The sequence below is a fragment of the Chroicocephalus ridibundus genome, chromosome 13 (genome assembly GCF_963924245.1).
Source record: "Chroicocephalus ridibundus chromosome 13, bChrRid1.1, whole genome shotgun sequence".
NCBI lineage: Eukaryota > Metazoa > Chordata > Aves > Charadriiformes > Laridae > Chroicocephalus > Chroicocephalus ridibundus.
In genome coordinates this window covers 29,391-314,037 of record NC_086296.1, presented here as the reverse complement: position 1 = coordinate 314,037, position 284,647 = coordinate 29,391, and the positions used below count along the sequence as shown (strand labels likewise).

The window sequence follows — 284,647 nt, the reverse complement described above, 5'->3', positions numbered from 1 at the left end:
AAAGAAACAAAAACCCCACCAGATCCACAAATACATGTTTTGACTGTACTAAAAAAGTAGAGCATTTATAGAACTGTAAATAAATGACCTAGTGAAGTCAGGGTCTTTCTTAAGCCAGACATTAGGGAATTATTGCAACGCAGGTTATAGCCCTCACAGCGAGTTAACAGCTCATGTGGAATGGTTATGGCAGAGCATACAGTTACATATTCGGGATGTTTTTATTATAACACAAATTTACAGGCTTCATGATCTGCCTTTTAAATACATATTAAGGAAATATAAGCAGTCAGCTTTCAGTGCGAGGCCTTAAATATTTGCTAGTTTTACGTCAGCTAGAGAAGGACAGTCTCCACAGGATGGAGAGCTTTGCTTGTAGTTGCCACAATAGGAAACACCCAGAAAGGACAGCAGGTGTTTAGGCAAGCAGCAAGTTTAAAGGAATCAATTGTCTTAATGCTTAGGAAAGAGGATTTATGCACAACAAGACGGATGGTCCAGTGGTGATGCCTACTCCATTCTTTGAAATACATTTATTTAGACGTGGGCATTTGGGTGTGCTGGTGGTCGGGTGCCTGAACCTCCAAGGATTCTTACAGAACACCAGGATCTATTTCTGCTCAGTTTTCCACCCAAGTCTCATGCACGATCTACCCCTGTACCATAGCAAGCATTAATAATTATTACTCAGGCAAACAGATGTACACTGCATAAAGTGCCTTGGCCACAATTTTACTAACGTGCGAGAATATATTCACTGGGAAGAACAAATTCTTTTCCAGATTACTGTGTGTGCTGAATATTCTATATCCATTCACCAGCCTAGCAAGTTCCATGTCTATATATTTAAACACAAAATGTACAGATGTTCACTGTAATTTGCCTTGCTGAACATCATGTCTACTTAATCCATTTTGAAGGTCAAATATATTTTAATATTTTGGCAAATGCCTTTGGAACCAACATAATTAAATACTACAGTTAAATTGAGCAGTAAGTTTTCCTCAAAAATGCTTACAACGACTAGTCTGAACAACTAGCTACAGGCTTAGACGGACGCAGCTGAGGAGCTCTGCCAGATCCACACTGGCTCTGAACGAGAGCAGCCTGAGTGCCAGCGCTGCGCTCCCGGCCCACAATACGCAACCGGCGACAAGGAGCAGCAGCAGCAGGCCCCGAGACAGAGCACGGCAGAAGAAGTGAAAGCTGGAAAACTTAAAAAGTGAACCAGTGAGGAAGCTCAGCAATGCTCCAAACCTAAGGGCAGCTCAGCTACAAAATGTCAAGTGCATCACACAAGTGTTAAGGTGAATGAAGTATTAGCGCTCCCAGGAAAGGAGCCAAGAGCCGGGTCTGGAACTCAGTTGTTCTTAGAAACCATCTTCATGTGAAATATATACGTAAAAAAAATATATATGCTCATCTCATGGTATACAGATGTAACGGTGCAGATGCAGTGCTTTGCTACACGAGTGCTCAAGTGAGACACCTTTTGCATGTCAGCAGGAGTTTATGCAGGGTTTTCACGTGAAATGTACATCTTATTTTCACACGTCAGCTCAACAGCGTGCGTGAATACCAGATTGCAGGCACATGTGCACATGCATGTGTTCTTCTGAAATACTCTGGCAAGTACGAAAGCTTTAGGCAATGTTCTGTCAGACATTATGTTGACAGATGTAGATGCAATGCCTCTCCCAACTTACAGAAACCACTCCAGACATCATCTTTCCATACACAAAGCCAAACCGGAGTGTTAAAAATTCAGCATTGACATCACATCCAATATTTTAATTGTTATCACTTGACCCTTTGGTCCATGCTTGTTTGAGGCAGCTTCTTTTTTAGTAATATCTCAGCACACTGTGTGACACAACTTGATTGTGTCCTAATTTAATTTTAATTAGTGCCGACTTTTGCTTTCCTCACTAATGAAACAGTGCTCATTACAAAGTGTAATTGAAGACCCCTAGAGGGAGGGGTGCCTGGAGACCTCATTGTGTTGGTACCCGGCATCCTGCCCAATAAAATTCCCTTCTGAACGAAAGCAGTTTTATCATTAATTCATGCTGCAGGGGGGCTAACTAGCTGCCAGCCGCTGAGTTCATACTGCTTGTAGGAAGAGCCCAAAGCCTGTTTGTTTTCTCCAAAGAAACAATTCCAATTTTCTAATGACTAAAATACTTACATCGTAAATCCTTCGTTCTCATTGTTAAAAGTATCTTTGAACATTGTCTGCTATGAAAGTATGCCTCTTCATTAAAAGCAGACTATTCATGAATTTTTTTGTGTGTGCTTTTAATTGAGGTTGAATGATACAAATGTTGAGTTGTGGTTAACTCCATTAAAAAAAAAAGGGGGGGGCAGAGAGAGAGAAGGAAACATGCTCTGTTTAGAAGCACTCTAAGATGACCCAGGCAATAGCAGTAAGAAACAAATAAACTTTGTTTCTTACAAAGAACAGCAGGCCAGGCAGGTGGTTAAGTGACCATCTTTGGATGTGCACATGGACTGCCACGAGGAGAGGCGTCTGTATGTCCAGAGCACCCCCAGACTCTTCAGTTTCTTCACTCCGTAGATGTGTAATCACGGTAACTGCAGAGAAAAAGTCTTCAGACAACTGCGTGTACGTTGTTTATGGCAGATTCAGGGATTTTTGTAATTTTGGCTTTAATAGTTTCCCTGCGCGGTTATCAGACAGAACACAGAACTGCCATGGCACTCTCTCTGAGTAATGACAGAGTATTTACAGGGATTTGTTCAGAACAGTTACGGTACTTCAGATTCACCTTCTGCTTCATTCCAAGCCAAGGCTGGAGGACATCAAACCTCTACAACAGGACAGGACACAGCAACACGGGGCCCCCAAGTTTATCAGCGCTATCACAGTATCAAACACTGGAAATGGTAGAGTTCTTCTGGCACCAATGTGCGTCTTGAATCTGGGCAGTCAACACCATGTCTTGCAAGAGCTGAGGGAGCGCATGCCAACAGGCACACAAATCTGTCCAGGAAGGGGATACAGATTTAATCTAAATTTGCAACAAAACATTCACTTCACCAGTATGGGATTAGGTTTTATCTATCATGCGCTGGGATTAGACACACTTAACCTAGTGTTAGGCCAAATAGTATTGGTGTGGAACAGGCACCTTCCACGAACAGGATATCTGACAAACGCACAGCCTTTTTGCCAGCACAGATCATAAGAAATTGCTGATTGTGATTTTCCTCAAAACCAGCGGCAAAAAGCCATACATCTTAACCTAGAGCAGTGGGGACTCAAAGCTCTTTTCCCTCCCTAGTTGTAAACACCACCACAGCTTGTATTCTAACAAATACCTGAAATGACAGCAAAATGACATCTTTTGGTTTCTACCTAACCCTACAATGCTTCTCAGAGGAAAAGTCCAGTCTGGCACATGCATGCTGATTTGTAACACTGCCTGCCATCCCATTCCAGGGCAAAATTGCCAACAAAGGTGACTGTTTTCCAAATGTGTGTGTTCCAATTTGTACGTACAAACATTTTCCAGGCTGAGACACAGCTTAATATCACTGAGAACCTGGCCAGAGTGCATAGTATGCTCAAAAAATGAAGGAAAATGGCATGTTTACACCAATCCAGTCCATCTCCCTAACTACAAATTAATGACTCTTCGTTAACTTTCCTGAGATGACCCTGTATAAAGTGGCAGCAGAATAAAAGATCCATGGAGAATCATGCATACAGATGACTCCACTTCCACTGTAGTTTGGAAGCTGAACCACAGTTTAATTGCATCCCATAACAGAAAAATCTCTGTGTTCATGTGTCCATTATCAGCTTGGGCTTTGGTGATTAGAAAGTTGGGGGAGACCCAGGGAAGGGATTTTGCCTACTGACTCACAGCACCCATCACCAGCAAAATACCATTAGTGAAACTCAGTCCCTTCATTAATGAAGTCTCTGATAGAGACTGCTGCTGTGGTTCTGCTATTAATCTTGTCCTGACACTGTTACATTAAGGGATGTAAACTATCTTTTCTCTCAACTCATTATGGAAACTGTGCAATTCACATCCTCCCAGGAGTGCTCCAATTAGCCAAGCCTGCATCACACGCAGCCTTCCATCAACTCTCTGCATTACGCTGCACTAGAAAAGCGAACCTTCTACTGCAGACATGCACAAGAAACAGCCTGCGGTAGCACATCACTGATGACTCTTCAGATACATTCTCTCTAAAGCGGCAGGTTTTGGTCTCATCAGCAATTCCTGAATCTTTATACAAGAAAAGCGAATCCAACAATAAAGTATTTTTAAGTAGCTGAGACACACACATGATTCTTGATCACAGCAGAACTAGGGGGGGGAGGCAAAGGCTGTACGTGACCTTAACCAGGCTACTTTCACATATAAGCATAATTTTGTACTGTCCAGCACTACTACTGAAAGACACACTTCACAGTTGGAGTAATGCCCTCTTCCTTTCATGGCACAGTCAATTAGCAAATAGTTAAAACTCAGTGTTTTGCGCTTCTAGCATATTTTGGCAGGTCCTTAGCTCACCACTTGAGCTTTCCCAAATTGCACTTCAAAGTACACCTACTCCAGCCCGGGTGTATTTACATGAACAAGTGGGTTCTAAGAAGATATTAGACATGCTTTTGCTTTGTTTTGCTTTTCCAGTTTAAAAGCAAACTATTTCTGTAATGTTTCCATAGTTAATTTCACTTTGGATAGCAAGCACAAAATTGTTGTGGCTCTCTTAGGTCATACCAAGTAGAGGTTATGGATTTTGCTTCGTAAGCGAACTATCCACTCCATGGGCACTAAGGCCTGCTTCACCAGAGGATGGTTACAGTGGCTAGCAATGTCTTTCTCGGTCTCTAGAACCTCCTGTTCTGTATGCAGCAGCCAAATGATGATGTTAATTCCCTAGCCCAAGCTGTGCCACCGCCCTTCTGATCTGCTAGCATAGCTACATTTGCAGTTGCTCCCCAACTCACTGCTGCTTGTTGAGGAGCTGCCCTGGGGAGGGCAGAGGCTTATTGCTGCTTCCTGTGGCTCAGCTACAGCTACGGCAGGACATGCAAACGTAACCCAAACCACAACACCAGGGTGCCTGGCTGCTCTTGGTTGTTGCCACCACTTTAGGCCTTTCTGGGGACAGCAGAAGGAAGTATATATAGTGTTTAGGATCTCAACCTTCAGAAGTTAGTTTCAAGCTCTCCTGAAAGTAGGAAGAAACAACTACTCATGCAAAGCACTGCAGAGCTGTTGATTACAGAGCCTGCACCCCTGAAGCACTGAGCACCCCAGTCACTTCAGCCCACGCTGACCGTGGAGCTGGGTCAGTGTCAGCCACACACCCCATTTCACCAGTGCACACTGCAGCACAGCTGGGGAGGCAGAAAGGATGCTCCAAAGGGTGCTGCACAGGCTGAGCAGCTCACAGACATTACTGAACATGCATCCTCTGGTCTGTCCACTGCAGAAAGAGAGTAAGAGGGTTTTTTTTAATTTATTTGCTTTTATTTTTTAAACAGCCTCCCTGCAACACATAACTTTTTAAGTAAGTTCTAATCCTGATACTACTTCATATATATCCTAGCCATGCAGCGTTTCCGAATGGCTGGTGACAGAGCCCAGGTCTGAGATTTTGCTAAAACATGTAGGGAATAGCTATTACCAGCATTTTCTAAGCTCTCAGCTCTCCTTAGTTTGAAATGTAAAGTATGCATACGTGCATTAGCAAAATGGCACATTCCACTGCGTGGGCGTGAACCACTCTGGAGGTGACATTGGGCAGGGGTTACATGTGTATGGAGCAGCCAGCTGATGTGTGAATCCATTACTGCTATCAGCAATGCCTTCAAATGACCTACTTTTTAACACTGTCACAACTACCCGACAGGAGAATTCAGTAAACTGCTGGCATGCAATTCTCTATCTAGAGTGAAAGAATAACCCATGCAGATACATAGCACGCTAATCCTCTTCTGGTATAGCTACATTTTTCTATGCAAAGCTATCAAAGAAAGGTAGAAGAAACCGAGAAAGATGTTTTTAATCCTCCAAGTGCTCTTTTCCAGTATGGTGTCACCAGGTCACCATACAAGATGGTGCTGTAAATGGCAAGTGCCCAAGATCCCAGGTTCTCATACAAGTTGAGGATACAGAAACTCATTCAGCAACACCTAAGTGGCACAGAGAGTTTATCACTGCTTCCCTCCTTTGCTATTCATTATGCCTTTACATTTCTATAAATGAACTTTCTATGTAAACAGCAACTTGTTCCCAAGTCAGCACAGCCTGCTGTGGGACTATTTGGGACTGAAAGAATGGAATTGCACTTCACCTGCAGAAATGTATAAATGCAGCCACATGCTTTTAAGCATCTCTTGACATAATGCTTATAGTGCAACTGTCCCATTTTAATTGAATCCATTTAAAATTATTAAATCATAGCTTTTGTTATCTTAAAAGAAGAACAATTATACTCACTATAGAAGGATGATAATAAAACAGTAGTCCTATTACAAGTGTGTTGCAAATGCATTAAGAACATGCTGAACAGACAACTATAAATCTTCAGTATTTGCCAGAGATGAGTTTAAATGATGAAGTAACTGAAATGAAACAATCCCACTGACTTCAACAGGGCCAAGTTTTCAGTTCAGGTCTTACTGAGATCAGATTCTGTACACATCACACACAGCTAAGCCAGAGCTACAGACAATCCTGACCATCTTCCAGCCATATCTGAAGAAACGCAACTCCTGCCTCCTGTTCTAAAGGTACGAGAAGACAGGCAGTCAGGAGACTGTCACTGAGAGGGGATGATCCAAGCCACCCTTGGGTCACCAAGGAACTGAGTGCCTGGCACAGATATAGCACCTCTGGTGAAAGTGAAAAAGGTATGAAAATACAAGAGGAGAAGCTAACTCAAAAATCTGCTTTTCCTAAGTAATACTGTGCTGGGAAGCATCTCCTCTCCTCTGTTCCCAGCATTTTGAGGAACAGGGGGCTTTTGGAAATCAGTCTGTCCACTGCCCATTTGGGAACCACGGCAGGGATGCAGACTGCAGTGCTCTGGCTGCAACAATGATAAAACAGCAATTCATCCGCCTCCCCACTCTTCTGAATGCATCTGCTACGAGTAGGACAGATTACAGCCACAGAGGGCTGAGACACCTTTAGCCAATAAGCACTAAGCAAAGGTGAAAAAAATAATCAAAACATTTCTTCCTTAGAGGAAAAAAAAAAGATGACTGAAGCAAGCATTTCATAAGTAGGATACTGAAAAGTCCTGTGTCTTCATATGTCCCTTGAAGGCTGGAAGCTCATAAAGGTATCTACATACTACTTACTTACATCAACAAGCATGTTTAATGTCATGAAGCATGCACGAAAAGCAAATAGAGCTAACAGCAGCAGGAGAGCACAAATGTTTAGCTCCAGCATAATAAATACAAATATTCAAACAGACACGATGAAGACCTTCAAGCGTGTTTGTGAACACATGGATCTTCACTGCCACACACGCACATACCACCCCTCCCCATTAATAGAAAACCCTCTCTTCTCCATTTGTCCTTTTCTTGCTCGTATTCGTCTTGGGATTGCGAACATAGCTTAGCAAATGGCCATTCCAGGCCAGAGCACCCTCTTCCGGTGTGATGTTTTACTCCTTAAAGGTGATAAAATGTAACACATGCAAGAAGGGGTTCAGCTCACATGGGAACAGGGCACTGACACCTGCCAACACGGGTGAAGGAGAAAAAATGGCCTTCCAGTCCTGCATACCGCTGCAGTTACAAGCAGGAGGCTGGCAGCGTGGGAAAGCTTGTCACTCTCTGCAACTACGCACGCAATATGGCAGGTACTGCCAGTACAATAGCACCTACTTGCTTTGAGTTGGTTATCTGAGTGCAAGACCCCGTTGCTACAACTGCAGTAGAAAAGCAAACTGCCTGAAGTCAGATTACACATTACTCCATCAGACATAAGAGCAGGTTTCTTCTATAACCAGAGCGTACAAAGACCCAAACCTTGCAAACCACTTGCAGCACGTGAAACTTTTGTATGCAGCCTGCTGAACACCCTCCTCGACACAATGAACTCATCAGACTGCGGTGTCCATGAAGGGGATTTTTCACCTGCAGCTGCCAGCCAGAGCCCAGACACCGGCCGCTCCTCGCACTTGTTCGTGCCAGACTAGAAGCTGCTACTGCAGGAAAAGGTGGCAGAGATGCCATGTTACTGACACTGGTGCTTTTGAAGCATGCCGTATTCGATCCCCTGCATATAAAGGGTCTGTTTTGCAGGCTGTTTGTCATCTGCTCCTGCAGACAGCTGTCCATGAACCACAGTTTGAGAGCCTGTCTTGACCGTGCTGTCCGTGAACCACAGTTTGAGAGTCTGTCTTGACTGTGCTGATCAGATCTGAGCCAGCGACCTGAGGTTGCAAGGCCAATTACAAAGGGATTTTTCCACAGGGTTTCTTAAAATTAAGTCACAAGCAAAAAATGCAGCTTATTCCTTCAAAAGCTGCAATTTGCTAAGGCCCTGAGGGCGTTTTGGCAAACTATTCACAACTCCGCTCAAATATTATCTACCTCTCTATGCTGCCAATATTCAAGATAAACTTTCGTTCCACAGATCCCTTAACGTCAGTATGAGCCTTGTAGCAAGGCTGCAGTCCGCATGCCCAGGTGCGCAAACCAGGTCAGACAGCTCAGCTCTTCCTGCCAAGGCCACTGCGACTGCTCAGGTCAGGGGTGGGAAGAAGGCAGAGACTTCTCATGATCTGATGAAGGCTGCGGAGCCGGGCTAAGTAGGTGCCCAGAGTTCAAATGACATAAAGCTTGCTTGCCTCTCAGAGCTCTGCCATTTCGCCATACAGTTCTTGTCCTCAGCACTCAGTAATGTTAGTTCCAAATGAAAGAGCACTTCTTTGTGTTCTGCATAACGAGCAACTCCCTTTATCAGAAAAGAGATATGCCCTTGTGCTTTCACTTACAACCCCATTATTCCTGTGATTTCGGAGCTTGTTTTATGACAGGAATTTTGGTGCTTCCTACACCTCTGTCATCCTTCTGGGACCCTGGAAATGCCAAGGTCTCAGGAAACTCCGGAAACATAATTCTTTACTGTATAATTATCATCTTTCACAATATACGTTTTCCCTAAACCTTCTGTTCCCAGAAGCATCACACACTTTCCAGTTTCATGCTACTTCTCTGTAAGTTCTATTATGCAACCTCTAATTTTTATATGACAGCCTAAGCAAATCAGGATTAGCACAAAATTCATTAACACTTTCACTATTATAAATAAATATGTCATGCAGAGTGCTTTTGTTTTCCCTTCCAAATGTAACTCTCATTTCAAAATGAGTCATTTAAATTCAATTTCTATAAGTTGCATTCCTAATTCCTCATGCCTCTGGTATTATTATCTAATGAATCTGCATTGGTTTTGCACCAAAACAGACAGGAATATGTTAATAAGCTTCTGTACAAGCATTTCAGTTCTCAAGTTTCCCTTGGTGTTCCCTTTTGCTTTTATAGTGACTATAATCACTCTACATGAAAAGGAGACTAAAACGGCTAGTTCACACAATGGGACTTGTTCTGGCGTGAGCTAGCTTTGGAGATGACATGAGTACAGACCAAGAGACAGCACTGAAGATGGTGTAAAGCAGTGAGGCTCTACTAGAAGTAGCTGTATCTTCTTACTGGTAAATCCCACTCCTTTTTTCTTGCTAAATCAGGACTGCTTCTTTCTATGAAATCATCAGTACACAACAAAACAGTGGCAGAACAACTGTTAAGTTTCCTCTGGTTATGCCCCTAACTTGTCTAAATGTCTCTCTTAAAGCAAGGAGGGAGGAGATAACATATCCAGATCTTTACACCTTCCACAAACACGTTTTGTGTGCAACCCCAAGACATACGCACTCACCCACCTAGCACAGTGACATTCACAGAACGTGTGTATATTCTCTCCACAATCTATTTTCCAAATTATGAAAGATTTAAAGTTTCTAATCTTTTCCTTTCCCTTGAAGGATTTTCACTTTCTCACACACACACCCCCCCCCCCCCGGGGAGGCAGAGTCACAGAAACGGCAGCAGGGCACTTTAAATCTTTGAAACTAATAATTATTAAGCACATAAATCTACTTAATGCACAGAGCCTCCAAACACACTGACTGGATAATATGAGAGAGAGAGAGAGACAGAGAGAGAGCGGGAGACATCCGCATATAGCAAAAGGACCCTGCCACCTTTCCAGGCACAAGGCTGGAACTGTATTTCAGTGACAAGCCTTCGTTTGCCAGAACACTTACTGGGCAGCAGCCTTGGGAAACCCTGCGCTTCCAGCTTTTCATTCCACGCTACTAGCAGCTCAGCTAGAGTCCTTGGCAGGGAGCTGTAAGCAGAAGCTGGGAACCAGACCTCCTGAGTTACTTCAATGACCACAACACCCCACCCATGCCAAGCCCCTAGCAATTTTGGGCTCCTGAATGGGAAACAAGGGAACTGCCATGCCCAAGGCAACAGCAGACACCTGACTTCGGGCTCTACACAGACTCCCTGCTGCAAGCTTGGGCCCGATAGTGCCAATGCCAGTCTCGTTCACTAGTGCTCCAAGGGCTCCAGCTGGAGGAAGTCACCTCCCTCAGCTTCACAGCATCTCTCCATACTTCAATACCTAAGACAAAGCTGTGCTAACCTGCTTGACTTTCTACCAGGCCAAAGTGGTACTTCCCTCTCACAAAAAATGGTCTGGGTGCCAAGCGTGAGATTTAGGATAGGTGGGTTTGAGATACAGTTTGCCTCCAACAATACTCTGGGAAAATGGAGAACAAGTACCACATCCTCTGTCAGGAAGTGGCTTCTGTGCTAGGCACAACATAATGCTCTGGTAATGCTGCCAAAGAGCAAGCACCCTACAGCAGCCATAGGAGAATTAAAATCTCATTCACTGCCAACCTGAGGCTAGAAAGAAGGGTAATGGACCTTTACAGGTTGCATTTTCCTATTATGGTTCCTCTTTGCAGTCCCCAAGTCCGCTGCTTCTGCACATTTAACTACAGTAGCCTTTGGCCAGGGAATGCAGTTGTCGCTTTTCTAACTTTGCTAGCATTTATTTGGCCTCGAGCAGGCAGCAATGGATTTCAGCTAGCACCGTTCCCTTGCAGTGGTCAAAACGGTGTCTGGTGTGATGCAGCAACTGTTTTCTGTGTCAGAAAGCCTGGAAGTAGCACCTCTGCAGATCTCCTCTTCCCCCACCCCCCAAAAGAAAGGAGAAGTCCACTTTCAGGAACAACCTTCCTCTCTTATGAGGAAAGGCTGAGGGATTTGGGTCTCTTCAGTCTGGAAAAAAGATGACTGAGGGGTGACCTTATCAACACTTGTAAATACTTAAAGGGTGGGTGTCAGGAGGATGGGGCCAGGCTCTTTTCAGTGGTGCCCGGGGACAGGACAAGAGGCAATGGGCACAAACTTGAACATAGGAAGTTCCACCTAAACATGAGGAGGAACTTCTTTACCCTGAGGGTGGCAGAGCACTGGAACAGGCTGCCCAGAGAGGTGGTGGAGTCTCCAACTCTGGAGACATTCAAAACCCACCTGGACATGTTCCTGTGTAACCTGCTCTAGGTGACCCTGCTCTGGCAGGGGGGTTGGACTAGATGATCTCCAGAGGTCCCTTCCAACCCTATGATTCTATGATTGACTTTGATAGGACATAAAGATCTGCAAGACTCTAGCTGGAGATGGGGATGAGGTAAGAGAGCGTCTCACACGAGCCAATTCAGTACCTGAACACTGAGAGCATGTACTGCCTGTGACTCACCAGGTCTTTTACCATTTAAAATCTTTTACCATTAAAAAAACCCAAAAAATAAAATGTGAAGACTCTGTGCCTATTCTCAGTTATGAGTAAGGTACTGCCAGGTTCTCATCAGCTCTGTGACCACCACACTTGCAAAACAACAAATACTGTTACAGACTTTGCTCTCCATACATCAATCCACATCCACCGCATTCATGTGCCAGGTACACAAGTTCAGAGTGGAGGCATTGTTAAATAAACTTTCCTAAAAACTAAAATTCTTTGTTTCACAAAAAAAGTTCGGTGTCTTCTTAGAATAAAACCTTTGAATTCTGGTTTTACAGTAGGAATTATTGGTGAATTTACAAGTATATTTTACTATTTTGCTCACAAAGAAAAATTAAGACTAGGTTCCAGTAAGAAATGTGACACCTGTTCTTGTCATCAGCACATTCCAAATGATCCTGGTAAAAAAAAAATAATTCTAATGTGTAAAATCAAGTGTGCCTTAATATCTGTTTAATTTTGAGCACAAGCACTACAACATCTCTATCATAGTAACAAATCCCTATCTCTACAAGGTAGAGTTAGATATTTTTGGATGTTTTTCTATTCCTTCCTTTACTTGGATCCCTTTAAGGTTTTATCTCAATTCTGAATTCCCTGGGCACACAATGCACACTTCTGGAGTGATACATATTGCAATGCTGTACTCTTAAATTACCAATGTATAGACTCAACTCCAGCTCCATGTTAGCACAGACTTTTCCTGCAATGATGATTCTGAATGTACACCAAAACTTTGCATCTGAGGACTGTCTCTTAGAAAAATGCTACCCATGGGACTTTAGTAAACCTTAAAAAAAACAACCCAACACCAAAACAGTGTAGGAGTGTGACAGTGGACTAGGATACCAAAATTCAAAATTGTTTGGTGAGAACATTGGACAAGATGACCTTCAGTGGTTTCCTGTAATTCAAAGTATTCTGTGGTTTATGAGAGTGTCTTCTGTTTTGGCCATTGGAAAATTTGTTTCCGTCTATTTACTTATTTATTACTTATTTACTGACTGTCTGTCAGTCTCCTCACCTCAGCAGATGGAAACCAATAAAATGTTCCATGTTGCTCTGAATCCTACCACTGGAGAACTTCTAGATGGTCTGGACTGGGCGCTCGTCCCGTCTGTAATGGAAACATGCTGACTGCAACTGACTGCACTTTGAACAGGCAGATCAAACGCTGTGAGTGACAGGTTGAGAAATGAAACAATCATGTCCATATTTTGTTGTAGGATTTTTTTCCAAGAAAATATGAAAGTGAAATGTGGTGGACAGGTCCAAGGAGACTGAATTTAATCTGCTTTTGAAGTTGTTTGTGGATAGTAAGAAAAAATGTGACAAGGATTTTTGGACAGATCTTCTGTTTTGCAAGCTAATGGAATTTGCTGAAACAAGACCAGCAGCTGCTTTGCTTATAATAGTTTGCACTAGATTTCAATACATTAATTTCCTTCTAATAGGTGCTGAGCCTATTCCATACTGAAGATGGGACTCATCCAGTGCTCCAGATGCAAACATTCTGTTACCCTAATGGTACTCAAAATTGGAGGCTACGTTTTTTCAATATGGGAAGTTTGATGAACCAAACAAACCCCTCAAATCAATGGCCTCTACCTTCTGAGTGTGTGCAATGAGATCTTGATTAGAATTCTGTGACCTGGAATCCTAAAGAATAAATCATGAATTTCCTGTGTAGGAATGGGCAAGATAAGAAAGATATTTGACAAAAAAAAATTTTAAAGCATTTCTAATGTCTATTTTTAGGCAAACATTTCTTGGAAGTTTGAAAACGTTCAGATCTTTTTTCCTAAACCATCCATTACTTATTGGCTAATTTCCTGAGTAAACAAGTCTTACACAATCTGGCTCTACATGTAAATACATGTTTGTGCAAGTCTCTCTATTAATAATCATGTGATTTATTAGTATTTAGTACAATATCTTTGATTACATATTGCTTATTAGATATAACTCATTGGCCAAGGCCAACTAAATTTGACAGATACAGAGAGCTCAAAGATACTCAAATTGTTTTTAGCAAAAACTGGTTTTGCTAATTCTGCATAGTTTTGCACATAATTACTCTCAATTTTTTACACATCTCTCTCTTCTAATTCAAGTCAAGACTGTCCATGAAAATACCTAGAACCGATGGGACTCATAGAATCACAGAATCATAGGGTTGGAAGGGACCTCTGGAGATCATCCAGTCCAACCCCCTGCCAGAGCAGGGTCACCTTAGAGCAGGTTGCACAAGAACACGTCCAGGCGGGTTTGGAATGTCTCCAGAGTTGGAGACTCCACCACCTCTCTGGGCAGCCTGTGCCAGGGCTCTGCCACCCTCAAAGTAAAGAAGTTCCTCCTCATGTTTAGGTGGAACTTCCTATGATCAAGTTTGTGCCCATTGCCTCTTGTCCTGTCACTGGCACCACTGAAAAGAGCCTGGCCCCATCCTCCTGACACCCACCCTTTAAGTATTTATAAGTGTTGATAAGGTTCCCCCTCAGTCATCTTTTTTCCAGACTGAAGAGACCCAAATCCCTCAGTCTTTCTTCATAAGAGAGGTGTTCCATCCCCTATCATCTTTGTAGCCCTTTGCTGCACCCTCTCCAGCAGTTCCCTGTCCTTCTTGAACCAGGGAGCCCAGAACTGGACACAGCGCTCCAGGTGCGGCCTCAGCAGGGCAGAGCAGAGCAGAGGGGGAGGATGACCTCCCTCGACCTGCGGGCCACACTCTTCTTGATGCACCCCAGGATGCCATTGGCCTTCTTGGCCACAACTGTCAGTCTATAACTCTCTCTTGGGCCAGGGAGGCTAGCTAAGTTCTTATGCAAATGTAGCTTAACTAACCAAAAATTTGAAGTCCATCGTCCTTTACTAATGAGCCCAGAAGAGGGCAGTAAGAATGGTGAGAGCTTAAGCAAATCTGTTTTACAAGCAAAAATTACAGGAATTGCGGTTGTTCAGTTTATATTCTTGAGGAATAAGAATACCCTATGGAGAAATAAGACAGAAGTATCTAAACACAGAAAAGGATGTGGCAATGGGAGGAGGCAATCTATTCTCCAAGTCCATGGTGGATGTAATAAAAATGGGTGTGAAATGAACCAAGGACAGTCCGGATAAGACACCAAGAAGCCACTTCTTATGGTAAGGAATAATGAAGCAAAAGGGACTGGACTGTCTGGGAGGCTGCAGAATCTCTGTGACTGTAGAGCTCTAAGAACAGGCTGAACACCTCCCAGGAGTGGCACTGGGAAAGCTGAGCCTGCTCTGAGCCAGAAGAATAACTTAGATTCTCTTCAGTTCCCTTCCAGCTCAATTTGTCTGTGCTTCTGTAAGCAGCAGAGTAGGTTGGGAAAAGGAAAGAAAGGGAAGAAAGAAATAGAACAGTAAAAGCATTTAGAAAAGGAGAAGCAGGCTGAGGGCTAGAAAATGAGATACATTAAATGAGTATAAGCATCATTTGTTCACTGCTGGAGAGAAAACTGAACAAGAGTACTCCCTCATACCAGCAAGCCTATTCCAGTGTGGGATATGAAGCCCAGAGCAAATGCAAGGCCAGTGCAGAAAACTGTCCATCATCATCTTTGTTGCCCTCCAGCTTTATACAAAAAGATTACAAGGTTCATCTATCTGCACATACATGGAGAACCTCTGTCTTCCTTCATCTGACATGTGTCACTGTGTCCCAACACCACCCTTCCCAGGCTCTGAGCTAGTCTCCCAGCAAGCTGTGAGCAAACCCCCCTGAGAATGTGACTGGAATCTCCAGTTGTAATACAGGGAGAAAGTAAAGACACAGCCTGGGACCTACAGAAACTGAGTTTAGGTTCCAATTCTGCCACACCTGCCTTGCAGCACCATGCCGTAACCGCTCTGCACCCCGGGCCCCAGTCGTGAACCTGGGCACAGTACTCCTTGCTGTGAATAGGTGATATCAGTCCGAACTCCCAAACCTCTGGGGATACCTTTGGGACTGCCGGAGTTAAAAACTCTGTAAATGCTCCAGAAGCACGTTTTGCACATCAAGATGCCGCCACCTAATGGCAAGAGAGGTCGGTAAATCGCCCGCTGCCATTTGCAAGCTTGCAGAGGTCTGGGTTTTCTTCGCAGAAGTAGAGATGCCTTGAATTTAGCCTAACTCGGCCAGGAAACCCGTTCGCTCTCCCCCCCGCCGCTGCACCTTCTACTGGGCACACAGATCCCTGAATACCGCCCTCCCCACACTGTTATTTACTAGTCACATGGTAAGTCATTGTTATTGCCTCCAACTCCGTCCCTTCCATGTATCCTAGACAGTAAAACTTCCCCTGCTGTGTCACACACATATTAAATATCCATCCCTGTGATCCATGCATGATCGATCTCCCCATCCCACATTACAGTCATGATTAACCTTCTCCCACTACGTCACATATTCAATACACCTCCTTTGCCTCCTTCACTCAGACAAAATGAATCTCCTTAGTATTGTCAATAATAATTTTCTTTATATCCTGTGTAACAACATGAGGCAACCTGACAGAGCACTCAGGCAATAATTCAATCTCAGCTTCCCACCGACGTTCATTAAACTGAATATAACTTCACCAGAGCTGCCACTGAATTATACCCTCATATCCTTGTGGGAATTGTATATTATTCCCTGGGGAATAGCAGCAATGCAGCTGAAGATGAAATAATTCATTTTAAAAACCCCAGGATTGTATCTGATAGCATATTATTTCTTCATCTCATTACTCATTTTGCATATTAGTAATTAGCAGAGGTTATTTCCTCCATTCCCCCCACCTTTTTGTTTCATTTCATGTCTGATACCATTAATCCATTGGAGATAAGATGCTGCAAGATTTTAATACAGCTGAAATGACTGAGGTCTTCACTAGAGGCAGGCAAACCCTAGGAAATTCAAATTAATGTTTGCAAAAAACTCCAAAATCACTCCTCACCACTCCTCCCTGTATTTTTGCATCTGTCTCTTCCCTAGAGAATGAACCTCCCCTGGCCCTATTGTGCAGCTGGATGGTGCAAGGCTCAGGTGCTCTCTGTGCAGCTCCTCCTGCTGCATCTCTAGCCTGAATGTCATGCTTGCTTTTGAAGACAGTCTTATCATTCACTCAACCCTGACGATAAGCACAAGATTTTCCCCAGACCACGATGGTTTCTTGTGAGCTGTTTGGAAGCTATTCTGCAATGCTGTCGTGCAGAGGATGGGGAGAGTTCGCTATGTGCCACAGAAGCTGGCAACAGGAAGAGGCTGTACCTATACACAATCAAAATAAATCAAAGTATAGCAACTGAAGTTGTCTTCCTGCCTTGTGCCGCTTCCTCCAGTCTCCCTGGCCTTTGAGGAGTTTCCTTTAGCTAGCACAAACACCACCATTTCCTACAATGGGACTGCGTTGCCTTCAGCAAGATGGCCACTGGTCACAAAACAAATGAGAACCACTCTCTAACATGCTGGCATCAGCCCCAATGACAGAACTGTTTCTCAGACTCCACAAAGCAAACGGGGCTAAAGAGCCTGTCTACGGCTCTGCCGGGCCAAGAGCAGCGACCACCAGGCTCTGCCTTTTGCTTCTTTTTCAGGGGCTGTCTGTTCCTGTGGTGTTTGGGGACCGAGCCCAATCATTTCCCCCCACATCACTCTTCCACTCCTGCACACGTTGCCTGCTGTTAAACCTTATCCTACTGAATACCATGTGTTTGATATTAATTACATGTCCGAGCCCCATGAAAGTCATTGAAATTTAATGAGATGCAGGGATGGAACCACTGAGCCAATGGCATTCATTAAGGGTTGCCATGGAGATCAGTTTGCCAGGCTTGACCCACATTAAGTGCCACTGGTCACCTCCCAAACGGACAAAAACATGAAATTAAAAAAAAAAATTGGAGCCAATTCCTGGGGGGGTTGAGCAGTATGGGCTCTGACGGCCTTCAGTCAGCGCAGCTGGGGCTCAGCAGAGCTCAGCATGTGGCTCGTGGCTCTGTCAGGGTATGGGGCTCCCAACAGAAATCACGCAGTGCTCTTAAGTGGCATCTGTAGAAAGGTGAAAAAACTCACCAACTAACTGACACGAAGAAGCCAGTAAGCTCATTGCATTTCCCTTCCACCCCTTACAAGTGGTGCAGCTGAACAGGGCTGTCACTTGAAACATATTTTGTGCTCTGCTTCTAAAATGATGCTGTTCCTAGCAAATATTGGTATTGGGGCTCTGAGTCCAGGGAGATGGGGTGAGACAGTGGGGGGGTTGGAGAAAAGATGTTGTAACTCAGCATGGAAGTACTAAGAAGGGGAAATTTTAAAAGAGAAAGCTTCAGTGAGAAACAAGGATGCCCTGCGATACAGGCCCTGCAGAAGGGTTGGGAAAAGCTGACGTCATTTCCTGGCTCAGCCGGAGCGTCTGCAACAGCTTTGGCCAGATCCCTTACTTGCCATCTCCCCCATTTCCCCTCTGCAAAATCTCGGTCACAACATGTCCTTCTTCCCTACTCTTGTCTACTGAGATAGAAACCAAATCAAAGTAGAAAGTGCCCTGCCCGTTTGCTTTTCTAGTGCCTAGTGAAAGGGGCAGCCTGACCTCAGACAACTTACTGTAGTCTCTCAGTATAAATAATGACAAAAAAACAGAATTAACTAACCAGCTCACCAATCTGCCTACTTTCCAGCCCACCAGTAATCTGTAAGAATCAAACTAAGATGTAGTTGCAGGAGTGGCTGGGTGGTGGCAGAGGGAACAAGGGAAGGCAGCAGAAGGCTGGCTGTGCAGTGGCGCGCACACAGCTCAGACACCCAGAAGTGTCTTCATCTTTCAAGTAAATTCAGTGTCATTACAGAGTAGCCACTTACACAGAGCTTGCTGCAGGTGATACATTACAGCAACAGCAGAGTTACCTCTGATTCCAAACGTCTTCTAATATTTTATTTTTCAACCTTAGTCCAAGCACTTACATACTAGCAAACACACAAAACTGTCACATCCCAAATTCTAGAAGGGAACCTACAAGGATATGATAGCTTAAGCCAAGCCTCCATTAAATTAAAAATGCCCTCATCACAAAGGCAAAAATATAAGTTGCAATTTATAAGGCAACTAACCCCTATGTGCAGAGGCCATCCTTTGAAGCACAACCCAAAAAACAGAGAGAAACTGCAACAAACTTATCTGAGTACATCTGGTTCACCTAACCCATCTGCAGCCCTGGGAAAGAACCCCATTGCCAAAAATGGTTGAAACCTTATCCTTACAGCCTACGGGGGTTCAGATAATTATATCTGACATGAAAACTTGTAACACATACAAAAAAACTGGAGGGGGAAGAAAAGGTCAACTGTATAAAGATGCAATCACTGTGGAAGGGGCCAAGTTACAGCATGGTGAGCTGTTTGAACAGCCAAGATAAATAAGATACAATTAGGGTTTCGTTGGCTCACCCTTTTGAGATCCCATATGTGGGTGTATGAACCTTAAAAAAAAAAAAAAAAAAAAAGGGCCAAGTTATCAGGACTTGCTGCTTATTTAACTTGGCCCCTTTCAAGGCTCAGCCTGTTCTTATTTCTTCCCATTTTTGCAGCAAACATCCCATTTCCAATATTTTTGTACTTGTCAAGTGCTTTCTGATCACATCTCTCTTCTTTTTATTGTTTTCATTAGAAAGAGAAAAGTGCTGAGAAAGGGAAGTGAATCTGAACTCAGGGCTTCCTACACCAAAGTCAGCAAACCTTATCCTTTTGTGCCAGCCAGCCTAGGGTCTTTGGTCGAAAATGAAAGCACAAGAATTTCCAGCGTGTTTAATTACCAACCACAGGGAGCCTGGTACAGCCCCACGAACGGAATAACAACATATTGAAACTGGCACAGGAAAATCAACTGAAAATATTTTGTGGAAGGGCCAGAGAGCTGAAGCCCACTTCTGGAAGGATGCAGAATTTCATGGGAACACGATGTCGGCATTCAAAGCCTGGCTCCTGCAGAGCTCCTCAGACTCACGCCTTGGGAGGAGCATTCCCCAGCCTCTGCAGAGGTTCAGAGACTAATCTAGTATTTTTATGTAGCTACCACACTGAAAGGGACTTGTGTGCAGCAGTGAGGTTAATACAGAACACTTGTTATAGCTCTGCTCTCTTCAATGCACTTCATCAACAGTTAGCAACTCTAGTTATATCTTTATGTAGTTGTTACCAATCATGGTTTTTGAGATGCTTCCTGCTATCTTAGTATTACCAACACCACCACTGAAACAGACAAGAGGCTGAATCCATCGCTTACTTTAGCCCCTATATGCTGCTCCACCGATGCATTAGGAACCATTTCTGCAAATCTTTGAAGTGTCGTCTTCATTCACGTGTAAGAGTACATGGTTACATGACGGTGGGAGGACCACGGTGACAACCATTTGTGGCACAGATCACAGAGCAGGAGGGAGGCCATAGTGATACAATCCAAACATGTGAGCTGTACCCTAGCTGCAGGGAACAAAGGAAAGAATCAGTGGTGCAAAGCTTTTGCTCAGCATTTCAGATTTAACAAGTCCATTAACGTTGGACTGCACATAATGCACATAGCACTGGGAAGAGATTTCCTTGCTACATGCACACAGTAAGTTTGCCATGAGCAGCCCCACAAGACTTTAGCAACATGTTCCCGGGGAGCCCAGCAGCGTATGTAACACCACAGGTGTTCTCATTTTGGTAACTCAAATCCACTGAATTGCTCAAGTTGCTATAGCTCTCCAATGCTTTTATACACAACAGGACAAACTCATTGGAAAATGTATTCAAGAGTGCTTTATCTTACAGCAGCACGGATTGCTGTGGGATGTGAACCCAGACAGCTTTATGGTGTGGCTGATGGTGAATAAAGCAGCACAGCTAACTCACCTGCAGTTTTGCAGAATGGCTACCTAGAACAGGCCAAGTAGGATGCTATGAAAAAAAAAAGCCATTAATTCTGCACCAAGACATACTCTAAAGGCGGGCTGATCTGTATGGAGCACTGTATGCAGAACCACAACATAAATGTGCTGGCCCTGGCACTGTCACAGCAGTGTTCTGCAGGACAGCACGGCCCCTCTGCTGGCTGTCAGTTTGGTAAGCACCGGCCATTATTACTGCCAGAATCGTAGCCCCAGAAGAACAACACTGCTTGATTTTCTGTACAGGGCTTAAAATCAATAAAACTAGGTGAAAGTACCATTAAATGCACATTTTGTTCATTGCACACTGTGTTTCAGCAGGGTTCATTAATTTATAAAGATAGCTATGTTTTATGGAAAAGAAGGTCTGCCTCTTTCTCTAGCATTCCCTATCACCTGTTCCACGCTGTGGAGTCTTGCTCCTTTATCAGGTTTGGGTCTCTGCACCTGATTTCAAGAAGCTGCCTAGTGCCTGGGTAATAAGCGCTTTGCCCTGCCTGTAAAAATGTGTTGTTTTAACACATAGTGGCTTTCCTTCTGGGTGAAGAGCAAAATTTTTATCCCCTGTGCACCAATGCAACCCCACAGAAGACAAGCGGGAATTTGTTCTGAGTAAAGCACAGAGAGTAAAGACAGGCAAGCTGGGAAAGGCTCATGGAGCTCTTTGGGAAAAAAGCATGACCAAGGCACTAGCTGTCACACTCTCTGTGCCAAGCTCTACGAGGCCTCAGCCTGGGACTAGAGCTAGATATACACATCTGTGGAACTCCTCTGTACCCGGCATGTCTTCCTGGGCCGCAGGCACACTCAGACAGGCTGCCCTACTGCAGCACAGGGCCAATCTCCACTTCCCTTGGCCCGCGGAGTGGAGTGAACCTGCTCACCCAGTTCATGCCACAGCCCACCAGGATGAGAGTATCCATGAGATTTTAATGGCAGTGCCAGGTTCAAGTGGTCCCTGTTACACCAGATACTGACCATTGAGCTGGGAGGAAAAAAGCAGAGATAAAGGAGCTGAAAAGGTTTGAGCCAGAGAACGGCCTACAACGGGCCACCTCTGGCTGCTGGAGGCCCTTCAGGGCCATCTGGCCCTAACAGCAACACAAACCTCCCCCTCCCTCTCACCACACCCACCCTCCCCACCCCCCCTTCTCTGGCAAGAAGGCTGGCTCCTTCCAGTTGTGGGGAGGGGCAACTGCTATATGGGCTTATGGCTGACAGACTGGAGAGACGTGCAGTCCAGCAGACAGATGAAGGTGGAGATAAAGCCAAGCATGACAGGGAAAAACATATACCCTCCTTGCCTCCTCTGCCAGATATTGAGGAATCAACATCTCTGCCCTGTTTCATTAAACAGAGAAGACCTACCCTATTGTCAGCTGTCCCAGCCCCATGAGGCATTTCTGTTCCGTTATGCTCCCCTCTCCTGCCCAGCACTCCCCAGAGCAACCGGCACAGGGACAGGGATGCAGCTCCGACCAACCAGAACAGAAGCACCCAGAGGAGGAACCCAGCCACGCAGCCCCTCTTTCCCTCTCCATTCATCACTGTCAAACTGCAATAATTGAACATTTGCATCCCTGATTTCACAGAGCCATCCCCCCAACTCCCTGCAAATTAGCAGTCCACCTATATTTACAGACCAAAATGTCTCCTAGACATCTGCTTGTGGTGAAGGCTGCAGAGGGAGAGGGGAGCAGAAGAGTGTGCTGCTGATGCTTGACAAAAAGTTCTGGTGCTGAGGCTGCCAGCAATACCAGGCTTCATTCTTAATGTTCCCCCATCCCACAGGGTAACACATCCAAGTGGTGCTATTGCTGTCGTTGGGAGTTTGTTAAACAGAATGTTCGTTTGCATCATTTACACTTGTATCTCCTTACTCTGTGAGCCTTCATGGAGGTGTCTCCATTTAGTATGCAGGCCTGGCTGGCCAGTTGCCATAGCAATCCATTGCAGTCCTTGTAATATTGCAGGAAGCAAGATCAAAAAAGCAGGACTGTAATAAAGGAGAAAAAAAAAAAAAAAGAGAGAGAGGGAAAGAAGAAGGAGGAAAGGCATCTGTCCCACTGCTCACCTGCCCTACCATGCACACAAGCACTTTGCAAGAGCAAGAGTTTTAGGACTGGAGTGAAAGATGGACACAGTTTCAACAGTCACACTGCCAAAAAGCCAGATACCCACAGGGAAGAAAACAGGTGTCACTCATTTGGAAGAGCCACAGCATGCTCAGCATGCATGCAGCCTCCATTCCCTGGACTTTATACACCACTTCTTCTTCCTCTGCTAAATCATGTACTATTTGCCTGGAGACAAGGGTTTACCTAGCACTCCCTTATTGACACAGAGACACAACTCCTTTGTTCTAAGGACAGCTAAGCACAGTGGCCTCCAAAGTGGTCCACAGATATATCAGCCAGATCACTATCGTGTACAGCTAAGTCACAGACAACAAGCCTTTGCTACTAGGGAGTTCAGGGGAGGAATGCAACAAACACCCAACAAACACCAAAACACCCAATTTGACAACAGTTCCAAAACAAAGATTAGTGTGCCTGGCCTTGGGGGTGCTACAGCTGATGCTTATGTCAGCACAAAAGCTGTGTCAGTGGTGCTTGGTGTCTGCTCCAACATGTGCTGCTAACCACACACCTACTGTGGATTTGTGAGGTTATGAGGTACCAAAATGAAAGGAGAATACAGTCAGTGCTACCTGAAAAACAGACCTGGGCTCATCACCAAGACCATGCTCTCAGCCCTGCCTCCCCTGAGCCCAGAGTGTTCACCCATGTCTTTCTTCACCTATCTTTCTCCTCCATTTTGAACATTTTGATTTACTTGCAAAAATATTAAAAGGAGATTATTATTTTTTTTAATTCACATTGTATGAGCAGCTTTAGGAAGCAAGTGGATGAAGACTCCATCCCCAGTGGAGAGCACGTGGCTAACGGGTAGATTTAATTTATATGAAGCACATCGCTGTCTCAAAAGCCCTGCTTGGCATATTAAACTGGTGTCTTACATCTCCTTCCAGTGCCAGAAATATTCATTTCCCACATCATAAAGACCCATCCATGAATAATAATATTAATAATTAAGCGCCTGACTCTAGGGCTATACTTTGAGCATCATAACACCCTAATCATTTGCCTATCCCGTGATAATTACACTCCTCCATCCTATTTCTATGCTCTGCCTTATTGTTTAACCATTTATTTGCTAGGGTGTTTCTTAAGACTCCACCCAAGTTTTCAGATCCAAAGTTTCACCTTCCCAGCAAACTGGTATGTGCTCCAGATTCAAAATGCCACCTTTTAAAAATGAAAGCTATTTGTGCCACCACGAAATGCAACGAGAAAGAAATCTAATTACTCCCACTACTTTTTAACCACAGCATAGAAACAGCACTTCATATATCCTTAGAATCTGAGCAGCAGCATTCCCAAAGACAGCAGTCCCAAGGCTCTGCTGACCACTGTCATTGTCACCAGGCCCACAAAGGCAGTAGGATCAGCAATACAGGGCAGTACGGACGTCCCAGCAACCTGTGTTAGTACAGAAAGAGCCACACTCATTTCAGCTCCTTCCTGAATGGAGGAGAAGTAACCAAAGCAGTGGGAAGGGAGGAGGATGAATCTCTCCCACAGAGCCAGGTAGATAATTCCAGCTAAGCTTGCTCAGCAGTAGTGAGGAACTAGAAGCAATACAGCTGTGTTGATATGGCATTCTGCCTGGATTAATTAGGTTTTCTGAGAAGCATGGTCTATCTTGCACAAGCTCACCTGAAAAGGCCATTTGTACAAGGGTTGCTTAGTTCAGTGTCTTTTTTTCAAGCCCATTCCTGTAAAAACTATGGTCCCAGTTCTATCATCTTTCCCATGCCATGACTAAGTACACTAGCTACTGCACTGACGTCAACCAAAAATACAGTTACATGCAACTCAGGACAAGTAAAGGCTTACTGACTGCTTTCACACACATTCCTTCACTGTGGTACTTACCTTCCATGTTTTCCTCACCAAGGCCTGCAACTGCAGCACAGAAATCCAAGATTCTCAACCATCTCCTTATTCATGGCATTCCTGCAAAGTCCAGCCACAAATCTGCCCCACGGAGAAAGAAATCCCTGAACAGGCAAAGATTCCTCATTACATGTAATCTCACACCATATAAGGCATCATTTCTGAAGAAGCTTCACACAGAGAGAAGGTTCATTAAAAGCAAGTGGATAGAGGTCTGCAAGGCCATCAATAAGAAGAAAACAAGAGCAGAGATGCCAGAACAAAATGGGCAATAATAACTAGTAGTTCAAAAGCAGAATATATCAAAAAGTTTATTGTCAGCAAAGAGGGCTTAAGAAAATAACATGAAAGCAGCAAGACCACAAAAAAAGGTCTGATAAGACAAAAAGGCTGGCATGTCAGGAAAGATCTCTAATGCTGGGAAAAACTATTTTTGTAATTGTTTCCAACTCCACACAACAAACACAAAAACCACAAACACTGGCTCTTATGGCTGAATTAAATCAGAGATTGGTGGTATGGCTTGTTTCTTTTGTCTGTTAAATCAAGTACCAAAAGAAACATGTTTCTTGCTGATGTTCTCCCAAAACCAGGAAGCAAGAACACTTACTCCAAAGATGATGGGATTCTACATGCTTACTTGGGTAGAACTTTAATTTATCAAAGAGTTAGTAGTTACATATGGATGAAGACAAGTCAGATCTTGCAAACTTCAGTGTTATAAATAACCTCTTCTACAAAGTCTGTTGAAATCATGAGCAGCCAAAAAGACTGCATGCCAATGCAGGATGATGCATTTGAAGAGACCATGCTTTGGCCAGCAATGAAACAAAGTGAGAAAGGGAAGAAAAACTGATTTTTCAAGAAGACATGAAAATAAGAGAGACCAGTTTTTTATAAAACTGCGACCTATGACACTCCAGCACTGACACTAACAGACAAGTATCAGAGCAACTTCTCATCAGATTTCAGTGCCTTGAGGTACTGACATACACAGAGCTACCTCCCAGAAATTATTCACCCTGTTCACTGGTGTCACATAGAACACATTAGGCTTTATGAAGGAAGCAAATGCCCATAAAGCTTGTGGTTCTCCACGTCTCTAAAAGTAAGTCACACAACGTCAAACAGGAACACGACTGGAGCTCTGCCTGGGGCTCAGTCTGCACTAGAAAGCTGCACCGCCTTGTTATACCAAGATATCTACAGACCTCCCCATCCAGCAGACCTTGTCTTAAAGGCATTCTATGCAGATTTCACTATTCCTACAGGGAAAATGGGACAGTCACCTCTCACAGCACTGCCCAGAGCGCAGTGATACGCAGAGGCATGTTACCCTTCTTTTTCCCTCCTTTGCAACACCACCATACTGCCCCTCCCCTCTTCTTTGTAGTCAAACAGCTGCACACTAAATGCCTGGAAGGACCTCGCAGGGGTCTTTGACACAGAAGCAAAACACCCCCCATCAGCTGCAGAAGTCAGAGCCCAGAGGCAGGAGCCTAGTGGCTGCTCACTGGAAGCAGCTGGTGGCTGAATCTTGCCTCGCTGTAAAGCAATCCCTTCTGGCTCCTCCTGAGCTCAGATAGTATCCTCTCCTCCTCCTGCCTGGCTTGGAATACGGCCTACTAATAACCTAGGTACCGCTATACCTGACTTTGTACTACAACTTTTTACCTCTGCAACCATACCAGCAAAAAGTCATATTGCGTAACCACAATTAGTTAAATTATTAAAATTTCAAGCCAAGAATAAGTTAAACTACCTTAAAACAAACCCCAACCAACAAAAACAGATACTTCCAATCATTGTTTTAACAGTGTAACAGAGCCTTATCCGATGGTTTATGCAAACATACTACAAACCAGAATACTTGCAATACTTCCTGGAATACCTTACTTATCTCTAATATTTGCTAACAACTTGCCACAACTGTTGACTTTGAGTGTTCTTTGTCTGAGTTTATTATCTATCCAGTGTGCCCAATTGTCTAGGCATTTCCTACAAGAGTCTCCTTTTTCCAACACTTCTAAGAACTAAACTACGTTGAGCAGAGTAGCCAGGGGAAAGCCAACAGAGGAAGTCAGAGATATCATGGGGATGATATTTTGATAATTGCAGATTCTGCAATGAAACTAGGACGGGGCAATGAAAACCATCACCTATCCATCAGTGGCTTTTGTCAGCTCTATCTGGCACAGGACAGTCCCCCCACTAGTTATTTCAGGCTTCTTGTCTCATTCAAGCTGTGCACTAAACCAATGTTTTACATTGTTTAAACACAAAACAAAGTACTTACACTTGAATAAATTATACACAAGCAAGCCTGCCCCATTGCACCCAGGAGAAGGCAAACTTGCACGTAACCACAAGAAAAACACCTGACAGCCATGAGGACCTGAGGCTAAAACCCAACCGTTGCTTTATACTTTTAATTGTCTGGTAATACGCATTCATTGCATCAGTCTGCTGTCTTGCGTATGCAAGACTGCAAAACCTTCAGGGCAGAGGCCCTCATTTTTTCTATGTTTATACAGTGCCTACAACAACAATACAGTAGCAACCAGAAATCAAATAATTAAGTTGTTATAGTAATAATGACAGAGCTGAGAAGCAGTGATTCTGGTCTGATCTGAAGCTGTGTCAAAGCTGCATAAATCCATTTAACACTCACACAGATCTTCTAACCTCCCTGGCCTACTACAGAGCCTAGCTCTTGAGGGCAGAAAATTGGGATACAAACTGAGGGCTAGCAGTCCTAGTAACTGGTCAATATGCAGCTGGTAGTCGGGGTGATATGATGGCACAGGCAAGGAAGCAAATGAGTTTGATGCTCCAAAATTCCTACTCTGAATGCTGTGAGTTAAATCCCTCTAACCTACAGAGGGTAGAATTGAGTACAAGAAAGATGAATGGGATTTTCTTTTCTTGAATGGGGGTACTGGTAACAGAAACTTCTCAGACCTGCAAGCTCAGTCAGCCTTGGCACACTCATCACTGCCATCGCACAACACAACAGCCTTCCTCTCAATGAAGACAGAGCCTCAACACTGCCTTTGGAGGCTGCTTCTACTCAGAGAGTTAATTAAAATCAACAGCACAGGGTCTTCCAGAAAACAGAGTGTAAACATAATCAGTTTTCAGACCAAAAAGACAAACAGTGAGGGAAATTCAGCCACATGTTTAACTCTGACTCTTTACTACCGGCGCATCAACTCCATTAATAAAAGATCCTTCAGTCTAAGTTACCACAAGACTGTGACCCCATCGCTTTCAGTGGGACACAGGCCAGAGAGAACAGACCCTGTAATCTACTGATAATTTTTAAGCAGAGCACAGTCCAGATTCGTAGATAATGCAGAGATGAGAGGAAAGACTAAAAGCTTATTTTTGTTGTTTCTATTAGCTCATATTGTCCATAAAAGTAGCAATACATTATCTGTTATGCTAGAAATTGTATGACCATTTATGTCTACTTTTTATTTAAGCAACAACCCCTCTGAACTGATTATACCCTCAGTTAATGACAGGCACAACTGGTAGGTGGAACAGAAGGAGGAGACAAGGCAATAAATAAAATGAGAATATTTTGCGTTCTAAGCAGTTATTACCTCATTTCTCTACACCCCAAGAGTGAAGGGACCCTTTCTGCAGTGTTCATCTGTGGAACTTGTTCATTGTTTGTATGGCAACACCTACAGCCACATTAGAGAACCACCTTCTGCAATGCTTGGCACTGCCGAGACAGGCTATGGTATTTTAAACCAAACAGGGCATCAAACACCAATCACATTTTCACTTGGCCTAAAGACTCCAGCCAAAAACTAAAGCCCTGCCTACCTCATTAGATGTCATGCTAACATGCCACAGTCCTTGGCTCCAAAATCTTAACATTTCACCAGATGACTGGGGGTAAGGCATGCACAGTTGAGGAGCTAAAGGCAATAGGGCAGACCAGAAACAGGGCTGGGAAAGAGCTCAAGCCTCTTGGGTACTAGCTTAGGGTTTCACCAAGACACCACGCTGCCACTGCCTTATCTACATTTTGCCTTGCAGAGCACAAGGGTGAGACCATACTGTTACTTCTTGCCTGCACTGTTTTCTCCAAGCCAGTTCAGCCAAGGCCAAGACAGGCACTAGTCCCTGGCTCCTTCCATTCAGGTTGCTTCCCCTTGCCAGGAGAAATCTACCTGTCCCACACCTCTACCATGAGCCTCCCTGCAACATTTGCTGTGCAAGGGAACTGCAAGGTCAGGCAGGAGGTGTGAGAACAAAACTGCAGTTCTTCCTTGGAGGAACAAGCATCAAAATCCAGCAGCCTGCCAGGGCAGCTGCAGGTAAAGCTGGCTTACCCCTGCCACTCAGAGCTGTTTTAGCAGCTGTGAATTTAACAAGAGTAGTATTAAAAAACTATGCTTATTTATAAAAGTAGGCAGGCAAAGTGACATTTCTGTTACAGAGCACACACCATCAGGAGATTCCCTGATGCTGCAGCAAACCAACGTAATCTGCATTATGATGCACTATTCTGTCTACAGCACGTACAAGACGGCTGTGCTCTACGGGTATAACAGCAGGGTTTGATTCTCCTCCCCCTAGAGCTGGAGGACGTTTTGCTACATGCTTTCACGGTAATAAGATCAAGTACTAAATCCACAAGTAACTATTAACATTACTTGCATTTGCTTGCCTGTTCATCTTGTATAATCAGTGTTATGTATCTTGTGCATCATGATGTCTCTGCAATATCCTGCAGCACACTGTTCTTCCTCACAGCTCAGTCTGAAATGGGAGCATTCACTTTGGAGGATGTTGCATAAAACTCCATTATAACATCACCTCCATTTTACACTGTATGGCTGAGATTTTCAGACACTTAAACATGGGACCACTGAAGTCAATGAAAGGGTCACGTTACAATTATTTAGACTCCTTCAAAAATTTCAGCAGCTTATTGGAATCTCTTCTATTGATTGCCATTACAAAGACTACTGCTGTACAGTATTGTATGTATAACAAAACAACAAGGTCAGATGCCCTTAATCACACTAGTGTGAATCCAGAGTTACTTTGATGAAATCAATTTGATTATTGGTATTTACAACAGTATACAGGGGAGCAGAATTTGACCCCTAATCTCTATCACATGGGTTGCTGCCCTGCAGCAAACTGCAGGTCATAGTAATCTGTTCAAATGCCATCAGTGTAATCTGCAGCAACTGCTCTGCATCTAGCAAATTAATATAACCATCAAACACTGAGCAGTAGAAACAATTAATGCTTATATCCAAGACATGTGCTGTCCTCTATAGCAATAAAACATGCACAGAATCTCTGCAGTATATTGCACAAACTAGCTCAAGCCTCAAACTGAAGACACTCACTCTGCAATATACCACCAGCTTTATTCTGCCTGACTCTCAAGATTCACTGGGTCCAAATTCTGCCCTTCTCATCTAAGGTATGAGCATGATTGTACGCTCACTTCTTCTCCCTAGCTGAACGATCAGGGTCGTTCCAGATTAAACTGGTACCCACAGCTGCAGAATCAGATCTGCTAATATGAATAGAAGTTGTGGAATGCATTTTTCTACCTTTTGTGCCCCTTTCTAGTAATGTTATGTACTGAGTTTTCTGAGATATTCCTTGAATGTACATAGGTCTCATCTGTACCAAAACACTTTTTTTTCCCCACAATGACTATAGATTGTGAAAGGTAACGCTTTCTTGCCTTTTTCCACAAAAAAATAATTTATCAAAATTTCAAGTCTTTTTTCACTATGACTCAGAGGGAAAAAATTGTAAATCAAAGCCATAAAGAAAAAAAAAGTACACTATAATAAAGACACTAAGCTCTATTCTAGGTGCCTGTGGATTCTGACTGTGCCCACACCAGTACAAAGATGGCAGCAGCGCATGTTCAATCAGAACGTATTTTAAAGTTATTCTATGCCACAGTCAAAAGGCATACATGGTGTAAATCATAATCCTAAAGACTGACACTAAAATTGCCTTAGATGTCTCGCAACTGGATATAGTTTAGCTTTTACATATTGATTTGGCTGAAAGTCCTGGTTTTCTAGTATTCAAACTGCAAGCAAGATGCAGGATGACTTTTATGCAGGTAGGTGGGCTCTTTTTCCACTGCAGACCACTGCTGATTTGAAGATTTATAAACCACAGCAAGCTTGCTGCTTTCACTATTAAAAAATGAAACCATCTTAAAATAGCACAAAGGCAGGTCTCAAAGAAAATAGCATGGTTTCCTTTGATATACTCGCCTGTGTATATGCCATTCTCATGTTATGCAGGTGGACAATACTATTATAGCATCGCTGTTTATCTACAGACGCAAATGCTGTACGTAAATGCTGATACTACTTGGCTACAGTGCCGCCATTGTAACTGTCTCCTTTTCAGCCCTTGCTCATCATAAATTAATTACTTCCTAAATAAGAATATGTTCATTTAGCTTGTACGCGAGAGGCCTGTGCTTTGAAAGAAATCCTTCTATAAGATTTAGGTGCTGGGGAAGGCTACTCTGGGCCAGTGCAGATTTGTTGCACTGACTGTTGGAGAAGAAAAGCTTCCAGAGACTCAAATATTTATCACAAAACATGACAAATTAACATCAACATTCAAACAAGTTCAGAAAAATAACTTCCCCTTCAAGCACACTCAACTTTCCTTCCCATTCCAAATCGAACACAGGTGGGATGGTTGCAGGCAGGCAGGCAGCCAGCGCAGCCCCACCCGCACAAACAGCGCCACCTTCACCCTGCTTCGGAGGGACGGAAATCCTCAGGATTTCATGCACTCTGGGATTCCAGTGCTTCATAAACGGGATTTTTTTTGCTTGTTTTCCTTTTTGTTAAACAATCCTTTGCAAAGATGTAAACATGGGGAGCTTCACAGCAGGCAAATTACAGAACAATCTGACCAGAGGGAAAGCTCCTTCCTAGTGGGCACAAGTCAGACGTTTATGCCTTGACATACACGGTTCTTGTAGCTTTACCATTTTATTTCACTTTATCCTTTTTAATTCAACTGTTGAGGCTCTCAGCATTTAGAGACAATGACGGGGTAACAGGATCATGAATGCAGGTTCAGCATTCACTTAATTTCCACAGGGCGTTCGATGCCTAGCTTGTTTTATCTGGCTTGGAAAATTCTCCTCCTCAGTTCTTTGGATCCTGCTGAACTCCTGGCCCAGCGCTACCTTTTGGCAAGATGTTCTGCAGCGTGTGACAGAACATTTTCTTTAGCCATTATAAAAACGTTGCCTTTCAAAGTTATCCAACATCTCTTTCCTCTTCTATTGTAAAATGCAGAAAAGGTAGTTCCTTACCATCATCGTACTAGTCCTCATTTCACATGCTTCTAGAATAACTCTCCATTATTACCCCCCTCTTGAACCTAAATAATCTCTCTTTTTGTGGGGAAGCTGCCTCATGTTTCTAAGAGCAATCACTTCTCCTTGAATGCTTTCTATTTTTATAATGCTTTTGTGAACACAGAATGACTGAGAATGGACCTAGAACCCCTGGTGAAGGCTGGAGAGGAAATGTCCAGATCTTAACCAGGAGCAGCTCTGACTGCTGAGACTGCTGACAGTCTAAATCAACAGTTACAAACCTTTTCCAGGTTGCAGATCCTAAAAATTTCCCAGCGTCGGTCCTACGCTTTGTATAGCAAATCTAAGCACACTGACAACAGGCTCACTTTCCCCTCAGTGCTCTCAGAAGAGCCTCCAGGAGCCCCCAGCCCACAGATTATAAATCACTGAATCAATTGCTTTAAAAAGAGGTGCAAGTTTCTCGTTCAGCTCAACAAGGTGTTAACACTACAGTGCAGCATCAGCAAGGTGCGTGTCAGCACTCCTAACCAGCCTGACAGAATGATGACCAACAGAAACATCAGACAATTTTGCCATTGTGCAAGGGTTTGGGGAATACAGCTGGTGTCAACATCTGTATTTTTCAGCCTGGCCTCCAACATTGGAGTTCTAATTCAGAGCAAGGAGTTTAGTGAAATTCTGTTTCTCTTCCTACAGCCCCAATTATTATTAATATACGTAAATTTTTATGCAAATGCCTGACATTAAAAACTCTGATCTATATAATAATTACTACACTTTTTATAAAAAGATTTTCAAAGACTTATGACATAAAAGAGAGAGCATATATAACCATTATAGTTAATGTTCCTACATAAGTTAAAGTAATTGTTATAGCTAAGATAAGAAAAGGTTTGTTTTAAAGTTCTGATTCAGCAGGATGCTTAAGCATGTAAGCAATTGTAAACATACAAACAAAGCTGGCTGAGAAATACTGGTTGCTTTTCTAAAGAAAATTATGGGGAAGGAACTAACCATAAACCAGATCTTTAAAAAAAAAAAAAAAAAAGCATTTTCAAAACTAAAAAGTTTCTCCCCAAAAACCTAAATTTCTATTTTCATTTTTACCTTCAAAAGGCAAGAGACAGAACATAAAGTTTCAGTGAATAAAAATTCAGCGCAATAATCTATTTTTCCATTTTTCCCCTGCATTTTTCCTCTTCCATGAGCATGAAGTTTAACTATGCTTAAATGCTCCGCCGAAACAAAGGCTAGACAGGGTTTCCTCAGACAGGCATGTTAGGGCTGGTCCCTGTAGTCTCTGCTCCGACACTGCAGGCTGGCTGCCAGTCTGCAGTGCAGCATCCCCAAGGCACCCGGTGATCGCTGAAAGCTGCAGCCCAGCCCCTGCACAGGGTCCCAGCTGCTGTTCACCTCCAATTCATTTGTGCCTGACCTAACCCACGCTGCGGCACGGGGCCTTGCTCTCTTCACTGGTGAGTGCTGTGAGCTAATATCCCATGTTAGATGTCACATAAGACATCTAAGAATAAGAGGCAGACAAGGGGAGCACGCTAGGCCCCAGCTTAGCCATGGATAATTTATATTTGCCTAGAAGAAAAGGTAAATCCATGGGCAAATCATCAAGTAACTTCTTATCAAGAAGAGAATGATGATGAGATGTGCGAAAGGATAGTGTGACCAGCCTTGCTCCCATCAGCCCTGATAAGCCTCTCTCTTTGCCGGGCCACCGCAACCAAGGCACCAAGTATTCACATAGCCATCAGGCTGGAGACGCTTCAGCCAGGTCTCTTGTCTTCCCTTCCTAGATTCACACCTAGCTGGTTGCTTGGCTCTGCTTTGAACACAAACAGAAAATTAGGCAATCCCCTCCTCAAGAAGATGCTAGGGAAGGAATATGAAAAATGTACACAAAATTAATCCAGGCCAGTGACAACCTGAGGATGGGGGGGAGGGAGAAGGATTTATTCATTTTCATTACAATAGCCACAGAGAAAGAGACGCTCTCCTGCCTCTCCACAGGGACTTGAATTGAATTCCCAGGGCTGCCAATCAGATCAAAAATTTAACAGCATTTATTCTGTGGGGAGGCTGTCTGGAGCCAGCGCCTCAGCATCTGGATGATGCCCTGAGCCTGCACAAGCAGAGCAGTCAGGATCATGAATCTGCCTGGCTTGCCATGCAATGAGAGATTCCGGATACACACACAGAGAAGCAGTTTCTCTCTCATTTATGACAACATAAAGCTGGAGAGTCAGGGAAGCCTGTATTATTTAACTAAAACTCAAATGGTAGGACACAAGCTTCAGACCAGAAATTACTGGCATTTGGATGCATGGTGTTGCTGTAGACCCCACTCCCACAAATCAGGATCTTGACTCACATTCAATGACTGGCAACAGACTGGTTAAAGTGGTTCCTATTTTGAACATTGGTTTTGTACCAATGCAGACAGGGAAAGAGAGCCAGCATGTTATGAGGCTGTCTTTTGTTCCGGGACAGTTTGCAAAAAGTTAAACTGCAGCTTACATGACTTTCAGCCCACTGCTTGCAAAATTAATTCATGTTTCAGGCTGTAGAGAACATGAACCATTCAGAGTGCCCCGGGGGATGATAAACTCTTAGGGTCAGTTACTGCACAGATGTGTCCCAGTTTGTTTGCCACTGATTTTAGTAATAATTCCACATATAAATTGCTATATATTTAGCCTATACAGGTTAGTTGCAGAGAAGTCTATAATCTACAATAGTTTTTTCTTAAATACCCCTGAGTTAGTATATTTATTACTACAAAGTTTGCATGGCTGTTTCTACAGAAACAAACAGGACCATATGGGTATTTCTGTCACCAGCAGTTTAATCTTTCCTGTGCTGCAGTTTCATTTCTTCCACTGTTGTTAAATGCTCAACAAGAAAAAAAAAAGAAACAAAACAGTGCAAAGAATGCAAAGTCTCCTTTTGTTCTTCCCTGGAGCATTTCTAGCGATGGCATTTTCAGATGTTGCTTAAAGCATGGCACAGACAATGCAAGACACCATATTCTACTGAAAATCCTGAAAAGGCGCTTGCTGCCAGTAAGAGACTGTTCCAAATTTCCTCAAAAACTGGAGAGCCAACGGAAAGGATCTCCCACTGAAGACACAAGAACTAGTCTTAGACTGCAAAGCATTCCAGCAGGATTTCATGAGACAATTAGCTATCAAGAACTGGCAAGTACAGCATGCAGTGAATTACACAGAGGTATCGCAAAGGTATCATTGGCATTGCCCCGTCTTTCCAGTGCACCATCACTGAACCAGAATATAAGACAACTTCATATTCCATCTGATGCAGGAAAATTTTCAGCTACTACCAGGGACTCCAACGCAGTAGTACTAGTGATCACAATGGATGCCACAACTTATTATGTTGCATATTTCCCTATACTAAGCTCAAATTATTTTGATAACATCTATAAATGGGTGCATGCCATCCACTGGAAATTCCTCGTCTTTCTTGCTTAAGGAAAGAATGTTTCTGTATAGAAATTTAAGGGGGCAAGGTTTCATTGAGAGCACCATAGAAGTGGTTATGCAAATAACTGCCAGAAAGGTAGGCAGTATTTTAGTGCAACTTACAGACTGATACAAACTGAGAACTCTATATTATTGTTATTCACCCATTTAAGGTCCTATTTTCACTTCAGTTTCCATAGAAACCTGTTGTCCTAAATCTGCAGCACTTATAGCCTTTTAGTGTCATGGGTTCTTTCTTTACAGCTCTAATTACACCATCATCCACAAGGGGAAATGGCTGGGATGCTTTTCCCACCACAGAAACATTCAGGAAGTGCTGCTCTGTAGACAGGGGGAATATAAAACCCAATCATAAACCTTCAGACACCATCCTTTTTGGACAATTCCCCTATGTCACAGTTGTATGTTTTATTGTTTGGGTTTTTAACGTAGGCCATGGCAGAAATAAGGATGGAATTTGCAGCGGAAAAAAGAATTTTAAGCTTTGTGTTAGCTTTTGCCTTTCCTCTGTCTTTTCTGGTCTATGGTAAAAAATAATTAAATGTGGCTGAAGAAACTGGAAAAATACTTGTAAATTAATGACTCTGGTGTCACATGGATATTAAACACGTAAGCTTGAGCAAGGCTGTAAAGGCATATGGTCCAGAAAAACCTACCACTGCCACAGGAATGAAGCTCATGTGCCCTCTTCTTCATTTAATTCAGCTCTCAGGTCAGCATACGATTTTCTTCTCAGCATATGAGGGGTTAAGGTTCTCACCTGTGCATTCCAGATAGACCCACTAAGATTTTTTCAGTGTGCTAATACAAAACACACAGAGACCTTTGTCTTCCTACATGCTGGTAAAATGCCTGTTATGCTATGCAGATTATTATTGTTATTATTATTCCTGGCGCTGTCACTTCTAGCTGTGGTGCTTCAAAGCAGTGATATTAAAAACACAAAGGCAGGCAGCACTTTGGAAATGAGAAATTGCAACAGCAACATCAAGAACTCTTTATAGCACCCCTTATTGAAACATCTGGAGGAAGTATCATCTAATGGTTAGCAAAGATAGATAAAAAGCCAGGACTTCTATGTTCTGTTTCTAGGTCTGCTACTGACTTCACATAGTCTTGGGCAGGCACCTTAGAAGGTATACAAAAGTGGTACCTACCCTAGTCTGTTTCTTTATGACAGGTAAAGAAGTCATCTAAGATTTGCTGAAACTTTCCTTTATAAGCAACAACAAAAGATGTGTCTACATGCAGACAGTTTTCTGCTATCACTCCAGTGGTACAAGGGTGTTTAAGGACACGGCCAGTCATCATCACCCAGAACCAGTGCTTATCCCCCCACAGCTGCTCGCTTACTCCTCCCATCTCTTCTGTCCTTATAGAGGCTGTGTTTCCACCAATTTTCCAAAGGAACACTTCTTCTGAGCACTCCCTAATTTTGTTCAGGCAGAGACAACAGGTTTGCCGTGGACAACAATTGAAACTGCTTAAGACAGACACTCAACTTTGCCTGGGGCTCTTCCAGTGACCAGCGCAGAGTTACATCAGCTGGTGATGGTAACATCTTTTACTAGCACAGATGAATCTGGAAGACAATGTTTGCCTCTAATCTGACTGTAATGCTAGTGTTTTCTTTAGGGGAAGAGAATAATGTTAATGAATTAACTTCCACATTTGTTAATATGCCCTCATATCTGCATAATTTTATATAGCCTAGAGGCTGTCCCAGTGCTTTTGACAAAGAATCCTACTCCTTCCCAATATAATTTATGCAGATACGCGTGGCGCACAGATGACGTTTTGAAGCCTGGTATTCCCCTGTTTTGCTAATAGACACACGCCTCCTTGCTCCACTCCCAAGAATGCTCAAATTGAGGTCAGCTGGACAACCCACAGACAAGCCTTCTCATGGATTAGTCCACGATGATGGATACAGTGAGACACAAAGCAGTTTCTTAAAGTATGACCAGGTACTTACAGTGAATTTTAAAAAGGAGATGATGAGGAAGAGGAATGTAAGAGAGATGATCTTTTGACATTATTTACTCTGCATAAAGCGTATCTGATAAAATTAGAATGAGAGGCCCATAAAACCAGAGTCCTTGTATTGGGCACCTTATGTAGCAGCAGTTTGGACTGCTCTGCCAAACAGCACCACACAAGTCCAGAGGACACCATGAGTGACAGCTGGAGCACTGCGGCTCTGCTATCTTTTTCTGTATTTAGGAGGTGCTCCTTGGTCTCAGTGTGCCTGCTTCAAGTGAGAAGTGTGCCTTATTAGGAGAGGAAAAAAAAAAGATGACCCCTGGCTTTCTTGACATAAAAAATAATAGCATCACCTATGGGGCAAGTGCAGTGCTGTTTAATGGCTCTGCAACAATGAGAAAAATACCTAGATCTCCAAATCTACTTCACCTGTCATTTCAACTAAAATGATTTAAAAAAAAAGTTGTTGAGACAGCAGTAATCCTGAGGTGGTAGGTAGAGAGGACACAGAACACAACAGTGTCTTTTTGCTATATTCACAACACGACGTGGTCCTCACACCACATGGTCTCCCTATCGCCACACAGATCTCAAGTCAAAATAGCAGGAACATAAAAAATCATGACATCCTGACCATACATACATTCCTCAAAGCAAATGTAGCAATAGAAGCATCATGAATATTTATTTGGCTATGGGAATCACTCTTTTTGTCATTGCTGTGCTCTTGCCATAATTGCTGCAAATAATGAAGCTTCAAAAATGCTTCCCATGATTGTCTGCATCAGCAGAAAGCCACTTGTCTAAATCTTTACAGAAACAGAACAACAAAACTAATCCCAGTAAAATCTGCACCATAACTATTTTCAAGGTTAAGGAATGTAAAACATGAGTCATTTAACCACAAACAGTGACCACAGTGACCAAGTGTAGGCAGCTGTTCAAAAGACAGCCTATGACAACCCAAAAAGCTCACTCCCCACCATTCAAAATGGCCAATAAATTCAACAACTTCTGAATAACGAGCAAATTCAAGAAGAAAATTCCATAAGGAGTAGGGCTACATTTATCAGGTAAATTATCTTTTTGTTTGGTATCCTACATCCTGACACTCTCCAGAAGCAAGGAGCTGCCATGATTTACCAGTACTTCCTGAACGCAGTGTGCTTCCAAGCCATACCAGAGGTCCTGCTAACCCCACCAGCTAAGGCTTTTAATCCCCAAGAGCTGTGTGCAGTCTGATACAACTTTGCCCTCATCAAACTGTTACCTGTTCCAAGTGTTTGCAGATGTTTTCCAGCTGCGTCAGAGGCTGCCATTATGACTTTGTTGTTAACGACACTTGAAAGCTTTCCTTTAAAAACAGTTTAGGCCCACTTAGGCTACAAGTATGGGGGGTGAGGTAGAATGCAGGCTCAGTGTTCACAGCCTGCTCTGCTCGTTGTCACCATGCAAAACAAGAGGAGCTCTCACATGTGACCGGCAGGATGTGGGAACCAAATCACTGCTTGGGCACTGGCAGCCCTTTCATAGCCATCTCCAAACTATGCCTTGGGAGAAAAAGAGGTCACGGAATTCCTTGTTTCCAACTAGCATATGCTTCAATGCTGAAGCAGCCTGTGCCATGGAGTACATTCGAGTACGTTATACAGGGACGTGGCACTGGCTGGAAGCTACTCGGGAACAAAAGCAGAAACGATGCATGTTCTCAGTGTTGGGCAAAGCCGGAATGTGGCAGTAACAGTCCATGCAGCAAAGGTTATACACAAACCAGCCACTAGAGATACAGGCGTTAGCTCATCCTAAAGGGAAAGGAAGGGGCCGGGGGGGGGGGGGGAGTGGGGGTGTGGGGGGGTGGTGGTGGAGAACGACGGAACAGAACGGACGACACACCCCTTGTTTCTTGTTGCTGGGGTGACGATTAACAACAACACTGTCCTCCTTGGGGCCAATGAGCCCCTTTTTCACCTATGCTGGGTGGGGAGATTAATTCCAGAATTAACATAAGCATGGGAGACTCCTCTCTGCTCCCTCAGACAACACCTCAGACTGAGCCTGCGCTCTCGATCGGCAGGAACACTCAGCCTCACAAATCTTTGTACTGCATTCATTGCCTATGTCCACAAAGCTTCAGTCACCCTTTTATTTCGTTCCATTTCCTGATATGACACACTGTGGAGAATGCAACCATGGAGGGATGTTAGGGTGTACGGATGGGGCTGTGCTGTGTGTTAGGAGCACATGTGAAAACATCTGAGCTCACAAAAGAAATTCAGCAGCTCCAAGATGGAGTTTTTCCCTCAGCGTTATAGTTAATTATGGCTTACCTCGCTTCTCCCCATCTGAAATCCCCTTTGTCCTTTCCACTACCATGCTATTAAGCGCGTCGTGCTCAGCACTGACAGGTGACAAATGACGGGTAAGTTGGTTCACCACACTGACCCTTCTTGGCAGGGTTTACCAGGCTGGGCCCGACCTTTCCTAGCAGGCTAAGCAAATTTCCCTTCTCTGATATTCTGCTCACAGGGTGCTGCTTTGTGGTGAAGCACAGGAGCAGAAGCTTCTCACTTCCCACTACGGGGTTAGGAGGAATCCTCTCCTGGTACCTCAGTCAAAATCATCAGGAAAGAGTAGATACAGCAGAACATGAGGAATATTATTTTGATAAGTAGATACAGCAGAACATGAGGAATATTATTTTGATAAGTGAACTATAATTATAAGATGTTTTTCTAGACACAGGAGAAAGGGGCTGAGTGGAAATTGGAGCATTGCTGCAATGCCACTCTGCAACGCCACCCATCCCCTCCAAGCAAAGGTACTGTGTTTCTCATAAAATACCCAATTTTCTGTATAGCTTTCAGCAAACACAAGTTTTCCAAAAGAACTGGTCAGCAACCGCCTGCTTTCATGACAATTTGCAAAGATGGAAGCAGGAGGGTTGATTCGTGCTGTGTACAAAAACAAACCACAAAGACATCCCATGCAACACACGCACACACGCAAAGCTGAGCTCTGCACATCAGAACGGTCCCCAGAGAAGGAGTCAAATAATCAAAGCAAAGGAGCTGTGATACAAATAGCTTGACTTTTCAAAGACATCAAAGGCCAGAAAACAAGTCCCTCCCAACCCCAGGGACCAAGATAGAAAAGATCTAATAAAGAATTCAAATGCCATAATCACATAATCCAATAACCTATAGTTAAACCAAAACGCCTCTTTAGCGAACATCCATGAGTGGGAGAGGAAACGGCTCCGAAGTGATAGGCATGGATGGCTCCCTTCACTTCACTTCACTTCACTCGTTAACACATCGCCTCCTGCTGGTGGGACAGATCTGAAGGCTTGTTCTTGGTATCAAATTCCCACATGGGAAAATGGAAAAGGGAGAGGAGCATCCCGACAAAAAGAAACAGCACACATCAACCAGTCGCTGAGAGTTGAGCAGGGCAGAATACGTGCTGGACCGACTTGACACGTGGGCAGCTGATTAAGATATTTATGTGGGAAAGATGACAAAGGATAGAGGTTGGCAAAGAAAAACAAAAAAGAAGAAAAACATCATCTCCAGACTGCTGCTAAGGTAAGTCCCTGTCTGTATCCTCCCACAGTACTTCACCCTTTGTTTTCATTTTATTTCAGATACCTTCCTTCCTCTCTTCCAGTCCCATGTGATCTCTTCTCTCTTGTCATCTCTGAATCTCCCCCTCTTGTACTATCTGGGACTCCCTCAGTCATTCCGCCCAAGTACCCGCTCCCTCCAGTGCATCTCTTCCACAATCTCCCTGCCAAGTCTGCCAAGCGGGGAAATGACCTTTGCTTTGTCATTGTACAGCAGTGGCAGCTGCACAAAGTATTATGAGTCTGAGGCAGGATGACCCTGATGCTCACGTACAGCTGTCTGCTTGGTTATACATGCCATAGAAATAAGATGTCCCTTTGACATTGGTATTGGTATCAGCCAGGAATATTGTCTCTCCTTTGACACGCTAGGTAGGACCATCCCCTTCCCCTTCCAAGCTCAGACATGTGGACAGGAGCAGACTTAGGACAAAATTCTGACCTTGTCCAAGGAAGCCATCCAGACTTACAAACCTTCCTTTGACAAAAAGTCCATCCCTAGCCTAACTTGCGTAATCAGGGAGAACAAGTTTTGCTGATGTATGCAACCCTTAGATATTTGCTTTTATACCAGCTCCCCGAGTACAGTCAGTGAGCCAGAGAGCAGTAAATCTCTCTGAAACACAGCAGGGGATGGCAGCACCAGAAAGGGTCATTTCCTCTTGCAGAGACTGGAGCAGGCAAGTACCATTTGATGGGTACAAAGGCAAAGGAAGAGGGGCCCTTGGCTCCTCTGATACGTTTGTACATACAAATGCTTCTGCAGAATCCTAATATTGTCCAGTAAATCTGTACATAAATAGTGGAATTAACATTCGTAAATACATTAACATTGTGCTGACAGAATTCCACCCTTATGACTTTTCTTCCTGTGCAGTCTCCCATCGTTAGCCCCTCTTCTACTGTACAAGACATGTGCTAATCCCCATTTCTCTGAGAATACAATATTCCCATGAGATACCTTACAAAGTACTTTGCTGAAATCTAGCTAGACAATGTCTGCTGATGATCCAAGATTCTTATTAAGGAAATACATTAATTCAGCTGTAGAGACAAAGACAATATAGAACCGGTTGACTTGAATGTTGCTGCAGAGCCTTAGAATGTGACATGTAAGCTCATGCCGACCAGAGTTTTGGACCTGATGCCTCAGTTTTCACAGCAAGTGCAAAGTGTAGGCACCTGCCCAAAATGCTGGCAAGGCATGAGGAGGAATGCTGGAGTGCAGTGAAAAAGCACTTTTTCTTTTCTGACAGTAATCATTATGGAGGGGAGCACAGCTCAATGCAGCCATTACAATTCTAAGAGTAGGAATTAACTTATTGGAAAAGGTTGGGCAGTAACCCAGACACATGACCACCATCTGGAATAAAGCCAGAAAGGGTCATCAACTCTTTTAAACTCCTTGCTTTATGCAATACAAAATCACTTACTGTTGATGCAAAACATGACAGTACTTGCATAGGTTATTCAAGAAAAATCCATTACCTTGACGTGCCACATACACATCTCTGCAACAGAGCAGTGTGCATGAGCACATTCACACTGATTGTACAATGAACTTCGAAAGAGGGATACAGCAGAAATGGGAAGGAAATGGTGAATGGTGAATTGTTGTATATGATCTTTTACATGGTGAGTTATCAGTTGATTTATGTAGCAAGAGTCACACAGAGTCAGTTCATGATAAATTCATGAAGCATGTGCTTTTGATCGCACAGTGCTCTTCTCACGTCCTGCCATTTCCAGCTCCCTCTTTATCCACCTTCTGGAGACAGTATTTTACCTCACGTGGCTAACTGATGCTATAGACAATGAGGACTACTCTGCATCGGCTGCCTTTTCCGACATGCCACATGCTGGAGGGGAAGAGATGCCTTAAGAAGTCAGAAGTCTAGGAGACAGCAGTGCAAGCAGGCTGATTGGAGGGGTTAAGTTTCTCCTAATATACTCAAGCATGTGTATCCATATGTGAAAGAAAGGGCTGACACAGACTAGTTCTCAATCAGTTGGCCTAAGACAAAAATGCTCTGTACTGTACATGTGACACTAAAGCACTCCCAGGTTCACAAGTAGCTTAGTGGATGGATCATAGAATCATAGAATCATAGAATTGTTGAGGTTGGAAGGGACCTTTAAGATCATCGAGTCCAACCTTTAGCCTACCCTGACAAGAGCCACTTCTAAACCATGTCCCTCAGTGCCCCATCTACCCTTTTTTTAAACACCTCCAGGGATGGTGAATCCACCACCTCCCTGGGCAGCCTATTCCAATGTTTAATAACCCTTTCAGTGAAAAAATGTTTCCTAATATCTAATCTAAACCTCCCCTGACGTAACTTGAACCCATTTCCCCTCGTCCTATCACTTGTCACCAGGGAGAAGAGGTCAGCCCCTATCTCTCTACAACCTCCTTTCAGGTAGTTGTAGAGGGTGATAAGGTCTCCCCTCAGCCTCCTCTTCTCCAGGCTAAACAACCCCAGCTCCCTCAGTCGTTCTTCATAAGGTTTGTCCTCCAGACCCCTCACCAGCTTTGTAGCCCTTCTCTGGACACGCTCCAACACCTCAATGTCCCTCTTGTAGCGAGGAGCCCAAAACTGAACGCAGTACTCGAGGTGGGGCCTCACCAGTGCCAAGTACAGGGGGATGATCACTTCCCTAGTCCGGCTCACCACACTATTCCTGATACAGGCTAGGATGCTGTTGGCTTGCCTGGCTAAACCAGGTGAGATGAAAACTCTTTCAGGGAAAAGACAATATGACAGACACAGTCTATAGATTTAAAAGGTGCATCAGTTCCTTGGTTAGGCCTCATAAATTCTGCAGTCTGAACTCATACCCAGTTTATAGCTATACTGCATGAGCATGTAACTCCTTAGAGCTATGCCTAAGGAGTTTACTGGAGACATTGCAACCAGCATGGAGCTCAGCACACATTAACCACCAGATAATCCAATCAGCCTTTTGGAAATGTTGTGCAGCCCAGACACTGGTACTATATTGCTCTGAATAGGCACCTTTCAGATCAGCATTATGGATGACTCAGAGCACACAGTGGTATTCCCCATTTCTCAGCCTCAGTTCTTCTCTCACTGAAGCCAACAGTAGTCTTGGTGAGCATTTCGTGTGAGCGCACGGAAGCAAGGATGACAACCTTTCTCAATCCCCACACTGCTTCATAGTTTGCAACTGCTCAGTACACAGAAAAAATGTTCCAAAGCTAGCTTTAGGGCACAAAGGCATCCCTGGGTTATCTTTACTGGGAAACCTACATAGTAGGAAGAGCCAGGATGGCATTACTACAGTGGCATGACAGTAACAATCAATCACATGACAAAGCGACGCAACCTGGAGAGCAGCCCAAACTGCCAAATCAGAATCTGCTTCTGTACCTTAGCAAATAGTGACCTGAAGACTGCTGCTTTTCAGCACAGGCAGAGCATGATGGGAAGGAGAACAGAGTCTGGGAACATCTCTGACATCTCAACCAACTGCTACAGTCTGAAGAATTGCAATGAGGGCACATTCCAGAGTCACAAGGCTGTGTCCACCACAGGGTAGGGAGCACTGTCTTGGAGAAGGCAACCACACTGGAGCATGCGTGCTCTAGGGAGAGAGTAACCAGACTGGATATATCGCAGAGTGATCTACGTCTCATTTTCCTCATCTGTAAGACTTTACATCTGAGACACACACAGACAGGAGAGGACCGGCATGAGCTAAGGACTGTGTGCTAAGCTTGGACATTCTTGCTGGTAGGGATATGCCAACAAGTAGACATTTCCTTACACCAAACACCCAGTGAACCACCAGTTAGTAAAGAGAGGTCCTTTGGTGTCCAGATACGCAGCTCTGATTTAGTGTGTGGTACAAGAACCCCTGTCCTTTTAAACATTCTCAGTAACTGTGGCACTTTGGGAGACACAACAATTAGCATAATTGCCAATTCAGCTTCTAATAATGTACAATGCTCTTATTAACCCAAATAACCCACCACAGCACACCAACCATCACAGACAACGCAACTGGTGTGGTGGAGGGGAATGGCCGCTTGTCAGCACACTGGGATGTGGCAGGGCTGTCATGACACTTGCAAGGGCTGAAAGTAACTCCCAGCAGCTGTGCCCTCACTCAGCTTGGACATGGGGCGCGCTGCCACCTGAGCTGGTGCATCAGCCATGCGCTCGGCTTGCTTCATCCGTGTCTCAGGCCAATAGAGGTGTTTCTCCTCCCACAAGATTTTGCCTGGAATGGGCTGGTACATTTAATTAAGCACTACGTATCAACACTCCCACACACACCCCCCACTTCTCCACCCCGCCTCTCCCCGGAAGAGTCTCAGGTGGGATTCACTTGCCTGCTTTCGCTGCTGCTTAATTCAGTCAGGCTGGTAAATAATTCAGCAGCCACTGAGCCAACAAACAAACAGGCAAGCAACACAAACGGCCAGACAGGGAGATGGAAGAATGAGAGAGAAAGAAAAACCAAATGTGAGAGTGACAGCTTTTGCTGGAGATCCTTTTGTAAAGGCAGGACTTCCAGCAAGAAGTTGTGCCTATTTCTTCATTCCCTGCAGTTATGCTCTCATCCCCTGAAGAAGCAGGGAGTCTGTCTGACACTGCCATGACATACTGACAACTCACCGGTTGGGGCCCCACTGAATGCACCCCCAGCCTTTTGCTTCACTTTTAGGGAGAGCTTCAGTGCACTGCTTAAGCTCTTCAGCTTTGAAATCTCTCCGCGATGGGCACCAGCCGCTCTTGGGCTAGAGCTGGGCACATGGGAGTCTGCATCATTGATGCCAATCTGTTTAGGCCTCTGTTTTCACAGCTGTAAAGGAGAAGATGAAAATCCTTCCCCACTGAGGTCTCAGCAGGCCCAACAAACAGGAGCAATGCTAGGAGCCCAACAGTTCTCTTGACTCTCTATCAGCTTCCTCGCTTGCTTCCCTATCACATCAGCATGCAGAAAGCAAGCAGGCAGCAAGCACTAACTTGTAGAGTATCTGTTCTCAGGCAGGAGATTCCCTACCCCCAGACAAGCAGAAAGCTACAAGCATTATAGAAATCTACACCAAAGGGGCTTGCTGGAGTGACATTTCATCCTGTTAAACAGTCCCAAACAGCCTTCCAGGCATTCTGCAAGAGAGCTGGCTTTTCAGAAGGTATCCAGGCCCCTAAGCTAAAGTCAGTCACAGAATAAATCAGAAATCCATATTTACAAGCACTGGTGACATTTCAGTAACATTGCTGTTTCCTGCAAGGTGTAAGGTTCTTCATAGTTCAAGGTGTACAGTGCTCCCAGCACAGAGCTTTGGAGTTTCCACTCCAGTGTCTGTGCTGAAGGCTGTCAATCCTCCACCACTGGGGAAAGCTACCTTGAATATGCTAAGCCTGTCAGATCAGGGGCAGGGGAGGCTAAGAGATACAGGAATTATTCTTTTCCCCATTCATACTCTGCACATGGCAGTGGAGGAAGAAAGGTTAAGGGCTAGAAGGAATGCCTACAGAATGTTCTCAACATTCACAGAGATCATGGCCCATTAATTCTGGAGCAGTCAGAGCTGCACAAAGCCCTGGAGGGTGCTTGTAGCAGCTCCACTCAGCTCCCTCACACATCTGTTCCAGAGGTACTTTGCAGGTGAAGGAAAGTAGTCGTGTCTGTAGCATATTGGCCCTTTGGAACAACAGCTTACATGGGACTTCATGAAAACATTAAGAGTAGCATAAGTTTTGACAATATAGTGCTGGATACAGCTGTATCTTATGTCTTTGGACACAGCAAGAAATCTCTGCAATACAACATACTGCTTGGAAAGTAGCAAATTTCTTTAAGCAATAAAAGCTTTCAACACACACAAAAAAAAAATTTACAATGAATTTTGAAGGCTTATCAGGGGAGAAAGTTACCTGACACTGCCAGGAGAAGCATCACACGAGACTAAGCTCCTACTTTCTTCTCCTTATGATAATTCAGTGAACACAACCTGAATACCATTCCTGCAGTTCCAGACTTGGACAGGAACAACCTGATTCAGACAACACATCCATACTACAACTGGCATTCTGGGCCATGAGTACCCATTTGTTTTACTTCAATTACCTACCCATATCTGTTGCCTCCCCTGATCTGTCCTGGTGTCAGTTTTACACATTTGTGGCAGAGTATGTTGGGCTGAACTATCACAGTTTTCCTCTTATTTCTCCTGCCTAGAGTCCTATCTCTCCCACCAAACAATGCCTGATCATCTAAAGGGTCATAAGAATGAAGTTTCTAAACTGTGGATAAAAATATGCAATCTCGTATTAAAATCAGCTATAGCGTTGCAGCCTTGCAAGGTAACAAGCATACGTGTATTTCAAAAAGGCTCTCGGGGTTTTCTGGAGAGCTACAGACTCAAACGTTGTATGCTGGTAAATTCATTTAGATGTTAATTAAAAATAGGAATAGTGATACTGCTGTTCCATGATCGGCTATGAGCAGAGTTTTTGTAAAACTAATCCTTTAGAATTCTGAGACTGCATCAGTGAATATAGCAAGACATAGTATCGTCAAGCACCAGAAATATACATTCTGGCCTTACATAAAAGCTGACTTCCACAAAAAACATATTCCAACCAGAGCAAAGTTTTGGGATGATTCAAGGTAAGCACACCACTGTCTGTCTACAAAAACAAACAATAAACCAAAACATTTGTCCTGGGGTTTTCTGTGATGTTTAACCTTACAATAGCAGAGAAGCTTTTATTAATGTTATTTTTAAAGAGTTTTCTACACACATAACAACAAATTAACATAAGATAACCGTATTAATACACCTAGTTTTAGTTAGCCATCTGAGCATCCTATGAAAATATCAATGTATGAAGTTAATAACTCAGGAAACTCCCATGCACTACAAGTTTGCCAAAATAAAATCCAAATCTCCAAGCACTATTGAGAGTCACAGTGTTACCAAAAGGACCTGTCTCTCAAACTGCTGGGATCCCTCTAGGCCACAACTAGTGTGGGACACAAGGACAACAGGTACCTGGGGACAGCTTATACACACTGTGCTCATTAGGTGAATCCCGTCACTCTGTGCTGACTCCTTGCTACAAGGTATTTAACCAGTTTGTATGTGAGGATTGTCCCCGAGATGGTAGTGGAAAGACATGAATTTCAAAGGTGGCGACAGAGCATTGTACAAACATCTCTTAGATTTTCAACTCCCTGAATCTGTCCTTGGAGCCACGTAATTACATGATAGTTGCCAAACTTCATGATGCAGAAATACCCTTTGCAAGAGTAGAAGACATGCGGGTTGGTTTATTAATATGGTTCATGTGAACATCCTCTGAGCCTCGTTGAAAGGGATAAAAAAAGCAATGTAAGGGTGACTTGAGTAGGTGTACATACACAGTAATTACAGGAGAAAGAAGCTTTATCAGGCTAGGGAATAACTAAGAATTTCCTCTGCTAAAAAAAGAGAAAGTAGCAGCAAGTAACAGTAGCAAGTAACAGTAACAGCAAGTTGCAGAGTTGTACCTGCTAGACCCTGTGCAATTTAAAGAGCAAGAGCTCCAAAAGACACTCAGAAGAAACAGATACGTTCTGCTGGTGGATAACCAGTCAGCCAATTGATCAGAAAGCAAAGTGCTCCTGGCGACAAGGCTGCCCCTGTGGCGGCTGAGCCACCGTTAGGCTATGGTGAGCTGTTAAGCTAGGTGTGGAAGCAGCCTGGCAAGGTGCACTCGCTGACTCCCTGCCAAGGGTTTAGTTACCTGCCACCCACAGTGACAACGGGTTAAAAGGGAAGCGGGGCTACTGCTGACCACATTTGGATACTGCTTCTGGGTTCGCGCCTGGACCCACCTTGGGTGAGCAATGAAGTCATGTGAAACCTTCTTAGAGCAGTTCACAGCAGGGTCGTGCAAACCCCTTCTGGTTTTGGCTCAGGCAGACTCATATTCCCTGAACCTTGGCCTGAGATTTTGTTTCAATACACACAGACCCTCCAAGCATAACCACAGCCAAGATCAGCCTGGTTGCAAGTCAAATGTTCTGATGGTTTCCACCCCAAATCATAAATCCCACCCTGTCACCTGGAACTGAGCCCATTCTGCTCAAACCTCAGCCTGCATTTGGGGGAAACTTGACCCCAGTTCACTGAAAGGTTTCCAAATCCAGACCATGTTCTGGGTTGGTAACAAACCCTCCAAAAGAGGCAAAAAGCGCCTGGTTTTAGGGGGTCATCTTGGACCTCGTTGCCAGAGTCATGGTGTCATCTAGCGGTGACAGCCTGTATGGGCACGCACACTACCCATCTCCACTGCCCAAACATCCCCACCCAGTGTAGTGCAATTGCAGGTCCAGTGAATAACTTTCTCCCAAAACGCACCAACGTTTTGAGAGGCAGAACACCCGTTTCAGCAAAAGCCATTTGCACCTCGAGGAGAGTTTTTGGAAAGGCTCCCTAATAAAGCGAAGGGCAAGCTTTGCTTTTCCTATCACTTCTGCACAATTAGTAGGTATGATCTCCTGCGAAAAGGGCAAACCACAATAACTTTGAGGGACAGCAATCAGCAGCAGGCTCAGTTGTAAACAAGTTTTACATTCAAGAGTCATTATCAGCACAAAAGTGACATCTGCTGAAATGCCAGTTTCTCCTAGACTGTTACCTATAATGTTCAAAAATCCTAGTAATAGATATCAGAGGAAAAAGGACTCCAATTTCTATTTGTACTTTGAGAGCTCCCTTGCAGCTCACAGATGAGCTCAGTTCTCAAGAAATTGCAGCTGGTTTCTGGATTCCAAATTTACATCCTACTGTGTTCAAGTTCCCTAAGCATTAAGCAGCCAAAGCAGCTCCCAAAGTCAGAGCACAATTCTGCAAGAAATCAAGCTCCCTATGTCTCACATCAAGCATTTCTAAAGGGATCTGGCCCACCATATATCCCATGCAACAGGGTTATGGCAACCTGAATTCCTGCTCCTCAGTGAAGCTGGGAACTGATGTACCTGCTCTTAAGCCTGTTCTAGTTTTAAGGAACCTTCAGTGAGATTTAAAGCTTAGGAGTTTTACCTTTCAGCTGGGACAGAGCAGGAACACAAACAGGACTGGTTTTCCAGGCTCAGCTGATGGGTAGGAACTCAGTTACCATCAACCCTGTTCCCATAGCCTCAGGCACTGCACTGAGTCACTTGTCCCACAAGCTGATTAGAGCTACACCTCAATGGAAATAAAACTCTCCTCAAATTGGAAGAAGGATAACCGTGTCAGCAGAGAGGCAGGGAAAAAAACTAATTTAAGCATTGTCCTGGAAACCAACTGGGTTTTCAGGTTCCTGAGGTCTTTCTGAGGTTTCATCATGGATCCAGCTCAAGTGTTTCCTTGGCAGGTTTGTTTTACCTAGAGCTTAATCCCTCCCTCTGATCTAGTCATCCTGTCTGCAAGCTAACGAGCTTGAAATTACTGTATATTTGTTTGCCCCTCTGTTTGAGTTCTGATCTGTGACACAACCACAGCTGTAGCTGGACTTGCTTCTTTCTTTGTTGTCTGGGGTTGCAGCCTAAAGGCCAAGCTTGATGCTGAAAACATTGAAATTCAAATCCCAATTCACATGTGGGGTAAGAGGGAGAAAGCACTTTTTGGAGCCCAGGTTTCTGTTAGGATCCATCCCTAGACAGTGCTTTTTAAGCCTGGTAACAGCATGCACCAAGGCTATCCTCATAACAGAGGATTCCAAACACCTGACCCTACCTTTGTCACAGACAGCATGGGGAAGACTATTAACTACTACTTGCCTGCACTCAAAATGACCACAGGAATTATTCATAATCAATGAGCTGTTTATAGCTGCTCCGATTCAAAATGTTTTCTTCTCTTGGACCTTTTTTCTTCCCCCATCCTACCACCTGTGTTCTGGTTATTCTGTGCAGCTTAAAGACTTCACAGTGCCATCTACCTACTGTGTCTCCTCCAAAGGCGATTTGCTCAAAGGTAAGACAGAATGTTAAACTACTGTTATATGGGGAGGTTTTTATTTTTTAGTAATTACTCATGAACCTTAAAATAATGAACAATTTACATCAGAGCCTGCATATAGAGTACTTTCTAGCCCAAAGCAGCTTTCCAAAAACGTACATGCACAGAACCACAGAAATGTAGCCACCTCTGGAGCCGAATACAGCTGCTGTTCATCCAACACATCCAATTACTGCACTGTCCACAACAAACCTCTGGGTTTTTTGGTAAATGCACTACGGATTTCTGCACGCTTGCTATAACAGAGGAGAACCATATATTTAAAGGCTTCACCTGAGACAACAATGCAGAGTCAGCAAAATACATTCTCTTTGTGTCCCTTGGAAGGTCAAAAACTTCCCCAGCAGAATACACCAGAATTCAAACTGCCAGGCTCTTGAGCAATTTCATATCTGATATTCAGGTACTCACTAGCTGTCCTGCTCTACCAGTCAGTGCTTGCCGTGACAGATCTGTCACAACTAAAGGTCACAGCAAGGTTTTCCCTACCAGACTTGCTGCCTTACATGAAAGGCAGATTTGTTCTCCTCAATTGCTCGGTCCATGTGTCCCAGGCACCATCGGTTGTTTCGGAGTGCCCTCTGCCGCCTAGCCCACACAGCTGCGAGGCTGCAGACAACGAGGCTGAGAAAATTATCGGGATCTCGGTTAAGGATAGACAGCAGTCAGCACCATGCAGCCTGACATGCAGCTCAGAGGCCCCGTGCTAGAGCTGAGACCCGAGCTCCGGGTCCAGCCCAAACTGCCAGAACTCTAAAGGCAGACGGTTTGGAAAGCACTGTCATGTACCAGGGCTGCATAGACAACTGATTTTCAGGTCTGTTTTCTGGGGCAACTGTACCTCAGCTCATCTCCCACACCTCACAAAGCTCTCGCCCAGTTCTTCTCATCTGGCATCCAGGGCAGAAAAGGCAGCAGACGCCCCTTGCACTGGCACTGCTGGGATCCTCCAGGCACCCCTGAAAACTGCACAGAAACAGTTTCTATCTAGGTGGTTAAGAGATCAGATATTCTAGACGATTCAATTAACTAACAACCTCTAGTATTTGGCAAAACTGTTTAGTCAGTTATCCTCACAGGTCCGAGAATCTTTACCCTACCCTTACCAATACTCTTTCTGTTCAAGCTGGTACAGGCAGCCAGGCCTGTCACTAAGGTTCAAGTTTCTGACTCTCAGTGCCAGAACATAATGTATTCCTGCAATGTGTTACTCACTCAGGTTAATAAAGTTCTTTTAAGCACAACACCCATAAGTAGCTTTATTAGATCACTCACTCATGTACAATCAGCTACTACGCAGGCACAGCACTGTCCTGCACAAGAAACAGTTTTGCAATACGTACAGGATTCTCTGTGCAATGAGGCTGGGTACTGCGAAGCTGCTAGGTCTGTGCTCCAAAGAGTAACGTGAAGTTCTCAGCTAGGAAACGGTTTGCATGTGTGCATGTGAAGATGCACACATACAGTCTTCATCTGCATCCTGACAGCAAACATCTTAAAAAAGCTTAGATGCGGCAGTCAAAATACAACTCAACAAGTCTTGTACTGGTGAAGAGAACTACCTGATAGCAATACATTTGATCTTTCTGTTAGCCAGAGGCATACACCTCTCCATGAGGTATCACTCCTATACCTCTACGATGATGGAATTCCACAACTCTCCCCAGCTTAGGTCAGGATCAAAGCTACCACCCCACATGTGCACTCCTAATCAATAGACACAGCTGGGACCGTCTCCTAGATTTGCTACAATTCAGATGTTTTTTCCCCTCCCACGACACCACACAATTTGTTTTGCCAGACTTGTCACTCCAAAGCTGACACAACTTCCTTAGGAACAATCAAGACACATTCCTACCTCTGTATCTGTCATCAGTAAGAGTTTTTTAATTCCCAAAGGTGTGTGTGCGTGAGGATGTCAGGGTATGTAACATAGTCCTTGTGTGGGCATTTACACCGTGCTCCCAACAATCACTCCCCATTCCCTTCCCCTTTTGGCTGCCATGCTTCCCTTAGGACGAGATACCTGAATGCATTCTCCCTTCAGTGAATTGCCAGCCATTGTTGTCCATCTGCACGACTACTGCGACTGCTTATCGGTCATCCTCCCTGTTCTGCTCTCCCCAGGCAGGCAGCAGGGCCACACATGACGTTCATAAACCTTAACACAAGCATGTTCGCAGTTTGCTGCCGCTAAGTAAGCACTGAGGCTAACCATGGCAGCACTGACCCTGGAGAGGAATGTGTTAGAACAGCAAGACTCACAGAAACACTATAACTATTGCTATTAGGCAACTGATATTGTACCAGAAACAAAGACGTCATCTAGAACTACAAAGCTCTAGTAACAGGGCTGCTGCAGTTGCAACGATCTATCAGAAAAACAGTCCTTTTGAGGTGGCTGTGCTATTTAATAAGCCAGCTGACGGCGGGACTGCACGTATCAGAGCTCATCTGCTTTTGCCAGCTAAGTAGCTTATCTAATAAATACACTATGTCACCTTACAAATCTTGCTTCTTCAGGATGATAAATCCTGTGACCTCACAAATGCAGAAGCCTTACAAAAGCAGACGAGGCACAAAAAACCTCAAAGAAACCAACGTACCACTGACATACTGTAGGTAACAGCCTGGGGTAGGCCTCCTTCACATCAGGCCTGGATACCGCATGAGCGCCTCCAAACGTTATTTCAATGTGCTTTCAGTAACAAGGCTCTGTCAGAAAGCCTTTACCTAGAAATAACCCCTGTGCATGCTGTCTTTGGGTGTGCCACGTGCTGCGCAGCAGATTTTAGTCCTTGTTACATGGGACAAGCGAAAATGCCATGTCTTAACACCAAACAGCACAGACACAATACTTTTCATAATGTCAAACAATTATTAATCATGCTCATTTGGGAGCTGCTTTTTTTTTTTTTGGACAGTGTTCATGTTGAAACAAGGGGAAAGGATGGGCATATTTACAGTGAAAAGGAAAAAAAAATCTACTGTAAACTTTTTTGTTGGCCACAATCCCTTCCCCACTCCCCAGCATTTTCCAAAGAAGACTCTAGCTCCCCTTCCCACGTTCGCTCACTTCGTTGGCTCCTCCACCGAGTTCCCATTCTCCGCCCATATCAACCCTGATGCTGTGCAGCATGTGCTGGGTGTCCGCAGGGGGTACCACAACCCTGAGCACCAGCCAGAACATCACACAGGCACATGGCGCTAATGGAGGTGGATTGCTGCGCTTCAGTCTCTAACGCACATAATGAGATTAGCATTTGAATAGAGCTGATCAAGTTACCAGTAGCACTGAACCCTGGATGCATCAGATGCAAATGAACCACTATAAATTTTGCTCCTTTCTTAAGGGCCTTTTATATGCACAGCCAACACAGGAAGAACTGCAGTGGGGACAGACAGGGAAGTCTGTCTCTCACCATGACCTGGAGAAACCATACCAGCATCTTTTCTTAGATAAAGCTTTTTTTTTTTTTTTTAAACAGCATTTTTCCCCATCTTTTTGATGCCTCTTTTCTCCCAGGACTGTGGAAACATCAGGACATATTCTGGCATAACCTTCAGGGACAAAAACCTTCAGAATACCTTCATGTAAGTTATTGATTCTATCTGTTCTTAATTACCTGAGCAACTTCTGAAAGTCCTGCCAGCCTCCTTACGTAAAGGACGTACACTTTCCTGGTGGGAGGACAAAGGTGCTGTCTCCAACTGTATCTCAGTATCTCTGAAATGCTTGCAGTATTCTGCAGCATCTTAATCTTCTCACCTCCTCAGTCTCCCTGGAGGAAGATACAGAACACATCCCATTTAGGAAGAATCATCTTTAGGGTACTGCCTTGCATGATTAAATGTAAACCGCCTCATCCCCTCTGTATCTCAATGGATGCTCAATTACAGGGGAGTTTTTTCCATCTCTGTGCTGCAGGCAGGAACCCTGAAGGGTGGGGAAGGAGGCACAGTCAACTTGTGAAAATTAAATCTGCACGTCAGCAGGTGAGCCTTGGCACACACTGTCACCAGAAACCACAGTGAGAAAACAAGTCACAAGAGCTCGTCATTCCTACTAACATGGAGTTTTAACACATTCACAACATTTCCGCAGCTTCATAGCAGAAGAAATGACACAACCAAGATAACTCAAATGCAGTCATCTTATAGCTTTTAAGAGCATACTGCAAACCAGCTTTTTCTTGTGATAACTCCAGTTGACCTCTACATGCAATTGGCTCCAACTGCTTTCATTTCTCTGGACAAATTTGGCAGAAGAAACTAAGACATGTCAGCTCTCCAGACAACCCAACTGAAGTCCACGAAATAAGTGAGCATGATAAAGAGCACTCAAACTCATTCGCTTCCTGATACAAAACCCTGGATAGCTTTAATTGTACTCAAGCAAATTCTACATGTGCTAGAGCACACAGAAATTGCTATGTGGGTTGAGATTTGCAACAGGGAGTGACTTTCTGAAGTACAGCATTAGCAGAGATCAATTTATTATTCCAAATATTATTATTATTCACCAGCTGATAGTCACTTCTAGCCCCAGATATTTCTAACCATACTACAAGCTTTGTTAGGAAGTTTATACCTAATAGCATTCATTTATCCTATACTCATTCAAGAGAGCAATTTCTTATGCCATCTGCATTTATGCTAGCTCTTAATTGATCTTCTACTCATAGAAGAAGAGAACTGCTGAGACACTGCTCGAGACACTCATTTGTGGTTCCACTTTACACAGTGATTTCGAGGTGCAAGAAAGGAAAATACATGCACATAAGCATTAACTTGAATTGGAAAAATAATAGAACAACTCACCACCTCCTCTGTGAAGAGAAGAAGCCTTCACATCTCATCACTCCACCCACTCCCCATTACAGGAAACTCGTAAGGAAGTATATCACACTTGTAGCGTCAATCAGCTCCTTTTCCTATGGAGCTTGAATAGTTACAACTAGCTGCAGCCACACAGCACAGAAATTACTCCATGTCCCAGTTGCTTGTATGATAAAGCTGAATTAAATCAATAATAAAAGCAGTTCTTGCACACTACTTCTCCCCAGTGAACATCCGAACGTTTTCAGAAAGCCAGTGGCATCTCCCCATTTTGCTGATGCGAAGAGGGGCCCAGAGCCCACCTTGCTGTGAGCCACTCACCACACAGCCAACCAACATTAGCACAAGACCCATTTTAGTACCTGTGGCAAAAGCCTGAGCCATTTTTGAATGAAACAGGCTGGCTGCAGCCCCTCCATTGGAAAGGGCCTAGCCCTCCACCTCCCAGGCAGAGACAAAGCATGCTGCCCTCGCTGCCCCCTCTCCTGCCCCTGTCCCCCTGAGCTGTGAGCACAGCAGCACAGCTCTCTGCCACCCCCTCCGCTGCCTTCTCTGGCAGGGACCTCCTTAGCCAGCCCAGCTTTTGGCTGGCTGCTCCCCTAAGCAGCTCCAGCTGCCCTGGTCCAAGGGGACACGCTGGGAGCTCCCTCACCAAAGCAAAAACTCACCCAGGGAGATTTCAGTGCTGACTCAAAGGTGCTCAAAAGGTTACACTACCAAGGGAAATACGTGGGCGCAGCCACACCACCGGCCCTGCAGGGCAGGCACCCAAGTGTCCCCTCACACACACAGGCCCGCCCTGCCGCCAGGGCCCCGCTCCCGGGTAATCCCAGGAGCCCGGGCTGGGCAACCACGGCCCAGGGCCCTTCCCCTCGGGGCCACCCCTTAGAGGCCGGAACCCTGGTGCGAACAACCTGCTCCTCGGGTCTGGGCGCTCCCATCCTCTCCACAGCGCAGCCCCGCCTCAGGGCTGCATCTCCCTCACGACACCTCCGTTGCGTAGCGTTGAGCCCTCCTCAGGGCTGGGCCGCCTTCCGGATCGAGCCCCCTCGAGGCGCCGCTTCTCCTCAGGCCTGGGCCCCCGCTGGGTTGAGCCCCTCAGGGCGCGGCTTCTCCTCAGGACTGCCCCCCCTCGAGGCATGCCTTCTGCTCAGGGCTGAGCCCTCCTCAGGGCATGGCTTGTGCTCAGAGATGGCCCCCGTCAAGGCACGGCTTCCCCTCAGGGCTGGGCCCCCTCAAGGCATGGCTTCTGCTCGGGGCTGAGCTTCTCAGGGCATGGCTTCTCCTCAAAGCTGGCTCCCCTCTGGGTTGAGCCCCTCAGGGCACGGCTTCTCCTCAGGGCGAGCCCCTCAGGGCACGGCTTCTCCTCAGAGATAGGCCTCAGGCTCGAGCGTGCCCCGACGCCGCGCTCCGCCGCAGCCGCGGAGGCCCTGGGCCGCCCATCCCCGCCGCGGGAGGCAGCGCCGCCCGGCCCCTTCCCCGGGCGCCCCCGCCGCGAGCGGCGCGGCCCAGCCCCGGCAGCCCCTTGGGAGAGCGGGCCCGGACGGGGCGTCTGGGGAGAACAACCCCTCGAGAGGGCACTGTCTCACTTCCCAGAGCACGCTCAAGAACGACAGGGGTGTACAAAAGGAACGGTGTGTCCAGCCAAGGTAGGGCTACGCTGTGCGCAGCTTCACCTCGGTCCTACAGTTTAGCTCCTCAGTACATCACTCTTGTGCAAAACATTGCATTTATGATTAAAAAAAAAGGTCACTTAAGATGGATGAGAAGCTGAAGAAGAAATCGGATTTCTCCAGGATAAAGAAAGGTCACAATATGAAATGAACACTACACAACTGTGCAGAATGATGTGGTATATAAACTAAAACTCAGCACATAGCAAAAGATCTGGAACAGACACAAAGTCTAAGGTCTTTTATTGCATTTTATAGATCAAATATATCTTCAGTAGAGTCTCTTCTTTTAAAACACATAAAAGGAAAAAAATACATTCTTCATGTACACATGAAATACTGACCACGTAGCAGGGACCACATACCGTGCAAAGTATCAACACAGCTACACAGGACATCACCACCTTGGATGATTATCAGGCTTTTTCTACAGTAGAATAGGAACGAGTCAACATTTTTGCTTCCCTTCCACAGTGTTTTGTGGGATTGTGCAGGAAAGGTTTGTATTGTTTTTTTACTTTTTAAAAGTATTATAAAATCCTTGTATTGCATGAAAAACTATCAGACTCCACAAGCTTGGCATCTTTCACACATTCATAATCATAGTACAATTTTTGTTGTGATTGCAGCCCAACTCCAGAAATACAGGGAAAAACAGAAATAGATACAACCTGTAGAGAAAGGAATGAATCAGACTGATTGTTGCAATGTCCAGGAAACGTGTACCCACATGTACACACACATACACAAAACATGGAAGATAGCGAGGTGTGACTGAGCATCTCCTATTTATTACAGGTTTGGAGTGAGGGCACGGGGTCGCATGTTTCGCTTCGGCAGAGCATCTCTAGTTTCTCTCAGTATGGGATGTCATTCTGGTAGTACTGGATCATGTCATATGTCCTGCTCCTGGAGAAAAAAAGCAAAGCCAGAAGTAAGTAAAAGTTTAAAAAAACATTGCACCCATTGTCACAGAAACAAACATCAAGATCACAAAGAAACAAAACATGGGTGAAGGAAATTAGCTGCTAATCAAAACTAGCCCTACACGCTTTGAAGGCATTGTGAAGGCCCAGTTACTGTTTTGCACAGCACAAAACATCCTGCTCTTGTTTAAACTAGGTAAAAAAAAGTATTTCCATCCTTCTCAGTGTGGCAACAGCAGCATGGATCCTGTGTTTGGGTAAGCCAGAAGCACCTCACATTGCATTGGCAGTTTTAGGAGAAGGAAACACATAATGAATGAAGCAAGATCGTCAAGGCCACATGGAGACAGGATTATGTGGAAACAAAAGGAATCTTAATTAAGGAGAATACTAATAATGAAAATAAAAGTGCAGAGGAAATAACAGCATTAATAGCAGCATCTCTGATGAGTGACTGAACAAACACATCTAAGCCTTGTTACAGACAAATCATTATCCATGGGCAGAGCTTATTCAGGTCACAGACTAACCATGCCACAGGTAGAGAAGCTCAAGCTTATCGGAACTAAGCTGGCTCTGGACATTCAAACAGCAGTGTGACTGCCTTCATAACCTCCAATATTAATCTAAGACTCTGAGCAGATGCACCAGAACCCACTAGAAAATCCAATTCAGTTCTAGCAGGGCTGTATCTGAACCAGGGAGCCTTGCTGGTCACAAGCTGACCCCATATGGAACTACACAAGTTTGTCGTAGCCTCTCCAATATATCCCACAAAATCTGTATTATCTGGGATAACAATAAAACATGCACTTAAGATGTGTAAGTATTAAATTTGTTGTATTTAAAGTATTAAATGTAATAAAATTACTTTTACATGTAATTTCCTTTAAAAAGTTTTGCACAAGATACCGAATTATTTGTATACTTGAAGGGAAAAACCTACAGTTGATTGGCTAGCTGGTGATTAAGTTGATTTTTAAATTGCTAATTACTTGATAGAACTGATTATTCCATTCAGTATGCTATCTATTCAAGTAGATGACAAATAAACATGGCGCAACTACAAAGACACTAAAAAACCATGCTGCCAGTGTTCTCTATTTGAGGCATTTCCCCTAGCCAATATTATACAATAAGTAATGTGGTCTAGCAAAATGATTAATATTTTAATGTAGTATCAAGTCATGAAGAAAAAAATTAGTAGAAAGATTAGAACTCATTTCTAGAGAAGAGTCAAATACACTTTTGCACAGAATAACAGCTTTGAATTTCAGGAGGATATTCAGGCAACTTAACGCCTACAAGCAATTATAAAAAAAGATTTTGAAAAGTCACTGTAGTCCTGTTTCAGCTTCATTCTTACTCAGACCAATGGACCATGCATATTGTTGTTCAAGAAAATTTCTCCTTGCAAAAATCAATCTCCCTTCATTCTGATCAGAAGGCATGCTATGCCTCTTGCCATTCAATACCATTCTTCACTATTTATCCCTTTATTCATAGAGGTGACCCTACCCTATATAAAAGGAGACACCACAACTAGACATATAACCCTAATGGCACAGTTGGCCAGGCTCTAACATAGGAGCCACAATGCTTGACTCTTGGGCCAACGATTCACTCTGTGGAAATCACAGTGTCATTTCCAGACAGAAAATCTTTCCTTCTTTAGACTAGCCAGGCCTGCTATTTGACCAGCGTGGGCTTAGGCCTTCCTTCCCAACGTAAAAGGGAGGAGATGCAGCATGTTCAGAAGCAAAGCTGCTATCCTGCATCATCTAAATATCAACAACTCAAAAATGTTTGGTAGCTGACTGATAAAACTCTACTTTTCAGATCTGCCCAAAGCTTGATGACCTTCCTTCAGCTATAGGGAGAAGACATGCACAGATGCCAAACCTGTTGCTGAGGAAACAATTCTGGATGATCTTGATGATGAAAGTTGCAGCCTCCCGTTCAGTCATGTTGGGACTGAACCTGTGTCTATATGCAGAAAATCACAAAAAGCAAAAGTAAAATTAGTGATGTTTCCTTTGAGCACAACACAAACGTGCCTTCGTATAAGCTTAGACAGGTGTTGATTTCACTTGCTGCAAATACTTATTTCTTGTGTACCTCATGCAAATTATGTCATGTTTTAATAAGCACTAGCCATTAGTCTTGTAGCGAAGACTGAGGCTGTGAGCTTTTTGTCAGTCTAATGGTAACTCTAGGAACAGCAGATCCCTCTTTTAGGCAGTTGCTGCTTTTAAAATATCTTTGTACCTAGTAGTGCCCTTGAACTCCAGCTATCATACTTTATGTATATGCTTATCTTTAAGAAGTTGAAGGAAGTTATATGCAGGAAATGCTGAGTTAACTCTGCTCATTCTGGAGCTATCTCTGGAGGCATAAGCCTGAAGGGCTGTTTAAAGTGTCATATTAGAATTTGTATTTGCCTAAGCTATTGGGTATTACAACATAGTGCCATTCAGTACTGCATTATCTGTAAAACAAGTTTTTAAGATGCTGTTCTTCAGAGCCCAACACCATTTCAGAGGACATAAGACTCTGCAACACGTTACCTCTCAATTACAGCAGATCTTACAGCCTTATTTGTTAGTCCTATGAACTTAAAGATAATACACGTACTTGCACAATCATTGAACAACTTGAACTTAATTCTACAAAAAGGCCTCTGGAATGCCTACTTTCTGAGATATTCTATGAATAAAAGTTACCATTTTTACAACATTAAGACATTTAAGATATTTGAGTAGCACGACAGTTATACTCACTGCACAAGTTATGACAGTATACATTCTGTGAAGAACGTATGAACATTTTCCAGTTCATACATATGCTGACTTACTTCAACAGCTTGATTGTCTGCCCTCGGAAACAGGGCAGCCCTGTATCCAACATTAACGTAACCAGTGAGACTACAGCATCCATGTAAGGCCTAGAGAAAAAGAGGACAAGAAGGTTACGGCGCTCAAACTTCTACATCCATAGTAGGTAAAGGACGCAAGCTGAGGAGTTAAACAAGCTGGATCACACCTTTTTCTGTAATTAAATCAACACATATAATCCTCTTACATTTGCTGGTGGAGCTACGCCATTGCTTGCAATCTGTCACTGACTACAAGATACTCAGAATGCTGTAAAATGAACAGTCTCAAGGAGGATTATACAACGCAGTGCTTTAGTAAACACAATTTCTTTGGTATCAGAAAGGTGAATCAGTGCATCAGAACAGTATAAGAGGCTGAAATCAGCAATACCACAGTAAAAGATTATCTTCTAATCCTAATTACTCCATGTAATTCTTTGCTACATCAGCCCAGCTTCCCTTCTCCTTCCTCTCCTCCCACTTAGAACATTTATTAGCTATCAAGCTATTACTCTACTACTTGGGTGACATTTTTGTCTTGACACAAAACTTTCTCCAGACTGCTCCCCCTCAAGGAACCGAGTTGATCTTGACTCCAAGACAGCCCCTTCTGGGGCTACTAGCTGAAGAAACTTTGATTCTGTAAGGTAACATCAATAATACTTTATACTCATGATAGAATTAGCTTTTACCTAGACTCTACTGTACTGTCATAGAATCACAGAATCATTTAGGTTGGAAAAGACCCTTGGGATCATCGAGTCCAACCATCAACTCCACTCTACAAAGTTCTCCCTTACACCATATCCCTTAACACCTCATCTGAACGAGTCTTAAACACATCCAGGGATGGTGACTCCACCACCTCCCTGGGCAGCCTATTCCAGTGTCTGACCACTCTTTCCGTGAAGAACTTTTTCCTAATGTCCAGCCTAAACCTACCCTGCTGCAGCTTGAACCCATTCCCTCTTGTTCTATCGCTAATTACCTGGGAGAAGAGACCAGCACCAACCTCTCTACAATAGCCTTTCAAGTAGTTGTAGAGAGTGATGAGGTCTCCCCTCAGCCTCCTCTTCCTCAAACTAAACAGTCACAGCTCCTTCCATCGCTCCTCATAAGATTGATTCTCCAGGCCCTTCACCAGCTTCATTGCCCTCCTCTGCACTCGCTCCAGCACCTCGAGATCTCTCTCGTATTGAGGTGCCAGAACTGGACACAATACTCCAGGTGTGGCCTCACCAGTGCTGAGTACAGGGGGACAATCACCTCCCTCCTTCTGCTGGTCACACTAGTTCTAATACAAGTCAGGATGCCATTGGCTTTCTTGGCCACCTGGGCACACTGCTGGCTCGTGTTCAGCCACTTGTCAATTAGAACCCCCAGGTCCTTTTCTGCCAGGCAGCTCTCCAGCCACACTTCCCCAAGCCTGGAGCGATGCGTGGGGTTGTTGTGGCCCAAGTGCAGGACCCGGCACTTGGCCTTGTTGAAGCTCATACTGTTAGCAGTGGCCCATGGTCCAATCTACCCAAGTCTCCCCGTAGAGCCTCCCTATCCTCATGTAGATCAACACTCCCGCTTAGCTTCGCGTCATCTGCAAACTTGCTGATGATACACTCTATGTCCTTACCAAGGTCATCAATAAAGATGTTAAACAGAAATGGTCCCAACACCGAGCCCTGAGGGACACCACTTGTGACCGGCCGCCAGCTGGATTTAACTCCATTGACCACCACTCTTTGGGACCGCCCATCCAGCCAGTGCTTGAGCCAGCAGATCGTATGCTCATCCAGGCCATGAGCCGCCAGTTTTTCCATGAGAATTCTATGGGGGACAGTGTCAAATGCTTTTCGACAGTCTAGGTAGACAATGTCCACAGCCTTTCCCTCGTCCAATAATCGGGTCATCTTGTCATAGAAGGAGATCAGGTTCGTCAGGCAGGACCTGCCTTTCCTAAACCCATGCTGACTAGGCCTGATCCCCTGCTTGTCCATCATATGACCTGTAATGGCACTCAAGATGATTTGCTCCACGACCTTCCCTGCTACCGAGGTCAGCCTGACAGGCCTATAGTTTCCTGGATCCTCCTTTCTGCCTTTTTTGTAGATGGGTGTTACATTTGCTACCCTCCGGTCCATTGGAACCTCCCCAGTTAGCCATGACTTCAGGTAGATAATGGAAAGTGGCTTGGCGAGCACATCTGCCAACTCTTTCAGCACTCCTCGGAGTCCTGTCCTCCTCCTGCCCACATGCAACATCCTCTTCATGTAGATTTATTAGTGCTCCTGCATGTTAAAGCAAACCTTGTTTGCTTGGTGTGGTGCAAGATAAAGTTGCAGATCTTTACGGTGACTGGCTGGCAATCACAGCTGAAGAGCTGAGCTACCAAAACCCCTGCATATTTTATAACAGAAAATTGTAGCACTTTTTCACACCTCCTACCTAAGTAACTCTACCTGAAATGGTGATTAATGTGATTGTCCTACTTGGGAAAACTGGAAAGATTTTGATTCTCCTGCATTTTCTTACCGCATACTAAATTGTGTAAGGAAATGTGTGTAACAACACATTTGTAAATTGAATAGAAAGAAAAATGTGTAACATCATATTTATGCATTGAATATGTAAACTTTTCAATATAATATAAGAACAGAAAGAAACCCCACAAAGTTAGGCTGTAAAATTGCAGGACTATTAAATTGTTTCAAAGTTTGCAAGATGTACCAGGACAGTCTGACAGACTCAGACCCCTTACAGACAAGTCATTTATCTTCTCATTTGGTTTTAGGCATGCAAGCACTTCCACTTTTGAGCAGTTAAGAACACCTTACCTGACTGCCAGATAGCCTCTAACACACATCTCCATAAACCATTTGAATGGAGTTGCCTCCATTTTTCCTCCCATTATCATCACCATCTCATCAGTCAGCTTAATGTCAGGCTCCCAGCCCAGATTTCCACCAGGTGAGCTTTCAAACATGAATCCAAAATCTGTGCACAAAAGATAAGGTGCCTCATAAACTTTGCTGATTAACTGTGTGCTGTTAAAGCTTACGGAAGAAAGGAGAAGTGGATTTTGCATATTAATATCTAGTTTTTCTACCAACATTTCAATTCCAACTGGAAAAAAGCTTTGGTGAACTGTAAGAACACCAACAAAAGAATCATCACCATGACATTAGACTAGATTTAAGAATGATTACCTCATATAAAAACTCCTTGCTGAAACATCTGTGCAGTTCCAGAAAGGCAAAGCTAAAGCAGAGGTTACAGCCTCACACAATTTTATAAATTTACTTGTCAAATCTAATTCATCCTCAGACAGTGATGAAAGAAACTCAAAGATACATTTATGTACTTATATATACACACATGTATATATGTATGTATGCATGCATAAGTATGTATATATGCATAACCCATACATATGTGTGTACGGATTCCTGAAGCTGGCAAAACTTTGCGAAGCCAAATTTACACAGAAGCAGCCAGCACAGATACAATACTGAACAGGCATGAAAAAATCCCATGTATATTTACAAAGCGTGAAATCAGTATATGCATTGATCTCAAAAGGGAAATGGCTTACTGTCTTCTAGGAGCAATACTTTACAGGGGAAGGAAAAGGTAACTACTGAAATTTGAATGTGGATATGACTGACCAATATGAATGATGTGTCCCTTTTTGTCCAGCATGATGTTGCCATTATGCCTGTCTTTAATCTGGAGCAGAAACAGGAGAAGACTATATGCCGCCATACTGCGGATGAAATTATAGCGAGCCTGTACAAACAAGAAGTTAAAACAAATCAGAGAACTTAGAGAATTTAGTAGCTGACCCATCCCAGGAGCAGATACAGCTGAACAAAGTTTTTTTCGTTTTTTCCATTCACGAGTAGTTTGAAGCAATGTTCAATGATATTCTCTATAGATCTACAGCTGCAGTAACTTCTTTAGCTAACTCACTCATAGCTAAAAATGGATTATCAACATCAGAAACCAGATGCAGCATTATGGCAGTCATTATGCAATTATTTGTCATTATTTCTTAGAGCTAGAATGTCTCAGTTGAGATTTTGCTGTGCTTGCCAACTGATATTTTACCTTCTGGAATGCAAGGGTAGACTCATCTCCATATTGCCTTGTAAAGTAATCATACATCCCAAAGTCTGTCTGCCTGCCCAGCTGGTCACGGGATGTGCAGTCAGGAATGCATTCAATAACACCACACTGAAGGGGAAGAGCAGAAACAGGTCTGTAAAGCACGCTCCCAACATATATTTTGCTCATGGCTTTTGGCAGTTATACAGGTCCCCTGGGAAATGTGGGGACGCCTATCAATCACTGAATACAGAATTTCTAGTTTATTCATAAAAAAGCGTATATCCAGTTTTTTAGGACTTCCACACAACATAAGACGAGCTCTGTGACTTTCCACTGACTTGCATGACGTAGTCCCAAAAATCAAACAACAAACATGAATAATCACAAGCAGCAAAAATTCAGAGTCAAAAGCTTTAGAAAAGCAGAAAGCAGGGCAGCAAAGACTCTTTCTGTCGCTGGTACTCCAAATATTTGGCGTAAGTGATGTGGGGAGTATTTCCTTGCAGTATGGAATTTTTATGTGCGGTGGAAGAGAAACTCTTTTTTATCTAGGAACTATTTTCTACAGCAGTACAGTTAATTGCCCACTTACCCCAGGAGCTGTGGCCACCACTCTGTATGGAAACACAAAAAGATCCAGGCCTACCAGCTGAAATATGTTCTTGAAGAGATCGATGATTTGTAAAGCTAACATGTCCTGTTATACAAGAAAAAAAATTGCACAAGCATTACAGGGGTTATGGATCGTAAGTCAGATTACAAAAATACACTGAGGAACTCTGAAGTGAACACCAAGTTACCCCAGCAGGTCTGCAGATGTGTGCATGTGCACACACTGTGGCTCTGGGGGACATCAAAGAGGGAAAAAATAAATGCTATTTAAGTGAGTAGTAAGCAACATCGAAGATACAACTACTGACCTATGAAGAACAAACTTTTCCATCACTCTTTGGTAAGAGGGCTCCTAATAACTCTTAGGGATAATAGCTAGCATTCCCTCTTAATCAAAAACAATCAAACTTCAATGTACAGGATATGACCTTGGAAGTTACTGCTATATTACCAATAGTTCAATCGAAAAATAAACTCCGAAAAAGAATTTTAAGTCATGCAAACTGTCTTGAAAGGATGGCCTTTGTTTCGAAACCAGAATTTCTGTAGTGGTACAACACAGTTCTCTCCCTCAGTCCATAAAAAGTGGAGATTCTAAAAGTTCCAAAGAAAAATATTTCTATACTAAAATTATTTTCTTCTTACATATTTTCACCTACAAATCTGTCTTCTACAACTGCAAAGCCTGATTGATAGCTTTGTACCTGTCTGCAGTCATCGCCCACTTTAAAGATAGCTGCCTGCCAACAGATTTTCTTACTGTCCACCCCTTCTTCTGCACTTTCATCTATGGAATCAGAACGACAACGCAGACCTGCAAGAAGAGTACAAAGCAAAACCCAGACACAGACTTTAATTAGCAACTTTATCTGCAGTCAAACACACAACATTTCACTGTAGGTGCACTATAGATATTTCTGCCTTGCAAGGTGAATACCATAAGATGGTTCCTTTTGTCTACTGGAACATATCAAAATATTGTTCATGATTTACCTGATTTTTGCCTGAATTGCATTAAGCTAGCCAGCTAAAGTACCCCACAAAATTTATTATGAGAAAAAACTGCCAAAATCTGGAGTTTGCTACAGTCTAAAAAACAGAAAGGCAATCAATTTATATGTTAAAATTTCTTCAAGGTACTATGTGGCTTGCTTCCTGGGACTTTAGAAAAAATTGCAAAAACAATGGATTTAAGTTTTCAAAATTTTCTTCTCTCTTCCTTTGATGCAGTTTCATTTCTGAGCTGAACCATTGCAGATAAAGTTCAACATGTAAATAATTTTACTACAGTAGTAGAGGTCACTAAAAGCAGGAAAGTTTAAAGGAATTGCTGACACTTAATTAGTGGTGTCAATGATTAAGACACAGTTACTAACCTTCTTTTTCAAGCTCACTAACTCCACATCGCTTCACTTTAAATTTGGCCAGGTAGGGTGCTTTTGCTGCACTGAATTGTGGTAAAAACAAAGATAATGATGAGCGCAAGTTAGCAAAACAAGAATTTCTAGAAAAAAACCCACTTAATATCATGAATTAACTTAATGGGAGAATAACAAGTGCATGGTACCTCTGCATAGGAGTTCCTGATTTGTAATCAATGTCCAGAACGATAGCTTCAGGATTGCTGGGCAAGTAACAGCCTGCAAAATGGAGCAGAGAGCTAAGAACAAATCCACTGGCTAGTGCGACAACGCAAGCTGGAGAAATTCTGATGTTTAGCATCTATAACTTCAGCACACAGTTTTGAATTAAATAAAATGTTAGAGATAAACTGGAGATTACAGTCTGTGAGCCACGAAGGATGCAGTATATCCTTTGCATTAGCGAGTGACTGGCAGAAACAAATACAATACAGTTTTGAACTAACACTGCAGAATCTGTACCACAGAAATGTACAGACAGAACTTCTCTTACGATAGTCCCTAATAAGATGTGGCAGCATGTCCCAGTGCACTAGGAAGGGCCCTTAGCAACCAACACATGGTAGGAGAATGGAGACCTGTTAGACAGAGAGCAGGAAAAGCTGTAATCAAATTCCATTTTAAAGAGAAGATTCAGATTGGGAAAACATATGTTCAAGGTTTGAAAGGGCCTTCAATGACATTTCAAGGGGAATGCCTGATGGAAGAAAAAGGAGAATGAAACAAACTGGATGTGCTCCACTCTTGAGATAACATGACTTCTCAAAAGCGCCTCATCTTTTTTGAGAAGAGGGTGGTCCAAAGAAAAAGAACTTATTTATTTTCCCTCTTCAGACATATATTTCTGCTTTGATTCATGGTGTGCATTATGTAACTTGCTCTTGGGCAAGTTTTGATGCACCATATAGAAATTACTGGGTGGGTAAAAACAATGTTTCTAGAGAGAAACAATCCAACTGTGACAGAAAAACAGCCACCACCAAAATGGAGAGCTGCCACTTGCAGAGGTTTTAAGGTTTGCTTGCAGAATATTCAGTACTCATATTCAACACAAAAAGCCCACTATATTATAGGATTAAATCACTTCTTACCAGGCTGCACTTTCACCTCAGATAGCGCACTCAAACAAGCTTTTTTTCTTTCATCTCCTTTAGGGAATGGCCTAGAAAGACGAATGATATTTTATTTACCTGCATACTATACATTACTCTAGGTACTAGCCTCAAATTTGTTTCAAACTTATACAACCTTCACTAAAAACGTTTCTTCCTCTAATGACAAAGATCTCTTACTTGCACCACTTCTAGGGAACTTGCAGGCTCAGTACCCAACCAGAACATTTTCTATTTTAATGAACGTTATAGTCTTTTCTTTGTAGATTTAACACTGATTTGACATACGGGTTGTTGACAAATGCAAACAGCATAAGAGATGTGAATGGAATATATGAAGGCTCTTCCTTATACAGAATTTGAGGATAATTATACCTTTGTAAGCCCCTCTTTAGTTATACCAATACAATTTTCCCTTGTGGAACTTATTCTAGAATAAAAACATCGCTAACTAGAAAAGGACAAGCCGGCAAAATGCCTATGCAATTACACGGCTAATTTGTTCACACACTTAGCATGAATGCAGGTGTCAACTGAATAATTGGTAACACGGTTAACGATTGGTACGTACAATTACCCAATTTGCACAGGCACTTGTGTTAGCCATCTATTGAAGTCAGTCACACAGCTGCGTGCTCACCTGAAGTAGCAGCATGCAACTGAAAGGTATTACTTATGCTCTAGTTTTAAGGAGTACAGCAGATTACTGAAGCAGCAACATAACACGTAGGATAATGAAATCATCACAGATGATACATTTATTCATTTATGCCATCTACAAAGCAAACAGCATCTCCTCTATGTTGTTTTTACATTGGAGATGCACAAAAACCAGATTCATTTTAAGGCTAGGGTGCAAAATGCAATGCTTTCAAAGCACAATTATTATCAGTCACGTAATTATGACTTCACATTAACAAACAGTGGATTGATTTTATTCTAAATATCAAGATATTCAGATCCTAATGCCCCCTCTTTAACTCATCCTACTGGGTGAAAACATTTTAACATGCACATAGAAGGCACCTAATATTTTATTGTTTCTGTGATGTAAGCCTGATGCCCTTATAACTGGTGATTTGCAAAGCTTCATTTTAAAGGAGCTATGTTCCAGGAAATACATTTTATATGACTTTCAAATACTTTTATACACCAGAGAATGTGTTAAAAATATGCAATGAAACCACACTTACAGACTTAGAGCTTGTGTGCTGAGCTGCTGCCATCCACTGGCAAGCTTTATAAACGTTAAATTACGTATCTTACTGCAGTCTTTACAGTGAACAGTGACAATCTCTCTATGAGCAGGACTTGCAGTTTTAGGAGATCAACAATCCCGTGTGTATGACACCAAATCTTTCTCCATAGCCACAATTTATGATTGAAGGAAGAAGACTTACATATGCAAAAAGAACAATCGTCTTTGTATTACACTGCACAATGAAATCTCTTTGCAAAGAGAAATGACAATTAAATGGGAGTTTCAGCAGAAGGTAACCCATTTATCTATGCATGAGGTTTTTTAGGTTTGTGGTGTGTTTTTAGTCTGTTTGTTTATTTCATAACTCCACACAAATATTGATAACAAGTTATAATATGCAAGAAAATGACAGTCAATTTGGTAGACCTAAACAGAGAAGTGCTGTTTTTCCTGCCTGAACCAATCTCTGCTTACTTTTTGAGGAGGACATTGGTAACATATACAAAAAGCCAATGCATGATGCAGTGTGATAACTAGACTGATGGGATTTCAACTAGGACAGGAGGACCGATTGCTTTACCAATTCCATTACTTTTCTGTGGAACCTCATTCCACTATTACCAGCCACAATGTATTTGATAAAATCAGATTAAAAACTAAAGTTCAAATGCCTAATTATCTACTTCCAGAATAAAAAGTTATAGTTGTTTCAGACAGACTGCTAGCTCAGAGTTTAAGCACTGAGATCAGGGCAGGTATGAATTATGTCTAAAAGTCAAAGTAAAATCAGCCTTTCCATCCTACTACAACTCTTAAATTACATTTAAGAAAAAAAATAATCCATTTCTGATCATGTAAGTAATTAATTCTGTTTTCAACACTATCCCAATACCCCTAAAAACAACTTAGCCTCTTAATCAGGATGCTGGTAATTAACAGAACAGTAAGCCCCAAAGAGTGCAATTTCTGAATTACAATACTTACTTGATAATGGCTGAAACATTGGTGATTTTATTAAAGAAATCAAATTCCCGTTGGTAGAATTCCTTGGCTGGGCCAGATAATGAGCCAGTTATTTCCTCTACTAGCTGCTCCAGAAGTTCCCCGATGTCAGCTGCATGTGAAAAAGGAAGCTTTTGTGTCAGTGGCTTATTTCAGAAAGCTAAATGATATGGGTGATGGAAAGAGACACCCCCAGATAGCATTCAGAAAAGGTACTGATGCAAATATTGTCACACATCTTTTGACGCATTCTATCAGGTAGAACGCTTATACAGAATGGGCCCTACCTCTACAGATAAAAGAGAAGTTCCTAGCTAAAAGGATTCCTCCTGCCACGAGAGAAGCAGGAAGGAGATTTAGTCTCAACTGAGACAAGGAAAGGAGTCAGGCCAGATTATATTTTTAAAGCACTCACGATCTTTTTGGTGTCCTTCTTCATCCAGGTAGATATTAGTTTTCATGTTCCAGATGAACTGGTGAGCCAGGAGCTGGGATTTGGCAGCTGCCCACAGGATGTATTCTCTAACATAACCCATCTGCAACCATATCCAGCCCAGTAAGTATCAAAGATGATCACAACTCTAGCAGACTCGATTATTACTGCTTCTAATAGCTATTCTTTAAACTCAAAAATATTTAATGAATGGAAAGAAGACCTCTGCACTCTCATTCACATTGCCAATAAGACCTTTGAAAATGACAATGTATTTTAACAGGTAGCGAATTGTCGTGAACTGTTTTCAACTTTTATTATTGACCTATTCCATTATTCTAACCAACCTTCTTTCTGCTTCTGTGTCATTTTCTATCTGTTCTACTTGGATTTCAAATCTCTTTGAGTTTAGGGCATTTTCTAGTTTCTGTACAAGGCACAGTGGAATAGAGACACTCGTCTTGCTTGGCGTAACCAAATGCTCCTGTAATGCCAGAAATCTAGACAGCACCATACAGACTGCGCACTTTAGTGGCAAGAACTGCACGTGCGGGCACTGTTCCTCAGAAATTCTAGAAAGTAAGAACAAACTTACAAAGGAAGTTTAAGCGTACAAGGGAATCCTATTAATTCCAGAAGTTGCATTCTCTTTCCTCTACTTGCGGCTACTTCTGTAGTCTGTAGAGGTTTATATGTTTGACTGATATTATCAGACAAGACGTCTGATGTTCATGCTCTGCATTGCACAGGACACTTATCTATGCAAAGTTCTCAAATAATAACTAAATACAGTTACCTACACTACTGACTAGGGATGTCTTCACCTGAAAAGAAAGCACTGACCAGAGCTCACATACCTTATGGGCAGATAACAACGATCTCACATTAATGAACTCTGAACTTTGTCATCAAGCCTTACTTCTGTCTCCTGCAAGATGAAGCTAAGATCCAATTTCATATACATGATGGAGCATACGACACCCCTAGATGTCTTCTCTGGTTAACTCCACAGCAAAATGATTAAGGATAGTGATTTAATTTCACTACTGCTTGTCTCATGCAGACCTTCAAAAGCTTTATTCAGGTAAGAGTCCTCAGCTGGGGTTTCCCATAAAAAAAATTCTCTTTCCTGACAGATGAGCTACATAACCTCTGGTTTCTCAAGTTTACCTGTGCATAAGAGAGGTGTATCCAAAGCAAGCCAGCCTCTAGAGACAATAATTTTTCCACTATGTATTAGATATAGGACAGTATTAAGCAGCATTGGTTTAAGCTGAAATTTTGTCTGATTTGCAGTTTTAAGTGTAAAAGCCGCTTTAAAAATCTGTTTTGTTCATACACAGCTGTTTCACATCCTCACCTTGTCATACCGAAGTGCCTGAACAATCTGTGGAATGTAGAATAAAATGGCATCCTGAAAGAGAAAAGATGGCAGGGTTTTTACTGTTATTGTTTTTGTGGTCGGAAAGAAAGACAGGTCACATGCACAAAGAAAAGCTCCCTTCGGTTAGCTGATGAACAAAATTCCACTGCCTCTTTACTTTAAACTACATATATGCCACCTCCTCAAATCAAAGTATTTTTCTGTCCTGTTACTCCCTTAAAAAATATCATTAATAATCATGTCTTTTACACTCCTCCTATAAGTCTGACAAGTGCTAAAAATCCAGCCTTCTGCTGCTTTAGAAGAAACACCTTTCCACTGACAGAAGATTCGAAAGGAATGATTTGAGAAGAGCAATCTGAAGAATTCAGCTTAGCGTGATTTACGACAAAAAAGTTGCCAGTACACGAGTGTTATGTGGGACAAATAACTTTAACTTTTCATCCCAATCTATTCACATTCTGCAATGTGATGTGCCCATTTATCATACATGCCTCTCCATGGTACTAAAATGAAGCCTGTGGCCATAATGACTAGGGACATTACTTTACTTGCAGTGTTAAGGGTCCCTTGGAACTCACCGGAGGAAAAGATCGTAGGACTTTAACACCATATTGAGCTGTTAGAGGATGAGGTGGATACATGCTTGAAAAATAGGAAAGGCCAGTCGGTGGATCTGTTGGTGCCCAGCACAGAACATGACTGAGCTCAGGTGCATCAGCGTCAATTGTATGCCAGGTAACCAGGTACTGAAAAAGAAGGTCAGACACATTAGGATTTTATAGCACTCAATAATGTCTAAGTAATACATATCAGACAGTAATGCTATAATTGAGTTCCACTAGATCATACTGTGTTAACTAAAGACTGTATTTTCCAATATATCTGAATAAAACAGGCACACTGGGGCCCTGTAACAGTATAAATATTCACAAGTACCTTTATCGCTTCAGGAACATCACTAACAGCTCCTGGATCCAACCGAACCAGACGGGTCACTTCTGTTCCAATAGCTTCAGTGTTCTTAAATCTAAGTATAACCAGGAATACAAAACCATTAGAAATTTTTGACGGCCTCTTCTATTTATGTGAGGATGAGGACAGCAAAAGGCAGAAAAGCATATGCTTAATAAACAAAGAGTCCAACTATGAAATAATGCACACTGAGGGACCAATATGCTGTCAGGAACAACCAGTCCTCACCCAATGCTTTTGTATAAACCACTAGTATTTTAGCCCGCTTTTAGATTCTTGGCTGAAATATACTGTCTGGGATTCTACAGAAACCAGCGTGCAGAACTCTGCTTGGCAAAAACTATCACTGTTGTAAGGGGGAAAGAATTTCCTTTCCCTTCTGGAGCCGACTATGCTAATTCTCCTATAATACTTATTAAAGTGCAAGCCAATATATAGCTAGAACACTTCATCCAAAGCTACTTTAGCACTGTTTAAATGCTGTGCCTGCTAATGGGTTAAAAGCTATTGAGAACCAAGCATGATTTCTTCTGAACAAAACACCATCTAAGTGTTAGTGAAGAATGGGTGGCAGGAAAGGAAGCTGGACTCTGCTAGAGCCTGAGCCAAATGAGTATATTAAGTAATATAGTTATTTTAATTTCAAAGGTCTCAACCAGGTATGAAAGTATGCAAGGGGGCTGTAAACAAGAGCGAGTTCCATCAGTACTTACAGTGTAAGTACTCGCCCAACTCCAAGGCAGCAGTAATTACACCCGTTCTCTGTTCAAATATCTCACCTGGTAGGCAGCTGTACAGCAAGATGAGGAGAAATGCTCCAAGCCAGATTTACATTATCCTTCCATTGCTTCTCACTAAGACTGATATACTTAGACCTCCAGTTTGCTACACTGCTCTCTCCAGTCTGATCCAACTCTAGCTCAGGGGAAGACAGTGGATTGTACCATGTGATTAAGCGTTCAATCTCAGTAGCCTGAGGGAAACGGGGAGGGGGGCGGGGGGGAAAAAGAGAGAGAAGTGTTTTCTGGAAGAAGAAAAAAAACACTCCCAAATTTCATACTTTAGTTTATGTATCCTGCAACAACAACAGGGTCTTAGAAATTCATACAGTTTCCGCGTTCTTCTGATGACCCACCAGCAACGACAGCAGCAGTGTTCTTCGCTTCATGTAGTACTTGTGTAGCTGCGTACCTCTGTTAGTCTTCTTAGACATTCCTTGAGAAAAGGATAAAAATAGTTTTCAGTGGCTTTTGTTCAGTATGTTAAATGGTGCTTTCAAACTGTCCACACCTGGCAACATTAATACACAAGAACAGAATAACCATAGAACACTTGTAAATTTAGGTAAGAGTGACTTCAGAAAGTCAGCACTGCAGCTACTCATTGTACCATTGTTCTCTGAACACATGGAGTACAACAGGCTACAGAGATATCAATTTAGCAAGTACTGCATTCACTTTAGAAACACAACAGCCTACTAAAAAGAAAGAGCACATAGTTTATAACTGTACAAAAACACAGTCCACAATCTAATGTCACTCTGCTGCCCCCAGAAAGCACTAGGGGCATGTTTGCACAAACAAAGCAGTTTTCCTACAGGATTTCAATACATCTTGATTTTCAGTCTTACTTCTTCTGCACTAGAGAACTGAACATTCTATCAAAAACACCCAGCTAATTTCAGAAGTCTGCTGCTTGCTACCAGTGAGACTTTTTCCGCCCCCTCTCTAAAGTTTGGCGCTGGTAATTAAATACCCCACCAGAAGAACAACAGCCAATATTAAAGGTAAATATTGACTTCAAGTAATATCCACATATAAAATATGCTATAAAGTTGTCTGCAATTTTAGGTGGTTACCATCAAAAAAATACCTGATTTTTTAGATATGGTTGACATGCCACTGGACAACGGGTAAGTATTTATCCATCCTTGTGTAGCCTGTTGCCGAGATCCAACGTTGATATCCAGGTTGCTCCTGGTGTCTTGATTATCTAACAACAGAGCACAGATCTGACGTAGAACACAATCAAAGAAACAACAAGCTTTTGAAACGGCACACAAAGGAACTCACCAGGCGGCACGAGTTGGCTGGCTGTCAGATACTTCTTGTCTGAGAACATCGCTGTCCAAAACTTGATCAATATGCTGATATCCTCACGAAGCCTCTTTTCCCCTTGCGTAGGGAACTTCGAGGGACAACTTAAAGAAATCACAGAAATAACGTGATGCTGAATGTATTAGAAAAAAACAAAACCCACACAAATCTAATCAAGTCATATTTCTTATTCTGACCAGAATCTACAAGGATGAGAGTACACATCACTACGTTTTATCCTCATTGCTTTATTCTGTCTGACTGAAGAGTACAATCTTCTTACTACAAGTGAAAATTAAGCAGCAGTCTGTCAGCATCTTGGATTCACCTGAAATTTAGTATTATGACTGACTGACCGCCTCACATTCAGACATTCCTATCAATTATGTTCTTTTCTGTTGTGCCCATGTCAAACGTTGAAATCAGATTCAGTGTGGGTGTATTTTCAAAACAGCGAAACTACATTTTCAGCCACGCACTCTGTAACAGCAATTCTTTAAATCTTATAAATTTACATACAGTTTTGAGCATTGAATAAACACCAAAATAAGGAAAGACAGAAAAGAACAGAAACGATCCTGAAGGTACTACTTTATAAACCTAACATAATAACTGAAACTTATATCTAAGCCTTTCTGAGATGGTTTATGAACTACACAAAAGCACAAGGAAAAGAAAAGTTTCTGTTAAAATGGGTGAAAAAGGAAAGGAAGAAGTTAAATCACTAGAAGAGAAAGACAGCTGCTGCTTTGAAGTATCACAGAAGGTTCAGGAAATCACACACACGCTGCCAGTGAATAGTTGCAAATAAAAAAGTACCTGAAATAATCAAAGGCAGTTGAATAAATCTTTTCTCTCAAAACGTTTCGAATAGTTGCATTTGGAACCACATCAGCATGCAGCAAAGACAACCCCAGAGTGAGTAACCTAATAAGCAAAATAAAGAATGAAAATTTTGGCATTCCCAAAATGGTGACCAATGCAACACTACACAAACCACAGCTATAGCTGTAACTCAGTTCAACTCATTGAAAAGTGTCTGTTTCACAGCTCTTAGCAAACTGTTTTCATTATTGTCAGTCTGTTCCTAAAGCTGTAACTACTGAACCACAGGAAGTTCAAGCCTTCAAGTCACAAAAAGTGAAAACAATTAATGGAGCAAAATTATCCCCAACTGATACACTGACCGGATTCACAATGTGGGCAACTCACTATATGAAATTATCCCATGAAGTCTTCTGAAGCACTAAAAATTACTTTCAAGGTAGAGTTAGCTACCTCTACTTTGAAAACACAGCTCAGACTCTACACAATTCCAGGCTTTTAAAGGAATTTTCACCGCTTGAAGCCAAGGAGAAGTTATACATTTCACGTTTAGTTTCTTCCTCCCACCCTTTTATAACCTTATTTCTTCCACCAAGGAAAAAAAAACAACAAACCACTACTCACTTAAATCGGGGTCCAATTGCTGCCACATGCCGATTCAAACTGCCTTTCGCCCCTCCAGTGTTCAACGAAAGAGACCGCTGGAGCAGGCTGGAGAAGATCTCTATTTGGTCAGAACTGCAGTATTTGGCTATTTCAAATCTCTGCACCAAAAACTGAGAAAGAGAGAAAGACGTGCCGTGGTTCCTTTGCCCTTTTTTCATCTCAAAACAACCCAGTCTTTTCTGTTTCAAGCACCTTTCTTCCCCTTGATTATTATGCTCATCTAAAAAGAGCATGTCTCCTGGCTTTGAGGCAGAAGGACTACCATCATGACTCCACTCCCTTTCTGAATCGTGAGAACAAGTAGTGCAGAGTAGCTTAATCACAGCATCACTGCAACACCACCATAGGCAGGACATTCAGCAGAAATACACACCTCTATCCAGATGTAATGTGGAGTCACCTCTGGCGGACAAGGCCTTGGTTGGCTCTCTTCTGAGGCTGCTAATGGATCTGCTTCTTTCTGCTCAGCAGAAAATAGGCCAACTTTCTGCTCCACTGTCATTTGCCAGGCTCCTGCCATTTCCCGCATGAACTGCAAAGAGGAAGCTAACAGTACTTCTTGTTTCAAGAGCATCTTGTTATATGGGAAGAACAATCTTTCTGCATAGTGCACACAAGAATCTAGTACATCAACTGAAATTCACTGCAATGTTAACAGAGACGCAGAGACAGGTCTATACATCACACCTGAAATAAAATGTTTCTTTCACCTCCTGAATTACGAAGGGAAGAAAGACTCCCCCAGAAGTTCAGCAAGTAAGAAAAAAATAAGGGCAAGAGCAGACAAGAGCTCTGCTTTGTTGAGGAGACTGAACAGTTAGATCACCAGGTGCCTTTCATCCTCTCGTTCTACTAAAGGTTACTCTCTCCAACACCAGGACAGCAGAGAAAAGAGTGTGCCAGGCTCTCACGTACTGCAGGACACAGTTTGGCCCATGACCACGCGCAGCTGATGAAGCACACAACATAAAGATGGCACATAATTCACTTTTGCTGAACCTGCTCTAGAGAGCAGCATCCTCTGGTAGAAAGGAAGCCCTGCATGAAAGGGTGCTTATCTGATCTCCTCAACAAGACAGAAAGAAGTTTCCCAAAAGCTTAAGAGAAAACTGAAACCGATGCTTAAGAAGTTAAATGCTGAAATAAGCATGAAAACTGACCTAAGTATATTTAGATTGATAATTTTTTTCCAGGAAGTGAAACACACTGCACTCACTAACTGGAGCAATTACCAGAGGCAGCTTCCTCAGCTGAGTGTGGGCTGTCACTACACCATGCTGAGTTGTTTTATTTCTATTAGATTCACCCCCACCTCACAAAACACAGCTGGTCTAGCCTGTTACAGGATCAAGACACTTGCAAGCCTATTTTTTTTTATGCAAGGGTGCAATGCCAGATACCAGAGGCTCTGACTGATGAGCAGGGACATTGATTTCTGTTTGTTTTAAAGCACCATTCTATAAACTGTGTTATTTAGAATCTGAGTCACGAGCAGCTCAGGCGTCTCAGCAGCAAAGTAAATTGTACAGCTGAGATCCTAACAGATTTCCTTTACTACGTAATTCCTGCTGCTGAGAAAGATCCGTTTCCCACAGTCCACTTTGTGAGAGTGCTCAGACTTCCAACAACACATGAACAGAGACTTCCTGGCAGGCTAAAGCGATTAGCCATGCATTTAACATCCTTACTTGACACAGATTCACAATAGCTGTCAATCTCTCAAAATCTTCTGTCTTACCCCCTTTGCAGGGACACAGAAAGAGTTGTTAAATCGGTTCCTACCGGCACTTCTATTCCATTCTTGGCAGCAAGCAGCCACTCCCAGCAAGCAATTGCTGTTTCCATGCCATGTTCATTGAACATTCGCAGGGGTCCCCAACACAGATGATGAAGGAGCTGGGGGTCACAGTCTGAAAACAAACATTCACTCAGATTTCTCCAACAGAATAAATAAATGCTTTTCACACCAGCATGAAACTGGTGCGCACAGTATGTAATAATCAATTCCTAATAAACAGCTTCTAGTTTATGAAGGCTTTTCCCCCAATATAAGCCTAACTGAAAACACCCAAAACACAGTTTTGCCTCAAGTCGATGCATACTGGGCTTGTATTCAGATAGTTTTTGTAGATTATTACTCTCAGCATTCACAGCCAGAAAGCAGAACTCCATTTGTTTTTCATTACCTTTGCTGCTTATTAGCAGTGCAGTCAACTTAAACATGGCCTGGGTGTAGAATTCAGTATGGCCTGATTCAAGAGCATCATTCAGCTCTTTGACCATCAGTTTATTCAGGTCAGATGTTCGTCCTGTAGCATTTGAGAACTGAATCATTCCAGAAACCTGTAAAATATAATGGGTTTTTCAACAGTATTTTTAGGAATCTAGCTTGATATTGGTCATGTGCTGATTAAGGAACTTCACAGAGACATCTTTTGTTGCTACTTTGCTAAATCTTTCAGCCTTTATCTGCAATCTAAGAACCTTCTCCAAGACCAACAGTAAAATGATCTGTTTAATAACCTAGGAAAATTATACCCTTTATCTTGAAGGAATTTAACTTCAGAGTCTGTGGTTTTGTGCTTATGCACAAAATACTGTGCATACAATAGTTTGCATTGTAAGGGACATCATTCCCTGAAAAGCCATGCCAGAGCTCATGGACACTCCACACTTAAGAGAAATCCTGTACTTACCTCCCCTGCATAGCGGTTGCGCAAGTTGAGAGAAGCCATGAAGTTGGAGTAGTCCTTCTTCACACAAGTTGGTCTTTCAGTTAGCTGGGTTGCCTATGACCAGACCACATAACCTGTTTATACCGTTCATATCCAAGCTCTTGTCTTTTTTCCTATTTATACATTCACAGAAGTTTTAATTTTAGTTTTCTTCATACTATTAAAGAAAACAGTATCATGACTATTAGGTACAACAGTACCTAGACCGATAAAAATGAAATAAAGAACTTGTGCATCAATTATATGTATACAGTGCAAAATAAATACATATTTGTATATACTTTTTGAAAGACCAAAAAAAGCATAAAAAGGGTAGAATCTCTGGGACTGCTGCTCCCTTTTCTTTTCATGAACAGGTAAGGAAGAAGACAGAAGAGTAGAAGTGATTTTGGTTCTGCCCTCTCCATACAACAGCTTGCTGCACTGAGAGTAATGCAGAGAGAGTATTTTGTTCCTGTCTTTAGAAAGTACGCTAGTCATCCATGTTTCCCTTTGCAGAAGCACTCACGAATTTGTGACTCAGGGGTTTCTCCTCAAACACATACAAAAAAAAGAGAAATATTCTTTATACTGTAAAATGTGTTGTTCTGGTTTTTTTGGGGGGGAGGGGGATTTAAGACTAAAATACAAGGCCAGCAAAACCATCAAAAATTCAACACTCCTGCAGTGCTTTGCTTCAGTACTGCTAACAGCATGCTTGGCTCAGCAATGGATAAACTTTTGAGAACTATTCTTATTACATGTATTGGATATAAAATTTGTGCACTATCATCTTTGCATTAGCAATGTCCAATCCCTGGGAATAAAGCAGGAGGAAAACCAAACTGCCAGTAAACCAAAAGCTTTCTGAAAGAGCTTTTGTCACTTGACTGACATGCAAATCAATACAAATACCATTAACATATTAAGAAAATGAGAAAGTTGTTTCTCTTATTTCCTTCCCAGTTGTAGTTTCTGCTTTCTTCCAGCATAGTCTTTATTCTATGAAGTTTTTCCACCTTGCCCCTTTAGGGAACTATGTGACTGCACTCCTGAGTCCTGGGAGTTCTTTATCCTATTTACATTTAGTGACTAGCGCTGTCTAGAATGACAACTGTAACAGAGAACCAAACGGAAATCCTGCTAAAGCTGGGCACGGAGGCAGTTTCAGAACTGCTGCTGGAAAACAAGCTGGCTGATGATACAACAGGTTCTACTGGATGTTTCTTCAGGAGATCAGAAATTACAACCACAAATGAGAAAAAAGGAACTGTAAAAAACTGCATATATGTTTTGAGTGAACTTCCGTAAAACTCAGAGCAAATGGGTGTCACCTGACGCTACGTTACTATTCTAGAAAGCAGCTCATTTCAGTCTTACACAAAGATAGCATTTTCAAATCATTAAAAATAAACTACAGAAAACTCTTAAACAGCATTAGAAATAGTTTTATCTTCTTGCTTGCTATCATTTTACTTTTCAGTATTTTACAGAACAACATGATTGGAAGATACCTTGATTTGAGATGGAAATAACTAACATATCTTTCTGAGTAACGTTCAAGTGCTACGACAAAGGTGATTTAGAAAATCTGTGTTATGTGGCTACAGTGAGCGTCATAAGATTTTACTGGCCAGTCCATCCCAACTCACAACACCGCTACACAAACAAACAAACAAGAATCGTGCCCAATACTCACGCCCAGAGTGGTGTTCTGCCTGTTGTAGCCGGCAAAGTGCAAAACGCTTTCTGTAGCCATAGCCAGCCCCGTGTGCTGGGACAAACCGGATACCCAGTTCTGATGTTTGTTTAGGTATTCCTGTCAAAAAAAAAACCAACAAAAAAACACAAACAGAAACCCAACGAAAAAAAAGTGTTTGTTGGAAAACTACTGTGTTTTTCAAAACAAGGCAACTCATAAGCAAGTGTTGCATCATTGCAAAATACCAGAACACTCAATTACACACATACCTGACAATAAATGGACTGCCTCTACTGCCTTTTAGGTATTGCTCTCCTGGCAATAAGAAACTCTGAATGTTCTCCTAAACACGTAAAGAGTGAGACTCGTTCCATTTGGTAAAAGGATAAAGCAATCGAGATAGATACTTGAAGGCTGAGGTCTTCTTTAAAAAGAATCACTGTGCACAAAAAGAACCTTACAAAAGGAAATGCTTTGGACTCCATGGAAGAAGGGACTATAATTACTTATCCTTTTACATGAGGATAGAATCCCTTGAAGTTTTTTTCGGGAAGGAAATATAAACTTTAGGTATAGTTGCAGTGCCCAAGATCTTGAGCCTCCCTAGAAATTCTTTATCAGCATTAAGTTAGGCACCTCTAGACAGAATACTACTCTAACCTGGACTACACAGTTTCTTCAATTATTCAAGGATGAACAGAGTCCTGCATTTTCCTGTAGTAAGACTTTTTGTTTACATAAAGGGTATTTCATTTATGTTATTAGCACATCATAAATCGTCTTTTGTAGTCTTTGCCTGTGGTCTTGTGACAGCTTTCCACTGAACTCTGCCACATGTGAGCGTTTACTACACCCTTGTTCAAATTACAGTCTGTAGTTTATAGTATTCTCAGATATTAGTCGTGTTTCTCTGTATTTAAAAAAACACACAACAAAGACAGAAAAAACATCCTCCCAAGAGGGAAACAAGAAACAAGTTTTACATCCTAATCATACGTTTCAGTCCAGCTGATATTTTCAGCTAATGCACCAGCATTAAACAAACTTTGCTAGGCACAGCATTCTATTATATGAAATTCTGACTTATGAAGTAAATCCAGGGTGATCAACTGTTTACAAAACCATTACTTTCAAGATACACAGGTTCGGACTACATCAAAATTCACATCAAATAAAAAAATTCTAATTATTCTCCGCCAATGCTATAAAGGAGATCTTAGAGCAACAGAAAAATTTAAAACGATGCTTGGATAGCCTCAAAAAAATAAAAAACATCAGATAATTCTCATTTTGAAGATCCATGAAGATCAAATTCTTTCACAGAAGCAGGTTCATTACCTGTAGATGAGATTTTGTAACTGAGGGAGCCCATTTCATTGCTTCCTGCAGAATCATCCCACAGCGCGCAGCAAAATCCTTGACTATACTCTAGAGAAAGCATCAATATAATCAGTAATAATACAGGACATTTAATAAGAGTCACTGGTTTTAGTGGTGTAATAAGTAACACAGAGAGTAAGACAGGTTGCAGCAACATGATACCGGTAAAAGTTTCTGTAACTATTAAGTGTACCCTTGGTAAGCAAAGAACCGTCATGTTGCAAGTCAAGTAAGACAATGAGATTCAGAAAAACATGAATATCAAGTGCCATATGGTATGAGAAAAACCTTACCTAGGGAAGTATTTAAAAAAAAAAAAAAAAGGACCATTCACAGTAGATCACTAATTTATTGCCTCGGCATAAAAAAAAAAATAAAAAAAATCAGGCATTATTTTGTTGCTTGATAAATCAAGGAGGACCACCTACCTCTCTGGCTTCATGTGTGTCAGGGACAGTTATTCTATATGGAGCATCAGGAATGTCATAGTATGGTTGGTCCTTATGAATGTCCTGAACAAAACCAATTAATTACTAATTCTCAATAAGATAAAATTCATCATCACTTAACCTGAAGACTACAGGCAAGACTCTCTCCAAAAAGAAATTCTGATTCACCAAACTTTTACTCAAATATTCGCTCTCAAAGTCAATCTGAACAGATGTAAGAAACATTTTTATTCTAGTTTGGTTTTCAGTATAGTTTTAAAAATCCAAAGCCCTCTCCTCAACATTTAGTAGAAAAATAGAACTCTCTAAAGCATTTCCATCTTCAAAAATACAAATATATAATAAATCCAAGGAATATGGATACACATACACAGACAAGAAAAAAACATAATATGACAACCATAATTCATAAAAAGAAGACAAACCCTTAAAAAAAAAACATCAAATTTTTATTTCAAATGAGACAGTTCAACAGTTACAAGCCATAACTGGTAATCCTGTGTCTTACTCTTGATGCTAAATTTGACTTTCTGAACCATGTTTGACACCAGCTTTCTAGTACTAGTTTTACTACCAATGGAATAGATGTACACATGCACTCCTTATTTCTCAGAAATTAAAAATGAGATTTTATTAATCTTAGTAATGAAAGCAAAAGCAAATTAAGAACCTAAATAAATATCAAATAAAGGCAAAACAAAGTAAAAAAATTCAGTTCTACAAAATAAAAAGAAAAATGGGAACATATACTTTATTTCCTTAATAGCATTACTAAAAAAGGAACTTACTGCACTAAGAGACAGGGAGAGTGTCTGCAGAATATCTAGCATAGTTTTCAACACAGTTCCACTCCACAGCAAGTGAGGAAATCTAGAGCAAGACAAGATTCAGAAACACAATAACCATGGAGAGCTAAGGAAGGCAATTATTTTCTCAAGAAATGAAGCTGCTCAAAGAGCTCCACTACGTAGCTCATACTCAACAGAAGTCACACAACAGCCAAGCTCAATACAGTCAAAAGCCGTCTAAGAGCAAGTTAAGTAGAGCTAAGTTGAGACTGCATTTATTTCATGGGCATTTTGCTTTGCTCCATCCACAGGAATACCAAGCAGACATTTAAGCATAAGGGATTTCAGAGCCCAGGTTAAAAATACCACAGAATGTTATTTTTTAAGATGTTTCAGCAGAAGTACCAGCCAAGAAATTCACTTGACTGTTGTCATCAACTGCGTAAGTCAATGTGAAAAGAGAACAGGAAAATTAAATCTATACTCACTTGTCTACGAGACCAGATAAGTATTTGTCTGCAACTCTCCTGATCCTCTTGTGAATATGGTTGAAATTCACCAGCAAGAACTGCGCGTGTCTCTCCAGCTCTTCTTCATTCTCCTTAGTTTTAGGCTAAAAAGCATGCCAAAGAGAAGCATGAAGCTTTTAAGGAAAGAGACAAGCACACTTTCATAAACTGAAATGAGAACATTTATACAAATTTAAAATTTTAGTTTCCATGTAACCTACTTTATCAGCCATCATTGCCAGGAAAGCTTCAAACACCTTATCAGCAACAGCTATCACACATTGCATCATGCCTGAGGAATTGAGAGAAGTGACAAGTTTGATTATCAGTATTATGTCTGCTTTATAAACCATGTTTAACAGTTTAAAAGTGTTTAAGTTTACTCAGCCATCACTGAACTAAGCTGTTTCAAAATAAAACCAGCATTCTTGACAAGAATAAAGCAACAGAAATCCAGTAAACGTGATTTATTTTGTTACATAGTTGCTTCATTTGTTTTAGTTTTGCATGCCTGGAGGTAACTTCTTAGCGTCTCAAGTTGCAAAATAACCCAGACAGGTAATCTTACCAGATTTGTCTTTTTGAATTGCTTTATCCTCAAAATAGCAAAACATGACTTGGAAGCGATCTTGGTCAGTTGAACGCAACACCCTAGGAAAAGAAGAATTTTGTGGGTTGGGCTGTTCTGGGTTTTTTTGGTTTAGCTTTTTTTTTTTCCCCCACTTTTCTTTTAAACATCTTCAACACAAATTTATGCACTTCAACATTACAGTACACACCGCACACATACAGTAATTGTTCATTTCATGATGATTGCAAGTCTCTAGTAAGGGTGATATTGCTATTTGTTTCTACATTCAACTAATAGGGCTCAGATCTTAAAATGCTTGTTTGCCACTGAGAGAATAACTTCCACACCTCAGCACTTACACAGTCACCACAAACATATAAACACAGTATAATCTTTGGCACTTCTATAGGCTTTGCATCTGTTGAAGTTGCATATGATAGAAACATCACTTATTAAAAAATTGTTTCTAAAATACAGCCAAGATGTTTCTGGAAATGGTTGTCCCTATTGTCAGCTATTATCAAAGTAAAAATGTGACGGAGAATTTTCTTCCTATTTTCCTCACTGCTTGACCACCACCCCAGCTTTCAGCTACACGTTTCTTTGAATAGCAGTAATAAATACACTTTTAAATGAAAAAAAAATAGTCTGTGAATTCCGCATGTTTGATTAGTACAGCCTAATACAAACTGCTGAGGGGGGGAAAGTACGCTACAAAAAATTTTCTCAGCTCCTACATTACACTAATTTCAAAGAATAGGCACGCATCTATGCTGTCCTTCAGAGCACAAGACTCTGTGCAAAGGATACATTACGCTTGCAAGACATTCCTTTAAAGAACCTTTTGGTCCATCTTCTGTTAGTTCTCGTATAGAGCAGATTCCATTTTGGGAGCCCTACTATATTATTCCATCCTTTTTATGTACCCTGCAGATATTTTTGCAGAGATGAAATCCCAGTTTCGGAATCTTCAGTAGGGCTAACGTGACTCAAAATACTGATTCTCACTTATCTTAGTGCCTGGCAAATCTGACTCAAACATACACAGTTTTTAATTTATTTTTTTTTAATTCATCAGTGAAAAAAGTGTGTATATAAATATATATATACCTCATATACTCTAGGCGGTAAACAGAAAGAAGATAGGTAGACATGGCAAAGTCCAACTTATTGATCAATGCTGACACTTCTGGAGGAGGATCCAAGAGATTTATTATGGTACTCCGCAATTCATTTAATTCAGCCTAGAGATGAATACATGAAGTTATCTGAAGTGGGAGTAGTTTGTGTTCTGAAAACATTTGCTTTCAGCTATTACTCTTTTTACTTTTTAACCTTTGCAAACAATATGCAGGGATGCCTCTCTCTGCACACTAAGATCAACCTGCTTCGACCCAGCAAGTTACGATTCTTTAAATACAGAATTAAACAGAATTAAATACTCGAGTCAAGCTCCGTGCTGAAATAACTGCTAATTTCCATGCAGTTATACCAATGAAGAAATACAATTCCTACACTAAATGCATGTAGTTTTGATCAACATCAATTTTGTCCAGCTTCTTAAGCTTCATGGGTCTGTTGTGCTGCTCTAATGTCGCAAAACTAAGTATCTAGGAACAATGCAGATTTCTGTATTATTTGGGAGGAGACAAAGACATTTCATGAACTGCAACTCTTCAGTCCACTTTACACTGCTACTACAAATAGTCCTCGGGCAAAATCTATTCTGCAAATACTAGGGAGAGAGAAGCATACCAGTACGAAGCCAGAGGATAAAAAGGGCAAAAGCTCACTTAAAATTTCTTTGAAAGATTGAATGTGTTGCTTCCTCCCAAAGGTTCTCGTTTTGTTTTTTCTAAACAGTGCAAGTTTTGTCTGTCTGATACAAAAGAGATGAAAAACTATTAAAAGGCTTCCATCTCCACGGTCTTGGTTTCTACACCTAATCAAAATAGTGTAGCTGTCACCCTAAACACTTGTATTAACACTCAATAAAACTAAAACCAAGTAATTTATGTACAGTGTTGTCATAACAGTAGTGTAAAAAAGCTGTTTTTCACTAAAAGGACGCAGGTTGAACGGGTATTGTGCTATTTCAATAAATCATGGTTACTGTATCATTTAACACTGACAGCCATTCTGGAAGAAGATAATAGAAGAAATTAATTCTTACAGAAGTCACAGTATCATTCTTCATGGCAGAATTGTACTGAAGAACAGATCGAAGTGGTTCTTTGCTGGGAAACGTGAGTAATGGAGACTTGGTGGCAATTTCACATACACCTTCATACCATTCTTCTGGCCAGAGACCTAGAGCACAAGAACAAAGAGAAAGGTGGGGTGGAACAATATTAAGATTCAAAGTTAACTAGCATTGTCAAGCTTTGTACTACTTCCTAGGGCCAGTTTTTCCTGCACTTAAGCACAAACACTCAACACAAGTGATGCATGTTCCAAACATAACAAACATGTTTAGGTAGTTCCAAGTGAAGTTTCTCAATGGATAAGAAGTATCTACCCAATTACCACTGTACCCCACGTGCCTGATCTTCCATTTCAGGACCGTACCTGCCAAAACTCATACTTAACTAAGACTAACCGTTGTATTAAGTACAATAACAAATTGCACTGTGCTGAATATCAGAGCAAAACAGAGCAGAGATATAAGGAAATCCTACCAGAGAAGTGTCGTGTAAGCTGTTTACTTTGTAGTATTTTATGCCTGCAATTTTTCTTCAGCCTACTGTGAACAGTTTGCATACAGTTACCCTTACATTCGTTAAGAGTTTAAATGTGAGCAGCAATGTTGCTGTCTTAGAATTTACACTACCTGATCCTTCCACAGCAAATCCCATCAGCACTGAATACAACCAGAAGTCACGGAATAGCTTTTGCAACCTGGGCTTGGCCTCCTTGATGGGTGGCAAGCGTCTAGTGAGCTATCAAAGAAATAAAAATTAACATCAGAAGATGGTGGGAGTTCCAGTAACTTAATTCCATGCGAAGAAATCAATTAACGTACCTTCTTTACCATGATTTACAAAGGTAATATTCTTTGTCACCTATGAAAACTAGCATTGCATTGCTCTTGTACCGAAGAAAATTACATGCTTTTAGAATATCTTAAATGTTAACATCTGAGATGCCTGAAGTAAGAATTTCCTCTGTTTTACACAGGAATAATATCATGCTGATACAGTAACCTCTGAAGGGAATACATAATATTAATATACTATCAACCGCAGAGAGGAAGCGACCACATGATCCTTTAAACTGTGCTGAAGACAATGTCATGCAGCTTTGCTTCAGTGCAAAGGAACTCAAACCCAAATAAATATCAGTCAAACATACTTCTGGTTGCTATTGTTTATTGGCTTTGTGGAAATACACTGAGGCACCAATTGGGGATCTTTCATTGCTTGCACCCACGCACACCATGACATCAGTTCTGGGGAATTTACTATCTAAACAAGCAAGTAAAAGAGCATTATTTTCAAGACATTTATTAAAATTCTCTGATACTTTTTGCACAGCAGCTGCTGCCACTGGAGGAGCACAGTTTATACTCCCAGCCAATATGATCACAGAATGGTTATGATATACGTTTATATAAAATTGCATATAACAAAGTTCATAGTCTGTTATCCTAAATAGCATTAGAAGCACAGGCAGTGTTTAAAAAGTAAAATAAAAAGGTCCACTAAACCACAAGCTTTATTCAATATGACTGTATGTTATTACTGTAAACTTTATTAAGAAAATGTTTCTAACTTGAAGAGATTTTACCTAACTGTACAATAATTCCCTTGAGGTATGAAAGCCAACAGTATTCCAGTGAAACATTATATAAAGCCAACTTTGGATATATTTGTAAATCATAAGGCAGACTGTTCAATTAAAAAAAATAAAAAGAAAAAGAAAACAATCCCTCGATTATCTGAGGGATTGAGGGATTAATCCCAAATTAATCTGAGTTTAAACTGGTAAATGGCACTATGATAGAAAGTTGCCTGTGTAACGCAAATGTCCGCACCAGTATAACAGTGACTAAAGAAGCCTAACCATCACAACAACAGCGGCCCCAACTTCATCTGCAGTAAAACGCCCCCCACAAAATACGAGCGACATGGCTTTTACTTGCCATAAACAGTGAAGTTTATGTGCATGTTTGACCTTGAAACTTTATATACAGACCAATTTTTGCTGAAAGATCTTCCTCAAAAGCGAACAAGTACCTGCAAAGCCATAAAAGTAGTTCAACAAACAACATACAATTCAGCAGAGATCACTAGGCAAGGGAGGGATTTTGGCTGACGAAGTAAGTTTAGCAGTGTTTGGTTTAGAGAATGTTTACTTTGGGAGATACACAAAAAACTAGCGTCAAAGTTCAGATTTAAACCTCAGCATTCTCCTTACTTGAGCTATTCAACACATCCCTTCTGTACTGTACAGTGGCTTAAAGGTAAGCTTCATTTACATCTCTTATTTCGGGCTGATCTGACCGAAGAGACACATATTGCAGAGCAGGGGAATGTTCCACATGTGTAAGTGCATCTGAATGATAATTAAACTTTGGTGAAGACAAGACTGTAAAGTTGGGGACTACAGACAGCAAATTCCTCTTTGCCAAAAGCAGAAAACATTTATCAATGGTTACTGGACAGAGTATCTCAGCCCTAAGGGCTTGACTTCAGGAGGCGGGAGAAAAAAGCAATGAATTTATGAAGAAACAATAAAAAAAGACTGACTCAAATCCTTCAGTCACAGTGCAAAAACCATTTAAAAAGCACCTCCTGTGGATCCTTCACTGTTGCAAAAGTAGTCATTTTTTGTATGGGATAATCACCTTAAATGCTTTTAGGATTTCAGGCTAATTAGTTCAGGGGGAGAGTTTGCAAAATTAAACTGTTCACTCACTTACTTCAGTCCTGCTACATCATGTTTGAAAATATTTTCCTTCAAGCATTGGTTTTATTCACAGACGAACAGGTATGTATATCTGTATATTTTATTTCTACAGAACAGCTCTTTGGACTATTTGCTAATTTAAAAAACATTTTAATCAACATTGTAATAAGATTTTTGTTTTAACAGTGCAGTACCACTGATGGTATTTATTGCAAAAGCCTATCTTCCTCCAGGTTTATTGCTAAATCCCTAGATCTCCTTTATTCCAACAAATTTCATCTTTGCTCTTCCATAAATACTCCCATTAAACTCCAACTTTTTGTTGTAGCTACAGAATGTATGTTTTTCAAGTTCTTCAGTACATCTCAGCCTTCTGGTATGGTCCTTTAGTGGATGCCTAGTCCCTCCTCCTACCAAGCTCGAATCTTCAAACTTTTCTTCACGTCATATTTTTAGCATACGCTAGTAACGCAGTTAGTACATATGTTAAGTGTTACAGGTTTATAAATAAAGAGTCCCACATATTTTAGGTAATGAGTTTGTTACTGAAAAAATACACCAATAATGACCGATTTCCATGGGAGGAGGTCAACCAATTCTTTGGCAGGCTGAAGGCATTATGTAAGCAAACCAATTACCAGTAAAACAGATGTATCCATCCAATTAAGCTCTGTTTCACTAAAAAAAAATATGCTGTCAAATAAGGTAGCTATAGACCTTCTGCTGTGACAGAATTCGGCATGGACCTAAAATTACAGAATAGATAACTAAAATTCAATTACCCTACGCTCTCTCAACTGTGTTACGTTGCCTTCCAGGTTTTGACCTGTCAGAATGAAGCTCCTATTTCATTTGCTTGCCCTCACTCTCGTCATCACCTCCACATTTTGTGGAGTCAAGGACTTCACTGAGCATTTTGAAAGCCTTAAAGATGCACAGCCACGTGAAAATGGGACTTATGATATGCCAAACTTACCACCCGAGTTCCACAGAGAAAACACTATCACAAATGACTTGATTCCTGAAGAGGAGGAGGAAGAGGACTATCTAGACCTCGACAAGATATTGGGTGAAGATGACTACAGTGACATTATTGATGCTGGCCCATACATGGTTTCTGAAATTCAGCAAGGAAATATTCTTGAACTATTCCAAGGCAAAACTAGAATCCAGCGACTCAACATCCTCAATGCAAACTTTGGCTTCAACCTTTACCGCAGTGTGGCGGACAAAGCCAACTCTTCAGAGAATATTCTCATGGCTCCTGTTGGCATTTCCACTGCAATGGCTATGATTTCTCTGGGTCTGAAGGGTCAGACTCATCAGGAAGTGTTATCTGTTCTTGGCTTTCAAGACTTCATTAATGCCAGCACCAAATATGAGCTCATGACTATTCATAATCTCTTCCGCAAACTCACTCATCGGCTATTCAGGCGCAATTTTGGTTATACACTGAGGTCTGTCAATGACCTTTATATTCAAAAGGACTTTTCTATTCTGAACGATTTCCGAAACAACATGAAAACATACTACTTTGCTGACGCCCAACCAGCTGATTTTTCAGATCCTAACTTCATAACTAAAACCAATGAACGCATCTTGAAGCTGACCAAAGGATTAATAAAGGAAGCTCTTGTGAATGTAAACCCTACAACACTGATGATGATTCTTAACTGTCTTTATTTTAAAGGTAAGAATCTGTTATTTCAGTCTTAGCTAGGGATTTTCTCAGTTTGCAATTCACTGCATAATTCATTACAAACTCCAGACTGAACTTAAATTTAGTCTACAGTTCAAAAAACCCCATCCACTCCCTCATTAAGAAGAATCTCTATTAGTCCATTTTTTGCATGTTTCTGTAGCACAAATACAGCAAATGCTTATTCCATCCAAAACCTTATAGTCTAAAAGTGAGACTAAAAACCAACACATGAATGCAGAATAGCCTTAGAAAGCATAAGCTTTGTGGCAGTCTTAGATGGAGAAGTATTACTTCGTGTGCAAGTTATTAGTCACATTCGGTCCTGCTTCAAGTTACTGGCTTCATTGAAATGGTACAGGATGATTTCAGTGAAAACACTTAACATTTCTGAAATATTCAAGATTCATAGGAATGACTATAAAGAATTTCAGCTTAAAGTATGTATTTTTTACACGATCAGAGCATGATCCTTGTCGACAAGCCTACACAGGGGACTGAAGAGAAGAACCACCACAGTGGTGTTCTAAAGCTAAAAAACAAACACATTCACTATTTGGAGTATTTCAGCTAATTCAGCATGAACTGTCTGCTGATACAGGCTCCTACTGTATCACTACCACAGGCTGAACAGTTAAAGAGGCTTGAAGTAAAGACTTTGCAATATATTCTTGGTATAAATACTTATTTTCAATTTCTTTACATTTAAACTAAGAGTCTGTGGTGAGATTTTCAAAATTGGTTATCTGCCTCAGGTTGAAAGTTTGTTAATCTTTCAACAGACATTTAAAATTATATTAAATGAGCAAAAGGTGGGAGTTGCCAATGAAAGAGGAACTAAGGAAAAAAAGGAAATCTGTTACTGACTGATTAAGATGAAAATCAGATGAAGGTGGCTTAAAACACTGGTAAGGAAAGGCAGATTAGCACAAAAGGGCAACAGTGTCCAGAAGTACAACATACTCCTTTCCATAAGTTATAAAGGAGTTACTTTTTTCTGATTATGTCCCTGATTCCGGGAAACAAATGCTCAAGGGCTCTCTTATATCTGCCTTCTCAGCATGTGATTATAGGAACTTCTAGGAACAACATTCCTGTAAGTTCATGAAACGTACCTTTCCCCACGCACTTGCAAAGCATTACTTCCTTCAATAATGCCACTTGTCTCTTTTAAAAGACCTGAAGCAGTCACTAATCCCCTATTCTGAAGCACCATCCAAAAGGGACCTACTTGTATCTTTAAGTACATCTCTGGTGATCATATCATATTAAATAGATGGCTTTACTGACCTTCAGACCACCCTAAGAAAAGGACTATGCAAAGTGAAACAGATAAATTATTTTTTTCACAATTTGGTCAGATATTAAATACCTTTTTGTTTTACTCTGAAGTTATAAATACTTGTGCTACCTCAAAATAACAAAAACACCACCAAAAATTAAACAGCTTTAGTACTGGATATCTTAGTCATCACGACCAAAAATACTTTTGGCTTTTCCTTCTCCCCATGGAGTCCTGTTAGTCCAAATTGTCTTGGTGCTGTCTGCTGAAGACTATATTGGTATCTCCCATTCTTTCGTCTTATAGTGACAGTCTCCTGGTATTTCTATTTTGAATGGAACTGAACTTTTACAAAGCAAGTTCTGCTCCTGGATTTCCTAGTTTCCTCACCAGTCCTTCTAGACATACTAACTTCTGTCCACATCTTTCCATTTACAATATTTACACTGTCTGTACCATTGCAGACAAGCTCTGTTAAGCCCTCAGAGCTAAGAAACGTATGAGTATTCTCAGGTACGCAGAGATGCTCAGTACAAGCAATACTGAGTAATGGGATACTTGCCAAACACCATGAAGTCTCAAGTTCCTTTTATATTAAATACCATCAAGAAACTATTGGAAACTATTCACGTTGGTAAGAAGCAAGTTTTATCTTGCATAGGTGTCCAGTCTACCTCCAACTGAGACCTACCCTCCATTCTGCAGAGGTCTGAACAATCATTTTTGAGCTTCCTATCAAGTAGGAGATGGTTACTTTAGTCATGGTAGATCACGGCAGCTTTTGATAACTGACAAATTTTGACAGATACAAAATTGAGGTTCTATGAGATTCTAGTCACAAATGCAAGAGATAAGTCAATCACTGGAGACAACATCATCTGCCACCACAGATGGATCCAATAAGACATCTTGGTGGGAAGGTTCAAAACAGGAAGTCACAGAAGTCAAAGTACCAACTGGTTTCAGCTGATCCCAGAAAACCACATGGCTCCTGCTGGAGAACAGTGTATTTTACCCTAAGACAAACACATCTGCAAAAGTGAATTCAAGAAAAAAGTTCCTCAGCTCCTCTTTTTCCAGGAAGAACTGATAAATGTCTCCCATTCCTCAGGTAACGACAGTGCTGCTGAAGCTCCCCTGACCCACAGCAACTTCCCGTCTTTAGCTAGTTTGAATCCTACACCTGTGAGTTCTGCTCCTTGAAGAACAGACAGATGTTGGTTTTTTCCTGAGAAGTGAGACAATTTGTTTGGGAACAGCATAATCCATTTTATATCCCATTCCCTTCAGAATATTAACCGCAGTCTGATCACTTCTCAAACTGCTCCCCATCAGACTGATGTATGAAGAAACTATGAGCATTAAAGTTGGACTTAAGGCTTTTTTTGTTACTTCACAGTCAATGTGGCAAAGTCAGATTAAGGATCTCAGAATCACTTGCAACCTTTTAAAAAAAGGTTACTGATTAAGGTTAAATTTGTAGTCTTTCCACACAGTTACAGCCACACTCCCCAGGTACTTGCATGCCAACAGTCACATAAAATCCAGAGTTTTAACAGGAAATACCAGTAATCCTATCTCCACTATAAAATTCTAGCTTTGTCTGCCCATTACGAAAAAAATAATCTTTTTTCTAGAGCCCCTCATTTCTGAAGAGATCAATAGGAAGACCGCTTAAAGAAAAGCGCCTTCTTTTACACAGTCAATAAATATTTGGGATACCCAAAGAATCTTCACATAAAAAGATTCAAACCCTGATGTCAAAGTTTTCTGTGCTGCAAAATACGTTGAAATGTATTCTTTAGGCACAAACCTGTTAGTGACAGGCTCGCGTAGGTGTGCTGAAATCACATACAACTGGGTCACAGAATTAAGCAGTCAATACCCAAACTCTTCCAGATGTCTTAACACAGGAAGTTAACTAACTTGAATGAACTAAGTCAAGGTAATGCCTTCAGCATAATACCTTATATGCAAAACGAAAACAGCCATTACTTAGCTTGACGTTTCTGGTGCTTTTAACAGCCTGGTTTCAAGTATCAGATCTCTCAGAAAAAGCTGTGTCAGTTGCTTCGCTATGTGCAAACCCTGTCAAATATTTTGCCTGTTTGAACTTTGTAAAATCTAGGTTCCTTGTAGAGAAAAAAATACACACCAAGCCCTTTCAAATCACCAGTTTGTGCTGACCTGCTTCTGTAATTCAGAACATTCAAATCAGACAAATGTTAAGTTAGAAAGCAAGCCAGGAATTTCTAAGTCCCCTTAAAGCTTGTCTTCCAACCTAAACCATTCTGGGATTCTTATTCAGGCTTATTTGAAATCAACAATCTCCTCCAGTAATTTCCAATTCATACCAATGAAAACTTAATGTAAACTGTTATTCTCGGAATATTTTATTAAACACGGATCTTGTGTTTTTTTATCTGTCTTCTACATTGTATTAACAGGAACTTGGGAGAATAAATTTCCAGTGGAAATGACAACGAAGAGGAGTTTCCGACTGAACGAGAAGCAAACAATAAAGGTTCCTATGATGCAGACTAAAGGGAACTTCCTAGCTGCCGCAGACCCCGACCTAGATTGCGGTGTGATCCAGCTCCCATTTGTGGGGAACATCAGCATGCTGATTGTACTTCCACACAAACTCTCTGGCATGAAAGCGCTAGAAAAGCAAATAACACCACAAGTGGTGGAAAAATGGCAGAAGAGCATGACTAACAGGTATGTGCTGCAAAGTACATACTGTTAAAGTCTTAATGTATTTTCTTGATGAGACTGGCAAGGGTAAGTAAAGAGCACAGAAGATAACATACTGTATTTTCATAGAATCATAGAATGGTTTGGGTTGGAAGGGACCTTAAAGATCATCTAGTCCCAACACCCCTGCCATGGCCAGGGACACCTTCCACTAGACCAGGTTATTCTGATTATAACATTAAACCTAAACAAAACCACCAAAAAGATGGATTTATTGAGTCAAAAATAAAGACCAGTGGTGTCTCAAAATTTAAATGCCATCAAGAAATCAAGGATGATTGAGTTGGAAAATTCTACTGGAGTTCCAAAATTCTTTCGATTAAGTATTTAATGTTGTAGATTTAAAGAAAAGTTTCTTACTGATAAAGGTTACAACAAGGAGGAAAAACAGGAGTATGATAATAACAGGTTATTTATGCAGAACAATCTCTATGATATCGAAAGCAGCCTGTATGCACTATGCATTTCAACATATCTATCGTGCAAAGGCATACATTCAGTAATCCACAATGGACATCACAATTATGGGACAGAAGAAATTATAGAGCATCCCTTGTGCAAGATGACAGACTGGGTGGTATCTGTCTTCAGACTTGATAAAAAGATAAAAAGAGTTGATTTGATGTGCTATTCAGGAAGCCAACCTATTTCTACTGTATACAGTAAGTGACAATCTCCAATTTAGTACTCCAGAAAAATCTGACAGTTCAACATTTATTACAAGCATAACCAACCACATACTGAACTGCTCAAAGCTATACAACTCACACACATAAATAATGTAAATCATAAGTGAAATATTAAATTGACAAACTAAAAGTTTTGGTGGGGCATTCATTTTTTAAAACAGAGCTTAAAAGTAATGATGCACAAGTTCTGAAAGTAAAAGTACAGTAAACAGTCCTGTATATTTCTGTGTCCCGCTTGATGAAGACAGAAAAAAAAACCAAACCACAACAGATATGTAAAGCATAGCAGTCGTGCCTCAATGATTTTTCATTTTTGTTTTCATTTTTTCTAGAACAAGAGAAGTGGTTCTGCCTAAATTTAAGCTGGAGAAGAGTTATAACTTGATTGGTTATCTGACACCCATGGGAATAGAAGAACTGTTCAATGAAAAAGGCAACTACTCTGGTGTATCGGATGAGAAAATCATCATTGACAGGGTATTTACTCCTCTTTTCACTTCCTTTCTGATTAGATTATATCACCTGAAAACATGGCAACACCGTTAAAATAATTACACAGTAATCTAAAATAACAGTATTTCTCATCTTCCCTTGAGGACATAGGAAGGACGTGGGTCTTGTCTATTCATATAATGGGGAAAATGATTAATCAGATATCAAAGGCACTAAAAGCATTGCGGTCAGTCAGGAACAGGCTAATTCACAAACCAAAGGATCGCAGCTGCACAGGAGTTACCAGCAAGAGTGTTAGCAGGGAGCCGTGTGAGGCCCCATGGAGGGGGGGGAAGGCTGTGAGCACATCATTTGAGTATACATTCAAGATCTTCAATTTCTTTTTTGTTTGTTTTCCCTTTTTTGTTTGTTTAAACAGTTCAATCATCAAGGCACAATAACTGTGAATGAGGAGGGCACAGAGGCTGGAGCAGTAACCAATGTCGGGTTCATGCCTCTCTCTACTCAGATTCGCTTTGTTGTCGACCGCCCCTTTTTGTTTATGATCTATGAACATCGTACCAGCTGCCTTCTGTTCATGGGTCGAGTTGTCAACCCAGCCAAGTCTTAAAAGCAGCGAAGACCTCCAACACGCTGTTATACAAGGGATGTATAATTACACATTAATATACCAGTATCATAAAGGAAATTTTATTGTCGTATTAGCTAATACAAAAGCCACTGGTATCAAAAGAAAATATATTACCTACAGGTAGTTTCACATGAAAGGACTCATAGCACTCGATGATTTGACTGCAATTTAAAATGGTTAGTGCCATGTATCGATGCAAGTGTATTAAAAAAATAATCACAAAGTAACGTATGCTTTGTGTTCTACTTCAGTGTATAAAATGTAATCAATAAAATATTTAGACTGTATAGATTCTTGAAGTTTAGCTCTAAATTTGTGCTAGGATGCCTATTTATAATAAATAGGAATAAGGAAACCCTGAATACCTGACCAGTCTTAGAAGCCGAAGTCTGTCCTAGGTATTTTAGATAATCTAACTTGAAAAAGAGTAGGTGTCTACATCCTTTCACTTGCTTGCGTCATTTAACATTCAGCAGACTTTAACATTCACCACGAACTTATGGACCAGTGTACCAAATAAGAGGAATGAAATACTAATGGATCCACTACTTTTCCCCAACCTAACTTGTATGGTTTTAATACAGTTCTCTCATCTTCACAAGTACAGATGGTATTAGAATTAGGCCAACCAGGTAAATTATATAAAGAGTCTTAGAATACCTTTTAGAGTGAAAGCAGCTAGTAAAATGCTCTTTTCATGGCCTCAATATCACCTAATCCTCTCTGCAAAATAGTGTGATTTATAGCAATCACAACATTTGTGAATAATTCAAATACACTCTCCATACTTGATTCAACAGACAACACCTTTCGAGTCAACCTTAAGACTATAAACTTTCTGAATCATTCTGGTAACAACATGAATGCTGTACAAAAGTCTTTTTCACATTTGAAAAAGTGAAAATTTACCTGCACTCTGTAGTATATTACTACCTACCCCATAGAAGGAATAGAGTTGCATCTTACGTTCAAATTTAATTAAAGCCAATGAAAATACTCACCTTTGCATACTTTCCTTTGCATCATACCTTTTAAAAAAAATGTGCCTCACAATCTACTGAGGGTATTTTTATTATTATTTGCTGTATCAAATATTGTATCCTTCTAAATACATTCATAGTAAAAATTTGTCTTATGTTAGCAAAAATATGCAAATTAAGCTAAAAACTGACAAATTATTTTAAGGATTCTGAATTCTCTTAAAAAGGTGTTTTCCAGTATTAAGTTTAACTTCTTGATTTCATTTGGCTTTTACATACTGCCATTTCTAATTTTGCATCTACTACGTTTATTTGCCCCCCACACAAAACTTTTTAACATGACAGCCAGTGAAATATCAGTATTAGATGACGAAGGATGATGAAAAGCTGATATCGAACAGGAAGCTCAGGTGTTTCTCTAGTCCTGTCTCACATTGTGCTTCCTTGTAAGCCCACCACGTGGGGGAGAGTTTTCAATACTGAAGGTTCACAACAAATCACTAACATTCAGAGAAATGTTTTATTGTTTCATCTACATTCAAGAAGACAAGCATATTCAAAAGATTAAATATTCAGGCCCTGGATTTAATTAGTTTATCAACGATTAAATGAGCTGGAGCACCTGAAATGCAGGGGTTTTGAGACCTAAGTAACGGTAATTATTCAAGGGAAAGAGCTCAAGTAGAAAAGCAAATCAGCTACTGCTCAAAACTCATGATCTTCATACATTGTGCAAGAAAGTCAAATATTTGCTTCAACAACCATAATGTAACCATTAACTCTTGCTTCAGATTCTGGCACTATCTGACTCCATTTAAAGGTCACACTGGTTAAGAAAAATGCAGTTATCACCAGCTATTCAGAACAAATATAACATCAATAAAAATCTGAAACAGAAAAGTATTTTCATAACTTTTACATTAAGTCTCTAATAGGCACTAATCTTTTCTCAATATGCAAGGAATGATCTTGCTTTCACTGAAATCAGTGCTGGCACTACTGACAGATGAAAGACACTACCCACTAGACCGTATCTCTCAAGACAGGACTAGCTAGTTCATGCAAAAACTGAGCACCTATTGAATAACAGCCATCCAAGACACTTATAAACACATTTCTGTAAAGCCAGGGTCTGGCCCCTGTGATCGCTGGTGAATTACGGAGTAACTTATGATGGAAACTGCTGGAAGAGACAGGGGGAGGAAACGAACAGTTCTTTGATCTTTAACCAGTGCTAATTTTAGGCTCTTCTCTTTGAAAAGCTTCAGTAAAGAGGTTTGTGAGGGCAGAGTATGAAATGAATGATTTTTTTTCTGCTTGTTAATAGATGTGCAGTATGAGCAACTTGCAAGCAGGCATGCCTACTGCAAGTATGTAATACATTTTCCCCTTCTGTCCCACTAGCTGTGCAGGAAAAGTTCCACAGAAGAATTCAGCTTCAGGAGGGGAGAAACTGACATGATGGTTTTTTGTTCTCCAGTAAGTTTAAGTTTGTCTATGGATCTTTTAGACATTTTTTGTAGAAGCTGCAGCAGTTAGGCAACTAGTCCTACTGACTTGGAAACCCAGCTTGGGCATACCAAATTTTCCGCTGGAGATCTAGAATGGTTGCACTGAATTTTTGACTGAATTAGTGTCCTGGTTTAGTTATACTTTGTTAAAAAAAATATCTTTTCCTCCCAGAAAAGGTTGTCATCCGAGACCAAACACAGATATACATCAAAATAAATGAGTCTGGAATGGACCTCAGTGTCCTTGCACTTTTCCTAAAATGCTTTCAAGCACGACAGCCAATTCTAGTTTCAGAAGACACAAGACACTTCCTCCCCTTCCTCCCTCCTTTCTCAATGATTTTTTTTTTTCCTTTTAAGAAGCAGGATTCACTGTGCTGCCAAACTAAGATTTATTTTTAACTCTGTTTCTATTAACATTTGTTTTTCACTTTTCTCCTTAGGCCACACATACGTGCTGTTTATTAAATTGCACACCAAACACTATTCAAAGAAACATCCGCTGTGGTATTATTTAGCTCATGAATCTCTCGAATTCATGATTAGCAACAATCTAACTCTCAGTCACAAAAGATTAATTATTTTTAAGAGATATGTCATTATTAAACAAATATTTTCCCCCCTCTTAGCGCAAGAAATATCATTTTACAATACTACTATATTTCTCTTGGATGCTGACTTCTGCACTAGTTGTTAATCAAACCATTTACCATGAAATAGCACCTACATTTGGCATATGTGAGAAAATTATTCTGTTTGCAACAACCCAACCATTGGATACTCACCACAGCAATAACAGGAATAAGCACACCCAGATTCCCTGCACTACTGGAGGCCTGGAAAAGAAAAAGGAATTTATCGCAACATCTACAAAAGCATTTCTAAAATACCAGCTAGAGGACATATTTCAAGCAGCAAAGATTCCTACTGTCAATGCAAATCACAGCATACATTGCCCATTACAGCTCTGTATCTAGCATAGATGCGCACAAGTTGGCCAAGAGAGTACCCCGGAAATCCAAAGGACTGGGACACCCAGGAGTCTTTCAACAACGTGTTTCAGGTGGGATGTCCCTCATAGAAAGAATGTTCGCCCCTTTCAGCACAGTATTCTATATTTGGAAGTCAGATATTATGCCTTGAGCTAAAGAGGGGGAAATATTCATTGATACCATGTCTACTCTGACATCCAACAACTGCAAGAGAGACCAGGTACAGAGACCCTCACAGAAGCCACATTTGCATGGTTGAAAGATCTAGTTTAAAACAGAACAAATAAGCCACAGCAGCATTCTAATGGTTAATGAGCAAATTTAAGTCCATGAAAAGGTACGCTGAGAAGCAGAGGTCACAGGCAAACTATCTGACAACTATCAAAGAAAAAATTTGCTTTTGTTTGGGAGCACAGCACGTGCAGTGTTTTACCTACTTTAACTCTTCTTGAAAATGAAATAACCCCGTCTGAATACCTTTCATAATTTTCACTTTACACTGAGTAAAAAGTGTTCTAGTGAAAACTGCTATCAGTATCTTCACAATAAAGAAACACTGCCTCCTAGCTCAAATCCATGTTAAATCAATCACACATTTTTCTGTTTGCAGGCAGCTTTAAGTCACTGGAGCAGTCTGTCTCCCATAGTGATTCCAAAACTGAAACAGTGGGAAAATGGCCCTGAAAGGAGGAAGGTGGAAACTAATTTAGAAGTGTCATTTTAGAGCAACATTTACAATACATTTTTCACCATTTCAGCTTGATTATCTGTGGTTAAAAGAATCTATGAAACCTATGGGGAGAAATTTTCCACCATAAACTTCATGAAAAGCAGATTCTAGACATGTCCTAGTTCCCTTTTAAAAGAAGAGTTGGCATCCCTGATGAAATGCAGTCTATGTTCAAAGCAAACAGATTCATTTCAGAGGGATTTACCAAGAGCTCACCCATCCCATAAAAGGACAAAGAAAGAACTTGGTACTATTAAAATATAGCATGCACAGGAGGGGTGAAAAAGAGGTTAAAAACCAAAAAACACATTGTTCCCCTCACTACTAGGAAAATGTACCTATTTGAAAAGGAAGTGTTACCTATCTGCCCTAAAAAGCAGGGAACATCTGTCAAACCACATCTCCAAGAAAACCTTAATTTTCCAGTATGAACACATTTGAATTATTAAAGCAGGCAACTGTATTTTTTATATATAAAATCACTATCAAACACCCTGAATTTTTACAAGTTACCCTAAGGCAGTGCATGGATGCCAAGAGGTTACAGCATTTGAACACCAGGGAGGAACATAACTGGCCTAAGGCTCTCATTTTTTCTGAGTAGAAAGCAACTACATTTTGCTTTTCAAACACTAATATACACCTCAAGAACAAAAGTCAAGGTTAACAGCTTGTTCATGAGTATATTTTAGAGCAAAGATGAGAAGAAGGTATTGTGGGAAAGGCTGAGATTTTTGTTTGCTTCTTCTTAAATAGAAGGCACATCGAGTACTCTGGATACTTAATTGGAATGGGGAGAAAAGCTAATATGAAGCGAGGTGAAAGTCTTCACATACGAAGAAAAGCAGAGAATTCTGAAGTTAACTGCGTATAAACTGCTCCTGCAAAAATTCAGTTAGCATTTAGAGACATTCATCTTCCAAACCTCCTCATAAACTTTTAAAGGGCAGTATGTGTTAAATTTTACAAATCGCAATTGAACATTGCATTTAAAAAAAACTCTATTTTAAAGCAAAACCACTCAAATAGACTCTTCTGCAAAGTATTCCTACCATACAAATTCATCTAAGAGACAAGTCTCATCTTTCTTAGGCAAGCTTTTTGAATAAACTTGCTCTCCAAATAAAGCAACCCTAAAAATCATCAGATTTTAATTAAATCTGTATTTTTCATTTCACTGCACTGTTTCCCTTATAAGCCTAGACAGATAGGCCTGCATCAACTTGGATCCTGGGGAAAGTTAAAAAAAAAAAAGTTATTGTGCACTTACGCATAGTCTTACAAATGTGGTGTTTTCCACCACATAGTAAATAATCAGGATTCTCTAAATGTTGGAATTTGTCCAGTAACTTTTAGAGAGTGCAGGTCATTTTATGTAACTCCCTATGAAATCACCCAGGAAGAAAACAGCAAGGTTCGACTAGATGACTTCCTGAGGTCCCTTCCAACCTAAGTTTTCCTATAATCCTATAACACCGCTAAAATTAGAATTCTGTCACAATCTAAAGACACTTTAAGAATTAGTAAGAGCCGTTAAGTAGTCAGCGTTCCTCTTTACAGCTTTGCCTCTAGGACTCCAAACAGTTTACTCAGTCTCAGACAAAATCAGGCTCAGATGAATATACCAGTGCTTTATCTCAGATACTATACACAGATTAGTTAGGTGTTTGAAAGGGATTATGGACCTGCATTCATATTCCATGACCAGAAAACATTCTTAGGTTTAACAAAGGGTGATTTTTTATTGTGTGTGTGTAAAGGTGTCGTTTTGGTTAAAAAACATACGGAAGAGTATGTTTAGTAGTGCCATCCATATAAATGCACAGCTGAATAAAATTAAAAAACAGTGAATATCTGACCTTTAGTGCTGGTCCTTTTTCACTTGCTCTCTCACTAGCTCTCTTTCCTTCTAGCCCAAGCTGAACAAACAGTTCCAGCAAGTTCATCAGTAGTTCATCCACAAGGTGTTCTCCTTGAATGTTAGCAGCGATGTTAGCTAGGGCATTAATGACTGCTAAAGAACAGTGTCTGAGAAGAAAGAACGGTTATGAACAAGCAGTTCCTCAAAATTTTATATTTTCAGTGCTTTCTTCATAATGCTGAGAGATAGGGGTCCGTATTGGGACCGATACTGTTCAGTTATCTTCATCAATGACATTGACAGTGAGATCAAGTGTGCCCTCAGCAAGTTTGTGGACAACACCAAGCTGAGTGGTGTGGCTGACCTACCTGAGGGACAAGATACCATCCAGAGGGACCTTGACAGGACTGAGAAGTGGAACGGTGTGAACCTCATGGTGTTCAACAAGGCAAAGTGCAGGGTCCTGCACAGGGGTTGGGGCAATCCCTGGTATCCATACTGGCTGGGGGATGGAAGGGATGGAGGGTAGCCCTGCCAAGAAGGACTTGGGGGTACCAGTGGGTGAAAAGCTGGACGTGAACCGGCAATGTGTGCTGGCAGCCCAGAAAGCCAACCACACCCTAGGCTGCATCCCCAGCAGTGTGGCCAGCAGGGCGAGGGAGGGGATTCTGCACCTCTACTCTGCTCTTGAGAGAACCCCCCCTGCAGTGCTGCCTCCAGTTCTGGGGGCACCAACATCAGAAGGACATGGGCCTGTTGGAGCGGGGCCAGAGGTGGCCACAGACATGCTGGGACGGCTGGTGCCCCTCTGCTGTGAGGACAGGCTGAGACAGTTGGGAGGTGTTCAGCCTGGAGAAGGGAGACCTCAGAGCCCCTTCCAAGTACCTAAAGGGGACCTACAGGAAAGATGGGGACAAACTTTTTAGTAGGGCCTGCTGCAACAGGACAAGGATTAGTGGTTTTAAACTAAAAGAGGGAAGATTTAGACTAGATATAAGGAAGAAATGTTTTATGCTGAGGGTGGTGAGACACTGGCCCAGGTTACCCAGAGGGGTGGCAGATGCCCCATCCCTGGAAACATCCCAGGCCAGGTTGGACGGGGCTCTGAGCAACCCAGTCTAGTTGAAAATGTCCCTGCTTATGACAGGGGGGTTGGACTAGATGGCTTTTACTTGTCCCTTCCAACCCAAATGATTCTATGAACTCTTGCAACAAGGCTGCTGGCGTTTTTTTCACTCAGAGGTGTTTTTTTTTGGGGGGGCGGGCAGGGAGGGGAGGTGGTTATGTTTTTTTATGAATAGCACATCACTTTACTGATAATTGAAATGCAATCAGTGTTTAAGTGAAAACCTATTTGTATGCTTTGCCTCTGGAAGCCATTTCATTTATGATGCTGTCATGGCCAAAAGGAAATGACTTTTCTGTAGCAGACATGGCTACAGACAAAAAGCAGCAAAGATCTCCGTTTCTGGATTGGGAAAGCTCTTGAGCACAAGAATCAGAACTAGTATCAGTTATTAAAGCTGAGATTGGGCTGGGTCAGACAATACGTTTAAACATACTGACAGGAACGGTCCTCTCAGTTACTCACATACTACATTAAAAGATATCCAGCCTACCCCAACTATCAACAAAGTTAGTGATAATCTTTAATTATAACAGGGACTACAATGCATACTTACATACTAAGAATCAAATTGCTAATGGTTTGCATTTAATCCCTAACAAGTACTGAGACCACATTTAAAAAAAAAACAACAAAAACACAAACCCCCAAAACAAAACACACACAACACCCAGTGGAACTTCATTAGCTTTTCTAGGCTAAGACATTAATTACTCTAGGTACAGATAACGTAAGTCCTCAATGTCAATTATAATTTACAAACATTAACTCCTTACAAAGGAGAAAAAAAAAAGAAATCGATATTACGCGTAGTAAAACACATTTCTAGAATCTCTACATTATGAAGTATTACTATTTTTTAAACTAATATATTACTTTTTAACATCAAAGGAAAAAAAAACAGTACTACTTATAGCCTTATTATAAAACCTTTAGCAGGAAAAAGTGAAAATCCCTGATGTAGCATAAAGGTTATTTGATACAGTGTTCATGCATTTAAGGGACACGGCTAAGTGTTACCTGTATCCATGATCCTTATAGTCTTTTGTAGCAGAGTAAACAACTGAGCTTGCTTTAACACTGATTTGCTGAAACAGATTCCACACCTCCTGGTAAATATATTGCTGTAAAAAAAAAAACAACCAAAACAAATCACTAAGTAGAGCTTATTGAATACAATCTCTCTAAAGAGCAACCCTGTAAAATACGCTAAGCATTACAAAGTTTTTCAGATAAGTATCTAGTCACAGCCTGAGGAACGACTTCAGCTTCCACAAAGCACACAGTGGAAGTGCTCTCACTAGTGTTTTTAACTGCTCAAATTTTACAGAATTTGTTAAGTTCTTTAGCTCCACCTTCCTGATGGAAAACTTTTTTTCAGGCTTCCGAGTTCTGGCAATTAATTGCTCGCTCAGAGGCAAAAATTACTTTCAGAAAAGGTAAGTCAGTTAATCCCTGTATGACTGAATAAGGCAAACTATACTTTTAAATGTACGGAGCTACAAGACTTTGAAAGTTGATTACTGATACAAAAAAAAAGATACTGTGCACCTATTTGGGACATAGACCAAGTGTTTATGAACTTCTTAACTTTTGAAAACACTGTGTTTGGTGTTTTTTATAGTTTGTTTTTAAAAGAAAAAACTTCAATTATTTTCTGTGAGGACTAATGTTCTTGACAGGGACAGCTTTTGTTTTCTGATGGCACAGAGACATGAGAATTGTACAAGCACATACCTGTGGTGAAGAAAAGAAAAATCTTAAAAATCTGCAAATGCAGTTTCTAAACTACATTTCCTTTTAACTAAAGGAAAGGGATCATAAACTGGCACTCTCTTGGCCTGTTCTTTCCTTACGTTTCCAGTGATGACCAAGCAGCCTAGCTGATCAATGATGAGTACATCAAGATGAGAAGGTGGCTGGCAAAACTTCTGCTGTAAGATCTGTAGGATGGGTTCCATCATTTTTGGGGTGTCCCTCAGCGCCACTGCAATGTGCCCTAGAGCACGAATTGTGTGGTCAGGAATCAAATGAGCTTCCCTGTTACAAAAAACAAACAAAAAAAAACCCCAAAACCATACATATAACTGTTCACCAACTATCAAGACCTCCAAGCATGGTTACGTTTCATGTAAGAAACAGTTCATATACTAAATTTAAACATCACTAACAGCTTTAATATTGCCAATCTATATACCCATCTACTCCAAATATTAACATTAGAGATATACTCGCACAAGCTGGTTTTCAAAATAAAAAACAGAAAAAACCCACAAACACAGTATTCAAGAAACCCACACTAATCCATGAACAAACTGCTCTAGAAACAACAATGAAAAGAGGTAAAAGTGATCTGCAAAACATTAAGACATGACAGTCAGATCAGCCACTATAGGATTTCCCCTTGGAAGTTTCTTGGTTGGCGAGTCTCTTAAAAGTGAAGCAAGTCAAATGCCTTAAGTGACAAGCTCTGTCTAGCCATAAAAGACAGCTGAAGCCTGAAGGATACAGCAGAGAGAGTATCACTCAATCCAGGACTCAAAAATGGCTAATACTCACCAAAGATTTGCTGATTCAATCAGATAAAAATGAATCCATACATCTCAGCATGAAAACAAGGGCTCAGCTCTGCAATAATTTGCATGGGAAGATTTTGACCCTCCATACGAGCTCACTAACCTCAGAGACACTTAATTCTAAAACAATGTTGACCATAGTTATATCTTAGAATAAGCTTCAGGTTTACTGAGTGAAGGAAAAATTGGTTTGATGACTAACAACTTACTTATCACTCTCTTGAGAGATGTACAGACGGTTAGATAAACTGGCAAGAAAGGCCTCAACAATCACTGAATCTATAGTCAAGCCAGCTTTCAAGCACCTGGAATAACAATGAACAGCCAGAGGACGGGGGGGAAAAGAAAAAAAGTACGAATTAAACATTTCACTTTTTACTACTGTAAATACACACCAGGCGTAAGGGAAAAATGTTTATACGGAAGTATAAGAACTGACTGCCTAGGAATGCTGCAGATGTATTTTTAAAAAAATGAGCTGAGTTTCTAGTGCTGCTTTCTCCATCAACAGTAAAGACTGGGGATAGGCAATAAGGTAAATTCAGAATGCACTGCTTTAGAAAATTCAATCCCTCGTCTCCAGTCACCAATATTTGTCTTCCCTACAGCTCTCAGTAGCTGTCTAAAAGGGAAGAATAACCACTACACTGCCCACATTTGAGGGCGTGACAATCCTCCTGTTACAGGAGGCTCACTCCACATGATAATCTAAGCAGAAGATAAAAACCCTGCTGAGTATCAAAATGATGACTAGCATGAACTACGCAAGTGGAAACCAAAACAATGAGACTGAATTATTTTACAATTAGGACATAGACAGAACCCAAGAGATGTCTGAAGAAAAATGAAGTCACGATCAAAAAAGGCAAAAAGCCTTTATAGCAGCACAGAGCAGCACCTTCTAAATGGCCATAATACTCTTCTGCTAGGGAGACGTATTCCAACGTGGTGCAAGTCTCTCTCTTACCTGCAGATGTTGTCTATGGCAATGTCACGCAGCTGCTCATACATGGATGGTTGAGTTTTCTTGCCAGGCATCACATTTAGCGTAGACTCTGAATGCTCGTTGGTTACGCTAATCTTGATGTCATTACCACCTACTAAGAACACAGAGTATGGAAACCAAAAACATTTGAAATAGCTTTTTATCCGCAAGATAAGAGCATACGGGCAGAGCAATACCCAGTGAGGGCAAAACAGCCTATTTACAGCTCGGAGAGTTGTGCTGAAGAATTCCAGAAGTACATGTGTTGTCACTAGCTATGCAAGGTATTACTGCATTTACCTATTCCTAAATAATTATTCCTAAATTTAGTCAATTTCTGTTCTGTTACCTGTTTTTCGTTAGCGTTATGATACTGCTTTTGCATTAGCAAGTGATTTAAATGTAACATTTTATTTTTGGAAATCATAATTTGATATTACAATTTAAAAACAACAACAAAAAACCTGCCAAATGCCACCAAGATGGTCACAGGGCTGGAGCATAGGGCCTGTAAGGAGAGTCCGAGGAACATGACCTTGTTCAGCCTGGAGAAGCAGCAGCTTTGGGTAAACACAACAGTTGCCTTCCAAAGCGTAAAACAGGTTACTGAGAAGACAGAAGCAGGCTTCGTGGGAGAATGAGACACAACAGCCGTAACTTGAAACAAGGAAGGTTCCAACTGGATATGTGATTATTTTCCCGCCACACTATGAGATTAATTATGCACTGTCTCAGGCTGTAGAATCTCCGTCCTTGGAGGTTTCTGAAGGCCCATGTGGACAAAGCCCTAAGCAAACTGCTATGACTTGAATGAATATGTTGGCACGCACAATACAACCCTTAGTACTGCAGTATCACACTACAGTTGTCAGTGATTTCACTAAGGACAAAGACGCTTGAGATAAGATTATCTTGGTTTCAACAGAAGAGGCACAGCAATATTGCTGCTAGGATAAAATGTAGTTCTATATACTGCTTGCCCTTAGATACACAATTTGGTTTGCAATCATTCATCCTCTTCAGCTCCAAAGAACAAGAAATTTAAAACTATCATAAATGCATCTCCATTTCCCCCTACAGCTGTATCACCACAAAATATTCAAACGCATCAAAAAGCCATACAAGTTGGAAAACAATCACTCGCATATCCTTTGGAACATGGCCTTTTTTCGTTTACCTGTGTGATACTGGCTATGATACTTGTAAAGTTTCACAAGCACTGGGGACGGTATCACAAGAAAATCTCTCAAGGATGGATTGACAGAATGAACCACAACAGGGAACCTCTCACACAAACGACCTAGCCCCTAAAAAAACAATAAAAAAAAAAAAAAGGAACATAGCCAACTGTAAGCTTGCAACTTCAGGTCAATACAAAAAAAAACACAAACCAATACAAACCATACATAGTTCTAAGAGATTCAATTTTTAGCAGAAGGTTTAGACATTTCAAGTTTCTAATTCTTTTAGATTATCCTAGAGTGCTGCATGCCAATCAAGCCTTGCTGTTTTCTTCCTGGGTGATTTCATAGGGAGTTACATAAAATGACCTGCACTCTCTAAAAATAAAGTTACTGGACAAGTTCCAACATTTAGAGAATCCTGATTATTTACTATGTGGTGGAAAACACCGTATTTGTAAGACTATGCGTAAGTGTACAATAAGATGACATAAAAATTACAATAACTAAGCCTCAGTCTTAAAGCTCAGTGATCTGCCAGTAACAGTATTAATTGTTTATATAATGGAGAAAGAAGCTAAATATTTCAGAAGTTAAATACTGGTTAAAAAACCCTCATGACTATTATTCTTCAACAAGCAGTCGAGCTAAGAAAATTTTGAAAGCACTACTCTACTGCAGTTCTAGTTTCCACACGAGACCTCTAAAATCCAAACGTAGAATACATTGATGGAAAAATAATACAAACAGCAGATAAAAAGTGTTCTTCTAGCAAACTGTGAAACTCCCCAAACTCCCACTTACTGATATAGTAATGTCAAATACTGTAAAGACAGACCTGCAAACAGCAAATTAGCAGTGGCAAGTGAGCGATGATGACTTTGCTTGAGGTTTTTGACTGCAGCTTCTCCGATAACTTGATGCACAGGTTTTCTGCACCTTAACCGAAAAAATCAAACAGAAAAATTTATGTTTATCAGATTTGTTATTAGGCCACGCACAACCCAATGCTTACTGGAATTTCTGAAACAACACAGAAAATATATCATCTTCACTCTTCTCATACTACAATTACTCAAAGAGGTTTAGTGCTGCTTCTGCAAAAACAGTTTTGGAAACTTAGTATCTGCACCAATGTCAAACACCATGATTAAAAGAATTACAGAACTAAAAGTTGATTTTGAGCGTACTTCGCATTTGTCAGAAATTAAGTATTGCAAGGTCCAAAGGAAAAAATCCCTTCACGGACTCAGAGGATGTGTAAGAATTATACAAGAAGAAAGAAAACTGAGAAAAAATGAGAGAGAGCTTCCCAATCCTGTTAACAATGAAGTAAAAACATTTTCTTTAAAAGAATGACTGAGAAACATTTAAGACACTAAAAGCAATAACTAAAAACATAAAATAAACTAGAAAATAAGCAGCTGCCTGTAATGCAGCAATTATATCATCTCTTGTAGATAAGCCAATAGGATGTTTCTGTTTCCATTTCTATGAAGACGTCTAACTACCTAGCCAACTAATTTGACAACTTTTTGATGGAAGTTTTACTCTTGTATTCTAATAGCAAAGAGTATTCCACTGAAATTTATTTTATGTTTCTCTGAGCATTATCTACTCTTAAATAACTTACAAGTTTTTCCACAACTTAAAAGAAAAAAAAAACACAGACATTCCAGACACTGAGGAGCTTTCTTCACCTTGCTCATCTTTCACAGCCCACACCATGAGATCCACACAGGCAGCATTAGCCTGACAACGCAGTTTTAAAGGACTCAGTTCATTATGCAGTCGATCCACATCATGAAGAATTTTCTGAAGTTCTGATTGACTGCTGTTGAATTGCTCTAGCACAAAATCATGGATTTCCTTCACAAATGAGTTGGGAAGGTCTAAAGAAATAAAAGGAAACAGCATACTCGAATGATGGGAGTCAGTGTATCAAAAGGACAGCATATATAAAATTCATTGCTATGTTACAAATTTCATAAACTTTATGCCCTACCTAAAAGATAAATTTCATAGCAAAGGTCACCAGTATGCAGACAATTGAAATATGTCTATTAATCCTTTTATTGGTGCTCAAAATATTTTTTTTCTATTTCCATAGCACCTTTTTTATACGGAAACATTCCAAAATACAAATTTTACAGCATATGTGGAGTTCCCGGAAATCACAGAATGGATCAAGTTGGAAGGGACCTTAAAGATCATCTAGTTCCAACCCCCTGCCCTGGGCAGGGACACCTCCCACCAGACCAGGTTGCTCAAACCCCCATCCAGCCTGGCCTTGAACCCCTCCAGGGATGGGGCAGCCACAGCTTCTCTGGGCAGCCTGTTTCGGTGCCTCACCACCCTCAGAATAAAGAATTTCTTTCTAATACCTAGTCTAAATCTCCCATCTCAGTTTAAAACTGTTAACCCCTCACCCTATCACTCCACTCCCTGATCAAAAGTCCCATCCCCATCTTTCCTGTAGGCCCCCTTTAAGTAAAGAACACTATAAAGGTCTCCCTGGAACCTTCTCTTCTCCAGGCTGAACACCCCCAACTCTCTCAGCCTGTCCTCACAGCAGAGACTCTCAGCCTGTCCTTCACCCCTCGCTGCATCTCCATGGCCTCCTCTGGACACACTCCAACAGGTCTGTGTCCTTCTGATGTTGGTGCCCCCAGAGCTGGGGGCAGCACTAGGGGGGGTGTGGTGTCTCACAGAGCAAAGTAAAGGTGCAGAATCCCCTCCCTCGCCCTGCTGGCCATGCTGCTGGGGATGCAGCCCAAGATGCAGTTGGCTTTCTGGGCTGCCAGCGCACATTGCTAGCTCATGTTGAGCTTCTCATCCACCAACACCCCCAACATCTTGTGCTCAGGGCTGCTGTCCATCCATTCACCTTGGGATTGCCCCAACCCCTGTGCAGGACCCTGCACTGGGCCTTGTTGAACTTCATGAGGTTCACACAGGCCCACTTCTCAAGCCTGTCAAGGTCCCTCTGGATGGCATCCCTCCCCTCCAGCGTGCCAACCGCACCACACAGCTTGGTGTCATCAGCAAATTCAACTGGGTGCACTCAGTCCCACTGTCCATCTCACCAACAAAGATGTTAAACACCTCTGGTCCCAGTACCGACCCCTGAGGAACACCACTCGTCACTGCTCACCACTTGGACATCGAGCCATTGACTGCAACTCTTTGAATGCAGCCATCCAGTCAATTCCTCATCCACCGAGTGGTCTCCCATTTAGAGACAAGGATGTTGTGCAGGACAGTGTCAAATGCCTTGCACAAGTCCAGGCAGATGATGTCAGTTGCTCTCCCCTTATCCACCACTGCTGTAACACCATTGTAGAAGGCCACCAAATTTGTAAGGCACAATTTGCCCTTAAGGAAGCCATGCTGGCTGTCACCAATCACCTCCTTATTTTCCATGTGCCTTAGCAGAGTTTTCAGGAGGATCTGCTCCATGATCTTCCTGAACACAGACATGAGACTGACCAGCCTGTAGTTCCCTGGGTCTTCCTTTTTTTTTTTTTTTGCTTTTTAAAATAGGGGTTATGTTTCCCGTTTTCCAGTCAGTGGGAACTTCACCAGACTTCCACAACTTCTCAAATATGACGGATATTGGCTTAGCAACTTCATCCACCAGTTCCCTCAGGACCCGCTAATGAATCTCACCAGGTCCCATGGACTTGTGCTCCTCCAGGTTCCTCATATGATCTCAAACCTGGTCTTATCCTACAGCGGGCAGATCCTCATTCTCCCTTTGTCCAGCCTTTGTCTTCTGGGACTTGGGCAGTGTGGTTAGAGCCATTGCCAGTAAAGACCGAGGCAAAAAATTCGTTCAGTACCTCAGCCTTGTCCATGTGCCAGGTGACCAGGTCTCCCATTTCCTTCCTGAGAGGGCCCGTATTTTCCCTAGTCTTCCTTTTGTGACTGACTTACCTACAGAAGCTTTTCTTGTTGCCCTTGATGTACCCTGGCCAGATTTAACTCTGTCTGGGCTTTTGCTTTCCTAACCCGATCCCTGGCTGCTCAGACAATTTCTCTGTATTCCTCCCAGTGAAAATGCAAACCCCTATGTTCAAGCACTCCATACAATGCAGACAATCACGGAATCACGGAATCTTCAGAGTTGGAAGGGACCTCTAGAGATCATCTAGTCCAACTCCCCTGCTAGAGCAGGATTACCTAAAGCACATCCCTCAGGGCTGCATCCAGGCGGGTCTTGAAAATCTCCAGAGAAGGGGACTCCACAACCTCCCTGGGCAGCCTGTTCCAGTGCTCTGTCACCCTCACTGTAAAGAAGTTTTTCCGTGTATTTGAACTGAACTTCCTATGTTCTAGATTGTGCCCATTGCCCCTTGTCCTGTCACTGGGAACCATTGAAAAGAGCCTGGCTCTGTCCTCCTTAAACCCACCCTTAAGATACTTGTAAACATTAATCAGGTCCCCCCTCAACCTTCTCTTCTCCAGGCTAAAGAGTCCCAGCTCTTTCAGTCTTTCCTCATAAGGGAGGTGCTCCAGTCCCATAATCAATGCTTTTGATCCTAACCATAACGAAGGATAAATTTAAAAAAATACAAATACTATACCTTTCATATAGTATAATGTGTCTCTCAGCATTTTAAATTGAGCAAGATAAAGAGGGTCACTGAAAGTTTTATAATAGAGCTCTGTATTAGCACCCATCTGAAAGAGAAAAGAAGCAACCCGCTAGATTCAAAATCAAGTATTTTCCATTGTATGGCTAAACAGATCTTTTAATTCCAGTCACATAATTGTTCTCCTCTGCAACGTAAACTAGCATTTAAAGCAGGTACCAGAAGTAACCTCACAGCTTTCCCCCTCTACTTTTATCAAAAGTATAGACGGCGCATAAGACACAGTCACTCTTTCAATTTGAAGAGTACATATATGTTCTCTCTAACAGTGTTGTTAAAAAAAGTCATTAGAGAAAGTCATTCAAGTCATTAGAAATGGCTTGAATGGCTTGAGTCATAGAAGTCAGAAAACGAATTTAAAAACATACCTCTGACACTTCAGCTACAACTGCATCTAAGGTCTTTAGCAGAGAATCCCCAACAATCTGTTTTACCTATAGAGGAAAAAAAAAATTTTAAAAAAGGATGTTTCCTGTTGATTACTCTCGATAGGAAGACAATATAATTTTGCCCATGCACAGAAAATTCTTCATCGTTCATATGAGAGCTTTTTAGGAATACTATTGAAGCATGACATTAAATGCCATAAAAATAACATCACATAAATCTTGAGACGCAAACACTGTCTTTTTATTTGCAATTCTAAAAGCTTAAACTGCATCTATTTCTACCACGAATAGAATGTAATCTCACTGCCATCTTCACGAGAACCCACCACATACCATGTTCAACAGCTGACGAAGCATTTCCAGTGGGATGTTAAACTCTTTATTGTTAATGCCATTGAAGAGAGGAGAAACTGAAAAGCTGGAGCTGATAGTGGAGAAGTAATAATCAGGATCCAGTGCGCTCCCATCAGGAAGATATGAACCTGATCAGAAAAAATAATAGAAGTTTTGGGGGGAGAGAGGCTATGTAAACTCTGTTTAATGGTAATATTTAGTCACTACTAATGAGTTATTTCCAACACAGGTACAGTCTTTAACTCGCAAGCTATCAAGAGGTGCGTTTCAGCTAATCTACTAGTAAATCAAGACAGAAAACTATGTTAAAAAAAATACGTTTGTCCATTAATGTAAAAATTAATTTAAATGACTCGTATTCATGTCAGAGACACTGCTGACAAGAAGTCTTCCCATACTACTGGTGTACATTTATCTGAAAACTTCTGTAAATGCCATTTTGTTCAAAAGCATAGAGGTGCAAAGAACAGATTAAGACAAAACTATCTTGCAAGGTTTTCCCCTATATTAGATCAAATGAACCCATGGCACAGCTTTCATCTTAGAAGAGGCACCAATTCACTACTGCAGTTTGAAGGCAAAGAGAAATCAAATTATTTTTCAGATTCAAGTACTCCATTACACCAACAACTTGCTAAGCATACTGCTTTTGGCACTGTTTCCACTTTAGAAATTACATCTCCTCCTTTTTAAAGTACTCAGCTGCCTGTGCTAAAGTCATGTTCCTGTGACTACTAGGCTTTCAAGCAACACTGTTTACTGACAACAACAAAAAAAAATATTTTCAGTCCAGTGTTCTAAACCATTAACCTTGGCCAGAATAGAAACAAGGTCATCACTCATCTTCTTCAGCAACTAAGACTTTGACAAACTACATTATCAGAAATAATACAAGGGCTGCCTGTATCTGAAATACCTGGCAGAAGTTAGTATTGAAAATAAAATCCTGATTAGAATAATCATAATTCTGCTATAGAAACAATTAAAATTATTCCAAAATTTTTACAAAGTTATCTACTACCCACCTATAGCTCTAGTTAAGATTATTTTTGTTCTACAACTATAGCCTCTCTCTAACCGGCAGATTTTTTATTTTTTTTTTAAATTCAAAACACGAAGACTATAAAATTTAAGAAGTATAGGTTAGTTCAACAGGGTAGACAGAAGACAAACAGGTCTCTTTATACTTGGCAACTTAGGAATGATATTTGAATTACCCTGAAATCCCATGATGTGACTGAGAAAGACAGATGCCTCTACAAATAGTAATGTGAAGGAAAAAGAACAGTAATGTGGAAGAAATTAAAGCAAGGGCTCAAGAGAGGAGAATGACCCACAAACAGAGAATGCCCAAACTGTTAAAAACCTCAACGCAACAGACAAAACCAGAGACACCAAAACACCTTGGATGCAGAGCTTGTTCTCCACACTTGATCCATGAAAGAGTTTATTTTTAAGCCTTGCTTTGACATAGAACTTACAGCTAGAGTTCTACTACACCTCAGTGGTTAAGAGTTTGTATATTAGTTCATGAAAATTTTTCACATTATTGCCATTATGATACAGTAATTAATACACATCAGTGAGCACTTGACTTCAGTGCCTCCTTTATTATTTCTCGCATCAACAAATTACTAGGTCTTACACAATGACTCACATCACGTTTTCTTCAAATGGAGCAGTTGTTTGAGATTATATAATGTGCCAAAAAAAAGTCTCAAAATTCCAGACCCTAGTCCAACAATGTAGTTGTCTAGTGAAACACAATATTAACATTTGTTTCTCAAAGTTACTCAGCCTAATCTCCTGAAATACTTTTGGCCTAGTTGAATTAAGCTCTTCAGTACCAGGCATAGCCTAGCAGCAAAGAAATCATGTCTCTCAGAAGCCTGCCAGAAACAACTGAGCCTGGAAACCATTGGTGTTAATAATTTCCTACTGTCTTTATAGCTCAAAACTTTTCAGAATCCTAGCAGGCATCATAGAATCATAGGGTTGGAAGGGACCTCTGGAGATCATCTAGTCCAACCCCCTGCCAGAGCTGGGTCATCTAGAGCAGGTTACACAGGAATGCGTCCAGGCGGGTTTTGAGTGTCTCCAGAGGCATGTATCAGAGAATTCCTATAAGCATTCTAGAGGGCAGTGAAAAGGGTCAAAAATATTTTGATTTTCAATTTTTTATAAATAGCAACAAACCCCCCAAATTATACCCTGTTCCTTTGCAAAATAATTTACCTTCGAAATAATGAATTGCAGATCCTCCAGGAGAGCTGGGAGGGGGAATTCCACGTTCGGGACTAACCTGAAACATCACACAAAAGCCATAATCTAAAAACTGTTTATAAAACTTGAAAAACCTTCCAGAGAATGGTTCATACACTTTATAACGAAACACAGCTTCAAGGAAAACTAACAGGAGCTACATATTGTCACGTTTAACAGCTCAATTCCAACCAAAAATGGTAAGTTAAAAAAGGCTAGTTCAGTGCTTTTGACTAAAGGGAAGATACCAGAATGATGACTCCTGTACTGTATGAAACCTTGCTAATAACAATCTGTGGTTTCAAAATCAGGATATCCGAATCCATTCTTCCCCTAAGACAACGAACATCCATAGCTCCTGGTGAAATCAGTGTGAGCTCACGTATCCTCAGCACTTCGAAAAACTTTAGCCATTAAGTGCCAGCTTCCCAAATTCACAGATATACAATACAATGCTTTTTCACAACAATAACACAAAGAACAGGATTTGCCAATTGTTCCTTGTAAAGACTTACTAGTACAGTTACTGGTTTAACTGACACTGATTCTTCTGTAACTCAGGAACTACAAAATTATTTTGAAACTCAGTTGCAGAACCAAAATAAAGATTTCTGTATCTGGTCAAATAATGTGTTAATAGACTGCGTTCATATCCAGTGGTCTTAACTCCACCAAGACCACAAGATCATCTAAGCGCTGACTCCAACACAGAGCAAGTCATACAAACCTGCGAGATGCTAGACACACTGCTAGCCTTTCTCTTTAGTGTTCCTTCTTGGCAAACAGTGAGTAGAGAACTGGGAAGAATTGATCTGAAATCATTAAAGGATCGCCGGCGAATTCCTTCAAGCTCTTCTGGAACTCTCAGGGAATGTGGGGGAATTTTTGGAAAAAGCTTTGAAAGGAGAGCCTCCTCTGAATTGCTGTAGCGACCAAAGGCTCGAGAAATTCCTATCAGGCAGGGTACTGCATACTTGCATAAATATTCTGGAGAAGAAAAACACATATAACAGTATATTAACAATAACTCAGAACTTCCTCTTCACGGTTTTGCTACCACTTTACTAAACTGTTTCAGCCTAATGTGCTTTGAAAGACTTATTTGTGCAAATAGAGGAAAAACCATGAAGGTACTGCAAATTAATACAGTTGCTTCTGTATTTACCAGTCAGCAACAAACGAATAAATATGCGCTAAGAGAACTCAAAAGAAAAAGCTGCTCACTTTTCAGGCTTAATCCTGATAATTAGAAAACACAAGAGAAGTTCAGAGGATGGGAGTTACAAGTATAGCAACAATATAAAGAGTTATTTTAATAGTACCTTTATCATGCATTTGTGGAGTCTGGCACATTCCCAACAGGAACTGCATTACTTGCAGAATTGCATCCAAAATCTGAAGTAATCAAAACAGACATAAAAAACCCCAACCTTTTGTTAAAGAGATATTATTTTCTTACACTAGATCACTACAACACCAATGAAACCTGCAAATATTACTGTAAGCACCTCTGTAAACAAAATTTCTTAATACTATGTGACTAAAAAAGTATATTGCCCTCACTCAGCTTACACAGCTTCTTCCGTAAAGTCTGCAGTCAGATGGTGTTTACTAGCAGAATAAAACTGCAGCAGTCCTAATTTCAGTATCAAAACCTGAAGTCTAAAACTCTGGCCTTAGCGAGGGGCATCCTTTGACGCCTGGAAGTAACAGCAGACTTATGAATATCTTCCAGGTACCTGATTAGTAATTAGTACAAGTGAAATAATGCAACAGTACAGATGTTAAAGCAATCAATCCCTTTGCAAGAAAGAAAGCAGCTGTGGTGTACTTTTCTCTAGACATTTGTCAGTACTGCAACACTGGAGAATCGGGTACTACATCAGCACAAACTTAAAATAAACTTTACCTGCTCTCTGAGAAATGCATCTCTGTAAGCAACGTCTGATAACAACGTTACCAAGCAGAAGCTGAAGTTTTCTGCAACTGGAAGCAAGCCTGCAAAGTAACAGACAGAAAATAGGCCAGTTAGACATTGTTAGAGAGAATCAATGCAGAAAGAACAAATAATAATCAAGCAAGAAGACATAAGGGATTTCCATGTCATGTTCTGAAATAGACTGTAGAAAAATACAGTACCACATACAAAATTTAGAAGTACACTCTAATCATCATAATTTCAGCATAAAATGTTAAAAGAATAACTTCAATAATTAAAAACTCTTCCAGGCTTTCAAGTAATTGAAAAAAATATTATAATACCCCTTGTGAACCCTTGTGAAAAAAGTATTCTTATATTAAAAGGTATTAAGGGAGCAAGAAATGAAGTAGCTTAAATAGCAACCAAGCACCAAAGCTGAAAGTAGAGCGTACAAATCTCGGGTTCTGCTCTTCTGCTCTAACTACTACATGATCGCCTCCAATTTAGTAACCAAATATATTGAGCATAGAATTGTTTGGAAAGTGCAATTTATCACAAAGCAGTCCATAAAGAAAGCTGGGAGCTATTCAACTTCCTCTTTGCTTCTAAAGAAAATCAATATGAAAGGCTGTTGAGTCAGGAGCTAAGAACCTAGCAGGACCTATCACATCCCCTTGTACCATGTCCTGAATAACCTTTGTTATTCCTATTTCCTGGCTGTCATTCCACAAGAATGATCAAAAAACCCAAACATCACCTCTGCCTTTCCGTGCATTGCTTTCTTCTATCCATTGGACTTTGGGAAGACCCTTCAGAAGTCGGAGGAGGTAAGGAACCACATGATCTTTGTGCTGAAGAGGAAAATATTCTATTTAAAATGGAGAAGAAAAGCTGAACTGCATCATCTCACGTTATTTTTGAGATACGGAAAGACTACATATTAACAACACACAAAACACGCTTCTAGTAATCACTACACAGGCTTTTTGAATATTGCAAAATTTATTTAAACACAGGCAAATTAAAGTAAACCAATTCAGTGATATAAATCCAATCTTTTAATTCTAGGCAACAGTTCATTCTCCATAAAAGTTGGAAAAAAAAGTTCTAGAACAGTAATGGACCCCAAACAATTTATTAGTTTACAGCAAGGTCACAAAATAATGTTAAGGCAGCTAGAAATTCAGTGCCAGTCCCAATTCAGTACACGTGATCCATCCCATGGCCTTATGCACAAGTCACTTCACACATCTGTGGAACGCTTCAGCTTTCTAATGTGCAAATCAAAGGATATCACTTTCCTTCCTCATACAGTTGGATTAATTAATACTAACTGCTGGCTTTTCAAACATCATAACAATGCTAAGAAACATAAATACAGCTGCCTTATTTAAACTTCATACCATTAAAAATGCAAAAAGGACAACAATAGTATGCATGGCAGCTATATTATGGTAAATAGACACTAAAGAGGAAACTTGGGTCTGATGCAAACCTAGCAACATTAAATGACTTAAAGTGAGGTCTAATGACTTTGGACCTAAGACTCCATATATCCTTCCTTTCCTCTACACAAAGGAGTACTACGCCCAGAGTTTGAAGGGAAGAGAACCAGCTTGTCATAAACAGGCTGACAGACCAAAAGGGATGTAAGCATACGATGTAGCCTCTCTGCACTGTTTGTCTTTTTATCCTGGCTAGTGCCAGGCATGAAAAGGCCTATTTCAAACCTGATGTTTGGGAGTATGCTGGAACATACCTGTCATTCAGAAGCATGTGGGGAAGAACACGCGATGACACATATGATTTGAGCAAACCCTCCTGAATAGCCTTTCCTTCCTCTCCTTAAGCTATGATGACCGAAAAATGGGACAGCAGTTCGGCTGTGGCAGTGCCATGACTACTGTCTTATCACACTCATCAGTACTGCCCTTGTTTCCTTGTGCTCTCCTGCCTGCATCCATCTGTTATCTCTGATCTTTAATTTTATTTATTTTGATAGTAAATACCAACTTTTCATTCACTGAACAACTACATTTGACTAATCCAAAATCTTTCAAGTTAAATAGAGCTAGCCTAAGTGGGAAAAATACCTGAAGGTCAGATTCAATTAGAAAGATTCCTAAAGCAATAACAGCATCTCTGCGACGTTCATCTAACTGGAAAATCCCATGGAAATCCACTGGACACATACAGAGGAGTTTTTGTACCTGAAAAACAGCAGAGCAAAAGAACAGTGGAACAAGACTGAAAGTGTCAAAAGAATCCAAGGGAACAACGGTACGTGTGTTAAAATTGTCTTTCCAAAATCCCCCAGTAGACTTCAGGAAAGCAATGCAAAAAGCTCCCAGCTTCACTTTACAGAGCAGAGCTCGCCATCAGGTCCATGCCCTAGAGCACACCAAGAAACAGGCCTGCGGCGCGCTAATACAATTGTAAATATTTTCACGGCAGAGAAACGAGACGGCAGGCTGTGGTTTTCAAAGCCCATTCAGACCTCCTGTGTTTGAAGTGGACAGTAGTCTTACCATCTCCTGGAAGACAGATGGCCACACTACCCTCTTTTAGTCATCAACCTTAATGAGAGCATCAAAGGGCTAGGAAAGAATGATGAATGACAGAGACTAGAAAAAGACAGAAAAATATCACGCAGATGTCAAACATTTTTACCACAACACAGGTAGATCTAAAACTTTTCTTCAACACTTGATCAAGCTGTTTGGTTGGCAGTTTTTTCATATCTCAAGAGAATTTCTGAAACTTTCCAGAGCATCACATTTACAGAGCTCATTCCTGCATCCCTGGTACAACAAAGCCTTCCTTCCACTAATTCTTTGGACATTTTGGATGTGCAAGAAATATGCAGCAGGCATGTATATTTACTAAATTCATGTAAACAAAAAACAGGTAGGTTACAGCTGCACCAATGCCTTCCTCATATACACCACTGAAGAATAAACTGTTACCTAGCTGAGTAAGACTTTTGCTCAAATAAACAGATTAAGTTACCAGAACATTATTTTCACACTACTTACCTATTACTTCACTCCATAACCAGTGACCACACATCTAAAGAAACTACCAAATCTCCCAAATGCTTTGTTTTCCTATGAAACTGTTAGGGAAGGGAAAATGCAACAAGCACATTGTCTTTCTATAAGTCTCCTTGATGTTAATAAATATTACCTAAAAATGACTGTCATAATAAATACCTATGTTTGAATGACCTATGTTTGCATGTCAAGTTACTTCCTACTTAGATAACTCTGTAAACACCCCGCCTTGAAACTTCTAAACCAAGAAACTATTTCCCTAGAGTATTAGAAGAATTTACTGGATGCTCAATAGAATTTAGGATTATGGTCCTTAAACTGCCAGACCTCATAATTACAAGGCCTGAACACAAGACAAATAATCCTCTTGCTCAACATAAAATAAAGCAGAGGAAATATGAACTTTGGAAAATAACTTCTGATGCATGCGTCCCACACCAGGTTAATGGCTGCAATAACACGAGCGAATAACTTTAGATATGAACTGCTGCCATGGTTGGGGCCGGACTGGCCACTGAAACTCAAACCAGGACAACTGCTAATATCATTTAACTCCTACTGTAGTCTCTCAAACCACAAAAAAAACCCCACCCCAAAACAAACAAAACCCACCACCCCAGAATATTACAGCCCAGAATATTAGTGAACGAACAGCAAGGCTTAAAAAAATTATTCACAGTTGGCTGTCAGACCAATATTACATTTCCAGAATAAGAAATGAACTAAGAAATGAAGTCTGCAACAGCTGGCCAGGAACAAGCCACGCACCAGAATTTTCATCAGTGCAGTGCTGTGCTTTTCAACAATTTAGTCATTTTTCTTTCATTATTGCACGAGTAACGCAGAAGTTCATTCACTTCGTGCCCAGAGAAGCCGCCTCCGCAGCCCAGGCTGCGCCCCCCCTCCCCTCCCCGCCGAACCACCCGCGCTCCGCTTTCGCATCCAGCAGAGGTTTGTCTCAAGCCGGGAGTTTTTACCTTCAGCGGACTGCATCGCTTGCATTTAACCAGACGCATAGAGTAAAGCAACCAGCCCTAATCAGGCTGAGACTAATGACGCCTCCAAGACCCTGTTCCACACCCCGCGAGACGCGCCGCCGCCGTGAGGGCCCGCGTTCCTGGGGCTGCTCCGCGGACGCCCTGGTATTCGCGGGCCGCGACGGGCCGGGCGAGCGCCCGGCAGCCCCCGTGCCACGGGAGGAGGGCGGCATCCCCCGGGCACGGCCTCCCACGGCGCTGTCGGGGCGTAAACCCACCGCTTCCCAGACACGACGGGCCCCAGCGAAACGGCCCCGACGCCGCTCCCCCCCCCGCCCAGAGGACCGCGACCGGCCTCCTCACTCCCAGGCGGCGGGGACAACCCCCCACAGGCAGGGCCGGGCCCCAGCGCCGCCGCGGCGCCCACCCTCCGCGCTCGCGTGACGCCCCCCGCCCCGCGCACACGCGGCTCCCGCACGCGACACCCCCGCCACCCCTCGCGCGCGCAGCCTCTCCCCACCTTCTCCAGCGGCGCCGGGCTCTGCACCGCCAGCGACCGCGCCAGGGACAGCACCGTGTTGAAGTAGAAGCCGCGCGCCGTGCCTGCGCTGCTCCCCCGCCCCGAGACCGCCGAGGGACCCGCCGCCGCCGCCGGGGTGGTCGCTGCCGCCGCCGCCGTGGCCGCAGCCGCTACCGCCGCCGCAACCGCCGCGGCCGCCATGTTGTGCGGGACTGCAGGGGGCCGCTCGCGCGACGGCTGGCCGATCTCTCGCGATACCGCCACCTCCCGCGGCCTCACGGAACAACACCCACACCACAAAGATGGCAGCGCCTGTAGCAGCTTCACTACCGGCGCCTGCCCTGCCCCGCCCCGCACTGCCGCGCCGCCCGCCCCCCCGGGCCCGCTCTACAAGTGGACGCGCCTAGGCCACCCCTCTTTCCCCCCCCTCGCAGTGGTCCTTCCCAGCAGCTGTTTCTCCTCAGCAGCGCCCGGTACTTCCGTCCGGCGCGCGGCGGCGGCGGCCTGTGGACGGAAGGAGCGGAGCGGAGCGGGGTGGGGGCTCGGCCCGGCCAGGCCAGGCCAGGCTACGCTACGCTACCGTGAGGAGCGAGGGGCTGAGCGCGCCGCCTCCCTGGGGCGCTCGCTGCGGCCGCTTCCTCTGCCAACCATGTCGGCCCTCCCGAGGAGCTACAACCCTTTCGCCGTGGATGACGACGAGGAGGCGGCGGCGGTGGTGCGGGGCGGTGGGGAGGCGGCCAGCGGCGGGCGGCAGCGGTACCTACAGCAGGAGGTGCTGCGCCGCGCCGCCGCCGCCGCCGACAGCACCGCCCGCTCTCTCTCGCTCCTCTACGAGTCGGAGCGGGTCGGCGTCGCGGCGTCCGAGGTGGGTCGCGCGGGCGGCGGAGGGCCGCCGGGGCCTCTCCGGCCGAAACCGCCGGCTGGGAGGCTGGTTTGCCTTTCTTCTCCCCGAAAGTCTCCCGAAACATCTTTTTAGAGTCAATGCTTCAGAGACGACATATCCGTCTCTGTTACTGTGGACTGATTTTCTGGGGAGAGAGTTCGAATTAAAAAATGCCAGTTAGACGCTCTCTGTATAATACTGAGAGTTGGACTTGGCTGTGTTTTTAGCGGCTCTTGACAATTCTGACTAAGTCTTATTAATGGCATTTGTACCTATTCATATCTGACTAAAAAGTTTTCAGCAGTTCTTTTGATTAAGTGAAGAGCGTGCCCTGTTACTTGTTTGTGATGTGCTCGCTTCATCTTGATTATTCATTTCCTTCATTCTTCAGGCCTTGTTTCAGAGTAGAGTTTATACTCAGAGACATCGCTCATAAAGGTCTTGTCCATTGTGTCACTTGCTAATGGGGTGTTTCCTTGAATGTTGGTAATGCGATTGCCTCAGTTACCCCAAGAGCATCGAAGCTGCAGGAGGTGCTTATGCTGAAGGGGATTCACAGTGGCACATCTGCAGACTTGCGGGCTCGTGATTTGTTTGTCCAGAAAAACACAAATGAGGAATCAAGAATTTAGGCTTAACACGGGACTCGTAGTAGAACTTGTATCTGTTTGCTGCTTTATTGAGGGCAAAAAAAAAAAATTCAGCTAGAATTCCCCAACGTTTAGAGAGAATACGAACAGAAGTGCTTTGTTTTGCAGTAGTGTTAGCTGCAGGCAACTTTTCTGACAGAATTAATCTTTGGATTACTTTGGAATTGTGTTTGTGCTGCTGAATTAGAAAATAACATAACTGTATATATCAAAATTTCTAAATCCTGCACTGTTAATATTTGCTAAAATATTATTCTTGCAGTATGAAAAAATTCTATTTGCATTTATTTTCTTTGTTTATTCTATTTCTAAATTATCAGGATCATCCCAGTAATGTGAAAGTAGCTTCCGTTCCCAATGAAGGTGTCATTTACAACTAGAAATAGTTCTGCTTGCTAATTTCTGTGCCATAAAATGCCTTTGCATTTTCACTACATCACCCATCTGGTGCCATGCATGTTCCATCAGGAAGAGATACAAATGTCAACATGACAAAAGGCCAATACAGAAAATTCCTGGATGCTGTTTGTAGTAGGTGTCAGGAACCTGGCATTGTGTAGTGATCAGGTTTTTATAGCTGATTAGTGCTATGGCTGACTAGCAACTCTTGATTGAAGTGCCCTGGAGGAAGAGGTGTGAGTGAAAAAGCTGTATGCCTTTAGAAATAATTTACACGGCTGAAGGAACTCTGTTATTTCTCTTTAGAGCGTCATGTGTTTGATGTTTCAGTTTATCTTGGCTTTACTATATTCTCTTTTTTTGTCAATATCTGTTAGGAGCTTGTACGTCAAGGAGAGGCCCTGAAGCGCACAGAACAGATGGTAGATAAAATGGACCAGGACTTGAAGACTAGTCAAAGGCACATAAATAGCATTAAGAGTGTTTGGGGGGGCTTGGTAAACTACTTCAAAGCCAAACCTCCAGAGAGCAAGCCAGAGCAGAATGGAACCCCTGAATATTATGCTAACAGTAGGTAAGTAACATAAATGTTTTACTTGGGACTTATCTCCCACAACATCTCTGAAACATCATCAGAAAATCAGAATTTAAAAGATCTGTTGATTCTCTCAAGTAAACTCCTGAGATGGTGTCTAGCTCCCTTTTCCCTTTAACTCTGAGAAAAAATATTTTTATTTATATTTGAGGTGGTAAGAATGACTTTGTATTTGTGGGAAATTAATTCCAACAATTACACAAAATCACACAAATAATTCTTCGGAGTCTTCTGAATTACCATGCTTACTTCAATCTTATCAGGAAATCATGATTTGTAGCATTGACGTGCTTCCAGTTAAATATTATGTGTATTTTTCTACCTTCTATTACAAGCTGTAGATAAAAATTAATTGCTGTGAAATTACTGTGGTTTACAGTACTTGCCTTTCTTCAGCTGAGAGATTTATGTAAAGCCTGGTAATGCTGCATGGACTGATTTATTCTTTCCCTTCCCCCTCCATCCTCCACTAGAGGAAAGGAACAGGTTGTCTCCAAGATGGAAGATACAGTTTTGGTTTTGATATCAAAGTTTCCATACACTGTTTTCAGCACTAAAGCAACCGGCTCCACTTTCACTGAAGGCAAATGCTAATAGCTCATTTTAAAGGAGCATTTTGGATCAGGTCTAACAAATTTGGTTGTCTTCTATAAATTTGTCACCTGTTCTTGTTTAACAGATTCAGAATGAGGCCTGTGGTCCATAGGAATGTTTTCTTTTTTTTCTCTTTATTACTAGATTAAAAGAAGCAATGATGTCTAGTAAAGAGCAAGAGTCAAAATACCAGGAGAGTCATCCAAATTTAAGGAAGCTGGATAATTCAGGTTTGTTAACTTTATTTCACACTGAATGTCTGTCATCATCATGGGGCGAACTTGCACAGCGGCGAAGGCAGAGACCCTTCAGCCTGCCCAACTGCTGATTTATGTTGCTGCTTAACGTCTGGAGATTTGTATCCCAGTGTTCACGTCTTTGAATTCTAGGGAATTGTTTCCCCTAAAACTCTTTATACTGAAGACATGATTATTTTTTTTTTTCACTTGGATACAGCTTTTATTTAGCCCTTCCTGTGGCGGATTTATGTTATATCCACTAAAGAGTTTAAAAGCGTACAGTGCTTATGTTTGCACAGGGGAGACTATAGCCAAGAACCCACACAATGTGAGGGCAGCCTTGTCCTATGTTTGCCAAAATGTTAACTTATACATTCAGAGCTTATCCTTTTTAAGCATCATTTGTCATAGTTTTCAGATATGCTTTCCTTGTTATTTCAAACATGGAGTATAATCATACTGGTGTCATTACTTGATTCACGCAAGGAAGCATACAGCGTATGTTCTCTGTACAGCGTACCTTCTCCCAGTGCATTAACTTCTGTGTGACTTTTATGTACAAAGTAACTGTTCCTTCTTAAAGTGAGTTTCAATTATGTAGTTTAGTAGGAGTGAGAAAGCAGCAGGGTGTCTTTATAGTTGTAGTTCTCTAAGTAGCTAAATGTTTTTTGGTAATGTTAATCTCCATTCCACTCCACATAATATTAAAAGTCTGTCCAATAGAGGGCAGAAATAACTGTCTGGTGGCTTGACCTGGGGAACAGTAACTGCTGGTAGAAGTTACCAACTGGCCTGCTTTGTTGGTTGAGTGGCTGGGTTTTGTTGGTTTTTTTTTTTTTCCTTTTTTCTTTTAACTACCTAGTAGAACTACAAAAGGCAGCCCAAAAGAGAATAATTGTGGCTTAATTAACTGTTCATCTTGAGGGGTGCCCTATAGATAGTGGTGTTGGACTAGTTTTTATACTCCTGCCAACAGGTTATGTGATTACATGGCAGCTGTGGTCAGATTAATTTTTAATAGCCCTTCTAAAATACTAAAGACTCTTCTTGCTAGCTTTTTAATTATATAATATTCTGCATTTCATACTCTTGACAGACAATGATTTCAGCAAAGCAGAGTTAGTTTCTTCAGTGCAAAGGGATTCCTATCCAAAGAACCAACACCTGCGAGCTTACCACCAGAAAATTGATAACAACTTAGGTGAGTGCAAAAATTGAAGCTGTTAGATGTAATACCATTTTCGATTTTTGGCTCTTAAGCCGGAGAAAATTACTAAGTAATGCATTGCCAACAAACACTTTTTCATTTAGTTCACAGTGAAATTTGATAATAATAATAAAAAAAATCATTGGTTTGTATTCTGCATTTCAAAACTATCTACATGTCAGAATCCAGAGTTTGATTGAAGCATATGTTATTTGAATGGTAGAATGCTGTTGGATATCTGTGGGTCAACTACTTGCAAATATTAATAACAAATCTGCGTTAGAAATGCATCTCATTCTAAATCAGTTGGAAACAAACAGGCTAGGATGCCTGGAATAGTATTCAATCTACTGTGGAAACTGATCTGCTACTGGCATCAATACTTCCACTGTTCTGTAACGTGCTTATGCTTTTGAAATAGTTAGATTTTGAACTGTCCCTGAGTAAAGAAACCAGGGGGAAAAAAAATCCAGACCAAAAGCACAAGTGCTCGTAGATCATATAGTGACACTAGGAAGAACACTGTTACCAAATGTGAATATGCTAGCAAATCTCTGTCATTTGAGTGAGGAAATGGCGCTGAAGTATCCCATAACACTTGCACTCGGGATGTGAAAATGTTTCTTTGAATCATCCTGTAAATTGAGTGGAATATCACTGGGACAAGCAGATTTATCCATCCATTCTGAAAAATCTTATTAGGCAGGTACTAGTAATATTAATAAGGAAATACTGCTTCACATTGACATCCAGATTATACCGGTATGGATACTTACTACTCTCTTTCTAAAGCTTACCACTTACACTGAAAGATGCATTCAGCTTACCGACCTGGCTGTTAAACTCTGATATTAAATTGTACATCAGTTTGGATCCAAAGGATTTGCAACTGTGCGCAGCTTTTGAAATAAAAATGTTCTGCAGAAAATAAAAGAATCAAAAGGCATTAAATATTTAATCTGTGAATTTGCTGCATTTCTTTTATTACTTCCCAAAACCATTCAGCTGACTTTCTCTTCCTTGTTCTGTAGCATATATACAAAGTGCCTCTTCCCTTACATGTGTCAGTGTTTAGCTGACCTAGAAAGAAGAGATTGGAAAGAAATCAGAAAGGGACAGATCAAAGAGAAATAATCAAGCATTAAGAATTAGTGGAAGCACAGTTGTTCTACTCCTAAGCCGTGCAAAACTTACTAGCTTCAGAATCATTTATACTGATCAATCATGCAATAAAATAGTTTCCTTGTAGCCAAATTAGAAAATCAGAAAATGGGATTTTTCCACCTATGTTGAATAACTTGCTGCTTAAATCTTCAGTGTATTGACGGTATCTGCATGAAGTTTAAAGAAAAACCGTTGAGGTAGTGAGCATGTTGTGTATACTGAGGTGAGAAAAGATGTACCCAATTTTCTATAAAACACATTTAAAAAAAATACATTACAGAGTATGTCATTTTGTAAAGATCAAATTTGGTTTTAAGCATTTGTAGTTAACTTGTAATGGAAAAAAGAAAGAAGTGATTATTTCTGGTAGTAATGCAGTAGAAGTGTTAAAGTATCGGTGCTTCCACTGTTTAAGAACACTCAGACTTGAGCAGTTGTAACTAACACTTTCAAACATTTTTGGAGAAGAGGGAATCCTGATAGTGTCCATTTAAACAGCATGCTTTATACTGCTTTACTTATGGTGCCTCTCTTCATTGACAGATGAGATGTCTTCTGGGTTGAGTCGTCTGAAAAACCTAGCTCTTGGTCTGCAGACAGAAATAGATGAGCAAGATGATATGCTGGATCGCCTAACAAAAAAAGTAGAGACACTGGACGTCAATATTAAAAGCACTGATAAAAAAGTCCGACAACTTTAAAGAACTTTTAGATTTTGTCCAGCATCAGTTCTTCTTGGGTGTCTTAACTGATCTCTTAAAAAAAAAAAAAAAAAATCTTGGACAATATCTGTTTCTCTTTTTTTCTGATATGTTATTGATTTTGTTGTCATTAAAATTGCGTAATCTTAAATGCAGCATAATACCTTAAATTCCTTCTTAACATACACAGGAAAAATGCATGTTGAGTGAAAACTCCCAGCAATTGGTAAATGCTTTTGTGCTGGATACCCTGCTCAATTGTATAACTGTGCGTCATGTGTGTGGAGGAATTTGCAATCTATAAAGCTTTGGTGTCCTTGGCCTGGGAGCTGTGATGAGAAAAGTAACTGCACTTTGCCTCTGTTTTGGGGAGGGGGCAGGGGAACAGAATGTGCTGCTTTGTTCAGAATGAACGTTACTAATTCTGTTTACCTACAGCTATTTTAAATTATGAAAAAATGCCAATTTCCAGCTGTAAAAATAATTCAAAGTGACTGTTCTCTGGCATTTCTGGGGCTTAAGGAACAAACTGTTTTATGGAAGTTGTAAAGTATCAAGGGTGTCATGCAGTAATGATAATATTCTGTGCGTGTTACCTTTCCTGTGATGACTTTTTTTAGATGGTGGAACCATCTAAAAGATCTAACATCTTTTATGTTTAGGTCACTAAATGCCATCACCTTTATTTTCAGTAAAGATTTCTAAAGGTATCTTATGTTCTGCAAGAAATATTGATTGACAGTGACCCAAAAAGTTTGTGTAACAAAATCAGGACTTAAACATATGTGCTCTTAAAGATTCTTTTGTAGAAATTGTCACCATCTGTGGTTTTGTTTTTTTTTTATTTTCTGCTCTTTCTCAGCTTATTCAGTTAGGTGGTTATTTGAAAAATAGCTTCCATTTCACGGTCTAATATTGCACAAACAGATCATAGGAGATCATTCTTTAGTTTAACATTTCTTTCAAATGTGCTTAGGGATTGAGCAGATGCTGTTTTCCTAGCTAATATGACTGTTTTTAAGAAACTCGGCTATGGTTCACATACTTCTGCATTGGCTTAGCAGGTATGAAAAGTTCCTGCAAATGAAGAGAAGCTCAGAAACGTTTTTTGAGTCTTCAAGATACAAGTTGGGCCTTCCAATTTGTTTTATTCTGTTGTAAGTATCACTGTAGATAAAATAATTCTGTTCCAGCCTGAAGACGTGACAGTGAGAGCTTGCTGTCTGTCTTGAAAACAAGTAAGTTATTTCAGTTTGGAGGGGTCAAGGGACCTGTGTCGGTATTGCAACACTCGCTATCACAAATGACAGTGAGTGGCTAAGAAGAGAGAGTTACTTTTTTGAGCTGGTGCCACATTATCTTGTGAATTAAAGGAAGACCTTGGTGTTTAGGGCTATCGAGCCTGTATCCTTCTTGAACACCACATTCATACCCTCCCCTTTTTTTCCAAGGGATTTGTTAGGTTGAGCTCACTTGCTACAAAGTGCACCCAGTTGTTAAGCAGATAAAAGAAAACTTGAGCCTTTCCTGTTTTACCGTGTCTCCTGAAAGTTCACGTGTAGACGAATAAAGCGCTAAAAAGATATGCTTCTTGGACATAGTATTATAGTATTATGGAAAAAAAGTATTCCTGGGATTACTACCAAAGTAGAGTTGTGAATTAACTTTAAGGTGAGCCTCTGTTTCCCCTTACATTACTGATGTCATTGATGTCAGTCCCTAAAAAAAAAAAAAAAAACACGTTTTGCAGGCAAGAGCTATTGAGTACCTTTAATTGCTGTTTAATTTTCACTTTGTGCCACTTACGCTCATCTGGAACCATAAAAACCTTATTAATATCAATGTATCATCTAACTTTTTGGGTGTGTACCATGACTAATTCTCTCTTGCTGTTAGAATATTTATGAATGATATGATTTGATGTCTCAAGATAGTTGATACATTTATTTACTAAATGATGCAATCATTAGTTTTCAAAATGTTCATTTTAATTATACCTGGTTTAGTTTCTTATTTGACTTTCTCTTTTTAATAAAAAGGGTGAGAAGACTTGTATTTTTTTCTTATCCCAATGCTGGCTAACAGAAACACTTTCATCTTAGAAAGGATGTATAAATTCTCTCCAGAACAGAATACCAAAAAATGCATAGTAATTAATAATACTTCTTTTAGTGTGAAGTCTGCCTTCACCTGTATGCAGCTATTTCACGGCTAAATTTTTTCCAAAGTAAGACTCTGGTAACTAGGGTGTATGCTGAGGCTTTCTCCACTAAGTTATGGCTAATGGAGGAAAAATGTAGCTGGAGGATCTAGTGGTGTTACATGTAATAAATGTAGAGCTCGAATCTAAACAAAAAAATTTGTTGATTTAAGCATGAAGTGTGTTGCCTTTCTGATGTAAGCTATTCCATTTTTTTAGCCTAAACTATTTCACAAAAGAAACTCAAGTTTTTGGTCAACTGTTTAGTTGTATTTGCCTAATCAAATGTTTACTATATCCTTGATATCTTTGCCCTTAAAAACACACACAGGGAAGAGGAATAAAAAAAATAAATCCCTCTTTCTGCTTTGAGAACCTCATGATCCAGGCAGACTAGAAAACCAGGATCCCAGCCACGTGGATGTTATGCAGAGGTCTAACTTCTCATCTCCTCTGACAATCCCATTTGCTGTCTCAGTAACATATGTCTTTGCTTAGGCTTTCCTGCTCTATTTATTGTTTTTGGTTTGGTTTTTTTAATGGCCTTGTTCTAAAGAATCACTTCCCACATTGGATTTCTTGGGGGGGGGGGGGGGGGGGGGAAGAAAAAAAAGATTGTGCATGGGTATAAATGAATTTCTGCTACAAACTGAATTCCCTTTCTCAGCTTTCATAGAGATGCTTTATGCTGATAACTGAAGTCTAACTGACATGAGGACACAACACCATTTTGTAACAGTGGTGATTTTTTTTTTTTGCGTGTTAGAATACCTTTCCATCCTGCAGAAAGGGGAAATTTAAAGGGAAAAAACCCACATGATTTTTGCCTTTCCAGGGAATGTCATTTTGCATGTGTTATGAAGGACTTGCTTCAGTAGCTTTTCTTACTGTTTCCTGAGCTAGAGCTTTATTTCTTCATTGAACCTTGTGTAGGGTATAGGACTTTCAGAAGAAATTTAATTTGCACTGAAGCATACTTTGATAAGTTAAATCATTTTGCATAAATACTCATGTTAGCAAAGAAACTGGTGTCCTTGCAGCAAAATAACTCTAGTTAGTTTTATTCCTATTGGCTTGAGTAGAAGTTTAATAAAAAAGTATTGAAGTCTTCTTTTAGAAGGTGATTTTTCTTGCTTCTTAAAAAGTTTGCTAATAAATTTTGAAGAGGTTTTTAAACGCTGGGAAGTAGCATACCCTTCATAACATAGATATGAGAAGACACTCTAAAAGCAGCAAGGAAAAAAAAAAAGTGTGAATAACCAGTATCTGACTACTAGATTCCTAGGTGTATTTGATTTTTAAACCTCCTGAGCATTGAATTAAATATTTGTAACACATGATGCATAGCTGAATTTTAGTGTGTACTACAAAGATTTGTTGCTGTGCTGAACTCTATTGGCCTACTGAAATTGTTGGGACACTATATTGTGTCAGGTTGGTTTTTTTTTAATGTGTGGAATTTATCTGAAATATTTTGCTGCCTCGTAGTTTTTGTGAAGTGATGTCATTTGTTAAATGGTGAAATAGAAGATACTTTCCAACCACTCAGCCTTCTGAACAAACAGATTTTTGTAGGCATTTTTATAAGCATAACATCATATGGAGGATATGTGTTCATTTTGAATTTGAAATATATGGGGCTTAATTCTCAGAATCACAGGTAGTGATTATCTGTGTCTATGGCTTTTTAAACAGTACTTTAATTCTATGCCACTGTGGCATAACATGTTTTATACCAATCAAATGGGACACATCTTTTTCTTTTATTCTAATGCTAAACTGGACTGTAGTTCAGCGATTTAGGAGACTGAATGAAATGAATGTTGAATGGTAAGAGGGTCAATAAAGGTGCTTATTGTTAATGGAGAGTTTTTGCATTTATTTCCCAAAATTCTTTGATTACAATTTAATTGACACATCTTTCCCACAATAAGATCTGTTAAAATGCTGGACCTACTCTGTAAAGTTTGTGCCAGAATGGAGATAAGTTTGCAGCTGGTGAGTTTTGTTTTCTGAGAATAAAAAGAGGTATTGCATTTCTACTTGACTCTTGAGTAGATTCTGCTAGATCCTAAGAGAGCAATGCAAACAGTCATTTCTTTCTGCAAAACTCTAAATCGTGCTGATAAAATAATTCAAGATGTTGCTTGAAAAGTAATCTTGCTATAGCGCTTAGTATTATCAGGAATAGCATAGACTGGCTGTATGTGTGAACAAAGCAGGCAGAACAGGCGTAAGGCAAAAAAAAAAGTACCATCTTGAAAACTTAAAACCAACAGGTATGTAGTACTCCCTTGTGGTCCCAAACTGGGTGACGGCAGAAAACTTCAGAACATCCCAACCCTCAGTTAGGTTCTTATCTGTATATGAAGGGAGGAACTTGGCTTCTGAATATTTTTTTTTTGTAGTAGAGTTTAATTTTGTTTGATACCATAAAGCAGAGATTCAGAAGTGGTATTACAGAAGCTCTGAAAAGGGAAACTGAATATGCTAGAGAGAGATTGACAGGGCTTTCTTAAGATTCAGATAACTTTGTTTTGCTGCCTTTGTGCTAGGAGTTCTTCAACAAATGGGAACTGAGAGCTGTTCCATCTCTGCACTTTGTTGTTGCGTATAGAAAAATCAAAATAGGGCGAAGAGCACAGTGGAATTTGTCAGAGAATGGAGCAGTGCAGTGGATGCAGGATCTCTGCTAGGACTCCGCTAGGAATATTGTTACCTGGCTCTGGTTGCATGGTGAATGGGTTTCTGAGTCTTAGATGGGTAAGTATTTCCCACCGGTCTGCTTGTTTATGGCTGGTCAGGCACTTCAACTCTTTTGTGTTTTCTCAAGGACTTCCTTGATACAAGTCAGTCCCTGCCTTTCTGGGAAGCAGAAGAGGGAAGGGGAGCTAAAGGTTGCTGGTTCAAGTATGTAAAACCTGGCAGAGCAGGGCCCCCGTGCTCCTGCCTGCCTCTCTCCCTTTTCCCTGCTTCTGAAAAGAGGTTTGATTTTAGGAGGGAGATCTGCAATTTTTTGTTTTGGTAGGTGGCTGGTTGGTTGGTTTGCTTCCAAATAAATATATTACATGTTCCTGAAATGGGAAAATATGAGGAACAACTGCATTGGGGCCAGGACCGGAGGCTCAGCAGGGCTCACTTGAAAGAAAGCTGGGAGGTGCCCCCAGAGCAGACAGACTGCTGAATCGGGAAGATCCCTGAATGCCAGGCAGGGTTTTCTAAATACAGTGACTTTGGAGCCCTGCCTCGGCTATAAAAAGTCTAGATGGACTGTGACTTTGCTGTTGGTGAGGCAGAACCTTCTAGAAAATGGGCTTTCAGCTTGAGCTGTGGAAATTTCAGGGAAAACGACGGACCTCCTTGACATCTTTGTTTCAGATGATCCTTCTTTTTCCTCCACGTTAATTGTAAAATCTGTTCTTTCTGTTAATGGATAGCAGTCATTTGCCAGCAGCGAGCTCTGCCTGCAGATCAGCCCTCTGAAAAGCCGCTAGAATTTGTTGCTTGGAAGAAGCAGCCTTTGCCCAGCTCCAGTGTGTCTCGCAGCCTTCAGGGTCAGCTAGGGCAGCGAGAGAATGAAGCGTGCCACCAAGGCCATACTGTATGTATTAACCCTTAGCTAGTGCAGAAAGAAAACGCTACAGTTTGAATGTGTATGTCGGGTGCTGACAGCCCTAGAGAGTGGGAGACTGCCCAAAAGGTTTATAAATTTAAGAACAGGCATGTTAGAGCTGTTGAGGAAAATTATACAGTTGAATTATTTTCCTTTGGTTTTACTCAAGAAAATTTCTTACTGCCGTTAACATATTTTGTAAAATAGGTAAAGTCTAGGCTGTTTATTCCTGACCTCTCGTCTCTCTCTACATTAAATCAAGTTATTAATCAGTTTGTTTTGTCTCTCTGCACAATTTCCTATGTCTTTCCCAATTTCTTCCTTGCTTTTCCTTTAAATTCACCCACTCTCCATCGTATGGGAAAGAAATAGTTAACAGAGGAGCTTTTCTTCAATATGCTCTCATAAGTGCATTAATTTGTCAGTCCTAATTGAGTTCAGATTATGTAGTTCTGAGTTCTACTAAAATCTGACTTGCTTGCCCTAAGTTTTGATCCCCAGATTTCTCTTAGAATTTCTGTGCAACCCCAGTGTTTCTTTCCATGTCATGTTTGTTGGCTGGATGGCGTTTACGCTGGCTAGCGTGTTTGGGGGGCCTTTGACAAAAGTTCCTGCAGGAATTCCCTTGGGTGAAGCAACTGAAAAGGGGAGTGATGCGCTCTGCTCATGGCTTCCAGTAAGATCCACAGTAATGCCAGTACTAAGTTACTGCATACCAACACTTGGAATGTCAGGTCTTTATAGTCTTAACTTTATTGCCTTATTTTCACCATTGCCTTGTGTCTGGATTGGCCAATCTGTTTACATCTCTGCCCACTGGTCCTCTTGGATGATGATGACAGAATGTTCCTTCCTCCTTCGATTGAAGTCAGGGCAGAGAGGCAGCCAAGAAATCCAGCGGTATGATGTAAATAGTAAGGTTACAGAATTGTCATGTAAGAAAGCAAAGGCTAAAACCCGATTGCCTCCACATGCCTGTGGAGAAAGCTTTGCAAGGGAGCGGCAGCATCAGCCTGTATTTTTCCCACTGCAGTAATGCATGCAGGATGACCAGGACTGAATGTCCAAGGACTTGTAACTGGACTTTTGTGGAAAGCCAAGAACTCTTAAAAGGCAGGAATTTTATGGAGACTGCGACAATTCCAGATTCAACGTTCTGCAGCCTTCTGCCCTGAAAATACTGAAGCTGTTAACAACACTGCAGGGGAGACCTGCGAGTCATTTTATCTGCTTCATCGTACATTGCTGTGTTATAGACTGTTGACATTTATGGCATTTATTTTTATTCCCAAAGCTGCATGCAGTAATATAGTATAGATAGGAGCTAGCAGCATTTGTGGGTGCTAGTCCTCAGTCCCCGCCTTTGGGATTCTCCCCACCTCGCCACGAGTGCTCCGAATGGCAACGCGAGCACCGTCAGGGATGATGCTGCAGCCTGCTCTGCCGCGGCCAGTCTGCCGGCTGCCACCTCTCGCCTCTCCTCCATGTACTCCGTGTTCAGTTGTGCTGAGCCAGATGATAGAAAATATTAACTAGAACATACTGTATCACGATATGGAGAGAAGGATGTTCTTTCCTAAATGACACAGTTGCAATAATTTGGTGATAGGTTAATTTTTGTTGGTATGTGTTTAGCAAGATCTAAGGAACTAAAACTGAACTGCAACATTAAGCAAAGTGCAGGTGAGAAAACTATCTTGGGATCCTGTTATCAATGCACCAACCTTGTTAAGCCAGAAAACAGCTCTAGTGTGCTACGAACTGGCATTTGTGGCACAGCAAAAGGAGCCTTGTTCTCAAAAAGACGTAAAAACGGCCTTCTAGATACAGAAGTGCTTTAGCAGGTATGCTTTCTCCCTCTTCTAATTAGGTGGCAGAGTCTTCCCAGTTGAGCAAAAATATCACGGGGACCTCTGTGCTGAATTACAGCAGAAAATATTAAACAGAGATTCCTCTGCTTTTTATGCACGCGCTTCCTCTTAATGCTCACTTGTATTTAATCAGGGGAATATCCTCCCATACCAGTACTGTTTGCAGAAGTCCGTATAAGTTGTAGTCCAGCTCCTCCATCTGATCTTTCATCACTACTGACTTTGAAAAGCTTTTATTTTCCTTAGGCATATCCCTCAGCAATTTCCTGTGCCATCCAAGTAATGCGTTCATTATTGAAATTTGTGTGATTTAATAATTTCCTGGCACAATGATTCCAAAATGTGGGAGGAAAAATGGTGAAGCATTTTTTTCCATCTCCAGGTGTTTGTTTTATTGCCTGAATCCTTGTTCTTGACCCTTTTGAATGTTTTTTTGTTGAGTTGCATTTCAGCTGCTTGTCTGGCGCAGTGTGTGAGAAAGATGGTGTGCTCGGACTGTCACCCTTGCAGCTGAAGGTGGTGGGAAGGACGCTCGTTCTTAGGAATCTGATGTACCTGACTGCTCTAGCATTTCTAGCTTTGAATTTTTGGAGCCATTTCCCTTTCCACAATCTCCTTAAGCTAAATAAACACTTTTTTCAATTGCCTGCTTTACTAATCAGTGTTTGAAATGCAATATGGAGGCCTCATTCCCCACTCAAGCTGACACACGGTGCGCCGGGAGCCAGAGGGCTTCCCCTGTGCCCAAGCCAGGTAAGACAAAGAACACAATCAATGCATCTCTTCGCCAAGGGACACAGCAGCACGTTGCTGCTATCACTGGACACCAGTCGCTTGGGGCAATGACAGAGCAGTGGGGTTTGGGTACATTAGAAGCCAAGAAGTTAAGAGTCTTAATTGAAGAATGTACTTAAGAAATAGGCACATATTTATGTTGAGGGTCACAGTAAAACCATTAAGCTTCCTTGTACCTTTGCAGTTAGGCACATGTAGGTGTATTGTGTGGATCTCCAGGGAATGTCTCTGCTTATCCAGGTGTCTCAAGTGTCAGGGTTATCAAGCCAGTTCTGTAAGAACAATTTTCATCTGGTATTTCAGAGAATCATTAATTCTGACTTATCCTTCCTTGGGTTAGTGCTAAATAATGGAATTAGATAACATTTGAAGAGACACTTGTTAAGCCTCTACAACCTTGTTACCTACCTGCCGGAAAGTACTTAAAATGAGCAGTCATAAGAAAAGGAAGAGAACTTCCGATGACAGTCTCGAATGCTCTGTTCTTTAATTGTTCAGTCATCTGTAGGCCATGTAGTAAAACATAACGTAGCTTTATTTTGACTCTTATCGACTGCTTTGCTGTTTTAGTACCTCTGTCTGTAGTATGGAGTGACTGGAAGATTGCCATATGAAGGGAGGTCTGTCTGTGAACAGCCGGGAGGGATAATACGTAAATCTGGTGGAAAGAGGCTATTAAAGGCAGTGTTGAGATATAATGGAAAATAGACAATATTGAGCCTCATCAGAAATATCAACATAAACAGCAGCCACTGTACAATGTCTCTGAAGTGAACTTTGTTGCTTTAAATAACTGCATTCTACAGAAAACAGATGGGTTATGAAATCTGGGAGCAGACTTCCAGAAAACAGTTTGGTCTTCAGGAACATGTCCACGTTGATGTTCAGCATATCCTCCTGGCACAAAGGGACACGAGGCTGCTTCTCCCTGCTGTCGCATTTACATAATACAGCGAGGAGCTGGAAAGTTGGATTACATGCAAGCCAAATATAGCTGAAAATAATACTGCATGTCATATGTAACTATGAATGGAGATGAATAGAGAGGAAGCGATATCTGAGATACGCAGTATAATAAATGCTGCCTTGTTGCTTCGTAATCCAACAGCTGAGGAGCTAACACACCAGTGAAATAAATCAGGAAGCCCTGACTAACCAGAGGGACGATGCCGATCGCTTAACAGACTCTTGGTACCACCAGCAAATCCAACTGCATCATTTTTTGACAAGAGTGGGTGGACTGGGAAGTGACAGACCATTCCAAAATGTTTACATTACAAATGAGGACGGATTCAGGCTGTGGTTTAATGCTATGGCCTATACTTTACTATCTTTGTTTTGGAATAATTGATCAAAAAGCTCAAGACAGTTTCCTGTATTCTACCAGACATTTATGCAGCCGTTTGTTTGCTTGCTTTGCGAATGAGTATGATCAGTCTCAGCCCAGACATAGCAAATCAAGCTTCTGTTTGCAGACGCAAACTTGGCAATGTGCATTAACTGAACATAGTTCTTGCATCAGGCAACACATCATGTGCTGTCTGTGTCACATTCTAAACTACAAGAGAAACATGCAGATACTTAAGGACCTTTGGGAAGGCCCATGAAAGTGGTTATTTCTCAACACTAAACTTATTTCTTTCAGTTCTTTAGTTCTCCTCTTCCAGCATAACCAAAGAAACAAAAGAAAAACTGCTCATTATTCTTAACAGTTATGTTTCAGTCTTCATGAAATAGAAATGGATAGAAACGCACAAAGACAAGCCACATCTGATGTGCTCTGGCTACAGAGCCTTACTTGATCCAGAATTTTAAATATGTTTACACTAGGCTCTGGTTGAGTGGGAGCAAATGACTTGTGGAGAGTTAGGATGGAAGAGGGAAAACTCTGACACTGGGACTAGAAATCATTCCTTTGCTTCCTGAATGCAATATTGCGTGGTGCAGAAAGAGGGAGGCAACTAAAAGCTTCTGCGTAACTGGACCTCCACACATTCTTTTTGAAATTAATACTTTATTAGATCTCAATTTTCCATGATGAGAACCAAAAATCTGCAAAGAAATGCAACGACAAAATGCTAAATAAACGGTTTAACTTGCACTTTGTATGCTTCCCTTTCATTTTTGTGTTTGCTAAGGACACTCTACGTATCTGGAACAGCACAGTTTGCCAAAAATTGATGTCACATTTTTATCTTGCAGGGCACGTCTCAGGCCTTTAGAAAAGTAGGAAGTACCAAATACTCTTTAAAGTCACGAAGATCTTTCTAAAAGACAGGTATTTCCAAACAGATTACCTATACTCTAAAAGGCTAGGATTGTAAATTCCCTCTGGTGCTTGTTAAGGCTGCCTCTGCACAAGAGGTTTTCTCCCTTTATTTAACATCCCTCATACAAGTAGGATCAATTACACTGCAAGTACTGGCATAAAGGGGCACAGCTGTCTTAATCTTGCATCATTTAAACTCATTCTAGTGACAGGGTAGCAGAAGTGCTTATATAGTGCTTCTGCTAGCATTGGTAGGAATTTTTTGACATTTCGTTACGAGGACTTCGAGAATGTAAGTCTGTGCTTACCTACATTTTATGCTAGCTCAGCCGTCTTGCTTGTTATTTTCTCAAAAATCTAAAAGGTAGCAAACATGCATGGTTGTTGAACCTCTCCAGGAAACACCTTTGTGCTGTGTTTATGCCTTGAAAATTCCAGTTAAGACTGAAGTTCCAGAACAGCCAGTCTGTTACATTCAGGTTATATATGTTATTAAGAAACATGAAATGCAGAGAACTTCCATTAAAACCTGTTCCACAAACAAGTCAAGAGAGAGGGAGCCAAGGGTGCGTAAGAAAATTAGGGTGACTTTTATCTTCAGCTTCCTGAAATCCTACAAGCTGACAAAAAAAAACCCCAAAACCAAAAAACAACCAAACTAAACCTAGGGCCTGTGTGTTACACAAAATAGCATTACATGGTCTAATAAAAACCTGGTTTTGAAGGGGAGAACACAGTTCAGGAAATAATGGTGTTTTAAAGAGGGGATTTCTGAACCTATCTTTAAAGTTAATGCCGATAGAGGTACAGATTCATACAAAAGCAGGAATTTGGGCATAAAGAAAGGAAACAAAAATACTTAATGAACAAAACAACTAATTCAAGAAGGTGTAGGCCTTGGTCAAATATTTTTTTTTCCCATGATTTGGGTTGACTGCTTCATAGATTTGCTAATAAGGGCTGAACCCCTGCTTCAGCCATTCCTTCTAAATAAAAGTCTCTCTCCACTCTCTGGCTGCCTATTTTCATGAAACTTGCAGAAATCTACTATCTTTGAGCTTATTCCTCTCATCACACATGGATGAATTTGGCCAATGGTCTTAAAACTTACTATGGTGGGGAAAAGGAAATGGGCAAACATAGGGAAAGCATAATCATAAAAGACTTGTCTCCTTCTGGGGATGGGGGGAATTCATGGCTTGTGAATTTAGAGAGTGCTTCTTTCCAGGATTAAGAGAAGGGGAAATATATTGTAAAGGCCCTATAGAAAATTAAAAGTCTGTTTACCATCTGCATGGTTTATTACTACACTTTAAAACCTAACGGGGTTTCCGCTCTTCTTGGCTTTATTCTATTTCCTGGATAGTATAATAATGTTAAGAAAATGAGCACTGAGGTTTTCCTGTGAAGGGTCTATTTCAAAGGAAATAACTAAAAGGCCCTAACAGTCAATATATTCAGCATTTCCCAAATCACCCTGTTAATCTGCAATTAGAAAACATTGGTTCATTCAGTCTTGCCATAGGACAGAAGAAATAACGAGGAGACTGAAGACCACTTCAGGTCCTTTACAGCCTTTTATTCTTGCATGCTATTTATGCACACTTACTAGTTATGCTCCTAAATGGTATCTAACCATTCAGACCATTTAGGCTAAGATTTTACATGGTCTATTTATAAGCGTAGCTTGGTTTCCTTACATTCCACAACTAGTGAAATTAGCAATAGGTGCACACTTGATTTATATTAGCTATCTCATTTCTTTCCATTAGTTCTGTTTTCAAAGCACAGGTTCACCCTCTATCCACTTGACGGATGAACTGCCAGAGAAAACATTCTGGAGGAATTCAGCTTCTAAAAAGGCTGACGTAGCAAGCAGCCCTGACCCATCTGTCATGATTTTGAAGACAAACGTTGACTCCCATGCCTTTTATTCGGCTTTGCGTCACTGACCAGTAGACCTCTGTTTTTCCAAGGTTGGTCTGGAAGAGTTGCAATTTCAGCTAATATATTGCTGTGAAAGTAATTCAGCATCTGTGCTGCAAACCTCGGAGAACACCAGTGTCCACAGAAGAAGCAAACGACTATATGAATGCACACAGAGCATGAATGTCAGCGCACTGCACAAACAGAAATGGCTTCTTTAAATGGAAATGCTTCTGGGAGGAAAGACAGGCATATTGTTTGCAAGTTACAAGTAAATTACGTATCATGGCATTAGCTCTGTGGGGAATCTAAAGACCTGCAGCCTGCACTGCTACTGCCTCTAGACACTTCTGTTCATTTTGACATTAAATGCTATCAGAATCTATCATCTCCAGCAGAGCTTTCCATGCACAGGGAATGCAGGATGGGGTTTCACAGACCAAACTAAATTCATAAAGTGACCTTTATCAAAAACATGTCAGGAGTTAAATCCACCATAACAGGCGATTTCCTTTAAATGCTATGTGTACAACAATATTCCCCTGCCAGAGAATGAACTAGAGGGAATTTAAACATTAAACACTTACATATTAAAAAACTCTGCAACAGAATCTTTACATTTCAAGTAATTTCTTCAAAAACATTACATTTACAATTTTTACCTGTCTGCTCTCAGGAGCTTGTGCAATGACTTAGAAAAACCACAGAAGAAACTCATCCAGAGCCTCAGACTGCTTCATATGACCCAGAGTTGTGCATTCAGTAAGAAGAACAGATGGGAAAAGGAGAACTGAATCCCACAGGAGAAGAACATTATTTGAATGGAAGTTTGCACTAAAATGGAGAATGATTGCAGGACATGCGCAAGGAGTCAGTTCTGGATGGAAGACGAGGAGAGGAGACAGTTCTTGACTCAGCAGTGAGGAGCCTGTTGGAAGAAGAGAGGAGACAGATGGGAGGAAAGGGGAGGGCTGCGCCGTCTCCAGGAGACAAGCTGGAAAGAAGTCCAAGGAGCGAGGGTGTGGTTCGAAAAACAGGGAGTACAATTTCAAACTGGATCCTGAAGAAATAGGGCAGTCAGTGAGGGCCTTGAGATGCATGAAATGTCAATTTGCTCTGTGAGAGACAAAATCAGAACTTCTGGAGTTGTCGTGATGCTGTGTCTTTCCTGCACCACATCTTCATGCTGTGACCGCTGATACAGCATTTGTAAGGTTTGCGTTTATCTGTTAGGCAAAACGGTGACACTCAGACAGTGCCAGTTAGCATACAGCTGGGAACAGATGCGGATCAAGCATTCTGTGTTCAGTGCTGTGCCACGCACATCAGACCTATGGCAGTTTGTAGTTGTCAGCGGCAACCTGGAGCTTTACTTGTTCACACTCAGGCAGGTCTCCCGCTGTCAGTACGTGGATGCTCTCTCATATAGGCCAGAATATGTGCTAGTGCCTTTTTTTTTTAATCAAAATAGTAAAGTGGCCAAACATTTGCAAATGGAACACTTTTTGTAGTTAAACGATGATTTGAACTGATGTTGTTCAGTTCCAAGACTCCAAGAGGAACACTTAAGAGAAATGCACATTGCTTTTCCAGTGGCACTTCCTTGGCTGATTCTGTGAGAAGAAGACTAGGAACATGCACAATACATATAACATTTTTCCATGTAAATAACAGCCCCTCCAAGGCAAAAATGCAGCACTTCTTAGGGCAGTTCTCAAATACTGAAAAAGAGCACCAGGCTGCCACCCATAGAAGGAGCCAGAAAACCAAACATCTGGAGGACAGCAACTTCTGAAAAAATAGAGAAACATTTACCAGGAGCTTTTCCACTTGCATTGTTAAAGGATTGCTAGGGATTACACCCTTCTCACCTGCTAAGTGCTGTAGCTCTGCCTTTTGTAAAGGAGAAAGAGAGTAGCAGTTAGCTAGTCAGAAGGGTACTCGCACAGCAAGCAATTAGAGACTTGAGACCCCCTACATTTCCTTTTAATAGACTATAGACTGTAGGAGAAATACCTTAAATAAGGCCAGTAGTGCCTCTCCATTGAGAGATCCCAAACTAAATATAGAAAACACGGTTAAAAGACGCAGTTAAAACATCCATGCACATGGCTGACTGTACAGAGGTCAGTTTCTTTAGCTACAGAAGCTCAGCTAGTTGCTGAGAAACGATGGCAAAATGCTTTTCCCCCTTTTTTGATTGCGTCAAAATTTCAAACGCTATCAGCTAGCTCTTAGAACCGATCATGCTTGCGAAGAAACTAACCCTTGTCAGCAACAAAGCCAGGTGTTAAAAAGAAGAGATATTTAAACACAGAGCAGCTTAAAGAAGGTACAAATGAGAAAGACATCAGGAGACAAAAGTGTGGCAAAGCACTTTAACATAAAGTGAGATGCTTTTTTTACTACAGAAATTATGGAATGTTGTAATTAGGATCTGGCCAGCTGGGAGTGGGCATGAAGCATTATATTATTAACACTGGATTGAAGAAATATAACAGACCTTTAATTTTAATTATACTTTAAAAGAGCCTTGATTTCCTTGCCAGTGATCTCTCTCGTTCGTGTCAGCAGTTTAGTGGCAGACTACTAAGAGTGACTGCACACAGTACCCAGTGGTTTTCCTGCATTTGTAATTCTTGCTAATAAAAATATCTCAGAGACAGAACTGTTGTTTCTTTCCTCTGTCACAATTTTCTTTAAAATATAAATTATAAAAAAAATATATCCTATAATGATGTACATTACTTAAGAGGTCCTACTTCATTTGTGAAATAAATGATGAAAGTCTGTGGCTCGTTTTTTTAAAACAAAGCTAGTTAGCTATACATTAGAAAGCCAAAGCTAGCAATTGGAGCTCAGGCTATAAATAATTAGCATCCATAAAGTAACTGTGAAGGAGAGCAGTTGACAAAGGAAAACACGAAACAAGTTCATTATACCAAAATGGGCTGGTTACAGATCATGTCCTGACATCCCACCAATGGTCCTGCCTCTGCAGCACTGTTGCCTTGCCCTCATTTAAAAATTGATATAGCTAACCCACTGTAAACAAGCTGCTACTAACAAACCTATGGAGTAGATGCTACTTGTGGGAAAGTAATGGAAGATCGGTGAGGAGGGTTGTAAATATGCTCAAGTGACTCGCACCTGGGGTGCTGGGAAACATATATTACACTAATTGTTGTTCAGCCTTGAGTGCTTGCTAGTAGAACATCTGCACTTAGATAACGTAAGTCTGTGATGGACTCAGGAACACCTTATCTAGCTGCTTAAGAATCCTGCCCAAAGCACAGTGATCAAATCACAGTGGGAAAACTATGCCTGCTTGAACCCTTGAAATACGGCCGAGAACAGGGAGTCTGTGCGCTCTCACTCTCACTAACAAGGACTCTCTTGCTAATAAGGACTCTCTCTTGCTCCACGGTGCCTGTGTCCCCTGCTTGCGTGTCCCTGCTAGGGTGCTGCTTCAGAGATTCCCCGATCCATGAGGTATCACGATTAAATTTGTTCTTCGTCTTTCATCCGTGGTTTTATGGTTGTTGCTGCATCCTGCCTGCATCGGCTCACACACTCAAATGGCTTTTGAGACCATGTAAAGAAAAGTTGTCTCCACCTCAGCTCCACTTTTGCTTGCTTTCGAGAGAACAGACCTTGGTGCCTAACCCCAATCGTGAGTCCTCCGGGGAGAGCTAGAGATCCTAGATTTCCTGGGCGGTAGGGCTTTGGCAGCACCTCAGTCCCAGCACCTCCTCCCACCTGTTCAGTGGGCTGTTCAGGGACTGGGTTTCCTCAGTCCAGCTGCGGACCTTCAGGTCCCCCACACACGGCAAAGGCATCCCCATGGCTGCAGCCTGCGATTGCGCGCCGGTCGGAACCAAGGTGTCCAGCAGTCATGCCTACGATTCCTTTGGACACCTAACCCAGTTTTGGTAATTCCCAGTTTAATGTATTAAAAATGTATGAGGTTAAGTAAAAATAACAAGGTTTTAAATTGTGATATATTTGGAATTGTTTTAATCTGCCTTCTGGTTTTAAGTCTTCACGGGTCCCTTGTTCACAGGGGTCACTGAGACGTGGTGGCTGCCCTGGCGCTTCTGCACCCAGCTGGGGACCATGACTGCCAAAGGCCACAACCGCCCCTGCTCCCCTGTGGCCAGGCCGCGGGCCGGCAGGCAGGAGGAGCGGGTCTGCTCCCGGCCTTCAGTGCCCACCAAGGGCCACAGCCAGGGGGCGGGGCGGCGCCGCGGAGCCCCTTGCCTTTCCCCTCACCCACGGCGGGAGCCTCGCAGCTCTGAGGGGGGCATCACGCCCGGCACCGCCGCCCCATCCCTGAGGAAGGGCGGGAGGGAACCGTACGGGCCGCGGCACCCCCCCGCCGCCGCGCGGAGATGGGGAGGGGGTCGGGTCACGTGAGCGCGTGTGGCAGCGGCGGAAGGATACGGGGGGTCTGACAGGTCCTCCAGCCCCCTTCACTGGCCGCAGCCGGGTTGGCGGGAGCCCCCCGGCTCTTCCGAACCCCCAGCCCAGCCCTGCCACTCAGCAGGAGCGGGGGGCAGCGGAGGAGGGGGGGCGGCGGGAGGCAAGGGCGCGCGAGAGGCGGGGGAAGAAGGTCCGCGGAGAGGGACTATTTGAGGAGACCCTGGCAGGCTGGTGGCGTGCGGAGTGATCCCGCCCCGGAGTGAGCGGCCCCGAGCTGAGGCAGGGGAGGGAGGCGAGCCCGCCGGGGCGCTATCCCAGCGAGGGCTCTGCGCCTGCGCCACCTCCCCCTCCCCTTCCCCTCTCCTCCCTTCCCCTCCTCCCCGCTGCCGAGTGGGGTGCAGCGGCGCCTGCCCTGCTGCTGCCGCCGGCCCCCGCCCCGCGTCCCTGCCCTGGGGAGCTCGCCCCCAGCCATGGCTCAGATACTGCCCATTCGCTTCCAGGAGCATTTCCAGGTGAGCAGCGGGGGGTGGTGGGGCCGCAGGGAAGGGGCTCCCCCTCCTCTGCCTCACCCCGTCCCTCAGAGAGGGGGGGGCCGCGGCCTAACCGAGGCTGGGGGCGTGCTGAGGGGAGGGGGGGCTGGGCCGGGCCACGGGGGCGCCTCCTGCGGCTGCTGTGGCGGGGGGACTCCCTCCCTCATTCCCTCCGATGCGGAGCCGCCGTCCCGCTGCGCGCCGCGGGAAGGCGCGCGGGGCCGAGCCCGACCCCGGTGCGGGCTCCCGGGCTACCGCCTCCCTCCGTCCATCCATCCCCCGGGCTGCCTCTTCGCGGAGTGCCCGCGATTTGTGCAGAGTCACTCGCCGCCTGAGGGACCTCCCGCTCCGGGGAGGTGCCGGGCCGGGGCCGGGCTGCTCTCCCCGGCCACCGCGGGGGCTCCCCCGCCTCAGTTTAGGTGGGTGTCTTAATCTTGGAGAGGGATCGAGGCTTCTCTCTTTTACCTAAACGACCATCAGCATTCGGATCGCGGAGGTTCATGGGGACGTCTTTCTGTGCAGCTGCCAACTGGGAGGAAATTGGTGAGATGAGGCGCAAGAAAGCATTTGGACTTGGAAGCTGCACAGCCTCTGTCCCTCTTTCCAAACGTAACAATATTAAAAAACCCCATCCCTAAAAATGTCATAGTTCCGTTCTTCATAGCCTGTGAAAACCATAATGCCAGTGTTGGAAAAGATCCATGACTAATGGATGCAGCACAGACAAACCGGTTTATCTGTTTCCTTGTGAACTGATGATGAGGGAGGGTTGTAAATGGAGTGAGAGAACACCGGTCTCTGAACATGCAGTTTGAGGTAGGAATTAAAGGAATTTGCTAAATGAATGAGAGAACAGGAAGTGGACTTGGCAAGTCATCCTTCTGTCTCTGTACCGCCCCTTTCTGTCAAATCAGGCATCCATTTCAAAATATGAACAGGGTATCATCCATCAGTGTGGACTTTGTGCCACTTCAAGCATTTCAGCTTGGGAAATGGTTATTGCAGCTGCCAGCCTCCTTTGGGAAGTGTTTTTCTGCTTGACTGGAAGAACTGTCTTGATCACTCCGGAAGGAGCCTTAGTGTGAAAAACAGCAATAGGGCAAGCGAACTCCAGAAATATCTAATCTCCGTGTACAAGGGAGCAGACACACCTGTCTCCTCAGAGTTGACATGGATTAAGAGAGTTTAACATAGTGAAGAAGAATTATACTGTCACTCTCCCCACCAATGTCCAGTATAGCAGTGATTGTAGTAACATCCAGTGAATCCCAAAGAGCTACAGTACAGCTGTCTGAGTAAGAAACTTGGGATCAAAGTGTTTCTGATGTCAGATTCTCCTTAGAAGCATGTGGTTCTTCCAGTTTAAAACTAGCAAACATAACCACTCCTGCTGGTTGTGTTTGGGCTATACAATAATGATGAGAGAATATCACACTTAGTATGTCATAGGTGTATTGTGCTGCTTTGCTTATTAAATGAGTGTTTCTGTAAGAGCGAGCGTTGTGTGTCTTGCAACATTGCCGATATTGGCATTGTGGTACTTCTGTTTTGGGTGGGGGGCTAGCAGCTTCTCAAGGGATTTGTACTGAAGTCATATTCTATTTTGTGCTACCACCTGCTTTTGCTCTTAAATAATTTGGTCTAGAACTGGGCTTGAGGGACTGTTTCCCAGCATGGACGCTGCAGAGAGGAGCAGGGGAGACCTTGGGACCCCTGCTGCTAACATGTAGGACCAAACTCTTCTTCTGGATTCACTCGTTCCTGCTTCTTCCCCCAATTCGAGTGCGGTAGCTCCAAAGCAGTACTCTGCTACAGAGAAATTGAGATTAGTAGTAGCTGGGAATAGGAATGCAGTCAGCCTTCTCGGTGCTTCTTCTGCAGTTGTTTCTACTTGGTGGGATGAACGTGGAGGGAAATCGGAAGGAATGTGGGAACTGGTAGTGTTTGCTCTGGCTGGATATCTGCAGTGCATTTTTATCAGCTCTAACTTAATATTACATGTTGTAAACATCCAGAGTCATGTGTAAATGATACATGATGCTTGACTGGTAGAGAATTCGTTAAAAGATTAGGCCTTCACTCTTCTTCCTAACGTTTTGCTATCACCCGTATATTTAGCTTTATCAGCTTAATGTCTTTTGTACCCCTCACCCCACCCCCGTTACTTCGAAGAAATTGGCTTGGCTACAGTTAAGTTGTTACCTTTAAAATTAGTGTAGCTGGTCTACTGCTGTGCTCTATCCAAAAAGGCTACAATTCCTTATAATTGCTGTGTTTCAGTGATCCTGCATTAAATATTTCTGCACCTTAAGTCAATCTGTGTACTGTTTATACCTGTAGGCATTTTAATTAATATGTCTTTAAGTGGTTAGAATAGCTGTTAGTGCTCTAATTACTCAATTCCAAATTCAGACTGGTGCTGTTGAATCGTTGTTTCACTTAAGTTCAGAGTCTTACCAAGATAGTTGTCTGTACTTTACTAAAAGAACTGAAGCACACAGAAAGTCCTCTCCAGAGAAGCTACACATAAGTTGTAGTGCTAAATACTGAACTCTTCTCTCCCACTCTCTCTAGCTGGAAGTGGATAAATGATAGTGTGAAGTGAAACAGCGATCTTGGTCCACATAAAATTGGAGGAGTAGAGATCAGCAGACTGTTTACATTCCTTGTGAAGCTCATCTTGCTTTATATTGCTCATCTTCTGACTGAACTGTAGCTCCAAGCCTGTGCAGGAGGAGCGATTGCCAGTCACAGTGCATGCTAAATTTGAAGTTGTTAGAGCTTGTACGTACAAGTCCTGTGTGAGCATGTCAGCTGAAAGATGGAGAATAGCTGCAGTAAAAGAAAGATATCTAGGTCTTGATGTGGTAGTAGTCAAGCTGAGAATGAATGCAAGTCTTCCTGTTTGTTTAGCGTCATTTAATGCAATTGAACAGTTTCTTTTAGGTGTGGACTCTGTAGCTATGAGTCTTCACAAATTCATAAAGAGGTTGCATCTTGCGCATTCTTCCTGCAGAGGATATCATAGTTAAGTCCCATAGCAAAGGAGGGGAATAAAATAAGGACTTGTTTCTTATCTATCTGATGGCTGACCAGCTGCAGCAGTACAAACTGTGCCAGCCCTGCTATAGTGAAATACTAGTACACACTACTTAAGCTACTGGGATTTAATTGGGTTCTTAACTCTAGGGCTTCTGTTGGAGCAGTGAATTATAAATTACTTACCAGATTGAACGCTTCCAAGGGGATTGTAGTTTACAATGGAAGGGCTGTAAAAGACTAAGTATACTCATACATAGACTGGAAGCAATGTTACTGGAATTCAGTGAACAAAGTGTTCTTGATCTAAAATTAAACTTTTTCTTTACTTAGTCCTTGGTTTGTTCTTAAAAGCTTGTCTTTTCAGTTGGTAGTGTTTTTCGGTTTTCACTAGCAAAAAAATCTCTGCTTGCCTGTGGAGAAAGCTGTTACTTGTACAAAGTCTCAGGTTCCTAGGTTGGGGCTTCATCCCTTAGATGGATGGACACATCGATCTGTAGGCAGGATTCCGCTTTCTGTTGAATAACTAATACAGACTCTTGAGCACAACCAACTAATGTGAAAACACTTGTGTGCATGACATGCTCTTGATGCACAAGTTTTATGCATCTTGGTGCAGTACTGAGAAGTTAGGGTGTACTGGTTTTAAACATAAAGAATGCAGATTTACTTGTGACATTTTCTGGGTGAAAACACTTTTTGTTTGGATAGTCCGAGATGTCTTGTTAAGAATTGCTATCTGTTGTGTAATAGGCGTGACTGAGATGAAGTGTAATAATGGCTTTCGTGAGTTTGCTTTGGCTGGACATGTGGACTTAAAAGCACTTAGGATATTTGCAACCTGTAAATGATTTTTTTGGACTTGTATCCAAAAGGTAGGGCTACATATCGTGACTTGATTCAGCTATTTAGAGTTGAAGAGACCATGTTTGCTCACTGAATTGAAAAGTGCCCTACATGTGGTAGGGAGACTCATTCAATAGATGATCTAATCGTCATCACTGACATACAAGTTTTTTGTGTAGGGAGTAACTGTCATTTAAGATGAAATCCTAATTGCAACTGCAACTAAAACCTGTGAGCTGGTGGTGTTGCATGTTTCAGCTGTTCTGTACTTCCTTGATGTCCTTCACGGGTCAAGATGGGAACTATAGCAGGAGATGAGATACAGGTGGGCAGTTGAGAGGAGATGTTCAACAACTGTATGCGGATCCTTATTGAGTGTGATTATAACGTCATATATTCACATGAGTAAGAGAGTTCTGTATTAATGCGTTCTTGTTTTGTATTATGCTTAAAATGATATGTGCTTACAGAATTTTTAGCAAGCAGTTTTTAATATTTGGCTACCTGTAGCCTCTTTCTGAACCTTACTCTTTTCTAGTGGGCTTAAAAACCAATAGTTGATTGCCTCTAAAAAGCACTTCCACTAGAGCTGTATGGCATAAAGCTGAAATGGGATATTTACTGAACCCTGAAGGGATCTTAAATTCACAGAGTTCTTCTGACTCCAGCATTTGACTGGTGGTATGTCCCAAATATTGGAGTGTCAGTATTGAACAGGTAGTAAGTTAGGCTTAAGTATGTCCCATTAGAGAAATGGACTTAGTTTGAAGACTGCTAGTATCGATGTCTCAGTTGGTCTGTGCTGACTCAGTCTGGATCGCTGCACTCCACAGAAAGGGAAATGCATTAGAAAGTCCCATATTTAGTAGAACTCTTGTGTAAAAACATCTCAACTCCATTTCTTAGCAAATGGTACCATGATGGTAAAGTAGAATGGGGAAAGACTAAATCTCAGATTAATAGTTGTATTTCATCTTAAGTGTAGGATTTGTATATCTTCATTAGGGCTGAGAATCAGATAATACATCTCGGGTTAGTCTTTACCATGTCACTAATTTCTTAGTATCTATAAGATGCTTAAAAGTAAGTTTGGTATCTAATCCAGCGTGCCGTAATACTATATATCTATGAAGCAAAAATCTTTGTTGTCTGGCTCATTGAGCCTGATAGTGAAGATAGTTCTACACTATACGTGTAGATAATGGGCATTAGGGCATGAAAGGGTAGGGGAGGCATTATGCTGTTACTCATAAAACAGAATGTTATCTTTTCTTCTACAGAGAGGCTTACGGTAAGCTAAGTGGGGGTGCTTGGTAGGGTTTAACTGGATTACCTGGAAGTAAAGTATGGGGTAAAATCATGGAAGGAGGGTATCCCCACAGTAAATGTCCCTGGAATGACTTTGCAATATTGAATCCTTCTTTTCAGAAGAAGGCAAGCTTAGTTTGAGAGTACTGCTTGCCTAAGAAGCATAATAAAAAATGAAAATTCAGTAGCAATTGAGAGGCCTGATGTTTACTCCTTTATGAAAATAAACTGCAAAATCTCTAGTTAATACATACAAACTTCAGTAATGACCTGTAGCACCTTCACCTGAGGCCTTTTAAGATATATAGCTAAATGCTTGTTGCCTCCTGTAATAAAGTTTTCTTAATTTTGTGCTTGAGGAGGAGGGGAAGGTGCTTTAGAACAACGTAGTCCAGGTTGTCCTGGCAGGTTTGTCCCATCCAGGGTAGAAGTGATGCTGGCTAATGTCCCTTTGTTTGGTGGTAAAGGGATTCTGCTCGTGTTCTTATGTATAGTCATAAGGAATATGCCTCTTGCACTGCTTCTGTATTACAGGAGCGCATGTGATCTGATAAAGATACTTAATCCCTCTCCTGATGGCAGGAACAGTCTTCAGTGTTTTCAGACTACTAAAATGTGAAGCTTTGTCATCATTCACTGAGGCTTGCAGTATTCATATGACCATCCTTTAGGGTGTTTTGCCTTTAAAAGATGTGACTGACTTCCCTAATAATAAGGATGACAGCGATACTCCTGCATAATTTAGCATTACATTTTCTGAAAGCTTTGCTAGATTTTATAACAGTTAAAATGGGAAATCTTAATACCAGAACTTGATGCAAAATATTACTTAGTGAAGATACCAAAAGCATTATTCTTCAATATGGATCTGATTTTGCAGTGAATAACCTTGGGCTTTAAGCAGAACTTCAAGCAGGCTGGTGCCTTGAGATTCTTACCATGCAGAATGAGTGGCCAGGGGCTGTCTCTTGAAGAGCAGGTCAAGCTGAAGCACAGTAATTGAGAAGAGACCTTGAAGAAGCTGTGTTTCTACTTCAGTATTCTGGAAATACATCTGAGTTTGGATTAATTAAATCAAGTTAGCAACTTTGCTATGCTGCAGTTAAATCTCTTGACCACTCTTGTGACAATTTAATTAGTCTCTTGGTAGATGGACTCAGATCATGCTCAGCATTAAAGTGCTCAGGTGTACTATGTCATTTGTCAAAACAAGTGGATGTTGTCTGGCCTAGACCACGTGACCAAGAACAGTGGAATATTAAGGGCCCATCATTTATTCCCCTGTTATTCAAGGTCACAGAAGTTGATGGAGCTACAACTTGTATGTTTGTTGGGTTCTAAAACTTTATGCATTACATATGAAAAATGCATGAGTTGTCTTGTTATGGAAACTTCTTTCCTTACTGACACAGAAGCCTGTAACAGCTGCATGCCCAGTGGAGATTTGTTTTCAAAACTCTAGTTGCAAGCAGCTTCTTGTGTTCTTGTGCCTAAACTTTGATTCTCTTTTGGAATGAATGGTACCTACTGAAGTTTACTAGTGTGTATTGAAGTATTTACCTATGAAGTGCGGTGTTCGCTGAATGGTGTCAGTTTTGCTGAGACATGCTTGTGGGTGGGATTACAAGTGCGTACATTTGGGTTGCATTGTATTACTGAAACTTGAGTACATTGAGATTAGCAGTTAGTGAGCTGAATAGCTCTTCATTAGTAAACTAAACAGAAAACAAACAATTCCTGACGTATTCTCAGGCACAGTCCTGACACACCATGTTTCTAGGTATCTCTGTTAACATACCCAATTTATGATTTAGTGAGTAGCTTTCCAGAAGCTGTAACAAGCCATGATTATCCAGATCAAAACACACTAAAATGGTGTTTGTGTCACCATCATGGGACTTGTTGCTCAAGAAGTTTAGTCTATTGTATGAAGGTCCTAGTGGTATGTATCAGAGTCAAGGTAGGTAATCTCTATCCTGTCTCCTTGAGGGTAGTCATTTTTCACTTGCAGTGCACTGAAAAGTGGTGTAGGTTAATCCCTTAAGAACGTGCAGTGAAGCTGATACTGTTCCTCTGCTTGAAAAGCATTGCTCTGGGGCATAAAGCAGGTGCTCAGGCCTATCACGGTTAACTGTTACATAAAATGCCGCTTGCATACATACCGAGCTGGGGTGTGCTCATAGGTAAATCTGATTTACTGCATACCAGTTGAAACAGTGATAGTCATTCACTGCCACCTCCTCCTGTTAACTGGAAATTGGAAGTGAATGGAAACAAAGTTAACACAAAAGGATGAAAATGAGAAATAGCCATCTTCTAGAGCAATCTATTCAGTGGCACAAAATGACTTTAAGTTACATTAAGAGTAAATGCTTTGTACCTGCTGTCATATGACGAGGGCAAGTTACGTTTTGAGAGTTGGACATAAGGCTGGAGGAGGCCTGCACTGAAATCCCTGCCTTTGTTGTTGAGCCAAATGGCGTGATATCCTGGGCAAGGAGAGATGGAATGACTGATTGTTTTAACACATCCTTCTTAGTTTTCACTGGTAAGAATTAGATTCTAAGATGAACAAGTCCACTTGTAAGAATAGGCCATTTGAGACCCGCTATGTAGACTTCATTCGGTAATGGTTGCATAAGGGTAATTGGTTCTTTCCATAAGACCCGCTGCCGCTGTACCTTGTAGTTCTGCCACTTAAGTTTTTAATATCAAATTTACCAGCCTTGCTAAGTCTGAAATAGTGATGCTACTGATAGTTTACGGCCTATCACGTTACTAGAACCAGGTTAAGCAATACATGCTTAAGTTAAAACTCCTTTTAATTTGCATCAATAACACAACTTTGGAATGTCTTTAGGACTTGAATACTAGGAATTGTGTAGTTCTTTACCTATGGAACAAAGAGAAGATAGATCATAGTTCCATAATATATACTCTTGTCAGACAAATATGCCAGTCTTGCATTTCCTGCTGGAAGAGACTTTAGACATAGAAGTTTGAGTTAGCCTTTCCATGTTGAAGGTCTAACAAAGCACTCTCTTATATCTTTATAGCTCCAAAATTTGGGCATTAACCCAGGAAACATTGGATTCAGTACCCTAACAATGGAATCTGACAAGTTCATCTGCATCAGGGAGAAAGTGGGAGAGCAAGCACAAGTAGTGATAATTGACATGAGTGATCCAACAACACCCATAAGACGTCCAATTTCTGCCGAAAGTGCCATCATGAATCCAGCCTCTAAAGTAATTGCGCTAAAAGGTGAGTAACCCTTTATTATTGCAGTATGAAACCTACCGTTTAGCTGTAGTATTGCTTACGTATGCTCTTAAGATTTATGTAAACTTTCTAAGAAGAATGTATATGAGGATAAGAATTCTTGCCTGAACTTGCATGCTGTATTTTTGGCAGTGGATTTCTCAGTAATCTTTGGATGATTTGCCTCCAAGTAGGTGTGAGATGCTTGGGCTTGGCACTGCAGCCTCCTATTCTCACTGAGGACCAGGTCAACATATGGTATACTTTACCTTTAAATAGGTGTCGTAAACGTAATGGACACTTGTAAAGGTGAATAAGAATGTAAAGCCTTTCTTACTCTCTGCTCTGTGCTGGCCCTTTCTTGTAGCTCTGAAGAGCTTACTAGATACCAACAAAATGTCATAACCAGTAACTGTGAAAGTCTGAATGTACAAGAATGTTAAGTTTGGCCATCATGAGAATCTTGCACATAGAAGACTTCTGCTGACCAGTACCTGTGATGTTGATACTGCCTTTATGTAGCACTCTGAGCTCAAAGAAATAATTTTTAATGTATTTCTGGCTCTTTTCTTTAATGACTGACTTCTGATATTGAATCTCAATAACTGTCACTTACGATGTACTTTTCTTCCTGCATCTTATCTAAACAGATGGTGAGTGAACTTTGTCATGACATTTCATGTTCGGTAGTACAGAATGGTCTAATCTCATAAAAAGTACTGAACTTTAAGGTAGCCATTTGACAGTTCACTTCATAGCCAGGTGGGGAATCTTAATCCTCAACTGGTATTATAGTGAAAACATTCTCCATTGGCTTATTGCTAACCATTTGGCTGCTTTGACTATTGACTGTACCAAGTGAAGGAGAAGAGTATGCTCTTAATGTTTGTGTGTGTGTATATGATGGAAGTACAGTTGATAGACAAAACCAAGTCGCAATATTTTTATGAGAGACCTCTACTAGCATGTCCTGTGTGCTATTCATTTCTGCCTGAGTGTGTGTTTTAATGTGGAAGATCATGGTGAAATTACTTAGGGGTCCAAGAAACAACTATCCTCAGAACTGGTACAAAAACCGTAACTTTTTGTCTTTGATCTCAGGCTTATACTGGTGTTAGGGGAAAACTAATGTGTTAATGTTTGACGTCTTATCTGAATCACAGATTCAGCTGATGCTTATACATCTTGCAAAGGACTGCCTTACCTGGGGTGTGGGTAAAGGCAACAATGAAAAAATAATTTCAGATCTGTTAAGAGTTCACTGTCCTTAAACTTGGACCCCTTTAAACAAACCATATTGGCAAGGAAAGTGCCTTCTCTACACTAGCAGAGCTTCATCTAGCTCTTAAAAGGAAACTACATAATCTGGTTTTAAAACTAACCTACTAACTAAACAGATTATCATCAGCTTCAAAGAATATAGCCTTATTCTTGCCAGTGTTAAGACTTGCTCAAAAGAAGTATTGTTCTGTCCATGCAGAGCGAATGAGCTTGTCCTCTGAAGAGCTAAGGTTGGGTGAATGATGTCACATTGACATGCAAAATTGTGTTGTCAGGTATTGCAAACTTAATGATCTCTTCTTCTATAAAAAAAAACTAATGACCAAAGGGTTTGGTAGAAAAGAAGACGAATAGAGCTATCTAACCAATATGTTGTTACCCACAATAACCAGCAGAACTACACTGAAGACCGTGGTTTAAGTCAGTCTGTTGCTCCAGACTTTCCCTGCTGATTGACTGAGACTTCAGTAGTCAAAACTGTTCTGTGTTGTGACTCAGTGTGCCATGATAAGGAGTTGCTCATAATCTGAGGATTACTGAGCAATAAACATACAAACCTACCCTCAGAAAAAGAAATGAAATGGTTCTTGATTTATACTGAAGTACAGTATGCACAATTTCATTTCTGGATTGCATGTGGCATTCTCCTGGTGTACCGAGATTTATGCTTTGTCCTTGTTTTCATGATTCTTTTGCTTTGCTCTGTACCGAGAGTACTCCCCAGTTGCTGTAAGTGGAGAATGTAGCACTCGGGTGCATCCATTCTTTGTGGAATGGAGAAACTTCATGCTCCAGTGAACTGAAATGTAAATTCTGTGTTCAAAAGATGAATCTGCTTACTTGACTACTCCTGTAGAGAATAGTTTGAGTAGATTGAGCAGTCTGGTAGTTTGATCAGAAAAACTTACGTAAGAGTCTGGCTTTTTGTCTCAGATCTTGGCCTAAGAAAGAATTCAACTAGACATGAGACTCAAACACACACTTGCCCTCACTGTGACTTTATGGCAGGTTCTGCTCTCGTAATCCAAATAACCGATTTTTTTGTAGTTTAGAGTTCTGAAGTTTGAATTTATGTTGCCACACTTAGCTGCCTGATGAAGCTTCTGAAGCCATTTCCAATTGTAACATAGCAGTCAAATTTAATCTAGAAAATAGCCAAGCACGAGCTTTTAACTCATTTTAGTGGATTATTGGTTTCTTATACGTTCTTAAAACTAAGAAGGACATCCTGCTTCCTTTTCAGCAAGACTGACTTTGAGAGCAGTTTCTGTATGCACATTCCTGTTTAGATGGTGACTAGAGCCCTTCTAGAACTACTTGTCTGCCTTCTGCATGTGAGGCTACACACTGTGGAAGTTCCAAAAATCAGTCCCTTGATAGCACCACTCCACCACTGGACAAATTGTTGTCTAATCCAGTAAATACTCTGTTTCCAACTATCGGTTTACAGCTGGTGTTAGGCCTGGGTTTTTTGCATTTGCACAATACAGTTAACTACATGTGCAGAGAAAGGTCATCAAAGAGGCTGCTTTTGGTCCCAGGAAAAGCTATCAAGCCATCCTGGGAGCTAGATCAGGTTAGCAGTTCTTTATGCAGTTAATTCAGGGAGCATAAATGCTGCATGTGGTAGCTCTGAAGTCTCGCATTGTCTCTTGACACTGCATTAAACTGACATGATCAGCTTACTATATAAATTACGCTAAAATGTTTTAGGGCAGTCAGAGATGCATATTAATGTACGGTTAGTATCTCTTGAAAATGAATCCTTAGTGGCCAGCAGCTTTCATCTATCAAAACTTCCCAGTAGAAGGAACATCTACCAGTTTGACAGTCAGAAGTGTTACTAGCAGGGAAAACACTTCTGAAATGTGGATAGAAATAATGGCATTACAAGCCAATACTCTAGCAGTCTGAGTGGGTGTCTTGTGAACAGAAAACAATATTCCTGGAGCTGAGTCGTCTCATCTGTAGTGAAGAAAAATGTCACTTTGACTTCCTGAAAGGAATAGAGTTCCTTATTCTTTATAGGTTCATTCAATTAACGTTAATTTTAAGTCTACCCTTACTAGCTGCTTCTGGTAGTTAAAAGGAATACTAAAGTCAAGGTTAAACCTGCAATATAATTACCTAAATCACAAAGCAGTAACCTTAACTGGAACTAAAACTCCAAACCTTTCTATAACAACCTTTCCGAACTTTTGACTGGCCTCTTCAATAGGCACTTGTTGTATTGCTGTTGTACAGAGCCCATCCATCTCCTAATTCAGTGCACAGTTTGTTCAACAGAGAAATAAAATCGAATCTATGGTCTTTGGTTATCAAGAGCTGTTCAAGTCTCGTGCTGTTGCACTTTGTCCAGGTCACCTACAGCAGCTACTAAATTGACATGAACTAGAGCCATTCTTTCTGTTAATTATGCTGAATGACATCTACTAGGCACCTGTAGCACCTATAGTATACCAGTGCTGCTACCTAAACCAGAGTTCACACAAGCTCTGTGGCTTAGACTGTCTTTTTAACTACAGCTTATAGTTAATTAAAATGTCTATGCTTGTCAGTTGTTGTAATGTCCATGTAAGTGTCCATAAGAAGCAGATATTTTTGCTTTGGGGATGGTAGAGGTGTCGCGGGTGGGGAGGGGATTCTATTTGATAAGAGCCAAGTATCAGAGGAGACTCAGATGGGACAGAACACTAACCCTGTCTGTAATGTCACTGGACTAGTGAGTTAAACAGCATGCTTGTAAACAGACAGACTACAGGACGGTGATTGTGGTAATCTATCTGTGATGTTTCTTGGGTTTTGTCATACTAGCTGGGAAAACACTTCAGATCTTTAACATTGAGATGAAAAGTAAAATGAAAGCCCACACAATGGCAGAGGAAGTGATCTTCTGGAAATGGATATCTGTGAATACAGTTGCCTTGGTGACAGAGACAGCAGTCTACCACTGGAGCATGGAGGGAGAATCACAACCCCAAAAGATGTTTGACAGGCATGCTAGTCTTGCGGGCTGCCAAATCATCAATTACAGAACAGATGAACACCAAAAATGGCTGCTGCTGATAGGAATTTCAGCACAGGTAAGTTACCTGGAAACAGCATGCTATGAAAACAATCGGGAGAGACGTGGCCCCACTTCACTTAATAGCTGCTACAGTTTCTTAACTTTGGTTTCTATAGATCAAAAATTCAAAAATATCTTTTATCAAGGAATAACCTGACTTTTAATGTGAATAAAGCACTGGAGGAGGGGATGAGAGACATGTGCTGCTTTTTAGTTTACTGTCCCAAAGGTCTTGCAATAAACATTTAAAATCTTATCTTTAAAACCTGACCTTTCTTCTTTTTTCTAGCAAAATCGTGTGGTTGGTGCAATGCAGCTGTACTCAGTTGATAGAAAAGTCTCCCAACCTATAGAAGGCCACGCAGCAGCTTTTGCAGAATTCAAAATAGAGGGAAATGCCAAACCTTCTACGCTGTTCTGTTTTGCTGTGAGGAGTCCTGCAGGGGGCAAGGTAAAGTCTGCAGCTGTTTTCCTGTTCTGCTGTAGCAGAACTCGACACTAATAGAACTTTAGCGATCACACAGTTTAGTGTATGCTCTCTGAAGAACAGCTTGGGAACCACGTGCGTAGCATTATTTGGTCAGCATCAAAATGCTTCCTTTCAGTAGGATAGAAAGTGCAAAAAGTTGCTTGGGCGAAACTTAGACGTAAGAACAAATGTAGATGCAATGAGAACTGAGCTCAGGGTGTTAAAGCATCAATTTATGCCCATGTGGTGTTTTGTGTGCATAAAGTTAAGTCATTAAGCAGCCTCTTGCATCTTGAATCCACTGCAGAAAGAGACTAGATAAACCTTAGTGCTGTAGGTACATTGTTTCCATCAAACTGATAGTGGTAGTTGAATATGCTACAACTGTTGAGCAATATGTAAAGAGCTGAGGTAATGTCTCAAGCTTTCTATTCTTGTCCTGCAGGAATTCTTGATGAATTGATGAGTCTCACTCAAAACATCCTGAACAAGTTGTCTTGAATAGAAATACAGTCTGCTTTCATAGAAAGCATGAATTTTTTATTTTTTTTTTTAGCTTTTTCTGCTTTCTACTGTATCAAGTTCTGGAAAATTTGTCCCTCTGATAAGTATCTGGAGCACAGCTCCCCAGACTGTGTTGGTTCAGGATTGGGCACATGTTCATCAGCCAAGTGTGGTAGATGACTTCAGTAGCGTATCTCAAGAGAGGAACTTCTTTCATGCGGCTGTACTTGCAGACAATCTTGTGACATGTACTCTTTTCTTCCTAGCTACACATAATTGAAGTAGGTCAGCCAGCCACTGGAAATCAGCCATTTGTTAAAAAAGCTGTTGATGTGTTTTTCCCGCCTGAGGCACAGACAGACTTTCCTGTGGCAATGCAGGTAAATGTTTGATGTTTGACCCACCAAAAGCCTGGCAAGTAGCTGCCATCTCTGTCGTAAAGAATGCTTTCTACTAGGGCTTTGCTGTCATTCCTCCTAGTTCTCGGAGGAGTTTCAAGAGATTTGTGGGAGGTAATCTGGACATTAAAACAGTTTCTCAAACACAAATGTATAGGCTGTTCCAGTATTTGTCTAGATAAGGTTTGTCAACTTAAGGTTGTACTTAAAAAAAAAAGAAAAAAAAGCCCCAACTAAACTTGTACCAAAAAAACCCCTCCCTACAACAACAAAAAAACAGGCCTAGGAATACCCTCAATAGTGGTTATTTGACATCACTGACATCACTTTGGCTATTGAACTTCCTACTAATGTTCAGAGTTCTAGATAAGAATGTTACGGTGCTTGATGTAGATTCACATGAAAGTGGCATTTCATCTACAGTAATGTCACTATAAGAGACAAATGGAACGGGGAGTCCTGTAGCAGCACACAAAAGGAAATTTGGGATGTTAATGGGAGGTTCAATAGGAAAGAACATATCTGGTTGCTTTGACAGTCTTAGCATGTCTGCAGCACTAGAAATTGTGTAATAAAAGCAAACTGTCTCAGAGCATGCAACTACTGCCCAGTCTAATAGATCAGCTTCATAAATGAACCAACAGATGCCTTAGACTAAGGTAAACAAAGCAAGCTGTCTACATGGCAGGATTCATGTGGCTCTGTACTTCAGCTTGAGGCTTAATTAACAAAACATCTGAAAAACTTGTTCCGAATTGCAAGTACTTCTTTGTAGACCATTTTGGCTTGGAAGCCTCCCCTGTTTATGTGACTTGACAGGTAAACTGGAGTACTCAGTTGCTGAGCTTGGTTTAGGATCTGCTGGTGCTTTGAGTAGGCCTTGTTGGAAGAGAGTGGCTTTATCTCATATTTCTGAACAGAAACTTGTACTGACGTATCTAGACTAGAACGCTAATCGTGCCCAGACTTTCTCCTTCAGCCTGGCTCATTAGGATGAGGATTATGTCCTTTGCTGCGGATGAATTTTCATTTCTTTTCAGCCTCTCTATTAAGCAGAGCTATGGCTCCGAATGGCCACCAAAGCTGTACATTGCTTTGAATCTGTAAGGAAGAAGTCTGAAGCTATATTTGTTCGTAATGTCATTGCAAAGGCATGTTACTGCAGTACTGTCTTGTGACTATGCTAAAGGCAGCTGTCTTAACTGTTACAGTCTTAGTCTTGACTGATAAAAACTCATCTTTTGGCAGATTGGAATTAAGCATGGTGTTATCTACCTGATCACGAAGTATGGATATATTCACATGTATGACTTGGAGTCCGGAGCATGCATCTACATGAACCGTATTAGTGCTGATACTATCTTTGTCACAGCTCCTCACGAACCTACCTCGGGCATTATTGGTGTGAACAAAAAAGGACAGGTAACAAATCCAGCATTCTGTTTTTGAGCCTTCTAAAGCTCAGATAGAATGTAACAAACCTAATGAGTGACTTGATGCAACAAATGTCATGGAAGGGAGCAAGCAGCTATTTGATTTTTTTAGTTTTTAACCTCTCCTAATACAGAACTGCTTGGGGAGGAACTTATTTTTTTTTAATAATCTACTATTTCCCTGATGGGCTGCATAGCCATTTAGTTGATATATTTCATAGTAGTTGTGTAGTTGTGGAAAGGATAGTACTTCTCAATATGCCTTTTGTCCTTGCCAGGTGCTTTCTGTATGTGTTGAGGAAGACAACATAGTGAACTATGCTACGAGTGTTCTCCAGAATCCTGACTTGGGACTGCGTATGGCTATACGTAGTAATCTAGCTGGGGCAGAGGAATTATTTGCCAGAAAGTTCAACACGCTGTTTGCTCAAGGAAGCTACGCAGATGCTGCTAAAGTAGCTGCATCTGCACCAAAGGTAAATAACTCCAAAGGTAAAGATTACAAGTCATGGGGGTTTGCCTTGGCTTAGTGGACTTGCTTAGCTCGCTTGCATTTCAGTACTTGACATTCAAAAACTAAAGTGCTGCAATACTAGATTTATTTCTCTGCAGTTTAGTGGCTGTTCTGATTAATGTATTCTCCTGTACCCATAAAGGAGCATTTGCTATACTTTTCCAACTGGACTTGCTGTGGCCACCGACTTCTTGCTAGATTGTCGTTGGTTTGATGAAGATCTCCACACTGAAGGCTTAAGAGTAGATGCTTCAGTGTATAGCTTAACACTGGTTTCTTGACTAATACTGTTCAGCCTTCACTGACTAAACGTTGCTTCTCTCTCTTGTGCCTCTTCAGGGAATCCTACGTACCAGTGATACAATCAGGAAGTTCCAGAGTGTACCAGCTCAGCCTGGGCAGGCCTCTCCCCTGCTGCAGTACTTTGGAATATTGCTTGACCAGGGACAGCTGAACAAGTTTGAGTCTCTGGAGCTCTGTCGCCCTGTCCTACAGCAGGGCCGCAAGCAGCTTCTGGAAAAGTGGCTGAAGGAAGACAAGGTAGGCTCAGTCATGACACTAGATGAATTCTGTTGCCTTGTAACAATTGAGTGTGAACAATACTTTTGTTGATGCTACATCTCTGCATTCTTCTGCTTGACAAAATACCACTTCTGACTTCAGCTGGAGTGCTCGGAGGAGCTGGGAGACTTGGTGAAGACAGCTGACCCAACCCTTGCACTCAGTGTCTATCTTCGTGCTAATGTGCCAAACAAAGTGATTCAGTGCTTTGCTGAAACTGGTCAATTCCAGAAAATAGTGCTGTATGCTAAAAAGGTAAAGTTGTTTGTCACAAACTGCTAGAGTCTATCTTATGTTTGTTGTGTACATTCTCAAGTTATCTTCCATGAGATAAGTTTGACTCCTGTCACTTAAAACTGATAAGTAGGTAAGATTGAGAAACAGTGTTTTCTTCATTGCCGTAGCGCAAATCATAATGTATGACTAGCAGTCTGCAAAAAATTAAATTCAGAACATCCAGACTTTTACAAACCTATCAAATTAATGGAGTGGCTCAAGGTTATTCTAGAGAATAAAGATAAGATTCTTCCTGAATTCATACTCTTTTTTTTTTTTTTTTTTTTTTTTTTGACAAATTGCAAAGCAATTTGCGTGATGTCCGCTTGTAAGTTTAGGACCTTAGTTGGTAGCTAGTGTCCTAAGACTGTTGAAAGGTTTGTTCCTAGCAGGTTTTTTACCTAGCAAAAGAAATGCCTTGGTGCAAGTTCAGTTACTAAGTAGGCTAATACTGAATTTCTGTGTTAATAGATGAGCAATGCTTTTGTCTGAGAATTCCTGGGAGATGGGGAATGCGCATGGCAACCTCACAGCAGTTCATGGTACCTATGCTAGGGAATCTGAAGGCTTAAAAGATGTGTAAAGCTTCCCAGACATGCATGACTGTTTCTGAAATCTCTAGGTTGGCTATACCCCAGACTGGATCTTCCTGTTGAGAAGTGTGATGAGAGTCAATCCAGAGCAAGGCCTGCAGTTCTCTCAGATGCTCGTACAGGATGAGGAGCCACTGGCTAACATTAACCAGGTGATGCCTACAACAAGAGTTCTGGTCTCTAGATAGATAGAGGTAATAGCATAGTACCATTTTGGGCACTGGTAAGGCCAGTGCAGGTCTCTAGTTGGCTTGGTTAGAAAAGTGACTAAAGTATTCTAGTCAAGTTTGGTTACCATCAAGTCTTTAGAGGCAGGTGTGCCCTCAAGTTCTTCCAGAAGCTTTCTGGCTTAGTACTGTAACGTTGATAGTGAATCTGTCACAGACTTAGTCTAAGCAATGGAGTGTTACTGTCCTACTGTTGACTTTAATGGAGCATACATTAACTCTTTCCATGTAGAGAACTTACGAGAAGATGAGCAAATAAACCTGAGTTGAGTGCTGTCTGCCAGTGGCCGCTTCTGGTTAAATGGACAGAGAAATGAGGCAAAAATTTGCATTATTAAATAATTGAAGCTACTTAGAAAAAGTCTTAGCAACTATCCCAACAAGAGAGAAGGGATAGGATTTGCATGCTGTATTAAAACTAAATAGAGTGGGTGGCAAAATCTGGCATAATAGCTCAAAGTAATGTGCTTCTTACATTCTAGAGAAAAAGAAAACAAAGTGTGAAATTTGTCTGTTACCATGGTAGTAATCCTATGAAAACAAAGGGAATATAGTGTGCTAGGTACTGTGATGGGCTGCCTTTCTAGCCAGGCCATTAGAGTATACAGATAAATGTGCATGTGTGTATATAGACCCCCTTCTCTAACTTGACCAATCTCAACAGATTGTGGATGTGTTCATGGAGAACAGTCTTATTCAGCAGTGCACGTCTTTTCTGTTGGATGCCCTGAAAAATAACCGCCCCGCAGAAGGCCACCTTCAGACTCGTCTCCTGGAAATGAATTTGATTCATGCCCCACAGGTAAGACCTCTTACCTGTTTCCTCCAAAAAGTGAAGGAGAGACAGTAGTAGGCTTGCACAAGAATATGATGTCTGATACTGTTATCCATGAGTAGTTCAGCAAAGTCAAAGACTAATAGTGAGTCACTGGTGTGACTTTTCAAGGACTCTTAGGCTGAGCTACTGTGACTCTCTGACAGTCTGAATATGAAATGTTACCTTATAGGTTGCAGATGCCATTCTTGGAAACCAAATGTTTACACACTATGATCGTGCTCATATTGCCCAGTTGTGTGAAAAGGCAGGCTTGCTCCAGCGAGCTTTGGAACACTACACAGATCTCTATGATATTAAACGTGCTGTCGTTCATACTCACCTCTTGAATCCTGAGGTAAGTCTGTTGTATGGAGTAAGAAAGTGAAAGCTTAAGTAAAGTGAATATTCTTTAGCACTTCTGTAGCTGCAAAGATTCCTGCAGCCACTGCAAAATGGTTTGTAGGTAAGTAGCACATGTAGCTGTGATTCAAGAACATTTGTCCAGTTAATGACAAATTAAACCATAATCTGTACTTTTGATGGCTTAAAGTTGACCTCAGTTTCCCAGGTGGGGATTTCAAGTGTTCATTCCAAACTGTATTTTTGTAGTTGTAAAGATGGTGAGTGTGTTTCTTTTAAAGTCTTTTGTCTTAGAGCATGGGAGACTTCTCTGTAGTAGCTGGGGTAGAAACTCTGACTAGTTGCCACATTTTAGAAGTCAGTCAAATTCTGTGTAAGTTACTGAGTAAAATTTTTTTCTCTTTGCAGTGGCTTGTGAATTTCTTTGGCTCTCTCTCAGTTGAAGACTCTGTGGAGTGTTTGCGTGCCATGCTGTCAGCCAACATTAGGCAAAACCTACAGCTCTGTGTGCAAGTTGCTTCTAAATACCATGAGCAGCTTGGTACCCAGTCTCTTGTGGAGCTTTTTGAATCTTTCAAAAGCTATGAAGGTACAGTATTAGAAGGAAGCAGCTTACTTGGAAGCACTACTTGATTGAAGCTAATCGTAAAGATTGTGGCTTTAAGAGAGCACTGTTTGTCACGTGGCTGGACCTTAGGATGCATTTATCAAAGTGAGCTCATCACAGTGAGTTCTAGGGGTGACTTTGTTCTAGACAGTTTCTTAACCCTTCTGAGTAAAGATCAGAAAGAAACATGAAATCTGAAAGAGGGGAATAAAAATCCTTCTGATTTTTCCTGCGGTTGAATGAAAGCTACTATTTCAGCAGGGTTGAACTAAGTCACAAGCTGGAGCCCATAACAGTCTGCACTTGCTTCACTTATGCTTCTAATTGTGTTGTTAAAAACATGTGGTTCTTTCTAGGACTGTTCTATTTCTTGGGTTCCATTGTAAACTTCAGCCAGGATCCAGATGTTCACTTCAAGTACATCCAGGCAGCTTGCAAGACTGGTCAGATAAAGGAAGTGGAAAGAATCTGCCGTGAAAGTAACTGCTATAACCCAGAACGGGTGAAGAACTTTCTGAAGGTAAATAATTCTATCCAATGGATTGAGCAGTTCTCCGTTATGTTTCGCTTAGCAGCACAGCTACAGCCTTCTAGTGGAAATACCAACTTAAGGTTTAGCTGGCGTGGCTGTGAGTAGTCTACTTTGTAGCTGGAATAGGAGTCTGATCCTATTCCATGCATATAATGGGTCCTTCTAGGCTACCTCTGGGAAAACAAGCCCAAATTCAGCCTTCCTTTAAAATTAGGCTGTATGATATAACTAAACTCATGAATATGTTGTCACCTAACGATAGGTGAATCCAGGCTGGCAGAAGGAAAGACTATGCTGAAGTATTCAGCAGGAGCTTTATCAAGGATATTGGCTGGTCAAAGCTTATTAAAACTGGAGTCAGCCTGTACTTAGCACTTTGCATGCTTTGTGAGTGGTAAAATGGGATTTTAATGTCACTTTATTTTGCATTGTTAAGTTCTTGGCCCAGCAACTGTCTTCTGAATTGGTACGTGAATTGATAGTCATTTTGAAGCTAGAGATGTAGGCCTAATGTGGCACTTCATAACGAGCCTAAACTTAAAACTCAACTGACAGATGGGCCGCATGGCATTCATAGTGGGTGACTTGCTTTTGAAATAAATTTTCTGCTTGCCAGTCTCAAATTTGAATGTATTGTGAGTTCTAGTGCTAAGGGAACTTGGTCAGACTTTCTTGCCCTGAAAAACACTTCAGCAAATGGTGGTTGCTTACTTTTTACTTTTTTCTTTTTTCTTTTTCTTTTTTTTTTTTTTTGCACAAAATACAGGAGGCGAAGCTCACAGACCAGCTTCCCCTGATCATTGTCTGCGATCGTTTTGACTTTGTTCATGACCTGGTGCTCTACTTATATCGCAATAACCTGCAAAAGTATATAGAGATCTATGTACAGAAGGTAAGGAGAATCCAGTTTTTAGCTCTTGCTCTTTCCTTCCTACCTTTCAGTAGACTAAAGCAGAATATGCTATGTCTCTTTTGCTCACTCTTCTAGTGTGGAGGCTCTTCAATCAGCCTTTGTCTATTACAGACCTATAAGTATAGTTTTTCCTAGAACGTATATACAAATATGTCAGTAACTTAAGACTCGCTGCTCTAAAGCATAGTTTAAATTGTTAACTAAAACTATCCCATGTGGAAGACTGGGGATGGCTTATTAGTAATGCTAATAACTAATTTTAATGATGGTGGCTTATTCTAGGTGAATCCTAGCCGTATACCAGCAGTGGTTGGAGGGCTTCTTGATGTGGATTGTTCTGAAGATGTCATTAAGAACTTGATCATGGTGGTTAGAGGCCAGTTCTCAACAGATGAGCTGGTGGCTGAAGTGGAAAAAAGAAATCGGTAATGAAAATGTATCTGTAGACCCCAGTGTTGGGCTTTCCTGATGCTGGTATACACCCAGATTGAATTGGATGAAGTTTTGTTGACTGATACAATACTAGTATTGTTTTATGTTTCTTTATAGAAAAGCAGCTTAGATTTGCTAGTCAGTCTCTTGATTATTTGGGCCATATGGGAATGCCTGATAGTGCCGCATGATGAACAAACATGGCTTTTGAATGCTTCCCTTACAGCCAACTATGGCATGTGCCTTTAGAGTAAATCTGGATAAAACTGTCTTGACAGTCTTGTTGTAGGCACACAGCAGCATGTAATTAGTTTACAGTTACCCGTAAAATGAACAAATGGGTTAAGCATGAAGAGCCAGCTAATAGAAGAGGAGTTGAAAGGAAAGATTGCAAAACTAGTGGCATCTGCAGCCTTCCCTGTTGTTAAACTGCAGATCTGTCCTCCACTCATTTAAGACTCATTAAAAATTACCGGCTGGTCTCCATCTGTTTTTAAATCTGACCATCAAACTTGCTTGAAGGGAAGGCCAGGTGTTAATGGATAGCGGTCGAGCATACCTCTGTGTGACTTACAAACTTAAAATGTTTGCTTATTCAAAGGCTTAAGTTGCTGTTGCCATGGCTTGAATCAAGGATTCATGAAGGCTGTGAAGAACCTGCGACTCATAATGCCTTGGCCAAAATCTACATTGACAGTAATAATAATCCAGAGCGGTTCCTTCGTGAGAATCCTTACTATGACAGCCGTGTAGTTGGCAAATATTGTGAAAAGAGGGACCCTCATCTGGCCTGCGTTGCTTATGAGAGGGGGCAATGTGATCTGGAACTCATAAAGGTTAGCAAAACTGTGTTTATAAGCGTGTTAAAGAACTACTTGTTGCCTGAAGTGGAGAAGCCTAGCTGGCTGTTTGTCTAATGCTTACAGAATCCTGTCTTGCAGTCTAACTCAGGAGTTGAGGTAGGCAGGATTCTTCTATGTAGAGGCAATAATTTTTATGATGATGAGAACAACTCTTATACTGTATGTCTGAACTAAAATTGTACAACTCTGCAACTTTAAGGTACCATTCATGTCTTTCATCGACTGATTCTGCTCAAAATTAATTTATTTGGCCCAGCTAATGAATATGCCTGCTGTTAAACCCTTGTTAATTTGATATAATTTTTTTTTTTGAGTCGTGAGCACTTGATTGGCAGAAGGGACAGGCTGTCATCTATCATGACTCTACAGTAGGAAGAAGAGCTTCCTTGAAACTAGAACGGGGCTTGTAATTTTCCCTTACCGTGGTTGACCCTTAGAGTTGCTCCAATACTGAACTAGAAATGAGGAAAATAAATGTTGACAGTCAAACTGCAAGGACTTATTCCGATAGCATTCCTCTCCTATCTTAAGCCTATTGATTCCTAGGACCTCCCTTGGAAGTTCAAGGGCAAGCAAAATTCCCAGGCTTCTCCAAACACATTCTAGCCTCGAACTAAACAGAGCTTAATGCCAGATTGTAGTGCTTGTGGCTGCTGAGAAAGAAAACATCCTCCCTCCTACCTGCACTTCTGCACTAGTATATGCAAAGAATGTCAGCTGTGTAGGGGTAAGAACTAGCTTGTTTTGCCCTGTTTCAAAGCAAATAAATGCTGTTCCCTGGCAAGGCCTGTCCTGTGAGTGTTAGAATGGTGGTATGATCTAGGCTTGCTGCTGAAAGTGGATGGCTTTCCAGCCTGAAGCAGCTCCAAAACAACAACCAAAACCAAAACAAACACCCCCCTAACCAAATGAAAACAAACAACAACCACCAAACAAACAAACAAAAAAACCAAAACCAAACCAAAAACCCCCAGCACTCAACTGGCTACATCTAGCTTTTTTATTTCACATATGAAGGTGGCTCAGAGTTCTTTTGCTGGGAAACTTTGCTAGAATAAGCTTGATCATTCTGGTTAACTGTAGAAACCTGTCAGTACCAGCTTCTTCCTTGGATTGATGTTCTGAGCAGGTGTTTCTGGTCATGCAGAAAAGATCTTCCTTCTGTAAGAATTATTCTTGAGACATTGCCTCCTAGAAGAGGGCTCAACTCCTGCAACTAATAGATGTACAACATAAAGCAAAATTATGCTACTACTGATTTTCTTACAGCAAAGTACTTGAGATTCCAAGAACTAATTTGGATACTAACAAAAAATGACCTGTTGGTAGAAGGTGGAATAGGCCCCTCAGGTTTCTGCTCTTCTAGTTGGGAGTTGAAGCTAGTGGTACTAATAGGAACGTAATTCATAACTCTTCCTTGCTGCGCTTCTGTAGGAGACTTCACATGTATTCTGTGCTCTTAACGTTTTAACAGGAGAATCCAAGCCACTTGCTACTCTGAACACTGCTAGTGTAAAGTTAATGACACGAAATACATAACCTGTTTCTAGCTTTAAACACCAGCACCATTCCTTAGTTCACTACATAACACTGCCCAGGCAAGTGGCTCCCTTTCTAGATTTAAAACTTAAGTTCTTCAGGCTTCTGCAGGTCTTCACATCAAACAGAAGCAAATAGTTACTGTGAAGCCACTGTCACAGTATTTGTGTGTCGGGCAAAACCAAGAGAAGCTATAGAAATTCTGCTGGAGACCTTCTCCATGAGCCTTCCAGATCAGAGGTTGGGTAAGAACTTGTCCGTGGCATTTAGCATTGGTCAGCAAGTAGTTCTAGTCAGTCTTCTAGACTGTCTGATTCATAGTTAGCTAAACCTGTCTTGTGGTACTAACCCTTAACACTAACAACAATATTTGTAACTTCTCCTTCAGGTCTGCAATGAGAACTCGCTGTTTAAGAGTGAGGCTCGCTATCTAGTACGCAGGAAGGACCCTGAGCTCTGGGCAAATGTTCTGGAAGAAAACAACCCATTCAGGCGGCAGCTTATTGACCAGGTACAGCACAAAGGCTAAACTTTCAGTATGAGGAGACCTCAGGATGTCTCAGAAACATTATGGATCGTTAAAGTAGCTGTCTTCTCCCACAAGGTCCCTTGATGCCCCATCTCAACCATAGAGAAACTAAGAGTTTGAGTGGCAGTTATTAACTCTGACCTTCACGGTCAGAAAATTTAGTAAGGTATTTTTTCTGTCCTGTGGAATGACCTAACTTTAGTGAATTTGCCCCCTATACAGACACAAGGTGTGACTTTAATAGCTATATCCAGTATAGAAGTAGCTCTTTCTTGCTGTCTGTGACAAAATATTCTCGAAGTTCTGAAGTCTTAATTTTTAATTCTCTGGAATAGATTGGCAAATATCTCATTTGGGGAAAACACTCAATAATTCCCTGCCTTCAAATCCAGGTTGTCCAAACAGCTTTATCAGAGACGCAGGATCCAGAGGAGGTTTCTGTAACTGTGAAAGCTTTCATGACTGCTGACCTGCCTAATGAATTGATTGAGTTATTGGAAAAAATTGTGTTGGATAACTCTGTATTCAGTGAACACAGGTAAGAGGAGAGCTTTGTCCATAAGTTTAGCCTATTTAGTGCCTTTATTTAGGTTGTGAAGTGACCCAAGTTATTTGTGGGCCTCTTGCTTGCAGGACATACACAATCTTAAATGTGTATAATCAGGTGAAAAAACAGAATTTAAAGTGCTCTGTGCTTTAAGAACAGAGCTAGTTCACTCTAGAACACTGATTGAGGTAGAGAAGAGAGAACATTGATATTGGCAAGCAATTTCTTTTAGAAGGCAAATATCAGTGCTTCTCAGTCTGGGGGTGAAAGGTTGTTGCTAGTGACAGCAAGCGGGTGTATTTTTTTGCATGTACAATACATGTCGCTTAAGCAGTGCACAGTAACACCTGCTTATAGCCTCTGCCTTCTGTTAACCAAAGGAATCTCCAGAATCTGCTGATCCTGACTGCCATTAAGGCTGACCGCAGTCGTGTGATGGAATACATCAACCGGCTGGATAACTATGATGCCCCAGATATTGCAAACATTGCCATCAGTAATGAGCTATATGAAGAAGCTTTTGCTATATTCAGAAAATTTGATGTTAATACTTCAGCAATTCAGGTGAGGCGTGGTTCCTGCATGAAGGTATAGAATGCTAGTAATAGAGAGAATGAGAAGTGTACCATTATATTGATTGTCAAGGAGTAATCGGTATTCTCAAGGGGTGGGATTATGTGCAAAGAATAGGAAAACAAAGTCAAAGTACTGACTTCAGAGGCTGATCTGGCCAAAGTAATCAAAAAATGTTGGGGTGCTGCACATGCTTGGCATGTGTCTGCTGCATTTGATTCCGAGTGGCTACCTTGGAGACTCATATGGGAAAAGTGCAGGGGGAAGTAAATGCTACTACGCGTTGTCTTTAGGCCAGCATTACTGACTTCTGCAAGGCAGAGGAGAAACAGTAGCAACAAAAGTCTCATTCTTGATGCCTCTACTTCATTAGACAGAAACGGCTGTTATAAAAGCAGTTAGCTTCATATTGCTTACACAGAACAGCGTATGCGCTTAAAGGAAGAGTTTTGTTAGAACGGACAACGTTACAAGGCTTTGATTTTTAACTGGAAACTTGTATTTCAAACAGGTGCTGATTGAGCACATTGGCAACTTAGACCGTGCGTATGAATTTGCAGAGAGGTGTAACGAACCAGCAGTATGGAGTCAGCTAGCCAGAGCACAGCTCCAGAAGGACTTGGTGAAAGAAGCTATTGACTCCTATATAAAGGCAGATGATCCATCTGCTTACATGGAAGTTGTTCAAGCAGCTAATAGAAACGGTAAGGCAAAGCATCATCAAACTTAGGATTGTTTAGATATGAGATAGGTTATTGCATCTACATCAAGCTGCAGGGATTCTTGAGACTAATGAATTCTGTTTCGGAGGAAACGGGAGCAGTCAGTACGTGGCATGGATGAGTCAATGTTTAGTGAGATTCCTGTCAACAAGCTTGTCTGTGTTCCTTCACCAAAGATAGATCTTCATGTGGAGATAATTTGGACTACTATCATCTTAAATATAGCCAAGTATAATGTATTTATTTAGCTGTATGTGGCAGAATTGCTTGCCAACTGGACTGTAGAATAGTTGCAAGAAGTTCCATCTTATGTGAAGGTGACTTGGGGTTTAGCAGGGAATTCCTTAACTGAAATGCAAACGGCTTAGTATCATGGTGGAAGAGATCCTCGAGGCTACTGGTGAAAACTGTTCCTAAGGTGGGCAAGCTGAGCAACACAGGATGTCTAAACAGAGGATCTTAAACATCTCTTCTCTCTTCAAGATAACTGGGAGGACCTAGTCAAGTTCTTGCAGATGGCCAGGAAGAAGGCTAGAGAGTCTTATGTAGAGACAGAACTTATTTTTGCTTTGGCAAAAACTAATCGTCTGTCAGAACTGGAGGAGTTTATTAGTGGCCCTAATAATGCCCATATACAACAGGTATGTCTTGATCCACAGTTCCCATGTATGACTTGCTCTTTAGCTGACTCCTGATTCTGGCTGTTACCCTTGTTTACCTTGAACTCCTAATGCAGGTTGGTGATCGCTGTTATGAAGAGGGGATGTATGAAGCAGCGAAACTACTGTATAACAATGTATCTAATTTTGCTCGCCTGGCTTCTACCTTGGTGCACCTTGGAGAGTATCAGGCAGCAGTGGACAGTGGCCGCAAAGCCAACAGCACGAGGACTTGGAAGGAGGTAACCTATACTCGTGGGTTTTCTTTAATATTCTGCAGAATGTGCTCTACTGTTGCTTCTGACTGCTGCTCTGGAGCATAACTGGGCTCCTTTGCTCTGTCAGTAATGTGGGAAGTAAAGAAGAGTTAATTCATGACTATGTACAATTAGCTTTAATGGTAACTTGCTACCTGTTTCTGGCTACAGAGTATGTTTGTAGCTTTATAAGCTGTCCTCTTGCCCAAGATAATAAAGCTTGATTTCAAAACAGTGTAAAATGAGTGGCAGAGATTTTAATTCTAGAGCAAGTGTTATGGAAATACCTATTTGGAACTGTATGTAAGCCTCAAATGTGGTAAAGCTTTACTAATTAACTTTCCTTATAATACAAGGAGATTAAGTAAGCATTGCAGTATTCTCCTGTTAACTGACTATTTGCTAACTCTCGTTACAGGTATGCTTTGCCTGTGTGGATGGAAAAGAATTCCGCTTGGCACAGATCTGTGGCTTACACATAGTCATCCATGCTGATGAACTTGAAGAGCTGATCAGTTACTATCAGGTTAGATCACTGTTCGCTGTTAATATCGTAGAAGACTCTAGACAGCATACTTGTATCCACTAGTAAAGTGGACACAGATAAAACCATGATACCCTGTGGGGCTAATCTTTAAATTCATTCTTCCTCCATCTCTATTTCCTAATAGTTGCATGCATTTTTTTCTGTAGTAATCACTGTCCCTTCTTCAACAATTCTGTTCTCTCATTGGAATCATATCTTACTAGTCTAAGCACTCCCACTTAGTGAGAAAAGCAAAGCATGTTGAATTTAATTAAATATGCATTTTAGCAAGCTTTAAGTGCCAGTTGGCCATGAATTTGCAATTAATCCTTATTTTCTTAACATCCAGGATCGTGGCTACTTTGAAGAACTGATTGCCCTTTTGGAAGCTGCTTTGGGCCTAGAGCGTGCTCACATGGGAATGTTTACCGAACTTGCCATCTTATACTCCAAATTCAAGCCTCAGAAAATGAGGGAACATCTGGAGCTCTTCTGGTCCAGAGTTAATATTCCAAAGGTATGTAGTAAGGTAGCTACATTGTGCATGAAGTTGGGAAGCTGTCAGTGAATCAAACTGACTGATTTCTTGTTTTATCAGGTGCTCAGAGCTGCAGAACAGGCTCATCTCTGGGCAGAACTTGTATTCCTCTATGACAAGTATGAGGAGTATGACAATGCAATAATTACTATGATGAATCATCCCACTGATGCCTGGAAAGAAGGGCAGTTTAAAGACATAATTGCCAAGGTAAGTAAGTAGTTAACTAAATAAAATTGCTGAAAGTTTCTTTCAGAACAGAGGCAAAAATGCACAACAGAATTGCTGTTTAGAAAATGAGTTTGCTTAAGCTGCTACTCAGTTTTCCTGCTGTACTAAAACAACTTCCACTCAGTTTAGCACAGGAATTAATCTAATCTTACACCTTTTGGTTTTCTCCTGTGCAGTGTATTCTATTGAGTGGCAGCAGCTAGCACAGCATGTCTTCAGAGACTGCTGAAGGTCATACAGGTCACAAGCAAGAGGCACAACCAACCTCCTTAATACCTTTGAGCCGACTGCTGTCTTAGTCTGAGGCTGTGACTGTTCTAGAAAGATCTCTGCAAATGTTTCCAGCTGTTTCAGTGGGAGAATTATGGTGGGCAGTCCTATGAATGCAGCAGAGAATAGTGAGTTGATGAATAGTTCAGACAAGATTTGAGACTGAACACATTCTTATTGGCCCTATGGGTTTCAAGGCAACAACTTAAAGACTGGTAAAGGCTACAGACTTTACTGGCTTTAGGAGTTCAAGAAATGGTTATGTGAACCTGTAGTAGGCTATCTGTGCCAGGATCTCTTAACTGTGGATGAGTTAGAATTAGTTTGTAGTACCCCTGGCAGCTTGTGACTTCACTGTTGGAAGTAGATGGCACAAGAAGCAGTCGTAAGATTGAACAAGAATTCTGTGTGTAAGTGTAACGTTTCTGGCCTCTAAAAGGAAAGTTATGCTCTTAACTTAAAGTCAGATAAACCTTGTGCTGAGTTAAGTGATCCAAACTAAGCACCTTAGGCTTACTTGTGTTTGAAGTACTAACTAGCGTCTAACCATGCAGGTGGCCAATGTGGAGCTGTACTACAAAGCCTTGCAGTTCTACTTAGACTACAAACCTCTACTGATAAATGATCTCCTGCTTGTATTATCTCCACGATTAGATCACACCAGGACAGTCAGTTTTTTCTCAAAGGTGAGTCTGGGAGATGGTAGATGAATAAGAAATCGTCTTGCTCAAGTTAAGACACTCCAGTCTCTGGCTGGAAAAAAGGGCTGACGTCTTTCAGGTGACTTTGCCTCCAATATAAAGGACTGAGAAGCAGCCCAATCTTGGCTTGATCTGCGAAACACTGGAAGAGTTAGCATAACTGGCCTAGGAGGCTGTTTTATTTTACCTCTGGCAATACAAGATGCATTATCTGAAAGGGACCTGACAGTAAGCACAAACTCTTGTAATAACAAGTGGGAACTTGTTTCAGGAGTATGTAGCGTAGGAAACGGTATACCTAATTTTGTATTGCAATTGTCTTAATTCCAGGTTAATCAGCTGCTTCTAGTAAAGCCTTATCTGCGTTCAGTCCAGAACCACAACAACAAAGGAGTTAATGAAGCTCTAAATGACCTTTTAACAGAGGAGGAAGATTACCAGGTGAGCCTCACAAAATAGATTGCTGAGCCTGAGGGGTGCTCCTCTTTCGCCAACAAAAAGAGGCTGTAGTTTGGTTGTTCCCCAACTGACGCAGAGTAATTCCCTTGAGTAAAAGATAACTTCTGCAATGCAACAGTAGTGGGGGTGGAATCAGACCCTTTGCGGGCAGGATTCTTGAGATGCTGTGATGATTTGCAAACAAAGCAGATGCCACAGTTGTTTTTCTCAGAAGAGGCTTCACAAAGGTCAGTATGACATGTGTACTCTAGTGGGCAACACTTCTGTAAACAGATTTGCTTCTGGCCTCGTTGGATGCTATTTGGAAGACATGCTTTGTCTTCTAAGGTTTCCTGTTCTGTCAAGTGAGGTCAGTATGACTGAGTTAGCATCTTGCTCTGTTAAAAATCGTCTTTTGGAGAGATGCATGAAATACGTAGGGTAAACAAGCTGTAGACATAGTATCAATGTCCAGCTGGGGGAAGCTGAACACTTGTGCGCCATGCTTAGATGCTTCTCTACTTTAGTTCTCACCTACTACCATCTGGAAGCACGTGTAACGGTTCTCTCTCAAACAGGGTTTGAGAGCTTCCATCGATGCCTATGACAACTTTGATAATATAACGTTGGCTCAGCGTCTGGAAAAGCATGAACTAATTGAATTTAGGCGTATTGCAGCATACTTGTATAAGGGTAACAACCGCTGGAAACAGAGTGTGGAGCTATGCAAGAAAGACCGTCTGTATAAGGTGAGTTAATGCAGCCTTTCTCCCTGACTGTCAAAAAGAAGTCTGAAGTATAGATATCCTGGATACTGAATGTGTTTTGTTAGTTTCAAATATTGAGTTCTAATTAGTCTTAGCCCTTCACTTGAAGTTTAAGGAAGGACTCTTAGAGCAGAAGTGTTCGCAATTTCAACTGCATATCTTAAATCTAATTTAATAATGTTATCCTGTACTTGGACATCTGTGTATATCAGTTAATGGTATGTGTACAGTTTTCTGTATCAGTATGGAACATCTTCTGTAGAACCGAAGGACTTAACACCCTTGTAAGGATACAGATGAAAAACGATTACACCATCACTTCAAGCCTTTAGTGAGTTCACATGGGCCAGTTTTTTGCCTACTCTGTAGGAGAGCTGGCAAATAGTCTGTCTTGCCACACGGCAAGCAGTTGATGCAATAGTCTCTTCTGCTCTGGGTAATCCTTAATATCTAATGGTGAGGTAGGTGGGATACCAGAAAGGTTGTTTATCTTCTCTGCTACAAAACTAAGCAAAATCTCATTAGGTCACTTCAAGTACTTACAGAAAACCTGATGGATAATGTTAGTATCTGGGTTGCCTCAAACCAAGAGAACTTAACCAAGCTCATGTACTGTAGCTTGGCTCCTACAGAACTTGCCTGGTGTTAAAGACTACCTTCACGGAATGCCAAATACCTGGCTTATCCTAGCTAGCAATGAGATATACATAAGGTATAAAGCAAGATGTTAGCAGGCAAGGGTCAAGCTTAACTGTTGTCCTTTTCTGTAGGATGCTATGCAGTACGCTGCAGAATCCAAAGATGCAGAGCTAGCTGAGAAGTTGCTTCAGTGGTTCCTGGAAGAAGGCAAGCAGGAGTGCTTTGCAGCCTGCCTTTTCACATGTTATGACTTGCTGCACCCAGATGTAGTGCTTGAGTTGGCCTGGAGGCATAACATCATGGACTTTGCAATGCCTTATTTCATCCAAGTGATGAGAGAGTACCTTACCAAAGTGAGTATTGCATTGGATAAAAAGTTAAGGCTTCTAGTCTGCTGGATGATTAGCATTATGCAAAACAGAGCTCTTTGCATGTATTTGCAATCTTGTTGTTCCTCATAGATGAAGTCTTCTATGAAGTTCTGCGGGTTTAGTCACTTCAGGCTAACTAGCAAAACTTATTAATAGATGTCTTGGGAGTTGAAGGATGTCTAGTTAAACTTTTGCTTTTAACAGTGGGCAAGGAACTCTGTGCTTTTCAGAGCAGCTTCATAGTTGATGAAGCTGAAAACTTGGTGAGGACAACCTGCATCACTCTTTACTTCGTATAACTATGAAAGCATTCTCTGTTTTCTTGTTACAGAGAATACAGCTTTTGAGTAACTAACAGGATACACTAGTCCTACATCAGCCATAGGAGTAGACTGCTGAAGATGATTTTTTTAAAATGGAAAACAGAAGTTCAGATGCATAGTCTGGCTGTACAATACTGATACCAACAGGTAGTCCTCAACTGAGAGAAGAGAGAGAGACATTCTGATTAGGTGTTGTCCTGAAATGCTTGTCTCAAGCAGCTCTAAGATACTAAGCTAAGTTCCTTCCTTAGAAGGCGCTAGGGTTGCATAGGACATCACAGTAAAGAACTTCATTAAAATGAGTAATCTAAAAGTGACTGCTTTGGATTGCTTCTAATCAAGTCATGTTAAGTATTCCCCTCTGAATTTTCTTGCAGGTTGATGGGCTGTTCTATAAGGTGACACTCTGATTTCAAACTCTTTGTGTTCGTGTCCCTCAATATCCTAGGTTTCTTTTACAGGAATCTAGCTGTAGCTTCTGCCAGAAGAGCACTATAATTTAGCTCTAACTCATTTCCTGTTCACTTTCTAATGCTAAAAGGATAACTATTCACAAGAAACTTGAAAATCCAACCAGGCTCAGTTCCTCTTCATGGGAAACAGAAGCAAGTGATTGAGGAGGACTTGAGTGTTGAGTGTTTGGGCTCCTGTTCACTCTGTTACAGATATCTTGTAGCAGGGAGGATGTTGTCCATAATTAAACAAAAAAAAGGCAGTTGCCACGTAATAGGATGTGTCCTAAATGCAAATTGGATGTTATGCTGAAATTACTGACGTGTGCAATCTTTCAGGCATGGTGAGTTCAAATAGTAGCATAGAGCTTCTGTAAACTTCTCGCCTGTTAGTATGATGAAAATCCTTGCACAGATCTTAAAGGCTGCTGCCTCCTCATATTCCACGGAGGAGAAACTTGCCACACAAGTTCACCTGAACTCTTCCATGTGAGGTTTAGGTCTAAAATAGTGGGTTTTAAACTGCTGGTTGGATTTACAAGTAATCACACGTACTAAATACGGGATAACTTGCCAGAAGGAAAATCTGCATGGAGAGAGTGGTTTACAGTGGAACTAATTTAGTCTGTTGAATTAACTGCAAAACATGGAATTAGAGAATGGGCTTTATAAATGTGGTTTGTCTAAAATTGCCATGTAACTAACTTCAACAGTACAAAAGAACATACTAGTTTATCGGTGGGGTGTGTACATCTTCCAGAACTTCTCTCTCTTCTATGCATAAAAAGGTGTTAAAGCACAGGATAGCCTATGTCCCAGAAGGGGCCAGGCACACAAAGTATGATGACACTCATTTGGAAACCTTTTGAACAACTTCACTTCTCAGCAGCAAATCGCACAGATGTTTAGGCATTCCCGGAGAGCTGCTCTTGTCCCTTTTTCAGGGTGCCTGCTGTCAGCATGTTTGCTGTTTTTCCAACAGAGGGAGTAACTGCACTTTTGTTTCATATTTCTTAATGCTTTAGGGCCAGTAAAGAGGAAAGTCTAATCCAAGAGAGAGTGGGAATCCCGGGTGATAAGTAGAGCAATACAATTAGTTTGAAACTGACAGATGTCAATTTCTTTGATCCATAGTAATATGGATAGTGTTTGTAACAGAAGTAGTGTTATCCTGAAGAGGTGTTAGGCTGACAGCTATAAATGAACCAGTTAAAGACCTACTGCTATTCAAGTTATTAACTTGAGTTACAAACTTCAAAAAGTCCAGGAAATTGTTGAACACCACACCTAGATAACATCTCTAAGGTATAATAGAGACTCCTCTTGCAGCACTTCTCCGACCAGATGTGATTCTTGCAGTGGGAAAGGAGGATGAGGAGCAGCTGAAATACAGCATTGGGCTAAATGTAGGTTTGCCCAGGATGTTAATACTGCCTGTCCCTGGAGGTGTTTAAAAAAAGGGTAGATGGGGCACTTAGGGACATGGTTTAGAAGTGGCTTTTGTCAGGGTAGGTTAGAGGTTGGACTTGATGATCTTAAAGGTCCCTTCCAACCTCAGCAATTCTATGATTCTATGTATCTGGATGTGAAGCTGTGTGATTTTTATGACTTTCAGTCTCAATGGTTCTCTTACGGAAGATATAACTTGTTAAACTTGAGAGAAGGAAGATGCTGTTGCCTTCTCAGGTTAGTCCCCCCACCCCCAATTCAAAGTTGTGTTCAGGGCTCCTGCGTTACTGTAGCACTTTCACAAATGCGTTTTAGCTGTATTTGACACAACACGGATCTGTATAAAGCTCATACTACTAGACTACTTTCCATGATGGTTCTAGAGTTTCCTCTAAAAGGTCATAGAGTTAACAGTTACTAGAATAGGGCCCCAAAAAGTGCTTCACTTGAAGGTAATGATGATCTCAGCTGCATTTGACAGCTATTGTTTATTGCAATAAACCTCAAGCAATTGGGAGGGTAGATTTACAACATAGATTGCTGGGAACATGCAGACTTTTGTAGTCTCCAACTTGGACTAATAAAATGAGCACTTGATGGTTTAGGTAGCAGGCACGAAAAGCCTTACACGATGGTGCAATTCCTAGACAAGGCCTTTATACATCTCCTGTTCACTTCGATGTAGGTGGATAAACTTGATGCTTCTGAAAGCCTAAGAAAAGAAGAGGAACAAGTAACTGAACCCACTCCAATAGTATTTGGTAGGTGAAAGACTTGGCTTTAATTGATTACCTGTTGTCACTCTGGTCTCTTTTTGTGGAGGTGACTTAAACGACTACCTTCAGTTGAAGTAAACTGGTTTCAACTAGATAGTAAAATGGTTGTCTCTGCTAGATGAACTGCATAAGTTGTTGAAGTGGCATTTCATTCTTACAGTACTTTGATTCTTCAGCTGAAGTATTGCTCCTCTTACACGGCTCAGAACTCTAGCCTAGGCATAGTCTTTCAGTGTGGTAGCTGGACAGGGAATACCAAGGTGTGCACAACCCCTGGAATAACTTACAGAGCATGCAAATTCCTCCTGTTATTCCTACCTGAGAGGAATGTGTCTGCCTTCTGCTCTTCCAAGTAGAAAGGCAGACTGGCTTTCTAGCTCACCCATTTTAAGACACGTGCAGCCAAAAAAACATGGCTGTCCTCAAGTGTGCTGCTATCCTAGAAGCCCTTCTGAAGAGGCATTCCGCTAACAAGCACCTAGAAGTGGCTGGTAAGGGAAGGATGTGACTGGCTTACTGTCTGATGTAAACGTTAACCTGAATTTAACATATGCGTGAGGCATTTGTGCTCCTAATGACGAAGACAAATCTGGCAAGCTATGTTTGGGCCTTTTGCAGCACTCTACAGACTGTGAGACCTAACAGACCTAACTATTTGCTTGAATTGCTTCACGCTTTGACCGTGCATGGGTTAAACAGTACCGGCTTGTTTGGCTTTCAGTATGGTCTCTTCAAAACAAGCCAGGTTTATCATGCCCTCAAGATCAGTTGATACTCATCTTCCCTCTTGAGTTCTGCCTTGCTTTTGTAGTTTTCTGGTAGGAAGAGCAGATGGCCTAGGTGCCCGCTCTGTGCTGCATGTTGAGTAATAGTGTGACTTGCTAGTGGATGCTTGCACAGAGGCTGATTTTTAGCTAAAACTTCATGATCCTGTCCCACAGTACCGCTAGCATTAGGGAAGCTTGGGTTTTCAAACTAACTTTGTTGTTTTTCTCATGTTTTTCTAGGCCAGCAGTTGATGTTAACAGCAGGCCCCAGTGCAGTACCTCCCCAGGCAAACTTCCCGTACGGATACACAGCACCAGGATTCACCCAGCCGCCTGTTTACGGTTTCAATATGTAACTAGCTCTCTGACAGACCTTCACTGTCTCTGTTCTCTTCCTTCCCGTCCCTTTTTAACTTCTCCAAGAAGTGTACAATGGTCCTAAAGGCACAGATGACCTTCTGTTGGCTGAACACACTTGCTGCCCGGCTCAGTGAGGAGACTTCAACGGGATGCCTGTTACTGTTATTTATTGATTATTGTCCGGTTACATTTCAACCTCTGAAAGGCAGCTTTTGTTAATGACATTGTGAGACTCTTGTCTGAAGTTAAGGCACTATTTCACTAACTCATATAGCAATAACTGCTTGAGGCCAGGGGGAAGAGAGCATATTTTTCTTTCTTTTGCAAAGCCTATTGAAGGCAGCTGGGAAATTGCCTGGCACCAAGTTGTTAAAGCTTTAGCTGAAGCTACTAAAGTAGCAGGGTTGTTAACAATTCAGTGAAGCATCTCGTTAATAATGGATTGTTGAAAGCTTGTGTACATCTGACTACCCCATTTTATTTGCAGTCTTATGTGCAAAAGAAAATGGGCTTTCTGATATTTGTGCTCTGAATGTTTAGAGGAATATTGGGAAGGTCTCCTTTTCTGGACAATAATGTTGTTGGGGTTCAATGCTGTTGGAGTCTGTTCTATATTTTCTGGAGTAGATCTGAGACTTGAAGAAAATAAATCTTCTCATGCCAGAGAGCAAACACTTCCCAGATCCTTTTTGTTTAACAAGAGAGCATGTTACTTGTTGATGTTAAATGGTACTAAAGGAAACCTCAGCTATATGTGGCAAGTGAACATAGGAGTGTGCATGGGCTGCCAAAGTACTAGAGATGCAAGAGCACAGTGTCGGGGTTGGGGAGGGGGGACACACTGCTAAAATATTGAGGCAGTAGGGAGGGTCATAATCCTGACTTTTTATTTGCACCTTTAACTGATTCCGGCATTGGCTTCCTGCCACACCATGTTCTGAGCCTGTCTGGTGGGCAGAGTCCGCACCACCTGAATTAACAGGGTGCAGTGACTCGGTTCTGCTGTGCTGCAGTAGTATCAACAGCGTGTCCATCACCCACCTCTTTCTTTGAGAATGCCAACAGGGATGTATTATTACTTTGTGCCACTCTTCAAATACATGTATCATTAACGTTTTATGTACTTAGATAACAATGTATAATTTATGGTTATGAATCTTGTGCTAATCTTGAATATTATAAAAGTCCAGCTATAAATGTAAAACTGCAGTATCCACTGTGTGGTTCTAGTCTTAATATCTTGGGGGTGGGGACTGGTTAGTAGAAATACACTACCATTAATAGCATCAGGTTTCTTAATCTGACAAGTAATGATGCCAGGCAGGAAAAAGGGAAACTTGGGCCAAAGTACCTAACATAGATGGCTTAGCAGTTGACTGAAAAGGGAGTTGCGGTCTCTTCTCTGGACACGTCAGCACACTGCCACGGGTGGAGGTCATGCTGCAGGAGGCAGTCACATGCTTACATGACTTCATTCACAGGACTGGAAAAGCTTCAGTCCTGTGCTGAGGGAGATGCTGCAGGTAGTGTCTTCTCCACTAAAATACACTAATATAGCAGCAGTAGTGATAAGCTGCACTTTCTTATACTGAATTCTACTTGAACAGGGCAAAACATCTTTAAATGCCAACCAGGAGAGACTGCCAGGGTTGTGAAATCAATAACAGCAGACAATGCTTTGGCACAATTCTAACTAGTATATTGTCTCCCTTGGTCACTGCACTGTGATAGCAATGACAAAGAGATGTGGCATCCACCTCCCTGATACAGGCTAGAGTGCTCCAAGTGTTGATGTAACATACTAACCTCAATTTTGTACTGATCAGCACTCAGCAGCTTAGCTGGAAATACTGAGCAGCTAATGAGGTCAAGCAGATCTGCGCTCTGTCTAGTCTTATTCCTGGCAGGAATTAGCCAGGTAGCATGCTATTTTCCAGACAAATGGTACTTATATTTTGTAACTAGTTCCTTGTGGGTCAAAAGGAACTTGAGTGAGGCAGCTGGAACTGAAGACCAGCTCTAGGATTTGTATGACTGTAGGAGTTTCCTTTCTCTCAACTTGAAAATTTAGTGTGACTTCATAGCAACGATTACAAGCTGATGGTGGAATACAGTAGACTGCTAGATTAAATACTAAAACAGCTCTTGGCCTGTAGAGAATTGAGCTAGCCTGTCCAGAAATCTAATTACAGGAATGACTGAGTTCTCAAGGAAAGCAAAACTGCCAGCTCTGATGAACAGTCTTGCTTTAATTGCTCTCCTGGTATCTTGAGCTCTTGCTAAGTGTAATGGCTTTTATAAATTCTGTAATCTTGCATTCTAAAATGCATCTGGAAAGGCATACTCCCTGCCATTACAGTGCAGCGGTACCTAAAATGTGGAAGAAACTCTTGCATACCAGAGTACTTCACTGTTTCCTTAACAGTTAAGTTGTTCTCAGCAGGAAATAACCCCTCTTTTAGTGGGTTAAGTGGAGGGCTTAATCCAGTTGATGAAGTCGTAGTGTCCATCCAGGTTTTCAAAAACTCGGATAAGATTGCTTTGCAGAAAACGTTTAAAACTAAGCTTCTCACTAATCCCAGCCACTAGTGCTATCATGTAGAATGATCTGTTCACGCAGAACACGCTGCAGAGCGCAGCATCTGGAGACTAACTTCTGGGCTTATGATACTGTGCAATAGTATATTGCCTGAATGTACATACAGGCTTTTACCGACTCATGCTTTTCTGTGAGAAGCAGTATGGATTTCCTTTTGTAACAGCTCTTGCTATTTGTCAGACCTTAAGGGGGTTTTCCCCAATCTGGCACGCTTTGGGCACCTACAGATCTGGCATCAGAGATGACAAGCAATGTGCAAGCACTGCTGTGCATCTGCTTCAATGTCTTGTGAGCTACGTGGAAACTGATCTCTCCACAAATGACTGCAAGGAGATGTGCTCTTGGCATAAAATTCTGACCTGTACTCAGCTGCTCACTCTGTGCTAGCACTTGAGCTCCTTACGCTATCCTTTTCTCCCTCGCATCTTTAAAGGTTACTGGTTTCTTTCGGTACAAACACCAAGTGAAAGGAGAAGGGAGGAAGAATGTCTAACAAAACTGCTGCTAGAAGCAGAACTCTGGTGGAGGCTACTGCTGTCTGCTCTGTTGGGCCAGATGAGCCAGCCCCATAAACTCAGGAGGAATTAAACTCAGGAGGAATGCATCGCTGGGGTAAGATCTGTTTCTTATTGGCTACAAAATGCTGTGGTATTTTACAAGGCTTCTATTTCCCTTCCCCCATTTTTAGGGCCCTATAATTAAATGTTAGCATAGCGGAAGAAAATGCTCTTAAGTCATTTTGCTCCTTAAAAAATAAAATTTATAGGCAGATGGAGCCTATTCAAGTTAGTACAAATTATGGGAATGATACAGGAAAGACAGTAGTAAATGCAAGGTCCAAAACTTAATTTTGATTTAATAACTTCTTTTTTTAGCAACTGCAGTGCTGAGAGCTGGCACTTACAGGAAAACATGGATCCTTTAATAAGGAACAACTTTTTTTACCTAGCAAAACTGGCAACAATTACTCAGAAACATAAAAGATTTCTTCTGTTTTTTGAACTCTAAAACTGACAAACAAATCCTTTGTTATCTCATGCCCACTTAAATGAGCATGGATAACTTTTGTACTTGGGCACGTGGTATACTTGGGCACAGTTGTCTGTTCAACTGCTGTATAATTAATGTTTATGCTTCATCGTGTGACACTTTCACTGGCAGACTAGAACTTGGCCACTGAGAAACTCTTAGTGTGATTAAACCACCATGACAGTGGATCCAATTTGCGCTGAAAAAAATTGAGGCTAGAAATCTTGCGATTCTTGGAACAAGTAGCACTGCATGTACCCGGTTCCCATAACGAGCAGTTTAAAAGTGGCTGTACTACCTTGTAACAGGGTGTATTTCCCATCTGTAAAGCTTCTTTTTGTCTTTCTGGATCCTTCCTGTTCTGCTGTGAATGGCTTGTCTCGTTTCCAAGCTGGTGTTTCTTTTTTTGCTTTACAGAGTACCCCAAGACTGCTTCAATCTCATTTGTTCCCGCAAAGCAAAATTGGGACATCTTGAATTTGTGATAAAATGTTATGGAACATAAGGCTCGAAAATGCTTAATGACAGCAGAGTGCTTTGTGATGCTGGTGTGTAATTAGGTTGTGGTTTGTTGAGTGAATGAACACTTGGTATAGCAACCTGCAGGTGCACCGGTGAGCTTAATGGATTTGGAGTCTTTTTATTCTGCTACATCTCTTCCTTCAGCAAGCATTCAGCCTTCAAAGACTTTGCTGCTGGTATAGCTTTCTTATTTTTCCATACTACGTGTTTTCTGTGGGCATGTTTCCAAAGGTAATGACAGATCCTGACTCATGTTTTACTAATAAAATTCTGAAGAATTGCTAGCGTGGGTATGTGTTTCAGTCCAGATCTTTCAGTCTGGAGCCTTTGAGATCTTTCAGGAAGGTAGCAAAATCCATCTGTTTTCTTCCAACCTAAAATAAACTATAAAGTTGACAGCTTTTAAGCGTTACGATGGTATGAATTTGAAATACAGTCAGTGAAGGGCAAGTCTTGCTTTTATGTGTCAGAATTTAAAAATTCTGAGTTTATTCAGTCATGCATTCTCCTGTGTGGTTCAATGACTCAAGGAGAATTTTTTTTCTGTCTGCTGTGGTTTTAGTCAAGACTTTAAAATATCTTCATCTAAAAAAAAAATCTGTGTTTCTCCTTTTTCTCCTAGTGGTTATGAAAGGAAGGAATTACAAAGTCATCTGGTATGCTCTTTTCCACAGCGATGAGGTCTGCAATATTATGCAGAGGACAAATTCCCAAAGTGCTGGTTATCCAGCTGAGAAGCTAGGAGAGGACTGGAGTGGGAAGCGGGGGGTTAGTAAGTCTTCCCATTGCTTTCCTTTCAGAAGATACGTTTTTGGTTTCAGTTAGAGGGTGGGGAAAGGGTCTCACCTAGGGTAAACTGCTAACATGGTTTGTCACCTGGAGTAGTTTCTTTCAGTAATATGTTGTGAGGGAAGCGTGACCATAGAATCATAGAATCACAGAATCATAGGGTTGGAAGGGACCTCTGGAGATCATCCAGTCCAACCCCCTGCCAGAGCAGGGTCACCTTAGAGCAGGTTGCACAGGAACGCGTCCAGGCGGGTTTGGAATGTCTCCAGAGTTGGAGACTCCACCACCTCTCTGGGCAGCCTGTGCCAGGGCTCTGCCACCCTCAAAGTAAAGAAGTTCCTCCTCATGTTTAGGTGGAACTTCCTATGCTCAAGTTTGTGCCCATTTCCTCTTGCCCTGTCACTGGCACCACTGAAAAGAGCCTGGCCCCATCCTCCTGACACCCACCCTTTCAGTATTTGTAAGTGTTGATGAGATCCCCCCTCAGTCGTCTTTTTTCCAGACTGAAGAGACCCAAATCCCTCAGTCTTTCTTCATAAGAGAGGTGTTCCATCCCCTATCATCTTTGTAGCCCTTTGCCGCACCCTCTCCAGCAGTTCCCTGTCCTTCTTGAACCAGGGAGCCCAGAACTGGACACAGCGCTCCAGGTGCGGCCTCCCCAGGGCAGAGCAGAGGGGGAGGATGACCTCCCTCGTCCTGCTGGCCACTCTCTTCTTGATGCGCCCCAGGATGCCATTGGCCTTCTTGGCCACAAGGGCACATTGCTGGCTCATGGTCATCCTGTTGTCCACCAGGACTCCCAGGTCTCTTTCAGCTGAGCTGCTCTCCAGCAGGTCAGCCCCCAACCTGTCCTGGTGCCGGGGGTTATTCCTCCCCAGGGGCAGCACCCTACGCTCGCCCTTGTTTCATAAGGTTCCTCTTTGCCCAACTCTCCAACCTGTCCAGGTCTATCTGGATGGCGGCACAGACTTCCGGTGTGTCAGCCACCCCCCTCAGCTTTGTGTCATCGGCAAACTTGCTGAGGGTGCACTCTATCCCCTCATCCAGGTCATTGATGAATATATTGAAGAGGTAGCAGTATGATAGCCTGTAAATGCTGTATGCAGTACCTGGATTTCACTTGTCTTCTGAGATGAGCCAGGCCCACTCAAATGTTAATGTAACAGGGACTTCTGTTGGGCTCTTTAGAGGCGAGTCTTGGTAATCTCAGTGAATAATCTTGAGTCTCAACAGGAGCTCTTTTTGCATGTGTGCTCAAGTGGGAATCACGCAAGTTGTTTTGGAATAGCATCATCTTTCTTATAGTCACAGTAGCTCCTGCTGCGCACGCTTGAAAGCTGGGGAAATGTTGACTCAAATCTTCAATATGATCACTTCTCCTTGAAGCCCATTATGCGCAGGATCTGTTACGCATGTAGGGGATCACTTGTTCTTGTCAGGGAACCTGAGAGGAAATGAGTTTTCTTATTTTACCATAAGACCTGAAGTGACGTAGATTATCATGCATAGAAAGGTTTGTAGTAGTCGATGACTTGTAACAATTCAGATTCTCTGATTCAAGGACATAATATAGGAAGTTATCTGCTCTATATTGATCACTTATGGTCTCTGAAACTATGGCCTGCTGCTGGGTACACCAAGGTATGCCAATTAAAAAAAAACACAAACAAACCACAACAACAAAAACAAACAAACAAAACCACACCCACCTCATTTTGGGGAGGAGCAAGGGAGGGATAAGTTGGAACTGATCAAGCGTGGTCACTGTTTATGTGTTTTCTAGGATCAGAAACCTGTGTCTGCAATCAGTGTTTGTATTTAAAAAAAAATCATGGAAGTTGCTTTCATCTTCAGTAGTTCTTTTTAATTCTGATTATCAGGGCCTGGAGGGATGCCATGAGGTGTACAAGCTGCAATAGCACCTGACTATGTATTTCACAATTCTTTTCTCTTTCTATGGCAGCAGAAACAAGCCAAGCAGCAGCCACCAGCAAGGGAAATGGGTTCAGATTGTCAGAAGGTTGTTTCTGTGAAAATTCCTGAATTGTGAGCAGTAAGATAGAGAACTTGATATCCTGTCCGTAACAGTAGCTGCTCTTTTATGCTTTGACCACCCATTTCCTAGGAAATGCTCTTGACCATGCAAGTCTGGTCGTGTCTTTACTTTCCTGTAAATCACTTACGGGATTTAACATGCACCTTTTGCAGCCTCTGGTATTTCAGGGCTTGCTTATCTTCCTTAGATGGTCTTCTCCTTCAGGCTTTCTGCTGACAAGTGTTGTTAGCAGCTTCTTAGAGGTCAAGTTGAGATGGCTTGTAATCTGCATGTGATTAAATATGAATAATCCTTTCCCTGTTCAGCAAAGTAAGCACTGTTGTGAATCCCATTGAGGCTGATGAGAATTAAGCATATGGCATAGTCTTTTCTTGGGCAGGATGAGGCCTTTCTGACTTGATTTGTGGATCTGTAAGAACTAATGTTTGTTGTGAGGTTGATTGTGGCCTCACAGCGGTGGGTATACGTGTCCGCAAGCAGACATGAATGTTACGGTAACTTGATGGAAAGGTAGTGAGGAGTTGCAGAGATTAATCAGAAATCCAAATGCATATCCATTTGTTTGCTATCTTTGAAAGCATTTATCTTATTTTTGCCATTGCAGTACTGCTAACCCAAGCACCGGGTAGCTGCTCTGCATCTAGGACTGGGACTGTGACTGTTTGTTCCTTCCACACACCATTCATGTTGGGGTTTTTTGCCCCCCTTACTTCCCAGTGCTGGGGGTGGGTAGCCTTAGACTTGACCTGGGCCCACCTCACTGGACATGCTCTGTCTCTGCTATCATCCAGGGATGAGTTCTGCAATGCAAGTACCTGTTTGTTTGCTTTTAATCCTGGCAGAATAGAGGTATTTGTTTCCCAAATGGTCTTTCTGCGGCCGGCTTAGCCACAAAGCCACAGCTGTATCGCTGCCCTGCTTGCTTTCAGATGAGGCTGGCAGCTGGAATCCAGCTGCCCAATTGCTGAGTCTTGTTAAGCAAAAATCGTTACGAAGCACAGACGGCAAGTCTCAACAAAAGCATGCTCTACGCATGGCCGGGGGAGACTTCTTACATCAAATGTTCCCCCTTTGGAATAGGGCAGCTGCTCCAGGTGTAAGAGAGAACACGGGCCCGGAGTCCAGCTCCAGCGTTCCCTGCTTTCAGAGAAATCCTGGACGGAAAGGAAAACGGTGCTGGTTTCTCTCCCCAGCATTCCTGTATGTACCGCTTTCAAACACGAATTAGTGAAGGGCTGTCTTTCTACGTCTGCAGATAAATCAAATCATGTAGTGGTAAATCATTATTTAGGAGCAGTAGGTAATAAATCCCCCCTAAAAAGCTAAAAAAGCCCCAAATGTCTGCCGTCCCAGGCGGTGAGCATGTTTTGGTTTCTGTTCCGATTACGGTGTCAGGTGTCCACAAGTGCTTACTGCCCGGGGCCTTTCCTCGTCCCCCTCCTCCGGCCGAGGCGTTAGTGCTTCGAGCAGCGGACGAGAGAGCAGCAAATCCCGCGCCCCCCCGCGTTTGAAGTGCACTTGGACCGGTAAAGGCCAAATCTGCCTTCGGGAGCAGCGAGTCCTGGTGTGCGTACCCAACTGACCGGGCGGCCTTTGGGGTGCTTTCTGTAGCCAGTCCTGGTGTTCGGGGGGAGCGGGCAGCGCCAGTCGAGCCCCTGTGCCTCCCGTCCCTGCCTGGAACCCGCGCAGCGGGATTTTTCCATGGATTTCCGTGAGCGGGGTAAGAAATCGCCATTTCCGCAGCGGCGAAGCCCAAGCCGGGCCCCCGCCGGGTCTCGCCGCCGCCGGCTCCTCGCTCGCCGTTGTCCCCTCCGCCCCCGCCGCGGCGGGATGCTCCGGGCCCCGCCCCGCCCCGCCCCCTGAGGATGTGACGCCACCGGCGCCGCCCCTCCGCGGGCACCGCCCTAAAATAGGGCCACGGCCGCCGCCGCCGGGCAGCACGGGAGACGCGGCCATGCCAGCCCCTGCCGCGCCCCGCCGCCTGGGCGCCGCCGCCCCCGCCGGCAAGGCCAAGCTCACCCACCCTGGCAAGGCCATTCTGGCAGGTAAGCACCCCCCGGGCGGGGCCGCCGCCTCCGGCGTGGGCATCCGCGCTGGGCGGGGGCTGCCGCCAGCCGCCCCGGAGGCAGCGTGCGCCCCGCGGCAGCTCCGTCCCCGCCGGGACCGCCCGCTCCCGCCCTGCCGCGGCAGCCCCCGCCGCCGGTCCCTGGGATGCCCCGCTCCCGCTGTAGTCCTGGGGAGGCGGCGCACCTCGGAGCGGGGTTTCCCCTTGGCGGCGGCGAAGGGAGCTGCAGCAGGCGTATCCCGAGCTTGGGTGTCGTCTTCCCGGGCTCCCGCCGCTCCGGGCAGGGCTGGCGGCGTCCTGTGAGGCTGCTCCTGCAACCTGTGGCCTCGCCGGGAAGGTGTCGGGGTGCTCGCTACCGTAACGCAGGGTGAAGACGGGGCTTGCGGCAGTCGTGTTGTTTATCGAGATTAGCTAGATTTAGCTTTATTTAGCTAGATTTTCACCTTAGCAGGAGGGAGTTGGAGGAGGCAGCAGCAGGGGACCTCCTTATGCCCCCCCGAAGATGTTAAGGGAGAAAGCTGAAGCGGCAGCGCTCAGGTTGTTCCTGCTCCAGCCGTCTTGCACGCTGTTTTGATACAGCTCCTCTTACAGCTTCGTGGTCCCTCCTTTGTGTCTCAGCATCCGTCTCTGTGGATCAGGGCACGTTTTCTCATTCGGTTCTGACCGTTTCTGTGGGATCTGACAAGCTCTAAGCGCAGCAGTAGCTGCAGAGTTAATGCCCTTCCTTCTGCTTCTAGTTGGTTTGAGCTTTGAGCTGAATGGAGTCCAAGACAGTCGATGGCTTGTTAAACTCCTTTGTAGCCGTTCATTAACTCCCTGGTTTCTCCTGCTACTCACAGGACAATTCCCGGAGTGGAGATTAGTGTCTTCCCTTTGAAATGAGCCACCACGGTCTTCACGCGATTGGTGTGTTTAGAGCTTTTGTGTTTCCCAGCTAATTCCTCCTCCTACGATAGTGCCTTTGTTCATCTGTCCAAGTCTCTGCTCCCCTCCAAGGGCAGAGCCCCAGCCTCCTGTAGTGGGTCCCAGGAGGAGCAAGGCAGTGTCCACCCCAGCTGGGTGCAGGGAACGGAGCCCTTGCTGCTCCAGCTTTGCCCGCTGGCCCCTGCTGCAGCGGCCGGCCTCCCGTCGCGCAGCTCTGGAGAACTGCGAGACAGCAGCGCTGCGGGAAATGGGTGTGAGCGCAGGAGCCTGCAACCCTCTGTGTCGCCCGGGCTGCCTGGCCAAAGGGCTGGGGCATGAGCAGGAGGCAGCCGCAGCCAAATGAGAGTGTCCCTTCTAACGCAACGAGGCCTTAGGAGAGGCCAGGCTCCTCCAGAGCTCTGTGTTCCTCAGGATTCTCAAGACTTGTGCTGCTGCCCCCTCAAAGTGGGTTGCTAATTCAGGCCTCTTATCCTCTATTTTTAAAATGTCTTCTAAGTGGGATTTAACCCAAATTGAGGATGGGAAAGACAGGCAGTTTGTTCCCTATCCCGCCTTCCCAGTCTTTCCCAACTGGCTGCCAACGTGCGGTGCATCAGGTTCTCACTGCCTGGGCCAGTGTACCAGGGGACTTTCGTAGCCTTTGCATAGGTCTGCAATCACGGATCATCAGCTGTGAATGGCTTATTGGCATACTCTGAAAGAGGCTGCAGCAGACTACCCTGCTCGTCCTTGCCAGGAAAGTAGCCATGGGTGTGCCTGGAAGCTGTTCTGGTGTAAAGGAAGGGACACGGTGCTTGTGGCCTCTGCCAGGTGTGAGGTTGGGCAACATAGTACAAAGCTGCACATGCCCCCCCTTGGAGGAGCCCTTCTGGGTCCACGTGAGGCTGTAGAGGTAGAAGAAGGACCCTATTGAGATGCTAGTCTTCTCCTCACACGAAGCACATCAGAGTAATTGGTTAATGGGCAGAAGTCCAGCTAAGCCTCTGTGGCATCTAATTGTATTAAAGAACCACATAAATGGGAGAAAGCTACTGTTAACTCCCTGCATCCCAGACTGCTCAGCCCTCCAGCCCCTTGCTGGAGGTGGTGCTATTCGTGGCTGTCTCTGCTGACTTTAAGGGGTTTGCTGATGCCCTCAGTGTTTCTTATCTGACATCTGTCTGTACAGCAAGCGCGTGCTCCAAAGCTCAACCTTCTGGGGAGGTGGAGGTGTTCAAGATGGACCATTCCTACTGCGCTGTGCTTCATCAGCCTTGTACTGGTGGAGTAAAATAAGCAGCTATCATCCCATCCTGGATGCCTGTCTCCTCCCAGACCCTGTGTGTAGTTGAGATCCTCTGCCAGGGAGGCACAGCTCCCTCGCGCTGCCCAGAACTGAGCAGGCTGGGGCTGACTCTTCTGAAGAGGCGCAAGTGAAGCTCTGGCTGCCAAGAGCTCTTCTCTTCCAGTTGTCGCAACAGACAAATGCAAAGTTAACAATTAATTTGCTAATGGGCTCTCGTTTTTCCAAGCAGTTGTCATGTGCCACGGCAGCACTTCACCTTGCTGTGACTACGCGGCCTGTGCTGGCGCTGCAGCTGTGCGTGGCCCAAGCACACGAAGAGGCAGCTTGGCTGTCCTGGCCGGTCGGGTGGGGGTCACTGCCAGGACTTGGTCTTAGGGATGCTCCATGGCAGACTGGGCTTCCAAAGGGCAGAGCTGAGTGGGTGTAGATCCCTGCCACTGTTTGATCCCTACACCACCTTTGCAAGGGGAAGAGCCCCCCAGGCTCTGAACTGATGGTACACAGTTGGTTTGGGGCACCTGGCACTGGGTCAGAAAAGACATGGCTGTAGGACACTAAGGTTTGGCATAACGTGTCTTAGCTTCAACTTGGTTAAAAGACTGGTAAATATGCAGGCTTTATGGTGAAATTGATATTATCTGTATCTTTCTAACTTGTCTGCTGGATCAGTTAGCTGTTGTAAAGCTGGCATAACTTTCTTGTGAACTAATGAGCCGATTTGAGGATCGGCTTGTGTCTGTTCTGCTGGGTAGTAACCTGTTAGTAGTCGGACCTGGGAGTCCAGCCATGTCTGCAGCCTCTCCACAGACAGTTTTCCGTTTCTGTGCCGTGGTTTCCAAACAAACCCTCTAGCCCGCCAGGCTCCTGCAGGGATGGTTGCTGCTGGTCCACTGCGCAGCTCCTAGCATGGGGCCATGCTGCAGTGGGCCAGCGGGAGCTCAAAATAAAGGCAGCATGCGGTGAGGCAGGAGCGCTGGCTGCAGAGGTGTTTCTGTGTTTCCCCGGAGGGCTCCTTGCTGGGTTGTTGGGCACTGCAGGGCTGTTAGTCAGCTCGAGCCAGCCTGTGGTGGATTACTTAGAGCCCAGTGCAAATGGTCCTCGCCATTTTGCAGGCAATCCCCTGCCCTCCTCCTGGGAACTTTGCTCCTGGTTAGCAGTGGTCATTTGATGAAAGACTTTGCATGCGCTGTCCAGAGTTAAGTACAGTCTTACTCTGTTTTTAGCCAGCTTTGAAGCCTGGGATCTGCTCCCTCCCACAAAGAAGCTCCCAGCTGCCTCGCTCTTCGCATGGTAGCTCTGTTCACCCGGGGGCTGGTGCGCAGTTGGGATTCTTGCCTACACCTAATCCTGCCTGGTCAGGGAGGCAGGATGCCTGGGTGCTGTCCTGCATGGTGCTTGATTTCAGAAGAGCTTGCGATGGTTGTGGCTGTTGCTTTGATGTTTGCTATAAATTTTGAGTGCTGCTGGGAAATAGCAGTGGTAGGCACCAAAGTTCTGGGAGGAGCATGGGCAGCAGGGACCCTGCAGGGGGAAAGAGAAGGGCCTGCAGGGTAGGGCACGAAGCACGTGTTTATCAGAGAGCTAAGCAGAGAGGATCACATGAGAAACAAAGCTGTAATTAGAGCTTCAGTTTCTTCTTCTTTATTAATCTCTTGATATGATCTTTCTTAAGAAATGCTAAGAGGAGAAGAGTCGGGGACTGAGTGTGAAAGCTGAGACTTGCTTGTTGCAGAGTAGGACTCCTTTCCCAAAAGTCCCAAGTCCACCTGGGCTTCCAGGGCCATTGACCTCCTGGGAGGGTGGAAGGGAGGTTGTGCTGCTGAGAATGGCTGTGATCTGGCACGCTCCCTGGCTTTTAGGTGGATGCCTGGTGCTCACAGCAGAGTAGGGGATGTTCCCCTTCTCAATGGTGGGCTGGGGGAGCCAGGTGGTGAGCTGAACATGGCTATGGGGGAGGATTGGTAAGCGTGGAGGGAACTGGTCTTGCCAGGTTTACTAGCCCTTAATGCATCACATCTGGCTATGGCTTCCTCTGGGCTTGCCTCTCCTGGCTGTCATCTGTTTGGGGAGTGGTCAGGAGCACACTGCCCATGAGTGCATCGTTACCTGCCTGTGAGCCCTCATGGACTGCAGCTGCTGCAGAAACCTACAGCAGCCCCAAGGCTTGTGGTGGGAGGAGGCTGTCAGCCCCAGGACTGGGAAACCACAGCGGGGTGCCCAGTTTCTTCAGTCTGAATGAATTCTGTGTGAGCTGGGGTTAACCCTGGGCTTTGAAATGTGAGTTTCTGACATGTGTGGTGCTCTGCTTGATATTCTGCAGGCATCCATTTTCTTTGGGTTGACGTGAATGATCGGAAGGAGCCATCCATCTCCCAGAGGCGATGAGCACCGCAAGCTGACAGCTCAGGGATGTTGCCGTGTCTCTTGTCTCTGATGGTCTTGTGTGGTGCATGCCAATGCAGCCTCCCTGCTTCTTCCCCGGGCGGTGGCGACCCTGTGCTTGTGTCCTGAGGTCTCGGGTCATCTCCTGACAGCAGGGGTTGATTTCTTGTCATCTCTTCTCTCTCTCTGTGCTCCGGTGCCCGGTACAGCAGTCATTGCCCTGTGCTGGTGGCTGGGAGACCAGAGCCTGTCCCCAGGGAAGCTTTGGTCCCAGCAGTGGCTTCTTCATCCAACGATGGGGCTGTGCTGGGGGAAGTGTCCAGCAGCCCTGGGCTCTGACATCAGCTCCCTGTTGCCTGTCTTTAAAAGGTTTTCGCACACTTAAAAAGTAGGTGTCTGAAGCGAGGTGATGGGTTGGACCGGAGGCAGCTGACGGCAGTGGAGCTGGGGCCTTGGGGTGTGCCGGGCAGCGGGCTGAAGGTGAGTTGAGCTGGGACAGTGGACTTGGCAGTCCCCAAAGGTGATCTCAGCACTGAAGGCAGATGATGCCGTGACTGCAAGCAAAGGGAAATGGCTTCTGCTATCATGCTTACAGCCAAGAAGTTCAAAATTTAATAATGATTTATTGCAATATTGGCCCATTGAGAGGTAAATGCAAAGAGGCGATGAATGAGCAGATTGTGAAAGGATGGCCTGTTGAAACAGGACGATTACAGTAAGATTAGGGACAAATTACTCCATCCCATCCACAGCATTATCTGCAGCGTTGTTTGCACAGGCCTGTTTACCCACCTGATGGCATGGGGTACAGAGAGGTGCGTTTCATGTTTGTTGTTCTGTGTATCCCTGGTGGAGGGATCAGACTTTCGTCAGCCTGGCCATAGCACACTCCTGTGACAAAAGCGGCCACGTGTGTATTTACCAACGGACATGCTGAGCCCCCGTGTCCCCTGCTGGCCTTGCCCCTATCAGATAGGAGACTGTCCAAGGGCCCTAGCCCCAGCGCAGGGTATGGACACCCCCTGAGATGGGCTGACCTACTGGGACACCCTCTGAGACGGGCTGACCTGTTGCAGAATGCGTTTTTTCCCTTCTAACCAAAACATGGGTAATCTGGCAGTCTGATTTGAGGGAAGCAGCCCCCCCCAATCTCAGCGCCGTGTAAGACCTTTCCCCGTGGAGCAGCCCCCATGGTGCTTTTCCCTAAGGATGGGGTTGTGGATAGGTGGTGGAGGGCTGTGCGTGGCAGGAGGAGGTGCCCAGGCGAGGACCGCCATGCTAGCCCTGCTGAAAGCGATCCCCAGTGAGGCACCTGCCTGCTCCTGGAGCCAGGCTCTTCCCCTGATCCTGTTTCACAAGATGGCCCATGGTGGGACGGTATGGGAAGGGTGGAGCCTGTTAAACCTGTTTCACCGCTGCGGGCACGGTAGGATTTCTCCACCACTGCCTTTAGCTGGGTTATGTTAATGGCATGGCTCAAGAGCAGCGTGAGTGGCTGCCAAGAGGGGCTCGATCCCTCGGCAGCAGGGAGAGAGATCTGTGCTGCTGATGGGGCAGCACCTGGGCTGCAGAGAACTGTCACGAGCCGGTGGTGGATATTTCTGCCTCCCTGATTTGTAGCACCCTGCTGGTCTTTGATTCTTTTTATCTTTTGGTTTTTATTTCCCCAGCTCTGAAAGCTAACTTGGCTAATGGGGAAGGGCACCACGTTTCCCTGTGAGGGTAGGGACTGTAAGCGCAGCATCCAGGCAGCAGGCAGGATTGCCTGCTGTGCCCACAGCATGTGGTCCATGTCACGACTCTTGGCTGCTCAGCTCACCCTGTACACCTGCACCTTCTGCAAGTGGGTCGGGTGCCCTCGGAACAGGGGGGAGCGTGGGGATCAGCTTTTGCTGGTGCTCTGGAGAGGAGCTGGAAGCCTGTTTGTGCCTTCCCGCTGCCCTGAGCCACGCAGCCAGCAGGAGGGACAATCTTCAGGCTTGGGTCCTGTGAGAGCTCTGTTGCTTTGCTTCCAGGCCCTTAGGAATAATTTCCTCTGGCCTGAAAGGATCTTGCCAAATCTGAAGTTAAAAGAAGCTTTTTGTATGGAAATCAGGTGCATGTGAAATTGCCCTTAAAATGGAGAGGCCGAAATTGCTCTCCAGGTGTGCACTTCTCATCAGAGCTGCACAGAGACCTGCTGCTTCGTCCGTCCGCAGGAGCAGGATGCTTTTTCAGGCACAGTCACTTGCAGGAGTGACAGAGGGCCAGTGCCACCTCCTGCCTCTCTGTGGCTCCCAAACAGGGCGGCGGGTGCTCGCTTGCCTCTGGGTAAGGGTTTGCAGTGGGTGGCAGTGCAAGCCCCAGCTGCACGGCCTTAGTTTGTCTCGTCTCCCAGGACTGTGCTTGTCTTCCCCATTGTGGCTGCATCCTCCTGCCCTCGGCATGCACCCTGTCCTGGGTGCCAGAGCTGGGGTCCCTGGGACAGGCTGGTCAAGGGGCAGCTGGTGGTGTCCCTAGACGCCTGCTAATGGAGTTTGAGTTCATTAGCTGAACCTACATGCGCTGATGCCATCACGCGCTACATGAGCATCGCAGGGGCAGCACCCTCCCACTGTCCCCAAAAATCCTTTTCTTCCTGCCAGCTCTCCCTAGCCATGCCTAAGGGCTGCGGCTGCATCCTTGAATAACTCTGCTGGCCCCTCCGCAAAGGAGAGCTAAGCTTTTTCTGGGAAAACCATGCCAAGTGGCTGACAAATAGGTATTTTTCCCTTCTCGCCCTTTCCCGCTGGGCCTGCAGGGTTGGTATTGCCGGCACCAGGGCTCTTGCAAGCTCACTGCAGGCGAGGAGCCATTCCTGGCACCGGGAGTGGGATCCCCCCACCGCAGGCACCTTCTCTGGGGCCCAGCAGAGCGACCTTCCCTGAAGGACGACCTCTCTCCTCTGGCTCCACTGCATCCAGCTAATAGCCGAGAGCCTTGGCTCGGCATCCGGGCTGCCCTGCTTGCTCTTTCACCTCCCGAACGCTCGCTGACGGCTGTTCCTGCTGACTTCACAGTGTTGCAAGAGCTGAAGCTGCTGGTTAAAGTCCGGGTAAACATGTTGCAAAGCCCTTGGCAGCCCTGGCGAGGGAGGGGGGTTGGAAGAAGCTGCTGCTTGGGGGCAATGGGGTGTTTTATTTGCGTAGAATAGGGTTTTTGATGGAATAAAACAGTGTGGGGAGGGGATGCTTGCCAGCAGAGCGGGACCTCTGATGGCTCTCGCCTCCAGGGAGGGAAGGGGCTGCAGGTGAGCAGTTTGTGCCATCCTGTCGCTGCAGACAGAGGAAAACGGGGAAAAAATTGCCCCAGGTCATGGAGTTTGTGTGGAGTCCTTGCTGGGTGCCCCTTCCTGTGGGATTTGGGTCCAGAGCAACCCCTGCCCTGTGGGGCAGGGAGGGGACCTGGCCGTGCAGGCAGCACACATCCCTGAGCAGGGGGAGGGAGAAGATCCTCCTCTGGGTGCGTTTCCCTGAATACATGTGTTCCCCTGCCCTGTGATTTGTGTGTGTGCAGCTGCCCGAGGAGTGTCGGAGCTGTGCAGTGGCAAGGCAGCCTTTGGGCTGGCTCCCCTCCCCTCCTCTGTCCCCAGTGAGCGGTGATAGAGGTGATCAGGGCACCGGTGTCCAGCTGTGCCCCTGCCACTCTGCACAAGCCCTGGGGTGTCCCCTGCTGCAGCCGGGGGCAATGAGTGTGCTGCGGTGTGCCAGGGAGGCAGCCGCTCTCGCGGTGTCTCTGGGATGGGGACACCTTTTGTATCCGGCTCCACGGTTTGCTGCGGGGATCCAGCGCAGACATCCTGTTCCTCCTGCCTCAGCTCAGGCAGCCCCAGTACCTAAGAGGCTGCTGGTTCCCAAGAGGGGCACTCTGTCCCTTTGTCGGGGCTCTTAGTGGGCTGAAGGATGCCTGTGGATGCACTTTGCCTGCAGGATGCCGGGCACAGCCTCCCTGCCTTCCCCTGCATGGACAAACATCATTAATCCTGGTGAGTGCCAAGGGTGTGGGCTGGTTGCAGGGGGCATGGTATCCCTCACCATGATGTTTGGTGTGGCTGCTGTGAGCCAAGGTGCTGATTGCCACTGGACTGGTGCTTGTCCTCAGTGTTTCCCTGCTCTCTGGCCCTGGAGGTGCTGAAGCAGCAGCTGGTGCTGGAGGACAGAGAGGGAACAAATATTTACAGCCCTTAAAATGACTGGCACTTCAGGTCTCAGTGTAGGAGGGAGGGCAGTGGCCTTGGCAGCACCTGGTGTGTTCATGTGGCTGTAGGAGCATCAAGGCTGGTGGCACAGTGGTGTGTAGTGGTGCAGAGAGGTACCGGCTGGTGCTGGGCTCTTTGGAGACCATTCCACCCAGCTGGAGGACGCTGCTCCTCATCAGGCTGCTTGCTGAGGACACACCAGGTGCTCCTGCAGGAGCTGCTCAGCTTTGCAGGAGAAATTGCAGTGCTTGGCAAGCGCCTGTGCCATGGGACTGACAGTCTCTGCCATCTCTGATGGACATGTCAAGGACAGAAAAGGGTTGAGGGGCAGCAGGAGAGCTCTGGGGACCCTGGGGATGGTGGCTGTCCTCCTGTGGTGCCCTGAGGGAGAGCTGGCAGCTGGCTGTGGTGGTGTGAGCGGGTCTTGCGGTGGCTGCCAGCAGCTTCCTCCTATGCTGCCCAACCACAGGGTGTTGTGGAGGAGTAAAGGTGGTCGCCCATCCCCGCCTCCCAGGAGGCGCCTGCCTGGCACAGACTGAGCCGCTCCATCCTCTCCTGGGAACGCAGGGCGAAACAAGGGGCCTTTGTCTGCTGCAGTGGATCCAGGCTGGCCTCACGCTTTGTCCCTGGCGTCCCATGGGGCTGGGATGCTGCCAGGCTGGGCTGGCAGGTCCTGCCCTCGGGCTGGGTACTGTCACTGGGTGCTGTGGTGTTCCTATCCCTGATGTGCCTGCGGGAGGAGAGAGGATTCTGGGCTTTCCCATCGTCCCAGGCTGTGCTGAGTGCCGGCACAGCTTCTTGGCTGCCTCAGAGAGGGCAAGTGCAGCCTGCTGCTGCTTGTGCCTAGGGGAAACAAACCAGGATGAGGCTGTTTTAAGGTGGGTGCTGCCCAGCTGCAGGAGGGAGTACAGCGAGGCTTTTTTCCTTTCCCTCCAGGACACAGCTGAGAGAAGGCAGCAGTAGCCCAGGGGATGACAGCCTGCCTGCTGGGACATCCTCGCACTGGGCGAGTGGCTTTGCTGGTGGCGCTCTGCAGGGGGAAGCTGGAGGAGGCACCAGAGATATTATGGGTCTCCCTTGTAAATTTGGAGTTCATAGAGAAGAAATAAGACTGTGCATGAAATCACCCTGGTCTGAGGAGCTGGGGCCACTTGCTGCTGCCCTGGGAAGCAGCCGTGACTCGTCTCCCTGTCCTGTGGGCCGCAGCGTCCCCTATCAGCGTCCCCTTGCAGGGTGCTTTGGAGGGTGCTGATAAGCCAAGCTGTGCTCTGCCGTGCAGTGCTGGGGCTGCACTTTACCCCAGAGCAGGATAACCCACTGCTGCACCTAGCCCCTGTGCTGGGCCTTCCCACGATGGCAGCATGTTCCCCCCTGGGAACACCAGCGTGTCCCCCGGGCTGCAGTGGTGCCGTGCCATTGAAGCTGTGTGCCAGGGGTGGCTGTGGCAGAAGCCACAGCACTGCTGAGTCATGCTGAGGACGTAGCCAGGCTTGCTGAGGTGAGATGGGAGACCTGTCCCCGACTGAGAGCTGGCAGCTGACCTGACACCACACCGGGCTGTGTTCTGTGGGGCTGGGAGCTGAGTCACTGTCCTTGGGAAAGGAGCTGGGAGGCCTTCGGGGGTGGGTCGGGTGGGTGCCCAGCCCCAGCGGCAGCATCCCAGGGCTCCCCAGCACGCCGTCCTGGGGAGGCCGCCAGTCGGGGGCTTTGACCCAGGGCTGGCTTGTGTCCTGGCCTGGGCTGCAGCGGAGTTTAGCCCTGTGAGGCCTAGGGGAGCCCGGCTCAGCTCCGCGCTTCCTCCTTGCAGCAGCACAAAGGGCTGCCACTGCGCTTTGGTGCAAGGAACTGAGCCGCGCAGCCATTAGCTGGCTGGCCAGGGGTGAGTCCGGCTCCCAGAGACCTCCAGCCCAGCCGGGGTTGGCTCTGCTGCCTGGACACAACTTGTGATGGGGCCAGCTGCAGGTGCTTCAACCATGCCATGGGGAGCCAAACCACCGAGAGCTGGCGTTACTTGCTGCTGGGGTGTCGGCACATCCCCAGGCTGTGGTGGGAAAGGCTTCAGCCAGTGTAATCAGCGCCCAGCAGCCGCCGCTGTGTGAGGCCAGGGCAGCCAGACAGGCTTGATGATAATTGCGCTCATGCGCTGGCATGGCCAGGTCTGCAAATGGGCTCCTGCTGGTGCTGGGGGAGCGGTGCCGGGCCTCATGCAGCACTGTTGGTCTCTGTCAGGTTTATAAATCCCTGTGCTGGCAGCTCATGTGCGGGGCTCCGGAGGACAAGATTTGCCTTTGAGGAGGAAACGATGCTGAAACAGCAGCCATGGGTGTGGTGTTTTGCCCAGTTTTCCCACCCCTTTGGCCAGTCACCTCACTGGCTCTTGCCATGGTCAGGCGGTGATCCCTATACAGGGTGCCAGGTTGGCGTGGGGCCCTGCTGCCATGTGAAGTCTCCAGCGGTTTGGCGAGGACAGGGACACCGCATCCCAGCCCAGACCTGGCTGCCAGAAGTCTTGGGCTCAGCCGTTGTGGAGCCAGCAGCAGCTGCGCAGTGGTGGATGGGCATGGCACTGCTGCTGGTCCCAGCATCCTTTCTTCTCCCGCCCAGGTGGCCTGGCTGGAGGAATCGAGATCTGCATCACATTCCCCACCGAGTATGTGAAGACACAGCTACAGCTGGACGAGAAGGCAAACCCTCCCCGCTACAAGGGCATTGGTGAGTGCGTGCCCGGTGCCCTGCCCCAACCTGCTGGCCAGATTGGGACGCTGCCGTGAGCCTGGCTGGATCTGGGGCAGGCAGTGGGGTTTGGTGGGGCAGGTGGTGGGGCAGCATGGTGGCCCTTGGTGTGGCTGGTGACAGTGGCACTGCTGTGCTTTGCTGCAGGGGACTGCGTGAAGCAGACTGTCCGTGACCATGGCATCCGGGGGCTATACCGAGGGCTCAGCTCACTGGTATACGGCTCCATCCCTAAGGCTGCTGTCAGGTAGGTTTCCCCTGTGGCATGTGGTGAGTGGAGTGAACCCTGGCTGGCAGCAAATGAGGGTGTGGGTTTGACCTTGATGTCCCCAGTGGCCCTTTGCCAAAGCTGGATGCTTTCCAGACTGGCAGGGAGCGTTTGCAGGGTGCGTGACTGCTGCCGGGGACAGACCCAGAACGGGGGGCTGCAGCCCCCTGGCTGGGTGCCTGGGGGCTGTCATGGCGGCTCCTCCACAGGTTCGGGATGTTCGAGTTCCTCAGCAACCAGATGAGAGATGAGCAGGGGCGGCTGGACAGCACGCGGGGCCTCATCTGTGGGCTGGGCGCTGGCGTGGCCGAGGCTGTGGTGGTAGTCTGCCCCATGGAGACCATAAAGGTAGGAGGCAGCTGCCAGCATTCCCCCGCCGCGGCACCCCTCCCCAGGAGGGCGCAGGAGCCAGGGATGCCCAGCTTTCGGGGACCTGAGGACCGCATGGGTTTGCTTGGGTTGGTTTTGTAGGGGAGAAGCTGATGCTGGAAGGCCCCATGGAGACATCAGGAAGCCTGGCGGCCGTGACACCTTCCCTGCTCTGGGGAGGAGCACCCCCCAGGATCCATCCCATCCCCTATTTCAGTACTGTAAAACCCATGTGATCACTTGCAGAGGCAGTTAGCCAGGTTTTCCTCTCCAAAATGCACTGCTGGCTGTGGGTGCAGGCTTCCCCTGTGGTCTCACCCAGCATTGCCTGGCCATGTGGGTCGGCTCTGCTCTGGGGACCATCGCCAGAGCAAGGCAAGAGGCATACGGCAGCCTTTCAGGGGTGCATCACTCCCTTGCCTCAGCCATGATGAGTGTGTCATCTCCCTGCAGGTGAAGTTTATCCATGATCAGTGCTCCCCCAAACCTAAATACCGCGGCTTCTTCCACGGCGTCCGGGAGATCGTTCGGGAACAGGGTGAGTCCAGGGGAAGTGATGTCCTGTCTCCCTTCAGTACCCCCACACTGAGGGGACAGGATGGGAAGTGGGGGACGGGTACAGGCTGGGACTGGCTACCTGGGGAGTTTTTTCTGTGCCGGGGTGAGGCTGGTGCTCCCCTCCAATGCCCTCTCTTGCTGCAGGACTAAAGGGGACCTACCAGGGCTTAACGGCAACAGTCCTCAAGCAAGGATCGAACCAGGCCATCCGCTTCTTTGTCATGACCTCCCTCAAGAACTGGTACAAAGGTATGGTGCCCCCATCCCCCCAGGGCACCCTGGCTGCTCTGCTGTTCCCTGAGCTCATCCTCAGGAGCCAGGCTTAGCTTTCCACCAGTGCACCTTCCACTTCTTGTGGATCAGACTCTCATGATGGAGGAAGATGAAAGCCGGGTAGGGGGGTGGCCCGGTTTGTGGGGTTGAAGAGTCCCAGTGCTAGAGCATCACCTCCACTCTCACCCTGAGCTCCCCAGTGCTGCATGGGCTGTCTGGGGCTGGTGCTGCTGGACAGTCCCCTGCAGAGAGGCGGTGGAGTCTCCAACTCTGAAGACATTCAAAACCGGCCTGGACGCATTCCTGTGCAACCTGCTCTAGGTGACCCTGCTCTGGCAGGGGGGTTGGACTGGATGATCTCCAGAGGTCCCTTCCAACCCTATGATTCTATGAAATGCCCTGGACTCCCCGACTCAGCACAGCACCAGCCCTGACCACGAGCAGCCACAACTGGGACCTTGCCCGTGGGCTCCCTTGGGGATGTTGTGCTTCATCCCCACACCACCGCTCTGCCCTCAACCTTTCCTCCTTCCCAGGGGACGATCCCAACAAGGTGATTAACCCTTTTGTCACGGGGGTGTTTGGAGCACTCGCTGGAGCTGCAAGTGTCTTTGGCAACACCCCCTTGGACGTGGTGAAGACCAGGATGCAGGTACAGCACTGGGTCATGGTGTGGGACCGCTCTGCCTGTGGAGGGCTGGGGTCACCTCCTGTTTGTTTTGTGCAGCCCCTGGGACAGGCACCCGATGCTTGTGAGGTATGGGAGGTGCCTGGGGATGCTGCCCTATCACAGCCAGGCTGTGCGGGTGCTGAAGGGTGTACAGACGGAGGTGGGGATATTCCTTCTGGGTTTGGTAGCCCACAGTGGTGAAGGGGGATTGGTTCCTCCTGGCGCACCCCAGCTCTCTGCCTCCCCCACAAAATCCGCCCGGATGCACCTGTGGCTCTGGCCTCTGACCCTTCTTTTCCTATCCTGCAGGGGCTGGAAGCTCACAAGTACAAGAGCACCTGGGACTGCGCCTACCAGATCATGAAATACGAAGGACCCCTGGCGTAAGCCCTGTGGTGGGGACAGGCAAGGGGTGGTATGGTGGTGGCTGGGGAGGGAGGGAGGACTGGCGAGGAGGGGGCTGCGAGGGCATCCAGCCCCATGGCCTCCTTCTATCCCTGGCAGGTTTTACAAGGGCACGGTGCCTCGCCTGGGCCGCGTCTGCCTTGACGTGGCCATCGTCTTCGTGATCTACGATGAGGTGGTCAAGTTCCTCAACAAAGTGTGGAAAACGGACTGAGGGGGCCGGGCCAAGGCGCCCCAGCCTCCCTCGCCCCCCAGGGCTGCAGCTGGAGAGCCGTGACCAAGCCCGCAGCGGCCCACCAGTGCTGCCCAGGGCCAAGTCTGCCCCACGCGTGTGCCCTCCCCCCAAACCCGGCCACCTTCATATTTAGGAACAGGCTCTGGAGCAGGTCAAATTACTAGTTGTGTGCTGAAAGGAGCATGGAGGGAGCAATATCCCAACATCCAGACCCCCAGCTTCCTGATTATGCCCGTCCTGATCCCCTGGTGATATTTCCCCCTGGTCCCGCATCACCTGCAAGCACCAGTTATCCAGGGTGAGGTGTCCCCTGGGAGGGTGGCCGTATGCCCCCTGGGGGGCAGCTCATTTTGGGGATGCTGACGGTCCCCTGGAGCCATGCGGATGCAATGGCCAGGCTGTGCACCAGGCATCACAGCTGGCAGAGGCTTTTGGGGTCGACTGACAGCTGGGAGCCATGCACCAGGTTTTGAAGCGGCTCTTGGGGGCCCCTTCAGCCTTGCACCCCCTGGGATGGGAGGGCAGTGACCCGCCTTTGTGGCCTCAGGCTCCCTCCTCCCTGCTGACACCAAGACCACTTGAGGTGCAGCATCCCAGCCTCCAGGTCCCACTCAGCTCCAGGCTGCTGGGCAGGCGCTTCCTAAAATTGCATATGCAGCCAGGCCTTTAGTTCTCCTTGCCATGGGGCTGGGATTGGGGTGAGCCAGATGCCCCTGCCACTTGCTGTTTACAGTTGAGACGCGTGTACAAGCCGGGGTGAGGAGACACAGCCCTGTGCCACAGACTTGGCCCCTCGGACAGGGGTGTGAACCCCTTCTTCTGTCACATTCCCCCCATCTGCCCTCCTGCCGCCTTGCTGCGGCCCTGCAGGTAATCCTATAGCTTTTGGAGCTTCATGCTGACTCACTAATGCCCATGGCCATGGGGCTGGAGCCCTGCCCTGCATTGCGCCGGGCTCGGCCCTGCCAGATTTGTGCCAAACTGCCCGTGAAGGAGCCCGGGGGGGGAGGGGGGGGTCGCAGGAGGCGAGGCTCGCCCCATCTCTCCTCCCTCCTGTCACCAGTGATGAACGCAGCCTTAACATGGCAGGGTGAAGGAGGAGAAAGCAAGCCCAGGCGTGGTTTACCTGCGGCTTTCTGCTCTTAAGCCATTGAGGGTTGATTTTTTTTTTTTTTTTTATTCTGTTTTACATTTGCAGTTTGAATAAAATCAGTCTGGCTTTAGCAGCTGTGTTGGCGTCCAGGCAGTGCTGAGTGGGCAGTGAGTGGCTCCTGCAGTGTGGGTGGGGATTGGGGATGGGGTCCCCTATTGCGCCCAAATCCTACTGTCCTCCGAGGCTGAGCTGGTGTTCCTGGGAGAGTGTCGGCATCAACCCAGCAGTGCCCGTTCACAGATGCTCCTGGGCAGCTCTGGGGTTGCATTATCCCATGCACAGTGTTTTATTAACCATCCCAGTTAATTTTATTAACTCCTTACCCTGGCCACAGAGGGAAGAGCCAGGATGGCGAGGGGCGGTGGAGCAGAAGGGAACGGGCTTTGTCCCACTGCCCAGCCCAGGGGCGGTGCAAACAGGGCTCCCAGTGCTGATGCTGCCGCAGCCCTCTCTCCTCGCCCAGTGTTTGCCAGTGTGGGGGGAAAGCCGTCCTTTGGGGGCTTGTGAGCACCCAGTGCCATGTGGGGCCTGCTGCTCTGCGGGGGCTGGCTGCTGGCCACCGGCTACCTGGCAGGTGCTGCGGGCGGCTGCTGGCACCAGTGCTGCCCAGGCAGGAACAACACCTGCTGGGCCTCAGGCAGCCATACGGCACGCTGCTACTGCGACTCGTACTGCGAGAGGACAGGTGACTGCTGTGAGGACTACCGTGCTGTGTGCCGCCATGCCGGTGAGTGTCGTGATGGGATGGCACTAGCTGGACCCCATGCTGGGGGCAAGCCCTGGGGCTGGGGTTGCTAGCCTGGGCCTGGTGCTTTTGGTGGCAGGTGTTTGCTGTTATCTGTTAGCCCTGTACTTTAAGCAGTAACAGGATGCTTCTGGGGAGGCCGGCTGGGCTGGATTTGGAGTAATATCCCGATTTTCCACTTTTTTCCATGCTGAACATCTGGCTCCTCCCAGTGCAGTAAGAGAGCCCGCAGGGGTGGCCTCTGGTCTGCAGATGACAGTGGCACTGTCACTGCAAGCCTAAATTGTCAGTGTGGAACCTGAGCGGGATGAGCCATGGTGCCACCCCTGCTACTGCTGCTGGCAGCGCCTTGCACAGGGACGCAGGAACCAGGGGCTGCACTGGGGGTGACAAACAGAGAGTGTGGGCTTAGGGGGTGCAGACCCAGCCCACCCTGGGGACCCAAACCCAGGATCGTGTGCGCCGCGGCCCCTGGGACAATTGCAGCAGTCAGCCTTCCCTAATCTCTGGGTAGATTAGCGAGGTCCCAGCTCAGCGCAATGCAGAGCTGCGGTAGCAGTGCAGGGATAAAGTTCTGCGGAAGCAGTGCACAATGCCACTGTGCTGGTAGGGCAGGGGAGAGGGGCTGCCAGGGTCACCCTGACCCTTTCCCTCTCTCCCCGTCCCCTGTGCTGTGCCTCCCCTGTCCTCTTTCCATTTTTCATGCCATTGAAGCTCTCTCTTCCCTCTCCGCTCCCCTGGCCTGCTGGTAGTGGTGGGCTGTGCGGTGGGGCCCTGGGGGCGGTGGAGCAGGTGCAGCTCCCTGTGTGGGGTTGGCAGCAAGGCCCGCAGCCGCCAGGTCACCGTCCCGCCCCGGCACGGAGGAGAGCCCTGTCCCGACCTCAAGCAGCGCCGTGGCTGCCTGGGCGAGCACCCAACCTGTGAGACAGCCAAAGGTAACGCGGGTCCCACAGGGATGGCCACCTCCCTTGTGCGTGACTGTCCCTGCTGCCCATCCCGTGGTGTCTTTAACCATCCATGTCCCCCACCCTGGCTGCTCCTCTGCCAGAAGTGGCCAAGATATTACCTGACTCCATCAGCCAGGACTTCAGGGATCCCTGGCGGAGAGATGGGCAGCTGCTGCCGGAGGAACTGTCTGGGTGGGTGTGGGGCTGAGGCCTCTCTGTACTCCCCCCTTTCCTGAAGCTGTGACTTCTGCACACACCCCCTACAGCCATGGCCCCTTTGCACGCCCCTACAAAACTATGGCCCCTTTGCACCTCCCTCTTAGAGCTGTGGATGCCCCCCCAGAGCCATTACACTTCCCACCGCCCCAAACCATGATCCCTTTGCACTCCCCTAAAAGCTGTTGCCCCTTTGCACCCCGCCCCAGACCCATAGCCCCATTGCACCCCCATACAAAGCCATGGCCCCTTTGCACATCCCTCCTCCCTAAGAGCCATTATCCTTCCCCCTGTGCTCCCCCGCCAAACCATGGCCCTTTTGCAACCCACACAAAACCGTAGCCCCTTGGCACCCCCTCCTAGAGCTGTAGCCCCTTTGCAGCCCCCCAAGAGCCTCTTCCACCTCCTTCTCCCTGAAATCATGTTCCCTTTGCACCCCCAAACCCATCACCCCTTTATACCCTCCCATCCATTGAGAAAACACTATGACCTCTGCCCTACCCTCCAACCACCATTTTCCCCCTTTCCCCCTCCACTTTCCCCCCCTTTTTCCCTCTTTTTTCCTCCCCTCCCCAGCTACTGCAGCTATTTCCGCCTGACGCAGGTAAGGCCCCCCTGCCGTGGGCAGGCCTGGACCCGCCGGCTGCACCGGGACAAGCGGGTGTGTGTCAAGTGCCGGGGAGAAACATCCCACCGCCGTCCTCATTGCACCGGACATGGGCTGCAAGGAGCCAGGTAGCTGGTAATTTGGGAGGGAGGGGGTGAGGTGCCTATGAAGGGACATATTCCCCCTTGGAAGAGCATCTCTCCGTGCCCCTAAGGCATCTTCCTTTTATATTCTTAATTATAAATATAATATATTTATATAAAAAACTAATAATATGCCATATTATAATAATATGCCATAATATTATAGGATAATATTATTGATTTATCTTACAATATTATGGTGTATTATATGTGCTATACATCACTAATATATAGAATCATAGAACTGTTAGGGTTGGAAGGGACCTTAAATATCATCTAGTTCCACCCACCCTGCCATGGGCAGGGACATCTCCCACTAGATCAGGTTGCTCAGAGCCCCATCCAACCTGGCCTTAAAAACTTCCAGGGATGGGACTTCCACCACCTCTCTGGGCAACCTGTTCCAGAGTCTCAGCACCCTCATGGTGGAGAACTTCTTCCTAACGTCCAGTCTGAATCGACCCATCTCTAGTTTTAATCCATTCCCTCTAGTCCTACCATTACCCGACATCCCAAAAAGTCCCTACTCAGCTTTCTTGAAGGCCCCCTTAAGATACTGGTAGGCCACTATAAGGTCTCCTCGGAGCCTTCTTTTCTCCAGACTGAACAACCCCAACTCCCTCAGTCTGTCCTCACAGGAGAGGTGCTCCAGCCCTCTGATCATCCTCGTGGCCCTTCTCTGGACACGTTCCAGCACGTCCATATCTTTCTTGTAGTAGGAGCTCCAGAATTGGACGCAGTACTCCAGGTGGGGTCTCACACCAGAGTGGAGTAGAGGGGGAGAATCACCGCCCTCCCAAATATGTTCATATAGAATAGAATATTTCAGTTAGATGAGACCTACAATGATAATCTAGTCCAACTGCCTAGATATGTTATTATATACATCTAACTATATATAATTTTTTAAAATTATCTTGAATTATTCACCACATGCCCCAGCTCTCACTGGCTTTCCCTTCCAGGACATTTTGGGTGGCTGCTTCCGTGGCAGGGTGCCAGGGCTCGTGGGTGCAGGAGGGGCTGCAGGAGGTCTGTGTCTGCCCCCCACCAGCTCTCATCTTTGTGTAGTATCCCCCAAAGAAGGTGAGCTGAGCCCTCCCCACCACTGCACCTATCTGGGGAGGGAGAATGAAATAAAAACACGGTGTCTTTTTTAATTTCACCCTTCTGCAGGCTTGCCACTCACCCGTGGAGCTGACTCCCCATGTTTTCCATTAAGTATTTTGTTGAAGAATGGGAAGAAAACCCTGCTTATAAAGATTAAAAATAAGGGAATCGCTAAAGTATGGTGATTAATGGAGGAAGAACATCGTGCTGAGGTTAAATCTATGTGAGATGATGATGCAGCAGTGATATGGGAGGACGACACGATGATGTCATGCTCAGCAACGAGCTGCCATTGGTAGGAGCATCCTCCCTCTGTGTGTTCAGGCTGGCCCGACTGCAGTATGGGGTGAGCCATGGAGGGCAGCGTGGCTGCATACTGTGGTTTCCAGAGAGAAATTAAATGTAGGCACCCAAGGTCTGCATGTGGGTGATGGTGCTGGTGCGTGTCCGGGTACAGCTGCAGGCCTAGGCCACCGCACTGGAGGGAGCGGGACTGGGCTGGGTGATGCTGGGCTGTGCTGGTGCTATTCCCCACTTCTTGCCTGACGTGATGTGGCCTTGCTGGTGGGGTCCCTGCTCCAGCCTTGGCCAGAGTTACGCACAGCCAAGACACTGTGCTGGTGGCTGCAGCACCTGCCTGCATCCCCAAACCACCCCCTGGCTGACTTCACCCCCACCCATGCCAGGCACGGCACCCGGTGCTCATCCTGCAGGGATCACCTTTATTCAGACACGGCCGCCTCCAGTGAACAGCAGTGCCTGAGCCCCATGCTGCCACAGCCGAGACATCAGGGGAGTTCTGAGCCATTGAAGACCCCCAGGGAACAGGCCAGAGGAGATGTGGGTGGCAGCAGAGGGCTGCTGTGCCCGCACCACGAGTATCTATCCATGAGGCTTGGTGGGATGACCCACTGGGCCAGGGCTGGCCCGCGCCGGGCTAGCCAAAAGCCCACGGGCAGGCAGCAGAAAGACCAAGGTGGGCACAGCTCCTGGTCTGGGAAAGGAGGTGGGAGAGGGCAGCTCATGGCACTGCCCTCCCAGCCTCCTCTTATGGGACCCTGGCTGCAGGTGGGCTGCCAGTGCCCATCCCCGGGGGGGGTGGAGCAGGCTCTCCCCGCCCCTGCAATGGGGAACGTGCCTGTCCCATAGCCCCAGGCCCGCTCCAAGCCCTGCCGTTCAGGGACGCCACAGGTACTCCACGCAAGCTGGGCCTCGAAGGCCGTTGACTCTCCCTTAAAATAGGCGCCTCCCCGCCCGCCCTGGCCCCGCCTCCCGCTCCCCTCGGACCCGCCCTCTGCATGGCCACGACTCCCGCCTCCTCTCGGCCCCGCCCCGCCGCGCAGGTGCTTTGCCACACGCACCCGAACTGCGGGAGGCCCGCCCGCCCTCGAAGTGCCGGACCCCAGAGAGCGCTGCGGGGGGACAAGGCCGCGCAACGGGTTTATTTTGTGCTGCCGCACACAAATCTATAAAACTTTTAAAGAGGAAAAAGCCGGGTTTGGGTGAATTTCCCTCCGGCGGGCCCGGCCGCACGGCCCCGTTGCCACAGCGACGGCCCCTCGTCCCCGCCTGGGCGTCTTCACCATGGCAACGGCTCCCGTACGGATGGGCGGGAGGGTGGACCAATCACAGCGCGGGCGCCGCGCTCCCATTGGTAGGATCGCCTCGCCGCTCTTCCATTGGTCTGATCACCTCGCGGGGGTGGGGCGTGGTAGGGATTGACTACGGAGACGGGCCAATGGAGCGGGGATGCCCAAGGAGGTTGGCGGGCGGCGGGGCAGTGGCCAGTGGGTGCGCGGCGTGGGCGGGACGGGGCGCTCCGGAAGCGGAGGGGCCTGGGGGAAAATGCTGGCCAGCCGCCGCCAGACCATTGTGAAGCAGTTGGACCGCGTCAAGGTGAGCGGGGAGCCTGAGCGGTGATGAGGGAGGATGGGGGGGCCCTCAGTGGGGCTGGGGGAGCGGGGGGCCTGAGGGGGAACACTGACGGGTCGGAGGGGGGTGGCTGGGCCCGGCTCCCCGCGGGGTCCCTTCGGCCTGGCGGGTTTGAGGGGCGGTGCTGGCGATGCCGGCGAAATAAAGCCCGGCACGGCGGTAAGAAAGCGGTGCTTGGGCCGTGCTGGTGTCGCCCCGCAGAGACGCGGTTCCGCAGCGCCTCTGCAGTTTCCCAGCGCTCCCCCAGACTGCCCGTAGGGTCCTGGGGGTGCCGCGCTGTGGGAAGGCTGCGCTTCCCCTGGCTCTCAGCGTCGCCTAGGGGGGCTGCAGAGTGGGTGAGGAAGCAGAGAGGGGGAGCTGGTTTGGGCCCCGGCACGGAGTCCAGGTCTCCTGCTCCCGGCGCTGGCAAACAGGCTCGTGGTGCTGGTTTTGGGGCTCAGAAGCAGGGAGTTGTGTGGCTTTGGTCTCAGGAACAGGGCTCAAGGTGAAATCCACGCCAGGTGCCTCTGTCTGCATGGAGGGTCCATCCCGGCCCCGCTCCCGAGGGCGGCAGTGGGTTGCGGGTCCCCCAGCTTGTTCCCGTTGGCTGGGTGTGACAAACAAACAGGCTTATTTCTCTGCTTTTCTTTTCCCAGGGTCACCTTCAGTGGCACGGGAAGAAAATCCTGCTCTGTTGATTCCGCTTGCTGCTCAGGTAGTGGCAGGGGGGAGTGGGGAGGCACGTTTGCAAGTTCAGGGACGCTACAGGTACTCCATGTCAAAGCCGCAGAAAAAGCAAATTTGCTGGTACTGCAGAAAAGCTGATGAGGAGTTGCAGTTAACGGAGCGTGCTTCCTGCCTGAGTTGGTCCCTTGGCAGTTAGGAATGTTTTCCTTTGGGGTCAAAACCCGAACTTTTATCTAGGATAAATTAAGAACTGCCTGTTACCTTTGTTAGGGTCAAGCGTTTCTCTTCTGTTTGTTCATACTTATTTTATGGGCGACTTGGAAACAGCCTTTTATTTTTTGTGCATAACTAAATTTTTACTAGTCTGTGGTGTCATTATAGTTAATGTTTGAGCACCTAGATGCCAGTGGAAATGTAATGAACGAAACGTGATGGAAACTGGTGTGTCATTTGATTTTTATTTTTATTTTTTTTATTGGAGTGTTAATGTTTTTCTGTGTCTCAATCCACATTGTTCCGTGGAGCCTTTATTCTAAGACTTTTAAGTAAAAAAAGTTTGTCCTTCCAGAAAAGGACTGGTCCCTCGTAGGACTGAGGTGTAGACTTAGAGGGTCATGATCAGAATTAAAGCCAAATTTCACTTGATGTTGCTGCTGTTGGTCTTCACTTTTGTTAATATCCATGCAGCTCCCTCATGGTGGGAGCTCTGAATCATATTTCTTTTTTTTCAGTCTTTAACACATTTTTCCCCCACAAGGGGAGGCTACATTTAAAAGTTAATTAGTTTCCTCCCAGACGTGCCAGTGACTAAAATTGAGTTGTGCTTATTAAAACCAGAAAAATGACACTGCTCTTAGAGATCTGGACTATTTCTGAACACGTCTTTGTCACATGCAAATGTCATTGGGATGCGCTGACAGGACAATATGCTGAGACAGGGATGATCTCTGCCAGACAAAAAAGATGCAAGGTCCTGGGGTTTTTGTCTGTTTGTTTTCTTTTGTGGGGGTGGGGTGTGTGTGTGCGCTTTCAAAAACAGTGTGATGTTGACTGCAGGTGTCAGCCTGCAGAGCTCTCTTGCTGCCTGATCTCTCCTTTTCTTTGTCTCTCCTCTTTCGTGGCTACAACTTTCACTTGGATAATTTTAGAAGAGCAATTAAGCGACTTGCCTGTGTAAAAGTGCTGGTAATACCAGGAAGGTAAGTGCTTGAACCGGTAGTGAATAACTTGGCTACAAGTAGAATTTCTGAAGGAAGAAGAACAGCTGCAGCAGGAAGCAAATCGCAAGTTCCCCCAAAATTGTGTGTCTCCAACACGTCAAAGTTTAATTGCCAAATGTTGTTTGGCAGTATGTTCCAAGTGACTGTTTTTGGTAAACATAAACTTTCAGGAAATTCAGGGTTATGTGTGGCGAAAGAAGTCCCTCTGTCTGTGTGTCCTGCTCCGTAAATGTCCGGTGGCAGGGCTGTTGTTCCCTACTCTCAGTATGGCTACGGTAGCACTCGATATTTAGACCCAACAGACGGGTTTAGGAGTGGAAGAAGAATGCCTGTTTTCTGTAAGGGCTATGAACGCTGACCCTTTTCTCCCTCTGCTGCTTTCCTGTGCACCAGGTGAAGCTGTTTTATTTTTCTCCCTTGATGCGGGTTTGCAATTTGCGTTGCTAGGTTTTTGTGGAGTTCTCGTTGTGGATCACTTCTGCTGTGGCCAAGTGTCAAGGTGCGGTTTTCAGTTCGCAGTTTCAGAAACCACATGCCCTGAAATGGGTGCAGGTGAAGCTGACCTTGGGCGTGCAGCCTGCGCTCACTGGGACGCTCAGGGGCTCCTCATCAAAGCAGCCGGGTGTGCGCGGGCACCCGCAGGGTTGCAGTCTGGTCTGAGAGCGTGCTGTGCTTTTGCTGCTGGGAGGTGGAAGTGAGCGTGTGCCCGGTAAATCCAAGGGCATCCAAAAGCTGCGAGGGACCCTGAGCAGGTTTGGTGGCACAATGGCAGTTTGAAAAGATCTTGACTGTTGGGAAAAACGGCCTGGAAAGAAATCACTGTTTTTTTGCAAGGAGGCAGTTTAGAAGGAGAGGTAGGTTGCTGTAGCCTTTAACTTGGGATGTGTAGGGTGAGGAAACCCTGTCTCTATGTAGGCTGAAGAAAATGTGCATAGACGCCTGTGTCTGTCGCAGTGTGTCTCTGCGTGTATCTGGGAAAGTGGCTCTAGGGCAACTAAAGCTGCCAGTGAGTCAAAAAAAGACAGGTTTGTCTGAAAAATGCAAAAGCTCTAGTGTCCCGTATCAACAACTGTGCTAGAGATGAAGCCAAATACTTTTTCCTCCGCTTGGCTGTAGTCCTTGCAAACCTCCACAAAAGAGGGGAGCTTTAGATTCCTAACCAGCTTTACGCTAAAGGGTTTTTTCCTCTCTTGGCAGAACGTCAACTGCCAGCGTTTCTTCTGCGGTCGCCCTTTCTTCTGCCACGACAGTACAGGACAGATGGAAAGGATCCGGAGTGCTCTGCGAGTATGTGGTACGTCTCCGATGCGCGTTTGCTTTATTCCTAAGGTCCTTGTCGTGTAGACTTTGAAGTTAACACGAAGGAGGTGCCAGCTCTCCTTCTGTAGTTCTTCTATGAAATATTTTAACAAAATCCTAAAAGTAAAATAAGGTCTGTTCTGGAGCATGTTATGCCTGTGCAAAGCTTACTTCCCTCTGTTTATTTTTCTCTTCCTGAGAGCATAATGTTCTCTTTCTGTGTGCTTACTGTTAAATGATACTGTGAAAATAATTTTGTACTAGAAGAGGGAAGAAACCGTTCGTAAGAGTTCACGTGTTCAGAAGAAGCAGACTTTGTTTTTGTGATAAAAGCTTAATGCTTTTTCAGTCAATAAATTTTAAAAATATCTTATGGTGGTACTCAAAAACCTTACTGAGATACCGGCCTCTGCCCTAAAAGCAATCCAGGTCAAAGAAGAGACACGGACAAAACAGGACAAATCGGCATCGCTTCTGCATGTTTTCCAGGCTTTGACACGAAGCATCAGCAGCCTCATAACTGCTGATGGCGAGTCCTGATGTGGTTTTGGTGAGTTGTGGCTTCCAATAACGTCCTTTGTCTGTAACCTGCAGCGTGTCATTTTGACTTTGCTTGGAAAGAGGTTTTTCCAAAATGGGACTGTTGTTCATTCAAAGCAGTTGCATTTCATGGAATTCCTATCAGCAACAAGCCTTTGTGCTCCCTTCTAAAAAAGGAAAAGAAAAAAAATTTCCTTCCAAAGGCCCAAGCACAGCACATTTTCCAACAGTTTGGTGGCATCGCCGGTCTTTGGGTTCTCGGTTGTAACAGTCGAGATACCATAAAAACACATTCCTCTGCATGTTCAACACAGCCAAAAGCATTAGCCAATCTGCCGGTCTTTTTTAGTAGCCTGATGGATTGCAGCGCCGGGGATTTGATCCCCCCCCTCCCCGCCCCGTAAAACCGTATGGGGGATCTTTTATCTCACTGGGTTTTCTGCGCTAAATGGAACTTTGAAAACCAAAAAAGTTAAAATTGTATGATCTGCAAACTGACTTGCATGGTTTAAACTGCAACTGCCAGTATAGCTGTAGCATACAATGTAGATTTGATTTCCCCCTTCCCCTGCAAAGGTAAAACCGTTTGGGGGGATCTTTTATCTCACTGATTTTTCTGTGCTAAATGAAACCGTATAAAAAAAAAAAGTTAAATTTTTATGATTTGCAAACTGGCTTGCATGGTTTAAACTGCAACTGCCTGTATAGCTGTAGCATACAATTTAGGAGATGTCCTTAACCAGATACGTATTTGTTCTAATGCTTTAAAAAGAGAGGCAACTGAATATAACGTTGGGTTTTTTTCCTGCTATTTAGACGGTGTGCTCTGAAGCACTTTATTTCTGTCTGGCTTTCAGTGGCCTGTTTCCTCAGCAGTCCAGTAGCATCTCTCCTGGGCAGTGCAGCTGGCCAGACGTCCCTCCTCCTTGTGTAGCACACAAAAAACCTATAGTCAAATTATAGCTATGTATTTTGGAGAGAGATAATGTAATGGTATCAATTCATAGCTGTGCGAGCAAAATTAGTGCCAGAGGAAAGTCAAATACTTCTACAGTACAATTATTTTTAATGAGTGTATGTAAATGTAGGCACACCTTTTCAGCATAACATGAATGACCGAGCTTTGTTCTTTATTGTTCCTTTTGCTGTTCACAGTTTACCCTTCCTTCTCGGCTGCATTGACCCAGCGAGCGAGGTGGGCAGCGGCAGCGTGAGGGCTGTACCTGCGGCGGTGGGTCTGTCAGCATCGATTCTGGTGTTACAGCGCAGCCTGCTCCTGCCACCCTGCTGGGTGATCTCCCTGCAGCTGCACTGGGAGGAAGGGGCCAGGCGTTTCCCAGCGCCGGCCAGAGTGTTCGCCCTTACGCTAAGAACGTAATGGCATCCTGGCTTTTGCAGGTTGTGCCGTGTTTGGAGCTGAGCTGTTTTCCCCAGAATCCTCCTGTAGCTCAGCTCCTGTCCCATCCCTCGGCCTGACGGAATTCCTCAAGTCCCTTCCGGGTTATTTTTTAAAATGCTGAGCTATAATTGGGGATTTTTGTTTTCCAGGTGCCTCGTCGTAGGCGTCTCCTGCTACTCGAGAGATGCCCCAGCCCAGGTTTGCAGCCGGTGGCAGAGCCTACCTGAGGGGAAGGGGCCAGCCCTGGGTCTGGGTGTTTTGGGCATTTTTTTTGGGTGAATAGAAGGACGTCTGTGTGTCTCAGGGTTGCGATGATGTCATTTGGGGTACCTCGATGTCATTGGGACAGCAATGATGCAGCGGAGGAGCAGGTGAGTGGGGAACGTGGGGTTACGTGAGGGTGTCCCAAAAGAGGTGGTTCACAGCCCCAAAAAGTCTGAAAATCTTGGGATGCCTTAAAAAATGTGAAAACCTGTAACTATGGGCGTGAGGCATTGAAATAGAGAACAGTCTGTCATTTATATATGAGAAATATATATTTTGAGAAATAATATTATGTATGTAAAATAAGTTCAAAATAAAAACCTCTATGTCTAAGGATTCTATGATTCTGTGCTTCTGTTATACAAAAGATCCTAGAATATAAAAACATTTAAAAAAATGTATTTATAAAGAGATATTAGTGTCAAAATAGATGTGTAAGCAGACAGTCTAAATAGATATTCTGTATCATAAATGTTAATGTATAAGTGTAAGCATATTTTCTACATAAGTGCAAACAGGTGATATAAATTCCCTAAATAGATACTGTATAAATAACTGAGGGGGTGCTGCCGCCCGGCGGCTCAAGGCGGGTCCTGCAGGTGTGCGCTCCTCCGTGCGCTGTGGCCCCGCCCCCGGCGGCGCTGTGCGTTGGTTCCGCAGCTCGTGCGCATGCGCGGCTTCGCGGAAAGCGGTCTCGAGAGCGCGGCGGTCAGAGGGCGAACCAGGACCGCCGGGACTCCGTCCAGCTGCCCGCCGCCTCGAGCGGGATCGGTGCCGCCGCCCGGCCTCGAGAGCGGCCGTCGGCGCTCCAGTATCGGCACTTACGCGTTACCGCGTCCCCGGCAGTGCCCGGCAGTTTTCCGGGTGTCCATTTCCGTGGCCCCTCAGTCAGCCGACGCGCTTCTCTATGGCACTTTAGTCCTCCAGGGCGCCGCGCAGTCAGCCGACGCGCCTCTCTATGGCGCTTTAGTCCTCCAGGGCGCCGCGCAGTCAGCCGACGCGCCTCTCTATGGCACTTTAGTCCTCCAGGGCGCCGCGCAGTCAGCCGACGCGCCTCTCTATGGCGCTTTAGTCCTCCAGGACGGCGCTCAGTCAGCCGACGCGCCTCTCTATGGCGCTTTAGTCCTCCAGGGCGCCCCTCAGTCAGCCGACGCGCCTCTCTATGGCACTTTAGTCCTCCAGGGCGCCCCTCAGTCAGCCGACGCGCCTCTCTATGGCGCTTTAGTCCTCCAGGGTGCCGCGCAGTCAGCCGACGCGCCTCTCTATGGCACTTTAGTCCTCCAGGGCGCCCCTCAGTCAGCCGACGCGCTTCTCTATGGCACTTTAGTCCTCCAGGGCGCCCCTCAGTCAGCCGACGCGCCTCTCTATGGCACTTTAGTCCTCCAGGGCGCCCCTCAGTCAGCCGACGCGCCTCTCTATGGCACTTTAGTCCTCCAGGGCGCCCCTCAGTCAGCCGACGCGCCTCTCTATGGCACTTTAGTCCTCCAGGGCGCCCCTCAGTCAGCCGACGCGCCTCTCTATGGCGCTTTAGTCCTCCAGGGCGCCGCGCAGTCAGCCGACGCGCCTCTCTATGGCACTTTAGTCCTCCAGGGCGCCCCTCAGTCAGCCGACGCGCCTCTCTATGGCACTTTAGTCCTCCAGGGCGCCCCTCAGTCAGCCGACGCGCCTCTCTATGGCGCTTTAGTCCTCCAGGGCGCCGCGCAGTCAGCCGACGCGCCTCTCTATGGCACTTTAGTCCTCCAGGATCCAGGAAGATCTCATCAGTCTTCTGGAAATCACCTGCTTCCAGCACTCTTCTAAAACCATAAAACACGATTAACAATTAACCACGAAAATATCTGAAGATCGCAAAAAATAAGGTGACGGCTGCAGAATTCTCTTCTCTACAGTAACAACTAGACAGAACTCAAACAAAAGCAGTAAGAGAATCACCAGAGGCAAATGCCCAATGGAACCAAAAGTGATTGTTGCTTTGCCTGCTAGGAACTTAAGGCATAAGAAAAGGAGTTGCTGCTCCTGTGGCCACCTTTTTGTCTTCTGGGGGTTGGCCCCGCCCCTTTCTCCAGGGGATTGTGGGAAGGGCGGTGGGCGGGGCCCGGTGGCAGTGGGCGGGGCCCGGGGTGTATGAGCCACAGGCTGCGCTCAGGAGCTTGTTCTGCTGCTGGGCTCCTCTGGGGTTGGTGCTCTGCTGGTCCTTCACTTGGCTGCAGCTTTGGGGCAGGCATGTTTTGGTATTTAGGGAGACAGAGTTAAGAAGGCTGAGCTAAGACCTTCAGGACCTGTATAGTAGAAAGTTGACTGGTATGCAGCTTGTTTCCTTTTTTTCAGGTCAGTAACTTTGTGATGAGTGTTTAGGGGATGCCCAGATGGTTTAATAGTGTGCTTTTCTTTATTCTAGGAGTGCTGCATTTTCCTAGAATTCCTGACTTTATTGAAGATGGGCCTATGGTTTTTTCCACCAGTTTTGCAGTATGCTGTGTGAGTTGCTGCTCTTGTTTCTCTTAATTAGGTTGATGATGAGATTATGTTGTAGGGGTTAGGGTGAGCATTTTGTATGCATCTGCATATTGTACTTTAGCACTTCTCAATAAAGCAGCAGGGATGTAAGGCATAGTGTCATTCAGGGTATGGCATGGCTCATCACCTTTCCCCATTGCCCAAAGAGTGCCGTGGTGTCCCTAGAGTTTTTGCAGCTTGCAGCAGGCCCCTTGTAGATTGTGTCAGGGCATTACTTATTTTGTGGGTCTATAGCAGAGCCCAGAGTCTGTGGGAAGACAGAAGATAGGAGGTACCTGCTGAACACAGGGCATGGCTCAGAAGAGCAGCTCCTGCGGAGTGGCTGACACAGGGGTTTCAGGGTTGCAAATATAGAATGGGAGCTGTCAAGAAGAAGTGGGGGTCCTTCCCTGACAGTTGAGGAGAGAGAAGGGGTTTCTAAAGTTTTGGTGCTGGGGGTTGGCTAGGAAATGGAGGCAGGTTCATCAGTCTTTGTCATATTGGTTTTGCACTTGGATTTGGGTGTCAAGAGGGTCTGGTCTGGTCTTGTCCCCTGCATTTGAGGTGAGCTGGATAGTATTGAGGAGGAGCATGGGACTGGTGATTTCACAGAAATGCAATGGTAATTTTGTGTTTGTTGGTATCTTAGGTGTCATAAATAATTGTTGCTGCAGCCTCTGACTCTGGAATCGGTGTGAAACAGGTGAGCGGATTGCCATGGCACCTCTGAGGATGAGGGTGCCGTAGAAGAGGTTGGCCTCTACTATCAGGGTGGTCTCTGCTGGAGCCATGGTTTCTTTTTGTTTTACAGATGAAGAGGAACCTGGTGACTGTAGGAACACATCAGTTAGCTCTTTGTTGTGGGTTTTTTGTCAAGGATGAATTCAGACCCCTGGCTGTCTGAAAGCTAAGTAGAGGCACAGGTGCTGGAAGGGGGCCAAGGTTGACAGTTTCAGGGAGGAGTTTTAAAGTCAGGCTAGAGCAGAGGGCTATCCAGGAGGAGTCTCCTCTGAGTAGGTAGAGTGGGTTACTCTTCAGTACAAAGCTAGTGTGTGCTGGGCAGGGCAGTTCTGGCCTGTGTCTGTTGTTGTGTAGTTTGTGTGCTCTGTCTTCTGTGTCTTGGGACTTTCCTTAGGTTTTGATGTCCTCGTTTCTCTTTGCACTCAAGGGGCACAGCATGTGCCTTGGGCAGCCCCTGTAGAGTCTCGAATGCCTGTGCTAATTGGCAGACCGCCCAATGGGCACTTCTTTTCTTGCATAACAATTTTAAAGTGCAGATTGGACTTGCCTCTCGGAAGTTTCTGGATGGTCCTCTTCTGCAGCATCGTTCATGGCTGCATGAGCAGCTCTGTTCTCTGAGCTATAGCAGCTCTAGCCATCTGCTTTTATGGACTGGGATTTCTTCCCTGCATCCTTACATTCTCAGGTCTTGAAGCCAGGCTTCCTGCACATATGTCATCTCCATTTTGACAGGAACTTCTTAGAATGGGCTGTTACATTTGACTCTTTTATGATTTTTATGACTTTGCCACAGAACCTCCTCACGTCTGTGCTGTGGCCATCGGTCTTCTTGCCCAACAGCGTCTCTTGTCTGAAAGTCATTCTTCTTGTGGAGAGTTTTCTCTCATCTTGGAGTCACGTTGTTGTCTATAGTGCTGTGTGGTGTTCGGCTGCACGTGGGTGTGTTTGGTGTGGAGCTGCCCTGCCTGGGGATGTAGAGTCGGGGTAGGTGGAACAGCAATAAGAGTCTATGGGTAATATGTTGATCTGCCAAGCCTGTTTAGCCAAAGGTTATACACTCATCTGGGATCAAGCAGCCATTGTCCATAGTGTTTTATGGGGATGACTGGAGCCTCCTGGGAGGGCCTGTTTGGCAGTAGTGAAGCAGATTGAAGGTGTTAAGGCTTGTATGTGTGGGGATTAACGTTGGGTCCAATTTTTTTAATGGCAGGCTGTAGTTGGAGCCTAGATGATATTCCTAAATGGAAACAAGACCCCTGGAATTGTTCAGCTACTGATCAGCGTCTGGGTGACTTGTTTACTAATTTTTTCAGATGCAGAGGGACAAGATGTGCACCAAAGAGTCATGGAGAAGGCAAGCGGGACCCTGTAAGAAGGTGGGTCAGTTCACAGTGCTGGAGGGAAGATGTGACTGGTGGCTATGTCATTATATTATGGCTTGGTGGTGGGGTGTGGGTTTTTTTTTTTTTTTTCATTTTGAAGGTATGAAGTGATGAGTAAAGCAGGATATTGGCACCGGATGTGACTCTCGGGCAAGGCGGTCAATGACTAGTGGGCTGAAGCAGCAATTCTTCTCAGATGTTATATTGTGGGTGAAGTTTTTAGTGTCCTTTGTGTCTGTTTTACAGGTAGTCTGTAAGCCTCAAAGCAGCAGCCCAAAACCATGGAGGGCAGGTGGGCGAGAGGCCAGGATAAAGGAGTAGGAGACAGGAATGGCTGTAGGCAGGCTGAGGTGTCGGGCAGTGTGTCAGCATATGTCTTTTGGCTTTTTTTTTTTTCAGGTGCAGGACGCAGGCTCAGAGGGACTAAGCCGCATGCTGATGAGCGTGCTGAGAAGGTGAGGCGGTTGTGGGCCACATTGGTGTCTTAATAGTGAAGTATTATATGGCAACCTGGTTAATTATTTATCTTCTGGTTTTGCAGGTGCCCTGTGAGCCATCTTTGGAACTGGATGAGCATTAGAGGTGAGCCAAGGCAGCAGTGAGGAGGAGCTTGTGGCTGGTGATTTCTCACACGTGCAACAGTAATTTTGTTTCTTGGTATCTCAAGCAATGACGGCCACAGCATTTGACTCTGGAAGGAGCAGGTGAGTGGAATCCCATTGTGCTTTTGAGGAAGGGGAAATTGTGGAAGAGGTTGGAGGTGGCCTCTCTGAAACTTCTTGCTGTCACTGTTTGGTTTTCTTTAATTGTAGATGATGATGAGGAACCTGGTGACTACAGGAATATCCCAGATAGTCGATGTGCTGTGTGTTTGTGTGTTTTTTTTTTTTTTTTTTTTTGTCGACATCAGATTTAAGACCTCCAGCCCTCTGAAAGCTAAGTTGAGTGGCCAGGGCTGGGGAGGGGCTGGGAGGGGAGAAGTTTGTGACTTGCAGGGAGGCGTCTTAAAGTTAGAGAAGGGCAGAGGGCTGTCCTGGAGCTGTGCCCTTTGGGCAGGTAAAGGGAGGAGGTTAGTCTTCAGCACAATGCTAGCATGAGCCGGGCAGGGCGGTTCCAGCCTGCATCTGTTGTGTTGTTTGTGTGGTCTGTCTTCTGTGTCTTAAACCTTCCTTGGGTCTCGATGCTCTCTTTACACTTGAGGAGCACAGCCTGTACTTCAGGCACCATCCCAAGAGTCTTGAATGCCAGTACTCATCGGCACTGCCCCAGTCAGGCCCCACTTTTCTTGCATTATAAGCTTAAACAGTGGATCGGTCTTGCATCTTGGAAGTTTCTGGGTGGTCCTCAACTGCAGCATTGTTCCTGGCTGCGTGAGCAGCTCTGTTCTCTAGCCATCCATTTTCAGTGACTGGGACTTCTTCCCTGCATCCTTAAGTTCTTAGGTCTTGAAGCCAGGCTTCCTGGATGTACATCTCAGTTCGAGTCACTTGTTGTCCCAGACCATTACATTGTACTCATTTCTTGGGGTGTCCCTAGAGCCTTCTCTTGTCACCATTGTGGTCTTGCAGGTCTTCTTGCCCGACAGTCACTTATGTTGGTGTCATCCTTCTTGCTGAGAGTTTTCCCTCATCTGTGAGGTGCATTGTTTGTAGTGTTCTGTGTAATGTCGGTCTGTGCTTGTGTGTGTTTGGCTCGGAGCTGCTCTGCCCAGTCATGTAAACTCTGGGGTAGGCGGAACATCAATAGGAGTCTATGGTTAGTTTGTTGATCTACCTAGACTGTTGAGGCAAAGGTGGTACAGACAACTCCCATCAAGTAGCCATCAGCAGGTTGTGTGGGCAGCTCTTTAATTAATGGGGTTATTTTGGGATGAGCAGAGCTATGTGGGAGGGGCTGTTCAGCAGTAGTGAAGCAGAGTGCATCACAAAGATGTTAAGGCTGCTTTGTGTGGGGTGTAATGTTTGTATGTTGTGGTTTTTTTTATTTTTTTTAATGTCAGGCTGTAATTGTACTCCAGATGGTATTTCTAAGGCGAAACAAGACCTTTTTGAGGGTGTGCGTGTGTCACATGGGGTTCCCCCTTAAAGAGGCAGTTCACAGCCCAAAAAATGCCTGAAAATTCTTGTGGGGGATGTGTATTTAAAAAAAAATAATAAAACTTGTATATATGGGTATGAGGCATTGAAAAAAAGAACAATTTCTCATTTTTATACATATTGAAAAATATGAGTGTATGTATATAAAAAGGAGTTCAAAATAAAAACCTGTATCTACTATATTATATAAAGGATGTTATCGTATTAAAAGATCTGTCCCATAGCCAATTTTTGCCTTCATGGTTCTCTCTGTCTGGCTCCCTGTTGCTTCCTCCTGTCTGATCTGTAGCCCATAGCTGTCTTCTTTCCCCTGTGGCTCCCTTTCCCTGTTTTTTCACACCCCCCCCACCCCGCCCTGTAGTAGATTGCTGTTGTATTGGGTTTAAGCGACAAGGTTTTGTTGGCTGAGTTGCGGGGGCAGGGGCTGCAGGCGTGGCTTGTGTGAGAAGACACCAGAAGCTCCCCCCATGTTGGGCACAGCCAGCTCAGAGAGCGACCTGCCGCAGGTCAAGGCCGAGACCATCAGCGACGCTGGCCGGGAGCGGAGCAGAGAGTCCCTGCAACCCGTGGAGGCCTCCCGTTGGAGCAGAAAAAGAGCGTGAGGAGGAAGGAGCAGCAGAGACAATGCGAGGTGAACTGACCACAACCCCAGCTCCCTGTCACCCTGCGTTGTCCGGGGGTAGGATGCAGGGAAGTTGTGAGTGAAGATGATCCCAGAAAAAAAGAGGGGTGGTGGGAAGGTGTTTTTTAAATTTGTTCTTATTTCTTGTTATTTGATTGACAATAAATTAAATGAATTTGCCCAAGTCGAGTGTGTTGTTCTTGTGGCTATGAGCGATCTCTTGGTCCTTGTCTCAACCTACAAGCTTTTTCATTTTAACTTCTCCCCTTGTCTCGTTGAGGAAGGGCAGCGATAGAGGGGGTGGGTGGGCACCCAGGGGCCAGCCAAGGTCAATCCACCACAGCTTACTTCTGTTATGCTCCGGGTCCTTGTTTTTTCTTGCTTGACTATGTTTCTTTTACCCAGTCTCTTTTGAAACTTTATTTCTCCCTTTCCATCCCTTTCTTTTAAATTCTTGCTTAGGTTTCTTGAACCCAGTTAGTTTTAAAATTTTCTTGCTGCTTTTCCCTCTCTCTGTCTCCCCAAATTAATTTTAATTTCTTTCCCCTGTTCTTGTACCCTGTCACTTTTCATAATTGTCTCCCTTCCACCTCTCTCTCCTGGTCCCCGTCTCTCTATCTCTTGTTTTTCGCACAGTCTTGCTTTGCTTCTCATGGCTGTCCTGCTTCTACCCCCTCTCTTGATTGCAGCATCCCGTTTCCTGGGTTCCTGTCCGACACCTCTTCTCCACGTCCCTGTGTTCTTCCTCCTGCTTTTTTCTTCCCTTTTCTCCTTCTGTCCTGCTGTATTTGGGCACTGAGACTCGTAGCCAGCTCACAGGTGAGTTCTCTTATGCAGGTTAAGGAAGAAACTGCCGGCAGGGTGCAGAGCTCATTGCTGGGGACAGGCTCAGGGGAGGGGGTGATGTGCTGTGGGGCTTTGGCAATGGCCCCTCTTCCCAGTGGGCTCCAGCTGGGGCTGAGGCAGCCCAGGTGAGACCCATGAGGTGAGGATGGGCTGGGCCAGGCTCAGGTTCGGCCAGTGAGGCTGAGGCTGGAGCTGGCTCTGCTGGGCCCAGGGGCCTGCCTGGGCATGGCTGCCTGCTGGAGCTGGCCAAAGAGTGACACAAAGGGGGTTCCACAGGCGTGTGCCTCCAGCAAGGCACAGACGGTCCCCACGGCAAGGAAGGATCCCTCCCAGCCATCCCCGACAGAGCGCACCACCAGCACAGAGCGCCAGGAGCTCTCTGCCTCCGTCGCCTGCACGTGTGAGCCACCGTGCCTCTGGGATGCCTCATGGGAGAAAAGCATCAAGGCACCCACCACCCGCTCCTAGGCAGGCAAGGGTCAGGCTGCCAGCACCACCGAGGAGCAAGGGGCAGAGAGAGAATCCTCTGGGCCATGAAGGTCTCCCACCTGCACCAGGAGCTGTGGTGAGTCTCATGTGTGTCTGGGCCCTTCCCTGCCACGTTTCTTGTGATCTCTGCCTGTGTCCTTGCCTGTCCTAGGCTCTGGCTCCCCAAAAGTTTTTGCTCTTCTGCCAATGCCACCCTGTACTCCGTCCCCTTCTCCGTTTCCTTTCTATGCCTCTGCCTTCCCAGTTCCCCATCTGCTATTATTTCATTCTTCCCACACTGCCTTCTTCGCTCTTGCTTGTGAAAATTGCATTTGTAGGTCTCCCTCTACCCAGCAACCCATCTCTACTTCCAGTGACCCCCTCTTCTCCACCCCCATCCCTCGTTCTCTGCCTGTGGCTGTTGGTCCAACTCCATCTCCGGCTATTTAACTTTCTAACTACCTGTATGGCCAATACCCCGTTTGCTTTCCAAATTTTCTTTCTGTGTCTCCACTTACCCAGCCCCCCGTCTGTGTTTTTTAATTCTTCTTGCCTGTCCTCTACTTTGTTACTTTTCCAATTTTGTTTCATTGTCTTTATTTATTCAGGTTGCTGACCCTATTTTTTTCCTCCCTTTTTTCTTAATCTGTTTGCTTTTTAAATTTTCTTACTATGTCAACTTTTATCCAGTTTGCCATCCTCGCCTTTTAATTTTTCCTGTCTTTCTCGTACCACCTCACTTTAAAAATTCTGTCTACTTTTATGAAGCTGCCAATACCGATTTTTCTTTGTTCTGCATTGGTCTTGTACTTTGTTGCCTGTAAACATTTTTATTTAGTTTGCTGTCCCTATGTTTTAATCTTTTTTTTCCTTTCTTTCCATAACCACTCTTGCTTTTAAAAGGTTCTTTCTGTCCACTTTTATCTCATTCACTGGGTATATTTTTAATTTTTTTCTTATTTCATTAATGCAGAGCCTTTTTAGAATTTTCTTTCTACATCTCCATTGCACTTTGCATTCCGTATTTCCTAGTTATTTCCTTTTGTTTCCCCAATCCCCATCACTTCTTAAATTCCTTACTTTTATCCTGTTTGTTGTCTTTATTGCTTATCTTTTCTTTTAATTATTTCTTGTCTTTTCTTACTGCCATCGCATTTAAAAATTTCTTTCTACATCTGTTTTTGTTCACCATCCCTATTTTGTAATATTTCTCTTTATTTACCCTACCAGCTAGCACTTTTTAACTGTTCTTGCTATGCCTACTTTTGTTCCCGTTGCTGTCATTTTAAAATTATTTATTGTCTTTCCTTAGTGCTGTTGCTTTTTAATTTTTCCTTCTATGTCTCTGATTTAGTTTGCCATTGTTATTTTGTAATTTGTTTCCTTGCTTCTTTAATCATGGATGCTCTTAAGATTTTCTGTCTACATTTATCTCCTTTGCCGTCTTTAGTTTTAGTTATTTCTTGTCTTTCCTTAGCACCTTCTGTTTTTTGATTTTCTTTCTACGCATTCTGAGTTCACTGTTTCTGTTTTTTAATTTTTTTCCTTATTTTCTTAATCCCTGTTACTTATAAAATTTTATGTTTGAGCTCTTTCCCTCAGAAACTCGTCCTCGGGTTTGTTTGTGCCTCAGAGCCCTCCCATCATCCTCCGCGCCATCTAGGATGCTTCCATTTGGTCCCCGGCCTCCTGAGGACATCTACTCCATTGCAATCCCCCCCGGACTTCCTCCTCATGTCCCTGTACCTTCTTCGGTCTCTCTGGCCCATTCAGGACCCCTCTCGTGGTGTCACAACCACTATAGATGCCTTCAGGGTTGCCCTCAGTACATCTTCGTCTTTGTCGTGGACCTCGCACACCCCTCTCCTTCCCTCAGAAGGCTTCCCGACTCCATATCTGTGAGCCGGTGTCCGACACTGAAGTTTTGCTTAGCGTAAGTACCTAGACCGGCGAAGTCTTAGGGTGCAAGATGTAACCCAGCAACATAGCAAACTTTGGCTGAACTCCTTCTTAGTCCTAGAAGGATGGACAGTAGTTTTGTTTTACTTTGATACATTGTAACTTAACTAACACAGTGAAATTGTGTAAGTAACATTAAGGAAGATTATATGCTTAACATTATGAACTACAGTGACCGTTATGACCAAAGGAAAGGGAACTCTAATTCTTGGAAATGAAGAAAGGGACCATTCTATCCCGAGTCAGCAGAAGAAGGATAAAATACAGGTGCAGATGGGACAAAGAGGTCACAAAACCAGGTCAGAAGGTAAAAGCATTTGCAGTCATTGAAGAGGACACGTAACGGCTGAACAATTTTATCAGAGATGAGACACATGCTTGTCATGTGAACAGGGCCACAAATAGCTTATGTCATAGATTGTGAGGCTTTACAAAGCACAGGAAAAGTACTGAGGGGGTCCCTCTTCCGAGGTACCCAGCTCAATCCGTATTAAACCGACTCTGTGACAGAACCCGGGTCCGAATTGTCCTTTACAGTCGGAGGCCAAGACTGGATCCAGCCGCACCCGGACTCCTCTCCGAGAAGGAGTTTAGAAAGCAAGGGGGTCCAGCCTGAACCTCGCTGCTCATCAGGAGGGTCTTCCCGGGCTCTTCTTCAACACCCAGCCCCATTCTTCTGTCCTCTCCTCCTTCTAGCCGTGCCTCTATTAGTTCCCTGGCCTCCAAGGCAACATTTACTCAGTTCAGATTCCCCCTGGATTTAATCATCACACTCCCTATCATTTTTCTGTCTCTCTGGCTCCATCGGGACTTTTCTTCTCCTGGTCACGATGCCCCCCGGAAGTTTCCTGGCACCCCACATCCATCTCATAGCATTTTAGGTGGGTCCATCTTTGAGTTGTAGAGCTCTCGTTTGTTCCTCTATGCTACCTAGGGTTCCTGTGTTCAGTCCCTGGCCACGCGGGAACATCCATACTCCCCTCAGATGATCATCCAAGTTCCTCCTTGTCCTTCCCAGCCTTCTTTTGTCTACCCGCCCCCCTCGACGCCTCTCCACCCTCACAAAGCTTCCCAAGACCTTCCTCAAACTCCACAGCCTCTCCTAGCATTTTACCTCCCTATGCCTTTTGTTCCATCAGAGCCTCTTGCCTTTCTTTGCTACATGGTGCCCCGTCATGTTTCTCTCTGCCATCGAGGGCATCTCCGTTCGGTTCCTCTCTCACTCATTCATCTGTAGCTTGCCCAGACCCCCTCCTAAGACTCCTAAGCCCTCGTTGCGTCTCTGAGCCTTCTTTTCCTACCCTGCCCTCTCATAATGCCCCTGCTTTCTAAAGCTGTGTCCTCCGAGTCCTTTCTCATACCCCACAGCATTGTCAGCACTTCAGCTCCCTTTTGATTTTAGTTTTTTTTTTTGCACTCTTCAGAGCTCCCTTAACTTCCTCTTTGCTATTTAGGATGCCTTCATTCTGTCCCCGGCCCCCTAACATCATCTGTACTTTGTCAAAATCCCCTTCAGAGTTCTGCCTTATTATCTCTGAGGCTTACTGGTACTCTCCCACTCACATTGCCGAGCTCTCATGAGACATCCCCTATGCCCCAGAGCCCTGTTTTAGTCCCGGAGGGAACTCTGAACCCCTCTTTTCCCCTCAGAACCTTTCCAGAGTCCACAACCATTAACCCCATCATCTTTTTGGTGCACTGGCAGCCTATCCCCTGAGGGCAACCATATTTTGCTCGATTCCCTTTTGAGCTCATAATATCCCAAGACATCTTTGGTTTCTCCGGCCCCTTTGGGATCTCTCTAGTCTCTCTGACAAGGCCTCTCATTCTGCCAGAACCTTTTCTAAAATCATCTCTGTGCTCTAGAGCAGTCTGTTTGGTTTCTGCATTATATTATGTTTCTATTTTGTATCTGGTACCCTAACGATGTCTATCGTTGGCTCAGATCTTTTCTTAGCCTTTATCTACTTTTATCAATATATCTGCCATGATTATTTCTGTTGCCTTTTACAACTTATTTTTGTTCTAGCTACTTATATGTTAATTCATGTACTTCATGTAGTTTCAGGTACATTACTTATATTTCCATGCTTTTTTGTTGCTTTCTGTCTTTTGGGACTCAAGTAGCACTGTTGAGTAAGTCAGTCAAAAAGAGATCATCAATATGACTCTAAATTGCTGCTAACTTAGAGTAAATAACTTATCTTGCAGAGGAAGATATTGTTGAGAATGTTTTCTCATGGAATCTGATTCTGTTTTGTCATTCAGTCCCATCCAGAATACAGTTCTGGCAGAAGCTCAGTAATACATGTGGTCTTACTAGAAACAAAGAATAAGCCCATAGTAGTATGTTCGGACTTTTTTCTTTTAAAGGATACTCAAGTACATAAATTCTGGTATTTTTTTCAATTTATGTTCCCCTAAAAAATAATCTAGTTGCCTACCTGGTCATGTTGTTGATGCAATAGGTAGAGTTGTAGTAAAACAGTAGGTATCTCTTTTTCTAGTAAAGGTCACTCTCCTTCATTGCACAGCGTAAACTTAAGGCAAACAACAAAACACGCTGCTCCTCCGGCCACTTTTATGCTTCTGGGGGTTGGCCCCGCCCTTTACCCAGAGGATTGTGGGAAGGGCAGTGGGCGGGGCCCGCGGTATATGAGCCACAGCCTGGGCTCAGGAGCTCATTGTGCTGCTGGGCTTTTGCAGGGTGGGAGGTCTGTGGTTTGTTAAGTAAAGTGCAGCTTTGGAGCTTTTTTGGCTGTTTGGGCAGCTCTCTTTTAATATTAAGAGTAATACAGGTAAGAAATGAGAGGTAAGGCTTTTCAGCTAATGTAAGGCTTAATGCTATATATAGTAAAAAATGGACTTGTATGTTACTTTTCTTCTGTGTTTTTTTTTTTCAGAACAGTGGTTTTGCAATGAGTGTTTAGCGTGGCTAGGTGGTTTAATGGTATGTCTCTTTTTTTTGTTATTCCAGGTGCTGTGTGTCTTACTGTAATTCCTCACCTTATTGAAGATAGAATTCTGGGTTTTTTTAGTTTTGTACAACACTCTTCTAGCAGTTGTTTTTAGTAGCCTTAATTGGGCCACTTATGAGGTTATTGAGTAGGAGTTAGGATGAATGTCTTGTATGTGTATATCCATTAGACTTTAGCATTTTGGGGATGCAGCAGGGATACAAGGCATGTTGCCTTTCAGGGTATGGGACAGCTCATTGTCTTCCCCGGTGATATGCAGAGTATCACGGTGAGCCTAGAGCTATTGCAACTTGCAGCAGGCCCCTGGTATGTCATATTGGCGCTTCAATGATTTCATGGGTTTGTAGTGGAGCCTGGAGTCTGTAGTAATACACAAGATAGGAGGTGACCGCTGAACACAGGTCAGGGCTTGGAAGAGCAGCTCCCAAGGAGTTGACTGATGCAGGGGCTCAGGCCAGCCAACGGAGGGCAAGAGCTGTTGGGAAGAAGTGGGGTTCTTTCTTTGATGGCTCAGGAGAAGAGAAGGGGTTTCTAAAGTTTTGGCACTGGGGGATGGCTGCGGAAGGGGGGTGAGTTCACAATTCTGTTTTAAACAGGTTTTGTAGTTGAGTTTGGGAGTTGATGGGGTCGCGTCTGGTCTGTTCTAGCCTCTCGCATTTGAGGTGAGCCCGATAGTAGCAAGGATGAGCACAAAACTGGTGATTTCACATAAGCGCATTGGTAATGTTGTGTTTCTTGGTATCTTAGGTGCCATAAATAATTGTCACTGCAGCTTTGGTCTCCAGAGTTGGTGTGGAGCAGGCGAGTGAAATGCCATGGTGTTTGGGAGGATGCGGGTGTTGTGGAAGAGATTGGCATCTCCTCTCAAGATGCATATTGCTGGTGCTGTGGTTGTTTTGGGGATTCATGGGTTTTTTCCTTTTGCAGAGGAAGAGGAGGAACTTAGTGACTGCAGGAAGATATCGGATGGCTGTTTTTTGTGGATTGCGTCAAGGATAGATTCCAACACCTGGCTATCCAAAAGATAAGTTGAGAGACCAGTGCCCGAGAGGGGCCAAGGGGATGAGGTTGACAGTTGCAAAAAGGGGTCTTTGAAGTAAGCGTACTGGCGAGGGCTGTCCCGGGGCACAGTCCCCTTTGGGCAGGTAAAGGATGTGGCTTACCGTTCAGCATGATGCTAGCGTATCCCAGGCAGGGCAGTTCCAGCCTGTGTCTGTTGTCGTGTCGTTTGTGTGGTCTGTGTTCTGCATCTTAGCCCTTTCTTGGGTCTCGAGGTCATCTTTAAGCTCCAGGAGCACAGCGTAGTGCCTCAGGTGCCATCCCTACAGTCTTGAATGCCTGCACCTGTGGGCGTAGCATCAATCATCTGCTCTTCTTGTGTTACATGCTTAAAGTGTAGATCGGCCTTGCAGGGAAGAAGTCCCAGTTGTGTAAGCGGGTTTTCCATTTGGAAACTTCTGAGATGCATCGTTATGTTCTTAGGTCTTGAAGCCAGGCTTCCTGTGCATGCATCTTGTCAGTCTTGAATGTCACTTCTTATCGCAGATGATGACATTCTATGCTTTGTTTCAGGGGCTTCCATAGAGCCTCTTCACATCACCACCGTGGTCTCCAGGTCGTCTTGCCCGACAGTGACTTCGATCCGGGTGTCATCCTTCTTGCTGAGAGTTTTCTCTCATCCTTGAGGCACTTTGTTTTTAGCGTTCTGTGCAGTCTTGGTCTGTGACTGTGTGTGTCTGTGTCTGGCTCGGAACCCCCCTGCCCAGGTGCGCAGAGCTCAGGGCAGGCAGAACAGTGACAAGAGTCTGTAGTCAATATGTGTATCTGTTGAGACTGGGGCAAAGTTTGCGTAGTCATCTGGAATTGATTAGCTCTCAGTAGGTTGGGTGCACGGGTGTTTTATTAGTGGGTGTTGGCCTAAGCAGAGCCAAGTCAGAGAGGCTGTTCACAGTTAGCGAAGGAGATAATATCTCAAAGATGTTCAGGCTGCTTTGTGTGGGGTGTAATGTTTGTGGGCTTATCTTTTTTTTTTGTTTGTTTGTTTGATGGCAGGCTGTAGTGGGCCCTGGTTGAACAGTGTTTCTAAGTAGAAACAAGACCTTGGGAATTAAGCTACTGCTCTGCATCAGCGTAATGTTTGATATTTTTTTTTTCTATTTTTAGATGCAGAGAGACGAGACGTGCAGCATGACGCAGGGGAGCCGAGAGGAGCACTGTACGGCGGTGGCTCGGCATGTGGTATTAGAGGGAAGATGTGACTGGCGCCTCTATGAATACAATTGGGGACTTTTTTTTTTTTATGTGAAAGTGAGGTTACATAGCCGTGTGTGAATGTGCTGGACTGAGGTACAACAGAACCAGTTTTCCTTTCAGTAATTCTACTTTTCAGGTAAGTCTCTTCTAACTAACTGAACTCTCTGAAGATAATGACATATTTTTCAGGTAGTATCAGCTTCTAGAGCGCCAAGACCGTATATTTACACTTAATGCCAAGGGAAGCTATGCGGAGAGGCTCTTGCTTATACTTATTGCTGTAACAATCTGTGTCAGGTAACTGTGTGCGCCATGTTGGAGGGTCGGAAGCAGAAGAGCGTAGAGGGGTCGCACCCATGGTGAAGAGCGGACGGGACCGGTGACCCGAATCTGACTGACGGGGTATTCCATCCCATCCTCATCACACTCAGTATAAAAGCTTGAGGGATCGAAGGGGTCGGTACCTTTCCTTCAACATCCAGCGTCTGAGGACTCCTCTGTCCGTTTGTCATCCTTTCATCCCGATTCATGTGTTTGTGTAACCAGATCCGGACTCCAGTTCCCATCCGTTGCTGACTCCAGTCTTGGACTTTCCCCATGCCTGCCACAAAGCGATGGTCATCCTGGGAGCTTGATACCGTGTTGTGTATATATTGTATATATTTCCTTGTTTTCTTGTTACTGTTGTCTTTCGTTGGTATTATTTTTCTGTTAATATTTCATTACAGTACACATTCTTTTTCAATTGATAAATCCCTCTCATTCTTTTCTCCCTTGGGAGAGAAGTGAAAAGGGAGCATCTGTTGCTTGTTTTAATGCCCAGCCTAAACTGCGACAGCGATGACAGGTAGGGCACCTGAGCGGACTCGGGCGAGGCGACCGGCGGCCCAATGCATCAGTTCTTTCTCAGCTGCTGCATTACAGGCAGCGTACAAGCCTCTGCTTGTGCTCTGACTGTCGGTCCAATCCAGAACACACTTCTGGCAGAAGTTGGGTTATATGCGTCGTCTTGCTAGAAATGCTGTATGACTCGTTGTGGGGTTTCTTTTACAAGGAAACTAAAGCACATTGAGTCTTCATAAAAATATTGTTATTGCGCTTAATGATCTCCTTGCCTATTTAGGTCAGGATCACATCTTTCTCTTTATGTCTATGCCCTGCAAAAGTTTAACTTTACTTACCTACCAGGCCATGTTGCTGACACAATTGACGTAGTTGTAATAAAAGAACATGTATTGTCCGTTCCTCGAAGGGTCGCTTTCTCCGTTTTGGTGTTTTGCATGCTGTACTTCTCAGGCCTGTGAGGAAAGGAGCAGCCGCTCCTCTGGCAGGTTCTATGCCTTCTGGAGGTCAGCCAGGCCCCTTTCCCAGGTGATGGTGGGAAGGGTGCTGGGTAGGGCCTGGGGTATATAACCCACAGCTTCTGCTGGGGCAGCTCATTCTGCTGCTGGGCTTCTCCAGGGTCAGAGCTCTGCCTGTCCTTCAGTTGATTGCAGCTTTGGAGGCGGCTCAGCTCCTTGGGTGGAGATGTTATCCCATTTAGAGAATAGCAGGTAAGAAGCTGGGGGTGGTAAGACTTTCAGGACCAGGTGAGGTTTGGCAGCATGTATAGTAGAGAGTGGCCTTGTATGCTACTTTTCATCCTTGTGGTTTTTCAGGTGAGTCGCGTGGTAATGAGTCTTTGGGGGCGGTGAGATGGTTTAAGGGTATGTTTTTCTCTTTTCTAGGTGTGGCGCATTTTCCTGGAATCCCTGGCTGTATTGAAGATGGAACTTTCTTGGTGGGTTTTTTTTTCCCACTAGCTTTGCTGTATTCCAGATAAGATGCCAAAAGAATTTGTCTCAATTGGGCAGATGATGAGATTACTTTGCAGGGCCAGGGTGAGCATCTTGTCTGCAGCCGTAGATGGAGTTTCCACATTTCTCAGGAGAGCGGCAGGGACGTAAGGTATAATGTCTTCTAGGGTGTGGGGCGCCTGTTTGCCTTCCGCCACAGTGCGCAGGGTACCGCCGTGTCCCTGGAGCCTTTGCGGCTTGCGGCAGGCCCCCGGTGTAGGTCGGGTCAGGGCTTTGCTGACTCTGTGGGTCTGTAGCAGAGCCCGGAGTCCGTGGGAAGACAGAAGATAGAGTTGTTGGCGGAACGCAGGGAGAGGCTGGGAAGAGTTGCTCCCGAGGAGCATCTGATGCTGGGTGTTTGGGCCGGCAAATAAAGGGTGGGAGCTGTGGGGAAGGAGTGGGGCTCCTTCTGTGACGGCTCAGGGAGAAGAGGAGGGGTTTCTAAAGTTTTGGCACTGGGGGAGGGCTAGAAAAGGGAGCCGGGTTCATGAGTCCTTCTTGGACAGGTTTTGCAGATGGGTTCGGGTGTCGTCGGAGCCTGGTGTGCTCTAGGCTCTCGCATTTGAGGCGAGCCAGATAGTATCGAGGAGGAGCACGGGACTGGTGGTTTGGCAGTAGCGCAGTGGTAATGCTGTGTTTCTTGGTATCTTAGGTGCCGTGAATAACTGTTGCCGCAGCGTCAGACTCTGGAATTGGCGCTGAGCGGGCGAGCAGAATGCCTCGGTGTTCATGAGGCTGAGGGTGTTGTGGAAGAGGTTGGCATCTCCTCTCAGGATGCTTATTGCTGGTGCTGTGGCTGCTTTTGGGATAACTTTTTTTTTTCTTTTCCTTTTGCAGAGGAAGAGGAGGAAGCTGGTGACCACAGGAACGTACTGGATGGCTGTTTTCTGTGGACTGCCTCAAGGATGGATTCGGACCCCTGGCCCTCCAAAAGCTAAGTTGAGAGACTGGCGCTCGAGAGGGGACGAGGTTGAGAATTGCAAAAAGGTGTCTTTGAAGTTGGCGTAGGGGAGAGGTTTGTCCTGGAGGGCAGTCTCCTTTAGGCACGTAAGGGATGCGGCTTACTGTTCGGCATTCCCGGGCAGGGTGGTTCCAGCCTGTGTGTGTTGTTGTCTTTCGTGTGGTCCGTGTTCTGTGTCTTAGACCTTTCTTGGGTCTCGAGGTCGTCTTTAAGCTCCAGGAGCACGGCATGGCGCCTCAGGCGCCATCCCTAGGGTCTCGAACACCTGCACCCATGGGCATAGCGCCATTCGGCTGCTGGTCGTCTTGCGTTAGAAGCTTAAAGCTTGCATTGGTCTTGCGTCTTGGAAGTTTCCGGATGGCCCGCGTCTACAACTGGGACTTCTTCCCTATGTCATTATGTTCTTAGGTCTTGAAGCCAGGCTTCCCCCGCATACATCTTATCAGTCTTGACAGTCCCTTCTTATCACAGATGATGATGTCCTACGCTCTGTTTCAGGGGCTTCCATAGAGCCTCTTCACATCACCACCACGGTCTCCAGGTCGTCTTGCCCGACGGTGACTTCCGTCTGGGTGTCATCCTTCTTGCTGAGAGTTTTCTCTCATCCTTGAGATGCGTTGTTTTTAGCGTTTTGTGTAGTGTTGGTCTGTGCTTGTGTGTGTGTCTGGCTCGGAGCCCCCCTGCCCGGGTGTGTAGAGTCCAGGGCAGGCAGAATAGTGACGAGAGTCTACAGTTAATATGTGGATCTGTGGCGACCGAGGCAAAGGTTGGGTAGTCATCTGGAATTAATTTGCTCTCAGTAGGTTGGGTGCGTGGGTGTTTTATTAGTGGGTGTTGGCATAAGCAGAGCCAAGTCGGAGAGGCTGTTCACAGTCAGTGAAGGACACAGTATCTCAAAGATGTTCAGGCTGCTTTGTGTGGGGTGTAATGTTTGTGGGCTTTTTCTGTGTTTTTTTTTTTTTTGATGGCAGGCTGTAGTTGGATCTAATTGAACAGTGTTCCGAAGTAGAAACAAGACCTTTGGAATTAAGCTATTGCTCTGCATCGGGGTAATGTTGGATTTTTTTTTTTCTCTTTTTAGATGCCGAGAGATGAGATGTGCAGGGTGACGTAGGGGAGCCGAGAGGAGCGCTGTACGGAGGTGGCTCGGCATGTGGCATTAGAGGGAAGATGTGACTGGCGCCTCTATGAATACAATTGGGTACTTTTTTTTTCATGTGAATGAAGACAGAAGATAGGAGTTGATGGTGTGGCGGTTTGGCAGAAGCGCAGTGGTAATGTTGTGTTTCTTGGTCTCTTAGGTGCTGTGAATAACTATCATTGCAGCCTCGGACTCCGGAATCGGCGCAGAGCGGGCAAGCAGAACGCCACGGCATTCGGGAGGCTGAGCGTGTCGTCGAAGAGGTTGGCATCTCCTCTCAGGATGCTTATTGCTGGTGTTGTGGCGGCCTCTGGGATTATGTTTTATTTTCCTTTTGCAGAGGAAGAGGAGGAACCTGGTGACTGCGGAAATGTATCGGATGGCTGGTTTTTGCGGACCGCATCGAAGAAGGATTCAGATGCCTGGCCCTCCAAAAGCTAAGTTGACAGTCAGGCGCCGGAGAGGGGCCGAGGTGGACAATTGCAAAATGGGGTCTTTGACGTTAGCGTAGTGGCGAGGGCTGTCCCGGGGCACAGTCATATTTAGGAAGGTAAAGGATGTTGCTTACTGCTCAGTGTGACGCTAGCGTGTCCCGGGCAGGGCAGTTCCAGCCCGTGCGTGTTGTCATGTCGTTCATGTGGTCTGTGTTGTGTATCTTCGCCCCTTCTTGGGTCTCGAGGTCATCTTTGAGCTCCAGGAGCACGACGTGGGGCCCTGGGCGTCATCCTTAGGGTCTCGAATGCTTGGGCCTGTGGGCGTAGCACCATTCATCTGATGCTCTTCTTGCGTTAGCATCTTAAAGCGTGCATCAATCTTGCCTCTCGGAAGTTTCTGGACGGCCCACTTCCACGTCTGGGAGTTCTTCCCTGCGTCGTTACGTTCTTAGGTCTTGAAGCCAGACTTCCTGCACGTCCATCTTAGCGGGCTCAACAGTCCATTCTTATTACGTACCATCACGTTCTACAGTTTGCTTCAGGGGGTTCCGTAGAGCGTCTTCATGTTGACATCATCACGATCCCACAGATTTTCTTGCACGACGGTGACTTTGGTCCCCGTGTCATCTTTCTTGCTGAGAGTTTTCTCTCATCTTTGAGGCGTGTCGTTCGTAGCGTTCCGTGTAGTGTCTGTCCGTAACCGTGAGTGTTTGGCTCGGGGCTGCCCTGCCTGGGCACGTAGTGTCCAGGGTGGGCGGAATCCTGTGGAGAGTCTATATGTAGTACATGAATCCCAGTAGATCGGGGCAAAGGTGTTAGAGTTATCTCAGGGTAGCCATTGGGAGGCTGTGTAGACACCTCTTCTGTTTTGTTTGGGAAGAGCAGAGGCATGTTGGGAAGGCAATACAGCAGCAGTGAAGAAGAGTTCATGTGGAAGAGGGTACAGCTGGTTTTGGTGCGGATTTTTTTTTTGTAATTTTCTTTGTGTACGGTTGTATTTGGACCTTAGATGGTATTTGTAAAAAGGTGCAAGGCTTTTTGTTGTTATGACTCTATTGCTCTGCCTCAGGGTGATTTCTCTGATGTCGTTCTTGCAGATGCAACAGGACAAGCTTGGCGGGGCAGCGTAGGAGAGGAGAGCAATGTAAGAAGGTGAGTCAGCACGTGGTATTAGAGAGAAGATGTGGCTCGGAGTACTGTATGTATTGGTTCTTTCCAATTTGAAGTTTTGAAGCAATGAATGACATGGGATGTGGGGATGGGGATGAGTCAGTCACTTCAGCCCACCCGCCGCTGCTGACCTTATCACATCTGCCTCAGAGGGAGCAACTTTCAAGTTTTAAAGCAACCCATGTCTGTTGGGTTTTATGGGTGGTTTGCGAGCCTTCAGGTTGCACGCCTCGGGGGAGGATGGGCGGGCAAGGTGAGGGAGTGGGAGATGGGGAATTTGGTAGGGTTTTGGGCAGTATCTCGGCGTGTGTTTCTTCGGTTGGTGTGACATGCAGGGTCAGAGGGGCGATGCTGCACACCCACTGAGTAGTCCCAGCAAGTGAGGTGGTTGTGGACACGTTGGCGTCTAATAGCCCAGTGCTACATTGCGGCTCAGGGGAGTGTTTGTCTTTGGTTTTGCAGGCGCCGCAGGCATCCGGAGCCGGACGAGCGTTGGAGGTGAGCTGGGTAGCAGAGAGGTAGCGCGTGGGGGTGGTGGTTTCCCGTAAGCTCAACAGTAATATTGTGTGTCTTAGGTGTTTTAGGTGCCAGAACCAGAGTGTGCCACAAAGTCCAAACCCAGAATCCATGCGGAGCAGGTGAGCAGAAGGGTACGGCGCGTGTGATGCGGGGTACAGTTGCAGTACAACTTAGTGTTGATGGACGTGATGGTGCCTGATGGCACCATTTTGTGCAAATCGGGATTACGTTGCTCAGTAACTTCCTTGACTGCCATTTGAGATGGTCTTGTGTCGTACGCTTAAGAATTTGGTTCCGTACTATGTTCTTGTATATTTGAAATAGTATTGCTCCGCCTCACTCAGTATCGGTTTCGCATCGTGTTGCCCCGTCACGCTCTTGGTTGCTCTGTGATCTATTCTGGCATCGTACCACACCGTGTTGCGTGGCTTTTTTTTTTTTAATCGGTTGTTCTTTGACTGTGTAATGCCTTGTACCGCCCTCTATTGCATTATGTATATTGCCCCGTCGTAGCCTTGACTGCCTTCTGATCTGTTCGGGCCTTGTACCACGCTGTATTGCGGGTTTTTTAATCGGTTGTTCTTCATCTGGCTTTCTAATGCCTTGTACCGCCCTGTATTGTGTAACATCTTGCATTATATTGCCCCGTCATAGTCTCGACTGCCTTCTGATCCACTCTGGCATCGCACCGCACTGTATTGTGTGGTTTTTAATCGGTTCTTCTTTATTTGACTGTGTAATGCCTTGTACTGCTGTGTATTGTGTTACTTCTCATGTTATAGTGTGCTGTCGTTGTCTTGACTGCCTTCTGATGTTTTCTGGTATTACAGTTGAACGTATGCTGGGTTTCTTAATCGGTTGTTCTTCGTTTGGCTGCATGTTGCCTTGTTACCACCTGGTATGGTGTTGTGTCTTGCATTGTATTGCCCTGTCACTGTCTCGACGGTCATTTTACACGTTCCGTCCTAGGACCGCGCTGTATTGTGAATTCTTTCATGGGTTGTTGTTTCCTTGACTGTGTCGCCTGGTAGGGCCCCGTATCGCGTTACGTCTTGCCTTGTATTGCTCTGTCATTGTGGTGACCGACATCTGATATATTCTACCGTTGTATGGCACCGTACCGTCAATTCTTTCATTGTCTGCTCTGCATTTGATTGTATGTTGCCTTGTACTGCCCTGTGTAAGGTTAGATCTTGCATGGTGTTGCCCTGTCGTTGTCTTGCCAGTTATTTTAGAGTCTCTGGCACAGTATTGTGCAATTTTTAACCGGTTGTTCTGTATTTGACCGCTGTTGCGATGTCACCCCCCTTTTTCCTCCAGGCTGCTGCTCGAGCTATAACGACCAGCAGGAGTCGCTACGAGTGGCACTTGAACTTTGTGGGGTGGCTGGCACCAGAGTCAAGACACTGTGAGTCAGTTAGCTTGCTGTAGACCTAGCGGACAGACCAAGAGCCCTTTGAGCTTCCTTGCAAGGCAGCGGCCTGTTTGCCAGCGTTTCCCGGGGACACTCACTTAAGGTTCTGCTCCTCTAGGTTGAGAGAAGCCTTGCCGCAACAGATTCTGGGTAAGTGACTAACAGCATGCCAGACTTTGCCATCTTAGCTGAGCGATACAAAGGGTTTGATCAGGCAGATATGATCCTTTAGAGGTGAACCGTTGCCCAAGTCCGGGGCGAGGATGGGATCCAGCCGCACCTAGACTCCTCTCGGAGAAGGAGTTTAGAAAGCAAGGGGGTCCTTTCCGAGCCTCGTGACTCAACAGGAGGGTCTCCCAGACAGCGTGTCAGACCCTGGCCCTGAGGCAGTAAATGACCCGGGGTGCGTGGCCGTGCAATCTGGTAAAGTGCCATCACGTGCGCTGCTACCTTTAGTGAATCACTGTTATGTTTGTTAATGTTTCTCTACCTCTCTCTTAGGAGTGAATTTTATCATTGCGCCCGCCACAACTGCATATGGCCTGTGTTACATCTTGCATTGCATTGCCCTGTCGTCTTGACGGTCACGTTAGAGAATCTGTCCTAGGTCTGGACTGTAGTTTGATGTCTCTCATGGGTTCTGATGTGGCTGTGTATTGCCTTGTCCGGCCCCGTGTGGTGTTACGTCTTCCATTGTATTGCTCTGTTGTTGTCTTGATTGTCATCTGATCTATTCTGCCGTTGTAGGCCACCATATTGTCACTTCCTTCATCAGCTGTTTTTTATGAGCCATGTAAAGGGTTGACGGCACAGACATAATCCTTTAGAGGTGAACCGTGGCCCAAGTCCGGGGCTAGGAATTGGATCCAGCCGCACCTAGACTCCTCTCCGAGAAGGAGTTTAGAAAGCAAGGGGGTCCTCTCCGAGCTAGGAATTGGATCCAGCCGCACCTAGACTCCTCTCCGAGAAGGAGTTTAGAAAGCAAGGGGGTCCTTTCCGAGCGTCGTGACTCAACGGGAGGGTCTCCCTGACAGCTCGTCTGACCCTGGCCCCTAGGCAGGAAATAATCCAGGGTCCGTGGCCACGGAACCTGATAAAGCGCCGTCATGCGCACTGCTGCCTTTGGAGAATCACTGTGTTGATGTTTCTGAATGTTTCTCTACTTTTCTCTTAGGAGTGAAGTGAATGGCTCCACCTGCCACAACTGCATATTGCCTTGTCCGGCCCCGTGTTGGGTTACGTCTTGCCTTGTATTGCCCTATCGTTGTCATGATTGCCACCTGACCCATGGTGTCATAGTAGTGCACTGCATTGTGAATTTTTTGACTGTCTGTTATTTATTTGACTGAGTATTGGCTGGCAGTGGCCTGTATTGTGTTATCTTGCACCGTATTGCCCTGTATTTGCCGTGACTGCCCTCTGAGACTTCCTGAGATCGTAGGGCGTTCTGTTGTGGGTTTTGTAATTGGCTGTTCTTTGTGTGACTGTGTATTGCTTTGTGCTGCCCTGTATTGTGTTACGGCTCGTGTTGCATTACTCTGTCATTGTTTTGACTGCGTTTTGGGACAGTGTCATAGTGCTGCACTGGATTATGGGTATTTTAACTGTTCTTGACTTGGCTGCGCGTTGCCTTTTACTGCTCTGTGTGATGTTAGGTCTTGCACTGTATTGGTCTGTCGTTGTCTTGGCTGTTACTTTGGACTGTCTGGGATTGTACTTATTTATTGTGAAAGTTCCATTGGTTGTTCCTTATTTGACTGCTGGGGTGGTGCGGGCGCCCCTTCGTTTTGGCGCCCCAATCATCCATGGAGTTGTTCTGAGTGGTACTTGAAGTTGGGGGATGGTTGGCAACACAGTGGGGACCTAGATATTTTGTTCCTGTGCTGATGTGACTATAAGTCAATTAGCTTACCCCATAAATAGTGGACAGCCCAAGAGCCTTTTGACTTCTGCATGGCAGGGGCCTCCGTGCCAGGATCTCCCCTTGAGCAGGGACGCTCAATTAAGGTTCTGCTCCTCGAGATAGAGATGCCTTGCCGCAACAGATTCTCAGTAAGTGACTAATAGCATACAAAACCTTGTAGCCTTAGCTCAGTGATATAAAGGGTCGATGGCGCAGATACAATCCTTTAGAGGTGAACCGTTGCCTAAGTCCGGGGCTAGGAATTGGATCCAGCCGCACCTAGACTCCTCTCCGAGAAGGAGTTTAGAAAGCAAGGGGGTCCTTTCCGAGCCTCGTGACTCAACGGGAGGGTCTCCCTGACAGCTTGTCTGACCCTGGCCCCTAGGCAGTAAATAATCCGGGGTGCGTGGCCATATGGAATCTGGTAAAGCGCCGTCACATGCGCTGCTGCCTTTGGAGAATCACTGTGTTGATGTTTCTGAATGTTTCACCGCTTCTCTCTTAGAAGCGAAGTTAGCCGCTCGGCCTGCCACAACTGCGTATTGCCTTGTCCGGCCCTGTATGGCATCACGTTTGGCATTGTATTGTCCTCTATTTGCCCGGACTGCCATCTGATCTGTTCCGGCATTGTACTGGTGTGTATTGTGGGTTTTTTAATCGGTTGTGCGTTATTTGAATGCGTATTGCCCTGTCTAGTGTTGTATCTTGCATTGTACTGCCCCGTCATTCCGTTCACTGTCACTTTAGATGTTCTGGGATTGCAGCGATCCGTATTGTGCAGGTTTTATTCGTTAGTCTGTGTTTGACCGTGTATTGCCTTGTTACCACCTTGTATTGTGTTGCGGCTTGCATTGTATCGCCATGTTATTGTTCTGAGTGCCATCTGATACATTTTGGTGTTGTACAGCCCTGCATTGTTACGTCTTCCATTGTATAGCTCTGTCACTGCCTCGACTGCTGTCTCACGCGTTTTGGCATTGCATCGCACGGTATTGCGGGATACTTAATCAGTTATTTATTTGACCGTGTATTTCACTGTACTGCCCTGTATTGCGTTATTTCTTGCCTTGTATTGCTCTGTCATTGTCTTGACTGGCATCTCCATTTATTTTTGTTTTCTCCCGCACTGTATTGCGGTTCTTCTAATTGGTTGGTATTTAGTTGACTGCGTCTTCAGTTCTGCTCTGTCGTGTAATGTTGCATCTTGGATCGTGTCGCCCTATAGTTGTTTTGACTGCCACCCGAGACCGTGTGGGATCGTACTGCACCGTATTGTGGCGTTTTGATGGGTTGTTTCCTATATTATTCTGTATCGTGTTGTAGCAACCTGTATTGTGTTACATTGTGCGTTGTGTTGCCATGAAATAGTCTTAACTGTCCTTTTACACTCTCTGGGGTTGTACCGCACCGAACTGAGGGTGTTTTTGATCGGCTGTTCTATATTTGACTACGTATTGCTTTGTACTGCCCTGTATTTTCCTGAGTCTTGCGTCGTATTGCCCTCTCACCGTGCTGCGAGCCATCTGATGTATTCTGGCGTTGACAGGCACTGTATTGAGGGCTTCTTAGGCTGTTGTACTCTATTTGACCGTGCATCAATTTTGTGATCGGTCATTCCCTATTTGACTGTGTATTGGCCTTGTACTGCCCTGTGTAAAGTTACGTCTCGCATTGTATTGCCCTGTCATAGTATTGCCTGTCGTAGTCTGTCATAGCACCAGGATGTGCCCTTGAGCGGGGACGCTTGCTTCAGGTTCTGCTCCTCAAGGCTGAGAGATCCCTTGCCGCAACAGAGTCTCGGTAAGTGACTAATACCACGCTAAACCTCGTAGCCTTAGCTCAGTGATATAAAGGGTTGATGGCGCGGATACAATCCTTTAGAGGTGAACCGGTGCCCAAGTCCAGGGCTAGGAATTGGATCCAGCCGCACTTAGACTGCTCTTCAAGAAGGAGTTTAGAAAGCAAGGGGGTTGTGGCTCGACGGGAGGGTCTCCCTAACAGCTCGTCTGACCCTGGCCCCTGTGCAATAAATGATCTGGGGTACGTGGCCACGGAACCTGGTAAAGGGATGTTACGTTCACTGCTGCCTTTGTCGAAACACTGTGTTGATGTTTCTAAATGTTTCTCTACTTCTCTCAGGACTGAAGTGAATCGCTCCACCCGCCACAACTGCATATTGCCTTGTCCGGCCCCGTATTGGGTTACCTCTCGCCTTGTATTGCCCTGTCCTTCTTTTGGTTGCCATCTGACCCATGTGAATTCACTGCACTGTGAATTTTGTGACTGTCTGTTATTTATTTGACTGAGTATTGCCTTGTACTGCCTTGTGTACTGCGACGTAGTGCTTTGTCTTGCCCTGTAATTGCCTTGACTGCCATCCGAGATGTTTTGAGATCGTACGGCAGCGTAGTGCGGGTTTTCTGGTCAGCTGTTCTCTATTTGACTGTGTACTGCCTTGCGCTGCCCTGCACGGTGTTCTGTCTCGCGTTGTCATTGTCTCGACCGACATGTGGGATTGTTTGCCATTGTTTGCCAGTGTGGTTTGGGTATTGTAGTTTACTGTTCTTCATTTGACTGCGTATTGCCTTGTACTGACCTGTATAACGTTATGTCTTGCACTGCATTGCCCTGGCATTGTCTTGACCGACATCTGAGACGGTCTGGCATTGTACTGTACTGTATTGGGAGTCTTGTAATTTGCTCTAATTTATTTGTCTGCGAATCGGGTTGTACTGCCCTGTATACTGTAACGTGTGGCATTGTACCGCCTGTCACTGGCTTAACGGTGGCTTTAGAGATTCTATCGTAAGACTGCACTCCGTTGTGAATTTCTCTATTGCTGATTCTGTGACGGCGTATTGCCTCGCACGGCCCAGTACTGTGTTACGCTTGACGTTGCATCGCTCTGTCATTGTCTTCAATGAGATGTGACACTTGGTAACATACGATGGCACTGTATTGCCAATTTTTCCAGTGGCTATGCTTAATTTGAGCATGTATTGATGTGTAGCGCTCTGTATGATGTTAAGTCGTACACTGTCTTGACTTAATAATAGAAATGCTAGAGGCTGGCGTGGTGCCAAGTGGGAAAGGGTGGCTGTGAGACTCTGAAGGCAGCAGGAAAGCCCGCAGCCCGAGGTGGTGCCGCCGCGCCAGCCTCCAAACCATTTTCCGGTAGGGCCGCGGCTCTGGCGACAGCTCCCACGCCGGAAGAGCCAGGAGGGAAAGCCATGCCTCGCTGGAAAGCTCTTTGGCAGCCGCTCGCGTGGCCCCACAGCCCGTGGGGCTGCGGGCTTTGCGGCGGCCGTCAGCCTCCACGCCACCGGCGCCCATGTGGCGCCGCCGCGCAAGTATGCAGAGCTTTTTGCGGTAGGGCCGTGGCTCTGGCGACAGCTCCCACGCCCGAAGAGCCAGGAGGGAAAGCCGTGCCTCGTTGGAAAGCTCTTTGGCAGCCGCTCGCGTGGCCCCACAGCCCGTGGGGCTGCGGGCTTTGCGGCGACCGTCAGCGTTGCCGCCACCGGCGCCCATGTGGCGCCGCCGCGCCAGCCTGCGAAGCATTTTTGGGTACGGCCGCGGCTCTGGCGACAGCTCCCACGCCCGAAGAGCCAGGAGGGAAAGCCGTGCCTCGTTGGAAAGCTCTTTGGCAGCCTCTTGCGTGGCCCCACAGCCCGTGGGGCTGCGGGCTTTGCGGCGGCCGTCAGCCTCGGCGCAACCGGCACCCACATGGCGCCGCCGCGCCACGCTGCGAAGCATTTTCTGGTAGGGCCGCGGCTCTGGCGACAGCTCCCACGCCCGAAGAGCCAGGAGGGGGAGGATGGGCGGGCAAGGTGAGGGAGTGGGAGATGGGGAATTTGGTAGGGTTTTGGGCAGTATCTCGGCGTGTGTTTCTTCGGTTGGTGTGACATGCAGGGTCAGAGGGGCGATGCTGCGCACCCACTGAGTAGTCCCAGCAAGTGAGGCGGTTGTGGACACGTTGGCGTCTAATAGCCCAGTGCTACATTGCGGCTCAGGGGAGTGTTTGTCTTTGGTTTTGCAGGCGCCGCAGGCATCCGGAGCCGGACGAGCGTTGGAGGTGAGCTGGGTAGCAGAGAGGTAGCGCATGGGGGTGGTGGTTTCCCGTAAGCTCAAGAGTAATATTGTGTGTCTTAGGTGTTTTAGGTGCCAGAACCAGAGTGTGCCACAAAGTCCAAACCCAGAATCCATGCGGAGCAGGTGAGCAGAAGGGTACGGCGCGTGTGATGCGGGGGATATTGCAGTACAACTTAGTGTTGACGGACGTGATGGTGCCTGATGGTACCATTTTGTGCAAATCGGGATTACGTTGCTCGGTAACTTCCTTGACTGCCATTTGAGATGGTCTTGTGTCGTACGCTTAAGAATTTGGTTCCGTACTATGTTCTTGTATATTTGAAATAGTATTGCTCCGCCTCACTCAGTATCGGTTTCGCATCGTGTTGCCCCGTCACGCTCTTGGTTGCTCTGTGATCTATTCTGGCATCGTACCACACCGTGTTGCGTGGCTTTTTTTTTTTTAATCGGTTGTTCTTTGACTGTGTAATGCCTTGTACCGCCCTCTATTGCATTATGTATATTGCCCCGTCGTAGCCTTGACTGCCTTCTGATCTGTTCGGGCCTCGTACCACGCTGTATTGCGGGTTTTTTAATCGGTTGTTCTTCATCTGGCTTTCTAATGCCTTGTACCGCCCTGTATTGTGTAACATCTTGCATTATATTGCCCTGTCATAGTCTCGACTGCCTTCTGATCCACTCTGGCATCGCACCGCACTGTATTGTGTGGTTTTTAATCGGTTCTTCTTTATTTGACTGTGTAATGCCTTGTACTGCTGTGTATTGTGTTACTTCTCATGTTATAGTGTGCTGTCGTTGTCTTGACTGCCTTCTGATGTTTTCTGGTATTACAGTTGAACGTATGCTGGGTTTCTTAATCGGTTGTTCTTCGTTTGGCTGCATGTTGCCTTGTTACCACCTGGTATGGTGTTGTGTCTTGCATTGTATTGCCCTGTCACTGTCTCGACGGTCATTTTACACGTTCCGTCCTAGGACCGCGCTGTATTGTGAATTCTTTCATGGGTTGTTGTTTCCTTGACTGTGTCGCCTGGTAGGGCCCCGTATCGCGTTACGTCTTGCCTTGTATTGCTCTGTCATTGTGGTGACCGACATCTGATATATTCTACCGTTGTATGGCACCGTACCGTCAATTCTTTCATTGTCTGCTCTGCATTTGATTGTATGTTGCCTTGTACTGCCCTGTGTAAGGTTAGATCTTGCATGGTGTTGCCCTGTCGTTGTCTTGCCAGTTATTTTAGAGTCTCTGGCACAGTATTGTGCAATTTTTAACCGGTTGTTCTGTATTTGACCGCTGTTGCGATGTCACCCCCCTTTTTCCTCCAGGCTGCTGCTCGAGCTATAACGACCAGCAGGAGTCGCTACGAGTGGCACTTGAACTTTGTGGGGTGGCTGGCACCAGAGTCAAGACACTGTGAGTCAGTTAGCTTGCTATAGACCTAGCGGACAGACCAAGAGCCCTTTGAGCTTCCTTGCAAGGCAGCGGCCTGTTTGCCAGCGTTTCCCGGGGACACTCACTTAAGGTTCTGCTCCTCTAGGTTGAGAGAAGCCTTGCCGCAACAGATTCTGGGTAAGTGACTAACAGCATGCCAGACTTTGCCATCTTAGCTGAGCGATACGAAGGGTTTGATCAGGCAGATATGATCCTTTAGAGGTGAACCGTTGCCCAAGTCCGGGGCGAGGATGGGATCCAGCCGCACCTAGACTCCTCTCGGAGAAGGAGTTTAGAAAGCAAGGGGGTCCTTTCCGAGCCTCGTGACTCAACAGGAGGGTCTCCCAGACAGCGTGTCAGACCCTGGCCCTGAGGCAGTAAATGACCCGGGGTGCGTGGCCGTGCAATCTGGTAAAGTGCCATCACGTGCGCTGCTACCTTTAGTGAATCACTGTTATGTTTGTTAATGTTTCTCTACCTCTCTCTTAGGAGTGAATTTTATCATTGCGCCCGCCACAACTGCATATGGCCTGTGTTACATCTTGCATTGCATTGCCCTGTCGTCTTGACGGTCACGTTAGAGAATCTGTCCTAGGTCTGGACTGTAGTTTGATGTCTCTCATGGGTTCTGATGTGGCTGTGTATTGCCTTGTCCGGCCCCGTGTGGTGTTACGTCTTCCATTGTATTGCTCTGTTGTTGTCTTGATTGTCATCTGATCTATTCTGCCGTTGTAGGCCACCATATTGTCACTTCCTTCATCAGCTGTTTTTTATGAGCCATGTAAAGGGTTGACGGCACAGACATAATCCTTTAGAGGTGAACCGTTGCCCAAGTCCGGGGCTAGGAATTGGATCCAGCCGCACCTAGACTCCTCTCTGAGAAGGAGTTTAGAAAGCAAGGGGGTCCTTTCCGAGCGTCGTGACTCAACGGGAGGGTCTCCCTGACAGCTCGTCTGACCCTGGCCCCTAGGCAGGAAATAATCCAGGGTCCGTGGCCACGGAACCTGATAAAGCGCCGTCATGCGCACTGCTGCCTTTGGAGAATCACTGTGTTGATGTTTCTGAATGTTTCTCTACTTTTCTCTTAGGAGTGAAGTGAATGGCTCCACCTGCCACAACTGCATATTGCCTTGTCCGGCCCCGTGTTGGGTTACGTCTTGCCTTGTATTGCCCTATCGTTGTCATGATTGCCACCTGACCCATGGTGTCATAGTAGTGCACTGCATTGTGAATTTTTTGACTGTCTGTTATTTATTTGACTGAGTATTGGCTGGCAGTGGCCTGTATTGTGTTATCTTGCACCGTATTGCCCTGTATTTGCCGTGACTGCCCTCTGAGACTTCCTGAGATCGTAGGGCGTTCTGTTGTGGGTTTTGTAATTGGCTGTTCTTTGTGTGACTGTATATTGCTTTGTGCTGCCCTGTATTGTGTTACAGCTCGTGTTGCATTACTCTGTCATTGTTTTGACTGCGTTTTGGGACAGTGTCATAGTGCTGCACTGGATTATGGGTATTTTAACTGTTCTTGACTTGGCTGCGCGTTGCCTTTTACTGCTCTGTGTGATGTTAGGTCTTGCACTGTATTGGTCTGTCGTTGTCTTGGCTGTTACTTTGGACTGTCTGGGATTGTACTTATTTATTGTGAAAGTTCCATTGGTTGTTCCTTATTTGACTGCTGGGGTGGTGCGGGCGCCCCTTCGTTTTGGCGCCCCAATCATCCATGGAGTTGTTCTGAGTGGTACTTGAAGTTGGGGGATGGTTGGCAACACAGTGGGGACCTAGATATTTTGTTCCTGTGCTGATGTGACTATAAGTCAATTAGCTTACCCCATAAATAGTGGACAGCCCAAGAGCCTTTTGACTTCTGCATGGCAGGGGCCTCCGTGCCAGGATCTCCCCTTGAGCAGGGACGCTCAATTAAGGTTCTGCTCCTCGAGATAGAGATGCCTTGCCGCAACAGATTCTCAGTAAGTGACTAATAGCATACAAAACCTTGTAGCCTTAGCTCAGTGATATAAAGGGTCGATGGCACAGATACAATCCTTTAGAGGTGAACCGTTGCCTAAGTCCGGGGCTAGGAATTGGATCCAGCCGCACCTAGACTCCTCTCCGAGAAGGAGTTTAGAAAGCAAGGGGGTCCTTTCCGAGCGTCGTGACTCAACGGGAGGGTCTCCCTGACAGCTTGTCTGACCCTGGCCCCTAGGCAGTAAATAATCCGGGGTGCGTGGCCATATGGAATCTGGTAAAGCGCCGTCACATGCGCTGCTGCCTTTGGAGAATCACTGTGTTGATGTTTCTGAATGTTTCACCGCTTCTCTCTTAGAAGCGAAGTTAGCCGCTCGGCCTGCCACAACTGCGTATTGCCTTGTCCGGCCCTGTATGGCATCACGTTTGGCATTGTATTGTCCTCTATTTGCCCGGACTGCCATCTGATCTGTTCCGGCATTGTACTGGTGTGTATTGTGGGTTTTTTAATCGGTTGTGCGTTATTTGAATGCGTATTGCCCTGTCTAGTGTTGTATCTTGCATTGTACTGCCCCGTCATTCCGTTCACTGTCACTTTAGATGTTCTGGGATTGCAGCGATCCGTATTGTGCAGGTTTTATTCGTTAGTCTGTGTTTGACCGTGTATTGCCTTGTTACCACCTTGTATTGTGTTGCGGCTTGCATTGTATCGCCATGTTATTGTTCTGAGTGCCATCTGATACATTTTGGTGTTGTACAGCCCTGCATTGTTACGTCTTCCATTGTATAGCTCTGTCACTGCCTCGACTGCTGTCTCACGCGTTTTGGCATTGCATCGCACGGTATTGCGGGATACTTAATCAGTTATTTATTTGACCGTGTATTTCACTGTACTGCCCTGTATTGCGTTATTTCTTGCCTTGTATTGCTCTGTCATTGTCTTGACTGGCATCTCCATTTATTTTTGTTTTCTCCCGCACTGTATTGCGGTTCTTCTAATTGGTTGGTATTTAGTTGACTGCGTCTTCAGTTCTGCTCTGTCGTGTAATGTTGCATCTTGGATCGTGTCGCCCTATAGTTGTTTTGACTGCCACCCGAGACCGTGTGGGATCGTACTGCACCGTATTGTGGCGTTTTGATGGGTTGTTTCCTATATTATTCTGTATCGTGTTGTAGCAACCTGTATTGTGTTACATTGTGCGTTGTGTTGCCATGAAATAGTCTTAACTGTCCTTTTACACTCTCTGGGGTTGTACCGCACCGAACTGAGGGTGTTTTTGATCGGCTGTTCTATATTTGACTACGTATTGCTTTGTACTGCCCTGTATTTTCCTGAGTCTTGCGTCGTATTGCCCTCTCACCGTGCTGCGAGCCATCTGATGTATTCTGGCGTTGACAGGCACTGTATTGAGGGCTTCTTAGGCTGTTGTACTCTATTTGACCGTGCATCAATTTTGTGATCGGTCATTCCCTATTTGACTGTGTATTGGCCTTGTACTGCCCTGTGTAAAGTTACGTCTCGCATTGTATTGCCCTGTCATAGTATTGCCTGTCGTAGTCTGTCATAGCACCAGGATGTGCCCTTGAGCGGGGACGCTTGCTTCAGGTTCTGCTCCTCAAGGCTGAGAGATCCCTTGCCGCAACAGAGTCTCGGTAAGTGACTAATACCACGCTAAACCTCGTAGCCTTAGCTCAGTGATATAAAGGGTTGATGGCGCGGATACAATCCTTTAGAGGTGAACCGGTGCCCAAGTCCAGGGCTAGGAATTGGATCCAGCCGCACTTAGACTGCTCTTCAAGAAGGAGTTTAGAAAGCAAGGGGGTTGTGGCTCGACGGGAGGGTCTCCCTAACAGCTCGTCTGACCCTGGCCCCTGTGCAATAAATGATCTGGGGTACGTGGCCACGGAACCTGGTAAAGGGATGTTACGTTCACTGCTGCCTTTGTCGAAACACTGTGTTGATGTTTCTAAATGTTTCTCTACTTCTCTCAGGACTGAAGTGAATCGCTCCACCCGCCACAACTGCATATTGCCTTGTCCGGCCCCGTATTGGGTTACCTCTCGCCTTGTATTGCCCTGTCCTTCTTTTGGTTGCCATCTGACCCATGTGAATTCACTGCACTGTGAATTTTGTGACTGTCTGTTATTTATTTGACTGAGTATTGCCTTGTACTGCCTTGTGTACTGCGACGTAGTGCTTTGTCTTGCCCTGTAATTGCCTTGACTGCCATCCGAGATGTTTTGAGATCGTACGGCAGCGTAGTGCGGGTTTTCTGGTCAGCTGTTCTCTATTTGACTGTGTACGGCCTTGCGCTGCCCTGCACGGTGTTCTGTCTCGCGTTGTCATTGTCTCGACCGACATGTGGGATTGTTTGCCATTGTTTGCCAGTGTGGTTTGGGTATTGTAGTTTACTGTTCTTCATTTGACTGCGTATTGCCTTGTACTGACCTGTATAACGTTATGTCTTGCACTGCATTGCCCTGGCATTGTCTTGACCGACATCTGAGACGGTCTGGCATTGTACTGTACTGTATTGGGAGTCTTGTAATTTGCTCTAATTTATTTGTCTGCGAATCGGGTTGTACTGCCCTGTATACTGTAACGTGTGGCATTGTACCGCCTGTCACTGGCTTAACGGTGGCTTTAGAGATTCTATCGTAAGACTGCACTCCGTTGTGAATTTCTCTATTGCTGATTCTGTGACGGCGTATTGCCTCGCACGGCCCAGTACTGTGTTACGCTTGACGTTGCATCGCTCTGTCATTGTCTTCAATGAGATGTGACACTTGGTAACATACGATGGCACTGTATTGCCAATTTTTCCAGTGGCTATGCTTAATTTGAGCATGTATTGATGTGTAGCGCTCTGTATGATGTTAAGTCGTACACTGTCTTGACTTAATAATAGAAATGCTAGAGGCTGGCGTGGTGCCAAGTGGGAAAGGGTGGCTGTGAGACTCTGAAGGCAGCAGGAAAGCCCGCAGCCCGAGGTGGTGCCGCCGCGCCAGCCTCCAAACCATTTTCCGGTAGGGCCGCGGCTCTGGCGACAGCTCCCACGCCGGAAGAGCCAGGAGGGAAAGTCATGCCTCGCTGGAAAGCTCTTTGGCAGCCGCTCGCGTGGCCCCACAGCCCGTGGGGCTGCGGGTTTTGCGGCGGCCGTCAGCCTCCACGCCACCGGCGCCCATGTGTCGCCGCCGCACCAGGCTGTGAAGCATTTTCCGGTACGGCTGCGGCTCTGGCGACAGCTCCCACGCCCGAAGAGCAGGGAGGGAAAGCCGTGCCTCGTTGGAAAGCTCTTTGGCAGCCGCTCGCGTGGACCCACAGCCCGTGGGGCTGCGGGCTTTGCGGCGGCCGTCAGCCTCGGAGCCACCAGCGCCCACATGGCGCCGCCCAACCAGCCTGCGAAGCATTTTCCGGTAGGGCCGCGGCTCTGGCGACAGCTCCCACGCCCGAAGAGCCAGGAGGGAAAGCCGTGCCTCGCTGGAAAGCTCTTTGGCAGCCGCTCGCGTGGCCCCACAGCCCGTGGGGCTGCGGGCTTTGCGGCGGCCGTCAGCCTCCACGCCACCGGCGCCCATGTGGCGCTGCCGCGCCAGCCTGCGAAGCATTTTCTGGTAGGGCCGCGGCTCTGGCAACAGCTCCCACGCCCGAAGAGCCAGGAGGGAAAGCCGTGCCTCGTTGGAAAGCTCTTTGGCAGCCGCTCGCCTGGCGAAACAGCCCGTGCGGCTGCGGGCTTTGCGGCGGCCCTCAGCCTCGGAGCCACCGGCGCCCACGTGGCGCCGCCCCACCAGCCTGCGAAGCATTTTCCGGTAGGGCCGCAACTCTGGCGACAGCTCCCAAGCACGAAGAGCCAGGAGGGAAAGCTGTGCCTCGTTGGAAAGCTCTTTGGCAGCCGCTCGCGTGGCCCCACAGCCCGTGGGGCTGCGGGCTTTGCGGCGGCCGTCAGCCTCAGCGCCACCGGCGCCTACCAGCTACAGCCGTGCCAGCCTGCGAAGCATTTTCCGGTAGGGCCGCGGCTCTGGCGACAGCTCCCACGCCCGAAGAGCCAGGAGGGAAAGCCGTGCCTTGTTGGAAAGCTCTTTGGCAGCCGCTCGCGTGGCCCCACAGCCCGTGGGGCTGCGGGCTTTGCGGCGGCCGTCAGCCTCGGCGCCACCGGCGCCTACGTGGCGCTGCCGCGCCAGCTTGCGAAGCATTTTCCGGTAGGGCTGCAGCTCTGGCGACAGCTCCCACGCCCGAAGAGCCAGGAGGGAAAGCCATGCCTCGTTGGAAAGCTCTTTGGCAGCCGCTCGCGTGGCCCCACAGCCCGTGGGGCTGCGGGCTTTGCGGCGGTTGTCAGCCTCGGAGCCACCGGCGCCCACGTGGCGCCGCCCCACCAGCCTGCGAAGCATTTTCCGGTAGGGCCGCAACTCTGGCGTCAGCTCCCAAGCACGAAGAGCCAGGAGGGAAAGCCGTGCCTCGTTGGAAAACTCTTTGGCAGCCGCTCGCGTGGCCCCACAGCCCGTGGGGCTGCGGGCTTTGCGGCGGCCATCAGCCTCCCCGCCACCGGCGCTTACCAGGTGCAGCCGCGCCAGCCTGCGAAGCATTTTCCTGTAGGGCTGCGGCTCTGACGACAACTCCCAAGCCCGAAGAGCCAGGAAGGAAAGCCATGCCTCGTTGGAAAGCTCTTTGGCAGCCGCTCGCGTGGCCCCACAGCCCGTGGGGCTGCGGGCTTTGCGGTGGCCGTCAGCCTCTCCGCCAACGGTGCCCATGTGGCGCCGCCGCGCAAGTATGCAGAGCTTTTTGCGGTAGGGCCGCGACTCTGGCGACAGCTCCCACGCCCGAAGAGCCGGGAGGGAAAGCCGTGCCTCGTTGGAAAGCTCTTTGGCAGCCACTCGCGTGGCCCCACAGCCCGTGGGGCTGCGGGCTTTGCGGCGACCGTCAGTCTCCCCGCCACCGGCGCCCACCAGGTGCAGCCGCGCCAGCCTGCGAAGCATTTTCCTGTAGGGCCGCGGCTCTGGCGACAGCTCCCACGCCCGAAGAGCAGGGAGGGAAAGCCGTGCCTCGTTGGAAAGCTCTTTGGCAGCCGCTCGCCTGGCGAAACAGCCCCTGCGGCTGCGGGCTTTGCGGCGGCGGTCAGCCTCCGCGCCACCGGCGCCCACGTGGCGCCGCCCCACCAGCCTGCGAAGCATTTTCCGGTAGGGCCGCAACTCTGGAGACAGCTCCCAAGCACGAAGAGCCAGGAGGGAAAGCCGTGCCTCGTTGGAAAGCTCTTTGGCAGCCGATCGCGTGGCCCCACAGCCCGTGGGGCTGCGGGCTTTGCGGCGGCCGTCAGCCTCCCCGCCACTGGCGCCCACGTGGCACCGCCGCGCCAGCCTGCGAAGCATTTTCCTGTAGGGCCGCGGCTCTGGCGACAGCTCCCACGCCCGAAGACCTAGGAGGGAAAGCCGTGCCTCGTTGGAAAGCTCTTTGGCAGCCGCTCGCCTGGCGAAACAGCCTGTGGGGCTGCGGGCTTTGCGGCGGCCGTCATCCTCGCTGCCACCGGCGCCCACGTGGCGCCGCTGCGCCAGCCTACGAAGCATTTTCCGGTAGGGCCGCGGCTCTGGCGACAGCTCCCACGCCCGAAGAGCCAGGAGGGAAAGCCGTGCCTCGTTGGAAAGCTCTTTGGCAGACGCTCGCGTGGCCCCACAGCCCGTGGGGCTGCGGGCTTTGCGGCGGCCGTCAGCCTCAGCGCCACCGGCGCCCACCAGCTACAGCCGCGCCAGCCTGCGAAGCATTTTCCGGTAGGGCCGCGTCTCTGGCGACAGCTCCCACGCCCGAAGAGCCAGGAGGGAAAGCCGTGCCTCGTTGGAAAGCTCTTTGGCAGCCGCTCGCGTGGCCCCACAGCCCGTGGGGCTGCGGGCTTTGTGGCGGCCGTCAGCCTCCCCGCCACCGGCGCCCACCAGGTGCAGCCGCGCCAGCCTGCGAAGCATTTTTCTGGTAGGGCCGTGGCTCTGGCGACAGCTCCCACGCCCGAAGACCCAGGAGGGAAAGCCGTGCCTCGTTGGAAAGCTCTTTGGCAGCCGCTCGCGTGGCCTCACAGCCCGTGGGGCTGCGGGCTTTGCGGCGGCCGTCAGCCTTGGCACCACCGGCGCCCACGTGGCGGCGCCGCGCCAGCTTGCGAAGCATTTTCCAGTAGGGCCACGGCTCTGACGACAACTCCCAAGCCCGAAGAGCCAGGAGGGAAAGCCGTGCCTCGTTGGAAAGCTCTTTGGCAGCCGCTTGCATGGCCCCACAGCCCGTGGGGCTGCGGGCTTTGCGGCGGCCGTCAGCCTCGGAGCCACCGGCGCCCACGTGGCGCCGCCCCACCAGCCTGCGAAGCATTTTCCGGTAGGGCCGCAACTCTGGCGACAGCTCCCAAGCCCGAAGAGACAGGAGGGAAAGCCATGCCTCGTTGGAAAGCTCTTTGGCAGCCGCTCGCCTGGCGAAACAGCCCGTGCGGCTGCGGGCTTTGCGGCGGCCGTCAGCCTCGGAGCCACCGGCGCCCACGTGGCGCCGCCCCACCAGCCTGCGAAGCATTTTCCGGTAGGGCCGCAACTCTGGCGACAGCTCCCAAGCACGAAGAGCCAGGAGGGAAAGCTGTGCCTCGTTGGAAAGCTCTTTGGCAGCCGCTCGCGTGGCCCCACAGCCCGTGGGGCTGCGGGCTTTGCGGCGGCCGTCAGCCTCAGCGCCACCGGCGCCTACCAGCTACAGCCGCGCCAGCCTGCGAAGCATTTTCCGGTAGGGCCGCGACTCTGGCGACAGCTCCCACGCCCGAAGAGCCAGGAGGGAAAGCCGTGCCTCGTTGGAAAGCTCTTTGGCAGCCGCTCGCGTGGCCTCACAGCCCGGGGGGCTGCGGGCTTTGCGGCGGCCATCAGCCTCCGTGCCACCGGTGCCCACGTGGCGCCGCCGCACAAGCCTGCGAAGCATTTTCCGGTAGGGCCGCGGCTCTGGCGACAGCTCCCACGCCCGAAGAGCCAGGAGGGAAAGCCGTGCCTCGTTGGAAAGCTCTTTGGCAGCCGCTCGCGTGGCCCCACAGACCGTGGGGCTGCGGGCTTTGCGGCGGAGTCAGCCTCGGCCCCACCGGCGCCTACGTGGCGCTGCCGCGCCAGCTTGCGAAGCATTTTCCGGTAGGGCTGCAGCTCTGGCGACAGCTCCCACGCCCGAAGAGCCAGGAGGGAAAGCCATGCCTCGTTGGAAAGCTCTTTGGCAGCCGCTCGCGTGGCCCCACAGCCCGTGGGGCTGCGGGCTTTGCGGCGGTTGTCAGTCTCGGAGCCACCGGCGCCCACGTGGCGCCGCCCCACCAGCCTGCGAAGCATTTTCCGGTAGGGCCGCAACTCTGGCGTCAGCTCCCAAGCACGAAGAGCCAGGAGGGAAAGCCGTGCCTCGTTGGAAAGCTCTTTGGCAGCCGCTCACGTGGCCCCACAGCCCGTGGGGCTGCGGGCTTTGCGGCGGCCATCAGCCTCCCCGCCACCGGCGCTTACCAGGTGCAGCCGCGCCAGCCTGCGAAGCATTTTCCGGTAGGGCCGCGACTCTGGCGACAGCTCCAACGCCTGAAGAGCCAGGAGGGAAAGCCGTGCCTCGTTGGAAAGCTCTTTGGCAGCCGCTCGCCTGGCAAAACAGCCCGTGGGGCTGCGGGCTTTGCGGCGGCCGTCAGCCTCGGCGCCACCGGCGCCCACGTGGCGCCGCTGCGCCAGCCTGCGAAGCATTGTCCGGTAGGGCCGCGGCTCTGACGACAACTCCCAAGCCCGAAGAGCCAGGAGGGAAAGCCGTGCCTCGTTGGAAAGCTCTTTGGCAGCCGCTTGCGTGGCCCCACAGCGCGTGGGGCTGCGGGCTTTGCGGCGGTTGTCAGCGTCAGAGCCACCGGCGCCCACGTGGCGCCGCCCCACCAGCCTGCGAAGCATTTTCCGGTAGGGCCGCAACTCTGGCGACAGCTCCCAAGCCCGAAGAGCCAGGAGGGAAAGCCATGCCTCGTTGGAAAGCTCTTTGGCAGCCGCTCGCCTGGCGAAACAGCCCGTGCGGCTGCGGGCTTTGCGGCGGCCGTCAGCCTCGGAGCCACCGGCGCCCACGTGGCGCCGCCCCACCAGCCTGCGAAGCATTTTCCGGTAGGGCCGCAACTCTGGCGACAGCTCCCAAGCACGAAGAGCCAGGAGGGAAAGCTGTGCCTCGTTGGAAAGCTCTTTGGCAGCCGCTCGCGTGGCCCCACAGCCCGTGCGGCTGCGGGCTTTGCGGCGGCCGTCAGCCTCAGCGCCACCGGCGCCTACCAGCTACAGCCGCGCCAGCCTGCGAAGCATTTTCCGGTAGGGCCGCGACTCTGGCGACAGCTCCCACGCCTGAAGAGCCAGGAGGGAAAGCCGTGCCTTGTTGGAAAGCTCTTTGGCAGCCGCTCGCCTGGCGAAACAGCCCGTGTGGCTGCGGGCTTTGCGGCGGCCGTCAGCCTCCGTGCCACCGGTGCCCACGTGGCGCTGCCGCGCCAGCTTGCGAAGCATTTTCCGGTAGGGCTGCAGCTCTGGCGACAGCTCCCAAGCCCGAAGAGCCAGGAAGGAAAGCCATGCCTCGTTGGAAAGCTCTTTGGCAGCCGCTCGCGTGGCCCCACAGCCCGTGGGGCTGCGGGCTTTGCGGCGGCCGTCAGCCTCGGCGCCACCGGCGCCCACGTGGCGCCGCTGCGCCAGCCTGCGAAGCATTGTCCGGTAGGGCCGCGGCTCTGACGACAGCTCCCAAGCCCGAAGAGCCAGGAGGGAAAGCCGTGCCTCGTTGGAAAGCTCTTTGGCAGCCGCTCGTTTGGCGAAACAGCCTGTGGGGCTGCGGGCTTTGCGGCGGCCGTCAGCCTAGGCGACACCGGCGCCCACGTGGCTCCGCCGCACCAGCCTGCGAAGCGTTTTCCGGTAGGGCCGCAACTCTGGCGACAGCTCCCAAGCACGAAGAGCCAGGAGGGAAAGCCGTGCCTCGTTGGAAAGCTCTTTGGCAGCCGCTCGCGTGGCCCCACAGCCCGTGTGGCTGCGGGTTATACGGCGGCCGTCAACCTCGTCGACACCGGCGCCCACGTGGCGCCGCCGCGCCAGCCTGCGAAGCATTTTCCGGTAGGGCCGCAACTCTGGCGACAGCTCCCACGCCCGAAGAGCGAGGAGGGAAAGCCGTGCCTCGTTGGAAAGCTCTTTGGCAGCCGCTCGCGTGGCCCCACAGCCCGTGGGGCTGCGGGCTTTGCGGCGGCCGTCAGCCTCAGCGACACCGGCGCCCACCAGCTACAGCCGCGCCAGCCTGCGAAGCATTTTCTGGTAGGGCCGCGGCTCTGGCGACAGCTCCCACGCCCGAAGAGCCAGGAGGGAAAGCCGTGCCTCGTTGGAAAGCTCTTTGGCAGCCGCTCGCCTGGCGAAACAGCCCGTGTGGCTGCGGGCTTTGCGGCGGCCGTCAGCCTCGCCGCCAACGGTGCCCACGTGGCGCTGCCGCGCCAGCTTGCGAAGCATTTTCCGGTAAGGCCGCGTCTCTGGCGACAGCTCCCACGCCCGAAGAGCCAGGAGGGAAAGCCGTGCCTCGTTGGAAAGCTCTTTGGCAGCCGCTCGCGTGGCCCCACAGCCCGTGGGGCTGCGGGCTTTGCGGCGGCCGTGAGCCTCGGCGCCACCGGCGCCCACGTGGCGCCGCTGCGCCAGCCTGCGAAGCATTTTCCTGTAGGGCCGCGGCTCTGGCGACAGCTCCCACGCCCGAAGAGCCAGGAGGGAAAGCCGTGCCTCGTTGGAAAGCTCTTTGGCAGCCGCTCGCCTGGCGAAACAGCCTGTGGGGCTGCGGGCTTTGCGGCGGCCGTCAGCCTCGCTGCCACCGGCGCCCACGTGGCGCCGCCGCGCCAGCCTGCGAAGCATTTTCCTGTAGGGCCGCGACTCTGGCGACAGCTCCCACGCCCGAAGAGCCAGGAGGGAAAGCCGTGCCTCGTTGGAAAGCTCTTTGGCAGCCTCTTCCGTGGCCCCACAGCCCGTGGGGCTGCGGGCTTTGCGGCGGCCGTCAGCCTCTCCGCCAACGGTGCCCATGTGGCGCCGCCGTGCAAGTATGCAGAGCTTTTTGCGGTAGGGCCGCGACTCTGGCGACAGCTCCCACGCCCGAAGAGCCGGGAGGGAAAGCCGTGCCTCGTTGGAAAGCTCTTTGGCAGCCGCTCGCGTGGCCCCACAGCCCGTGGGGCTGCGGGCTTTGCGGCGGCCGTCAGCCTCGGCGCCACCGGCGCCCACCTGGTACAGCCGCGCCAGCCTGCGAAGCATTTTCCGGTAGGGCCGCGGCTCTGGCGACAGCTCCCACGCCCGAAGAGCAGGGAGGGAAAGACGTGCCTCGTTGGAAAGCTCTTTGGCAGCCGCTCGCGTGGCCCCACAGCCCGTGGGGCTGCGGGCTTTGCGGCGGCCGTCAGCCTCGGAGCCACCGGCGCCCACGTGGCGCCGCCGCGCCAGCCTGCGAAGCATTTTCAGGTAGGGCCGCAACTCTGACGACAGCTCCTAAGCACGAAGAGCCAGGAGGGAAAGCCGTGCCTCGTTGGAAAGCTCTTTGGCAGCCGCTCGCCTGGCGAAACAGCCCGTGGGGCTGCGGGCTTTGCGGCGGCCGTCATCCTCGCTGCCACCGGCGTCCACGTGGCGCCGCTGCGCCAGCCTACGAAGCATTTTCCGGTAGGGCCGCGTCTCTGACGACAGCTCCCACGCCCGAAGAGCCAGGAGGGAAAGCCATGCCTCGTTGGAAAGCTCTTTGGCAGCCGCTCGCGTGGCCCCACAGCCCGTGGGGCTGCGGGCTTTGCGGCGGCCGTCAGCCTCAGCGCCACCGGCGCCCACCAGCTACAGCCGCGCCAGCCTGCGAAGCATTTTCCGGTAGGGCCGCGGCTCTGGCGACAGCTCCCACGCCCGAAGAGCCAGGAGGGAAAGCCGTGCCTCGTTGGAAAGCTCTTTGGTAGCCGCTCGCGTGGCCCCACAGCCCGTGGGGCTGCGGGCTTTGTGGCGGCCGTCAGCCTCCCCGCCACCGGCGCCCACCAGGTGCAGCCGCGCCAGCCTGCGAAGCATTTTCCGGTAGGGCCGCGGCTCTGGCGACAGCTCACACGCCCGAAGAGCCAGGAGGGAAAGCCATGCCTCGTTGGAAAGCTCTTTGGCAGCCGCTTGCCTGGCGAAACAGCCCGTGCGGCTGCGGGATTTGCTGCGGCCGTCAGCCTCGGAGCCACCGGCGCCCACGTGGCGCCGCCCCACCAGCCTGCGAAGCATTTTCCGGTAGGGCCGCAACTCTGGCGACAGCTCCCAAGCACGAAGAGCCAGGAGGGAAAGCCATGCCTCGTTGGAAAGCTCTTTGGCAGCCGCTCGCGTGGCCCCACAGCCCGTGGGGCTGCGGGCTTTGCGGCGGCCGTCAGCCTCGGCGCCACCGGCGCCCACGTGGCGCCGCTGCGCCAGCCTGCGAAGCATTTTCCGGTAGGGCCGCGGCTCTGGCGACAGCTCCCAAGCCCGAAGAGCCAGGAGGGAAAGCCGTGCCTCGTTGGAAAGCTCTTTGGCAGCCGCTCGCCTGGCGAAACAGCCCGTGGGGCTGCGGGCTTTGTGGCGGCCGTCAGCCTCCCCGCCACCGGCGCCCACCAGGTGCAGCCGCGCCAGCCTGCGAAGCATTTTCCTGTAGGGCTGCGGATCTGACGACAGCTCCCAAGCCCGAAGAGCCAGGAGGGAAAGCCGTGCCTCGTTGGAAAGCTCTTTGGCAGCCGCTCGTTTGGCGAAACAGCCTGTGGGGCTGCGGGCTTTGCGGCGGCCGTCAGCCTCGCTGCCACCGGCGCCCACGTGGCGCCGCCGCGCCAGCCTGCGAAGCATTTTCCGGTAGGGCCGCGGCTCTGGCGACAGCTCCCACGCCCGAAGAGCCAGGAGGGAAAGCCGTGCCTCATTGGAAAGCTCTTTGGCAGCCGCTCGCGTGGCCCCACAGCCCGTGGGGCTGCGGGCTTTGCGGCGGCCGTCAGCCTCCCTGCCACTGGCGCCCACCAGGTGCAGCCGCGCCAGCCTACGAAGCATTTTCCGGTAGGGCCGCGTCTCTGGCGACAGCTCCTACGCCCGAAGAGCCAGGAGGGAAAGCCATGCCTCGTTGGAAAGCTCTTTGGCAGCCTCTCGCGTTGCCCCACAGCCCGTGGGGCTGCGGGCTTTGCGGCGGCCGTCAGCCTCGGCGACACCGGCGCCCACGTGGCTCCGCCGCACCAGCCTGCGAAGCATTTTCCGGTAGGCCTGCAACTCTGGCGACAGCTCCCACGCCCGAAGAGCCAGGAGGGAAAGCCGTGCCTCGTTGGAAAGCTCTTTGGCAGCCGCTCGCCTGGCGAAACAGCCCGTGGGGCTGCGGGCTTTGCGGCGGCCGTCAGCCTCGGAGCCACCGGCGCCCACGTGGCGCCGCCCCACCAGCCTGCGAAGCATTTTCCGGTAGGGCCGCGGCTCTGGCGACAGCTCCCAAGCCCGAAGAGCGAGGAGAGAAAGCCGTGCCTCGTTGGAAAGCTCTTTGGCAGCCGCTCGCGTGGCCCCACAGCCCGTGGGGCTGCGGGCTTTGCGGCGGCCGTCAGCCTCAGCGCCACCGGCGCCCACCAGCTACAGCCGCGCCAGCTTGCGAAGCATTTTCCGGTAGGGCCGCAACTCTGGCGACAGCTCCCAAGCACGAAGAGCCAGGAGGGAAAGCCATGCCTCGTTGGAAAGCTCTTTGGCAGCCGCTCGCCTGGCGAAACAGCCCGTGGGGCTGCGGGCTTTGCCGCGGCCGTCAGCCTCGGAGCCACCGGCGCCCACGTGGCGCCGCCCCACCAGCCTGTGAAGCATTTTCCGGTAGGGCCGCAACTCTGGCGACAGCTCCCAAGCACGAAGAGCCAGGAGGGAAAGCCGTGCCTCGTTGGAAAGCTCTTTGGCAGCCGCTCGCGTGGCCCCACAGCCCGTGGGGCTGCGGGCTTTGCGGCGGCTGGCAGCCTCCCCGCCACCGGCGCCCACCAGGTGCAGCCGCGCCAGCCTGCGAAGCATTTTCCTGTAGGGCCGCGGCTCTGGCGACAGCTCCCACGCCCGAAGAGCGAGGAGGGAAAGCCGTGCCTCGTTGGAAAGCTCTTTGGCAGCCGCTCGCCTGGCGAAACAGCCTGTGGGGCTGCAGGATTTGCGGCGGCCGTCAGCCTCGCTGCCACCGGCGCCCATGTGTCACCGCCTCACCAGGCTGCGAAGCATTTTCCGGTAGGGCCGCGGCTCTGGCGACAGCTCCCACGCCCGAAGAGCCAGGAGGGAAAGCCGTGCCTCATTGGAAAGCTCTTTGGCAGCCGCTCGCGTGGCCCCACAGCCCGTGTGGCTGCGGGCTATACGGCGGCCGTCAGCCTCGGCGACACCGGCGCCCACGTGGCGCTGCTGCGCCAGCCTGCGAAGCATTTTCCGGTAGGGCTGCAATTCTGGCGACAGCTCCCAAGCACGAAGAGCCCGGAGGGAAAGCCATGCCTCGTTGGAAAGCTCTTTGGCAGCCGCTCGCCTGGCGAAACAGCCCGTGGGGCTGCGGGCTTTGCGGCGGCCGTCAGCCTCGGAGCCACCGGCGCCCACGTGGCGCCGCCCCACCAGCCTGCGAAGCATTTTCCGGTAGGGCCGCGGCTCTGGCGACAGCTCTCACGCCCGAAGAGCGAGGAGAGAAAGCCGTGCCTCGTTGGAAAGCTCTTTGGCAGCCACTCGCGTGGCCTTACAGCCCGTGGGGCTGCGGGCTTTGCGGCGGCCGTCAGCCTCGCTGCGACCGGCGCACTCGTGGCGCCGCTGCGCCAGCCTGCGAAGCATTATCCGGTAGGGCCGCGGCTCTGGCGACAGCTCCCACGCCCGAAGAGCGAGGAGAGAAAGCCATGCCTCGTTGGAAAGCTCTTTGGCAGCCGCTCGCGTGGCCCCACAGCCCGTGGGGCTGCGGGCTTTGCGGCGGCCGTCAGCCTCCCCGCCACTGGCGCCCACCAGGTGCAGCCGCGCCAGCCTACGAAGCATTTTCCGGTAGGGCCGCGTCTCTGGCGACAGCTCCTACGCCCGAAGAGCCAGGAGGGAAAGCCATGCCTCGTTGGAAAGCTCTTTGGCAGCCTCTCGCGTTGCCCCACAGCCCGTGGGGCTGCGGGCTTTGCGGCGGCCGTCAGCCTCGGCGACACCGGCGCCCACGTGGCTCCGCCGCACCAGCCTGCGAAGCATTTTCCAGTAGGCCTGCAACTCTGGCGACAGCTCCCAAGCACGAAGAGCCAGGAGGGAAAGCCGTGCCTCGTTGGAAAGCTCTTTGGCAGCCGCTCGCCTGGCGAAACAGCCCGTGGGGCTGCGGGCTTTGCGGCGGCCGTCAGCCTCGGAGCCACCGGCGCCCACGTGGCACCGCCCCACCAGCCTGCGAAGCATTTTCCGGTAGGGCCGCGGCTCTGGCGACAGCTCCCAAGCCCGAAGAGCGAGGAGAGAAAGCCGTGCCTCGTTGGAAAGCTCTTTGGCAGCCGCTCGCGTGGCCCCACAGCCCGTGGGGCTGCGGGCTTTGCGGCGGCCGTCAGCCTCAGCGCCACCGGCGCCCACCAGCTACAGCCGCGCCAGCCTGCGAAGCATTTTCCGGTAGGGCCGCGGCTCTGGCGACAGCTCCCACGCCCGAAGAGCCAGGAGGGAAAGCCGTGCCTCGTTGGAAAGCTCTTTGGCAGCCGCTCGCCTGGCGAAACAGCCTGTGGGGCTGCGGGCTTTGCGGCGGCCGTCAGCCTCGGAGCCACCGGCGCCCACGTGGCGCCGCCGCGCCAGCCTGCGAAGCATTTTCCTGTAGGGCCGCGGCTCTGGCGACAGCTCCCACGCCCGAAGAGCCAGGAGGGAAAGCCGTGCCTCGTTGGAAAGCTCTTTGGCAGCCGATCGCGTGGCCCCACAGCCCGTGGGGCTGCGGGCTTTGTGGCGGCCGTCAGCCTCCCCGCCACCGGCGCCCACCAGGTGCAGCCGCGCCAGCCTGCAAAGCATTTTCCTGTAGGGCCGCGGCTCTGGCGACAGCTCCCACGCCCGAAGAGCCAGGAGGGAAAGCCATGCCTCGTTGGAAAGCTCTTTGGAAGCCTCTCGCGTGGCCCCACAGCCCGTGGGGCTGCGGGCTTTGTGGCGGCCGTCAGCCTCGGCGCCACCGGCGCCCACATGGCGCCGCTGCGCCAGCTTGCGAAGCATTTTCCGGTAGGGCCGCAACTCTGGCGACAGCTCCCAAGCACGAAGAGCCAGGAGGGAAAGCCATGCCTCGTTGGAAAGCTCTTTGGCAGCCGCTCGCCTGGCGAAACAGCCCGTGGGGCTGCGGGCTTTGCCGCGGCCGTCAGCCTCGGAGCCACCGGCGCCCACGTGGCGCCGCCCCACCAGCCTGTGAAGCATTTTCCGGTAGGGCCGCAACTCTGGCGACAGCTCCCAAGCACGAAGAGCCAGGAGGGAAAGCCGTGCCTCGTTGGAAAGCTCTTTGGCAGCCGCTCGCGTGGCCCCACAGCCCGTGGGGCTGCGGGCTTTGCGGCGGCTGGCAGCCTCCCCGCCACCGGCGCCCACCAGGTGCAGCCGCGCCAGCCTGCGAAGCATTTTCCTGTAGGGCCGCGGCTCTGGCGACAGCTCCCACACCCGAAGAGCGAGGAGGGAAAGCCGTGCCTCGTTGGAAAGCTCTTTGGCAGCCGCTCGCCTGGCGAAACAGCCTGTGGGGCTGCAGGATTTGCGGCGGCCGTCAGCCTCGCTGCCACCGGCGCCCATGTGTCACCGCCTCACCAGGCTGCGAAGCATTTTCCGGTAGGACCGCGGCTCTGGCGACAGCTCCCACGCCCGAAGAGCCAGGAGGGAAAGTCGTGCCTCGCTGGAAAGCTCTTTGGCAGCCGCTCGTGTGGCCCCACAGCCCGGGGGGCTGCGGGCTTTGCGGCGGCCGTCAGCCTCGCCGCCAACGGTGCCCACGTGGCGCTGCCGTGCCAGCTTGCGAAGCATTTTCCGGTAGGGCTGCGGCTCTGCCGACAGCTCCCACGCCCGAAGAGCCAGGAGGGAAAGCCGTGCCTCGTTGGAAAGCTCTTTGGCAGCCGCTCGCGTGGCCTCACAGCCCATGGGGCTGCGGGCTCTGCGGCGGCCGTCAGCCTCGCCGCCACCGGCGCCCACGTGGCGCCGCTGCGCCAGCCTGCGAAGCGTTTTCCGGTAGGGCCGCGGCTCTGGCGACAGCTCCCACGCCCGAAGAGCCAGGAGGAAAAGCCATGCCTCGTTGGAAAGCTCTTTGGCAGCCGCTCGCGTGGCCCCACAGCCCGTGGGGCTGCGGGCTTTGCGGCGGCCGTCAGCCTCGGAGCCACCGGCACCCACCAGGTGCAGCCGCGCCAGCCTGCGAAGCATTTTCCGGTAGGGCCGTGGCTCTGGCGACAGCTCCCACGCCCAAAGAGCCAGGAGGGAAAGCCGTGCCTCGTTGGAAAGCTCTTTGGCAGCCGCTCGCCTGGCGAAACAGCCTGTGGGCCTGAGGGCTTTGCGGCGGCCGTCAGCCTCGCTGCCACCGGCGCCCACGTGGCGCCGCTGCGCCAGCCTGCGAAGCATTTTCCGGTAGGGCCGCGTCTCTGGCGACAGCTCCCACGCCCGAAGAGCCAGGAGGGAAAGCCATGCCTCGTTGGAAAGCTCTTTGGCAGCCGCTCGCGTGGCCCCACAGCCCATGGGGCTGCGGGCTCTGCGGCGGCCGTCAGCCTCGGCGCCACCGGCGCCCACGTGGTGCTGCCGCGCCAGCTTGCGAAGCATTTTCCGGTAGGGCTGCGGCTCTGACGACAGCTCCCAAGCCCGAAGAGCCAGGAGGGAAAGCCGTGCCTCGTTGGAAAGCTCTTTGGCGGCCGCTCGCCTGGCGAAACAGCCTGTGGGGCTGCGGGCTTTGCGGCGGCCGTCAGCCTCGGAGCCACCGGCACCCACCAGGTGCAGCCGCGTCAGCCTGCGAAGCATTTTCCGGTAGGGCCGTTTCTCTGGCGACAGCTCCCACGCCCGAAGAGCCAGGAGGGAAAGCCGTGCCTCGTTGGAAAGCTCTTTGGCAGCCGCTCGCCTGGCGAAACAGCCTGTGGGGCTGCGGGCTTTGCGGCGGCCGTCAGCCTCGGAGCCACCGGCACCCACCACGTGCAGCCGCGCCAGCCTGCGAAGCATTTTCCTGTAGGGCCGTGGCTCTGGCGACAGCTCCCATGCCCGAAGAGCCAGGAGGGAAAGCCGTGCCTCGTTGGAAAGCTCTTTGGCAGCCGATCGCGTGGCCCCACAGCCCATGGGGCTGCGGGCTATGCGGCGACCGTCAGCCTCCCTGCCACCGGCGCCCACGTGGCGCCGCTGCGCCAGCCTGCGAAGCATTTTCCTGTAGGGCCGCGGCTCTGGCGACAGCTCCCACGCCCGAAGAGCCAGGAGGGAAAGCCGTGCCTCGTTGGAAAGCTCTTTGGCAGCCGATCGCGTGGCCCCACAGCCCGTGGGGCTGCGGGCTTTGTGGCGGCCGTCAGCCTCCCCGCCACCGGCGCCCACCAGGTGCAGCCGCGCCAGCCTGCGAAGCATTTTCCTGTAGGGCCGCGGCTCTGGCGACAGCTCCCACGCCCTAAGAGCGAGGAGAGAAAGCCGTGCCTCGTTGGAAAGCTCTTTGGCAGCTGCTCGCCTGGCGAAATAGCCTGTGGGGCTGCGGGCTTTGCGGCGGCCGTCAGCCTCGCTGCCACCGGCGCCCACGTGGCGCCGCTGCGCCAGCCTGCGAAGCATTTTCCTGTAGGGCCGCGTCTCTGGCGACAGCTCCCACGCCCGAAGAGCCAGGAGGGAAAGCCATGCCTCGTTGGAAAGCTCTTTGGCAGCCTCTCGCGTGGCCCCACAGCCCGTGGGGCTGCGGGCTTTGTGGCGGCCGTCAGCCTCGGCGCCACCGGCGCCCACATGGCGCCGCTGCGCCAGCTTGCGAAGCATTTTCCGGTAGGGCCGCAACTCTGGCGACAGCTCCCAAGCACGAAGAGCCAGGAGGGAAAGCCATGCCTCGTTGGAAAGCTCTTTGGCAGCCGCTCGCCTGGCGAAACAGCCCGTGGGGCTGCGGGCTTTGCCGCGGCCGTCAGCCTCGGAGCCACCGGCGCCCACGTGGCGCCGCCCCACCAGCCTGTGAAGCATTTTCCGGTAGGGCCGCAACTCTGGCGACAGCTCCCAAGCACGAAGAGCCAGGAGGGAAAGCCGTGCCTCGTTGGAAAGCTCTTTGGCAGCCGATCGCGTGGCCCCACAGCCCGTGGGGCTGCGGGCTTTGTGGCGGCTGTCAGCCTCCCCGCCACCGGCGCCCACCAGGTGCAGCCGCGCCAGCCTGCGAAGCATTTTCCTGTAGGGCCGCGGCTCTGGCGACAGCTCCCACACCCGAAGAGCGAGGAGGGAAAGCCGTGCCTCGTTGGAAAGCTCTTTGGCAGCCGCTCGCCTGGCGAAACAGCCTGTGGGGCTGCGGGCTTTGCGGCGGCCGTCAGCCTCTCTGCCACCGGCGCCCATGTGTCACCGCCTCACCAGGCTGCGAAGCATTTTCCGGTAGGGCCGCGGCTCTGGCGACAGCTCCCACGCCCGAAGAGCCAGGAGGGAAAGTCGTGCCTCGCTGGAAAGCTCTTTGGCAGCCGCTCGTGTGGCCCCACAGCCCGTGTGGCTGCGGGCTTTGCGGCGGCCGTCAGCCTCGCCGCCAACGGTGCCCACGTGGCGCTGCCGTGCCAGCTTGCGAAGCATTTTCCGGTAGGGCTGCGGCTCTGCCGACAGCTCCCACGCCCGAAGAGCCAGGAGGGAAAGCCGTGCCTCGTTGGAAAGCTCTTTGGCAGCCGCTCGCGTGGCCCCACAGCCCATGGGGCTGCGGGCTCTGCGGCGGCCGTCAGCCTCGCCGCCACCGGCGCCCACGTGGCGCCGCTGCGCCAGCCTGCGAAGCGTTTTCCGGTAGGGCCGCGGCTCTGGCGACAGCTCCCACGCCCGAAGAGCCAGGAGGAAAAGCCGTGCCTCGTTGGAAAGCTCTTTGGCAGCCGATCGCGTGGCCCCACAGCCCGTGGGGCTGCGGGCTTTGTGGCGGCCGTCAGCCTCCCCGCCACCGGCGCCCACCAGGTGCAGCCGCGCCAGCCTGCGAAGCATTTTCCTGTAGTGCCGCGGCTCTGGCGACAGCTCCCACGCCCGAAGAGCCAGGAGGGAAAGTCGTGCCTCGTTGGAAAGCTCTTTGGCAGCCGCTCGCCTGGCGAAACAGCCTGTGGGGCTGCGGGCTTTGCGGCGGCCGTCAGCCTCGGAGCCACCGGCGCCCACCAGCTACAGCCGCGCCAGCCTGCGAAGCATTTTCCGGTAGGGCCGCGGCTCTGGCGACAGCTCCCACGCCCGAAGAGCCAGGAGGGAAAGCCGTGCCTCGTTGGAAAGCTCTTGGGCGGTTGCTCTCGTGACCCCACAGCCCGTGGGGCTGCGGGCTTTGCGGCGGCCGTCAGCCTCGCTGCCACCGGCGCCCACGTGGCGCCGCTGCGCCAGCCTGCGAAGCATTTTCCGGTAGGGCCGCGTCTCTGGCGACAGCTCCCACGCCCGAAGAGCCAGGAGGGAAAGCCATGCCTCGTTGGAAAGCTCTTTGGCAGCCTCTCGCGTTGCCCCACAGCCCGTGGGGCTGCGGGCTTTGCGGCGGCCGTCAGCCTCGGCGACACCAGCGCCCACGTGGCGCCGCCGCACCAGTCTGCGAAGCATTTTCCGGTAGGGCTGCGGCTCTGACGACAGCTCCCAAGCCCGAAGAGCCAGGAGGGAAAGCCGTGCCTCGTTGGAAAGCTCTTTGGCAGCCAATCGCGTGGCCCCACAGCCCGTGGGGCTGCGGGCTTTGTGGCGGCCGTCAGCCTCCCCGCCACCGGCGCCCACCAGGTGCAGCCGCGCCAGCCTGCGAAGCATTTTCCTGTAGGGCCGCGGCTCTGACGACAGCTCCCAAGCCCGAAGAGCCAGGAGGGAAAGCCGTGCCTCGTTGGAAAGCTCTTTGGTAGCCGCTCGTCTGGCGAAACAGCCTGTGGGGCTGCGGGCTTTGCGGCGGCCGTCAGCCTCGCTGCCACCGGCGCCCACTTGGCGCCGCCGCGCCAGCCTGCGAAGCATTTTCCGGTAGGGCCGCGGCTCTGGCGACAGCTCCCACGCCCGAAGAGCCAGGAGGGAAAGCCGTGCCTCGTTGGAAAGCTCTTTGGCAGCCTCTTCCGTGGCCCCACAGCCCGTGGGGCTGCGGGCTTTGCGGCGGCCGTCAGCCTCACCGCCAACGGTGCCCATGTGGCGCCGCCGCGCAAGTATGCAGAGCTTTTTGCGGTAGGGCCGCGACTCTGGCGACAGCTCCCAAGCCCGAAGAGCCAGGAGGGAAAGCCATGCCTCGTTGGAAAGCTCTTTGGCAGCCGCTCGCCTGGCCCCACAGCCCGTGGGGCTGCGGGCTTTGCGGCGACCGTCAGCCTCCCCGCCACCGGCACCCACCAGGTGCAGCCGCGCCAGCCTGCGAAGCATTTTCCTGTAGGGCCGCGGCTCTGGCGACAGCTCCCACGCCCGAAGACCTAGGAGGGAAAGCCGTGCCTCGTTGGAAAGCTCTTTGGCAGCCGCTCGCCTGGCGAAACAGCTTGTGGGGCTGCGGGCTTTGCGGCGGCCGTCATCCTCGCTGCCACCGGCGCCCACGTGGCGCCGCTGCGCCAGCCTACGAAGCATTTTCCGGTAGGGCCGCGTCTCTGGCGACACCTCCCACGCCCGAAGAGCCAGGAGGGAAAGCCATGCCTCGTTGGAAAGCTCTTTGGCAGCCTCTCGCGTGGCCCCATAGCCCGTGGGGCTGCGGGCTTTGTGGCGGCCGTCAGCCTCCTCGCCACCGGCGCCCACCAGGTGCAGCCGCGCCAGCCTGCGAAGCATTTTCCGGTAGGGCCGCGGCTCTGGCGACAGCTCCCACGCCTGAAGAGCCAGGAGGGAAAGCCGTGCCTCGTTGGAAAGCTCTTTGGCAGCCGCTCGCCTGGCGAAACAGCCCGTGTGGCTGCGGGCTTTGCGGCGGCCGTCAGCCTCGCCGCCAACAGTGCCCACGTGGCGCTGCCGCGCCAGCTTGCGAAGCATTTTCCGGTAGGGCTGCGGCTCTGACGACAACTCCCAAGCCCGAAGAGCCAGGAAGGAAAGCCATGCCTCGTTGGAAAGCTCTTTGGCAGCCGCTCACGTGGCCCCACAGCCCGTGTGGCTTCGGGCTTTGCGGCGGCCGTCAGCCTCCGCGCCACAGGCGCCTACGTGGCGCCGCTGCGCCAGCCTGCGAAGCATTTTCCTGTAGGGCCGCGGCTCTGGTGACAGCTCCCACGCCCGAAGAGCGAGGAGGGAAAGCCGTGCCTCGTTGGAAAGCTCTTTGGCAGCCGCTCGCCTGGCGAAACAGCCTGTGGGGCTGCGGGCTTTGCGGCGGCCGTCAGCCTCGGAGCCACCGGCGCCCACGTGGCGCCGCCCCACCAGCCTGCGAAGCATTTTCCGGTAGGGCCGCAACTCTGGCGACAGCTCCCAAGCACGAAGAGCCAGGAGGGAAAGCCGTGCCTCGTTGGAAAGCTCTTTGGCAGCCAATCGCGTGGCCCCACAGCCCGTGGGGCTGCGGGCTTTGTGGCGGCCGTCAGCCTCCCCGCCACCGGCGCCCACCAGGTGCAGCCGCGCCAGCCTGCGAAGCATTTTCCTGTAGGGCCGCGGCTCTGACGACAGCTCCCACGCCCGAAGAGCCAGGAGGGAAAGCCGTGCCTCGTTGGAAAGCTCTTTGGCAGCCGCTCGTCTGGCGAAACAGCCTGTGGGGCTGCGGGCTTTGCAGCGGCCGTCAGCCTCGCTGCCACCGGCGCCCACGTGGCGCCGCCGCGCCAGCCTGCGAAGCATTTTCCGGTAGGGCCGCGGCTCTGGCGACAGCTCCCACGCCCGAAGATCCATGAGGGAAAGCCGTGCCTCGTTGGAAAGCTCTTTGGCAGCCTCTTCCGTGGCCCCACAGCCCGTGGGGCTGCGGGCTTTGCGGCGGCCGTCAGCCTCACCGCCAACGGTGCCCATGTGGCGCCGCCGCGCAAGTATGCAGAGCTTTTTGCGGTAGGGCCGCGACTCTGGCGACAGCTCCCACGCCCGAAGAGCCGGGAGGGAAAGCCGTGCCTCGTTGGAAAGCTCTTTGGCAGCCGCTCGCGTGGCCCCACAGCCCGTGGGGCTGCGGGCTTTGCGGCGACCGTCAGCCTCCCCGCCACCGGCGCCCACCAGGTGCAGCCGCGCCAGCCTGCGAAGCATTTTCCAGTAGGGCCGCGGCTCTGGCGACAGCTCCCACGCCCGAAGAGCCAGGAGGGAAAGCCATGCCTCGTTGGAAAGCTCTTTGGCAGCCGCTCGCGTGGCCCCACAGCTAGTGGGGCTGCGGGCTTTGCGGCGGCCGTCAGCCTCGGCGCCACGGGAGCCCACCAGCTACAGCCGCGGCAGCCTGCGAAGCATTTTCCGGTAGGGCCGCGGCTCTGGCGACAGCTCCCACGCCCGAAGAGCCAGGAGGGAAAGCCGTGCCTCGTTGGAAAGCTCTTTGGCAGCCGCTCGCCTGGCGAAACAGCCCGTGTGGCTGCGGGCTTTGTGGCGGCCGTCAGCCTCCCCGCCACCGGCGCCCACCAGGTGCAGCCGCGCCAGCCTGCGAAGCATTTTCCGGTAGGGCCGCGGCTCTGGCGACAGCTCCCACGCCCGAAGAGCCAGGAGGGAAAGCCGTGCCTCGTTGGAAAGCTCTTTGGCAGCCGCTTGCGTGGCCTCACAGCCCGTGGGGCTGCGGGCTTTGCGGCGGCCGTCAGCCTCGGCGCCACCGGCGCCCACGTGGCGCCGCCGCGCCAGCTTGTGAAGCATTTTCCAGTTGGGCCACGGCTCTGACGACAACTCCCAAGCCCGAAGACCCAGGAGGGAAAGCCGTGCCTCGTTGGAAAGCTCTTTGGCAGTCGCTTGCGTGGCCCCACAGCCCGTGGGGCTGCGGGCTTTGCGGCGGCCGTCAGCCTCGGAGCCACCGGCGCCCACGTGGCGCCGCCCCACCAGCCTGCGAAGCATTTTCCGGTAGGGCCGCGGCTCTGGCGACAGCTCCCACGCCCGAAGAGCCAGGAGGGAAAGCCGTGCCTCGTTGGAAAGCTCTTTGGCAGCCGCTCGCGTGGCCCCACAGCCCGTGGGGCTGCGGGCTTTGCGGCGGTTGTCAGCCTCGGAGCCACCGGCGCCCACGTGGCGCCGCCCCACCAGCCTGCGAAGCATTTTCCGGTAGGGCCGCAACTCTGGCGACAGCTCCCAAGCTCGAAGACCCAGGAGGGAAAGCCGTGCCTCGTTGGAAAGCTCTTTGGCAGCCGCTCGCGTGGCCCCACAGCCCGTGCGGCTGCGGGCTTTGCGGCGGCCGTCAGCCTCAGCGCCACCGGCGCCTACCAGCTACAGCCGCGCCACCCTGCGAAGCATTTTCCGGTAGGGCCGCGGCTCTGGCGACAGCTCCCACGCCCGAAGAGCCAGGAGGGAAAGCCGTGCCTCGTTGGAAAGCTCTTTGGCAGCCGCTCGCGTGGCCTCACAGCCCGTGGGGCTGCGGGCTTTGCGGCGGCCGTCAGCCTCTAAGCCACCGGCGCCCACGTGGCGCCGCCGCGCCAGCTTGCGAAGCATTTTCTAGTAGGGCCACGGCTCTGACGACAACTCCCAAGCCCGAAGAGCCAGGAGGGAAAGCCGTGCCTCGTTGGAAAGCTCTTTGGCAGCCGCTCGCGTGGCCCCACAGCCCATGGGGCTGCGGGCTTTGCGGCGGCCGTCATCCTCGCTGCCACCGGCGCCCACGTGGTACCGCCGCACCAGCCTGCGAAGCATTTTCCGGTAGGGCTGCGGCTCTGGCGACAGCTCCCGCGCCCGAAGAGCAGGGAGGGAAGGCCATGTCTCATTGCAAAGCTCTTTGGCAGCCGCTCGGGTGGCCCCACAGCCCGTGTGGCTGCGGGCTTTGCGGCGACCGTCAGCCTCCCCGCCACCGGCGCCCACCAGGTGCAGCCGCGCCAGCCTGCGAAGCATTTTCCGGTAGGGCCGCGGCTCTGGCGACAGCTCCCACGCCCGAAGAGCAGGGAGGGAAAGCCATGCCTCGTTGGAAAGCTCTTTGGCAGCCTCTTGCGTGGCCCCACAGCCCGTGGGGCTGCGGGCTTTGCGGCGGCCGTCAGCCTCGGCGCCACCGGCGCCCACGTGGCGCTGCCGCGCCAGCCTGCGAAGCATTTTCCGGTAGGGCTGCGGCTCTGACGACAGCTCCCAAGCCCGAAGAGCCAGGAGGGAAAGCCGTGCCTCGTTGGAAAGCTCTTTGGCGGCCGATCGCGTGGCCCCACAGCCCGTGGGGCTGCGGGCTTTCCGGCGGCCGTCAGCCTCGCTGCCACCGGCGCCCACGTGGCGCCGCCCCACCAGCCTGCGAAGCATTTTCCGGTAGGGCCGCAACTCTGGCGACAGCTCCCAAGCACGAAGAGCCAGGAGGGAAAGCCGTGCCTCGTTGGAAAGCTCTTTGGCAGCCGATCGCGTGGCCCCACAGCCCGTGGGGCTGCGGGCTTTGTGGCGGCCGTCAGCCTCCCTGCCACCGGCGCCCACCAGGTGCAGCCGCGCCAGCCTGCGAAGCATTTTCCTGTAGGGCTGCGACTCTGGCGACAGCTCCCACGCCCGAAGAGCGAGGAGGGAAAGCCGTGCCTCGTTGGAAAGCTCTTTGGCAGCCGCTCGCCTGGCGAAACAGCCTGTGGGGCTGCGGGCTTTGCGGCGGCCGTCAGCCTCGCTGCCACCGGCGCCCATGTGTCGCCGCCTCACCAGGCTGCGAAGCATTTTCCGGTAGGGCTGCGGCTCTGACGACAACTCCCAAGCCCGAAGAGCCAGGAGGGAAAGCCGTGCCTCGTTGGAAAGCTCTTTGGCAGCCGCTCGCGTGGCCCCACAGCCCGTGGGGCTGCGGGCTTTGCGGCGGCCGTCAGCCTCACCGCCACCGGCGCCCACCAGCTACAGCCGCGCCAGCCTGCGAAGCATTTTCCGGTAGGGCCGCGGCTCTGGCGACAGCTCCCACGCCCGAAGAGCCAGGAGGGAAAGCCGTGCCTCGTTGGAAAGCTCTTTGGCAGCCGCTCGCGTGGCCCCACAGCCCGTGGGGCTGCGGGCTTTGTGGGGGCCGTCAGCCTCCCCGCCACCGGCGCCCACCATGTGCAGCCGCGCCAGCCTGCGAAGCATTTTCCTGTAGGGCCGCGACTCTGGCGACAGCTCCCAAGCCCGAAGAGCCAGGAGGGAAAGCCGTGCCTCGTTGGAAAGCTCTTTGGCAGCCGCTCGCGTGGCCTCACAGCCCGTGGGGCTGCGGGCTTTGCGGCGGCCGTCAGCCTCGGAGCCACCAGCGCCTACGTGGCGCCGCCCCACCAGCCTGCGAAGCATTTTCCGGTAGGGCCGCGGCTCTGGCGACAGCTCCCAAGCACGAAGAGCCAGGAGGGAAAGCCGTGCCTCGTTGGAAAGCTCTTTGGCAGCCGCTCGTGTGGCCCCACAGCCCGTGGGGCTGCGGGCTTTGCGGCGGCCGTCAGCCTTTGCGCCACCGGCGCCCACGTGGCGCCGCCGCACGAGCCTGCGAAGCATTTTCCGGTAGGGCCGCGGCTCTGGCGACAGCTCCCACGCCCGAAGAGCCAGGAGGGAAAGCCGTGCCTCGTTGGAAAGCTCTTTGGCAGCCGATCGCGTGGCCCCACAGCCCGTGGGGCTGCGGGCTTTGCGGCGACCGTCAGCCTCCCCGCCACCGGCGCCCACCAGGTGCAGCCGCGCCAGCCTGCGAAGCATTTTCCGGTAGGGCCGCGGCTCTGGCGACAGCTCCCACGCCCGAAGAGCCAGGAGGGAAAGCCATGCCTCGTTGGAAAGCTCTTTGGCAGCCTCTTGCGTGGCCCCACAGCCCGTGGGGCTGCGGGCTTTCCGGCGGACGTCAGCCTCAGCGACACCGGCGCCCACGTGGCGCCGCCGCGCCAGCCTGCGAAGCATTTTCCTGTAGGGCTGCGGCTCTGGCGACAGCTCCCACGCCCGAAGAGCCAGGAGGGAAAGCCATGCCTCGTTGGAAAGCTCTTTGGCAGCCTCTTGCGTGGCCCCACAGCCCGTGGGGCTGCGGGCTTTGTGGCGGCCGTCAGCCTCCCCGCCACCGGCGCCCACCAGGTGCAGCCGCGCCAGCCTGCGAAGCATTTTCCTGTAGGGCCACGGCTCTGGCGACAGCTCCCACGCCCGAAGAGCGAGGAGGGAAAGCCGTGCCTCGTTGGAAAGCTCTTTGGCAGCCGCTCGCCTGGCGAAACAGCCTGTGGGGCTGCGGGCTTTGCGGCAGCCGTCAGCCTCGCTGCCACCGGCGCCCATGTGTCGCCGCCTCACCAGGCTGCGAAGCATTTTCCGGTAGGGCTGCGGCTCTGACGACAATTCCCAAGCCCGAAGAGCGAGGAGGGAAAGCCGTGCCTCGTTGGAAAGCTCTTTGGCGGCCGCTCGCCTGGCGAAACAGCCTGTGGGGCTGCGGGCTTTGCGGCGGCCGTCAGCCTCGGAGCCACCGGCACCCACCAGGTGCAGCCGCGCCAGCCTGCGAAGCATTTTCCGGTAGGGCCGTGGCTCTGGCGACAGCTCCCACGCCCGAAGAGCCAGGAGGGAAAGCCGTGCCTCGTTGGAAAGCTCTTTGGCAGCCAATCGCGTGGCCCCACAGCCCGTGGGGCTGCGGGCTTTGTGGCGGCCGTCAGCCTCAGCGACACCGGCGCCCACGTGGCGCCGCTGCGCCAGCCTGCGAAGCATTTTCCTGTAGGGCCGCGGCTCTGGCGACAGCTCCCACGCCCGAAGAGCCAGGAGGGAAAGCCGTGCCTCGTTGGAAAGCTCTTTGGCAGCCGCTCGCCTGGCGAAACAGCCTGTGGGGCTGCGGGCTTTGCGGCGGCCGTCAGCCTCGCTGCCACCGGCGCCCACGTGGCGCCGCTGCGCCAGCCTGCGAAGCATTTTCCGGTAGGGCCGCGTCTCTGGCGACAGCTCCCACGCCCGAAGAGCCAGGAGGGAAAGTCGTGCCTCGCTGGAAAGCTCTTTGGCTGCCGCTCGTGTGGCCCCACAGCCCGTGTGGCTGCGGGCTTTGCGGCGGCCGTCAGCCTCGCCGCCAACGGTGCCCACGTGGCGCCGCTGCGCCAGCCTGCGAAGCATTTTCCTGTAGCGCCGCGGCTCTGGCGACAGCTCCCACGCCCGAAGAGCCAGGAGGGAAAGCCGTGCCTCGTTGGAAAGCTCTTTGGCAGCCGCTCGCCTGGCGAAACAGCCTGTGGGGCTGCGGGCTTTGCGGCGGCCGTCAGCCTCGGAGCCACCGGCGCCCACGTGGCGCCGCCCCACCAGCCTGCGAAGCATTTTCCTGTAGGGCCGCGGCTCTGGCGACAGCTCCCACGCCCGAAGAGCCAGGAGGGAAAGCCGTGCCTCGTTGGAAAGCTCTTTGGCAGCCGATCGCGTGGCCCCACAGCCCGTGGGGCTGCGGGCTTTGTGGCGGCCGTCAGCCTCCCCGCCACCGGCGCCCACCAGGTGCAGCCGCGCCAGCCTGCGAAGCATTTTCCTGTAGGGCCGCGGCTCTGGCGACAGCTCCCACGCCCTAAGAGCGAGGAGAGAAAGCCGTGCCTCGTTGGAAAGCTCTTTGGCAGCCGCTCGCCTGGCTAAACAGCCTGTGGGGCTGCGGGCTTTGCGGCGGCCGTCAGCCTCGCTGCCACCGGCGCCCACGTGGCGCCGCTGCGCCAGCCTGCGAAGCATTTTCCGGTAGGGCCGCGTCTCTGGCGACAGCTCCCACGCCCGAAGAGCCAGGAGGGAAAGCCGTGCCTCGTTGGAAAGCTCTTTGGCAGCCGCTCGCGTGGCCCCACAGCCCGTGGGGCTGCGGGCTTTCCGGCGGACGTCAGCCTCAGCGACACCGGCGCCCACGTGGCGCCCCCGCGCCAGCCTGCGAAGCATTTTCCTGTAGGGCTGCGGCTCTGGCGACAGCTCCCACGCCCGAAGAGCCAGGAGGGAAAGCCATGCCTCGTTGGAAAGCTCTTTGGCAGCCTCTTGCGTGGCCCCACAGCCCGTGGGGCTGCGGGCTTTGTGGCGGCCGTCAGCCTCGGAGCCACCGGCGCCCACCAGGTGCAGCCGCGCCAGCCTGCGAAGCATTTTCCTGTAGGGCCACGGCTCTGGCGACAGCTCCCACGCCCGAAGAGCGAGGAGGGAAAGCCGTGCCTCGTTGGAAAGCTCTTTGGCAGCCGCTCGCCTGGCGAAACAGCCTGTGGGGTTGCGGGCTTTGCGGCGGCCGTCAGCCTCGCTGCCACCGGCGCCCATGTGTCGCCGCCTCACCAGGCTGCGAAGCATTTTCCGGTAGGGCTGCGGCTCTGACGACAATTCCCAAGCCCGAAGAGCGAGGAGGGAAAGCCGTGCCTCGTTGGAAAGCTCTTTGGCGGCCGCTCGCCTGGCGAAACAGCCTGTGGGGCTGCGGGCTTTGCGGCGGCCGTCAGCCTCGGAGCCACCGGCACCCACCAGGTGCAGCCGCGCCAGCCTGCGAAGCATTTTCCGGTAGGGCCGTGGCTCTGGCGACAGCTCCCACGCCCGAAGAGCCAGGAGGGAAAGCCGTGCCTCGTTGGAAAGCTCTTTGGCAGCCGCTCGCGTGGCCCCACAGCCTGTGGGGCTGCGGGCTTTGCGGCGGCCGTCAGCCTCGGAGCCACCGGCACCCACCAGGTGCAGCCGCGCCAGCCTGCGAAGCATTTTCCGGTAGGGCCGTGGCTCTGGCGACAGCTCCCACGCCCGAAGAGCCAGGAGGGAAAGCCGTGCCTCGTTGGAAAGCTCTTTGGCAGCTGCTCGCGTGGCCCCACAGCCCGTGGGGCTGCGGGCTTTGTGGCGGCCGTCAGCCTCCCTGCCACCGGCGCCCACGTGGCGCCGCTGCGCCAGCCTGCGAAGCATTTTCCTGTAGGGCCGCGGCTCTGGCGACAGCTCCCACGCCCGAAGAGCCAGGAGGGAAAGCCGTGCCTCGTTGGAAAGCTCTTTGGCAGCCGCTCGCCTGGCGAAACAGCCTGTGGGGCTGCGGGCTTTGCGGCGGCCGTCAGCCTCGCTGCCACCGGCGCCCACGTGGCGCCGCTGCGCCAGCCTGCGAAGCATTTTCCGGTAGGGCCGCGTCTCTGGCGACAGCTCCCACGCCCGAAGAGCCAGGAGGGAAAGTCGTGCCTCGCTGGAAAGCTCTTTGGCTGCCGCTCGTGTGGCCCCACAGCCCGTGTGGCTGCGGGCTTTGCGGCGGCCGTCAGCCTCGCCGCCAACGGTGCCCACGTGGCGCTGCCGTGCCAGCTTGCGAAGCATTTTCCGGTAGGCCTGCGGCTCTGACGACAACTCCCACGCCCGAAGAGCCAGGAGGGAAAGCCGTGCCTCGTTGGAAAGCTCTTTGGCAGCCGCTCGCGTGGCCCCACAGCCCGTGGGGCTGCGGGCTTTGTGGGGGCCGTCAGCCTCCCCGCCACCGGCGCCCACCATGTGCAGCCGCGCCAGCCTGCGAAGCATTTTCCTGTAGGGCCGCGACTCTGGCGACAGCTCCCAAGCCCGAAGAGCCAGGAGGGAAAGCCGTGCCTCGTTGGAAAGCTCTTTGGCAGCCGCTCGCGTGGCCTCACAGCCCGTGGGGCTGCGGGCTTTGCGGCGGCCGTCAGCCTCGGAGCCACCAGCGCCTACGTGGCGCCGCCCCACCAGCCTGCGAAGCATTTTCCGGTAGGGCCGCGGCTCTGGCGACAGCTCCCAAGCACGAAGAGCCAGGAGGGAAAGCCGTGCCTCGTTGGAAAGCTCTTTGGCAGCCGCTCGTGTGGCCCCACAGCCCGTGGGGCTGCGGGCTTTGCGGCGGCCGTCAGCCTTTGCGCCACCGGCGCCCACGTGGCGCCGCCGCACGAGCCTGCGAAGCATTTTCCGGTAGGGCCGCGGCTCTGGCGACAGCTCCCACGCCCGAAGAGCCAGGAGGGAAAGCCGTGCCTCGTTGGAAAGCTCTTTGGCAGCCGATCGCGTGGCCCCACAGCCCGTGGGGCTGCGGGCTTTGCGGCGACCGTCAGCCTCCCCGCCACCGGCGCCCACCAGGTGCAGCCGCGCCAGCCTGCGAAGCATTTTCCGGTAGGGCCGCGGCTCTGGCGACAGCTCCCACGCCCGAAGAGCCAGGAGGGAAAGCCATGCCTCGTTGGAAAGCTCTTTGGCAGCCTCTTGCGTGGCCCCACAGCCCGTGGGGCTGCGGGCTTTCCGGCGGACGTCAGCCTCAGCGACACCGGCGCCCACGTGGCGCCGCCGCGCCAGCCTGCGAAGCATTTTCCTGTAGGGCTGCGGCTCTGGCGACAGCTCCCACGCCCGAAGAGCCAGGAGGGAAAGCCATGCCTCGTTGGAAAGCTCTTTGGCAGCCTCTTGCGTGGCCCCACAGCCCGTGGGGCTGCGGGCTTTGTGGCGGCCGTCAGCCTCCCCGCCACCGGCGCCCACCAGGTGCAGCCGCGCCAGCCTGCGAAGCATTTTCCTGTAGGGCCACGGCTCTGGCGACAGCTCCCACGCCCGAAGAGCGAGGAGGGAAAGCCGTGCCTCGTTGGAAAGCTCTTTGGCAGCCGCTCGCCTGGCGAAACAGCCTGTGGGGCTGCGGGCTTTGCGGCAGCCGTCAGCCTCGCTGCCACCGGCGCCCATGTGTCGCCGCCTCACCAGGCTGCGAAGCATTTTCCGGTAGGGCTGCGGTTCTGACGACAATTCCCAAGCCCGAAGAGCGAGGAGGGAAAGCCGTGCCTCGTTGGAAAGCTCTTTGGCGGCCGCTCGCCTGGCGAAACAGCCTGTGGGGCTGCGGGCTTTGCGGCGGCCGTCAGCCTCGGAGCCACCGGCACCCACCAGGTGCAGCCGCGCCAGCCTGCGAAGCATTTTCCGGTAGGGCCGTGGCTCTGGCGACAGCTCCCACGCCCGAAGAGCCAGGAGGGAAAGCCGTGCCTCGTTGGAAAGCTCTTTGGCAGCCAATCGCGTGGCCCCACAGCCCGTGGGGCTGCGGGCTTTGTGGCGGCCGTCAGCCTCAGCGACACCGGCGCCCACGTGGCGCCGCTGCGCCAGCCTGCGAAGCATTTTCCTGTAGGGCCGCGGCTCTGGCGACAGCTCCCACGCCCGAAGAGCCAGGAGGGAAAGCCGTGCCTCGTTGGAAAGCTCTTTGGCAGCCGCTCGCCTGGCGAAACAGCCTGTGGGGCTGCGGGCTTTGCGGCGGCCGTCAGCCTCGGAGCCACCGGCGCCCACGTGGCGCCGCTGCGCCAGCCTGCGAAGCATTTTCCGGTAGGGCCGCGGCTCTGGCGACAGCTCCCACGCCCGAAGAGCCAGGAGGGAAAGCCGTGCCTCGTTGGAAAGCTCTTTGGCAGCCGATCGCGTGGCCCCACAGCCCGTGGGGCTGCGGGCTTTGTGGCGGCCGTCAGCCTCCCCGCCACCGGCGCCCACGTGGCGCCGCTGCGCCAGCCTGCGAAGCATTTTCCTGTAGGGCCGCGGCTCTGGCGACAGCTCCCACGCCCGAAGAGCCAGGAGGGAAAGCCGTGCCTCGTTGGAAAGCTCTTTGGCAGCCGCTCGCCTGGCGAAACAGCCTGTGGGGCTGCGGGCTTTGCGGCGGCCGTCAGCCTCGCTGCCACCGGCGCCCACGTGGCGCCGCTGCGCCAGCCTGCGAAGCATTTTCCGGTAGGGCCGCGTCTCTGGCGACAGCTCCCACGCCCGAAGAGCCAGGAGGGAAAGTCGTGCCTCGCTGGAAAGCTCTTTGGCTGCCGCTCGTGTGGCCCCACAGCCCGTGTGGCTGCGGGCTTTGCGGCGGCCGTCAGCCTCGCCGCCAACGGTGCCCACGTGGCGCTGCCGTGCCAGCTTGCGAAGCATTTTCCGGTAGGCCTGCGGCTCTGACGACAACTCCCAAGCCCGAAGAGCCAGGAGGGAAAGCCATGCCTCGTTGGAAAGCTCTTTGGCAGCCGCTCGCGTGGCCCCACAGCCCATGGGGCTGCGGGCTCTGCGGCGGCCGTCAGCCTCGCCGCCACCGGCGCCCACGTGGCGCCGCTGCGCCAGCCTGCGAAGCGTTTTCCGGTAGGGCCGCGGCTCTGGCAACAGCTCCCACGCCCGAAGAGCCAGGAGGAAAAGCCATGCCTCGTTGGAAAGCTCTTTGGCAGCCGCTCGCGTGGCCCCACAGCCCGTGGGGCTGCGGGCTTTGCGGCGGCCGTCAGCCTCGGCGCCACCGGCGCCCACGTGGTGCTGCCGCGCCAGCTTGCGAAGCATTTTCCGGTAGGGCTGCGGCTCTGACGACAGCTCCCAAGCACGAAGAGCCAGGAGGGAAAGCCGTGCCTCGTTGGAAAGCTCTTTGGCGGCCGCTCGCGTGGCCCCACACCCCATGGGGCTGCGGGCTATGCGGCGACCGTCAGCCTCCCTGCCACCGGCGCCCACGTGGCGCCGCTGCGCCAGCCTGCGAAGCATTTTCCTGTAGCGCCGCGGCTCTGGCGACAGCTCCCACGCCCGAAGAGCCAGGAGGGAAAGCCGTGCCTCGTTGGAAAGCTCTTTGGCAGCCGCTCGCCTGGCGAAACAGCCTGTGGGGCTGCGGGCTTTGCGGCGGCCGTCAGCCTCGGAGCCACCGGCGCCCACGTGGCGCCGCCCCACCAGCCTGC

The 284,647-nt window shown here is 47.0% G+C and overlaps 6 protein-coding genes across 18 annotated transcripts; 5 read left to right on the top strand and 1 right to left on the bottom strand.

The window, feature by feature from the left end:
• Positions 1-58,068: 58,068 nt before the first annotated feature.
• On the bottom strand, positions 58,069-124,327 carry PI4KA (phosphatidylinositol 4-kinase alpha). 2 transcript variants are annotated; one of them, XM_063350959.1, is made up of 55 exons: positions 124,077-124,327; positions 121,620-121,736; positions 120,284-120,377; positions 119,515-119,603; positions 118,928-119,000; positions 118,333-118,592; positions 117,579-117,645; positions 115,323-115,471; positions 114,969-115,034; positions 114,532-114,628; positions 111,646-111,837; positions 110,784-110,884; positions 109,942-110,071; positions 108,747-108,879; positions 107,989-108,084; positions 107,060-107,243; positions 106,224-106,327; positions 104,076-104,244; positions 101,280-101,330; positions 88,415-88,523; positions 87,758-87,894; positions 86,695-86,828; positions 85,582-85,664; positions 85,235-85,305; positions 84,993-85,117; positions 84,505-84,586; positions 83,696-83,779; positions 83,226-83,315; positions 81,885-82,004; positions 80,168-80,260; positions 79,658-79,814; positions 79,254-79,381; positions 77,845-78,003; positions 77,430-77,581; positions 76,800-76,907; positions 75,957-76,084; positions 75,757-75,876; positions 75,020-75,099; positions 74,664-74,857; positions 73,849-73,939; positions 73,491-73,658; positions 72,886-72,939; positions 71,508-71,628; positions 71,075-71,204; positions 68,869-68,939; positions 67,924-67,996; positions 67,733-67,803; positions 67,061-67,170; positions 66,337-66,441; positions 65,745-65,870; positions 65,303-65,423; positions 64,472-64,631; positions 61,623-61,712; positions 60,671-60,754; positions 58,069-58,751 (listed from the first exon to the last, which is right to left on the bottom strand). In XM_063350959.1, the coding sequence occupies exons 1-55, from the start codon at positions 124,275-124,277 to the stop codon at positions 58,700-58,702; spliced, it is 6,354 nt and encodes a 2,117-aa protein (XP_063207029.1). In that variant the 5' UTR covers positions 124,278-124,327; the 3' UTR covers positions 58,069-58,699. The 2 variants fall into 2 exon arrangements, with proteins under 2 accessions (XP_063207029.1, XP_063207030.1); XM_063350960.1 differs by having other exon boundaries at positions 108,747-108,876.
• Positions 89,934-98,443, top strand: SERPIND1 (serpin family D member 1). The gene is made up of 5 exons (XM_063350962.1): positions 89,934-90,046; positions 91,311-92,182; positions 95,921-96,194; positions 97,252-97,396; positions 97,791-98,443. The coding sequence occupies exons 2-5, from the start codon at positions 91,327-91,329 to the stop codon at positions 97,980-97,982; spliced, it is 1,467 nt and encodes a 488-aa protein (XP_063207032.1). The 5' UTR covers positions 89,934-90,046; positions 91,311-91,326; the 3' UTR covers positions 97,983-98,443.
• A 79-nt stretch (positions 124,328-124,406) lies between the features above and the next one.
• Positions 124,407-133,301, top strand: SNAP29 (synaptosome associated protein 29). The gene is made up of 5 exons (XM_063350963.1): positions 124,407-124,941; positions 126,386-126,582; positions 127,342-127,427; positions 128,533-128,637; positions 130,351-133,301. Exons 1-5 carry the CDS (start codon positions 124,726-124,728, stop codon positions 130,506-130,508), a joined length of 762 nt encoding a protein of 253 aa, XP_063207033.1. The 5' UTR covers positions 124,407-124,725; the 3' UTR covers positions 130,509-133,301.
• Positions 133,302-147,808: 14,507 nt separating this feature from the next.
• LOC134522715 (clathrin heavy chain 1-like) lies at positions 147,809-185,081 on the top strand. 4 transcript variants are annotated; one of them, XM_063350658.1, is made up of 34 exons: positions 147,809-148,116; positions 156,384-156,591; positions 160,684-160,952; positions 161,226-161,387; positions 162,176-162,289; positions 163,556-163,729; positions 164,019-164,216; positions 164,594-164,794; positions 164,918-165,070; positions 165,714-165,836; positions 166,576-166,713; positions 166,919-167,083; positions 167,497-167,677; positions 168,052-168,215; positions 168,994-169,119; positions 169,423-169,565; positions 170,174-170,408; positions 172,363-172,485; positions 172,896-173,041; positions 173,431-173,614; positions 174,135-174,327; positions 174,829-174,986; positions 175,082-175,246; positions 175,680-175,787; positions 176,137-176,304; positions 176,386-176,535; positions 177,381-177,512; positions 177,858-177,968; positions 178,544-178,714; positions 179,503-179,724; positions 180,443-180,463; positions 182,652-182,731; positions 183,145-183,233; positions 183,750-185,081. In XM_063350658.1, exons 1-34 carry the CDS (start codon positions 148,075-148,077, stop codon positions 183,863-183,865), a joined length of 5,133 nt encoding a protein of 1,710 aa, XP_063206728.1. In that variant the 5' UTR covers positions 147,809-148,074; the 3' UTR covers positions 183,866-185,081. The 4 variants fall into 4 exon arrangements, with proteins under 4 accessions (XP_063206728.1, XP_063206725.1, XP_063206727.1 ...); XM_063350655.1 differs by lacking the exon at positions 183,145-183,233 and having other exon boundaries at positions 147,813-148,116; positions 182,652-182,727; XM_063350657.1 differs by lacking the exons at positions 182,652-182,731; positions 183,145-183,233 and having other exon boundaries at positions 147,813-148,116.
• Positions 185,082-192,753: 7,672 nt separating this feature from the next.
• Positions 192,754-208,470, top strand: SLC25A1 (solute carrier family 25 member 1). The gene is made up of 9 exons (XM_063350600.1): positions 192,754-192,909; positions 204,341-204,448; positions 204,617-204,716; positions 204,947-205,085; positions 205,560-205,644; positions 205,809-205,913; positions 206,474-206,589; positions 206,917-206,990; positions 207,112-208,470. The coding sequence occupies exons 1-9, from the start codon at positions 192,819-192,821 to the stop codon at positions 207,224-207,226; spliced, it is 933 nt and encodes a 310-aa protein (XP_063206670.1). The 5' UTR covers positions 192,754-192,818; the 3' UTR covers positions 207,227-208,470.
• A 137-nt stretch (positions 208,471-208,607) lies between these two features.
• LOC134522698 (somatomedin-B and thrombospondin type-1 domain-containing protein-like) lies at positions 208,608-219,824 on the top strand. Of its 9 annotated transcripts, none has more exons than XR_010073106.1 (9): positions 208,608-209,127; positions 209,898-210,284; positions 210,913-211,043; positions 212,024-212,144; positions 212,235-212,514; positions 212,855-214,064; positions 214,736-217,280; positions 217,707-217,835; positions 218,981-219,824. XR_010073106.1 is itself a non-coding variant. In XM_063350598.1 (6 exons), the coding sequence occupies exons 1-5, from the start codon at positions 208,920-208,922 to the stop codon at positions 212,127-212,129; spliced, it is 747 nt and encodes a 248-aa protein (XP_063206668.1). In that variant the 5' UTR covers positions 208,608-208,919; the 3' UTR covers positions 212,130-212,144; positions 212,235-212,367. The 9 variants fall into 9 exon arrangements, 2 of the variants coding, with proteins under 2 accessions (XP_063206668.1, XP_063206669.1); XR_010073105.1 differs by having other exon boundaries at positions 212,235-214,064; positions 214,736-214,794; positions 217,184-217,280; XR_010073110.1 differs by having other exon boundaries at positions 209,898-210,080; positions 210,194-210,284; positions 210,885-211,043; positions 212,024-214,064.
• The last annotated feature ends 64,823 nt before the right edge of the window (positions 219,825-284,647 follow it).

Bases quoted from the DNA above. Each gene is read 5' to 3' on its own strand.
- SERPIND1 (XM_063350962.1), top strand. From the start codon at position 91,327: ATGAAGCTCCTATTTCATTTGCTTGCCCTCACTCTCGTCATCACCTCC. The intron at 92,183-95,920 runs GTAAGAATCTGT...TTGTATTAACAG, and splicing joins TAACTGTCTTTATTTTAAAG to GAACTTGGGAGAATAAATTT. The intron at 96,195-97,251 runs GTATGTGCTGCA...CATTTTTTCTAG, and splicing joins CAGAAGAGCATGACTAACAG to AACAAGAGAAGTGGTTCTGC.
- PI4KA (XM_063350959.1), bottom strand. From the start codon at position 124,277: ATGGCGGCCGCGGCGGTTGCGGCGGCGGTAGCGGCTGCGGCCACGGCG. The intron at 86,829-87,757 runs GTAAGAATTAAT...ATTCATCTCTAG, and splicing joins AGAATGATACTGTGACTTCT to GCTGAATTAAATGAATTGCG. The intron at 65,871-66,336 runs GTAAGTGGGCAA...CTTCCCCTTCAG, and splicing joins TGGTGGCCACAGCTCCTGGG to TGTGGTGTTATTGAATGCAT.
- SNAP29 (XM_063350963.1), top strand. From the start codon at position 124,726: ATGTCGGCCCTCCCGAGGAGCTACAACCCTTTCGCCGTGGATGACGAC. The intron at 124,942-126,385 runs GTGGGTCGCGCG...AATATCTGTTAG, and splicing joins TCGGCGTCGCGGCGTCCGAG to GAGCTTGTACGTCAAGGAGA. The intron at 126,583-127,341 runs GTAAGTAACATA...CTTTATTACTAG, and splicing joins GAATATTATGCTAACAGTAG to ATTAAAAGAAGCAATGATGT.
- LOC134522715 (XM_063350658.1), top strand. From the start codon at position 148,075: ATGGCTCAGATACTGCCCATTCGCTTCCAGGAGCATTTCCAG. The intron at 148,117-156,383 runs GTGAGCAGCGGG...ATATCTTTATAG, and splicing joins GCTTCCAGGAGCATTTCCAG to CTCCAAAATTTGGGCATTAA. The intron at 156,592-160,683 runs GTGAGTAACCCT...TTGTCATACTAG, and splicing joins TAAAGTAATTGCGCTAAAAG to CTGGGAAAACACTTCAGATC.
- SLC25A1 (XM_063350600.1), top strand. From the start codon at position 192,819: ATGCCAGCCCCTGCCGCGCCCCGCCGCCTGGGCGCCGCCGCCCCCGCC. The intron at 204,449-204,616 runs GTGAGTGCGTGC...GCTTTGCTGCAG, and splicing joins TCCCCGCTACAAGGGCATTG to GGGACTGCGTGAAGCAGACT. The intron at 206,590-206,916 runs GTACAGCACTGG...CCTATCCTGCAG, and splicing joins TGGTGAAGACCAGGATGCAG to GGGCTGGAAGCTCACAAGTA.
- LOC134522698 (XM_063350598.1), top strand. From the start codon at position 208,920: ATGTGGGGCCTGCTGCTCTGCGGGGGCTGGCTGCTGGCCACCGGCTAC. The intron at 210,285-210,884 runs GTGGGTGTGGGG...TCCCCTCCCCAG, and splicing joins CTGCCGGAGGAACTGTCTGG to CTACTGCAGCTATTTCCGCC. The intron at 211,044-212,023 runs GTAGCTGGTAAT...TTTCCCTTCCAG, and splicing joins CATGGGCTGCAAGGAGCCAG to GACATTTTGGGTGGCTGCTT.